Source organism: Schistocerca serialis, chromosome 3, assembly GCF_023864345.2.
Source record: "Schistocerca serialis cubense isolate TAMUIC-IGC-003099 chromosome 3, iqSchSeri2.2, whole genome shotgun sequence".
NCBI classification, from domain to species: Eukaryota; Metazoa; Arthropoda; class Insecta; order Orthoptera; family Acrididae; genus Schistocerca; species Schistocerca serialis.
In genome coordinates, this window is record NC_064640.1 from 557,121,411 (window position 1) to 557,409,768 (window position 288,358).

General features: G+C 42.7%; 1 protein-coding gene and 2 pseudogenes across 1 annotated transcript; 1 reads left to right on the forward strand and 2 right to left on the reverse strand.

The window, feature by feature from the left end:
* Nucleotides 1–20,251: 20,251 nt before the first annotated feature.
* Nucleotides 20,252–20,369, reverse strand: LOC126471854 (5S ribosomal RNA; annotated as a pseudogene).
* A 25,523-nt stretch (nt 20,370–45,892) lies between these two features.
* LOC126471011 (single-minded homolog 2) lies at nt 45,893–182,330 on the forward strand. The gene is made up of 10 exons (XM_050099070.1): nt 45,893–46,067; nt 88,405–88,490; nt 107,560–107,649; nt 130,435–130,549; nt 147,207–147,292; nt 153,675–153,874; nt 167,968–168,074; nt 175,192–175,339; nt 181,685–181,979; nt 182,049–182,330. The coding sequence occupies exons 1-10, from the start codon at nt 45,893–45,895 to the stop codon at nt 182,328–182,330; spliced, it is 1,584 nt and encodes a 527-aa protein (XP_049955027.1).
* Nucleotides 182,331–193,008: 10,678 nt separating this feature from the next.
* LOC126471012 (uncharacterized) lies at nt 193,009–221,523 on the reverse strand (annotated as a pseudogene).
* Between the last annotated feature and the right edge of the window lie 66,835 nt (nt 221,524–288,358).

A 288,358-nucleotide genomic window follows, 5' to 3' on the forward strand; every position in this document is an offset into this window, starting at 1 on the left:
TAAAGAAGTGTAAAACGCGTCATGTATAATGCACATTAGTCTAGATTGCTTTCTCGTCGCCCCATGTGCCTCATCTCGTTAAAATGTAGCCCTGCGAGCAGAAGAGCTAACTGAATGAATCTCTTCCATTTCTGGAAAGTAAATGTTAGTTTCACTTGCAGAATCATAGCAATGTACGAAATTATGGCACCAGTAGGACGACTATCTCAATGTCTCCATGAGATTACAGCAACGAACTGTGACTTCTTTGGAGACATAACTTGAGAAGTCACGAAAGGTAATCGTACATTATAAGACGACTCTCACAGAGGGGATGACCTCATTATTAAAGAGCTATTTAGACTGAAGAGGGAATCACAGTGGTTAGACAGTAGACTCACAATTGGAAGGTCGGCGTTTCGAACCCACGTTCGCCCAACCTACTTTGAGCTTTTCGTGATTTCTCTAAATCGCTTAAGGCAAATATTAGAACAGTGGCCAATTTACTTGACTATCCTTACCTGTCTGAGCCTGTGCTCCGCCTCTAATGACCCCGTCGTCGACGAGGCGGTAAACCTTAATTTTCCGAATTAGTAGAACTAAGTCTATTTATCATGGTATATCCGTGTGCGACTATTTTTTAGCCGTGAACTGTGTCTTACGTTGTGAGAAAATCGATCACCTTAGTGGCAGTGGGCTACAGACGTTCCGGAAGGCTAAGTGACGGCCTGTAAGAGGCTGTACGTACCCTGTAATAGCGCACCTGTACCGAGTAAGTCGTCCACTACCACCGAGATGATTGATTTCTATGATAGGTCTACTTCTCACAAAGAAAGGACAGGATTCAGATTACTAATAAGGCGCCAAAGTAATTTCTTTCCAATGTGAGCAGGCTTTCATCGTTTTGGGACGTCTCCTTAAGTATTAGTAACTAGTATAGATCTACGAGATTATTTATCCTCCTCAGACTGCCTGAAGTGAAAACTGACAGGCTTGTGTAAAGATGTTCATGCACGATCGTCGAGAGTGTCTAGTGCCCATCAAATCACGGTAGCGAGCGATTTGGCGCAGTGGTTAGCACGCTGGACTCGCAGTGGGGAGGACGACGGTTCAATCCCCCTGATTTAGGTTTTCCGTGATTTCCCTAAATCGCTCCAGGCAAATGCCGGAATGGTTCCTTTTAAAGGGCACGGCTGACTTCCTTCCCTAATCCGATGTGACCGATTATCTCGCTGTTTGGTCTCCTCCCCCAAAACAATCCAATCCAATCCAAATCACCGTAAAACAAGGAATAGGAGCGTCTTGGTTGCTTTGTAATGTCGTTCCGTGGTTCTTTCTTTGTACGGGATAAAAACTATTATTAAAGAGATTCGTATAATACTAGCTAGGCTTCTCGTTATTGCCTCTTAAAAGAAGCCGCTGGCGAGCGAGCTCTTCTGTGCTGACAACGCTAATTTTCAAGGTGTTAGGTACCATTTCCGAACAAACTACTAAAGACAGAACCTTGAAACCTGGAAAGGACACTGATTTCATACGTTGCTTCAATCTAGTGCAGATTTCGACACAGTGAAATCACGTATACCTGTTTACATTTGCTTACATCTACATCTGCATGGATACCCTGCCAATCACATTTAAGTGCGAGGCAGAGGGTTCATCGAACCCTCTATCATTCCAATCTCGTATAGCGCGCGGAAAGAATGAACTCCTATATTTCCGTACGAGCTCTGATTTCCCTTATTTTATCGTGGTGATAGTTCTTCCTTATTTAGGTCGGTGTCAACAAAATATTTTCGCATTCGGAGGAGAAATTTATTAATACACACATGTTCACAAAAAACAGAACACCTTAAACGACTATAGACAGAACGTTCATATTCGCAGAACATATACATTCGTATGTTCTGAAGAAATGATTAGTATTTCAGTCACCTCGATGCAACATGTGTCCTGTTGCCTAGTAGGCCCTGATAATTTGTTCCATATTAGGTAACAACGACGTGGATAAGGCGCGAATGGTGTCCTGTGGTATAACCATCCATGCTGCATTCATCTGGTTCCAAAGTCCATCTGTTGTGGTTGGCACAGGGTCACAGCGCTGCACCCGTCGTTTCATCATGTCCCACACATTTGCGATTGGCCACAAGTCTGGTGATTTGGCGGACTAGGGCAAAAGGCTGACATCCTGTGACACCAAGAAGGCACATTTGGGGCACAACATGCGGCCGTGCCTTGTCTTGCCATGTCAGCTGTATAATTACACCTGAGAGAGATACCGGAATATTTACCTCTACATTTACATTACTACTCTGCAATTCACACTTAAGTGTTTGGCAGAGGGCTCATAGAACCGTTTACAGACTGTTTCTCTACTGTTCCATTCTAGAATAGCACAAGGAAAAATATGCACTAGGAAAACGCTGCTGACTGAAATTTCGTGAAAACATATCGCTACAACCAAAAACGCTGTTGTTCTATTGATTGCCGTCTGAGCTCAAATATCATACGCGTGATACTATCTCCCTTATTACACGATAATACACAACAAGTTGACTTCTTAGAATTTTTTCGATGGCCCCCGTCAAATTTATCTAGTAGGAATCCCATACCGCACAGCAATACGCCAGAAGAGGACGGACGAGTGTAGTGTAGGCAGTCTCTTTGATAAATTTGTTGTGCTTACTAAGTATTCTGCGAGTAAAACGCAGTCCTTCCCCAAAACATGTTCTGCGTGATGATTTCAGCTTGAGTTGTTCGTACTTGAAACCCTTATGTATTAGTTGAATCGTCAGTCTTCAAATTCGTATGATTTATGATGAAGAGCAGATTTGACGGATTCTTTTGGTACACATGTGAACGACCTCAGACTGCTACTTTTCTCAACGTGCCAATATCTTATCTAAATAGTTTTATAATTCGTTTTCATCTTCTGATGACGTTACTAGACGCTAAAAAACAACTTCATATGAAAATAATAAAACTGAAACCAAATGATCTTGGCCTAACAAGGAGCGTCACGACAGATAAAGGGTAAATGTATCAATTTGAAGTAAGGGAACTGGCCCGGAAACGACCAAGTCGAAAGTTACAGGCGAGAATTGTTAGCAATACGGAGTGGGTGGTATAGACCAAAATAACAAAAAATCAGGTTTAAAATGCATACCTTAAGAGCTATGAGCCATTGTTCATCTTCCATACTGTGAAACCCATCTCTTCTACTGAACAAGCACTCATAACTCTTAATTTATGCATTTTAGATACCATTCTTACTGGTCTTTTTTCGTTTTGCTCTGTACTATCTCCTCCAAAAGTAGCGAAACCAAAGACCATGCGGTAGAAGAAGAGATGTGTTTCACAGTATCGAAGACGGACAACTGCTAACAGCTCTTAAGGTTTGCATGCTAGAGCCCATGTTTATTGGATTTTTTCCTTGTTTGGTCCACACTACCACCTCTCAAAGTTGTCTACTCTACTATCTTAGTAACAACAATACCGGTACATGTACTCCAATATCAGAGGGACCACAACGATTTTCACTTATAACTTTCCACTCGGTCTCATCTCAAGCATATACTTTTGCCCTTCCCCATCATTCCCGAAAGTTTGTAACATCATCACGGTATTACCTTATATAGATTAAGAGCAGCAGAAGACCCACAACACTTCCTTGGGGAACTCCACATATAGCTTATGTATCACTAGATGACTTCTACATATATAGTCCGCAATCAACCTTGCACTGTGTCGCGGAGGGTACTTCGTGTACCACTGTCACTTCGCCTTTTTCCTGTTCCAGTCGCAAATGGTTCTCGGGAAGAACGATTGTCGGTAAGTTTCCGTGCAGGCTCGAATCACTCAGATTTTATCTCCCTCATCTTTTCGACAGATATACGTCGGAGGAACAGTTGACTATCTCGGAACTTCAACAATAAATCACACCGTGATGCAAAACGTCTCTCTTACGGCGTCTACCACTGGAGTTGGTCGACCATCACCGTGACGCTTTCGTGCTTGCTAAATGAACCTAGAACGAAACGGGCTACTCTTCTTTGGATCTTCTCTATTTCCTCTATGAGTCCTGTATGCTACGAATCCCATGCCGATGAGCAGTATTCTGGTACTGGTCGGATGACGGTTTTTTAAGCTACGTGCTTTGTTGGCAGACTACATTTCCTGAGGATCCCTCCAATGAATCTCAGTCTGGTATTTGCTTTTCCTATGATTAGTTTTATGTGGTTGTTCCACTTTAAATCGTACCGAAGACACACTTTTAGACATTTTCTAGAAGTAACTTCCCGTCTATTACTGTGAACTTTTTCACAGGAACTCACGAATCTAGTCGCACTACTGAGACGATACTCACTACACACGTAATTTGATTAGGTGCCGCTTATGAGGAACTGCGTAAAAATTTAGGGGTTGAATCTAGGAAAATAGATAGTCATTTTTCCTTTCCTCCAGAGGGCAGGAAGAGGCTAATATTATTAGGAAGGGGTGTCCGTAGCCCGCGGAGTATGTATGTAGAAGTAGAGGCAGGCGTCCTGTATGTGGAGGCTGTAATGTAAGCTGGGCCGGGTGCGCCGTCGCGTCTCAGCTCTCGCGCAGCTAAGCCTTCCGAGAATCTCGCCGGCGCCCGCTGTGAGAACCAGCTTCCTGTCCGCCACCTCCATGCGGAAGCTGCTCAGCTCGCCAATTTGCTGCTCGTGGCCTACGACGCAGGAGACGACCATGATATCCATATCCCCTCTGTTGTTTCACCCGTAGTTCTCATTTCCTTTGGAACATTAAACCTTTTGTTTACTCTAGTCCAGTTCCACCCTCGTCTTGTCGACAGACCACATCTGCAGCACGAAATATTTGTCCGGTTCGATTTTCGCGTTCCTGTACGTAGAAGGAGAATATCCAAAATCGACCTTGATAGTCCGACATCGTTGCAATCGCACAGAGCTACGAGCGTTCCTTTAGGAATGGTGTTAGGACTTGGTATATCGAAATAAAGCGGGACAATGCAGGATGGGGTGACCTGGTTATCTCACAACACACGCTTTTCATAATTTTCTATTGTAGCTGGTAGCATTTTAGCTTCATTTACCAAACCCTACTATTCCAGCACGTGTGTCGTGTGGATAGCTCCCAAGTTCATTTAGTACTAAACGATATCCGTTTTACCATTGGACCTTAACATACTCTCCATCACCATTTTTCGAGATATACAAAGATGTACAATACAAAATTTCATACGGTTACAGTAGGTTGTTCCCATTCTCAAGAAGAATCGTTAAACAAACGCTAGTAGCTATAAGCCTAAATTGCTTACGCCAGTCTGTCGTAGAATTATGGAACAGGTTTTATACTCGTGTATTACGATCTTCCTGGAGACCGAAAATCTCATCTGCAGAGATCAACACGGATTCCGTAATAATGATCTTGTGAACAACAGCTAGCTCAGTTTGTCATTGAGATGCGGTGCGCAGCTGCGGCTCCCAGCTGATGGCGTGTTCCTTTACTTCCGAGAGACATTCGGTACCGTACTGCACTATTGCCGAATGGAGAAAATCTGAGGGTGTGGAAATACCGGACAAGCTTTGTCATTCGATTCAGGACTTTCTACACACTCGAATTCTTAATGGAGCAAAATCATCGCACGTAAAGGTAACATTGACAGTATCCAAAGTTACTCTCCACAAAATGTGTATACACTGACGTGACAAAAGTCATTGGATACCTGATAATACTGTATCGGACATCCTTTTACCCGACGTAGTGAGGCAATTCAACGTGGCAGGGACTCAACAACTCCTGTCCAGAAATTTTGAGCCATGCTACCTCTATGACCATCCATAATTGTGAAAGTGTTGCCGTTGAATGATGATGTGCAGGAACTGGCCTCTAGATTATATCCCATAAATGTTTGATGGGATTCATGTCGGGCGATCTGGGTCCCTAAATCTTTCGCTCGAATTGTACAGAATGTTCTTCAAACCAATCGTGAACGGCCGGCCGAAGTGGCCGTGCGGTTAAAGGCGCTGCAGCCTGGAACCGCGAGACCGCTACGGTCGCAGGTTCGAATCCTGCCTCGGGCATGGATGTTTGTGATGTCCTTAGGTTAGTTGGGTTTAACTAGTTCTAAGTTCTAGGGACTAATGACCTCAGCAGTTGAGTCCCATAGTGCTCAGAGCCATTTGAACCAATCGCGAACAATTGTGGCCCGGTGACATGGCACATTGTTATCCATAAAAATTATCCATAAAAATTCTCTCCATGAATGGGTGCAAATAGTCTCCAAGTAGCCGAACATAACCATTTTCAGTCAATTATCGGTTCATATGGACCAGATGACCCAGTCCATTCCAAGCAAACGCAGCCTACACTATTATGAAGCCACCACCAGATTGCACAATGACTTGGTGACAATGTGGGTCATTGGCTTCGTGGAGCTGCGCCACTCTCGAACCCTACCATCAGCTCTTACCAACTGAAACTGGGATTCATCCGAGAAGGCCACGGTTTTCCAATTGTGTAGGGTCCAACCGATATGGTCTCAGGCCCAGGAGAGGCACTGCAGGAGCTCTCGTGCTGTTAGCAAAGGCACTCGCGTTTGTCGTCTGATGCCATAGCCCATTAACGCCAAATTTCGTCGTACTGTCCTAATGCATACGTTCGTCATACGTCCCACATTGATTTCAGCAGTTATTTCACGCAATGTTGCTTGTCGTTTAGCACTGACAACTGCACGAAAACACCGCTGCTCTCGGTCGTAAAGTGAAGGCCGTCGACCACTGCGTTGCCGGTAGTGAGAGATAATGCCTGAAATCAGATATTCTCGGCACACTCTTGAGACTGTAGATCCCGGAATACTGAATTCCCTAAAGATTTCCGAAATGAAATGTTCCATGCATCTAGTTGCAACCACTATTCTGCGATTAATTCCCGTCGCGCAGCCATTATCATGTCGTAAGCCTTTTCACACGGATCAATTGAGTATAAGTGACATCTCCACCACTGCGCTGCCCTTTTATACTATGTTTACGCGATACCACAGCCATCTGTATATGTGCATATCGCTATCCCATGACTTTCGTCACCTGAGTGTAAATCATCTAATGGCCCATGTCAGAAGGTTTTCTAGACTGTTGTTATGTACAATTACGAGTACGTTACAGCGCCAGAAGATTGTACCAAAAGGCAGAAAGATCTACAGATGATCGACCCATGGTACAGGCATATGTAGTTTACCTCCCATGTAAACAAGTGTAACGGATTGCGCCTAAATAAAAAAATGGTTCAAATGGCTCTGAGCACTATGGGACTTAACATCTGAGGTCATCAGTCCCCTAGAACTTAGAACTACTTAAACCTAACTAACCTAAGGACATCACACACATCCATGCCCGAGGCAGGATTCGAACCTGCGACAGTAGCGGTCGCGCGGTTCCAGACTGAAGCGCCTAGAACCGCTCGGCTACAACGGCCGGCGCCAAAATAAACTGCGGGACCCTTTACAGTTAGATTTCACCGCTGGCGACCATTCACTGAACAGTCACAGCCCTAAAATATGTAGTAGCATGTATCTAGAATGATCTAAAGCTGAATGGTCTAATAAATTATTTTTAAGGAGAGAAAATATCAGGCTGAAGATTTATATTAAGAATCCTAAGGAAATGAATCACCCACGGGAGTGACAATTCGTTCGATCGCTTCTTGAGTATTGTTCGTCAAACTGGGACTCTTACAAGGTAGGACTAATGATAAAAGCATATTTAAAGAAGTGCGCCACGTTTCGTCGTTCGTACGTTTAGTAAGCGCTATAGCGTCGTGGAGATGCTCATCAGACTCTAGTGGCAGACACGACAAGATGGCAGTCCTGCAGCACACAGAGGTTTACCCTTCAGTCTGCAACAGCGTACGTACATTCTAATAAGAGCCGGGGAACATATCACTTTCTCCTGCATACGTCTCATCGAGCGATGCAGCGCAGTGGTCAGCACACTGGACTCGCATTCCGGAACGACGAGGGTTCAGATTCCTGTCCGGCCATCCCGATTTCGATTTTCCGTGATTTCCCTAAATCGCTTAAGGCAAATGCTGGGATGGTTCCTTTGAAAGGACACGGCCGATTTCCTTCCCCATCCTTCTGTAATCCGAGGGTGTGCTCCGTCTCCCTCGTTGCCGACGGGACTTTAAAATTCTAGTCATCCTTCCTTCTTCCCTTTTCCACGTACGTCTTACAAAATGACACGAGTAAAATCAGATAAATTAGAGAGGTTTACTGCCAGTCGGTCTCCGCACGCCTTATTTTCGAACTGAACTTGAAAGGGGGTAAATGACGATTTTTCCAGCAGTACTCTCCGCCACACACTGTAAGATGGATACACTATACAAAGCAGAGCACGACTGCAACTTTCTTTATTACTCGCAACCAAAAAAATGTCGTTTTATTGGGTATCGTTTAGCTTTTCACTTCTAAAATTAAAAACCGTCCCACAGAAACAGCCGTGTGTGAAAATTCGAACTGCAGTGGGAGGTGTATTGGCACAGGTGATCGAAACGACAATTACCAAGACGATACAGATCTGATATGGGTGCGTGTTTGAATGTTCGAGAACTATCGACCACACGGAACAGAGAATCAGCATTTGCCCGATGGTGTCTGCGCGAATGCCTGTGCCTCGTAGCTGACGCTGCAGGCGCCGGCCCGGCGCTACAGATCACAGTCCTGTTCTCCCCTTGCTGACGTCTCCTGTCGCGGCTGCCTTGCTGCAAAGCACGATCTCTGCCCGCTTCTGCAGTTCATCTTATGATCGGAAAATTGTGTACGGTCACCTCCCCTTCCTATACCGTTTTTTTCCGTTAATAGTTATGTATCTTGTTGTTGTCGTCGTCTTCAGTCCGAAGACTGATGCATCTCTCCACGCTAGTCTACCCTGCGCAAGTCTCTTCGTTACTGTATAACTACTGCACCCTACATCGACTTGAATCTGCTTACTGTAGTCAAGCTTCGGTCTCCATCTAGAATTGTCAACTCCCAGACTCTTTTCTCCAAAGTTCCACTCAGTGCATTCTAATTAGTTATTCGATCTATTCAACTAATCTTGCGGTCTAAGGCGCCACAGTCGTAGACAGTGCGGCTGGTCCCGGCGGAGGCTCGAGTCCTCCCTCGGGCATGGATGTGTTTGTTTGTCCTTAGGATAATTTAGGTTAAGTAGTGTGTAAGCTTAGGGACTGATGACCTTAGCAGTTAAGTCCCATAAGATTTCTCACACGTTTGAACATTTTTGCTGTCCAAATAGCAAAACTCATCTAGTACTTTATGTGTCTCATGTCCTAATCTAATTGTCTCATCATCGCCGAATTAAATTCGACTCCACTCCATTGCCCCTATTTTACTGTTTTTGATAATAACCTTATAAATCTCTTATCAAGCTATTATCCATTCCGCTCAACTGATCTTCCGATCTCTTCACAGTCTTTGCGATGATTGCAATGTCACCATCGATCCTCAAAGCTTCCATTCCTTCTCACCGACCTTAAATTCCCTTTCCAAATTTGCCCTTTAGTTTCCTTAACTGCTTGCTCAGTGTACACACTGAATGAAATCTGCGATAGGCTACGACCCAGTCTCTCCTTTCTCAACTTTGGCTACCTTCTACACTACATTCTTGTAACTGAAGTCTGCTTTGTGCATAAGTTTTAGAAAACCTTTCGCTGCCTACATCTTATCCATGCTACATTCAGAATTTCAAAAATTTTATGTAGCCATCTACAACATTCGACATCATGTATAATGTATAATTTTTAAAAATGCTGCGTTTTCAAGTTGCATTGTCACATTGTTCTTGTATATGGAGCCCGTTGTTCGGAGTTAATATGCTATATTTCTACGCCAAAAGAGACGGCGTGCTGTAGAAGTGGTTGTTGTTATTCTCTGTGTGATCATTAGTCGTAAGACTGTTTACGCAGCTCTCGATTCCTGTCTTACATCATTGCCGGTCATCACTTCAACTACTGTTATCAGCAATATCGTAACATGTGTCCAACGACGCCATCTCTTCATTGATTATAAGACGTTGTTCCTCGTTCACTCGTTGTAGGATGACTTCATTTCTTATTCGATCAATCCATCTGAGCATTGACATCCTCCTGTAACATAATATTTCAAAGGCTTCGAATCGTTTCATTTCTGACTCCGCTACTGCCCTTGTTCCGCACTATACAGATATGTGCTCCGAACATAGCTTCTCATAAATCTTTTTCTGCTCTCACGGATTGTTTTCTTGTGTCAGTAGCCTGCATGCTCTCCAGACGTAACACGTCTGGATGTTACCTGTAGCGAAAATTAAAACAATAGATCTATAAGGGAGCACCGACGACTCCCGAAGACATCTGTCAGACGCAAGACAGATCAAATTCAGTGTACTGTATTGTCAGTCCGGAATCGCTTTATAGCTTGTATCAATTCTCATGGTCAACGTTTTGAGCAGTTCATGTCGCATTGGTAGTAATAAACACCCAAACCGTACGTGAGTTACGTATTTGCATAAATTTGATGCAATAGGCAGACGTTTGTCGGATGTCTTCATCTGACGGCGCGGCAGTGGCTCTGAGCACTATGGGACTCAACTGCTGAGGTCATTAGTCCCCTAGAACGTAGAACTAGTTAAACCTAACTAACCTAAGGACATCACAAACATCCATGCCCGAGGCAGGATTCGAACCTGCGACCGTAGCGGTCTTGCGGTTCCAGACTGCAGCGCCTTTAACCGCACGGCCACTTCGGCCGGCGGCGCGGCAGTGGTATGCGGCGATGTTATCTCGTTACTATTTGAGCCAAGTATGTTATGTTGTTGATATCGTCTTCGAAAGATCTTTACAATGTCAGCGGAAGGAGTATAAACTGGCATTAAAACAGCGATGTCATAATTCGGCAGGTATAAGCCTTAAAAATTGCTTGTGTGCGTCAGAAACTTTATCACATTGTCCACTACAGTACGAGAGGTATACCTTCATTTATGTACTCATTTTGGATATGTATGGGGTGACCTGTCTTAGCTGCCTGAACTAATGTATTAAACAGGGGGACATACACTTATTTGTAACAGAGTTGCTTGTCATACATCGAAAGTTATCACATACTTTGATAGCAAAAATTGTAGCTGATCCTGGGTCTTTTCGTATAGAAGAATGTACAAAAGGAAACAAGTTTTAGTTTTGCATCCTCGACCTAGCTTCTTGACGAAGCCTGGCATGCGGCACCCCTCTTGGCGGTGTTTACATCACAATAGCGGATTCTGGGCGCTTTCCTCTTCAACTTCACCACTTTTCTCATATTATTTTGCGGAAAGTTTCAACGGTAACACTCATGTGTTCAAGAGCTTTCGAATTCCGATAAAAATGTAAACTGTTCCATTTAAGAAATATTTGCTTCGATATTCCTGTTGATATAAACGTTGAAGGTACCATGGATGAAACAGATTTAATTGTTCCTCTGCGGTTCTATCACTATGTGAAAAACTCGTTTCGATGTCTAGAACCGTTCAGGAAATAAAAGGGTGTTACTTCTTACGCTACTCACCAGGTATATATTAGGTATGTGGGAATACAATGTTAAACGGGTTTATGTATCACAGAATTTGGGCACTCAATGTCAGGCTATAAAACGTTTTGGCGGAAATGTTACTCCAATATTTTTACATATATTGGTTCCGCTAACGATCTCTTATCCGCGATGGAACTATTTTTTGTTGTCCTACACAATCTGATTGATATTAACCCTTCCACCACATACAGTTGTGAAACAGGGCGCCTTCCCCGTGGGTAATTTGAAACGATATTCTTCAACAAGCCTTTGTACATTGTTGTACTCGCTAGCTTTACTGTTGCATGCGCGAATGGACAAAGCTAGAAACATTGTCTGTGCGTTCTACATCTAACCAACCTCGCTCATCTTTCTCAAGCGAAGTGAGCGATGCAGGTCTCTACAGATTTCCTGTATGCACTCAACAGCCATTCGCGTGAGGAACATCTTCACATTTCCGAAGATTCTCATTTAAGTTGACTTAGCATCTCCACATCCTCACGTCGACCAATTGGGATGACCACATCACTATCAGCAACTTACTGAATCACTTCGAAGCCTTTCGCCAGGCCTACTTTGTATCTTAAAAACTCGATAATTGCTCGAGAATATGTCGCGCTTCACCAAAGTCAGCTTTCGAGATTCCATTGGATAAATCGAAGTTTTCCATTCTCTGTCGCTACAGCTGATTTTGCATGTTCGCTTTGCAAACCGCATTCAGTAGCTTACAGTAATATAGGCGTGTAAAATGACGAAGCTGTTGACAGCTATCGTGACTGGGTTGGCAAACACAGCTGGAATAATTGGCGTTGCACTGCAGTGACGGTAAGCTGTGACGTTATCGGGAGGTTGTAGAACAGGCAGCGCCCACGGGGCACCAGCGCACAGCTGATAAGCCGTAGATACCGGCCGCTGTGTGCGCGCATTGCGTCCTAATCGCTCTCCCTGCGTGGACATTTAAAAGCGCCATACCGCGCGTTTATGTGGGTCATACTCGTACTTCGCTCTTGTCTACGGCGCGCGGCGACCCTTACCGCTTTGCCACTGACGGCCAGTCTCTCTTTCACCAACTACGTCTTCCCCCACCCTCTATCTTTCCCCTACCTTTACATCTACAACTACCTTCCGGTGTGTCGCGGAAACGTACTTCTGGAACTACTATCTTTTCTCTGCTTCCGTATTCCATTCAGGACTGGTGGTTGAGAAGAACGAATGTCGACAAACCTTCGTATGACCTCTACTTCTCTGACTTTTTTAAAAAAAAAACGGCTCTGAGCACTATGGGACTTAACTTCTGAGGTCATCAGTCCTCTAGAACTTATAACTACTTAAACCTAACTAACCTAAGGACATCACACACATCCATGCCCGAGGCAGGATTCGAACCTGCGACCGTAGGGGTCGGGCGGTTCCAGACTGTAGCGCCTAGAACCGCTCGGCCACACCGACCGGCTCTGACTTTTTCATTGTAGGTATTTTGCGAGACTTATATGGGAAGAAGTAACACAAATAAAACAGCTCTCTGGATCTCCCTCTTCTTCCACAACGCGTTTCGATGGTTCACGTCATCATCTTCAGGTGGAGAATTGTTTATTTACATAGATGGTGTTAGCGAAGTGTACAGACGCCTTTTCACAGTAGCAGACCAAGGGTAATATATGTTATGTTGTGTCTTTTGCTTATGGTAAAAAAGGTTTATTTAGAAAAGACACTTTTTAGGTTAAAACAAACATGAATTTCTAAGAGTGGATTGACTTACATTAGCAAATGAAAATATTTGTATGGCTAGAATAAAACCTTAATCTTCCCTGACAAGATAATTGTACTTCCTATTTCCTCCCACAGTTCCTTTGTGACAACATTATTTTTGAAATCAATATATCTGTCAAATTACAAACCTGGCACAGATTGGACTTAATTGATGGACGTCGTGGATGGGAATTTGGTCTCCTATCTCGTCTATGTCAATTTTACTGCACGCGAGCTTCTAAACAACTGCAAAAGACTCTGAGCGGTAAGGAAAAATTAATGCCTAGGGCGAGCGGTGAGCAGTGGAGATCAAGCGGCAAAATGTTTCGCCCTGTCGCTCGTGCTTGCCCTATCTGGCCGCCCAATGTTTCCATTGAACTCAATGTAAACACAAACGTGAGCGGCGCCGCTCTGCCCCTTTACCGACCACCGCACACCGCTCGGTATCGTAGCCGAGGCTTTAGACCGTACGCTCTCGCAATTTCTACAGTAAACTTCTGCACGATGAACAACACCTCTTTTGTGGCTCCTATTTCTGCAGTTTGTCGAGCTCCGCCGTAACGTATTGTGCCGAGTAAACGGTCGTGACGAAATGCAGCGCTCTTCGTCAGCTCTTCGCTACCTGGATTATGAATCCATTAAAATATTAGTGGAATAGAAGGAAGATAACGACCGTAAAATCTACAATCGAGTTCATAATCTCTAGATATACAACTGTACATACAATACCTGATAAAAGTGAGAGACCCAGAAGGGGAAGAAGAAACGAAATTAAACTTCACGGGTTGAGAGAGTGCGTTATGTTATTTCAGTGATTACAAAATCGTCTCAGATTTACAAAGAACTTGGCATTATGAGCCCACATAACAGTATGATGTTGCATCTCCCTCTGGCACGGATGCATGCATTGATTCGGCTGCGAAGGGTGTCAAAGCTGTTGTATCCTCTCCTGAGGAAAGTTGCCCCACGACTGTTCTAACTGGGCCTTAGTATCCCGAATGCCGGCACTGGGACGGAAATCATGTCGGAGCTGGACCCACACTTGTTCCATTGGGAACAACTTGCCATGTGCGGCCGAGCATTGTCCTGTTGAAAATTGGTACCACAATAGTGTCGCGTGAGAGGTGACACAGGACTTCAGAGTTCGCTGAGTCAATACTAGCCGTGACCTAATGTCATACCCGATGGCTTCCCACACCATGAAACCAAGAGTAACACCGTTGTACCTCTCACCAGGTTGCCACTACTCTCGTCGACGAAGATCGTCCGGGGTAGTGCAGAACCGCAATTCATAGCAGAACAAAATCCGAAGCCATTCGTCTGCAATCAATGCTTTCTGGTCGTAGCACCACTCCAAAGGGTCGCTAGTTCCGTAGTCTGGTTGCTGCTAGTCTCCGAGCAATGATGCGGGATGACACAGGATGTTGATGTAACCGTAGCCCAGACAACTAATACCAAAGAAAAGACGAATACGGGAAATAATAAGGATAGCCACTAATTTTTGTAGAGTGATAGGAGGGTGTATCACAAACAACATACAAAAAATCCTGACCGGGGTGGGGATGGCGTGGAGGGAATGAGTGTGGAGGTGAGGTTGCGTTTGAAGCTCACTTTAGAACATTTTTCTTGAATTACTCGAAAACCGCGGTCTATAGCGAAAACTTATCTAAGTACAAAATTAAACTACATTAAATTTCCTAAAAATATTTTTCTCTAAGTCTAATAGTCTGCGCGAAGAGAGCGAGAAAATAGTGAAAGTCTCTAGCGACGCACGCGGTGGTTTTGGTAGGCCAATTTTTGGTAGTTTCTCGACTTCATAGATCACAAGTGTCTTGTATCAAATTGTTCATCTCGACACAGCTGTGGTACATTGCAAACATTGTCATTTATACCCTACATACTGCGCAAGCCAGCTTAAGGTGTGTGGTGGAGGGTATCTGGTACCACTATCATTTTCCCCATTCCCTGCTTCACTCTGCGAATGGTGCTTAAGAGGAACGACTGTCGATTAGCTTCCGTATGAGGTCTAATTTCTCCAACTTTGTCGACTTGATCATTTCGTTAGATATATGTGGGAGGAACGAATATGTTACCCGACGAAACGTTTTCGGAATTTCAATAGCAACTCTCTGCGTGACAAACAACTCCTCTCTTGTAACGACTGCCATAGAGTTCGTTAAGCATCTCCACAATAGCCTCGCGCCCAGTAAACAATCCCATAATGAAACATGGCCCTCTTCGTTCAATCTTGTCTATCTCTTCTGTTAGTCCTACTTGGTAATAGTCCCAGACTCGTAAACATTTCACAAGAACGTAGGTCATTACTTTCGTGGATGCATTACGTATCCATGTCTTCGTCGAAATATTGCAAACATATGTGGCCACGTATACCGGTCGTCTAATCATAAAATGTGAGTCTGAATTAAAAACAGGGATTACAGCTAACATTACGCACCACAGACATACTTCAACCACTGTCGTGTGAGTCCCGGCGGAGGTTCGAGTCCTCCCTCGGGCATGGGTGTGTGTGTTTGTCTTTAGGATAATTTAGGTTAAGTAGTGTGTAAGCTTAGGGACTGATGATCTTATTATTTAAGTCCCATAAGATTTGACACACATTTTTTGAACTGTCGTGTGAATGCTGGACTACACAATGCTGTGCTGAGTACGAACCATGTCGAAACGTTAACTAACACTGATATTTGTCTGTATCATTTCAGAGATTATTATTTAGGTAACATTTGCTGTATGAGCTACATAATCTTTGGAGTGCCCTCGCCATACTAAGAAGGAGAACTGGTTGTTTACTCCGCCTGCCGTGCGACACATTCTTATGGACTAGTTATCTCCAATAAAATGGTTCAAATGGCTCTGAGCACTATGGGACTTAACATCTGAGGTCATAAGCCCCATAGAACTTAGAACGACTTAAACCTAACTAACCTAAGGACATCACACACATCCATGCCCGAGGCAGGATTCGAACCAGCGACCGTAGTGGTCGTGTGGTTCCAGACTGAAGCGCCTAGAACGGCTCGGCCACACCAGCCGGCTATCTCCAATAAACCCCGGATTCTTTAATAAATCCAACTCCCATGCATAAAGCAGCATCAAACGTCTAATAACTTTACAATTGAGCTAGTGTCTTAAATATTTGACTCCAACAATGCAAGAGAGAAAACTGTACGAAAGGTTTGAAATTATGCTTAAAGTTTTTTGGAAGTTGCTATGTGTTCTCGTTATAAAATTCTGGATGAATATAGTCTGGGTAAATTGCACTCCATCTTAAGCAAAAGTTAGTTTTTCACATATCTCAATCTTTGTGGTGCCGTATCTCCTGAACTGTATGTCTTACCATGATATAATTTTGCAAGTACATTCAGGGATATATATGGATACTGAGCGTGTTGCGAACAGAGTTACCAGTAAAGAATTAATACATTAAAACGTCGTACCTGACGCTGAAGTTTAATTACATTCACAGCGAAAATGTAGTAAACGATAGACGCTTTTCCTGTCGTCATTTAGTGGGAGATGTCATAGAGAAAAGTTTTGAAAATGTTTGAAATTATGTGTAAACTTCGTTGGAAGTGTCTAAGTGCTCTCATTCTCAAATACTGGATGAGTAAACCCCGTGTATTTGTGCGCTGGCAGTTATGCTGCCTCAAGACAAACACACGATTTCTAAGTGTGATATTTCTCTTATTGTGTTAAACTTTTGATGTAAGATTACATCTCTTAATAAGTAGATTATAACATAACTTAAAATTTTTAAATTAAATCAATAATTACGCAAAGTATTGAAAATCGAATTTTTATTGCCCCTGTGCTGCACTGATAGCGGTCTACCGTGCTCAGATTCAGTCAGTACGAGAACCCTCCCCTGCCTCACCCCCCCCCCCCCCCCCGCCCACTCTCTCTCTCTCACTCACTCACACACACACACACACACACACACACACACACACACACACACACACAAACACGCACTCGTAATATAGATACCAGCATTTCACAGAACCTCAATCCGTAATAGGTGTCCTTATGTTTAAAATAACCTTTCTTCAATAAACAAACCGATGTAACGGATCTCTTCGCCTATTTATATGCGTAATGTTGCACCTATACAGGATGGTGAAAACAGTATGAAAACCTTTTAAGGGTGTTGCAGGGTTGGGCGGCTGGAGTGGCCGAGTGGTTCTAGGCGCTACAGTCTGAACCGTGCGACTGCTACGGTCGCAGGTTCGAATCCTGTCCCGGGCATGGATGTGTGTGATGTCCTAAGGTTAGTTAGGTTTAAGTAGTTCTAAGTTCTAGGGGACTGATGACCTCAGAAGTTAAGTCCCATAGTGCTCAGAGCCATTTGAACCATTTTGTTGCAGGGTTGATTGTACTGAGAAATAGTTATTAAGAAAAAATTCGATACATTGCACCATTTCCGAGTTAATTAGCATTGAAGTTAGCCAATGAGGACGTTACCCGCTCAAATTCATGCGGCACGCCAGAGAAGGTGTCCTCCAACGTTTGGTCTCCTAAAACCGAACAAGAGACTGTTACAAAAGTAAAGATCGAATTCCAGTCATAGGCTGAGCGGTCTCATGCGACATTATTTACTCTAAGAGAACAACTGACAATAATTGTATCTGATGGACCGCTTGAATTCGCGAACGCAGTGACCTGACTGGCTAACTCCAGTGCTAATTAAGTGGGAAACCGTGAAACGTATCGAATTTTTTCCTTAGAAATTACTTTTCAGCACAACCTACCTTGCAACAACCTTACAAACTTTTTAGACTGTTTCTGATTACCCTGTATATGATTACTCTTGTAAAATTATAATATCAAAATTCTTTAAAAATATACACTTTATGTATCTTTGCTTATATAGGTTGTCATGTTCGATATTTTTGGAAAAGAACTGTCAGTATCTTGTCCAATATCTTTTTAGATTTTTCTTTTATTAGTAGGAGAGGTTGTGTAGACGGAAATTGAGTTGGGAAATAAACGCACGAGTGGCAGAAGTGGGTAAACGACACCATTTCAGAGACACCTATCCGCAAGCCGCTCAAGGCAACTGCACTTAATATTGCGAGAGTACAAAAGACAAACTCATCTCTTCGACGCGAAACGCTACGCGCGCCTTTGTGAAGTGGCGATTAAAAGGATACACCCTGCAGAAGGCGACTTTTATTGCTCCCCTCGTCACTGCTCGTGAATAGCCGCAAATTTTTCTCCGGGCGGCTAAAATATGCATGAGTGTAGGCGGAAGCTCATTACGCGACCGTACAATACTGAGTACTGAGTTGTGAGTGCCAGCGAGCTAAGCGGCGCCGCTTCTCGGAACGGCTTACGGCTCGCGGCAGTTAATAGAATAGGATCTCTGCGCGCACCTCTCGCAATTACGATCGACACCAAGACGGCAACTGTCGTTTTCCGCTGTTCTCCCATCACAATGCCCAAGGGCTGAGTACCATTAGACACGGGAAGCCATTTCCCGTCTACTATGTTACTGTCGTCCCGGGCGACCCTGCGTTCAGTCTAATGCCACCAGTGATCTCTATACTAAAAAAGTAACTTGGCTCCTACCTACGCAGATATAATGGTAATGGTGGAGGTTTCGTTGCGTGGGGGATGCGCATCGGACAGTTGAAGCCGTTGCACAATCGATTATCTCGCAGAAATTCTAAGCTGCGGCTAGAGCGTCTGTAAAAGATCGTATTAACAGCTTATGCCTGCACGACTAATAATTTGAAAAAAGCAGTCGTTCAAAATCAGTAGTGTCTGCCTAGCGTACCGAAAAAGAAAAATCATCGCATAAGCCACTGAGGTGGCCGTTCGTAAGGGGCGAACCACGTAATTCTGCAGACTACAAAGAACTCAGCCAGCCGTTCTTGTGGCACAAAAGATCAGACTTGACCAACGCTCAGGAAGAGAACTGTTTCTGCTCATGGGAAAAATTATTTTGCGTGAGCTTCTAGTGGATGTATAAACCTCGTCTCTGACATAGAACTTCTGTGCTTCTCTTGTGCGGATGTAGGGTTTTGTGGGGGGAGGGGCCGGCCGGGGTGGCCGAGCGGTTCTAGGCGCTACAGTCTGGAACCGCGTGACCGCTACGGTCGCAGGTTCGAATCCTGCCTCGGGCATGGATGTGTGTGACGTCCTTAGGTTAGTTAGGTTTAAGTAGTTCTAAGTTCTAGGGGACTGATGACCTCAGCAGTTACGTCCCATAGTGCTCAGAGCCATTTGAACCATTTTGGGGGGAGGGGGGGCGGCGGAACGAGGGGGAGAGTAATACTAACTCCCCTCCCACTCCCCCCCCCCCCTAAATAATAAATCGCAATGGCCCTCAAATCAACGTGCCACTGATAATGACAATAAATCAAATAAAATTTATTAATATAATCATAGTAACTTGTTTACATGACAGGGTAGCATACCTACGGATGCCTGTCGTCTGCGTCACCAACCATGCCGTAGTTACGCGTAGAGTTTTGATCGGTCTGCAAGCGACTGAGGATTATTTGCGTAAGCCGTACGTCACTGACTGGAACAATAGCTGAAAAGAGAACTATCATATCACTAGAAGACTGCATTACTTAAAGACATCCACCTCACCATAATAGGTCTTTCCTCCACATAAGCTACAGATTCCATTATCTTACTTGTGCTTCGTTCCTGTTATCGGTAGCAGAGAAATTAGTGATCTAGAAATACTTCGTGAGGTTAAAAAAAAAATACTCACAGTCCGAACAGGCCTTGGATGGCCCAACGGTACAGACCGGCCGCCGTGTCATCCTCAGCAAACAGGTGTCACCGGATGCGGATATGGAGGGGCATGTGGTCAACACAAGGCACTCCGCGCAGTATGTCAGTTTACGAGAACGGAGACGCTACTTCTCAATCAGGTAGCTCCTCAGTTGGCCTCACAAGGGCTGAGTGCACCCCGCTTGCCAACAGCGCTCGGCAGACCGGATGGTCACCCATCCAAGTGCTAGCCCAGTCCAACTGCGCTTAACTTCGGTGATCTGAAGGGAACCGGTGTCACCACTGCGGCACGGCCGTTGGCCTGAGCTCAAATAAAGCCAATATTTATTCTCAAATGGTTCAAATGGCTCTGAGCACTATGGGACTCAACTGCTGTGGTCATAAGTCCCCTAGAACTTAGAACTACTTAAACCTAACCAACCTAAGGACATCACACACATCCATGCCCGAGGCAGGATTCGAACCTGCGACCGTAGCGGTCGTGCGGTTCCAGACTGTAGCGCCTTTAACCGCTCGGCCACTCCGGCCGGCATTTATTCTCATGTTGAGAGAACTACATTGTCGCGTTTACATTGTGTCACTTAGTTGTAACGTAAATGTTAACAGGCAACACACCACTCAAAATGCTGTGTACGTAATCTACTATATCTGATGGCATTGTTTTGCATGACAGTGGACTGTATCAGCAAAGTATAGGTGAATTAAAGCAGGATGAATTTTTCTGATCAGCGTATCAATACGACTGCCACTCTCGAGTTTTGAAATGATACAGCAAGATTGTCACCATTTTTTGCACTAGTTCATTTCGTAGTTCTCCAGAAATCTAGAACATCCGATGGAATACCCTCCTGCACGCAGAGAATTGTAAAGCGTTATCCTTTAGTTGTAATGATACTTTGTGTCCGCCATGTTGTAGTTAGGCAAGAAACAAAGCACAAGGATCTTTGGCTGGCACACCCAGACAGTTACTGTTCGACATCCAGGACTGGTGTGGGTCACTGAACACCACGCATCGAAATGGGTGAAAAACTGCCAGCCAAATTTATCTTGAGGAGCAACCTGCAAGAACGGCTACAATGCTTCACAAATTTTCGATCGATGAGTGACAACATTGTTTGAGTGCTCCATCTCGATACCTTTAGCTCCCATATTGAAATCTGATGATGTGAGTGTGATTAAAATGGGTATTAGATTACATAAACCTGTACTAGAATAAAAAGTATTTTGGAAAATTTCTTGTATGCAGAGATAGAAACAAACACACACACACACACACACACACACAAACACACACACACACACACACACACACGAGAGAGAGAGAGAGAGAGAGAGAGAAAGAGAGGGAGAGAGAGAGAGAGAGAGAGAAAAAGAGAAAGTCACAAAAACACACATGGAAATTTGTGCTGTACCAGTCTAAAAACTTTGCTTAAAGCAGAGACGTTGGCCATGCAACGTGTATATACTTCAATAGTTACGCTACCGTTTTTTGCTGTCTTACGCACACAGACGAGGCAAAAAAATATGACCATTGCCTACTGCGCGACTGAATGGCGACTGGTGCCGCTTCGTGCACCTGACGTGGCAATCAAAGTATGTAAGCGAAGAAGAGACGAATGGGGAATGATACTAGATGCGGAACGGGCCGTAAATGGGGAAGTCCACTGACATAAGCTATTCTGACAAAGGGGAGATTTTTATGGCTGGACGCCTGAGAACGGACAATGTGGTCGGCTGTTCGCGTGCTACTGTCGTGAGCGTCTATGAAAATTGGTTGAAGGACGGCGAAACAACGAGTTGGTATAAAGCTTTTGGACGTTCACGCCTGATCACGGAACGTGGAGGCTGGAGGCTTTCTCACTGTGTAAAAGAGGATAGGCAGCAGCCTGTGTCAGATCTGGCGACAGAATGTAAAGCTGATGCAAACGCAGATGTTTCGGAGAACATTGTTCAGCGCACATAGCTGAGTATAGGAGCTCTGAGCAGGCGACTCCACTCCTACATCTACAAACATAATCCCCAAGCCATCGTACTAGTAGTGGTCATTTCCCTTCCCGTTCGAGTGGCGAATAGAGCGAGGGAAAAGCTGTTTCCTACATGCCTCCGTAGGAGTCTTAACTTCTCTTATCTTCGTGGCCCTAATGTGCCATGTGCATCGGTGGCAGTAGAATCGTTCTGCAGTCAGCCTCGGATGCCGGTTGTCTAAATTTTCTCAATAGTGTTTCGCGAAAAGAACGTCGTCTTCCTCGGAGGGATTCACATTTGAGTTCACGAAGCATATCTGTAATACTCGCTTGTTGATGGAACATACTGGTAACAAATGGTTCAAATGGCTCTGAGCGCTATGGGACTTAACATCTCAGGTCATCAGCCCCCTAGAACTTAGACCTACTTAAACCTAACTAACCTAAGGACATCACACACATCCATGCCCGAGGCAGGATTCGAACCTGCGACCGTAGCAGTCGCGCGGTTCCGGACTGAAGCGCCTAGAACCGCTCGGCCACCGCGGCCGGCTACTGGTAACAAATCTAGCTGCTCGCCTCTGAACTGCTTCGATATCTTCCTTCATTCCGACCAGGTAAAGATTCCAAATACTCGAACAGTACTCAAGAATGAGTCACAATAGTGTTTTATATGCGGTCCCCTTCACTGTAGAACTGATTTTGCACACCACCGGTACGTAGTCGTGTACGACGTCTGACACAAAAGATTCAAGATTCGTGCTGTAAATTTACGTTCGTACCAAATGGACTCATCAACAGTGGTCGTTCTCAAAGTAGGGCTCATTTCAGTCCACACACATGTGAGTTCGTTTCTTATACCTCTCAAAACATTTCAGAGTGTCGTTTTTCGTGATACTGCGCTGTAGCTCCACCGCATTTGCATTCCAATGGATCGCAGTAACACGTCAGCTGTGAACTACTCATTCACTGTCACTCAATGGATCGATTCTGATGAGACCTGGCACAGCGCGAAGATACAGTTCCAAGTCTAAAAGCTGTAGCATACGAATATACCATGATAAGTACTTCCGCGGCAAGACAAGTAGTCTCTTACCTTTTTCCATACCTCGTAAGGTCTGCGCCTGTTGAAAAACATTTACTGCTCTTTCCCCATAAGAATGTGAAACAATAATAAACTGAAGCAAAAAGAGATGCACGTGGCGGAAATCAGATATCTAAGAAGAATGGAGAATACTACGTTATAACTAAAACCATTAACTTCAACTTCCTTTTATTCGTTATGGCATGGAAGTAGACATCCTCAGAATATAGTCGCGAGGAATTCCTTGCTATGCTTGAAACACATGCTGTGTCAGTTCATGAGATTTAGTGCCTGGAAGCAAGTGTGTAAGTATACGTCTTCCTATCACATTCCAGTCATACTATATGGTGTCCATCAAGGGACAAGATAGGGCAATCGAGGATCCGTACATTCCTCAAGGCGAGCGTGGTGTGAAACGCAGAGTGCGACCTTGTGTTATTCTGCTGGAATATGTCATCCAGAGCGACTTTAAGTGGAATGACCACATAAAACAAACAGTGGGAAAAGCAGTTGCCAGACTGAGATTCGTAGGAAGAATGTTCAGGAAATGTAATTTATCCGTGAAGGAAGTGACTTACAAGGCGGTTGTTCGACTAGTTCTTGTGTATTGTTCATTAATACGGGATCTTTGCGAGGTAGGACTGATAGAAGAGACTGAGAATATCCAACGAAGACCGGCACGTTTCGTCACGGGGTCGTTTAGTCGGCACGAGGGATGCTCAATAAACTCCAGTGGCAGACGCTACAAGAGAGGCGTTGTGCATGACAGAGTGGTTTACAATTGTAATTTCGAGAGAGTGCTTTCCGAGAAGATTCGGATAACATATTACTTCATCCCACATACATTTTGCGGAATGATCACGATGAGAAAATTCGCGAAATTAGATCTAATACAGAGACTTACCGACAATCATTCTTTCCTCGCGCAATTCACGAATGGAACGGGGCAGAAGGGATCAGTTAGTGGTACCAGAAGTACACCCCGCCACACACCAAAAATGGTTCAAATGGCTCTGAGCACTATGGGACTTAACAGCTGAGGTCATCAGTCCCCTAGAACTTAGAACTACTTAAACCTAACTAACCTAAGGACATCACACACGTCCATGCGCGAGGCAGGATTCGAACCTGCGACCGTAGCGGTCGCCACACACCGTGGGGGCGTGTTGTGTATGGCTTAGATCTGGACGGAGATTTGATAATCTGGTCCTGAAGTGTATGGCGACAAGATTTACCACTCTTGCCACATACTGGCGTGCATTCAGTCACCCTTCAGTAGTTACCAAATCAAGTATGTCGTCATATCCCGTAACTCGTCACTCCATGATTCGGGTGATGGAGAATTATGGGTCTCGAAAGTCGCTGCTTCCTATGACCTTACACCAAGTCGTCTACGGACACGCTGGCGTCGATCTGGTCGCCACTCGTCGCTTAATATGGACAGAAGGCCACAAACTGTCCCAGTCGACATTGTGCTGTGGGTTAACGACAAATAGAAAGTCCGGATGTCAAATCGAGCGTGGTGACATAGTGGTAAGCACATTGGTCTCGCATTCGGTAGGCTGACGGTTCAAATCCGCGTCTGACCATCGAGATATTCTCTGAATCGTTCCAGGCAAATGTGAGGATAGTTCCTCTGGAGGGGCACGGCCGATTTCGTTCCTTATCCTTGAAACAATGCGAGATCATGCTCCGTCTCTAATGATCTCGTTATCGAAGGGATGCTACCCCCTAATCATCCTTATTTCCATCCGTCGAGATCTGAACCCATCTTCTAGTTATCTGTTTTCGAAGGTTCGTGGTGACACTTCAGCTGTAACCTCTGTCCCGTTTCTAGCTGTTGACATCCGTCCAATCGTCAGAGCCTGTCAAACAATCCTGCGACCTCGTCGTGGTTTAATGCTTCTGGACAGACCTGTAACTACTCTTCTTGCCCCATTATTGCAAAGAATCGATCACGTCACCACTCGTTCTGCAGTCATTTCGTTACAGTCAACTGTATGTGCGATCTATTGGTATGATCCAGATCATTCAAAGCCAGTGGTGTGACGTTTCTCGAAGTCTAAAAGTTGGCGATAGGTCGCATATGAACGTCCCCTGTGTCGCATTCTCCACCTGAAAACTTCCAATATCGTTAGACACATCCAATAGCCGTAAGGTATTCGCACCTTCCTTCACGTGTAAGAATGGGTTTGTTCTGTAATGATAATACTGAAAATAAGATCGCATATGTAAGGGAAGACATTTTAATGAACATATCCAATAGCCATGGGTATTAATGAAGTTTCAGTTTCGTGGTAGCTGTCGTTCAAAGTGTTCGTGGTGCTATAGATTCCATTTCTGCCAGTGCATAAATTCTGTAATGTGTAAATTAAGTGTGTACAGGAGATATCGATCTCAAGCTCGAGAGACTAAGAGGAACAAAATACAAGGTAAAAGGTACAAAATATTCAGCCTAATACTTGGGATGATGAGGATGCTGATAAAAAAAAAGTTTTGCCATAGGGTGATTAGGTACTTGTCTCATACTTACCAAAATACTCATAGACTTGTAAGTATTCTAATATCCGTATATCCTCCTCATTCCTGAGCTCAGATTTAATGAATGAAAAGTTTATACTGGCGGTTACAGCATTGCTCTAGGACAAAATAAGATTACAATACTAAATTTAAAAGATTTGCGTGATTCATCAAAATTTTAGGACGAGTTCAAGGTGAATAATATTTGTGTTAGAATATAAGTGAAATATATGGAATATTCAGAAAACTAAATGTTACACACCTAAAATTATTAAAACAATGTTACTGGAAAGTGAAAGTACAGGTCGTTACCGACTGCAAAACCTAATGTTACATCGAAAGTATATATCTCGCCGTGTTGTTGCTATGAAATAAATAATCCCTTATTCGATACTGTAGGGTATAGCGGCATACTGCAATATATTCTGAACATATTGTAGTCCAACATTACTAAAAAAATATCTATATTCCTCGTAGACTTGCTGACACTGCAGTTAACAGCTTTCTTCAAAAACATTCTGGATGCTGCCAACTACTGGGCACACAGAGAAACCACATAATGTAATTTATATGCTAGATACAGACAGAGCGAATTTAGTTTATTATCTGATCCAGAAGAAAATAAAAGTTGCACGTGGCATATAGGCTACACAAGGGCTGAGGAGGCTACATGACTTACGTTATTTTCTTGGTCTTAAATTGAAAAAGTGATCCACGGTGAATAAAACTACTTCTCGTACTGCTACTGCCTGGAGGACCGCAAACATTCTGGAAGGTTGCAGGAGTTTCTCAGTTGGCAGTGACTTTTGAGACGTCACTGATAACTTGTTCTTCGTTTTTCTTTAAAGGACATCTCGTGGGGAGCAAAAGACAATCTCGGTGTCTCGCAACGACATAAGATCCTGCGGAGGCTCAAAGTACGGTTTTGCTCGTCGGTCGCGAGTGTGGGCTGTCTGTCTGCGGCGTAGCGAAACAGCCGCAAACCGCACCGGATAGCATTGTGCGCGGACTTTTACGAGCCGCAGATGAGAGAAGAGATGGTGGAATGCGCGAGGTTCCGTTCGTTGCGCGCTATTCACACCCGGCCAAGGAACCCAACAGCTGTGCGTGCAGCCGCCTCTTGCTGCATCTCTTCCGGACGCATGCTCCTCACAATTTTTACCGGGCCAGGGCAACATATTCGCGAAATAAAAAAGTCCAAAAATAAAGAAAAACTTAAACGGCCGTCGTTTTGAAACCACAGACGAGATTAAAAGGGCGTCGCCTAGAGAGCTATGAGGTATACCTAACGTCGAGTCCCTGAAGTGTTTCGAGGACTGGAAATAAGGACTGGCATTAGTGCAAAATGTCTAATGAGGAATATTTTGAAAGGGATAACTTTGATGTAGACGAATAAATAAATTTATTTCCACAAAAGAAAACTTAACTTTATTTTTTAACACACATAGTAGTTAGCATGTCGGCATCTAGTTAATTCAAATCACAGATAGAGCGCGCTACGACATGCAGTAAAAATATTACTGCAAAATAGTGGACAATAAATTGAAGAGATGAAGATGACATGCGAGATGATTCATTTTCCCATAATGTTTAAATACTCGAGCTCATTGGACTATCAGGTTGCTTAATTTGCGGACCACTGTTGCTTCTTCAACTGAGTCGTCTGTTTCGTTAACAAATCACTCAGTGTGTAGTAGTTGGCAGCATTAAGGACACGGAATGTTCAAACTTGAACGGTTGTGAACAACCGGAAATAGCAAATGATATACTATGAAATTATTTTACTAGTCACATGGGAACGACTCAGGTAATTGTTCGAAAATGAACAAAACCTTTGAAACTAGTCACCATTACCTCATATGTCAGCGCAACTAAGCTAGAAATTTTAGAAACAGGAAAAAAAGTTAACTATTAGTGGACGCCGTGGAAGTTGTGCCAGTAACCATCCTCTTCCTGTAGTAAGGGCCTTCCGTAGATTTCTTTTCTCAAATGTTCTTTTTAGTACTTCTTCATTTCGTACTTTGTACATTTAATTTTTAACAGGCTTGGATTGCACCAAATTAAAAATGCTTCCAGTTAATTCTTCTCTGGATTGCCAATAGTCCACTTTTCACTTTGATGCAATATTGTGGTACAGAGGTACCACTCAAAAATTCCTTCCACATTTTCATACAATATTTGATACCAACAGAGCTCTTTTACTGAGGACGTTTTCTTCCCTTCAGATGTCTTACTTGCTTCAACCACGACCGTCCTCTCTAATATTACCTCTTAGGTACGGGGATTATTTCACTTACGTGTCGTTCAAAATTCCGATGTCAAGCAAGCCATTATTCTCCTTTCTATTACTCTTCAACAATTTCCTCTATAAAACTTATAACTTAGAAGAAGATACGAAAATCATCATGATAAGTAACCATAACGAATGCCTGATACCAACTACAATATCCAGAAAGCCGTTGCAGAGAACAAACTGGTGTTACACGATCAGACGCATATATATGGAACGAAAGAAGATTAGTGTTTAACGATCCGTCGACAATGAGATCATTAGCGACGGGGCAAAACCACATATTAGGGAAAGATGACGAATAAAATTAGCCTCACTCTTCTAAAGAAACCATCCCTGCATTTTGCTTAAGCGATTTAGGGAAATAAAGGAAAATTTAAATCTGGATGGTCAGACGTGGATTTGAACCGTTGACCATCCGGATGCAAGTCCAGTGTTCTAACCCTCGCGGCACCTCATTCGGTCCAGACACTCCAACACAAACTCAAATCACAGATATCACAACCACATACTTGGCAATAATATTCCACTGTTGGCAACAACATCCAAAATATAACATTATTCACGTCGTAGTGCTGTACAAATGACAATAACCACAAGAAGAACAGTTCTAAAAATAGAACAAGAACGCCTGTAGAGCAGCAGGTACGAAATTTTTAATAGAAGTTTAAACTATTATTACGTCATAGAAAATCAAAAACTGCCAGAACTGTTTATAATCTCAATGTCCTGGTCCAATATGTAAAAGAAAGTAATATAAACATTACTTAAAAATAAACAGCGTTCATAGTAACATTCTCAGTCTTTAAATCAGGTTTTATTCGAATATTGTTCATTTGTAACGTGAAACAGAGGGATGTTGTAGTAAAAACAAAAAAAATACGCATTTATCATATGGCTCTAGAAAATGCAATTTCCTGAAAAACTGGTAAAATTAAAAAGAGAAAAACACAAAACAAAAACATATCTAACATCGCTTCAATACTTTGTCGAGCTTATATATAACTTGTTTCTGTTATTCATAAACAACTTTCACACTTATCAATAGTAGCACAAACTGTTGCCTTTGATCATCATGAAGAACGTTGTATTGACTACTAATAGCAACAATAATTACACAGATTACTTGTGCGTGTAAACTGTTTGCATCAAAATTAATTTCTTTGGTTACATAAAAGCGCAGAACTTATGTGATCAACTAATTTTTGTTACTTATAAAATGCAATTTACGTATTGTAAGGATATAAAATACACTGTGGCCTAACAATGAACGACGTGCGGTTCTAAATATGTTAAAAACAAACAAACAAAAAGAAAGTGAAGTCGGCTCCCAGTTTCTCTCTCACACATTCAGTTTCGTTTCTTTCCCTACCAATGCTACCAATACTACCGATAGCCTACGATTTATCATGTCATTTATGTATTGTACAGAAGGTACCGAACCTTAGTTTTGGTACAGCGCAACTCTAGTCCAAAGTCATAATCATCAACGACTTATTCTTTGTTTTATTTACCCTAAACCATATTCTGTGCTAAGGAACTGTCCTTTCATTTCAAGACAACTGACGTATTACTCACACAGAAAATCATGCGTTATTTTTTGGTCTTGTTGACAGCTTGTGAAGGACCTCTTCAAAAGCGGTCAACAGTGCTTGAAAATAATTTTCGATGGAAATAATACAAAAACAGCTTACTTTCTATATTAGAAAGTTGTTTACAGTGTTTTAGTTAATTGTTAGATCCAACTGTAGTAAAGTGATCCTTTGCATTACATTGTTTCTTGCTATAGGACACTACCGACCCAATGCGAAACAGCATAAATTAAAGGTAATTCTAAACGTGAACAGCCGTGAGATGTAAAGCCTGTCGGTCCGAAACCGGTAACGGTGCTATTCTTACTTAATTAATATCTCTATTAACAGTGCATGATTGCTTTTTATACATTTTCGTAAGAATTAGTATGTATTTCTACACAGCTACAGTCTCACTGCGCCAGTTTTCGACAAAATAGCAAAATCCAAAGAGTTTTTCTGCGCCTTCCTTAAGACAATGTTGCATTCCATTCTTTTGTATGACGAACATCTCAACCTGAAAACTGCTTTGTGGGCTTGACGTAGGAACACGTATTGCAGACTCGTGGTTATTCTGTAATTCACCCTTACCCTGCTTATATGCACGTTCAGAAGAAACTGCAAAACTGCCACGATGCTAATTGAAAACATGATGCCGGTACTGAGTGTTTAGTAGGCTCTACGCGATCTTCTTGATGAGCACCAGTAGCATCTGTATCAGGAAACCGTAAACAAGTACCATTTTTCAAATATTCATTGATCGTGTCGAAGTTCGACATTGTTATACACTCACATTGCAAAGTAGTGACATGCTAAATTTCATGTAAGTAAACATACGAGGCTTATTCGAAAAGTAAAGTCCGATCGGTCGCGAAATGGGAACCAAATTAAAAACGTTTTATTTGTAACAGTTTGCTAGACCTTCCAGCAACCTCTGTACATAGTCACCGCTCCAACATAGACATTCGTCGTAGCGTTGTACCAATTTTCCAATACCCTCGTCATGAAAGGCAACCGCCTGTGCTTTCCACTGCTTCTCTACGGTGGTCTGCAGTTCTTTGTTTGTGTCGAAATGTTGTCTTCATAGCAAGCGATTCATGTGAGCAGAGATGAACATCAAAAGGAGCTAAGTCCGGGCTGTATGGTGGGTGATCAAACACTTCCCATCGAAAACGCTGCAAGGGCGTCCTCATTGACCAAGCAGTGTGCGGCCAAGAAGGAAGTGCATGATTGATACGTAATGTGGGGTTTGCATGAACTCAGGTGAAACCTCGTAACGCGTATCCACACATGGCGGGAGACACTATTATTCTAGGTATCTTAACATGTTCCCTGTGTGCTCAGATTTGGAAAGAGCGACGTGACGCGATCGACAAGCATAGTAGGTATACTTGCTCAACACATCTGTGCAAAGTTTCATCCGATTTTTACTGTCGTTTACAGTTCGCGACCTATTGAGCCTTTCTTTTCGAGTAGTCCTTGTATCACTCAGTAATGACCATGTCTGCAGAACTGCGCATTAATCGGAACTGAACGCAAGTCATATCGGAGTTACGCCGTCTTTTGCGGCTGCATAAAATCTTAGACTTTCTACAGTCGCAAAAGACGCTATATCTACTGTATCTCTTGTAAAAATGCGACTGCGAAAGAGAGCCCTAAAAAGCAAAAAGGCAACAGGAATTGAATGCCTTTTAATCGAACACGATTCATTCGACACCTGCTGAACTTTTTTGCACATGTTCACGCGAAGGCTTTTATTTAAAACTATCAATATTGTCGCCTCCCTCTAGAGAAGCGATGTGAGGACACCGTTTTTACGATCCGTGGAAGAGTCGGCTCGCGCACGATTGCTCATCGGTCGGCTTGCCGTCACGGCCACATCTCACTGAATGGCAGTGTGACTAACTTGCGTCCCCAGAAACATCCTCTCCGCCCACGCTCCGCCTGCCACGATGAATATTTATAACGCACGGGCTCCTTCTAGACTTCCTTTCTGACGTTTGTGCCGTGTTATACGCTTCAACACGACTAGGAATCGTCGGCGCCTTAGATTTTTTCCCTCGTACGTGGTTCCACACTATATCGATAACGAGTTACAGAGGCTATTAAGTAAGGGAAACACCGGTTTTGCGGCACACAGGTATCTGCGAGAGAACAGAAGCGATCATTTCCTCATGACATACTCGTATAGCTTAACGCGACCAAATAGAAGTCATTTACACTAATCAGCCAAAACATTATGACAACTGCCCCCCATCGACGTTGGATATCGCCTGGTGGCATTGCGTGCATGTGACGCGTTAACAAAAGACTGGAAGCGGGGCAGATTTGGACGGGGGATCACCCTAGCGAAGATATGGGTTGCAAATGGGGAAATCCATTGAGATAAGCGACTTGACAAAGGGCAGATTATTATTACGGATAGCCTGTGAACGAGTATCTCGAAAACAGCGAAGCTGGTCGAATGTTCACTATCTACTATCGCGAGCACCTTCGGAAAGAGATAGGAGGACAGTGAAAAAACCACTAGGCGCTAAATGGTTGGAGGTCCACGACTCTTCACAGAACGTGGGGTTCGGAGGCTTGTCTGCTCTCTAAAGTAGGATATATGTGGCATCTCTACCGAAAGAGCACAATACTGGTGCACGCACAAGTGTTTCGGAGCACGCCGTTCATTGGACATTGTTGAACGTGGAGCTCCACAGCAGACCACCCCTACGTGTTCCCTAGTTAACTCAACGACATCGTCAGTTAAGATTGCAGTGAGCAATGGAAACGTGTCGGCTCTTCGGGTGAATCACACTTTTGTTACGCTAGGTCGATGGTCCTCTTTACAAACGCCGTCATCGACGTGAACAGCGGCTCGAAACGTACGGACACAAGCTAGGGGTACCAGTATTATGCTATGGCAGACATTCTCCTGCACTTGCATGGGACCTGTGGTAGTTATCGAAGACACGCTGACAGCTGCGAACCACCTGCATGCCTTCATCCTCGATATCTTCCCCCACGGCTATGTCATCTTTCAGCAGTATACATGTCCGTGTCTCGGAGCCAGAACCGTGCTACAGTAGTTTGAGGCGCATTATAGTGAACTCTCGTTGATGTCTCAGCGACCAAATTCGCCTGATGTCAATCCCACGAAACCCATATAGGTCGCCATCGGCCACCGTCACCTCGTACCCAAATCAGCGGCCCGTTATTTACGGGAATCCTCTTCCTTTATTTAATCGAAAACAAAATGCCAATGTTGATTAGGGTGAAAACTGGGGAATTTCTATTTTTCAACTTATTTAATGGGAAGAAGGAGGCAACACACGTTTATTACCGATATTTTATATGCATGGATGCAACACGCCAGTCCAAGGAAGAAAACATTGATGGGAAGTGAATAAGGGATCACTCTCCCAATCCGGAAATCCATTCTTTCTAACGATTTAACCAACTGCAAAGTACAAACAAAAAATTTTGCTCTTACGTGTAATTACCTCATACGCCGTTATTTTTATATATTCTTTCTCTTAAATTTTTATATGCTTTAGAAGATGTTTTCAACTTATTTCCTACGATGAAGTATAATTTTATTTCATTTTAAGTGAAAGATACAAGTGTAAAAAGATAAAGGTCATTTCTTTTACGCAGTGTTTCTTGTCTGTTAGCATTGACAACTCCAGGCGAGCGCCGCTGTTCTCGGTCATTAAGAGAAGGCGGTCGACCACTATATTGTCTGTGGTGAGGGGTAATGCCCGAAATTTGGTATTCTCGGCACACCCTTGACACCGTGGACCTAGGAATACCGAATTCCCTAACGATTTCCGAAACTGAAAGTCCCACGTATCTAGCTCCAACTACCATTCCGGGTCTCTTAATACCTGTCATGAAGCCATAATCACATCGGAAACCTTTTCACATGAATCACCTGAGTATAAAGGCTAGCTCCGTCAGTGCGCTGCCCTTTTATACCTTGTGTACGCGACACTACCGCCATCTGTTTATGGGCATATCGCTATCCCACGACTTTTATCGCCTCAGTGTATATACAGCGCTCAAATAGTACTTTTTAGAAGAAAAAAATACAATACCGTACCCATAAAACAGACATTGCTTAGCAACGATAAGCATTTGACAACGTTTACTGTGCTGTTAAACCTTAAGCTGCAACACGTCAGCCGCTTTCAGTCATACGTGTAGGGCAGGGACGGCGTGCATTCCGAGAACAATAGGCAGTAAGCGGCGCAAAGAGCAACACAGCCACTGTTTCCGCTCATGCGGAACTCCTCCCACCTACGCGAGGGGCTGCGGCGCCTGCACGCTGCTCACAGCTCGCTACTGCTCACACCACAACTTGCTTCTCATTTTTACCATCAAAATAGCGGAGCGAACATGACTGATACAACATTAACTTTCTTGAGTCCACATTTACACGTTCGTTAAAGAGCAATAAAACGAGCGGGAAAAGTGTTGCTAGACGCACCGGAAAACGTATATTAGGAGTGCACGCACAGAGAGCGAGCTATCATGACGTTTAGTGCTAAAAGTAAACGAGCAGTTTTTCCTTCCTCTACGGCCATTATATGAGTGCGTGCTGAAAAGTAATGCTTCCGACTTTTTTTATATGAAAACTCTTAACGTTTTTCAAATAAAACTTTATTAACATTCTGCATCTTTATTCGTCACGTCTACATATTTATTTTTCAACATAGTCACCCTGGCGACGAACACATTTCACCCAACGAGACACCATTCTGTTGATACTGTCACTTTAGAATGTCTGACTTTGTAGACGACGCCACAACCTCAGGTCTGTTTGCATCGCTTCATCACTATCAAAGTGAAGTTCTCGAAGGTATGCTTTAAGTTTTGGAAACAGTGAAAAATCAGATGGGGCCAAGCCGGGACTGTATTTATGATGTTTGATGATAGTGATCCCAAGGTGTCTCATTGTTGCAGATGTTGCAGCGCTCGTGTATGATCTGGCATTGTCATGGTGAAGGAAAAGGTGTTTCACGGGTGGACGAACTCTTGGAATTCGAAACTCGATTACAGCACGCTGTTTCTCACTCACCGACATAGTTACGTTACACACCGCCATGTTACACGCTATATTTCGGAGCCCTCTAGCGGCAAAAGATGAAAATACTGTATGTAGACATGTAGAATAAAGATGTAGAATGTTAATAACGTCTGCTTTATTTAAAAAACTTTACGAGTTTTCACATAAAAAGTATGGAGGCATTACTTTTCAGCACGCGCTTGTATTGTGATAGTGTACAATACGAAAGGAAAACGTTTATTATGGGTGAAAAAATACATGCACAGAGAGGGAAAAGAGCAGAAGCTTCACATTTCTTCGAAAAGAACTTCTTCTGAAGGGACATTATTGAACTGTTGTAAAAATTACAGTATTTGATTTACTGTCAATAAATACTTTTTTCTCACTGTAAATAACCGATCGTTTTTATTCAGAGCCGGCCGAAGTGGCCGTGCGGTTAAAGGCGCTGCAGTCTGGAACCGCAAGACCGCTACGGTCGCAGGTTCGAATCCCGCCTCGGGCATGGATGTTTGTGATGTCCTTGGGTTAGTTAGGTTTAACTAGTTCTAAGTTCTAGGGGACTAATGACCTCAGCAGTTGAGTCCCATAGTGCTCAGAGCCATTTGAACCATTTTTTCTTTTTTATTCAGAAATCTGTTATCATTACTCTGCAGGACGAAGGGATAACTCTTTAGTAGCAGGAACTAACTTGATCACGTGACTGGGTGAGTGTGAAAAAGAGGTCACGAAAAGCGATCGCAGAAAATACCTTTTTCTTTACTGAGAATGAGAACAAGTAAGGTGTGATAGTGCCGTCAAAGAAGGCAATGGAAGGTGCAAGCAGATGTTGACACGCAAAAGTTAAGTAAGTCAATGGTGCGCAAATTACGAAAGCAGGAACATGATGTCGAGTGGAGCAGGATCCAAGTATCTCCACAAAAGCAGAACAAATATAATGGACAGAATAAATACTTCACTGATATGTAAATAAATGCTATAAGGAACGACAGGAATACAGCAATCAGTAGCAACCCCATTGGCTATTTTATTATTCTTGCATGTCCAGATTTGAATTATAATCCAAGAAGGCCCCAGCAGCATCCGTCGCCATACGACTTAATCGGTGTACACGCAGGAGAAGAATGAGCAAATGCACTGAAGATGGCTGTTTATAGCTGAAATCTGGATACGCAAGAATAGTAAAAAAAACGATGGAATTGCAACTGATTGCTGTTTTCCTATCCTTCCTTTTAATAATATACAGTTGCTGTGCACAACGGTCCCGTAGGGAGTCAAAATTGGCGTAGATAAATGCGTTATTAGACAAAAATTTATGCGATATTATGATCAATGCAAAGTAAACCGTCTATGCACATCTTCGCAGCTTTTGTCGTACAAAAATGGACTTCCAGACCAGCAAAGAAACTCTGACAAAAACTAGTTCCATTCATTGGATTTGATTTTAGAAGATGCCTAAATAAACGAGTAATTCTTTTTTTTCCGTATGCTCTACACTGCGACCGAATGTTGAAACCTGGCAGTCCGACGAGTATTGTCAAACAATAATGTCAGACAGCGTTTCATTGTTATGAATGTATTGAGTTTCGTTTCGTGTTCTCTCCATTGTGGTACTAATAGGAAAACTTCGGACTATCATGTAGAAATAGACAGAAAAACTAAAAATACGCAGAGACAAAAAGAGCCAAACTTGTGGCATAAATTATGGAGCACCAAACGTCTCCTCTTTATTACACAGACTAAAATTTGCAACAAAATGGTTCCCTACCTACTTCCGCCATACAGGCTAGACCTAAATTCTAAAGAACAGGTCTGGAATCTTACAAAGAATACGATCCTTAGTCGTAATACGTCAAGAATCTCGTTCTGTAACCAGAAAAATAACAGCTGATGCTTTTGTTGCTAATAAACAAACATCATGTCTCACCCTACCTCGTGCAAACCTTTCGATATTACGCAACTTCGGTGACTTGTGCGTCAGTTTCTCTACTTTTACATTCGAGTAACTTTCAGTTGGCCTCACAAGGCTGAATGGACCTCCTTCCACACCACTCCACAGGAAAAAAAAAATTAAGTGGTCGCCAGGTAGAGTTTTTTTTATTTTAATTTCTTTTATTTTAGGGCATCCTTCCTCCTCTTCAGCCTTCACTCACCAAAATCTCCTTTATTCGCGTCGGCTTCAAATGTCATGCATGCAAGAAATTACTCTCTCTCATCTTGTACTGTCTTAAGGAAAGTCGTTAAGTTCAAAGCTTTTGATTAGAAAGGAAACAGGGCTTTAGATGAAAGTAATTACTTCTTCAGTAGGTGTCCGAAACAGAAACGTCTCTCCCTGGTTGCTGGTTCTGGACGAGTCACAAGTTTCCATTAACTGTTGAAAAATATAAAGACTCTCCAGTTAAGAAAAAATTAATAAGTAATTCCTAGAATCTGGAAACACCACTTTCTTTTTCGACAGTGAAATATGTTTATCGCTTTTTCTTTTTATGTTCCGAATATTGTTTTTTTGTCAGAATATGATACCTTGATGGGGATGCATATTTTATATAATACTGCTATTCCACTCTCAGTCCCCATACTAATAATTGTGTTATAAGCAATTGTATTTGTGACCATAGTCGAGACTACTACTCGTAACGTTGCGATGTCAACATCCGACGCGTATAATTAATCCCTTAGGCGTTGTGTCTTTACGTCGGATTTTATTATGTTACTACTAACACGGTAGCTGCTAACTTGAGAGCCTGCATAGAAATTTTAGTGCTTCGCGTGTATTTGAGCCTATTCTCTACTGCTATCTGTTGCGGTGACGTTAACTTCGGGGATCCCGATTACTCTGTGCAAGATATCTCTCCCTGAAATTAAGCGCCGATCGGTCGTATGTTAATGCAATTACTGTTCTGGTTGATTCCTTAGTACTGATGTCCGCAGTAGCTGCATATCTCGTGATAGTTAGCTCTTTTATCACCTCGCGAACAGTAGCAATATCAGCGTTAATGTCGGACAGGAAATCAGGTGCTGTTCTAATCTGTAAGGCGCCATGTAGTTGGTATATGTTACAGCTAGTAATGTTTCATACCAACTTACTGTTCATCATCTTGATAGGAATGATTTGCACCTTCTTTGACACAATCTTCCACTGTGGTTCATTTGATGCTGTGGGACGATAGGCTTCACCTGCGTACGTACTGTAATATTTCCTGCTGACTGTCGGTGACTGCTTGGGATGCAGCATAACCTGCTTCCCTTAATTTACTTGCTATCTTTCTATTTCTAGGCTTGAAGTTTTCTGCGACGGCCGAGACTGCTTCATACGCAATTGTAATATATATATATTTTTTTCCGTGGAGGCTCCAAGTTGTTGTTCACACTATGTAAGGCCACACCAGCGTCCTCTGGGTAGATTGCGGCGTCTATAACATCAGCTGCTGGTGCCCGTTCTGACTTGTATTCTACGGCCTGTGGGACACTGGGATGACCTTTTTCCAGTGCCTGTTCTTTAAACATCTCTCGGCCGGGCAGGGAGGGTAGGCCGTCAGAACAGGGGCAAGGGACGGGATCTCGGCCTCGTCAGTACCAGGATTCTCACGCATCTCTAGGTCCGGTTCGCTAGCGTCAACGACAGGTAAGTCACAACTTACGTTTCCGGGGTGGCGTGGCTTTCGATTAACTGCAGCCGCGTCCTGTTCTCGCACTGACAGATTGCCGGTCACGTCCGCACAGGAAGGCAGGCGCGTGACCCTGACAACAACTTGGGGTCATGCTAGCTGCGCCTGCGTCGGTGGCACACACTTGCACTCCCATCGGAGATGGTCCGTGGCATTACAACGTCAGCAGGTTCGGGGCTGGCCCTCCTAGATAACAAGGGCTTTAAAGCCCGTTATGTTGACGTAGGACGGAATGTGACATTTAAGTCAACGCTCGCAATCCTGATACCATTGTCTACATTAAAGTATCTATTATTTGAGCATTGATCTGTAGTTATCGTACACACTGTTCCAAACTTCGAAAGTGCCTGTTTAACACATGTACGATCAACCTCAAAAGCCAAATTGTGCACTTTCACAGACTGTAAGCCCAGATCAGCATAAGAAATTGCAATTTGACTCACCTCACCCGACAGCACCCTGTAAACAGCTTCTCCTTACGTTTCTGCCACAATCCTGTCGTACTAGTAAATTTAACTTGAAACGAATTTCTGGGGAAATCATATTACAGACCGTACCCATCATCATATTGTAATCGCATCTCATCGTGCAGCCAGGCATCGAAATCGTAAACTTTCGGACACGAAACATCATCTCGAAAGTAAAATTTCAAAGTGGACTTACCAACTAAGGACCCCATTTCTACAATCGTTAATATTCACTACAATACCACGGAAGTGGCCGTGATGAACTGCGCGCGACACGTCCGACCGCTGCCAGCCAGCGACTGAGCTTCTTCGGTACCAGCCATAATCGTTAGTTGCTACCCAATTTCCTTTTGCAGCGGTGATATAAACTTTTAGTAGAGCGACATTAGAAGACTTGAAAGGCCACATATCACGCCGAAAAAGTTTGCGATGAGTGGAGAAGAGATACAGTGACGGATGAGAAAGCTGAAAATTCAATAAAATCAGTCACCATATATTCGAACAAAGAGTCAAAATTATCGTCCTCGAGTGAAACAGCGATTGACGGACCAACAATCACTGTTGTGTAAAAAAGCCACATCATCGGGGAGGTAGTTTTACGGATGCTGCGAGCGAGGCGTCGTGAGCAGTCAGTATGAGAAATACTGTACGTTGTGTTTCTGTTCTTGTTCTAAATGGGCACTTCATTCACTAGCGCTTAAAGACGTATAGCGTGTGACAGCGGTTCCCTCATACTAGTACTGGAGTGTAAGCTACTGCTATCTCCCCTCCCTGCTTCTCGGGCGTAAACATAACGGTGCTTCCACCGTGGTCAGGTTAATAGTTTGATTTGACAGGCAATACTTGTGTATTAAACAGCTGCGCCTATCCGCCAAGCACGCGTTCAGTAAACGAAGTACAGTGAATCACTTTAATATTCGGACACTATCATATGTTAACGATGTAGCATCATAACTTTATTCGTAATAAAACATATAACTAAGTATTATATTCCGTGATGTGTCTTGTAAACGATAGTATAAACTTTATTAAGATAACGTACATAAGTTCTTTTTTAATACTATTGCCGGCTGCTGTGGCCGTGCGGTTCTAGGCGTTTCAGTCTGGAACCGCGTGACCGCTGCGGTCGCAGGTTCGAATACTGCCTCGGGCATGGATGTGTGTGATGTCCTTAGGTTAGTTAGGTTTAATTAGTTCTAAGTTCTAGGCGACTGATGACCTCAGAAGTTAAGTCGCATAGTGCTCAGAGCCATTTGAACCTTTTTTTAATAATACTATTTAAAAACATCTCGGTCCTATATTCACGTTACTTTAGTATTCGGACACTTTGTGGAACTAATCATTTCAAGACAAGATTTTGTGGAACATTAAATGTTTCAACATCTTGTCGGGTAGCCATTCTGTTTTATCACTTCTTTCAAACGCTGCGGCATACTGCAAATGATCTTATTTAAATACTCCGCATGTAGACTGTCCCATTCTTCTTTTAATCAACGCTTCGGAGTTTCCTTGGACGATACTGGTGTTTTTCTAATTCTTCGCTCCAGTTCTCCCCACACTGTCTCAATGAGGTTGAGACCTGGTGATTAAGGAGATGGTTGTAAGACTTTGGGGCAACTGTACAACAAATATTCCAGCACAATGCGAGACCAATGTTTCGGGTCATTGTCCTGGTAAAACTTGAACGTGTTTGATATCCCCTTGATTTCAGCACTTTTCCGTAAATCGTTCTTTAATATGTTCAAATAGACATATTTGTCCATAATACTGTCGAACACCAATTCGCACGGTCCAAATATCGATATACAGCCCCAGACAATAACGCTGCAACCTCCATGCCTTACAGTCGGTTTAATATTTGTGACTGTAAATTGTTCGTTCTTCATCCGCCACACCATGCTTCGTCCATCCGAGCCAAAAACGCTCAATTTAATTTCTTCGGTAAAAATGACGTCGTTCCACCATATTTCATCCTTCGTAATCAACTCCCTGACAAAGTACAATCTCTTCTTTCGATTCTGTTCATTCACATACGGTTTCTTCCTGGTCACTCTTCCATTGTTGCCACTTTCATTCAATGTTCTGCGAATCGTTTGAGGATGTGCCTTCTTGCCAGTCTCGTTTAGCAGGTCACGTGCTAATCTGGGTTCACTGAGAGTAGCATCCTTCTTTATTTTTCGTATTAGCTACCTCTTGCCACGTGCCTCCAGCTTCGGTGGCTGGCCCTTTTGCGGTATAGAGTCGATACGGTCCTCATTTTTGAATCGTCTGGCGAAATCTGCCACAGTACTCTTAAATATGTTGAGCGTGGCAGCAATTTGTCTTTATGATTTACCTTTCGCATTGTGAAAAATCACAAGCTGTCGCATCTCAAAACTAGTATTAGCTTATCGTGGCATCGTACCGTCCGGATAGTCGACCGCGCTTGTAAACACACACTTGCCTTCTGACTCGAAGTATTTACCCTGGCGTGAACGGTGAAAACAAGTCTGTCCGGATATTAAAGTAAAGTGACCATCGAAGAGTGCTGTATTTCAATCGTCTTGTTTAACAAGTGGTATACGTTGTATAAACATCGATCATATTATAATATACTAGACAGCTACTGTCATGTAAGACGTAGATATATTATGTTTTTCTTTTATTTAGAATACAGATATCATGCAGCAAAGTAAAAATCTCTTAGTGTCAGAATATTAAGGTTATTCACTGTATGTTCAAAATGTTCAAGTGTGGGTGAAATCTTATGGGACTTAACTGCTAAGGTCATCAGTCCCTAAGCTTACACACTACTTAACCTAAATTATCCTAAGGACAAACATACACACCCATGCCCGAGGGAGGACTCGAACCTCCGCAGGGACCAGCCGCACAGTCCATGACTGCAGCGCCCCAGACCGCTCGGCTAATCCCTCGCGGCTTCACTGTATGTCAAATACTCTAATTTTCGTACGTAAACAGCCTCTGCCAGAATGTCTTCCTCGTCAATGCTGTAAACACAGAGTTTTTATTTTATTTTAAATTTCCTCCGCTGGTGCCTGCAGCCTAAATTCTAAACGCAAAGCATATTTCTGCAGTGCTATATCATGTTTGCTCCTGTTCTGATAACATTTACTTCTGATATAAAAAAGACGCGGGTTCATTTGATATTGTTTAATTAAAACACTCAAGTGTTTTTTGCGCCAAGTTACCATATTACACCTTCTTTTTCCTTCGAAGTTATTTTACCTGTGTAGTGTGGAAGCTGTGAAATGCACAGATGTTGATTGTCTTACCCGCTTGAAAGTACAGGTGTGAGTGAACGCTTCAGCTCCTATGAGTAACATTGGTGTAGCATCTGCGCGCTCTCTAGGATGCGTATAGACTCGCCTCCGGTTCCGTTCAACATACAGGAACAGGTTTGGGGTAGCAGAGTTTAGACAATCTATGCAGCTCCGCGGTCTCTTGTTGCGCGAAAATAGAAACATGTTAGTACGCACTTCATCTGACCCTTCAGGTCTGCTCGTATGGCTAAACGCGCATCGCGCTGGCCTGTAAGACTGGTAAGCCAGACTCCAAACGAATCCGGGCGGATGATAAAAGAGTGTTCGTCTGGTATATCGACCACACTGAGTACGATTTTTAGAAAAATGCTGGGTTATTCCCCAGTCTCCGAAAGGCAAAAGCTAGCCTTCTCCATCTGAAACTCGTCCACAGCCGCCGATTCGGCATTCCTAAAATGTCTCCGACGCTCACTTCGTCAGTAAGGAACTTCGACTGATATACGTCATTCGGCAAGATAACCCGATAATTATTTCCAGCGCTACAGTCTGGAACCGACCGACCGCTACGGTCGGAGGTTCGAATCTTGCCTCGGGCATGGATGTGTGTGATGTCCTTAGTTCAGTTAGGTTTAATTAGTTCTAAGTTCTAGGCGACTGATGACCTAAGAAGTTAAGTCGCATAGTGCTCAAAGCCATTTGAACCAATTATTTCGAGAGGAGTTCTGTGTGGCTCGTCAAGTAATGCACTAAACAGTTCGGCGTGCGATGTTGCAGGAGCATCTCTCTTTTCTGAGCTCAGCGCGAGCACATTTCATTGGTAAAATTTAGATTGAGTGGTTGGGATTGTCACGGGTAAGGTTGATGGTCATCTGCGTGATCGTCAGATCGCTCCCGAATAGAGCTAACTCTTTGAACCCGGACACTGGCATCATAGAATTTGGCGAGTTTGTTTAGTTACGTGCCATAAAAAAAAAGAACCAACGCTGTCGCTCACTTCACTTTTACTCATTCATGAACAACTGAATTACACGTTAGCATTATCAGCCTCCATTGCTCTCTGGTCAGTATATCTGGTTGTTATGCGATGGACACGGGTTCGATTCCTAGTGCTGTCAAAGATTTTTCCTTGGTGGGAGGATTGAAACGGGGTTCAGTCAGCCTCGTGATGTCAGCTGTGGAGCTACTTGAATGAGAAGTAGCGGCTCAAGGCCAGAAGAGCGGTGTGCTGACCCCGCGATCCTAACTGTCACATACAAATTACGAAACTGGACGAGGATGACATGGCTGTCGGTCGGTCCTGATTGGTCCGTCTGAGGCCAGAACGGTAGAGCTTCGCTTTGCTGTACATATTAGCGTTGTATTAGCTCATTTCGCCCCGATAACGCTGAAGATGTATGGAAGTGTTTATTCCACAAGACAACGACACCGAAGGCGGTGAGCTGGAGTCTTGATCCATAATCACTCAACCACCGACCACAACTCACGAGATTGGTCACGCATACATCTCACTCTATGGCTTCCGAGGTGCCATAAGTATTTAGGTGGAGAGGAGGGGGGAGCACACAAATATTAGTGGTCGTGTAGTGTTCCTGAAACCATTATGACTCATCTCAGGAACGATGGAGTGATGCAGTGTTTTACTGAAGATAAAAATTGCCTGCAGAATGGCGCACACAAATAATCAGTTGCGCATTTCTCGCAGTCACCTTCATTCGTCAAAAATGGCTCTGAGCATTATGGGACTTAACTTCTGAGGTCATCAGTCCCTAGAACTTAGAACTACTTAAACCTAACTAACCTAAGGACATCACACACATCCATGCCCGAGGCAGGATTCGAACCTGCGACCGTAGCGGTCGCGCGGTTCCAGACTGAAGCGCCTAGAACCGCTCGGCCACCCCGGCCGACCCTTCATCCGTCACAAGGATTCGAAAGTGCAACCTTCAGATTGAAAATCTCCGCGTTGAGCTGTAGCAGGCTGTATCTACTAGCATACTTGTAGCACTCCTAATGAAAATGTGATATATTCAAATTTCTTTTCATTCTTTCACATAGTACATGATAAATTCGAATCCTCTGAAGCTCAATATTGCCGAAATGTAGCCTAATTCTGATTACCACCCTGATGTCACTTTCGATGCTTATTTTGCAAAGATTTCTCATTGCAGAAATAAAATTATTCGTTCGAAATATGTGACCTAATTTTCAGGTTTAGACCATATTTTATTTGCAATGAATGATTAAGTAGATTAAGAATGATGTTAATATTTCATCACTATATGTACATCCCACTAAAGTTGTTATTTGTTAATGTGTGAGTGCCTTGGCGGGAAGTGGCCAGCAATTCTTTCCGGTCTCGCGATCTCTGCTGGTTAATTGCGAAGTAGAGTGCAACAGAAGCCTACCATATTGCGTCACAAGTAAAGTAAGTAATATCACGTCTGTTGTTTGAAACCGATAAAAATATGTTATTCAAAATAATCTCGATCGCTATTTATACATTTCTCCCACCTCTCCGGCAGGCTATGAATGCCACACCAAAAAAACAGTTCTTCTTTTGAAGCGAACCAGTCAGCGAACCATGTTCGTACATTTTCATACGAATTGAAGCGTTGTTCAGCGAGAGCGTGTCCCAGTGATGCAAATAGATAATAAGCGGACGGAGCCAGGTCTAGAGAATAAGGCGCATGCCATAGTATTTCCCAGCTGAACGCCTCGATCGTTTCCCTGGCCCGTTTTGCTGTGTGTGATGGGGCGTTATCATGGAGCAATATGACGTTGTGTTGGATTTTTCCATATTCCGGTCGTTTTTCACGTAATGTTCGATTTAAACCGATCATCTGCTGTTGGTAGCGATCAGTGTCAACAGTTTTACCATCTTTTAGCAGCTCATAATAGATGACACCCTTCTGATCCACCAAACACAGAGCATTGTCTTCTTTCCAAAGCGATTTGGTCTTGCAGTGAATGTCGATGGTTTGCCTGGATTCGCCCATGATTTACGACGCTTAGGATTCGCAAAATATATCCATTTTTCATCAACTGTCACTATTCAATGCAGAAACGACATTCCTTTGTATCTGGCGAGTAGCATTTCACAAATGGTCTTTCGATTTGCATGTTGTGTTTCATTCATTTCATGCGTAACCCATTTTCCCATTTTCTTCACCTTTCCTATAGTTTTCAATAGAAGAGAAACAGCTTTCTGCGTCACATTCAACTGTTTTGAGAGTTCCTGTTGAGTTTGAGTATCATTTTCATCCAATAAGGCCTGCAATTCGTTGTCTTGGAAATTTTTCGGTGGTTTCTAGCGCTCGTCGTTTCTCACGTCAAAGTCACCATTTTTTAATTTTTTGAACCACTCGAAACACTGTGTTTTCCCAAGAGCATGTTCGCCGAAAGCTTCGACAAGCATTCGATGCGATACTGCAGCAGTTTTCTTCAAATGATAACATAAAACCAATGCTATCCGCAAATCGTTGTTCGTAGGCACAAAACTCGACATGTTTACGGGTTTGAAACAGATGCCGATGTATGGAACTTGGGTTACTGCGTGTTGACATTCGTTGTCAGCCGTTACAGGAAGCAGATGGCGCTGCAGACGGGCACCGTCTACAGGGAAATTCTGGTTTCATACCTCTACACTTCTAATAACAGTATCTTTTGGCAGATTATACCGTTTACACCTGTATAGTCATATGATCTCCCTCAGTTGCAAGGCACATACCGGAGTACGGAATTCCACCTGGCAAGAAATTATAGTAGACTAGTAAAACAGTAAGGTAAGAAATATGAACCAAAAGCAGGACATCCCCGACAATGACAAATTGTGCCAAAAGAGAACAAACCTTCCTAACTCCAGGCTGCAAGGGGCATCGCTGCCATAAACTGCTGTCACCGACTGGAAAGGGATGCTGAGGCGGTGGCGTGTGTGTTGCAGGAGCGTGATGAAGGAGAAGAGCAAGAACGCGGCCCGCAGCCGGCGCGAGAAGGAGAACGCCGAGTTCCTGGAGCTGGCCAAGCTGCTGCCGCTGCCCGCCGCCATCACCTCACAGCTCGACAAGGCCTCCATCATCCGCCTCACCACCAGCTACCTCAAAATGCGACACGTCTTCCCCGACGGTAAGCCTCGCCCCGCATTTGGCACTCAGCATGCCTACATTCAATGAAATTTTCTACATTTCATTTCATGATGGACACTACTAGCCATTTCGCTTTTAACATCTACATTTGTTACCATCTTGTCTGTTTGTCATCTAGGTGCATGTAGTTCCTTCTCAGAAGTTTCTTGCTTTGCATCACGTCTTCATAATCGTTAATGAGCTAAATTTTCCTTGAGAGCAATTCGGGGGGGGGGGGGGGGCTGAGTTATTTGGGAGAAGAGACCAAACTGCGAGGTCATCGGTCTCATCGGATTAGGGAAGGGAGTCGGCCGTGTCCTTTCGAAGGAACCATCCTGGCATTTGCCTGAAGCGATTTAGGGAAATCACGGAAAACCTAAATCAGGATGGCCGGACACGGGATTGAACCGTCGTCCTCCCGAATGCGAGACCAGTGAGAGCAATTTGAAAACAATAAGTGGGGTGCCTATTAGTTCATTCCTGTCTGGGGCAGAAGGAGATTTATTTTCCAGTCTAGTCACCCATACATTGTAGACTTCCAGGGGCATTTAAATTCTTGGTGATTTTGGTTGTTTGGGTATCAGTCCATGGTTTAAGGCACGGTTCTATGCGTAACGTTAAGTCCCCTAAAGCTGGTGGTATCCTTAGAGACTATGAGGGCTTTTCTAGCTGCGTTTAGAGCTTGTTTGATTTCTTAAAGCAACTAAGGAAGTATTTATAACCTCAGGGCATACTTCGCTCGCTCAAGTAAGTTCGTTGTATTCTGAAGTAATTCCAACGAAAAGCAATGGAACTAAGGGGATTCGGTAGGACGATGCTGTCGAAATATCCTGTTGGTGTACTTATTACTGACGAATTCTCTTTGAGACAGTACACTCACGAACAATTAAATTACAGTAAGGCGTAGTCCCTTATCGCCTTGATGATAGTGGTGACGTGTCGTGGCATCATCTCCTCAAACACTGGGCAACAATCACAGATGTGATCCATACGTCGCTGTTTCTAAGGTGCACTCATTTCGATCCATGGTAACTCTGATAGTTTCAGTAGGGACTGTGTTCGGTTGAACTTGGGGCACGGGTTGGGGGAAGGGGGGTGGGCGGGAGTAGCAAACGAACACAGCACCCTCATGTCCATGCAGTGTTCCTCAAAATATTTTGATACAGTTCGCGGGCTACAGGTAGTGCATTGCCGTGCTGAAAGAAATATGTAGTACTGGTCCACGCTTTAGTTAGGAATTTAATCCTTAAGGTATGATGCAAGCGTTTATGTTGTTTGTCATACACAAAATTCTGTTCTTCACATGTGAGTGACCAAATATCTGGAGTGGTATCCCTCTCAGAAGGAACTGCCTATAAAATTGGTTTATTTCAGGGCACAGTATTATTTGGGTTGCCATGTGAATTAATGGGACGGGTGAGTATTTCACGCCACTTCCTTTGTCACAGGCTCGAGGTTTTCTTAGGCAAAGTTCTCTGCGGTCTCTTCTTATCGCAGGTTCTCTTTCTTCGAAATGGACTGGTTACGGGTGATTGCTTGTCACAGAAGCGAGTTGTTTTTCTCAAACACAGCCCTTCGTTTATCAGTAGAGACTTTTTTAGCTTACTGTTGAATCAAGAATGAGAACCACCGTACTAGTGAAATTCGTCACTAGCCTGTTAGAGTGATCACCGCAGTCCTGACAAATTCAAGTTTTAAATAGTATCTGAAAACATGTGGCATTCTTAGATTGTGTTGTAAACAGTTTTAAAGACTTTGGCCCATTTAATAATGTAAAGTGGTATTTGCTTCTACAAGAGACTTGAATTTCTTCCACCGAGCCAGGAGGCCTTGTAGTTAGAATACTGAAATCACGCAAATGGAGAGGAGTATTCATATCTTCGTTCGGTCGTCCTGATACCGGTTTTCCAATATTCTAATCTTTTAGGAATTGTCTGAACTCTGCCATCCACCATCTCCCTCCAGCCACTCTCTCTCTCTCTCTCTCTCTCTCTCTCTCTCTCTGTCCTACCAGATGATTTTCATTCTTGTTGATGAATGAGTGTACATTTCGCGACTCCAAGTACGGAACTGAGATAATGGTTTGCGAGAACGCGAACATGTCACGTGCGAGTCTCTTGGTTATCATCGTTGGCTGACTCATAGGGAATCTCTGTTTCATCCTTGATGTCACCAGCAGGGGAAGCACGTTTCTCACCACCTTTTCACTGTGGCTTCCAATATGATTTTCCTAGTCTGTCTTCTTCCTCAGTGTCGATTTGTTACTTTTTCACTGACTATGCGTATATCTACGGTAGTGCAGGGTGTATCATATATGCTTTTACAAAATCTGAGGGAGATTCTACACACCAAACCAAGAAGAAAAGTCCATATTTCGAAAATCCTTTCTATTTGAACAATTAAAGGACATCCAACGCGATTCCAATTCTATTACTGACAATCAGCATGCTGTTCAATTCACTGTATCCGCGATAGTTAGAAGTTGTTGTGGAGACATGTTTACATTCGCCGTTTATGAACACTTGAGTTCTGTCCGTCCAGCACATTTCATGTGTGTCGTAGTCGCTAACTACCTGGTACGTGTCCCTTTCAACAATGGCAAGATATTTATCTCTCGAGCAGACCGATATGGTTCTTATTTACGGCCACGCGAATGGCAACGAACGTTAGGCTGCATGTCTGAATGAAAACGCAGACAGAGGATGGGTGAGTCTGCTATTAGTCGTCCCATTAGTGGGCAGAATCCTTAACAACAGAGACAGCGAATTGGGATATACCAATATCCACTCGTACACCTGTCAAGGAAGAATGTATTCTGCAAACTGTGAAACAAAATCCAGATATCAGAACACGACACGTCGCCGTCGCCGTAGCATGTGACACATCTCAGAGTGCTTCCTGGATTATTCTTCGTGGCGCACTCATGTATCCGTATTATCTTTTGCCTCTTGACCACTGAACAAGGTACCACTTTTAACGATGATTTGATGTAAAAACTGCAGATCGTTGTCCACTAGTACTGGGAGATGTGGCATCATTTGGGAGAGACGGAATTTTCATAACCAACACTTGTGATCAAGTCTAAGTCCTCATGAAACAACTCACATTAGACGACAGCGGTAATTTAAGTAAATGCATGGGCTGGCATTGAAGGTGATTGGCTATTAGATACACATTTTCTCCAGCACGTTTTACAGGCGCAGTATACAAAATTCTTGTTCAAAACATTCTTTTAGATATGCAATAGGCTGTGCCACCGCGTATGAAAGGAAACCCATGGTCTGTACACGATTCGGCGCTGAGTCGATGAAACTTTTCACAATGAAAGGACACAGGTCATTGTCGAAAACTAATCTCACACTAATGCATCGTAACAAATAATTGCACAGTAACGTGAGAAGTATCACATATTTGTTTCTTGTACGTTCTTTAGTGACGGTTCTATGAATACAATTGAGGAGACGTGCGGCACGCAGCTCCGTCTTGGTGTAAAAATCAGTACTGATATTAGTGTTCCTTTAGTTGAAGGCAGAAACAGTTCTCGAATATTTGAAGATAGACGTCTGTACAGACAGATATTTCAAAGAACGCCGGACCGATAGTTCGACTACCAGAAACCGCGCTCCACGTGAGTAACAACTGGATGGGGGTTTCCAACGGACCAGTAGCGATTAGACTGGCTATTCACATGCCCGGGAAGGTGAAATCAATCCTCATCACTCATAAAATAGTTGTCGTTTCAAGTTCACATCCACAATCTTTTTCAATAACTATTTGCAATATTGAATCCTCTTTCCATTGTCAGCTGAAAGCACTATCTGAAAACATGAAATGCGGCAAGATTTCAGGAGTGAGTACGTTCGAATAGAATGACAAGATTTACTTTAACGTCTGTCTGTTGTGAAAGCTGCCCGTCAGATTTTTTCGGGCTAACAGTAATTTTCTGCAAAATGTTTGCAACAACGTCCAGAGTTCAACTGAAGTCATACAGTTACGCTTTGAATTAGAGACATCACCATTTTATTATCACCTTCTGGACACTAATTTGTGCAGCAATACTGGAGTTTGGGAATTGTTCACGAAAAATTGCAAGAGTATTCTGAAATGAACCAGGACAAATATATACAACTTAACACCCTTTAAATTACAAAATGCGGCATCTTTACTTCAACCCCTTAATGCCTGAATAAATTTCTAGATGAAAGGTAGAAATCAAATCCTGACAAATGATAGTAGCCAGAGGGGTATATAATTTTGTTTTATGTGTAACTCCTGCACGAGCTGAAAAACTAAGGCGAGTATTTTTTTTAAACAGAACAATGAACTGTCATAATACAATTTGTAGCTGTGTTCCCGTACTTGCACAAAATAATAATATATTGAAAGATGGTCTGCCTTTTTGCAAGAACACAAGTTTTCTTTCGTTGAATGCCCAACCATGTTTACCACAGTTTTGTCATACTCAGTGGGTTTTTCCTTTTATTGTTCCTTTTTTTTACATTTTGATTGTCCTATGGCTGCCAAAGGAAACCAATCCTAGGTCTAATTTAATACACCATGCCATTATTGTTGTATCTGACTTGTCCTGGTCTGTACACGATGTTTATTTGCGTGCTAAATGTGTTTTTGTTGTTTTTATATTTAAAGTGGCGTGTTCTTCCAGTTATTGGTGAATTCTGAATCTTATTACGTTGCTGCAGATTGGACATACGTTTCACCACACAATTAACTATACAAATGAGCATCTGTTTCCTTTTCTTCCTTCGCATTAGACTTGTAAGTGCTTTGTCTGGAAACGAAGCGAAAAACGCCTGTCCGATCGGGAAGATAGCGAACTTATGTATATTTAGGCGCTCCTCGCTATCTTGTCGAAAGGTTTCTAGAAGTTCTTGACAACCTGTGAATCTTACCATTAAATGCTGACACCGTCAGCATACTCCTGAACCACCGGCTCACATCCTTAAAAGAAAAAACCTGAAAGAGTATGCTGCAGTACTTGTGAAAGTTGATCAGTGGCCAGAGCGTAGAGTCACCGAAAGATCGCAGCCATGCTTGAGAGCTTGGTTGATCGAAATAGGTGTCATGAGCGTTTCTTTGATTTTGGTCCCGTTTATGGTTTCATAAATGCACCGTTCAATGATTCTTGTAAAAACGAGGTTAAAAGGTAAGTTTGACAAAACGTGCAGAAGGTATTCTAGTTCGATCAGTCGTAAGTACTCTCGAGGTCTAAAAAGGTGAAGGCCATTGAAGTTTTAGCTGCCCATGGCACATTTACAATGTCACTGTAGTGAGTGAGGATATCTCAGTTGCTACTGTGCGCCACGGACCCGAGATATATGGAAGAAAGAGTTTATCTAATCTAATCTGAAGTCACCTAGTCCCTGTACGCGTTGAAAATACATGGGACGATCAAAAAGTTTCCGTTAGAAAGCCGCGCAGTCCACAGTCGGTATGCGAATCAGGCAAAATTGCCGAGAGAATTGAGGCCATCTTCCCACAGACGACCCAGGTTGAAGACACCCGTTTGATAAAACACCAAGCCCTGCTGCGTGATGAAGTACGTAACTGCCCGCTGCACATTCTCGTCCGACACGAGTTGCCGACTCTTTAAGGTTATTTTTAAGTGACCGAAGGCGATATTCTCGCATGGAGAGAGATCAGGACTATAGGGCCGGTGCTCGAGTGTTTCCCACTTGAGTTGGCGTAACTTCTGCGTTACGACGTTTGCGATATGATGACTTGCGTTTCAGCACCATTCCATAATGGTGGTTTTCGACAGACATACTGCCACATACACATTCTTCATTCTCCAATGGATGTCTAGCGGCAGCCAAGTAAAGAATAACATCACATTGGTCCACTTTGGACTCATTTGGTAGCAACATGCCATAGTTCACGTTTCCGTATTTACCGCACTCACATCAGGAAGACACGAATGTGACACTAATCCCTTGCTAATTGTCTATGCTTATACAGAGGGATTGATCGTAAGAGGGTACGGAACAAAAAAAGGTCTAATGAACTAGTATGATTTCCATGCTAGAGACCATTTATTCAGTCATACATTGTTACAGATACAGTGATCTAATACACACTGTACCATGCAGCCACAGTTACAGTATGTGTTGAAAATGCTTTCCACGTGCCTTACGTGTACGCGCCATAGCATATTCTGTCTCACACGTTCGCATCGGCCAGGCTGCATCCGAGAAATGACAGAGGCAGCATGAATATGCTGCTCCAGTGTCTCCACATCTGGAATGGGCTCTGCATACATGATACTTTTTAGATGGCCGCATAACCAGAAATCGCAAGGGTTGAAATCCGGTGAACGAGAAGGCCATGCAACTGGATCACTCGTCCGATCCATCGACCGGGAAATACACGACTGAGATGCGTCCAGATGTTAGCGGCGAAGTGGGCTGGAGCACCATCATAGATCAGCCATATAACCCTTCGGATCATCAGTAACACTTCTTCCAGAGGGGAGGCAAAGTCACCTGCAAGAAACGCCGATAGTTCCGGACTGTTAGGTGACGTGGAAGGTTCAAATGATTGAAATGGCTCTGAGCACTATGGGACTTAACATCTGAGGTCATCAGTCCCCTAGAACTTAGAACTACTTAAACCTAACTAACCTAAGGACACCACACACATCCACGCCCGGGGCAGGATTCGAACCTGCGACTGTAGCGATCGCGCGGTTCCAGACTGAAGCGCCTACAACCGCTCGGCCACTAAAGTGCGCGTCATTAATGTTGGCGGCCGAGTTTAGGTCAGTCCGCTGTTAGCAGCGGTGGGGCAAGGTCGTCGTGCCTGTGTGCCCCTGTTAGCGCACCGCGCGCGCGAGTGTTTACTGTTTACCTTCCGCTGCGGCGAGTGTCACGCGTCCGTGTCTCGGTAGTGCCATGGCGCACTCGTATCGCAAGTCCACAATTAAGATCACATTTCAAGCGGACTATGCATGACCTCGAGCACTTGACATTGAACGTTTCATCCGGGGAAAATTTCATATTGCATCTCAAGACATCATTGGGATCCACTTTTCTATAACACAAAGTGTCGTCTACATAAAAATGATCAATGAAAAGGCGTGCACTGGTGTTGTGTGCCGACACGCTCATGGACTTAAATTCAAGCATTCTAATGGTCACATAGGAACTGTCACGATCGACCACGCTGGATTAGGCCTTCGCACTCTGAGGGTCTTCGAGCTGCCATTCGAAGTCCCGCCAGATGTTGTGATGACAGCTTTCAGACCGTACGGCAACGTGCTAAGCCACTTGGCTGAAAAATGGCAAACGTTTGAGACGTACCCCGTCTTAAACGGAGTGCGACAAATTAAGATTGAACTGACGAAGCATGTCCCATCCTATTTAGTAATTGGCGGCTGCAGAGCCATTGTCATGTACGACGGACAACCGCGTACTTGCGCCGGCTGTGGCCAGGAAGGACATGTCCGATCGGCCTGCATTCAACGCCGACTGACTCAGACACCGGTTGGTGAAGTTCCATCCCCGGCGACGCCTAATTTATTCCCCATCACGTATGCAGTGGCTGCAACCGCAACAGCTGTTCCTGCCCAGGATCGTAACACCATATTGCAGTCAGTGGTCGATGACAGTGTTGAGGACAGCATATCCCCCTCTACGACGTCATCGGCAGACTTGCCTCAAGACGGTGATCAATTGTGCCACCAAGACGAGCCTAAAGAGAAGATGGAAGTAGAAAATGAAATTGTCCTGACCTCTGCCTTCCTACCAATGGAGACCGCATCAGATGATTGTCGACCGCACTCTGACACAGAACAACATGTCCGGAAACAACGGTCCCCTCGAAAACGCAAGAAACGGCGCCATACGCTATCCGATGATTGCCTGCTTCGGATGTGTGACCCGGACGAACATCCGGCGTCGGACTACACTCAGGACTCTACCACCACAACTCACCCTTCCCATCACGATGCTACGGCGGATACAATTTCTGAGCCTCAGTCTGACAACATCACTTCTGCTACTGAACATGCGCGCAAGCGCTCTACTGACAGCACTAGTCAACAGTTACCAATTGCTGCATCTGATTCTTGGGCGGATGATGTCGAGGATGAGCCACAGCACCAGGAGGATGCCGAAGGCAGAGATGCTCCCTCGTCTGTACCCAGCACCAACCAACAACAGTGACTACGGCTGTATCGTCAGCCTCTGTGGGGCCGCCCCTGCCGCCCACACCTGGCCTCCTACACAACCCAGTTGCCGACCTGGCTGACCAAACATACCGTCTAGCGACGATTAACATCAACAACATACGTGCCCGACATAAACTAGCGATGCTACAGGATCTACTCAACGCAGCAGACATCGACATTGCGCTCCTTCAAGAGGTGTATGTCGCAGACTTCAAGGGACCCTATGGCTACAAGACTTGGGTCTCACATGCGTCTGCCAATGGCAGTGGTGTGGCGATCCTCCTCCGCCAAGGTATATCCGCAGAAGACGTCGAGTATCTCCCTGACGCCAGAGGCATGGCTCTTACTATCCAAGGAGTCAAACTTATTAACATCTATGCACCGTCAGGATCTGGTCGGCGTCGCGAACGATCCACCTTTTTCGCTCATACAATCACGCCCCTCTTTATGGGCCGTCAGGACGCCTTGATAATGGGAGGGGACTTCAACTGTAGCCACGAACCTAAGGATCAGTTACCACATCATTCTCCCTGCGCAGAACTTACTGGTGGACTCGTGGGACCATGTTTGTGGCGATCGGCCCGGATTTACTCACTACACCAGCCATTCATCCAGCCGCATCGACCAGATTTACATCTCACGCTCCATAGCTGTGGGGACAAGAGCTGCCGAAGTTTGGCCCACAGCTTTTTCTGACCACGAGGCCTACATCTGCGCTATTACCCTCGGCCGCCAGAAGGTATGGCACAGCCGTGGTCGTTGGAAGTTGAACGTCGCCCACCTCGCTTCTCAGGAATGCCGCCGCCTTATAGAGAACACGTGGGACTCTTGTAGCCTACCGGTCTACACTATCGTGGTGGTTACTCTGCGCCAAACCAGCCCTCCAGAAGACCTTGATAAACTACGGCCGAGATGTTGCAGCATGGAAGAGACATACCATGGACTTTTACTACAGCATCTTAAGGGAATGTACAGCACTGCCGTACTCACCTGCACGGCAGGTGACGGTGAACCGTGCCAAGGCACAGATCATCAGATTAACACGTTGCCACCTTGAGGGTGCGATCGTCAGAGCGCGCACTCAATCCAGAGTGGCCCAGGAGGAACCGTCTATGTACCACGTCACTGCAGAACGACGGCGCCGACTCAGGACACTGATCCAAGCTATCACGACGGAAGACGGACGACGCCTTGATACCCAGCGCGACATAGGAAACGCCCTTCATGCTCACTACACTAGGCTGTACTCGGAACATCGACATCCCCCAGAGGTGATCGCCGAAGTCTCTCAACTCACTTATGGCTCGATCTCTCCGACAGCGGCGGCGGATTTGACTGCAGATGTAGCGGAAGAGGAAATCATTGAAGCAATACAGGCTGGGGCTGCTCATAAGTCCCCGGGACCTGATGGCCTTCGTCTGGAATTTTATCGGACGTATCAACAATTGCTGGCACCAGCATGGACTGATATTTGCCGCGATCTTATGTCTCCCACGACACAGATACCTGGGGCCTTCCTATAAGGACTGATTGTGCCCATACACAAAACACGAGGCGGATCCAGGATCAGTGACTATCGGCCCTTGACCTTACTCAACAGTGACTTGAAAATTTTCACCCGGCTTCTGGCGGCACGCCTAAAGCGATCAGTACGATGTGTTGTGTCGCAGGACCAGGCATCGTTAGGTGGTGACCATAACATTCGCACTGCATTATGCCGATACAGAGATATGATCGCGCTACCCAAAGCTCGCCAACTGCCAGGAGTTTTGGCCTCACTCGACTTTAGCCAGGCCTTTGACAGAGTCGACCACACATTTTTGATGGAGGTACTGCGACACATGGGGTATCCGGACGTCATAGTTAATGTACTGATGCGTCTCCTACGCGGCGCGACGTCCAAGGTGTTATATAATGGCCGTCTTACGCCACCGATACAGATCCAGCGATCGGTGCGACAAGGCTGCCCTCTTTCGGCGATATTGTACGCCCTCGTCTTGGAACCACTCCTCTGCGGCCTCCGACAACGCCTGACTGGGATGTCCCTTGGTGGACACACTTTTTGCTGCACTGCCTATGCGGATGATCTGGTACTCCTTCTTCGCAACAATGACGATGTTCGTGCAGCACTGGCGTGGGTGGCGACCTACGGCGCGGCATCGGGGAGCCATCTCAATCTCCACAAATCACACGCCCTATCAATTGGCAGACGCCTACCCGACGAGAGCGTCGCACCGCTACGAATCACTGACACAATTCGCTGTCTTGGCATTGATTTCACATCTGACATGAAGCGTTCAACAGCCCTTAACTACAGGCGTTTATTGAATCAGATGAGAGCAGGAATAAGTGACCACTGTCTGAGACATCTAGACCTCCTGCAACGGACACGATATGCTAACATCTATTTGGCGTCACGTTTCCCCCATTTTGCACAGATACTCCCCATACCACCTACCTTGGCTCACCGCATGTTGGCGCTTTTGGGATCCTTTGTTAATACGGGCATGTTATTTAAGATTCATTACGAGTCCCTAACCGTCCCGAAGAACAGAGGGGGTTTAGGCCTTTGTCATGTTCAGAACAGAGCGAAGGCCCTGTCCGTCAGCTGTCACCTGCAACTGTGGCGACGCCGACGTGCCTCACAAGTCTCTTACTGGAAGCCTTACGACCAATCTCACTCGCACCCCCTGTGATGATATCGGATATCCCAGCACCTTTCTTCTACATTAGCCAATTCTTCCTTGAATTAAGCTACATTCGCACCGCACTACTACCCACACGCTTGATGATGACGAGGGCGATATATGCAGCCATGCAAATGAACAGGACGCCGAATGTGATTGAAAGCAAACACCCCACTACAAAGTGGCGCGCTGTGTGGCAGGCAGTGAATGCCACCACCCTTGATACTGACGTGCAATCTGCATGGTACGTAACTGTTAATGGGAAACAGTTGTGCCAGTCCCGCCTACATCACATCCACCTCGCTGATTCACTCTTGTGTGCCACATGCCAAGTGATTGACACGGATGAACATCGTTTCGAATGCGGGTCGGCAAAGGACGTTTGGTATTTGGTGCGTCAGATATTGGCTTTTCTCACACGCACGACTCCCGACAGGATAACTACCCGATCACTTCTTTTCCCCGTTCAGATTTATTTCCCAAGAGCAAAAACGAACTCTGTGACGTGGATCAGCGGCCACGCTGTTCACTACCTCTTCGGTAATGGCGAAAAGCCGATACCCGATTTTTGGTATTACCTCAACGAACAACATTGTGCGATCGTCAAGAACCCTAAATATAGGCAATATTTTTCTAATTTTCTTTGGAGCGCATTCCATAATCCGCCTCGCAGCTGGATTGTCGATGACATGAGAAGATAACCATAGCACCTCTTCCCAGTTCCTTTTTTTATGAGATTGAACAAACAACGGAAACAACACAGCAACGAGAAGACAGTCATCGAAAAATTCGCAGCGGGCTATAGTATGGAGCATCCTTTGTCGTAACGGGACGCCTTCCTATTATTCTGTTTATGTAGCCGAAGAGGAACTGCCTTCCTTTTATCCATTTGTATAAAAATAAAATAAAATAAAAATAAAAAAAGCAGAAAAACAAACCTTCCAAAATCCTTTTTCCTTTCTTCATTTTTGTTAAAAAAAGTGGCTAGGATAGCTCGCTATTAAAAAAATGCCCATTTGTGTTACGTACGCATTTTGTTATTTTAAGTAGTGCAGAAAAAAAAGAAAAAAACCTTGTACGGTGCTTAATATTTTCATTATTTAAAAACAATATCGAAGTGCCTTACTTCACGAATTATATTCGTTTGAATGCAATTTTTTGAAATTTCTAGTGCTTTGTCTCTTTATTAACCCTTTCGCTGCTGCAGACACGTGCTCGCCGCATTCCGCGCTGTGCGCGATTTTGTCATCACTGCACTGCTCGCCTGTGCAGACACATGGTGTTCCCACTGCTTTGACACACTTATCATTCGATTTCACAAAAACTATTTGGCCCCAAAAATTTGATTTTTACACGTCTTCTTGACTGATACCTTCCCCCCATAAATGACTTTCGATGTTCAACGCAGTTATTATGCAGCATTAAATATAGTAAACCATTGCACGAAATTTTGAAGAGTTGGCAGAGGTAGAAGTCCATAGCGTATACTTTCCGTATGGTCGATTTTAGTTGCCACAATGTTGAGAATGAAATGTGGACAAGATACCTAAATTTCATATAAAATTTACTGTGTACTCTATGGACTTTTACCTCTGCAAACTCTTCAAAATTTCGTGCAATGGTTTACTATATTTAATGCTGCATAATAACTGCGTTGAACATCGAAACAAAATTACGTCATTTATGGGGGGAAGGTATCAGTCAAGAAGATGTGTAAAAATCTAATTTTTGGGCCAAATTGTTTTTGTGGAATCGATTGATAAGAGTGTCAAAGCAGTCGGAACACGATGTGTCTGCACAGGCGAGCAGTGCAGTGACAAAATCGCGCACAGCACGGAATGCAGGGAGCACGTCTTTGTAGCAGTGAAAGGTTTAATGCGGCCGTGGTCGCTTTACTTCATGAACTGCGCCCTCCCCCCTAAACGTAAGCTTGCGAACTATGCTATACTATGGCGCTGCTTCTATTGGCGCGTGCGTCGTGTGCAACTGGCAACGCAGCAATCTCCCGCGTCTGGGCGGGCATGCGCGAGCCGCCAAGATAAAAGAATTGAACTATAGCGGCCGGCGACGTGGAAGGAAGACTGGTCTCAAAATACGGTCTCCAATTATCCCGGCCCACGCTTTCCAGCTATACCGATGCTGATGATTCGCTGTCACCATACCATGGGGATTCTGCATACTATCCCAAAGATTACTGTTATGAAAGTTGAAGATACTACTCCGCGTAAAGGTGGCCTCATGAGTGGATAGGGTGGGTTACACAAATCCCGGAATTGTTGTTGCCTGGTGAAGAAACTAGTGACTAAACTGCTTCCCATGTAGAAAGTCCGTCTCTAGCAAGACCTGCACATGCTGTAAGTGATAAAGGCAGTAAAAATTGTCATGAAGAATGTTTCACACGGTCGTCTGGCTTACCCAGTGCTGGCGGGTCAACTGCTTGGTACTGACGCGGCGGTCGCCTTCCACAGTGTTAATCACATTTTCCTCCAAGTCTGGTGTCCGAACATTTCGGTTACGTCCTTAATGATTTCCTGCTTCCTGAAACGACCCTGTCTCAGATAAAGGGCGAAACACTGTTGCAAACATTGAATGTTGTGATTGTTGTCGGCGGGGATAGGTCTCCTGATACAACGTTGCTGCCCACTGGCCGTTGCTGTTTGCCTTTCCGTAAGTAAACAGTATGTCGGCAAGCTCTCGATTCGAATACGGAACCATTGCGTACAGTGCTGTATCACTTCCACTACAAAGTGAGTCGGCAAGAGAGGTGAATCGGACACAACAATACCAATGGCTATGGCAGGAGAGGGCGCCAGAGCATGAAGTATGAGGAACAGTACCACCCTCTACGGGGAAACCATCCACACTATAACTGTGGCTGCGTGGTACAGCGCGTATCAGACAGCAGTCTCTGTAACAAACTATGATTGAATAAATGGTCTCTAGCCTGGAAAACATGCATTTCCGGGGACAAGTTAGACGTTTTTTGTTCCGTATCCTCTCATCGATCAATCACTAGGGTTTGTACACGGTGAAAAAAATGAACCTGTATACCCGCATCGGAGTCCCGCTACGTTGTATATACGCTGCAGCGAGCCCTAAAATGGAAACTTTTTGATCGCCTCTTATAAATGCAGATAGTGATAAATTTAGGGAATGTAGATGGAGATGGCTGACTGTGGGAAGGGCAGGTAGCTCTGCGGCTCGGGCCATATGGAAATGAGCGCCGCCCGGCCGCTACCGCAACGGCTAGCGCTACGGCTACCGCTACGGGTGGCAAGGTGACTGCCGCTATTGGCTTCATTTAGCGCACGCACGCCCTGGCCTTTGTTTCCTAAACAGCGCCTTGCGCGTGCGCATATCCCGACCGGCTGAGCCGCCGCCGCCGCCGCCGCCAACGCCATCGCCACCGCCACCGCCACCGCTCATCAGCGCTGCCCGTCTCCGCTCCGGCCGCAGCTGCAGCCACGCAAACAAATCCCTCCCGTTATCTTCTCTGCCTCTGCCCAGCCCTGCCTCTGATTAATATACGCAGATCTCGTACAGAAACCGAATGCTGCTTTCTTCACTATATCCATTATGGATGACGAACTAAAAATTGGCAGTCTATGCTCTGTGGGATTTCAAAAAAGAACACGAGTACAGGTTTTAGATTTCATGCAGCCACGGTTCTGCTGCGGCCCAGATAATAAATACATCACAGTATGGGAGTGAAATAGAACAATAACTATAAACGTACTCCGAACTTGATGTACGCAGGACAATATGACTTGTTGTGACGAAACTGCAAACGTTTGGCCACAACTGTGTATTCTTTCAGTTTTCGAGAAGATGGTACATTTTTAACTACAACAAATGAAATATTAGGTCGTTTTATTATGTTAATGAATAAAAGATTTACTTGCCTTTGTCACCGTTCTTTGCCACAAATGGTTGGTTCAAATGGCTCTGAGCACTATGGGACTCAACTTCTGAGGTCATCAGTCCCCTAGAACTTAGAACTACCTAAACCTAACTAACCTAAGGACATCACACACATCCACGCCCGAGGCAGTATTCGAACCTGCGACCGTAGCGGTCGCGCGGCTCCAGACTGTAGCGCCTAGAACCGCTCTGCCACTCTGGCCTCTTTGCCACAGGATTGTTGTATAATGTACAACTGCCATTGACTAGCAAAGCATCATTTGCTGCATTCATTAACAAACTGTTCTCTTGCAGTGTAATATGCAGCACTGAAGACATTACATTTCACCAAAAACTTTAAATGTCACTCCTACACGATGATGTTGACTGCTGTAGCTGAAGTCTCGAACTGGAGCAGACCTTTTGCATGCTCGACACAATATTGAGCTCAGCACGAGGGTGCTGCTATGTTGAGAGGGAGGCGTCGACTTAAGGAACGCCTCTGATTGTCATTGCGGATTACAGCGAGCTGTAGCTAATGTCTGTGATATCGATTCGAGTAGGCGACTTCGGTGCGGCACTGCAATCTCTGGACGACACTACATGATTTTCGTACGAAAAAGTCTAAATTGCACACACATTCACAACAAAATTCTGGCGGTACATGGATCAAGCGCACTGTTGCGTCCAGCTGTAGTGAAATGTGAAATGGTGCCAACACTTTGACCAAGGCCGCACAGAGCTGTGTGACTTTGCTCGGGAAGTAAGGATGTTGACACCGACCACAGACGGTAATGTCCAAGTAATCGAGCAACCGATTCGCAACAATGCAGATTTTCCAACGACTATGATGCTGACACAGCGGTTCTTGATGTGTGCGGCGGCGAGTAAATAATCAAACTGGTCGTCACTTCGTTATGTCGTTATAACAGGCACTTACAGTGCCTGTACCGAGCGAGGTGGCGCAGTGGTTAGCACACTGGACTCGCATTCGGGAGGACGACGGTTCAATCCCGTCTCCGGCCATCCTGATTTAGGTTTTCCGTGATTTCCCTAAATCGCTTCAGGCAAATGCCGGGATGGTTCCTTTGAAAGGGCACGGCCGATTTCCTTCCCCATCCTTCCCTCACCCGAGCTTCCGCTCCGTCTCTAATGACCTCGTTGTCGACGGGACGTTATCACTAATCTCTATCTATCTACAGTGCCTGTGCGTGATTTGCACCTACCTTTACCGTTAACAAGAGCGTGAAAACTATTTGTACGGTCAGCCAGAAAGCAATGGAGAACATACTGGCCATAATTTCTGGTCTGCAAGTCCACGTTACTCTTCATAATCACTGAAAGAAAATGTTCCAACTTGCTATATACTCATCGGGATCGGGAATAATGACTTTAAATAAAATTTTGAATTTTAACTGATTAACATATTCAGTAAAAGTTCACACGCACAAAATATAATTAAATTTCTAATAATAATAACAATGTCCGTATTGGAAACAGCACTATTAACAGCCGCGCGGGGTAGCCGTGTCGTCTAGGGGGCCCTGCCGTTGTTCGCGCCCCACCCCCACCCCCCCCCCCCCTTCCTCCTTCGGAGGTTCGAGTCCTCCCTCGGGCATGGGTGTGTGTGTTGTCCTTACCGTAAGGTAGTTAGCTTAAGTAGTGTGTAAGGCTAGGGACCGATGACCTCAGCAGTTTGGTCTCATAAAATTTACCACAAATTTCAATTTCAAATTTGCGCTATTAACAGTTCAGAGGCGGCCTCTACGGAAAGTTCCACCTTAAAAGTGGAAATAATCTCGCCACTTGCCACGCGGTTTTGTCAACATTACGGGCGGAACACAAATAGTTAATTCAGTGAAATCTAAGCGATCCAGGACGGCGTACAGTCCTCACGAGTTCACTTCCTACTTTCACCGAAAACGCTTTTGGTAGCTGCCTGGCTCTGACATCAGCCGACACACAGCGCATGCAAGCGTTTGATTAGCGTGGATGGATTGGTATCTCGGTGCGCAATGTCACTTTCCACTACCTCTTTGGCCGTATTTATGTTTGGGCGCAGCGGACCGCCAAACGGAACATCTGCTATCAACCGCCCTACGCACAGTAGCATCATCTAAATGGCCCCTTTCTTGGATTGATTGATTGGTTGATTTGGGAGAAGCGACGAAACAGCAAGGACATCGGTCCCAGCGGGTTAGGGAAGGATGAAGTAGGAAGTCAGCCATGCCCTGTCAAAGGAACCATCCCTGCATTTGCCTAAAGCGATTTAGAAAAATCACGGAAAACCTAAATCAGGATGGCCGGACGCAGGTTTGAACCGTCTTCCTCCCGACGGCGAGTCCTGTGTGCCAACCACAGCGCCACCTGTCTCGGTCCTCTTTTTTGTAAATGTATTAATTAATATCTCTGGCTTTTAATAATTTAGAGTGTTCTTAGTTTTTATGTAAATAGAGTGAAGTTTGCTGTAGTTACTAAAAAAAGTTTTAGCTCGACTGCATTTAAAATTCGCCAATTAGAATTTTTAGAATGGAACCTACAGTAGAACATGACCTGCGAACTGCCTCTTTAAGATTCCTTGAAACTTAGTACAGCTGTACTATTTAATGAATGTAATCAAGTGCTGTAATTAGAACTTTCTATTACAAATACAAATGATACATAATCTGTTATGAATAAGGACATTTTCGTTCCGAATTTGGTTTTTAGTAAATAACTTGAAAAATAAAAGAGGTACCTTATTTGTGTCACAGCTGTAAGGTTTTTGGATCAAAATGAGGCTACATAAGAATTTTCATCTTTCTGTGTCTAATATTTCGCGCCTTCAATTTTTTGTAAGAACGCGGATTTTGACCAAAAAATTGCACTGATCGAATTGAGAATTGTAACTTTCAATTGTGACATACATTTGCACATTCCGAACAGTTTTTTACTTTCTAGTTTCATTATTTAGCGCTATTTATTTTTTTCTTAAAATAAGGTATTTGGCGAAACATATTCATTTGATCACTCTGACACTTCACATTGTTAACATTAATATACTGAAGCGTACACTGACTAATTTTGGAAAAGTTATTTTAGTTTTTAATTTCAGTCTTAGAGTATGGTGCAATCCTTTGGATACTAAGCACGACTGCTTTATGATGACATGGCGCTAGTAGTAGTGAACTGGGGAAAGTCCCGACACACTCGCTCGCCTCTGTATCTCTCACAATGGCTCTGAGCACTATGAGACTTAATATCTGTGGTCGTCAGTCCTCCTAGAACTTAGAACTACTTAAACCTAACTAACCTAAGGACATCACACACATCCATGCCCGAAGCAGGATTCGAACCTGCGACCGTAGCGGTCACGCGGTTCCAGACACACGCGCCTAGAACCGCACGGCCACGCCGGCCGGCAGCTCTCACAATGATACAGCACAAATTTATTTATCACCAAGGAGCGAATTTCTGTCGTCAAGGAACCAAACTATTGCAAGGATGTTCCGATGTTTGTTTACAGATTTTTGGTGACTATTTTGTAAAACAATATCATGTATCTGTGTCAGTTTGAATTGTAGTGCAGCACTCAATAAATGTTTCTAGGCCTCGCTCAATAATGTGTGACTTACTTTTTGATACCCTTTCGCAAGTATGGCATGCAAGTAGACTCTTTTTGAATTTAATATGATTTATTTTACTGTTAACTAATTTTCGAGCAATAAATTTCTCGACCATGAAACTTAGTCCGAAATTGTACTAAGTGCTTTCTCTGTAAATTATTTTAAGCAATTAGTTCAGGAGCTCATACGAAGTGTAAATATTTTTGCGAAAAAATACTTCACCACTTACCAACAAATAATCTTGACTAAATGCGGAGCATCATGACTGATAGAGATCTGCTAGGAATTGCCGGCTGGAGTGGCCGTGCGATTCTAGGCGCTACAGTCTGGAGCCGAGCGACCGCTCCGGTCGCAGGTTCGAATCCTGCCTCGGGCATGGATGTGTGTGATGTCCTTAGGTTAGTTAGGTTCGATTAGTTCTAAGTTCTAGGCGACTGATGACCTCAGAAGTTAAGTCGCATAGTGCGCAGAGTCATTTGAACCATTTTGCTAGAAATTGTAATACTTGCGGATGTTTAGATAGCCAGCAATAAAGCGACCCATGACAGACCAAAGTCGTTGTTTATCAGTTTCTCTTAGCCTGCGTAGATTTTCAGCTGTCCAGTAGTGCATACCGCAAAGAGTTATTTCCTTGTGGTTTGTGTACAGAATGACGTGGCGCAGTGGTTAACTTACAAGACTTACTTTCGAGAGGACGACTTTTCATATTCACGTCCGACCATCCACTTTTAAGCCTCTGTCTGTCCGTCTTTTTAGAGATGGTCACGGGACTCTGCTGTTCGATTGAAGATGTCCAACTAAACACCTTTCAGCCGTCAATTTTCAACCTTATTTTACTAGGCAACCAGTTTCGGCGCTTTATTACGCCATCTTCAGGCCCCTGACCGACGTCAGTCATCTTTGACTGGTGCGGTTTGAATGTTTATCTAACAGTCGGCGGGTGATGTATGAAGTGGCCACTATAGCAAGTAGATATCTACTAATAACAGTATTGCTGGTCCCTGCTTCGATCACAAGTGAGGTGGATTATCCCCTAACGCCGGTCAGGGGCCTGAAGATGGTGTAATAAAGCGCCGAAACTGGTGGCCTAATAAAATAAGGTTGAAAATTGACGATTGAAAGGTGTTTACTTTGACATCCAGATTTAAGTTTTCCGTGATTTCCTAAATCGCTTAAAGCAAATGCCGGAATGGTTCCTGCGAAAGGGCGCGGCCGACTTCCTTTTCCACCCATTACCAACCAAAGCTTGTGCCTCGTCTCTAACGGCTTCGTTATCGACGGAACGCTAAATTCTTTAACTTCTTTTCTTCCATTCTATGGTTTGTAACCGATTAATAATCAAGATCTTACATAGAAACACCGAGCATGGTTTAAATGACTTGATAGCTTCAGCAACTGTCATTTTTTTTATTTGTTGTACTGCTGTACAATTTCGGTCTTAGACTACTTTCAAGGACTTCAAGCACAAAGAACTTAGTACAATTCCCGGCCGGCTTTGAAATTTTCTCTGCTCGAGGACTGTATGTTGTGCTGGCCTTACCTTCGCATCACAATAACTCACACGAAAATCGCCTGTTTAGTGTCACGTGACAAGTCTAACTCTATGTATCTTCGTACAAGTGTATGGCCTGACCTAACGAATATTCTAAATTGTCGTAACACATTGTAGTATCGTCTTTCCAATGCTTAGATGGCTGTATGGGCACGTCTCGAAAGCCAATTAAAAACAAGTACATATTATTAGTGAACTTTTGCAGGTTTTGCATAAGGTACACAAAGGTAAAGTAAGAGACCAATCTAACAGTTCTTAATGAACAAAAGTCCTTGCGAAATGGAATATTTCTAGATACTTTTACGCCTATTCTGCAACAAGGCGTTGCAGGACCGTTGAAAGCGCATCGTTTCTATGGTGACACACTACGCGACCGGAGTACAGTGGGACGTTGTACCCATGTAATAATAAGTTGTGATAGTTTCATTATATAGTTGTAGGAGCAACCATTTAGTGGATATTATTTTACTCGACTGATAAATTATACACCTTCGCCTCTATATCTAATTTATCTCACGGCTCCTAAATCTATCTGATGGAAGTTGCTATACAGAGTTTAGTCATGAGACCGTGTCCATCATATATGTATGTTTACCATGGAGTTTACCATAAGCTCTTTGTAACAGCATTTTCCAGTGTCATACCCACGTTAACCATTGTTCGATCATGACATTTAAGTCGAGTGTGATGATACTTCGAAATATATTTAATTTTAAATTTCTAACGTTCTCTCGTATCGACGGTGCTAGTGATACTGGTTTTATGTTAACTACGACATTTGTACGCACAAGCACAATGACAGTAAACGCCATTTAGTATAACATGTGCAGCGACTATTGTGGCATAATGCACATCGCTGAGTTTTTCCACAGTAAGTTTTTTTTATTAATCGTAGCACATTTGATGATTTAATTTTTTACAGCGTATAACTTTTAAATTGTTAAGGCACTAAATTCTTGTTGCTTCCATTTATCAGGATAATTGGAAATTGTCTGAGATTGACGTAGTACATTACTGAAACAAATAAAGAAAACATGACAGCTACATGCGGTATCAAATCATTCAAAGAGTTTGTCGCAGCTGCAGACCCAAGTTCAGTGAAGATCATCCCGTATATGGTAACTCTTCCAACAGCCGTCGAGTGCATTTTGTCTGATGATTTGCAAGATGACTGCAATTTATTTTTGCAGTATGTACGTGTAGCCAGCCCAAACAAATACTGCTCATCGCGTGTTTCATGTGACGCCCAGTGTCAGCAGAAAACATTCGTTTGTTCCTCGTTGCAAATAAAACGTTTTTAAAGTAGAAATTTATACTGAGGTGATAAAAGTCATTGGATAGGGATATGCACATATACAGATTGCGGTAGTATCGCGTAAAGAAGGTACAGAAGGCAGTGCATTGGCGGAGCTGTCATTTCTTCTCAGTTGATTTGTGTGGAAATGTTTTCTACGTGACTATTACCGCACGACGGGAATTAAGAGTCTTTGAACGCGTAATGGTAATTGGAGCTAGATGCGTGGGACATTCCATCTCGGAAATCTTTAGGGAATTCAATATTCCGAGAACAACAGTGTCAAGAGTGTGCCACGAATACCAGATTTCAGGCATTACCACGAACAATGCAGTGGCTGACGGCCTTCACTTAACGACCGAGAGCAGCGGCGTTTGCGTAGAGTTGTCAGTGCCTACAGACAAGCAACAATGCATGAAATAACCGCAGAAATCAATGAGGGACGTACGATGAACTCATCAATTAGGACAGTGCGGCGAAATTTGGCTTTTGTGGGCTATGGCAGCAGATGACCGACGCGAATGCCTTTGCTATAGCACGACATCGCCTGCTGCGTCTCTCCTGGGCACGTGACTATTTCAGTTGGACCCTAGACGACTGGAAAACCGCGGCCTCGTCCGATGAGTCCCGATTGCTGATGGTATGGTTAGAGTGTGGCGCAGACCCAAGCCATGAGCTCAAGTTGTCAATAAGGAACAGAGAAAGCTGAAGGTGTGCTGTTCAAAATGGTTCGAATGGCTCTGAGCACTATGGGACTTAACATGTGAGGTCATCTGTCCCCTAGACTTAGAACTACTTAAACCTAACTAACCTAAGGACATCACACGCATCCATGCCCGAGGCAGGATTCGAACCTGCGACCGTAGCAGTTGCACGGTTCCGGACTGAAGCGCCTAGAATCGCGCGGCAACCGCGGCCGGCGTCTGTGTTGTGTTTACATGAAATGGACGGTGTCTTTTGGTTCACGTGAACCAGAAACTGACTGAAAATGGTTATGTTCAGCTACACGGAGACTATTTGAGGCCATTAATGGACATCCTGTTCCCAAATAAGGATATCATGTCAGAGAGCCAAAATTGTTCACAATTGTTTTGAAGAACATTCTGGACAATTAGAGCGAATGATTTGGCCACCTACATTGCCCGACATGAATCCCAGAAAACATTTATGTTATATAATCGAGAGATCATTTCGTGCACATCACAGCTCACCGGAAACAGTTTCGCAATTATGAACTGGTATAGAGGCAGTGTGGCTCAGCATTTTTGTAGGAGACTTCCAACGACTTGTTGAATCCACGCCACGTCGAGTTGCTACACAACGCCGGACAAAAGGAGATCCGACACGGTTTTAGGAGGTACCCCATGACTCTTGTCACCTCACTGTATGTGACAATTCGATTAAGTATCCCGAATTATGCTTGTCGGATGTTTAGCGTAGCTATATGTGCTGCAGCACTTACTGTGGTGGTTAACATTGGTTAGCCGTATCTTGGTTGCCTGACTCGCCCTTTCTTGTGTCGTGTTACGCCACGCGCCGCGCTGTCTGCCACAGCCAAGCGGTTGCGCCGCTCAGTCGTTGCTGGAGTACTGATATTCTTTGCGTACTCTATCGTCCTTAATACGTATCGTTAAATTGGATATCAGACTAGACTAAATTGGGACAACCCTACCAAATGGGCACATAAAATTCCACCTTAAAAATACTTTGTTTGTGTTGGAAACAAATCGACTTTTCCTGTTGAGGTTGGGCGTCGCATAAAGTACGAGATGACCAGTGTTTGCTTAGGACGATTGCATCTACAAACCGTAAAAAGAAATTACAGTATCTGCCGAAACACCAGCGAAAAAGCATCTAACAACTCTGGTGCCACCAGCACGATATACATTATGTATCTTAATTAAAAGTGGAAACTGACACAGAGAAAAATATATTTATTTATTTAACGTAATCAGATTAGGGGCTTCAGGCCGTCTCTTACATCGAACCAGCGTATTCGATAAAATAAGCAATAGCATTTCACTTAACATGGGACCGTAAACGAGCTGTTTGCGAGATAATTGCGAATGTGTGGTTTCGAGCAGTCACTGATTATTTTAAGCAGTGATGTAGTTGTTAGAGTAAAGGACAAGGACAGTGTTCTGCTCATGGTTGATTTTAATGCCAGGATTGGAAATCGAACAGAAGGGTATGAAAAGGTTATGGGTAAATTTGGAGAGGATATGGAGACCAACAGGAACGGGAAACAACTCTTGGATTTCTGTGCCAGTATGGGCTTAGTAATCACAAACTCCTTTTTTAAACATAAGAACATTCACCGGTATACTTGGGAAGGCAGGGGAACCAGATCTGTCATTGACTATATAATAACAGATCAGGAATTCAGGAAGGCTGTGAGGGACACACGTGTATTCAGGGAATTCTTTGATGACACTGATCATTATTTAATCTGCAGCGAAACTGGTATTGTGAGGCGGAAAGTGCAGGAGGTCAGGTCCATATGTAGGAGGATAAGAGTGGAGAAACTTCAGGATAAGGAAATCAGGCACAAGTACATAACAGTGATCTCAGAAAGGTACCAGTTAGTTGAATGTAGTTAATTACAGCCATTGGAAAAGGAATGGACAAGGTACAAGGACACAGTACTAGAAGTGGCTAAAGAATGTCTTGGAACAGTAGTGTGTAAAGGTAGGATGAAGCAAACAGCTTGGTGGAATGACAGTCAAGGCAGCCTGTAAAAGGAAAAAGAAGGCGTATCAAAAATGGCTACATACTAGAACTCAGGTAGACAGAGAAAGTTATGTTGAAGAAAGAAACAAAGCCAAACAGATAATTGCAGCATCCAAGAAGAAATCTTGGGAAGACTTTGGAAACAGGTTGGAGACTTTGGGTCAAGCTGCTGGAAAACCATTCTGGGGTGTAATTAGCAGTCTTCGAAAGGGAGGTAAGAAGGAAATGACAAGTATTTTGGACAGGTCAGGAAAACTGCTTGTGAATCCTGTGGATTCCTTGGGCAGATGGAGGGAATATTTTGAAGAGTTGCTCAATGTAGGTGAAAATATGATCAGTAATGTTTCAGATTTCGATGTACAATGGGATAGGAATGAGGATGGAAATAGGATCACATTTGAGGAAGTGGTGAAAATGGTCAATAGATTGCAGTGCAATAAAGCAGCTGGGGTGGATGAAATTAAGTCGGAACTCATCAAATACAGTGGAATGTCAGGTCTTAAATGGCTACACAGTATAATTGAAATGGCCTGGGAGTCGGGACAGGTTCCATCAGACTGGACAAAAGCAGTAATCTTTAAAAATGGAAACAGAAAAGATTGTAACAACTACAGAGGTATCTCTTTAATCAGCGTTGTGGGTAAAATCTTCTCAGGTATTGTTGAAAGGAAAGTGCGAGTATTAGTTGAGGACCAATTGGATGAAAATCAGTGTGGGTTTAGGCCTCTTAGAGGTAGTCAGAACCAGATCTTTAGCTTACGGCAAATAATGGAGAGGTGTTATGAATGGAACAGGGAATTGTATCTATGCTTTATAGATCTAGAAAAGGCATATGACCGGGTTCCTAGGAGGAAGTTATTGTCTGTTCTACGAGATTATGGAATAGGAGGCAAACTTTTGCAAGCAATTAAAGGTCTTTACATGGATAGTCAGGCAGCAGTTAGAGTTGACGGTAAATTGAGTTCATGGTTCAGAGTAGTTTCAGGGGTAAGACAAGGCTGCAACCTGTCTCCACTGTTGTTCATATTATATATGGATCATATGTTGAAAACAATAGACTGGCTGAGTGAGATTAAGATGTGTGAACACAAAATAAGCAGTCTTGCATATGCGGATGACTTAGTTGTGATGGCAGATTCGATTGAAAGTTTGCAAAGTAATATTTCAGAGCTAGATCAGAAATGTAAGGACTATGGTATGAAGATTAGCATCTCCAAAACGAAAGTAATGTCAGTGGGAAAGAGATATAAACGGATTGAGTGCCAAATAGGAGGAACAAAGTTAGAACAGGTGGACAGTTTCAAGTACTTAGGATGCATATTCTCACAGGATGGCAACATAGTGAAAGCACTGGAAGCGAGGTGTAGCAAAGCTAATGTAGTGAGTGCTCAGCTAAGATCTACTCTCTTCTGCAAGAAGGAAGTCAGTACCAAGACTAAGTTATCTGTGCACCGTTCTATCTTTCGACCAACTTTGTTGTATGGGAGCGAAAGCTGGGTGGATTCAGGTTACCTTATAAACAAGGTTGAGGTTACGGATATGAAATTAGCTAGGCTGATTGTGGGTACAAGTAGATGGGACAATGGCAGGAGGGTGTCCACAATGAGGAAATCAAGGAAAAACTGGGAATGAACTCTATAGATGAAGCAGTCAGGGCGAACAGGCTTAGATGGTGGGGTCATGTTACACGCATGGGAGAAGCAAGGTTACCCAAGAGACTCATGGGTTCAGCAGTAGAGGGTAGGAGGAGTCGGGGCAGACCAAGGAGAAGGTACCTGGATTCGGTTAAGAATGATTTTGAAGTAATAGGCTTAACATCAGAAGAGGCACCAATGTTAGCACGGAATAGGGGATCATGGAGGAATTTTATAAAGGGGACTATGCTCCAGACTGAACGCTGAAAGGCATAATCTGTCTTAAATGATGATGATGATGATGATGATGAATTTTGACCTAGTTAGCGCAAATGTATTTAAAATATAAACTTTTCCAATAAGTTCGTATTCAGTTGGAAACAAATGTCAGACGTGGCCCATGGTTGGAGAATCTGGTACATGCCTGATGGCGGACAGAACATTTTGCTGCTGATATCAGGTGACGTCTAAAGCGCCATATATATTGCATTGTATGGTAACCAGAGGCCTAGAAACGACGGAGAGGCTCCGTCCCCGCCGCAGCCGCAGTGGTCCACAACCCCACGACGACTACCGCAGTCCACTTCACCCCTCCGCCGCCCCACACCGAACCACTCTTTCAGGGTTATTGTGCGATTCGGCCCCCAGTGGTCTCCTCCCCCCCCCCCCCCCAGCAGGGAACGTCTCAAACCAGACTACTGTAACTTCTATGTTGGCGTGGTAGAGTAATGGTGGTGTACGCGTACCTGGAGAACTTGTTTGCGCAGCAATCGCCGACATAGTGTAGCGGAATAAGGTGAACCAGCCCTCATTCGCCGAGGCAGATGGAAAACCGCCTAAAAACCACCCACAGACTGGCCGGCTCACCGGACCTCGTCACAAGTCCGCCGGGCGGATTCGTGCCAGGGACCAGGCGCTCCTTCCCAATCCGGAAAGCCGTGCGTTAGACCGCAAGGTTACTAAGCGACTATCGAGGAAGCCAGTACGAGTTGCAGGTTGCCTAACAAACGGCTCCCAGGGGCACCAAAAATTTGATTTTCAATACGTCGCATTATTATTCACCGAATTTAAAAATAAAATAAAATGCTGTCGTAATCTACTCATTACGATGTACAATTTTAGGCTAAACATATAACACAATACACCAAGTATTGCAATTAAAATTGTCCGTTTGTTTTGAGGCAGTGTAACCGACGGCGCCCACATACCTGCACTTTATGTAGCCAGTATCGGACAATGAGAGCGCTTAGCGACTTCCGGCAAAAGTTTGACATAATTTCATAGCTTTACAAAATTTTTTCTCGTTTACCCTCCTCAGAGTGATGAAAAGAAGAAATTAATCGCTTACTTCATTTTCGCTTTTCATGCAGTAAAACTTCAGCGTCAGACATGACGTTTCAGTTGTTTACTTCCTTACTACCTACTCTATTAGCAACAAAGTTTGCACACAGTATCCATATACACCACTGAATTTACCTGCAAAATTATATGATGGTACAACATATAGTCGAGGAGATATGACGTCATAAACATTGAGGTACGCGGAAAATTTGCTTTTGCTTCAAATCGAGCCCAAATTACCCAGACTATATTCATCCAGTGTTTCATAAGGACTTAGCGACTTCCAACAAACATTAAGCATACTTTGAAATATTTTCCAAACCTTATCTCGCTTGCATGCTTAACGTCAGCTATTGAACACACTAACTCACTTATAAAGTAATCAGATGTTTGCAATTGTTTTACACACTGGAGTTTGATTCTGTATGTAACTGGAAGTTTAGTTGTCCTTAATATTTGGGTCGAATTAATTGAAAAGTTTAGGTATGAAATTTATTTATTGTAACTAGGACAATATTTCAAAAAATGGTTCAAATGGCTCTGAGCACTATGGGACTCAACATTTTAGGTCATAAGTCCCCTAGAACTTAGGACTACTTAAACCTAACTAACCTAAGGACATCACACACACCCATGCCCGACGCAGGTTTCGAACCTGCGACCGTAGCAGTCCCGCGGTTCCGGACTGCAGCGCCAGAACCGCACGGCCACCGCGGCCGGCGACAATATTTCGTACTGAAGTCAGTGGCAGCTGGTAAACACACTTTCCCTGTTATCACAGGAACGGCTTGTTGTCGGATCCATATTTGCTAGAAAGTTCTTGCTTCTATTATCGTTTACTTTCACCCATAATAGTTTTAGGGATCAACTATGATACAGTCCGGGCAGCATGCTTTAATTTAGGAATTCTTTTTTTCACAATCTTTTGCTCGTGAGAGAATTTTATCCCTTTCGCTCCACGATTTATGATGTCCCAGTCATAACGACCCTCCTTTGGGAAGGTCTCGATTAATCCGTTTTTTTGAGCGACTCGTTTATGCCGGAAAGAGGCCAGCTGCGTCGGAAGAGTGAGCGGTGGCCCGCTGCCGCGATGACGATTGCCCCGGCGCGATATCTGCGACGAAGACATAATGACGTGACGGTGTCGGTGGTAATGATATGTGTGGGCATGCCCGCGGCGCCGCCCTCGAATATTCATGCGGCAGGCGGCGGGTTGCGCTCTTGTGTTGCGCTTTTCAGCTCCCCTCGGCGCGCGCCCCAACAAAACACTAACAAACTGGACTCCTCTCCACCCTCCCCCGGTCTCAAACTGAATCGAGGACTTTGCAAATGGTCGTCGAATAATGTTCCCCTTTCTCCCTCCGCCGGGACATGCCGCGGCCCGGACTGTTTGTTCGTGACAGTCGGAAGCGAGTCCGCTTATTGTCTGCTAAATCCGATCCATTCAGCGCCGCTCAGGGGAGTGATGTCGTGCAGCCAAGGTTTTTAGTTTTCTATTACTGGAATTGGACCACCTTTTCTTTCTGTTTCTGTCAATTACTGTTCCTGAAATGATGGCGACTTTCTATTTTCGTGGTATATTTTTTTTTTTATTTTGACTTGGGTTTGTCGTATCATGCTGACAACTGATTGGTTCAAATATGTAATCATATTTACAGAGAAATCACGATATAAATAGTTCGGTCACTGATTTAGAATAACTTTAGCATGCCCATACACAGAATGATTCTTATTAACGTTTAAAAACCCCCGGAAGTGACGTACATAACACTGAGACAAGTAACTTAATATAAGACACATGGGGCTACAAATTTCGGGAAATAGCAGAAAAATGGATGACAAATATTGAACATGTGACGTCACCAGATGACGTACCTCGTCGCACGTGTAGCGATTGGGCTTGTCGAGCCTAACCTAATCTTTAGGCGGCAGTGCTACACGTGGCTCCCTTAGGGTACTCGGTTTTGGTTTTTTCATTAAACGGTGTGATACGGTAGTGCTCGCAATAGTGGCAATACAAGACTACGATTTAACTAGCTTTCAGACACGAATCTGTGTATTGGTGCTAATTCCAATGCGCAGAACGTTTCCCATAGTGTGTTTTACCATCTCACTCATCGTTTGCTGCTGTGGATCGGCGAATGCATGAAACGGAACCTGCACGTAAGTAAACACCGAATGCAAAAACTGTGATCAGACATGCTGTGTTCTGAAATCAAGGTTAATTATCAGATAAGATCTAACTTATGAAATGATTTCTCCTTTGTTGCTATTTGCGAGCACTGATAATGCAAGAATGAAAACAGAATAGCCTAGCGGAGCGATGTGTAGCACTGTTCCCTGCCGGGGAGGGTAGGATCAACAAGCCTAGCCGCTGCACGTGCAATAAGGTACGTCATCTGGTGACGTCACATGTTCAACATCTGTCATCCACTCTCCGGCTATTTCCCAACATTTGCGGCCCCATTTGTCTTATATTAAACTACTTGTCTCAGAGTAATATACGTCGCTTCGGGGTTTTTTTAAAGTTAATGAAAATCACTCTGTGGGTACAATACTTATATTTTTTGTCCACCATATGGACCATGGCAATGGAGATTCCGAACTGTAATATGATTTGGAATAAAATGACATCACCAGTTCCACTTACCTTGTTATTTTAAATACCACGACCGCTTTCAGCCTCTAAGGCCATTATTCAGTTATTATCTAAATATTATCAAAAAACTAAGTGCATTGGAATTTGTTACATAGAGAAGAACGTAACAACGGCCATCATCAACAGCAGGCCTAATAAAATAAATAGTGTTGATATACAACTTGTCCACAAATTCCAACACTGTGTTTGTTTACTTTCCCACTAAGGTGTAAGTCGGTTCATCACTGAACACAATGCGTTGTACGAAATTATTATTATTGTAAATAGCATCTGAAGCTCGTCAGAAAAAGTCACACGTCTGCGTTTGTCGTCAGACGCAGAGCCTATAACAGCTGTATGGCTTCGTAATCATCCGACGTCTCAAAACAAGCTAAGTTAGCAGCTGTAACTTCGCGCGACATTTTCGTAGGAAAAACGAGGGCGACCAGGACTGTTTCCTTTACATACACATCCCGTGTCTACAAACTGTCGATACCATCTGCGAATGTTCCATCCATTTGCATGATCAGTTTGGAACCTCGAGCTCAAACGTCTTTGCACTGTAATCACGGAGCCGGCCGCTGTGACCGAGCAGTTCTAGGTGCTTCAGTCTGGAACCGCGAGGCCGCTACGGTCACACGTTCTAATCCTGCCTCGGGCATGGATGTGTGTGATGTCCTTAGGTTAGTTAGGTTTAAGTAGTTCTTAAGTTCTAGGGGACTGATGACCTCAGAAGTTAAGTCCCATAGTGCTCAGAGCCATTTGAACCATTTTTGTAATCACGGAATTGCACTTAGCAAGCTCGAGAACACAAAACGCAAAATGATTTCTGCTGCGGAGTAGACTTTTGGAACATGTCACGTTAACCAAACGAACAGAAGACAACCGACATCTAGCGGCAATGAATATAAGCTGGACAATGTATTCTTTCCTCCAATAACCGAGCCGTGGCGCAGTGATACATAGTTTCGACAACATAATACTTTGTAATATGTATATTCTTTTTGAAACAGACTGTATCTTCTTCCTCTTTCTTTCGCTCTCCCGTGTCTCTACGGTATCGACATTATCATACGGGGTTTTGCAATGTTAGTGACAGTTGGTGTTGGTGGCCGGATGTTCTTTCTAGCGCCATCATCCCTCCCCTCCCCCCCCCCCCCCCCAAATGTGTGTACCTTATGTGTCTGTGCATAGAGTGAATTTTATGTTCAAGTGTGAAGTGTGAAAACTTGTTACAAATTTTTGCGACACTTGTATCTGTGGCTGGACGTACCAGCTCGTCATTTACCTGGGTGGATATGAAAAGCTGCATCCATGCTGGCTGCCTCATCAGTCCTCGTCGTTAATCCGTGTGGCGGATTCAATCCTGAGCAGATTCTTCTCCCCAAATCCCGGAAGCGGCACGTTAACGCACTCGGAAATCCAGGAGGGTCATGAAAATCTACGTATGTACAGGTGTATTCGTTTACATGTGTACACAGAAATGTGGATAGTATGCCCGACGTGTACCATCGGTGTATATCATACTCTTGCTATTTCCGTCCTTATATAGCCGTGCTACCGCCTGTGACGTCACTGGCGCCCAGCGCAGCGCCATATAGGCTAATGATTTTGTTGAGCGGCTGCTTCAAATTTCCGATTGTCGAAAAAAATGGTTCAAATGGCTCTGAGCACTATGGGACTTAACTTCTGAGGTCATCAGTCCCCCAGAACTTAGAACTACTTAAACCTAACTAACCTAAGGATATCACACACATCCATGCCCGAGGCAGGATTCGAACCTGCGACCGTAGCGGTCGCGCGGTTCCAGACTGTAGCGCCTAGAACCGCTCGGCCACTTCGGCCGGCCCGATGGTCGAGTCCCAAGCTGTGCCTAGGTGCAAGCCTCTGTCTTTATTGAGGGTGTTGGCAGACATTTATATCTCAGTCGCTTAATTTCAGTATCTGTCTGGACGTGAAAAGCAGGGAGAGTACTTGTAGTACCTCAGCAACATCCACGACCACATCAATTCAACGATGGAAGTAGATCGGTCGGTGCCTCCTTGTACATAGACGCTCTTGTCCGCCAAAGTCCGAATTAGTACCACAGCGTTTATCTGAAACCCACCCATAATACGGACTGGCATCTACACACCACCAGCTACCACCACCCAGCATAGAAACGGTCTGGTCTGAGGACTTTGGTGCATTGAGCGGAAGCCGTTTCAGACACGGAAAACGTGCCGCAAAACTTGAGTGGCCTGCGGCAAATATTCAAGTAAAACGACTACAACAACCGGCGAATTTCGCAATTCATTTCACTGAAGACGCATAATCAGAAGGCCCCTGAAAAGCAAACAGAGAAGCTATCGTTTTTGCCGTTCTGTGGCTCAGTAACAGAAAAAGATTAGCTGCCGCCTAAACAGGCGTAAAATCGATTCAGTGCTCAGGAATCCAACAAAAATTCGACGTCCCGTGAGGCCTGTAAAATATTATTTTGTTTGACATAAACCGCCCGGTATATGAAAACTAGTGTGTAGAAATGGACAATTTTACGTCGAAGAGACTGTTCACTAATGAACAGCGCAGGCTGGAACATGAGATGCGATTTCGTCAACCGAGTCACGAGGAATCAACGATAGCTGAATATGCTCTAAAAAACAGTCACCGAATTACTTTCAGCTTCTATCATTAAACAGACAAGCCGGATACCTTAATAAAAGAAGCCGTAGAGAGAAAAATACCTGACAAAAGTCACAATAAAGATGTCGACTTGCAACTAACCACAGCTTGGAACTTGGCTATCTAAAGGTTAAAGCGAGTGCGCAACGAAAGTATTGCCTTATTTGGCGCTGGACTGGAAACCAGTGACATCACAAGCGGCAACGTGGAAGCAACAACCACACAACAGTCGTCATCTGACAAAGGCCGAGGAGCACTCTTCCGAAAGCTCGTGACGCCGCTTGAATCTCGAGAAACTTTCATTGGGTCATATTCGTAAGATGATGCATTCAAACATTTTACAAGGTTCTCAAGTCAGACGAATATCAAATGTTCAACATGTCCTCTTTCTGTCTCTAAACAAGAGTGCACTCATCGGATTAAGCTGTGACGCTCTCTTCCAAACACACCTGGACAGTGTTAGATGGTTTTCATTCATTTATATTGATGAATTATGTCTACATTAGGAATGTCTACTGCTAATGCAAATTGTCTTTTCACGCCACATATAGTTAATAATATACCATTATACTGGAAAATGGTGCAGGATAGGTCGTTTTTGCAGACAGCACGAACGTTGTTGTCATGTCCAGCAAAGAAGCATCTACAGGGAAAAAAATAAATGATGTTTTAGTTGAGTTACTAACTTGTTTTGCGTAAATGGGTTAGTTTTAAACTTTCCAAAAACACAGCTTATCCAGTTTTGTACTGTGAAAAATATCCAACGTCCTATTGTAACAGTGTAGGAAAAAAAAAAAAAAAAAAGATAGAAAAGTTTTAAGTCCTTAGGTGTGTCCATTGAAGAAAAATTAACCAGGGACATATTTGTAGCAGAGCTGTTAAAATGTTGAGATTGAGCTAATTTTGGTATAAGAAAAGTTTTCGGATTTGAGCAGATAGAAATTTGTAAGTTAACGTAGTTTTCATACGTTTATTCACCGATGACATTTAGTAACTCTTCATTTGCGCAAAAAAGTATTCATTACTCGTAATAAAATAATTAGAATAACTTTCGGGGCTCACACTCGTACATCTTGTAGGCATCTACGTTAGCGATTGGGAGCGTCGATCACACACTTATAGTACATTTAAAACAAGGTGATCATGAAAATAAAATGTCCGACTGAAGAAAAAGTGGCCTAAATGCACATTAAAGTTGATTCTCCATAAGAACTCTTTCTACATCAAGGAGCAGTTTTAAACAGAAACAAGTAGTCTGTTACAAATCTGTAAATGATAACCATATATAAAGGTTGAACCAGAACTCCACCGTCAAAGTTTCGAAGGTTGTTCAGGAATATTTTCTGAGTGTTTTGGAATAAGGGACCTGTGGTCTCCGGACGTCCGTAGCAGAGTAATAATGTAATTATCATTTATTTGATTCGTTACCACAGATGCATATGTTTCTGGGAAAATATCTTCGCGATAATCAAACAGTATGTAATATGCAATCACTAAAACGTAGCCTACAAAACTGAGAATAAGGCAACAGTCCTCAGGCGAAACACGTACACTGTGATGTGGTTGCCGCCGCTGCAGGAATAGATCAGCATAGCGGTTCTCTGGGGCTCTTCCGTTGCATTCAGGGAACACATACGCGAGTTGTACACCGGCCAACTCTTCACTCAAAAAACATATCCATACTGCTGTGTATCACTGTTAACGTACAGTTAACACTACAGAAAGAAAAGATAGAACTGAACAGTACTGAAGGAAGCTTGAGGGTGAAGAGTAAATAGTGCATTACTGTTGGCAACAATAACTACCGTCAGTGTATAGAAAGATTTGACTCCAAACGAGACACACAACGCGTACCTTCGACATTTCCACATGTGTGTAGACATTTTCAGTACAAAAAAATGGCTATGGGCACTATGGGACTTAACATCTGTGGTCATCAGTCCCCTAGAACTTAGAACTACTTAAACCTAACTGACCTAAGGACATCACACACACCCATGCCCGAGGCAGGATTCGAACCTGCGACCGTAGCAGTCGCACGGTTCCGGACTGAGCGCCTAGAACCGCGAGACCACCGCTGCCGGCAATAGCAGAGTCAATAAAGGTAAGTCTTCTGGTCCACATTGTACACCAGTAGGTTCCTTGCGGAGTATGTTGATAGAATATCTTCATACTTAGCAATCATATACAACGATGCTCTGGACGAAAAATACGCACCTAAAGACTGGAAAGTTTCACAGGTCATACCAGTACTCAAGAAAGGTATTACAGACTATATCATTGACGTCGATTTACAGTAGGATTTTAGAACATATACTGTGTTCCATCATTAATTTACTTCGAATAAAACGGTTTATAGACACATAGCACTGATTCAGAAAATGTTCTAGTGAAACAAAACTAGCACTTTATCCGCACTAAGTAATGAGTGCTATCGACAGGGGATCTCAGATTGATTCCATACTTATAGATTACCAAAAGGCATTCGACGTAGTACTTCACAACTGAGTTCCCCATAGGCACAAGTGAGTGCCTATGGAGTCTCAGTTGAGCGACTGGATTCGTGATTTCTCGTCAGGAAAGTCACAGTTCGTAGTAATCGACGGAAAGCCGTCCAGTAAAACAGAAGCGATATCTGACGTTCCACAATGAAGTGTTATAGGCCCTCTGCTGTTCGTAATCTATAGTACTGATTTAGGAGACAATATGAGCAGCCCTTCTAGATTGTTTGCAAATGATGATGCTGCTTTTCACTGTTTAGTAGATTTGTCACAAGATGAAATTCCAAAATGGCTTAGACACGACGTCTGTGTGATTCGAAAAGTGACAATTGACTCATAATAAGGAAAAGTGCGAGATCATCCACGTGAGTAGTAAAAGAAACCCGTTAAATTTCCGTTACACGATAAACTACAAAACTCTAAAAGTTGTCAGTTCAACTAAATACGTAGGAATTACAATTACGAACAACTTAAATTGCAACGATCACATAAATAACGTTGTGGAAGGCAAACCGAAGATTGTGTTTTATTGGCAGAACACATAGACGATGCAACAGGTCTACTAAAGGAACTGCCTATACAAAGCTTTACCGTCCTCTGCTAGACTATTGCAGTGCAGTATAGGGTCCTCAGCATCTAGGATTGACGAAGCATATCGAAAAAGTCCAAAGAAGGGCATCTCGTTTTGTACTATCACGAAATAGGGACGAGAGTGTCACGAATGTAATAAGTGAGTTGGTGTGGCAGTCATTAAAACAATGGCGTTTTTCTTTGAGGCGAGGTATTTTCACGAAATTTCAATCACCGACTGTCTCCTCTGAATGCAAAAATGTTCTACTGACGCGAACCTGCATAGAGAGAAATGATCTTAGTAATAAAATAAGAGAAATCAGAGCTCATGCCGAAAGATTTAAGTGTTCATTTTTCTCATCCGCTGTTCGAGAGTAGAACGGCAGAGGAATAGTCTGCAGGTGGTTCGATAAACCCTCTGCCAGGCACTTAAGTGTGACTTCCAGTGTAGTCGTGTGGATGTAGTGTCAGTGTCAAAAACATATGTCTAATAGAGTCGTACCGATCAGGCGTAAATTTTTGATACTGAGGCTGAAACTTATTTTGCAAGTTCTAAGATTTGATTCTGATGATGGCAGTAGCCAAAACGACGTAATAAATAAATAAATGTATCTAGCGATCTAGACGATTTTATTCGAAACATATTCACAGTGATGCGGACTCATATGAGAAATTTGTTTCCTTTATTAACTTTGTCGATAGTACCTGTAAGAGGTGCCACGAGAACTTCTGAATCTACATGGCAGTCACCTACAATTGTAGCCCACACAATATTCTTTAACTCTTGCTGCTGTCTAACGTGCAATGTACCATAAGGTTTTTCATACGCCCACAAATGCTTGTTGAGAAATTTTTCCTTACATCACTTCTACATGTTGCCACATTTGTAAAAAAGTTAGAAGGTACAAAAAAGATTGGAAATTGTTCAACAAATCAGTGGTAGACGTCGTCCCATCTTCGGTTATTGGCAGGCGAAAGAACCTGCACACGTTGATACAACTACATGCGGAACTAAGTGATGTATCAGAGACTACGGCGACGTGCCATGTACTGCTAATACATGGATCTACGGATTAAGTTTTTCGTGGTAAGACGTACGATCGAATCTTGGTCTAAGGCGATACATTGTTTGTAGCGCTGTGGATCCAGTCTTAGTAAACCGACGATGATCAACAACTAAGGATGACTAACGAAGCTTTCTTTTATCTGGAAATCGATTTCGATACAACCGTGCAGCCTCGCGTCCATTACCATTCGTGCAGCCTCGCATAAAAACCATACCTGCATACTCACGGAATGTGATGTGTAAGAGGAAGGCGTATCACCTAACACACGACGACTACCCGCATGACACGTTCAAAGTAGAAACGAACCTCAGATTTACCCTAACGTAAAGATGTCTCCGTATCAAAACACCGTCACTGAATACGAGTGCCGCTACGTATTGACTTGTATTTAAAATATCTCTCAGTTAACTAACAAAATGAAATTTAGTTATTGATTGTAAAGTTTCAGTTGTTCGGTTTCTCACAGAGACGTGCTGAATGTAAACTTTCAGTAATAACTTGAAAACGAAAGATTTTCCGATATTTGTTGATATGGAAATTTCTCCATGTGTTGATGTGTGAGGTTTGCACTTCGTTAAAATCTGTTTTGTTTGAATGTTATCTGGGTATTTGCCACCAGTCACTTAATTCTTATTTACTCGCACAAAAACACATTGTGAGCTCCATCATTTTTCCTGTCGCTCTGAAGACTACACTCAGTAAGATATAAAACCTCAGCTACGCCCGAAGCGGTACTCGATCGACAACCTTCAGTTTACGAGGCAGCATCGCTACTCTGAAACCCCAGAGGACTTGCAACTATCCATTGTCCGCATTCAGCTATGATTTGCGGGAAACTCTCCCGGGTGAATTGGTCGATACCACCTGCGCTCATTAAAATAAGTATTTCGAGATTCACAATTCGCGTAATGTTCCAGAGTACATTAACCGTCCACCCTCCCCCCCCCCCCTCCCTCTCCTCTTCGCCTCCCCGCCATTCTCCCCTAGAAGATTATTCTGGCAAATGCATTTTAATGACTCGTGTCGATGCAAGAAGAAGTTTCTATCTGAGTTAAAAATATATTACCAAAAAAATTAAATTTTTTATATTCAAGAAGATTTTTCGTTTATTTCCGTGACCGAATACCTTTTTATATCCACACCGTCATTTTAATACAGCTTTGCAGGAAAAGCCTTGCGCGCCACATATCGATGAACTACATAGAAAATTTTTAGTGTGTTTTGACTGTTTATATATCGCAAATTCAAGGTGTAAAAGAACTAACTGCCTGAATTTTACCTTAACTTTGCGTACAACAGTAAAGAATAAAGTAAATCACGCTTGATGCACTAGCCAATCTGACTTGCTAATTAGTCGCAGGTTCGTTTAACAACAATTCGACATGATACAACTTGTTGGCGGAAGAAATTTTAAATCATCAAGCAAGGGAAAGTGTAGTAAGTTATAACGAAATGTTAATACAGAAGCTAACTGAGCTCGTTTAGGAAGACAGAACGGAAACGCTGTAGGAAATGAGTGTTGGTGGAAAAATAGAACTCTGCCTGGGAAAGATAGTCGCCTTCTCCATTTCAAAGGAAATATCCCAGCAGTTGCCTCGAACTATTTAGGGAAGCGAAGAAAAACTTAAAACTGGATGGTCAACGAGAATTTGAACTTCGCTACTGCGTAACGTGAAGCAGGCACCTTAACTACTGCAGCACCTCATTCCGCTAATGTTTGCAGAACTCATGAAGGTGTTTTTATCAGAATTTCTGATAACTGACTTGACCAGGATTTTTTCACATTCCTTTTGTGCCATTGTATTTGGTGCGTCTTCCCAGTTCAGAGATGCTGGACTTTAAAATGAAATGCAGACCAAAATATTTGCTGATGTCATTCGATTAAAGTGTCAAAGTAGTCTCCATTAACAAGAGAACTTGCGGAAAATGACAATGTTCAACTGCTGGTATTTTTGCTTTCAATATTAATGTTTTGCTCCAACATGTTAAGTGCTTCCTGTTTCCTGACTAACAGAACAACGTGGTACGCTGAATCGAATTTCGACTTAAACTAGGAATTTGAGAACACTTAATACTTTACGAAGCCCTCGCCGGCCGAAGTGGCCGTGCGGTTAAAGGCGCTACAGTCTGGAACCGCAAGACCGCTACGGTCGCAGGTTCGAATCCTGCCTCGGGCATGGATGTTTGTGATGTCCTTAGGTTAGTTAGGTTTAACTAGTTCTAAGTTCTAGGGGACTAATGACCTCAGCAGTTGAGTCCCATAGTGCTCAGAGCCATTTTAACCATTTTTTACGAAGCCCTCTACAAAATACATGCTAAGTTCGTTTGTAAAATAAATTTCAGAATACATATCGCATGGAAAATTATTAATATGTTCTATTGCGAACTTCAAATCCGTGTATTAATGTAGTGTCGGAGGTTACAAGTGCTTCAGATTTTGTTGTCCTGCAACGGAAAGGTTCATTTTTATTGTTTTGTGCCGTAAACGTTGCTTGTAAATGCTGTGCGTTTTTTGTGGGGGGGGGGGGGGGGGCAGCTGGAATTTACAAATGGTATTTACCCACGTGTGGCGCGAGCGCTAAAAGAGCGATGCTACATAATTCCCCGCGCAGCATTCGGACCACGCACCGCCTAATTCCTCTTCCTACGTAGCGTGTTACTTTTTCTTTCGATCCTGTAATGGTGGCAAACGTGTTACACTTGTGGTCAGTTGCAAACAACTAATGCCATTGACGGTGAATGCTTCAGACGAGAAAGCCTCATAAAAGTGAGCTTCATCTTCCATTCCAGTAACTGTTGCCTGTGTAGAGTTGGAAAAAACCACTTCCGGTGAATCCACTCTAATTGTTGAAAGGTTTCATTGTACCTGCACTACGCGATCGATAGTAACTCGATGGCTAAATGAAATTACCGTCCAATTTCACACGTATCTCTACCAGTAGACTGAGAAATGAAATGTGTCGAATCCTTTCTCCTTTTAGCGCTCTCATTCTCACAAGTATATTTGTCCTTGGGGAGCAGACCGTCTTCATGCAGAACTTCAGTGTGTGCAAATCTCGCTGGGAAAATTTTTGATATGGCCGGAAATAGGTAAATTTAAATGTATGACCAACAACGTGCTGGGCGCAATTCCGTATTCATAGTAAATCCACATCTAATCAGCAGCTTTGTGTCTTTAAATCACTACTCCGCAAACAATGCGGTATAAGCGGATTGTGAGAGCTGCAGTGACTGACAGAACATCATCCAGGGAAGAAATCTGGACGCATGTTGCACCTGATGTGGCACCAAGAACCACTGGAAACCGTCTGCTATCCCGGCTGCCACTAACACCACGGTACCGCCAAGCACGGTTACTCTGGTTTCGTGAAAGGGTAGACTAGAGAGTGGGATGGCACTCTATTGTCTTCAACGATCAGAGTAGGGTTTGTCTGTATGCGAGTGACGGAGGAATGCGTGTACGGCGTAGACATGGTGAGCGGCCTTCTCTGGAGTACATTCGCCACGACACACTGGTCCCAATTTAGACTTCATGGTATGGGACGGATATCAGTTACAACTGGCGGTCACATTTGGTGTTTCTGTAGGATAAAATAACCACTGCCAGCTACACTTTGCAGGTTGTTATCTTCGCTCTACTACCATTTCTTCGACAGGAAGGTGATGTGCTTTTTCAGCTAGACAGTTCAGGTCTATGTACGGCTACTGCGACGCATTGTCCTCTTCATTGTGTACAACAACTCCACTAACCAGCGAGATCAACAGCTGTCGCACTAATAGAACACGTGTGAGACATGGTGAAGTGGGAACTTACTCGTTCTCCAGAGCCTGCAAGAACCATTACGGAATTGAAATAAAAGGTGCAAGATGCTTGGGACAATCTATCGCAGAATGCCATTCGGCACCGTTGCGATATTTTGCATTCGAAAATACATGCCAACGTTGCCGCCAGAGGGGAGTACGTTATGTATTGTTGCGACCGTTTGGTCATTTTTTACTATGACATGTGCGTTTCATTTGGTGTGAATTTTTTATCGTATGCTCCTATAAGAATGAAATACCTGTAAAGTACACTGTGGGAAATATTACAGCCAGCCACAAATTTTTGGAAATTATTTTATTGCACCATTGCTAGCTTCGGGCCTGAGCCCATCGTTAAATGGTACCGTTGACTTCTTTGCAAGTAATGGTACAATAAAATCATTTAAAAAAAATGTATTTCCTACAATGTAATTTTCGAAAACAGCTGCGTCCTTCCCTAACCAAAATGAGCAAAATAATGAACTTCCTGTCACATCATTTGTCAATACAAACGAACTTGTCCTGGAGGGTGTTGCATTATTTTCCGCCATTGTAGTTTCTCTTGGTTTGTGAAAGACATTTATTTTTTCAAACTAGCCGGTACTCAACACTCGTGAACGCCAAAGATAGAATGATGGCTACATTATCTCTTTGTCCCTTTTTTACTGGTATCGCGACGGTGTGAAACACTGTTTCCTCCGTATCTGACGTGGCATATTTCCTTGTTTGGGTATGAAATCACGAACTTCCGCAAAAGGTAGCACTCGGTTTCATATTAAAAACAGATAAAACCCTAGTTATAAGTACTGTAATCGTGTTTTTAAGAGTGAAACGGCGTTCAGATGGTCTCTTTTGGAACTACGATACTAGCAGCAGAAAAGCGTCTGAGAAAAGAAAGTGAAGCACCCAGAAGAGGAGGAGGACACTAACGAAACTTTACGGATTGAGAGGGGATGTAATGTTATTTAGTAATTGCAAACTCAAGCCAAATTTACGAAGAACTAGGCAGTTTGGATTCACTTATCAGTATGAGGTTGGACCTCCTATGGCCTGGCTTGGATGCGTGAACTGATTTGATCGGGATGGTTGCCATTCAGCGGTTGTATCCTCTCCTGAGGCAAGCTGCCCCACAACTGTTGTAACTGGTGTTTGAAATCCTGCATACTGGCACTGAGACGGAGTTACTTCCGTGTTAGTCCCACACTTCTTCCATCGGGTGTGCCTCAGTATCATGCAAACATACAGACAAATGTAATGTGTGGACAAGCATTGTCCTATGGAAAAATGGCACCACGACACTGTCACATGGGAGGAAACACATAAGGGGCAGGACTTTCGTGACGTACCGTTGTCCCATCAAGAGTTCTCTCATCCTAAAAATCTGATTACTGGATGATTCGACCAACCAACAAATTGGAGACTCACAGTGAAGCCCCTTTCGATCTCTGGTAACGCTATCTCACGCGAGTACGCGGAATCTCCGTATCCTTCACAGTGATCAGGCAATGTTTGACGCAGATCGCACCACTAATACGAGTATACCCTACCAGCTCTGGCAAATGCAAACAAAATAAACGCACTCTGTTGGCCGTGCTACCCGTCACAAATGGCTCTGAGCACTATGGGACTTAACTTCTGAGGTCATCAGTCCCCTAGAACTTACAACTACTTAAACCTAACTAACCTAAGGACATCACACACATCCATGCCCAGGGCAGGATTCGAACCTGGGACCGTATCGGTCACGTGGTTCCAGACTGTAGCGCCTAGAACCGCTCGGCCACCCCGGCCGGCCTACGCGTCACAGAGAATTACCATTTACATACCCACTGAAGCTGTGTACGCGTACGAAGCTGCAATGAAATCCGACTATGTCCTCTGGGTGCTACGCTTTTTTGTCAGGCAGTGTATAATTCAGTTTGTATAAGTGAAGATGATACCGACATCTCTTTAATTAATATATCTATGAAAAGAAACTATAGGCCGCCTAGTGAGGACTTTCACACGATTTATGTAGATGAAAACAGAATTACAATGTATAAACGGCTCCGAAAAAAAGTCTACGGCTTAGTTGAATCACCCTGTTTTTCGCAATACGCAGCACTCTGCGACTGATAAAATTTGAAGTGATGTGTAGGGCCCAGAGGAATGTACGTGCTGTTGTTTTTGCAGGTCTGGGCGACGCGTGGGGAGCGGCGCCGCCGCCGGCGAATCCGCGTGAGTCCTGCATCAAGGAGCTGGGTTCGCACCTCCTGCAGGTAACACAGCGGCGCCTCTTGCTACAACTCCACACGCCGGAGGCTAGAACTCCTCCTATAAATCGTAGTCGGCCATCTGCCTTTCCTACAGTGAACCTTGTGTGCTCGTTCGATTTCATGTTTATTTATTCTTCACAATTACAGCCTATTATCTGGGAGGATAATATAAACCATACAACTCAAGTTTCGGGTAGTAGGGCTATAAATAAAGATATTGTGATCAGTGGTACCTTAACATTTACCCACTTTCCACTTCAATGTGTTAGTTGGTTTTTCTATGCGACTAACAGTATTCTCGCAAACATGTCACATATACTGATAAGCCAAAACATTGTGACCACTGCACACCGCGACGCTGGATGTAAGCGGAGCAGACACTGATGGGGGATAACCCTAGCGAAGATATGGCCTGCAAATGGCAAAATACATTGAGATAAGCAACTTTGACAAAGGGCAGATTATTATTACGGAAAGCCTGTAAACATCTCTAAAACGGCGAAGCTGGTCGAATGTTCACGTGCTACTCTCGTGAGCATCTGCGGAAAGAGGTAGGAGGGCAGTGAAACTACGACTTGGCGCTAAATGGTTGGAGGTCCACGACTCTTCACAGAACGTGGGGTTCGGAGACTTGTCTGCTCTTGATGGAAAGTAGATAGTGATTTGTGGCATCTCTACCGAAAGAGCACAATCCTAGTGTAAGCATAAGTGTTTCGGAGCACACTGTTCATCGTACACTGTTGAACATGGAGCTCCGAAGCAGACCACCTCTACGTGTTCACATGTTGACCCAACGACATTGTCAATTACGATAGCAGTGGGAACCGACCCATAGGGATTCGACTGTCTATCAATGTAAACGTGTCGGCTCTTCGGGTAAATCACATTTCTGATACACTAGGTCGGTGGTCGTCTCCACAAACGCCGTCATCGACATGAACAGCGGCTGGAAACGTGCAGCGTGCCACGGACGCAGGGTAGTGGGAGCAAAGTTAAGCTATGGGAGACATTCTCCTACGCTTGCATGGGTCCTGTGCTAGTAATCGAATACACGCTGGCAGATGCGAACCACCTGCATCCCTTCATGTTTGATGTCTTCGCCGACGGCCATGTCACCTTTCAGCAGTATAACTACCCGTGTCTCGGAGCCAAAACAGTGCTACAGCGGTTTGAGGAGGATAATATGAACTCACATTGACGTCTCGGCGACCAAATTCGCCTGATGTAAATTCTATGGAACCCATCTGTGTCGCTTTCGGGTGCCATCGCCCGTACTCAAATCAGCGGCCCGTTATTTAAGCGAATTACATGACCTCTGCGTAGACGTCCAGTGCCACATATCTTCACAAACCTACCAACAAGCTGTCGGATCCCTGATACGCCAAATCAGTGATGTATTTCGTTCCAAAGATGAACAGACAAGCTATTAAGCAAGTGGTCGTAATCTTTTGCCTCATCAGTGTAATTTAGTACCTGATATTTTATACAGGATCGTAACTGCACCATTAAGTGTATTACACCTGTCACTATAGACTAAACATTTTGCGTCCACACGTCCACACTTCAACACCTGACCTGTTTTGCAGAGGAAAATAAACATTAATCGCTTACTCTTGCCACAAGTACTTGGAGGCTGTAACCAACCTAAAAAAATACTAATCTTAATGGCTGTAATATTATTAGTCTGCAAATGAAGTACATAGTGACGTAATGTTGTTCAGTGCACTGTCCTCAGTCATCTAGAAAAACATCTACCCTTATACCCCTAATATGCTGTATATTTTGTCAGGTTAGTTTGTGCCGACAGTATTACAGGTACTGAAGTGGTACTTATAAAAATTACGATAAAAATTCTGGTACTACAATAACAGTTTATCACTACGAGACTACTATAAACCTCTTAAGCAATTTCCCAACTACTAATACTACTTCTGGTTCTACAGATTCTCTTTTGTTTATGTTCATTATTAGTGTGTATCTAAACTGCAGATGGCTGTTTCCGCTACTGGATCTGCCCTTACCCTGAGTAACAGCCATTGTCTACTGGATTCCTTGGGCATCGGGCAACACGTCAGCAGCATTCCACTATAACAAGCAATTCAACTATTCACTGTTGCGTCTTCGAATCCGCACTTCCATCACCATTTGGACCAACACAATGTAAATTCTTGAGAAACTATATCATTCTTCTTTCCATCTGCAGAGTATGTTGTCTAGTAGGGATGGCAACATGCTAATGTGTGGTTGAATGCCTCGTGAAGTGTTCCTTGGCCTTCCTGGCTACTGCGGCTGAAGTATCTTCCAAGATGCGCCAGGCTGACTCCCTTCTAAGTGCCAACACCCTTCAAGCCCGACAGCCATCACAAGCCGCATCTACATAGAGCGCGCAGTCCCACAATGTATGTTCTGGTGTGCTCACACTGCTGCAGGCGCAGCTATAATTCATCTGTCTTCTGATTTAGGATAGATACGTAGTATACGGGTCATCATCAGGCACGTAATGTACCAGTCCCCTCGGCGGATGAAGAAATCTTGTTTACAGTCTGTCCTAAAGGTTAGGGAGACATTCATATGTTCTCCTGCCTACGCCTAATGTGTCTCATTCTTGCCACAGTTATAATATGCAATCATATATTGACGTTTTTGTATTGGTCACAGTTTCAAGTACCCTTCGTAATTTTATTTGACTGCCCTTCTTTAACCAGTAAAGAGCTCCCCCTTTCCTGGTTTCCAAGTCCAATTGGTGTATGCCTTGAATCACTAACAGTGTATCGTTCGGGATCGTGCAGTTGGCGCTCATTGATCTTAGTAGCACGCATCGTTGAACTCTTCTGACTAATGAAACTGGCTTCACAAACTGCAAGTTGTGATCCCAAATGCTCGCACTATATCATATGACTGGTGCTAATATAGACTGGTTATATGTTCTGACTCGTCTCCAGAGAAGTGGAATTTGCCTATTTGCGATGTTTATCATTTTGTGCATCACATTTGTGCCTTTCCTGCATGCCTCCTCTATACATTGTGCAAAGTTAAGACGTTCATCTAGGAAAACCCCAAATATCTCGTTACCAAGCTTCTTCTAATCGTTACATCGTTTAATTTTATTTTAATAGCATGCCATTACAAGTGTATTCGAACATTTCTGGAATGTTTCTCTTACCCATCCATACTAACTTACATTTACCCAAATTTACACCATCCTGAATCTCCTACACTCAATCAAGGAGGGCTGTTCCCTGTACGCAACAGCGCCATCAGCAAACGGGTTCAGGTTGCTGCCCACCGTATCCGAATGATCGTTTACCTGGAGAAAGAACAGGAGTTGTCCTATCACATTTTTTCAGCGCACCCCTGACGTTGCCTTTCTCTCTGATGAACACTCGTCGTCCAGGACAACAAATTGGGTTCTGTTATTCAAAAAGTCTTTTAAGCCTGTCATTTATTTGAAAACGTATTCAGTATTCTTGAACCTTTGTTAACACTTTACACCTTTACAGTATGGTATAGCGTCCAACACTTCCCCGAAATCTAGGAACAGAAAATTAACTTCAATAGTTCTTTTTATGGGTACATAGCCGATGTAAATTTCTTAATGGAAGTCTTTTTCCTGCGCAGGCTGTTCTTTTATTCAGAAATGAACAGTTTGTTTCGTTATTTAGCAATTAGCTAATTTCGCTTTCTTGGGCATTATCAAATTTCATCACAATATAAACTGTTATGCTTGCAGCAGGCTATAATCTATACATTGCGTGAAGAAAAAAAAAAGGCATGTGATATCGTCTATAATAAGAGTTACGTACAACTATAGTAGGTACGGGTGCAACTACCCCGTATGGCGCGGTCAAAGTTCTTTTTCTTTAAAAAAAAAAAAACAGGTGGGTGGGGCGGGAAGAGGATAAAGTGTACCTGCTAATTTCTTTGATATGCATAGTATTTAATTTGAAAACGTTGACCACGACTTGCTGTGTGCTATGTATTCTGGTACGGTGACAAAGCCTGTATAAGGGCTGCCCTCTTTTTTAAATTTTGCATACAGGCTTAATACCCGTGATAGTTGCGCCCGTACCTGTTATAGCTGTGCGACAGTCTTATTAGGGATGCTATCACATGTTGCCTCACCGGTATGCTGCTGGCATAACTATGTTTATCATGATGAAAGTTGATAATGCCCAGTGGGTGAATTAGCTAACTGCTTAATAATGAAATAAACTCAGTTGTTATTTGTTTTCTCTGTCTTAAGCATACTGGAGGTTAAGAATGTTATGTATCAGACACGTTTTGATTTTGTTTAAGAAACATCATCAGTTGTCTTTGGTTTCAAATATTCTTTTTTACGTGTTCTGAAGCAGGAACGTTTTTTCCACTTTGTTAGAAGAGGCTGAAGTCAAGAAAGCTTGGTTGCACTTTCATCCTTTGTGATTTTGCTGGATGCAAAACTGATGGTACTATAGTAAAATTTCAATGAAGACAACTTTTGTGAATATTTACGAAAGTGAAGTGCAAAAAAATCAAATGTAGCGGAAACAAAAGTGGGTTCCTAAAAGCCGAAAAATCGCGAAAGGTTACAGGCCAATTAAGTTTTATCATCAGTATTTGCTAAAACGAGCGTCAAGCCTTTCCACTTCAGGGCATGTAAAAAAGAGCATTAAATACCAACAGCCACTGATGATGCTTTGTAAATAAAAGCAAAACGCATCTGATGTAGAACGCTCTTATACTGCAGTACACTTAAGACGGAAAAAAACAAATAATGATATATACGACGGGACTTTGAAAAATAAGTTAAACATTATTATGGGAGGCCAAGTAACTTTTATTGAATGCTGCAGTACACTTTAAAGTGACACAGATACGTGGCATTATTTTTAAACGTAGTTACCAAGTCGTCGTAAACAACGGTCGGTCGTTGCAAACGACGATCGCAACGTTCTGGCAACTGTTAAACTCCTCAACCATAGAAATCCGCTCCTTGATGACGTACTCATTCGAGAACCGTTGTGCAAACATTCTCACCGTCGAAAAATCTGCGACTGTTGCAAATCAGTTCCTCAGTTACCTAGGCTTTTTCGTCTTTGGCCGATGTCGATGGCCTTACTACCCGATCAACATCAACCACGTCTGTGCGGCCTCGGCCAAATCGTTGGTCCCATTTGACTACGGTTGGATGCGGCACTGCATTTGCTCCATTCACCGCCAGAATTTCCCGGTGGATCTGTGTGCAACTTAGACGTTTTGCCCACAAGAATCGTACTGTCCCACGTAGTTCAACTTTGGAGTACGTTTCCTGTTGCCTACGTTTCCTGTTGCCGCGCTATTATATTCACACTTAATGGTGCACCTGTTATCCGTACCGCACCAGAACTGTGCCTGCAGGAATCACAGAACACGTACTCTCTTCTGGCAATGTGCCACTCTTATCGCTCAGTAGTGTTAGCGGGGAACGAAATGTATTACTTTTTTAAGTTCACTCGTATTTAACAGCTACCTACTGCGGATGATGGCCATTATAAAAAAAAAAGTGTTTTGTTCGAAATACAAGTACAGCCTACGCAGGAGAATTACTTCCATTAAGAAATTTATATCTGTCTGTTGGCCTGCATCCACGCTTGGAAGGCCGTCATGTGTGAACAAAGAAAGAAGTTAAGTTTAGCGAGTTGGAATACTTGATAAGGGCCATCTACTACACGGTTTGAAGTTGTTTATCTCCTACTGCAGGCTGTGCTGTTAATGTCAGCATCGGACTTGAATGACAAGAATCGTGGCTGCGATCAGAGGTGAGGGCATATGTGGCGTTATCTGCGGGCTGTCAACGAGGGACGGTCTCACAAAGGCAGCCGCTGTCGCCGTCACCTCCCGCCGATGGCGGATAACGCCTGCTGGAATCTGCAATTCCGTCCTTTTGTGTCCTTCATCTTCTGACGTCCTGCCGGCACATCGTGTAGTTCGATTTTTCACCGAGGACATATATTTCTGTTACCACTCAGTTACAGTTTATTTTACTGAGCACGACACGTTCCAACACTTTATGATTATCTCATTCTTAGCTGCTTAAAACTTTACAGCATTGCCTTAGAGTATTTCTCGCTAACGAGTGAGATGTCTGTTTGGGCCTCAGAAACTTATTTGTTGCATGTTCTCTGGTGGATACACATACCAATTCTGGAGCCGAAAACTCTTCTTAGTGTTGGATTAATGCTTCTCGGTATACTTAAACTTTCAACGACTTACTCTGTCATCTTCTAACTGTCACACTAATAAGGCATATGGTACTTCCGTTTGTAGTTGGCAGAGTCACGTCATGGAAACGTCACGAAACCATATATAGATCTTACGGGACTTAAGATTGAGGCCTTGAGTTCATGGACCACACACTGCCCTGGTAGCACTGAAGAAAGCTCGACTGTTACTGTTTTATGGCACTCTCCAAGCTAGTCTTTCTTCTGCAAGGCTTTTCATCTTGTAACGGTACCATTTTATACTCTTACTAAAGATCGATCAGTTCATTTTCTGTGACTGCAACATCGCTGACGTGCTAGAAGCTTCTGAAATGACGGGGAATCGCAGGTAGACTGCGCACATTGGAGTGAGCCACTCAGTGGTTAATGGGGAGAAATGACGATCAGGCTGCGGTCCAGAAGCGCGGACAAATTTCCTAAGGAAGGGAACACGTAGAAAACGTGATTAAGTACGACGCTAATGAAGACAGTGATAAGGAGGAGTATTTGAGTGTGTTCGTGGTTGAATATTCAGAAAAGTAGATAGGGGGAGGATTTACAGCATCTGAATATTTATTGCACCCTACTTACTGTATTCAACCCTTGATCTCCCTCTACAGTTTTTATCCTCATATGATCCTCCTCCCACTACTTCACTCCCTAACTAAATTAATTATTCCTTCATATCCTAGTATGTGTCCTATCATTTTATCACATCTTTTAATCAATTTGTACCATAAAGCTCTTTTCTACCCAATTCTAATATCTACCTCCTGATTAGTTTCTCTATCTACTTACCTAGTGTTTACCATTCCTCTGCACGACATTTCAAAAGCTTGTGTTCTCTTCGTATCCGGTACTATATATCGTACGTTTTTCACTGACAAATGAGGTGATACTCAAGACAGATAATTTCGGGAAAGACTTCCCAACACTTAAATTTATATGTACTATTCTATTTCTCTTTTTCAGAGAAGTTTTCTTGCTTTTACCAGTCAATATGTTTTATATTGTCTTTACTTCTGCTGCCCAAACAGCAAAACTCATCTACTACTTTTAGAGTTCCAGTTCCTAATTTCATCCTACGTGCATCATATGAGTTACTTAAATTACATTGCATTTCTCTCGTTTTAGATTTATTTGTGTGTATCTTATAACCTATTTTCAAGTCACTAACAAGTACGCCGCTCGGGGTAGCCGCACGGTCTGGGGCGCCTATCACGGTCCGTGCGGCTCCCGCCGTCGGAAGTTCGAGTCCTCCCTCGGGCATGGGTGTGTGTGTTGTCCTTAGTGTAAGTTAGTTTATGTTAGATTAAGTAGTGCGTAAGCTTATGGACCGATAGCTTCAGCAGTTTGGTCCCATAAGACCTTCCCACAAATTTCCAATTTACTGATAAGTTCCTTCTGCTGATATTCCAACTTCTTTGCCGTCTCCGAGAGAAATGAAATGCCATCATAAACTCTAAAAATTCTTTTTTTCTTCTGGATTTTAACTTCCTTATCTTCCTTTACTGCCTGCTCAGTGCATTTACTGAATAACATGAGGGGTAACTTACAATGTCGTTTGATTCCCTTCTCAATTACTGTCTGCACGCGAGCATCGAGACAGGGTACTCTGAATGTATCATGTATCTTGTTTAGCAATGAAGCCACATTTTCCAATCATGGCCTGGTTAAACGCCGAAACATGGACTGTTGGTCTGTTGAAAATCCTCGTTGCCTTCGTCAGGAGGAACGTCAGCGCCCATGGAGTGTAAACGTGCGGTGTGGGATAGTAAACCATCAGCTCCTATGCCCGTTTTTCCTAGCAGTTCGTCTTCCATGGACGTTAGAAGACTCTCCAGACAAGGAGGAGCCTGTGGTGCCAACATGATGCCCGTCCAGCCCTTAGTGCATGAAGTACTGCAACATGTCTTCAAGGGTCATTTCCAATCGTTGCACTGGACGCACAGGACGTGTACCTTACCAGCCCGTTCCCCGGATCTGACGCCTGTAGCCTTTTTTCTAAGGGGAAAGCTGAAAGATGCTGTATCCAAGGACCTATCAACTACACACGATGATACGCAACGACGTATTACTGCAGTCTGCTCGGACATTTCCGTTGAAATGCTAGCACGCGTGCAACAGTCTTTACATACCAGCCTGGAAGCGTGTATTTCCCCTGCCGATGGTCATTTTGAACACAACCTGTGATGGTCAGTTGTCTCGTTGCTGGTCAAATGGTTCAAATAGCTCTGAGCACTATGGGACTTAACTTCTGAGGTCATCAGTCCCCTAGAACCTAGAACTACTTAAACCTAACTAACCTAAGGACATCACACACATCCATGCCCGAGGCAGGATTCGAACCTGCGACCGTGAGGTCGCGCGGTTTCAGATTGTAGCGCCTAGAACCGCTCGGCCACCCCGGACGGCGGACGGCCGTTACTGGTCAGAATCCCCATAACTAGTGTATGCACTCGTTGTTCTTTAGTGTGTATGACCACAGGTATTGTACAAGATGGTAGGAACTTATCAAAATACGATATGTCGTAAATGACTCGCACTAGAATCCTGCAATAAACACCATTGACATTCTAATTTACCCCACTTTTAGACTGTTAGTGTCAATTGGCATTGTCTCATTTAAAAAAGTATATGTTTGCACGAAAAATACACTTTCTAAGTATTACTATTATCTGTTCATTGGCTACCAATACGAGCTCCTGACTACCAATCCATTCTGTGAAAACCGCACGTCAATAGCTTCTTCCATTCTGCAATATTTGCGGTGCACTTTTAGGTGATTCATCTTGTATATTTCCATTTCTACCCATTAATGTCAAAAATGTACATGGTGCAATGAAGACACTTTGCAAAATAAAACTGAGAGCCTACAGTGACTTTTAAAATGGTTTCAGTATTTAGAAACTGTCTTGCATAATGGTGCCATTATCAAGACTTCTTCATTTCTCAGCTTGTGAGATGTGTTACTCTGCTACAGCAAAAACCAGACGTTTTTTCTCCATTGTCGCGTGTGCAAGCAGGCGTAGCGTAAGCTACTCGACGCACGCAGCGTTAAGGCGAGCATGGAAGTGCGCCAGTTGACTCTCTCGCCCTTGCACTGTACACTCTCCCCTCGCAAGATTCCAAGAGCCCTCCACAAGTGCGCCTCCCCCAGGACACATGTTCCAGCACAGAATTAGAAACACCACTGTCAGCCTTCCAGAGTTAATAACACTAAAAAAAAGTAAAGTACAGCAGTCGCTATTCACCGTGCTAAGTGGAGAAAAACGAAATTCGTTGGTGCATCCCAGCATGTCCGCCACGCCCAGTGTTGATTGGTTAATCTTTTTCTTAAATTCTGTGTTTGCACGGAAAAAATCGAGGACATTTACGCCTTATACAGTTCATTATTTATTTTTCTTCTTCCCACTCATGTTTCAGTACCTTATGTGCCATTTTCAGTATTTTTTTACCATCGTTCGACCTCAGCTAACACTATCTGTTATTTTGTACTGGTAATGTCATACGTAACATACTTTAAACAGCTTGTTACCTGCAACAAAATAAATGTTTGGCTTCTGGAGTCGTCGTCTTCTTTATAAATAATCTTTTACTAGACGTGCTATAGAAATTCATTTTGTTTGCTACAGTTCTTTTAACTCTGACACATACATGCTAATGTTCTGATATTATTTCACAACGAAATCACTAAGTTTCTGCGGTCAGTTTTGTGGCTTCGTAATGAACCAAAAAAAAAGGCTCAAATGGCTCTGAGCACTATGGGACTTAACTTCTGAGGTCATCAGTCCCCTAGAACTTAGAACTACTTAAACCTAACTAACCTAAGGACATCACACACATCCATGTCCGAGGCAGGATTCGAACCTGCGACCGTAGCGGTCGCGCGGTTCCAGACTGAAGCGCCTAGAACCGCTCGGCCAAATTGGCCGGCAATGAACCAAAATAAAGGAAGTATCAGCATACGCGTGCCACAGTGAAAACAGCAATAGTGAAAAAAATAAGTTTTTATAGTATGTCTAGAACAACGGCAAAAACACCATGAAACCTTCCTGTCTCCTCTATACTTCCCTTTTACAATTACCTATGTAACTTTCCCTTAGGATTTCTATCTCTTGCTTATTAATAATAAATGAAATCTTCCATTTGAAATTTATTCTCTTTTACAACCTTCGCATACAAATTTAATTGCTGCTTATTAAAAGTGATTTTCTGATTATTTCGACGAAACATAGAATGTGTCGTCATCGTGGCCCTCAGTCGTTATCTGCAATAACCCAAAACTGTTCCTCACCTTTTTTTTACTGTTACTGGATCGCCATCTGACTGCTACATCGAACTGCGACATGAATATACTTACTCTGGTTTACTATACTCTATTAACAGCTGGTGAGCTGTCATAATAAGTGGCTGTATTTATTACCAAAGCTGACGTTATTCTTTATTAGCAAAGCTGACGTTTTTCTTGAATTAATTTGACTGAAGTTACGTTATTCATAGTTACACTTTTTCTTGACAGCAATAAAATTTTTGCAAAGTTTTATGTTGATGGTTTTTGGGATGGATTATAATCAGTAATGCAACATTGCTGGCAAAAATTAATTATATTCTGAAAACGCTTCAAATATTTACTGTTGGTAATGAAATGATTTTACAAACGTTCAAATGGGACTTACTTTTTACAATAATCTTACAACTAGCATTGCGCAAACGTACCTTCAGTAGTCTTGAGTTTCGCAAAGAAAATAATTCAATAATATTAGTTCCTCTTATGATAATAGTTAGTTGATGTCTCTGTACATCCGTTTATAATCTCTTGTAAATCATAGCTGGTGGCTGGCAGGCACACTACCCCTCTCAACCTCTCGCTTCAGACCTGCTACCAACTCGCTTTACACCTCGCTTACTACTGACTTCCTACGAACGCTAAAGTGCGGTCTCTACCGCCAACAATGCTTTATGGTGCAGACAATTCCTGCTACCACAATTATTTCCAACATGACAAATATTAATTATTCCTACTTAATCCTATTAATAAAATATACACGTCTTTCATAAATTGTGATTTGACAATAGACAATAGAAATATACACGTCTTACAACCATAGCACCTGAAACCAATTGTCTTTTTGCAGTTGTTTAAAGTATTTTGAATTTTACACTACTTTATAAGATACTAATAGTGTTATCGGAGACAGAAAAGCAGAACGTGTTAAAGTGCCGCTTGCGGGTCGGGGATGTGCGCCGGCCTCGGAAGGGAAGCGGCGCGACGGATTAACACCGAGAGTCGGTACGCAGGTCAACTAGCATGTGATTTTTAGACGGCTTCCCACATCCGACTAGGTGATTATTGGGCTGGTACCCAATTCCTGCCTCAGTTACACGATTCATAAACAGTTCGAAAATTTTCGCTAGCTTTCACATGATACGCAGATAGCTGGGGGTGCACATTTTCGGTCGCGGCGGAGGAGGGGGTTGGGAGGGGGGGGGGGGGGAGTGGCGACAGGAAGGGCGTCCGGTCACCGCTGAAAATTAACCATGCCGAATCCGTAAATAATCATGCCGAACCTTTGTCGATGCGGAACAAAAGCACAAGAAAATGAAAGTTATCTGACACAAAATAATTAAAAATACTTACGATAATACATAAAATGCTTAAAAATGTAAGGAGGTAACAAAAACAAATTATAATTTCAGTTTTGTACCTTGTAGTGATTTTACGTAAGGCAAATAATGTAAGTTAAAGGTTTGCGTGTGCGTGAATGTCTGGGCAGCTTAAATGTCTGGGCAATGAAGGAGGCGCCTTCAAGTAAGAGAAGCAGAACAACACACAGTACTTATGAAAATTCCGACGGCACAGGTTCAAATGACTCTGAGCACTATGGGACTTAACATCTGTGGTCATCAGTCACCTAGAACTTAGAACTTCTTAAACCTAACTAACCTAAGGAATCACATACATCCATGCCCGAGGCAGGATTCGAACCTGCGACCGTAACAGTCGCGCGGTTCTGGACTGAAGCGCCTAGAACCGCTCGGCCACCGCGGCTGGCGACGGCACAGGGAACTGGGATTAAATTCCTGAAACGTGTCATGTAAATGTTGTAGCATCTATTAATCTGATCATTATCGATACAGTTGAAAGATTCTGAAGAAAGACGTTACACTTCAATGAAATTAAAAATAAATGAATTACGTTATGCATAAAGGGGAAATTTTCTCCAATTCTTTTGGCTGTTATGCGCTCATCGAAATTTACAATGAGCCGCAATAACCACAATTTCGTGTACCATTTATTACCCTCTACATTTGCTTTAAGCGCGATCGGTGCTCTTAAATCGCACGCATGTTCCGCACAGATAGAAACGAAGCGGTGATGGACGCGATTTTGCGGATAAATGAGACGGTGATTAAATCTCGCTGATGGAGAGTACCATTGTCCGCATGCGTGAGAGCGGCACAATGACTTCCTCTACTCAGCACCTTATCCTAAGAGAGGGCGCAGCGGCTCGAGCTGCCATCTTGGCCTTCGTTCTTCGTACGCAAGAGAACTTGACATCATTATTGTAAATACTTAACGCCAGTATGCATTCGAAAAAAAGAAACTAACTTTCAAGAAAACACGCTTTTGACGACATTTCAGAACTTTTTATTTCGCATGACCTAGATTTCTGCTTCCAAGTTCATTTTCTGGTGTTACAACTTTCTGTAAATGTAAATAATGTATTGTCGTGCACTATGGATGGAAGAATTTAATACTACTAAAGTAATGTTATGGTAATTCTGTACACATCGAGATATTAGAGTGTACAACGAATAAGTAAAGTGATGATACGAGACATTTGTGGTGTAATGTCTGATATTGTTACGTGTAATAATGTTGTTTAGTGACTCACTGCACCACGGAGACAGTAGACCAGAATCTGGCCGCGCGAGATTCACCGAGCGGTCTCAGGCGCTGCAGTCATGGACTGTGCGGTTGGTCCCGGCGGAGGTTCGAGTCCTCCCTCGGGCATGGGTGTGTGTGTTTGTCCTTATGATAATTTAGGTTAAGTGGTGTGTAAGCTTAGGGACTGATGATCTTAGCAGTGAAGCCTCATAAGATTTCACACTCATTTGAACATTTTGAACTAGAATCTGTTCAACTACAAATACATGCAGTCCTCTATGACTAAAAGTGGAATGACTAAGTTTACGTGTAATAAGCGTGGCTCATGTTGTGTGAGAAGGCCGGGAAGATCTGTCTGCATCAGACTGAAGAAATAGTTTATATCCTGGAAACTCCTGAAAGCGGACCCCAATTTTGCGCATCGTTATTCGGAAAATATAGATATTCCATTGATGTCGAAATCTGGCATTAAGGAAAGAGGAAACATATACTTCAAAGAAATTAAAGGATATCCTGATTGATCTCTCTCTCTCCCTCCCCCCCCTCTCTCTCTCTCTTGCTCTTTTTCTATCTGGCTCTATTGCCTCCACCCCATCCCCCCCCCCCCCCCCGCCCACTGATCCCATCCTTAAGCCACCCAGTGAAGGAGTTTCATACGTTGTACCGCAACGCCGTCGTTGAATACTGTCAGAATCTCTGCAAAACCGTAATAACCGATTGTGGATTTAATAGCACTCCACAGTAAATATGGTGCGGATATATACAAAGATAAACTACAGATTTAGCCCCTAATCTACGTTAGATATTTCAGCATCACTGGCACCTATATGCATTAAACTTCTTTGATGTTTACCGTCAGATCTCACTTAGCTTCTTTGATGCTGGTGAATTATATGCTTTGTAGTCCACCAGAAGTAGTGGTCTCTTATCACATGGATGTCCAAGTGCAGTTGTCTGGGCATACCGACCGTAGATCTTTTTCGTTTTTTGCGTAAGTACAATATCTCGGCCAGGAAGTGCCGCTAGAAAGCAAAGGAAAATTCTTTCAGATTATGCAAATAAGCAAGCCTATTGCATCGGATGTTCCAGTTTTACGGCGAAGAACAAAACGTATCGGCCGGCCGGTGTGGCCGAGCGGTTCTAGGCGCTACAGTCGCAGGTTCGAATCCTGCCTCGGGCATGGATGTGTGTGATGTCCTTAGGTTAGTTAGTTTTAAGTAGTTCTAAGTTCTATGAGGCTGATGACCTCAGAAGTTAAGTCCCATAGTGCTCAGAGCCATTTGAACCAAAATGTACCGTTTCAGAATTAGTGAAAGAAAAACAAAGACAGAATCATTTCAAACTCAGGCGTGATCCGGACATTGATAGACTGATCAGAAAATAGGTTCTCCTTTATTTCATATTTGTTTTACTCATACATTCCATTATCCGAATAGCAGGAGATGCAACAGCAATTGATGAAATTGCTACTACATTACCCAAACCTGTAAATGCGTTTAGTGCGTAAAATCAAGCGTCGTAAACAAGAAGACGCTTCGTCAACAAAGTTGACATCAGTAGTCACAAATTTTCGGTTGTTATTATATCACACATGTATTTGGAGCTTGCACGTTTGGTGTAATTCGTTTTCAGAATTTATTTATTTTTGCTGTTCAGGGAGATGTTGCGAAATGTATGCTCTGTAAGATCCATGAAGAACATTTGTAACGCTCTAATGTCAGGAGACACTGATTTATACGAAGGTTATTCTGAAAGTAAGGAACGATCGGTCACGAGATGGAAACCACAGTGAAAATCCGATGAAGTTTTGCACAGGTGTGTTGGGCAGTGTCTCTAGTATGCCCGTCGATCGCATTATGTCGTTCTTTTTAGTTCTGAGCACACAGGGAGTACATAAAGATACCTATAACAATAGTGTCTCCCGCCAACTACGAGAGCCTGGTGAGAAATTTCGCCTGAAGCTAGGCAGCCAACATTACGTAACTGAGGTGCGTTTTCTTCTCCAAGACAATTCTCAGCCGGATTCTGCAGGGGCAATGAAGATGCTCCTGCATCGTTTTCAGTGTTTGATTACACACAATACAGTCTCCCTCTGAGTTTCATCACTGCGCACATGAACCGCTGGCAATGAAGACAACATTTTGGCACAGACAACGAGCTGTAGGCCAGCGTAGAGAATTGGTGGAAAGCACTGGCGGCTGCCTTCTATAACGAGGGTATTGGAAAGTTGGTACAACTCTACGACAAACGTCTAAGTCGGATCGGCGACTATGGAGATAAGTAGCTGTAAGTTGTAGCTAACTGTTGCAAATAAAAGAGTTTTGATTTTCACTGTGGTTTCCATATCGCGACCTATCGTTCCTTAATTCCCGAATAGCCCTCGTACATTCTGCAATTGCGCATCACTTCACTCAAGGCACACACTTGTTTGAGCATGTTTTGAAACGTACAAACAAATGAGCGCATTGAGTGACGTGACGTGCAGCTCCAGATTGGATAAATCCACGTTTGCTGACATTAAATCATTAAAAATGTTCTTCGTGGATCCTTCGGAGCGTACATTTCGTATAACCTCACTTAAGAGCAGAAGTAACTGATTTTTTAAAACGAACGCACCTGATGATCATCGTACGGCATCCGACATACATCGCGTGACTTAATAAAACACGAAAATTGCGCACTGCAAACGTTATTATTTATGCTTTCTGTTCGTTGAATACAGCCACGTCCACAACTGAAAAATACGGACAAAACTACATTTGATATCGTTTGTTCAAACGTGCCAGTACTGATTGCCAAAATTACGAATGAGCTATACAAGTTCTCTTTAAGCAGAAAGTGACATTAATATGTGCAAGAGCATCCGCTACTCAACTCAACTTAAAGCGAAATATATGTTTGTATGTTTGATATGTGAAGTGATCCATTGCCTGTCAACATTTGTGTTGTCACTTATTGTTAATGAGATACATGCTGCAAATGGAGCCAGTAAGACATTAAATTTTGAGTTTTCAGGAAGATTATCTACTCTTCTTGGGGCTACATTTAGCCTGTTTTAACAACAGAGATACGTATACAAAGTGATAGATAATGTGTTTTCTGGCTTACCAATTTTCAGCAGGGTATTCACAGTAAAGGTACAAGGTGCACGAAATACTTTTGGAACAGTAATTTCCTGGTACCATCTGCAGTTACAAAACCAGGAGAGAAATAGTAAAATATTTGTCTAATTTCAACATGGTGAACAAACTCCAAAATCAGAGTATTACATGCGAGTAGTATAGAGATCAGTGACAAGAAGGCATGAAATAGCGTAACGATGGATAATGGTTTGGAGCTCAAAACTTGAGCCGTGCGAAATAAAAAGATCTAAGACAAAGGTAAAAGTGTGTTTGATTTTGACAATTATGCTTCACCATTAAATTACAGGCATGCCAATTAAACCCATCCAATTATTTCCATTTTTGAAACTGGTTTTGCTAAAGAAAGGCAAATCCCATAAGTAGTGCTTGCTTCTTGGTTACTTTTACACAAACGCTGTCTTGAAGTACGTATTTACAGACATGGAAACTGTATTTCGTAATAGTAGATGCATTTATTGCTGAACACTTGTCTGCGACGTTCTTGTTCCTATTTGAAAATGTCGAAAACCTTTCCCTATTTATTCAGATTGAGCAGTCACTCTTGGTATTGGGAAACTTCATAAATTGCGATTGTTGACAAATAACGCAATTAACAAGAGCTATATGGTGCACTTGCAGTGTAGTGCATTGTGTTTCAAACAAAACTCCATAAGATGCGATGCTCATCGTGGCCGATCTTACGTTACGTTACATTTGTTAAACTATGTTTGTCTTCCCTAAGTATAAATCAGTTCCTTTTTTCGTTCTTATTACTTATTTATTTATTGAGACTTTCCTTAATACAGAAATTTCTCTCCAACGTAAAAATACACTCGAAATTTGTTAGATGAGTATCACATACATATTCAGTACTACCTTCTGAAGATGTTCCTCCAAGTACTTCGTTCTTACGCATCCTGCTTTTATGCACCAGATGTTTTCATTGTCTTCCGTACATTTTGAAGCCAGGCAGTCATCGCTCGTCCTCTTCTTCCTCTTCTTCTTCTTCTTCTTCTCATCCTTCTCTTCTCAATTTCTCACCCCAGAATCGGTTTTGGTATTCTTGTTTCCTCCATCGTTCTTACATATCCGTAGCATTTTAATCTCTTTCGATCCATAGCATCACATATTCCTTCTTCCACTTCCATTATCTTTATCACTTAAGCGTTCCTTACGAGGTCTTTCATTGAAATTCTTGCTGATTTTCTCCAGAAATTCGTCTCTTATATTTTCAGCTTCTTTATATGTCTCTGATTAGTTGTCTAGGTCTCTGGTCAATTCAGGACTATACTCTCTAGTATTGACTTGAATATGAGTCTTTTTGTTCTGTTCGTCACATTTCTATTCCATAAGACTGAATTGAGCATACCAGTAACCTTGCTTCATTTCCCAATTATTTTAATAATTTCCATATTTGAATTTCCCACTTTTTCTGTAGTGTACATCAAGTAGAAAAATTGTTGTCCATTTTTTTCCGCTCTATGTATGGCTTTTTTGTTCCTGTGTAAATAAAAAATTCTCATGTGTCAAATTCCAATTATGACTAAACATCACAAACTTATTTAACCTGTTCAGCATCTTTTTACTTCAACATAATTGCCTGTTGAGTACCACCTAAATGATTGGCCGCCCAGTTGGCCGTGCGGTCTAACGCACGGCTTTCCGGTCGGGAAGGAGCTCCTGGTCCCCGGCACGAATCCGCCCGGAGGATTTGTGTCGAGGTCCGGTGAACCGGCCAGTCTGTGGATGGTTTTTAGGCGGTTTTCCATCTGCCTCGGCGAATGCTGGTTCCCCTTATTCCGCCTCAGATACACTATGTCGGCGATTGCTGCGCAAACAAGTTCTCCACGTACGCGTACACCATCATTAATTACTCTACCACGCAAACATAGAGGTTACACTCGTCTGGTGTGAGACGTTCCCTGGAGGGTCCACCGGGGGCCGAACCGCACAATAACCGTGGGTTGGGTGTGGGTGGCGGACGGGTGAAGTGGACTGCGGTAGTCGTCGTGGGATTGTGGACCACTGAGACTGCGGCGGGGACGGAGCCTCTCCGTCGTCTCTAGGTCCCCGGTTAACATACTATACAATACAATACCACCTAAATGAACTGACATACGGTTTAAACTAAACAATTAATCATGTCGACCGTTTTACATACAAACATGGAGAAATAATAAGAGTGTTACAAGACCTGTAACAAACATATTTTTGTCTTCATGCCACATCGTTTTTTCATACTACTTCCTCTTCTGTGCCGGCCGGTGTGGCCGTGCGGTTAAAGGCGCTTCAGTCTGGAATCGCGTGACCGCTACGGTCGCAGGTTCGAATCCTGCCTCGGGCATGGATGTGTGTGATGTCCTTAGGTTAGTTAGGTTTAATTAGTTCTAAGTTCTAGGCGACTGATGACGTCAGAAGTTAAGTCGCATAGTGCTCAGAACCACTTCCTCTTCTGTCCCATTTGTATCAGAATGCCTTACCAAGAACATGTTGCCAGGAACCCACGGTACCATCACCTCACAGAGTTCGAAACTTAGTACATTACCAAGTTGTTCTCAAGCTTTAAATCACCTTTTTTGTTATTGTAAAGTATTTAAGGCATTTTATCCAATGGCTGAAGAGCGGCAACATGGCGCCTGCCAGCCCTCCCCGACTGGGGAAATGTAAATAATTGATAATAGAAAAGGATATTATAAAAAGCAAGTATGTGTAGAAGTCGGTGTAGCGCTGATGGCTTGTAGAAGTAGAGCTGGCGCGCACTGCTCGGAGCCGACGTGCTGCAGTGGAGGCGCGAGGTGTGGTGTGTTGGCATGTTCCTAGCTGGCCATCCCTGTTCCCAGACCCTGGATGGCTTCATCTTCGTGGTGGCGCCCGACGGCAAGATCATGTACATCTCCGAGACGGCGTCCGTGCACCTCGGCCTCTCCCAGGTAGGAGTGTATGCGACTATCCGCACTCTAATCTACCATAAATATAGCAGCAATTTTCTCACCTCGACAAGAGGAAATGCATGTAAGTTAGAGTTATGCACATAGGAATTTCGTCGATGTTAACAATTCAAACAAGAATCTGTTTATTTTAAGGCATTTTGTATTGCTTTCTGTTTAATCAACTATTCCTTAAATAGCTATGGTGCGCCTAAAACAAAATGTAGGGGAATTATTTACCTGAAACGTGCAATTTGGTAACCGTTGTGGAAGGAATGACTTTATTTCTTAATATGCGTAGCCCATGGTCTTCCCAAATCCCTCTTGTTATCTGGCCTATCTCGTTTCTTTCTCCCATCTGGAATCCAAATCCACAACTTCTTTGGCCATCTTATATCACCCATTCGTTCTAAATTGCAGTACCGTAATAACCTCTTGCTTTCAATAGCTTCAAAGGGGTATCCTTTAATTTCCATACTTTTTCTGATTTTTTTCCCTTTCCGGTGTCTAACCTTCAGATTCTAGCTCTTCCCCTCCAGTAATTCATGGATAGCAATTGATCTATTTTCGAACTTTCAGCAGTGCAGCGCGTCAGCAATCGTAAGTATCGAAATAATTATGAAAAATCCGCCTCGATTGCACTAACTACCTGCTGTTTACCTAGGTTTCAGCGTGGATAACCACGCCTCCTTCAGAACAAATATAAAACAGCTTGTCTAAATAGGCATAGTCAAAGGCTAAAATCAACACCTACAGTGGTAAGACCCCATAAAACAATTTTACAAATACACGCTACATATGTAACAAGTTAATAATATTACTTATCTCACTCTGTGTGTGCTGCCTCGCCAAAGCCAACGTACGATGGTCACAGGCTCTCGGAGAGCTACCCACTGTCATATAATTAGACTTACTTGCGTTTAATTGAAACCCTACTTTCTGTGTTGGTCGAACAGGTTCCTCAGCATATAACTATAGCAGTCACTATATTCAGACATAATGTCTTAGTCATCGGAGATTTTTTTTCGTTTTTATAGTTTGATGCCCTCATCCTGAGGGGCGGGGATGAAATGGCAGCTGTACAGTTGGCACACTGCAGCGAAAAGCTTTTAAAATATAAAGATCGTTTTAAAACATTTCAAAGATAAAATATTTGCAAAATTTTTAAAATTTTTAAAACAGACGGCTGCACATTGACGTAGTTAAGAATGGTCTGTTTCATTTAAAAAGAAAAGCGTTGATGGATTTTTTGGTAACCAAAGTGAAGCACTTCATAGCAGTCCACTAAAAGCGCAGAACCTCCACTGGGAGAGCATAATTTGGGAATGAGGGCGGTTAGCGGCACTGTAATGGTGTGTGGTGTGTGGTGATGTTTGATGTGGCTGAGTGGCTGAGGAGAGCCATACGGCCTGGTACAGGTGTGACTAGGATGGAGATTAGGAGGGACAGCATCGGGAAGGAGTAAGGAATCCTGATGTGAGACGGGTTTCGGTGGTTGAATTACATCTTATAAATGTCAGACAACTTACATGGCACAAACGCTCTCTTCTCCATGTGCACCTTTTGACGATGTTTCAGGTTTTCTGTGGTTTTCCGAACTCCATAAAAACCATTCCCGAGTGATTCCCACACCCTTCTTCAATCGAGGTACTGCATCAGCTTAGCCATCTGATATGAACTCAATGGAAGTGGAGTGTTAAACTAGGTGTCCTTGTATATACTGAGAATACAAGCTAATAAAGGTCGCCTGAGTGGTGTGGTGATTAGCGCTGTTGGCTGCTGATGCCAAGTTCCCGGGTTCGATTCCCTGTGAGTAGCTCAGGGGAAAGATATGAAAAGGGACCATTGAGCCCTGTGAGGCTAAATAAATAGCGTTGAAGCAAATAGCATATTAGCATGCGATTCAGAGTGCCGTAGTAGACGCAAAGGGTGATGCTGTGTTCTTTGACATCCGGAAGGTTCAAAAATGGCTCTGAGCGCTATGGGACTAAACTGCTAAGATCATGAGTCCCCTAGAACTTAGAACTACTTAAACCTAACTAACCTAAGGACATCACACACATCCATGCCCGATGCAGGATTCGAACCTGCGACCGTAGCGGTCGCGCGGTTCCAGACTGTAGCGCCTAGAACCGCTCGGCCACCGTCCGGAAGGTATTCGATACAGATACGCAGTGTCACTTAGTGAACAAAGTACGACCTTACCGAATATCGGACCAGATTTTCTATTGGATTCAGCATATCCTTGCGCATAGAACTCAACACGTCGCTCTTAACGCTGCAGAATCGACAAATGTGAAAGTAATTTCTAGAGTATGTAAAGGCAGTGTTATAGGACCGTCGCTGTATACAATTTGTATTAATGATGTAGTGGATAATGGTTTAGTTCCCGTGAGACTTTCCGTGGACGATGCTGTTATCTATAGGAACGCTGCAACGTTAGAAGATTACAGGGAAATGTAGGAAGACTTGCATAAGATCGACGATCATTGCAGGGATTTGTAATCGACTTTGAATATAAATAAATGTAACGTGTTGCACATAAATAGGCGGTGAGATCAACTACTGCTCTATTACACTATTGGCAACCAAATCACTGGAAACGGTAACTACCGCAACATACGTAGGAGTAACCATCCGGAGCGAACTGAAGTGAGAAGACCCCACATGAAACTAATTTCTGGAAAGTCACGTGACAAGCTGAGATTCGTTTGGAGAATCTCAAGGAAATGTAATTCACCCTCGAAATAAGTGGCTTATAAAACATTCGTTCGACCAATTACTGAGTATTGTTCATTAATCTGGGACCCTTATTACGTAGGATTAATAGAAGACACAAAGAAGACCCAACGAAGAGCAGTGCATTGCGTTACGGGATCGTTTACGCAGCCCGAGGATGTTACCGAGATGCTAGAGAACTGTAGTATCAGACGCTATAAAAGCGCGGTGTCACGGAGCGGTTTACTATTGAAATATAGAGATCGTACGACCCAAAAAGAATCGGGCAACATACTACATTCTTGCAAATACATCTTGCGAAATGATCACGACGAGAAAGTCATTGGATCTCGATCTCATGCGTAGTTTTACCGACAGTCATTCTTTCTACGCGCCAGTCATGGACAGATCAGCAAAGAGAACAGCCACTGTGGTTCGACCCTATGTAAGGTGGCTTGCGCAGTGTAGATGTACACGTATATGAAGACATGAATACGTAGCATCTGCCAATCGCACACAGCACTTTGCTATATTGACATACACGAACTTCTTTCTGGCGAATAGCTGACGTAACTAATTTTGTGCCGGAATGGGTTGCTGCAATGCTGACAGTCGAACTATGCAGTAGCAACTGAGGAAAAGGAAAGTAGCTTGATGAAAGCTGTCAATAGTTTGTCGACTACCTCTTTAATTGTATCTTTCTTTACGCATGTGTAGATGGTCTATACTTATAGCAAAGCTTCACAATTCGTTGAATCTACTCGGGCTACTTGTCTCCCTTCGTATTCTATCCATGGATTATTTGTAGTTGGCAAACCAACTGATTGCATTAATATAAAATTAAATGCTCTGATCACTATCAGTTTATCAATCTGGTCTTTGACTGCTATTTGAGCAGGCCCCAAAGGGGTCAATAAGATGCAAATTTACGTTTCAAAGTACGTAATTTTCAGTGAAATGGAAACATGTGTCGAATACTGTTAGAGAAAATTCCTTTTGGATGAATGTTAGAGTAACTAGTTATTTACATTAACAGAAATTTCAACGTTCTTTATTTCTCCAATAACTGCAGGTGGGAGTATTGACGTTGCAGTTTTACAATTGGTCGAGAACGAGGTAATTGCTAATGAAGTACGTGTTTGAATATGACGCGTGCTAACAGATTAATCGCATATGAAATGACGAATCCAAATCTGTTTGTTGACGGATTGATAAACGAATCACAGCGCTTACGACTAAATATCCTGCATATCGACATCGCATCTCATAAATATGGATTGCTGCAAATACAGAAGCAGCAGAATGTGCACTACTCGAAACTTGCAGAGTGATAGCGACTTCAGTTGATACAGATGCAGCGTTTTGCAGGACAGTCATTTCGGTTTACGGCAGTTTTCTGTAAAAGGTACGGAATTTCTATTTCCTGTACACGTCACAGAGGTAAATGACACTCGTCAAGTGTATTATCCCTGTTTACTATATTTTTAACGAAATCTCAGTTACTTTCTTTAATACAGAAAGAGCACATTAATTAGCCGGCCGCGGTGGCCTTGCGGTTCTGGCGCTGCAGTCCGGAACCGCGGGACTGCTACGGTCGCAGGTTCGAATCCTGCCTCGGGTATGGGTGTGTGTGATGTCCTTAGGTTAGTTAGGTTTAAGTAGTTCGAAGTTCTAGGGGACTTATGACCTAAGATGTTGAGTCCCATAGGGCTCAGAGCCATTTTTGAGCACATTAATCAAAGTAATTGGCCCCGCCGCCATACGATTACTTCCTGCATGAGTCTTTTACTTCTAAGTAATGTTTAGGAACTATGTGAAGAAGACTCCCCTTGTGTTAACAGAGTGAAATCAAGCTCATTATTTCAATCAGAAAATGGACAGTCACTTGAGGTGCAGTACGTTCATACCATCATTGCTTCTTTTTCTATTTTTACTTCTTTTTCGAAGAGGAGAATAGTACAAGCTTTAAGAGGTGCATATTAATATTCTTCGCTATTTAGGACGCGTATACGAATATCTAGTTCAATTTCCCCCGTATGCAACGCGGCACTCTATGCTCGGCATCTGCTTCTGTTGGGCGGGCGGAATGTAGGTAGCGTTCGCCTGTGAAGTATGTAATATGCACGACTTCCCGCCGCAACGGGAAGCATAAACCGTTTGTTGACACGCCGTAGAAACCTATTGCCCCTTCTCTGTTAATCAGTTTATTCACACCAAGTTATCTTCCAACAACTTTCAGGTAACAAGGACCTCTTGATTTATGCCTTCTTTTTGGATTGCCTTATAGGAATCTAAACACTTGGAACAGGGCTTCATCGTAGTGGTACGAGAGAACGCAGACCGCATTACAGGACGAATTAGTGAGTGAACCATCGTGTAGATAGTGTTTTGCTACTACATCTGGCGTTTCAGATGAACAACACACGCGAAGACCGTTCTGACAGTTTGCGCTTCCATTGCCCAGCTTACACGTGAGGACATAGACATGGTCTAGAGTCTAGAGTATTGTTCACTAGTCCGGTTGTTGTGTTACGTGGGCTTAATGGTCCATTTTTGACAGGGGTAGGATGACGTCGCAACTCCCGTTACTCACCAATAAACAACTCGGCAGCTGCAGCTAGCTGTGCACGTTTACGTTTTAAAAGTTTACAAACTGGGTGTTTGTAGCCTTTGAGGTAGTCTCCAGCAAAACGAGACGAAACGTTAGGATCGAAAATAAGCCTTAGTTCACGGCCTAATGCCCATAATACCATTGTCACTAAGGATATAATTCAGGTGCTCAAAAATGTTCAAATCTGTGTGAATTCCTAAGGGACCAAACTGCTGAGATCATCGGTTCCTAGACTTACACACTACTTAATCTAACTTAAACAACGTATGCTAAGAACAACACACACACACCCATGCCCGAGGGACGGCTCGAACCTCTGGCGGGAGGGGCCGTGCAGTCCGTGACATGGCGCCTCAAACCGCGCGGCCACTCCGAGCAGCAATTCAGGTGCCCTTCGTTGGATGTGTGACATCGCACAAAGTCATCAAAGCGAAACTCCCAGCACACAGTGATCCGCATGGCTGAAACTGTGCTACGTGTCTGGTCATTTGTTTAATGTGGTCACACTAAATCTACGTTTACATCTCAAATGTCATTTTTTTCTCTTCCGTATTCCATTCGCGAATTCCGTGTGGAAAGAATAACTGTCGATAAATTTCCGTGCGAGCTCTAATTTCTACGATTTTCTCGTCGTGGTCAATTCGAGAAACGTATGTGGGCTGAAGTAATATGTTGATCGAATATTCTTGGACGATACGCTCTCGGAACGTCAATACCAAATATCCGTGATACACAACGCCTCTCTTGTAGCGTCTGCCCCTGGAGTTTGTTGAGCGTCTCCGTAACGCTCTCTCGCCGACTAAACGACCCCGCTACGAAACGCCCCACTTTCAGTTGGATCTTTTGCATCCCTTCTATTAAGCCAAATTGCTAAGGGTCCCACACTGATGAACAATAATCGAGAATTTCTTGAATATGTGTTTTGTAAGCCACTTCTACATCGACGTCTATACTCCGAAAGCCACACTACGGCGTCTGGCACTGTGTCCTTCGTGCACCACTGCCACTTCCCCATTCTCCTGTTCCAGTCACGAATAGCACGAGGGTGGATGATTGGTGGTAAGCCTCCATGTGAGCTTGAATTTATCAAAATTTGCCTTCACTGTCATTTGATGAGGAATGTTTAGAGGAAAGCAATATATTGGTTGACTGTTCAAGGAAAGTACATTTACAGGATTTTAATAGTAAATCACTCCGTGATGCCCAGTGTCCCTCTTGTAACATCTGCCACTGGAGTTGATAGGCGCTTTCGCGCGTACTAATCGAGCCTGTGCCGAAACTTGGTGCTCTTTGGATCTTCATTATTTCTTCAATCGATCCTATCTGGCAATGGTCGCAGACTGGCGACCAATACTCAAGTAGCAACCGAAGATGGGTTTTATGAGCTACCGCGTTAGTGGGTGTGCTATAATAACCTGAGGACTCTTCTAATGAATCTAAGTCTGACATCTGCATCTCCTACCGTTAGTTTTATGTGATTGTCGCTTTTTAAATCGCTGCGTGCCCTAACGCCCAGATAGCCATGACTGCTCCCTGTGATTTTCCGACAATCGAGTGACCCTATTTATGAGCAGTACATTACATTTGTTTACGCTGAGGGTCAACTGCCAATTCTTGCACCAAGCATAGATCCTTTCCATATCTTCCTGCATTTTCTGCCTTTGAGACATGACTGTATACTACAGCATCATCCGCGAATAGCATCATGAAGGGTTTCCGTTTGAAGGCGTTGCTGCGCGTATATGTAACGCAACACGACTCCGATGCGGGAACACAGTGTGGTTTTTTCAACCGTGTGCAAACTCTAGGGATTGATCGATGAGAGGATTCGGAACAAAAAAGGTCTAATGAAGTTATGTCCGGAATTGCATGGTTTCCAAGACCGTTTATTCAATCACACATTGACACAGGACTGCAGTCTAAAGGCGCTGTACCATGCAGCCACAGGTACAGTATGGTCTGAAAATAGTTTCCATACGCCTCAACTCACGCGTGTACGCACCGTAGCGTGTTCTGTCTCACACGTTCACATCGGCCAAGCTGCATCAGAACAGTGTTACCGGCAGCATGAATACGTTGCTCCAGTGTCTCCACATCTGGACTAGGCTCTGCATATACGATATTTTTGAGATGGTCCCATAACCAGAAATATCACAGGTTGAGATCCAGTGAACGAGTAGACCAACTGGATCCCTCGTCCGATACATTGACCAGGGAAGACATGATTGAGATGCGTCCGGGTGTTAACTGCGAAATGGGCCGGAGCACCATCTTGTAACAGCCACATAACATTTCGAATCATCAGTGGCACTTCTTCCAGCAGGGGAGGCAAAGTCACGGGCAAGAAACGCCGAAAGTTCCGGCCTGTTAGGCGACGTGGAAGGAAGACTGGTCTCAAAATACAACGGCAATTATCTCGGCCCACACATTTCTGCTGCACCGATGCTGATGATTCGTTGTCACCACACCATGTGGGTTCTGCATACTATCCCACAGACAACTGTTACGAAAGTTGAAGATAGCACTCCGCGTAAAGGTGGCTTCATCTGTGAATAGGATGGATGACACAAATCCCGGAATCGTGGTTGCCTGGTGAAAAAACCAGTGACAAAACTGCTCCCGATTTGAAAAGTCTGTCGCTAGTAAGCCCTGCACACGCTGTAAGTGACAAGGGCGGTAACAATTGTCATGGAGAATGTTCCACACGGTCGTCTGGCTTACCCTGTACTGGCGAGCCAACAGCCTGGTATTGACACGGCGGTCTTCTTCTACAGTGTTAATCACATTTTCCTCCAAGTCTGGTGTCCGAACATTTGGGGTACGGCCTTAATTATTTCCTGCTTCGTGAGACCACCCTTTCTCAGACAAACGGCGAAGCACTGTTGCAGACGTTGACTGCTGCAGTTGTTGTCAGCGCGGATAGGCTCCTGATACAATGTTGATGCCCGTCACTCGTTGCTATTTGCCTTTCCGTAAGTAAATACTATGTCGGCAAGCTCTCGATTCGAATACGGAACCATTGTGTACAACGCTGTATCACATCCACTACAAGGTGAATCAGCAGGAGAAGTAAATCGGACACAAAATTACCAATGACAATGACAGGAGAGGGCGCTAGGTCATGACGTATGAGGAACAGTACCACCCTCTAGGAGGAAACCAGGCATACTGTAACTATTGCTGGATGGTACAGTGAGTATTAGACGGAAGTCTCTGTAACAATGTATGATTGAATAAATGTTCTCTGTCATAAAATCCATGTATTTCCGGACGCAAGTTCATAGGCATCGCTCAATCCCTAGTGTGTACACTGTGGAAAACATCACCTTGTATAAGCAAAGACATGTAGGCGAGGGATTAGTTTGGTATTCGTGTCTTTCCGACGTGCTTGCGGTAAATGTGGAGACGTGAATTATGGCGACGTCATTACCAATTGCGTTGAAACAGGACCAACGTGCTGTTATTCTTTAATTGGCTGCTCAGGACAAACACCGATAGACACCCATCGTGGAATGAAGAATGTGTCTGGGGCAGCATGTCTGTCGAAAACCAATGTTTGTGAATGTTGCGCCAAGGGGTGCTGCTGCTTAATGGTAACGTACGTCCCCATATTACAAATCTCGTAAAGCAGAAGTTGCACCAAATGAAGTGGGAGACACTGGAGCACCCGCCCTGTAGTCTTGATCTCTTTCCATACTGTTATCACGTCTTCGGTCGCTTAAAAAAGGCCATGGAGGGTCGAAGATTCCTGTCGGACGAGGCTATTCAGCAGACAGTTACGTCCTTCTTCACGCTGCAGGACACGGTGTTTTACGAAACGGGTATCTTCAACCTGGTGCGTCGGTGAAATAATTGCCTCAATGCTGACGGTGATTTTGCCTGATTGCAATACCGATTCTGGACCGCACAGTACCCGAACAGAGACTTTTTGATCGCCCAATATACATATAGTGAGTAGTTGTGGTTCTGTAACATTCAGTTGAGGCACGTCCGAAGTTACCTTTACGCCTGGAGATTTACCTTCGTTAAGAATTACATACTCTGTTCCGTTTGCTAGAAACTCCCCGATCCAGTCACAAACCTTGGCTAATATCCTGTGCGTATGTATTTTGTTCATTGGGCAACAGTGCAGAACTCTACTGTACTCATTTTTAAAGTCAAGGAATGCTGTATCAAATTGGGTGCCAATATCTGTTGCCTACTACTACGTTACATTTACTTACGTTAAGCACCAATTGCCAGAACCTGAAAGATCCTTTTACCAGCTGGATACAGTTCTTGCTAGTCTGCCATTTCCGTACACAGAGATCCGCAAAGTTGGAAGCCTTCCCAGCCACGCTGCAGGCCATCTGCTCCATGCCGCGCTGCGAGATGTCCATCGACGTAGGATTCGTTCGGAATAAGAGCGTTTGCTGCGAGGCCAGTTTCCTGTTTCTCCCTGCCGCTTGCCGCTTTTTGAAGGGAATTGCTGTGCTGCCTACAGCGGCAAGTGTATTGAGCGCGGCGGCGAAGATCCGCGCCAGTAGCCATCTTGCCGGCGGGCCGGTCGATACAGCAAGAGCGCCGCTGCTGACTCGCGCCAAGTCAACGCCCGCCGACACCGCCGTCGTGGCGCGCCCGCCTTCGGCGTCATTGTGTTTGCACAGATACAGCAGCTCTCTCGTACAGCTGTCCCTTCAACCAATAGCCTCCCAAATACGGGTGTTCCAAAAAGAGCCATCCCACTCCACAAGATTATATCATCTTGTAAAGTTCAAAACCACAAAATTATCCATCGGCCTCCGAGGCCACCTAATCTCACGGTATGTGATTTTTTTGTGTGGATTTGTGAAGTAGTGCACCTATGTGCCTCCTCTTTCAAATTCTGTTGGTGAAATGGGACACGCATACCAACGCCAGTGATTGCAGGAACGCCACACACGCTCGCAGAAGTGTGGAAGGAGTGTGACTAACTTCTGGAAGTTTATCGTCCGTCCCTTGGAGGGTACATTGAACATTTGTGAAAAGGAAATGAAACCTTTGATCTTAATCGTAAATTTCTATACACAGCGCTGCATAGCTTCAATGTATTTAAAAAACAAATCATTAAAACACCACGTGTATTTATTCCTCTACATCTACATCTACATTTATACTCCGCAAGCCACCCAACGGTGTGTGGCGGAGGGCACTTTTACGTGCCACTGTCATTACCTCCCTTTCCTGTTCCAGTCGCGTATGCTTCGCGGGAAGAACGACTGCCGGAAAGCCTCCGTGCGTGCTCGAATCTCTCTAATTTTACATTCGTGATCTCCTCGAGAGGTATAAGTAGGGGGAAGCAATATATTCGATACCTCATCCAGAAACGCACCCTCTCGAAACCTGGACAGCAAGCTACACCGCGATGCAGAGCGCCTCTCTTGCAGAGTCTGCCACTTGAGTTTGCTAAACATCTCCGTAGCGCTATCACGCTTACCAAATAACCCTGTAACGAAACGCGCGGCTCTTCTTTGGATCTTCTCTATCTCCTCTGTCAACCCGACCTGGTACGGATCCCACACTGATGAGCAATACTCAAGTATAGGCCGAACGACTGTTTTGTAAGCCACCTCTTTTGTTGATGGACTACATTTTCTAAGGACTCTCCCAATGAATCTCAACCTGGCACCCGCCTTACCAACAACTAATTTTATATGACCATTCCACTTCAAATCGTTTCGCACGCATACTCCCAGATATTTTACAGAAGTAACTGCCACCAGTGTTTGTTCCGCTATCATATAATCATACAATAAAGGCTCCATTCAGAGACAACCGGTATTGGTCAAGTGACCATCTTCAAGTTCCGGATTAGCACTACATCAAGTTAAAGGAAAGTTCCTTGGCGTCAAATTCGTGACTGTTTTTAGTTACAACACCTGTCACACGTGTATCTATCCAGTCACATTGTAAGTAGGCTGTTTAGGTTTTTTTATTGGTAACGCCACGTAGCGCTCTGTATGAAAATCACTGGCTGTGCTGTGTGCAGTCCGTGGCTGGTTGGCATTGTTGTAATATTCGCTATTGTAGTGTTGGGCAGCTGGATGTTAACAGCGCATAGCGTTGCGCGGTTGGAGGTGAGCCGCCAGCAGTGGTGGATGTGGGGAGAGAGATGGCGGAGTTTTGAGAGCGGATGATCTGGACGTGTGTCCATCAGAGACAGTAAATTTGTAAGACTGGATGTCATGAACTGATATATATACATACACTCCTGGAAATTGAAATAAGAACACCGTGAATTCATTGTCCCAGGAAGGGGAAACTTTATTGACACATTCCTGGAGTCAGATACATCACATGATCACACTGACAGAACCACAGGCACATAGACACAGGCAACAGAGCATGCACAATGTCGGCACTAGTACAGTGTATATCCACCTTTCGCAGCAATGCAGGCTGCTATTCTCCCATGGAGACGATCGTAGAGATGCTGGATGTAGTCCTGTGGAACGGCTTGCCATGCCATTTCCACCTGGCGCCTCAGTTGGACCAGCGTTCGTGCTGGACGTGCAGACCGCGTGAGACGACGCTTCATCCAGTCCCAAACATGCTCAATGGGGGACAGATCCGGAGATCTTGCTGGCCAGGGTAGTTGACTTACAACTTCTAGAGCACGTTGGGTGGCACGGGATACATGCGGACGTGCATTGTCCTGTTGGAACAGCAAGTTCCCTTGCCGGTCTAGGAATGGTAGAACGATGGGTTCGATGACGGTTTGGATGTACCGTGCACTATTCAGTGTCCCCTCGACGATCACCAGTGGTGTACGGCCAGTGTAGGAGATCGCTCCCCACACCATGATGCCGGGTGTTGGCCCTGTGTGCCTCGGTCGTATGCAGTCCTGATTGTGGCGCTCACCTGCACGGCGCCAAACACGCATACGACCATCATTGGCACCAAGGCAGAAGCGACTCTCATCGCTGAAGACGACACGTCTCCATTCGTCCCTCCATTCACGCCTGTCGCGACACCACTGGAGGCGGGCTGCACGATGTTGGGGCGTGAGCGGAAGACGGCCTAACGGTGTGAGGGACCGTAGCCCAGCTTCATGGAGACGGTTGCGAATGGTCCTCGCCGATACCCCAGGAGCAACAGTGTCCCTAATTTGCTGGGAAGTGGCGGTGCGGTCCCCTACGGCACTGCGTAGGATCCTACGGTCTTGGCGTGCATCCGTGCGTCGCTGCGGTCCGGTCCCTGGTCGACGGGCACGTGCACCTTCCGCCGACCACTGGCGACAACATCGATGTACTGTGGAGACCTCACGCCCCACGTGTTGAGCAATTCGGCGGTACGTCCACCCGGCCTCCCGCATGCCCACTATACGCCCTCGCTCAAAGTCCGTCAACTGCACATACGGTTCACGTCCACGCTGTCGCGGCATGCTACCAGTGTTAAAGACTGCGATGGAGCTCCGTATGCCACGGCAAACTGGCTGACACTGACGGCGGCGGTGCACAAATGCTGCGCAGCTAGCGCCATTCGACGGCCAACACCGCGGTTCCTGGTGTGTCCGCTGTGCCGTGCGTGTGATCATTGCTTGTACAGCCCTCTCGCAGTGTCCGGAGCAAGTATGGTGGGTCTGACACACCGGTGTCAATGTGTTCTTTTTTCCATTTCCAGGAGTGTATTATGACTTTTGAACACTATTAAGGTAAATACATTGTTTGTTCTGTATCAAAATCTTTGATTCCATATGAAACGTCCCCTTAGAAAAATTTATGAATGACTGTGCTGATAAACCTCTAACATTATTTGCTTTTCAAACAGCTGAGCAAAACTGAACGTACTCTCTTTACTTATTCTGATCAACACTAAACTGACACACAATATTTTTAGCGCAACGCAATCTGACTTTTAATAATCCCTACAAAAGAATGGCCCTGACTAACAATAACCTATACCTTTCATGAATCACTTACCTACCAAAAATCTTCGTTACTCAAACTACTGCAATACAGCGAGCGCCAATACTGTCAGCTAAATAAAAGATTCTAACTACTGAAGTCACTAACTACTGATAGGCACAGTTAGCAAATGAAAGATTTTGATACAGAACAAACAATGTATTTACCTTAATAGTGTTCAAAAGTCATTATATATATATATATATATATATATATATATATATATATATATATATATATATATATATATATTACTGTCTTTGATGGACACACGTCCAGATCATCCGCTCTCAAATCTCCGCCATCTCTCTCCCCACATCCACCACTGCTGGCGGCTCACCTCCAACTGCGCAACGCTATGCGCTGTTAACATCCAGCTGCCCAACACTACAATAGCGAATATTACAGCAATGCCAACCAGCCACGGACTGCACACAGCACAGCCAGTGATTTTCATACAGAGCGCTACGTGGCGTTACCAATAAAAAAACCTAAACAGCCTACTTACAACATTAATGTGATCTGCCAAAAGCCCGAATAACCACCTTTAGCAACTCTGAACGCTGCGAGACGTACAGGAAGAGAGCCTATGGGGCTCTCGAAGGTATCGACAGAGATGTGGAGCCATGCCGACTCCAGTGGTATGGTCAGCGGCGCTCTGTTTCTAGGTTGAGGATCCACGACGTACACAGCCCGATCGAGATCGTCCCGTAGATTTTCGACTGATCTTAAATCCGGGATGTTTAGTGGCCAGGGGAGTACGGTAAATTCATAGTAGTGTTCTTCGAACCACGCAAGTACACTGAGAGCTTTGTGACACGTTACATTGTCCTGCTTGTAGATGTCATCTTGCCCAGGAAAAACAAACCGCATGTAGGGGTGGACATGATCCCCAATGATAGATGCATACTTGTGTTAATCCAGTGAGTCTTTCAGATTGACGAGACCACCCAGGGAATGCCACGAAAACATTCCCCAGACCATAACGCATCCTTCTTGTTTGCTGTCAGACGTTTCACGCCGAACACGCCAACGGCCATCTATCTCATGCAGCATAAAACATGATTCATCTGAAAACGCCACCTGTCACCGCTCATGGGACGTCCGGTTGCGTTACTAGCGCGGAAGTTCCAGCCTTCGTCGCCGATGAACAGCAGTCAGCAACTATGCGCTTTCCGCAGAGACCCGTACGCAGCAACGTTCGAAACACGGTCGTCGAGGAGACGCTGTTGGTGGGCCCCGGTTCATCTAGGCGGTCAGTTGCTCAACAGTTGCACGTCTATTTGTCGTACACATCTCCACAGCCATCATTCGCCCCTGTCGTCTATGGTGCCTGACGCACGACAGTTGTCTCGGCGCCATTTTGCCATGCACGCTATACTTCAACCACGGACGCACACGAAAAGTTTACAGACTATCCATTTCTGAAATGCTTACACTCTCGGCCTGAAAGCCAACGATCATGCCCTTTTCGGACGGCAGATAAATCACTTCGGCGTCCCCCCGACACGCTTTACATACCCTCCACCGCAATTGTTATCACGTGCCGCCTGTGACGTTGACATCGAACATAGGCCGTGGTAACTGAACGGTGTATTAACTGTGTGTCCCAGACGCTGCACCTAAAAACAATTATGCGTTTGATAGCTAGGAAGCTTCCTTTGGCGTAGTGTCAGTTCGTGGGTTGCGGATGGTCACTTGATCCAAGCTAAATAAATAAATGTAAATGTCGCGTGAATATGGCCTCCCGTCGGGTAGACCGTTAGCCGGGTGCAAGTCTATCGACGTGACACCACTTCGGCGACTTGCGCGTCGATGGGGATGAAATGCTGATAATTAGGACAACACAAGATCCAGTCCCAGAACGGAGAAAATCTCCGACCCAGCCGGGATTCGAAACCGGACCGCCGGCCGGGGTGGACGAGTGGTTCTAGGCGCTACAGTCTGGAACCGCGCGACCGCTACGGTCGCAGGTTCGAATCCTGCCTCGGGCATGAATGTGTGTGATGTCCTTAGGTTGGTTAGGTTTAAGTAGTTCTAAGTTCTAGGGGACTGATGACCTCAATAGTTAAGTCCCACAGTGCTCAGAGCCACTTGAACCATTTTTGAACCCGGTCCCTTAGGATTGACATTCTGTCGCGCTGACAACTCAGCTACCGGGGGCGGAAACTTGATCTAAACTGATTTTCTGTGAATAAATGTAAAATCCAACAGCTTTCGGTCGTTTCGCGTGCCCTCCACGAAACACGATAAACATGCAGACGCTAGTCACACTTGTCCCATACTTCCGCGAGCATGTCTGCAGTTCTACATCTATACTCCGCGAGCCACCTTACGGTGTGTGGCGGAGGGTACTTATTGTACCACTATCTGATCCCCCCTTCCCTGTTCCATTCACGAATTGTGCGTGGGAAGAACGACTGCTTGTAAGTCTCCGTATTTGCTCTAATTTCTCGGATCTTTTCGTTGTGATCATTACGCGAGATATATGTGGGCGGTAGTAATATGTTGCCCATCTCTTCCCGGAATGTGCTCTCTCGTAATTTCGATAATAAACCTCTCCGTATTGCGTAACGCCTTTCTTGAAGTGTCCGCCACTGGAGCTTGTTCAGCATCTCCGTAACGCTCTCGCGCTGACTAAATGTCCCCATGACGAATCGCGCTGCTTTTCGCTGGATCATGTCTATCTCTTCTATTAATCCAACCTGGTAAGGGTCCCATACTGATGAGCAATACTCAAGAATCGGACGAACAAGCGTTTTGTAAGCTACTTCTTTCGTCGATGAGTCACATTTTCTTAGAATTCTTCCTATGAATCTCAACCTGGCGCCTGCTTTTCCCACTATTTGTTTTATGTGATCATCCCACTTCAGATCGCTCCGGATAGTAACTCCTAAGTATTTTACGGTCGTTACCGCTTCCAATGATTTACCACCTATGGCATAATCGTACTGGAATGGATTTCTGCCCCTATGTATGCGCATTATATTACATTTATCTACGTTTAGGGAAAGCTGCCAGCTGTCGCACCATGCATTAATCCTCTGCAGGTCCTCCTGGAGTACGTACGAGTCTTCTGATGTTGCTACTTTCTTGTAGACAACCGTGTCATCTGCAAATAGCCTCACGGAGCTACCGATGTTGTCAACTAAGTCATTTATGTATATTGTAAACAATAAAGGTCCTATCACGCTTCCCTGCGGTACTCCCGAAATTACCTCTACATCTGCAGATTTTGAACCGTTAAGAATGACATGTTGTGTTCTTTCTTCTAGGAAATCCTGAATCCAATCACAAACCTGGTCCGATATTCCGTAAGCTCGTATTTTTTTCACTAAACGTAAGTGCGGAACCGTATCAAATGCCTTCCTGAAGTCCAGGAATACGGCATCAATCTGCTCGCCAGTGTCTACGGCACTGTGAATTTCTTGGGCAAATAGGGCGAGCTGAGTTTCACATGATCTCTGTTTGCGGAATCCATGTTGGTTATGATGAAGGAGATTTGTATTATCTAAGAACGTCATAATACGAGAACACAAAACATGTTCCATTATTCTACAACAGATTGACGTAAGCGAAATAGGCCTATAATTATTCGCATCTGATTACTGCAATCACTCCTGTTGCTACGCAGCGTCGCAGTTCAGCCATAGTTATAGGATAAGGAAGTACGCAGACGAAGTCTTTGACAAACCTCCACAAAATAAAAATCACATAACTTGAGATCTGGCGGCCTTGGAGGCCAATGATGCGACGCGGTAATCGTACGTCCCTCATAATCGATCCATTGTATAGGCAGCGCACTGTTAAAAATGCCCTTATATGCAGGCGCCAGTGCGGTGGTTTATTGCCACTTAGTAGGTGTTACAGTGTCGAGAAAAGTCGTCATATCTGAATTCACTTCTGCATGAAATTGACGTCAGTGTAATAGGTCTATAGTTCTGCGCGTCCGTCGTAACACCCTTCATTTAAATTGTAACGACCTATTTTCCGGTGCGATCATCCAGCGACCTACGGTAAGCTAATACAAGAAACGGAAGAGGGCGAACAGTTCTTCAACAAATTCAATATAGAAATGTAAATGGCATCCGTCATTCCCAGTGACATTTACTCTATCCAGATATTTGAGCTGTTTTTTAGTTCCGCGTCATTTTCCCAACATTTCGACAACAGAACGTAAGATATGTTCTGTGATTTTCTTGGGATGACGAAGTTTAGATTTTCGGCTTTCATTTTAGCATCTTACGTCATGGAGCCATCGTGGGCAACGAGCAGTTGGACAGACGACTTTGTTCCAGTGACTGATTTTTATGTAGGACCAAAACTTTTTTAGAGTTTTTGACAACTCAGAAGGAAAGATGTTGCTTTAGAATTCACTGAACGCTTCTCGGACTGTGGTATCTACGCCTATTTCGACTAGTTTATAAGCAACAGTTTGTTTATAAGCAACAGTACGAATTCGTTGTTAGCTAACGTTTCCTTCCAACTGTACGTTTATTTAATTACGTGATCTCAGTTTTGTATAGAACCGCTACATAATATTTTGACGAAGCTGGCTTCAAAAAGGCGAAATGCTTAATAATACTCGAAACTGATAATAGTTTGTTGTATGAAGAGGTCTTCTGCGAGTATGGTTCTTGATTACAGTCCGCATTGCACACCTACAGAGTGAAAATAATTTACCCGACGAACCCTGGGAGGTTGCACAGGATACCGAATTAAATATTTTTCTCGAATGTCATATTTTCCTGTCAGGGCTTTTTTAAACAAGTAGAGAGAGTTTTCTTCCGATTAAAATTAATTAAACTAACATATACTGGGAGGTTGCATAGGACAACGAAAACACTTCTTCTGATGTGTTTTCCTGTGTGAAGACAAAAAGTAATACAAACAAGTTTTAATCCTTCATGACCAAGAGACAACAACAATGACACAGCACAATGAATTCATTGCAGTAGAGGTTCAAAAACACCTATATTTACTTGTAAACAGAGGTCAAAGATGCAGGAGTGTCCGTCATTTCTACATCTACTGCTACTATTCGGGCAACCAGATCCTCTTCTGATTCAACAGAGGTTTTTTGAACAAGACTGTACCATCTCCCGTCATACCAAAAAGAAAAAAAATCCAAGGTGTCAAGGAGGGAATCGAGTAGGCCATGGTACACAACCACCACGACCAATCCACTTTTCTCGAAATAATCGGTTCAAGAATCGACGCACAGGACGACTGAAATGTGCCGGCGCCCCGTCATGCTGGAACGATATGCAGTCTTGTAGCGAGTGGCACGTCATCCAGCAGTTCTGGCGAAGAAATTGTAATAATGCCTGTCATTTAATGACCTAGACAGGAGATATGGCGCAATTCACAGTCACCAACAAATCTGCCCACATATTCAGGTAGAACGGCAATTGATGAGCGCGAGCAGATGTAGCAGGTGGATTAACCTCACTCAAAACATGCGAATTGTAGATGTTGAGGACACCCCGAACGTTGCTTCAAATGTAAACAGTACAGAGGACGGAAATGTAGGATGCATATGCCACTGTTCCACGTACATCTGGTTCTACGTTGTGCACGCGCTGTAGCTGAAATGGATTAACAATTGCTCACGAAGGACGTGTCTCACATTCGTCTGATTCGTCCCCTTGTTCTGCAAAATTGCACGAGCGCTGTGAGAGATTACACGCTCTGCCAGATTAAAAAATGCTCACAGGTAATTATGAGAGAAAAATGTTTGCTTTGGTTCCAGTGCAACCTCCCGGAGTAATTTTCAATCTGCATATGCGTCAGATCACGAGTGACGGCCTGCTAGCGGGGCGACGTGGCAAGGAATGACAAAGTAAGATATGTATTAAGTTGGGAAAGGTTTAGATAAACTGACGAGAAAAGAAAAAGAAAAGAAGAACATTCGTTTTCTGGGATGAAAGGTGAGATACTTCGGTAAGTCAGCTTAAAGTCGAGCAGCAAGCCAGAGGTGGAGCTGTAGTCACATGGGGCTAGGAGGAAGGCAGCCTTGAGGGTTGGAGTAAAAGCTGCACTAATGAGCCGCTCATTACGCGCTCCTGTGTTCGGCTGGGCGCGCCACAGGCCGGCTTTATCTCCCACCTGCACTCGCTGAAGGAAGACACGTTGCGGCCTTCCCGTGTTCTACATCAACATCTGTATTCTAAAGTGCGTGGTGGGGGATACTTTTCATTGTACGATATACAGGGTGAACCCGAACACAGTCCATAAAATTTCGGAGCTTGTTCTGCAATATTTTCTGAGTATTTTGCTACAAGACACCCGTGTCTCCAGTGGTTCGTTACAGAGTAATTTCATTTCGACTGAAGAAATGCTATCGACAAGGAATCTCAACTTGAATTCATATTTCTAGTTTCCCATAAACCTTTTGACAGCTGTCCACACAAGGAACTTCTAATCAAATTGCGTGCCTATAGAGTACCGACTCAGTTGTGAGAAGTGATTCGAGATTTGTTGTCAGAAAGGCCGCAGTGATTAGCAAATGACGGGAAGTCATCTATTGAAACCATCGTTACATACTACAGATCAAAAGTATACGGACTCCTATCTGTAACGCGAAACTGGCAACTAGACGTCACTAGAGGTGGACACGCCAGTATATAAGGAGGCGGAGGGCATTTTGTTGCCAGTAGAGAAGCAGTAACAACACAATGGGTAGGTCAAGAGGGCTCATTGACTGCGAACTTGAATGTCACCTGAGAAACAAATTCATCAGGGACATTTCAACCCTTGTAAAACTGCTCTCGTCGACTGTTCATGGTGTAATTGTGAAGTGGAAATGTGGAGAAATAGCCACAGCTAAACTAAGACCTGGCAGACCTCATATGCTGATGAACAGGGACTGTCGAGCATTATTTTGGGGGGGGGGGGGGGGGCTGTAAAACTATTGCATGCACTCAGTGGAAGGAATCACTCTTGAGTTCCAAAGGGTTACCAATAGTCTAGCTAGCACAGTGACTGTGCCTGGGGAATTAAAAAGAATGGGGTACAATAGTCGATTAGCTCCTAGTAAGCCACATATTTCTGTAGTCTATGCTAAGCGACCCTTGAGGCCATGTAAAAAACGACGATACCCTGTGGCAAATCGATGGAAGGAGACTAATTTCATCACACTCAACGACCCAGGAGACGAACGTGAAAATGAGCATACCTCATTAGCTCGTCTTTCTACAAATTGTCTGAATTCCTAGATTCAGAAACTCAAAAAGCTTTGTCAGCTTCATGGCTTGTAGCTTTGTTTGTTGTCAATCTACACGACAAGTTGTTACGTCAAGACAAAGGGAACAAATGACGTTAGCTGTCAGTGGGCTTTGACTTAAATAAATGGGTAAAGTTGAAAATTTGTGCCAGGAATTAGCGAAATGCCATGAGTAATGCGTATAATGGACAAGGGGCGCTACATCAGTAGTTTTTGGATAAACTGAGGCTTTGAGTCTGACAGGAGGTGAGTTGGGTTAGTGTGTGCAGCGGTGATGACCACTGTGTCCTTATGTCTCAGTGGTCAGCGCATTTGTCTAGTAAGCAGGAGACCTGTGTTCGAATCCCGATCCAAAAAATTTTTCAACTTTCCTCATTGATTTAAATCAATGCCCACTGGCAGCTAAAGTCATTAATTCCTTTGTATCTTGATTCATAGTGGCTGCAGGAAGAAAATGGAAATGTTCTTTCCGACAGGTCAGAAAGAACAGACACCACATTTAGCATGTAGTTATGTACTGTAGAGAGGACCCACTATTTATAATTGTTTTGCTGTGTTAAATTTAACTGGTATAAGCATGTAAAGTATTAAGCAGTATTTTGATGACTTACTGCTGCTGTGCCCACCGTCAGATACGGTACACAGTTATACCCAGAGAAGGCGCAAACATAGGCAGTCTCCAGTGTGGTGCCATGTAGTTACGGCGCTCGTAACAGGAACCACATTACACTTCCGCCGGACGACATACAAACTGTCGATCCACCCGCCAATGGCTAGGTATGATGCCACAAAGGACGCTGACACCAGGAACCACTTCCTTCATCCGCCAAATACAGGGTTGAACAAAAATATGGAAGCAACGAAAACACATTACCATGGATAATACGATGTAGGAAGCCCGTTGACATTCAAAACAGTTTCTTGACGTCTCGGAATGGATACATACAGGTCGTGTATGATCATCAAGGGATTTACGAATGCCCGTGGAAAGTAACCTGCCGTCATGTGTAGTGCCAAGAGTGAAGTGTGGAGGAGGTGATGTTATGGTATAGGGGTGTTCTTCGTAGTTAGTGTATGGTCTCCTTTTGCGGCAAGAAAACGCTAAATGAAGAAGAATATGAACACATTTTACAGCATTGTGTAGAGCGTACAGTACAGGAACTGTTCGTAGACGATGTTTGTATCAGTATGACATTGCACCCTGTCATAAATGGTCTGTGTACAATAACATTTCCGAAATGGACTGGCTTGCCGAGAGTCCCGATGTGAATCCAGAGAAGCACCTTTGTGTTAGAACGTCGACTTCGCTTCAGACCCCAGCGTCTGACATTACTACCTTCCCTGGTTTCGGCTCTTGAGTAACAATGGGACGGTATCCCTACACAGACACTGAGGCACCTCACTGAAGGTGTTTCCTACAGGGTTCAAGCCGTCAGGAAGGGGAATAGTGGACACACCCCATTTTAATGTCCACTAATAGCTATCTGGATACCTTTAATAAGATGGTGTACATTCCAGTCGCTTTATATTGCAGGGCGCGTAAGCATATGAAATGGCACACTGATGTAATTGAAGTAACGTGATTCATATATTTGCTTATGTAGACGTATCTTCGTTCACCTTGGTTGAAACTGTGAGAATGTTGTGGTCGAATTAAAACTGTGTACCCGACCGAGACTCGAACTCGGGACCTTTGCCTTTCGCGGGCAAGTGCTCTACCATCTGAGCTACCGAAGCACGACTCACGTCCGGTACTCACAGCTTTACTTCTGCCAGTACCTCGTCTCCTACCTTCCAAACTTTACAGAAGCTCTCCTGCGAAACTTGCAGAACTAGCACTCCTGAAAGAAAGAGCACTTGCCCGCGAAAGGCAAAGGTCCCGAGTTCGAGTCTCGGTCGGGCACACAGTTTTAATCTGCCAGGAAGTTTCATACCAGCGCACACTCCGCTGCAGAGTGAAAATCTCATTCTGGAAATGTTGTGATCCTTTTTGATGTGTGTTTCACTTTTTTATGCAGGCAACAATTTCAAATGTACACAAAGTCCTAAACACGTCCTGCGCTTGAAATAAACGGGTAAGTTGCAGCGTAGGCCCATGGATCGTGTTTTTTAATAAATATTTGGTGCCTGCAAGGCAAATATGATATCACTGCCGATGAGATAAACTTTTTTCTAGGTATTGAAGTGATGCTAATACTGGTAGCTGCAGTTCTAGTTGTAGTTACAAGTGTTACGCGAGTGACATTGATTATTATCTGGCAGCGCAATATACATCGGAGTATATATGGTGTGCGTGCGCGATGCTGCAGGTGGAGCTGACGGGCAACAGCATCTACGAGTACATACACCCGGGAGACCACGAGGAGATGACCTCCGTCCTCAGCAGCGCGCAGCCCGTCTTCACGCACAACCCGCTGGTGCACGGTGAGCACACCTTCTCACTCACTAGAAAGTACAGCTGCCGGCTTTGGCTGTGATAGGCGCTAGTCGCTTTTTCAATCAATACGTTTCATACATTTTATTGGACCAATGCAGACTCGTCATCAGACGCAGGCATTACAGGACCTCCTTTTTTTATAGTACTATGGGACTTAACATCTGAGGTCATCAGTTCATTAGACTTTGAACTACTTAAACCTAACTAACCGAAGGACATCACACACATCCATGCCCGAGGCAGGATTCGAACCTACGACCGTAGCAGCAGCGCAGTTCCGCACTGAAGCGCCTAGAACCGCTCGGCCACAGCGGTCGGCCCAGGAAACATTCCTTTCCGGAGCACGCACAACTAGATGCTATGGTCGTCGTGATTCAGTACTTCTTATACAACTCCACAAACTATTAAAATATATTTCTCAAACTAGGAAATACAAGAAGCAGAAGATATCAAGTTTTTGGCACTTCGGAGAAATGAAATCAGAATTGGAAATCCGTTTTATAGAGTTAATGGTGGGTCTTCGGTTCAGTTATGTTTGCGATGCATACGATTTTTCGTATACGCGTTTTAAAAATGAAGATCGTAGTTCATCCAGAGTATTTACGGTCACTTGGGACAATCAGATTAAAAAGATAGAATTTTCAGAATACATAATTGTGTTATAAGAACTGTTTCTGGTGTTAGTTACAGAACATTCTGTACAGACGTTTGAAAGAATAAAAAAATGAAGAATAGCTTCAGGGAAACACTTAATGTTCTATGTTATTTTATAATTACAGTTAGCAGTAATGTAAAGTCATTTCACTGTATTTAACTTAAATTAATCTGAATATGCATCATTGACTTTCTTCTACTTCCAGACATCACAATTCGTGGGATCCATGGAATACGACTATGGTAATGCAATGTACTGATGACGTGCATTTTGGTGTCCATGAAAAATTCGTTCCGATAATGTATATTTTAGCCAGCGGACACACACACACACACACACACACACACACACACATACACACACACACACACACACACACACACACTACTTAGGAGTACTTAGTTCTATAGTAAAATATTTTCATTCGTTGTGTGTTTACTGTAAAACGCAGTGAATACTTAGCGCGCGCGTGTGTATGTGTGTGTGTGTGTGTGTGTGTGTGAGTTGTCTAAAATGTAAATTACCGAAATTAATTTCTCGTGGACACTAAAATGCCTTGTAATCTAACTCACATGGTCCAGGCAATAATAATGTTCGTTCGTTCGTTCACTACCGCTATCTGATCATGAGCAAGCAGTGGCTCAAAACCTAGTGAATATTATAATAAATCGTATTAAATTCAAAAAGCGCCTGATGAGATATCACTGACACATTTAAATCAAAGTTTCAGTTCGTCACTCACAGTGGATATAACGAATAAAATGTACAACGTTCCTTTTGTTGTTCACTTACCTAGTAGCTTGTTGCACCATTCATAACAGTTGTGTCGCATCTTGGCATGAACCCGAAGACACATTAGTTTTTTTATATGTACTGCATCATGGTCTGTCTCTTAGTGTTATACAGTAGATCATATTTTCTCTCTACGATCCTGTATATATATACATTTGTTTAAACAATAACAGTGTTTGGACTAAAACCCGCCTGGGCAGTGGTCTGCAATTTCTACGGTTCCGATTGGCTCGGCTAAGGAGGTTTGTCATGACGTAGTGGTCCATGACGAATGTGGCAACTCACGCTTTGACCAGAGGCGAAAAAAGTACTGAAAAACACTGTTGTCCACACGGAAAGTGACGAAGAATCAGATTTCAGATAAAACTTCGGGGCTGAGAAACCGTGGTCCATATGTAAAACTACTCACTGACGTTTCGTCCCCATCTACGGGAGGTATTTTCAGAGATAAATCTGGAACTGCGATAGGACATAGGTACGCATGGCGCTGTACTGCAGAACTGCATTTGCTGATTTATCTCTGGAGATGTTTCCCGTTGACGGGAACGAAACGTCACTAAACAGTTTTATGCATCGATCATGCCGGAAGTTTCAACTGCAGAGAGGCACCGACCGTGAGAGCGTACACTGAAGTTCCAGATTCCTTCACAGAGCTCTCTGCTGTGTCCATGGGGATGGCAGTACCACCATACCGGCTGCGGTGCTATGGACATATTGCGATAAAAGTTTCAAGCAAAAACTGTTAAATACAATAGCTGACAAGTAGAAAAGAAACATCCAGAACGGGAGGAAGAAACGAAATGAAACTTCACAGGTAAAGAGAGTATGCGATGTTATTTCTGTGATTACAAATTCGAGTCAAATTTACAAATAACTTGGCAGTATGAAACCATCTATCAGTATGGTATTGGAACGCCTCTGGGCTGGATGCACGTACTGAACGGTTGGGAAAGGTGTCACAAAGCAGTTGTAGCCTCTCCCGAGGCAAGCTTATCCACAACTCGTGTAACTACATTTTTAAATCCTGGATACTAACACTGTGACGCAGTTGAATACGGAGTTGGTCCCACACATGTTCTATCGGGGACAGATGTGGATACCATGCTGACCACTGGAGTACCTCAGTATCATGCAGACATTTCATAGATACACGTTCCATGCTTATACGAGTCTTGTTCTGTTGAAAAATGGCAGCAGGGTACTGTTGCATGAGAGGTAACTCATGAGGAGCGGGATGTTCGTGATGTTACTACCAGCTGTGACCTAAAGTCATATCCAACGCGTCCTCACTCAATGAAACCAGGACAAACACCGCTATGCAACTCAAAACCATGGAAGAATGGGACCCCCTCCCCAGGTCACCGTCATACTTTCCGATTATAGTCATCTGAGGTAGTTCAGAACAGTGATTCGTCGATGAACGCAATGCGGCGACGTTGATCAGCAGTCCATGCTTCCCAGGTACGACACCATTCCAAACGCAGTTATTTGTATTGTAGCGTCAACGGCAGCCTACGTATGGGACGGTAATTCCGTAATCCGGTTGGTACTAGACTCTGATCAGTGGTGCGGGATGACAGACTATTTCATATTCTCGGATAGCAGACGCAGATGTGAGTGGGTTATGAAGCGCTTAATACACAATACAGCGCTCCAGGTGATCAGACATGATCGATTGGAAACCTGACGACGAGTGTGCTTGCCCTCACATTCCCATGCAGTCCAACATTGGGTAGTGCCGCATCCTAATGCCCCATAAATATCGATATTGCACGATTCAACCAGCTGGCCTAATGGGGAGCCACAATAAGGACCATTTCAAACTCTGTGAGGTGCTGATACTGACGTCCTATAAGGATACACGGTATCTCCTTGCCCTTAAATGGTTCAAATGACTCTGAGCACTATGGGACTTAACATCAGCGGTCATCAGTCCCCTAGAACTTAGAACGACTTAAACCTAACTAACCTAAGGACATCACACCTATCCATGCCCGAGGCAGGATTCGAACCTGCGACCGTAGTGGTCGCGCGGTTCCAGACTGAAGCGCCTAGAACCGCTCGGCCACTCTGGCCGGCTCATTGCTCTTCATACTGATAATTCAACAAAAATGGTTGAAATGGCTCTGAGCACTACGAGACTTAACAGCTGTGGTCATCAGTCTCCTAGAACTTAGAACTACTTAAACCTAGCTAACCTAAGGACACCACACACATCCATGCCCCGAGGCAGGATTCGAACCTGCGACCGTAGCGGCCACGCGGTTCCATACTGAAGCGCCTAGAACCGCACGGCCACACCGGCCGGCATCATTCAACATCTGACGCCGTTCACGCCCCTTACATACCCAACCAGGACTGCGGCATCATTCAACATCTGACGCCGTTCACGCCCCTTACATACCCAACCAGGACTGTTACCGACAGTAACAGGAACAATGCTAATGCACCTGTTGGCCGTACTGCCTGTCACAGAGGACTGCATCTCTAATCATTTAAATACTCGCCGAGCCGATTGTGTGTCGATGTCCAAAGCAACATTGATCTCCAACCATGTCTCCTGGGCGGTTCACTGTTTTTGTCAGGCAGTGTACTTTAGTACAGCGGAGACAGAGTTTTCTGTATTTACCCTGAGTAATAGCACAGTTGTTTCACGTATGATGCAAGGTCTGTCGCAGGAACCTGTACCTCCGTAGGACGACCGTGATTATTACATGACACGCCAGCCGGTTGCTCGGTCTGTGCGGCAGTTGGCGTATGGTCTTTAGCAGAGAAGAAGAAGAAGAAGAAACTTGGTGAATAACCAGCGGCCCTGGAATGAAGTCCGAGAAACTCGTCGCGCCATTTAGCACTTCAGCATATGCTCACAGATCTGTGCTCTAATTCAAACTGTGTCCCTAGAAAGTGATGGTAATGCATCTACTGACCAATTCAGATGCTGTTGCTCGACGTCAGTGCATGATGGAGAGGTTGTTCCTAACGTGACTTCATTACTGGTGAAGCATTGCTGTATTTATCTGAGGACACGAACTCGCAGAACAATCGATATTGGAGTACTGAATATTCTCATCAGTAACACCAAGAGTCTCTGTATGACGTGAAAACATAAGTGTGATGTTCAGTTAGTGCAACACGATTTGCTGGACCGATATTTTTCCACTAAACCCTATCTTCTGATAGGTATATGCAGAGTGTGCTGCATCATTCTTACAGAGAGCTAATAAAAAGACCTGGGTACGGTATTCCCCTCAGATCAATACAAGAGAACACTCCGCCAGTGCTCCTATGACAGTAGCACTTGGTGTTTTTGATGACAGGTTAGGACTATCCTATCTTATCCTACCTTATTCTATCCTTACCCTATCATATTTTATCCTATCCCATCCTGTCACCTTGCACAGACTGCAATAGCCAGCTGCAGCACTGACATTCTGCGAAAGTTAAGTAGAAAAGTTGATGCGCAGCTTCATTTCTCTTAACTGTCGGTTGTACGACATGCCTCTGTTCTTAGGTGGTGCTGAGAGCGTGTGGTAGTTCGTCTAGATCTCGTACTAACAACAGGAGGTTTACCTTTCCAACATCGGACAAAGTGGTTAACAGATTTTTGGTCGCGTGATTATTAACTAAACAAGCATAAAGAACAAAGTTCATTAGCGCTTGTTGTTTCTACGAGGAGCTATATGTGCTGGCGGTGTTTAACTACTACACGCGCACCACTCGTGCTCAAGTCGCAGCCTCCACACACACTGCTTGTTGTTATTGCTGCTTCTGAGCGGCGACCGATCAGAACGAATCAATCACTTTCAGTTTACTCGCTCTCGTAGCGTGCTAACAAAACGCATTCCGGATCAGGACACTACATAATAACTCAACCTCCAGCGACTAAAATATCCTACAGAACTCCTTCAGAATATAAATACACACTCTGCAAGCCAACGGATGGTGCAAGAAGGAGGGTGTAACGTACGAGCGTTACTCACTTTCTAACCTGTTCCATCGGCGTATGGAGCGAGGCAACATGGCTGTTTATATGCCTCTGTGAGCGCCCTACTCTCTCTTTTCACCGCTCCTCTAAATTTACCGAGAAGATTTTACGTTCAGATTTTCTTTTGTGGCCGAAGTTGTTCCCACAGCCCTAATGTTACATTAATCTTAATCAGGGAAAATGTACTTCTAATTATATAATCTCTGTTCAGTGTGCTTTCGTATCTCAGTACTCATTAATTGTGTATATAAGTTGGAAATACGAAACAGTGTATCATTTGCCTAGATTGATGTGTACCACGTCTTTCAACCAACCTGGCAAGTGCCAACATGTGTGTGTACAACCAACGATATCACAGGTAAAAAACGCGAACAGACTTCAGTATGGCGTTCGGAATCGGTGTGGGTCAGATTCCCTTCTCGTCTCTTGCGCAAGCTAAACAGCTTAGCCGGTTAAGGACTGGCAGCCATATACACTGAAGGGCCAAAACATTGTGCCCATGGCCGCGCGGTTAGAGGCGCCATGTCACGGATGCGCAGCCCTTCCTGCCGGAGGTTCGAGTCCTCCCTCGGGCATGGGTGTGTGTGTGTTGTTCTTAGCACAAATTAGTTTAAGCAGTGTGTAAGTCTAGGGACCGATGACCTCAGCAGTTTGGTCTCTTAAAAATTCACACACATTTGAACATTGTGACCATCGCGAGCCGCGAGATAGAAAGCTGCCTGGTGGCGTTGCGGGGCATTTGACGCGGTAAGGAAAGTATATAACGGTAGCAGAGACGAATAGGGAATCATTCTCGTGATTATACGGGCCGCAAATGGGGAAATTTCCTGACATACACGATTTTGACAAAGGGCAAATCGTTGTGGCACGGCGCAAGGGAACGAGCATCTCGATAACGGCGAAGCTGGTCGGATGTTCATGTGCTACTGTCGTCAGCATCCAAGGAAAGTTGTTGAACGAAGGCGAAACCACAAACGAGACGGCCACAAAGTGTTGGACGGCCACGCCTCGTCACAGAACGTGGAGGTCAGAGGCTTCCCCGTTCTCTGATGCAGGATAGGCGGCGATATGTGGCAGATCTGACAACAGAGTACAACGCCGTGCAGGCACATGTGTTTTGGATCACACCGTTCAGCGCACATTGTTGAACATGGGGCCCCACAGCAGACGGCACCTATGTGCCCCATGCTGACCCAACGACATCGTCAGTTACGATAGTTGTGGGCATGGTACCATCGAGATTGGACGTGAATCGGTGGAAACGTGTCGCCTGGTTGGATGAAACACGTTTCTTGTTACACCTGCTCGATGGTGGTGTCCGGATACGCCGTCATCCAGGCGAACGACTGCTCGAAATATGCACCGCTCTACGAACGCAGGCGGGTGAGGCACTATTACGCTATGAGGCACATTTCACTTGGGCTTCAATGGGACATGTAGCAGTAAGTAAAGGTACCATGACAGCTATGAACTACGTGAACATTACTGCGGTATTTCAGCATCCCTGCGCGCCTGATGCCTTCTCCGACGCTGATAGCGTCTTACAGCAAAATAACAATTGCTGTCACAAGGCCACACTCGTGCTAGAGCGATTGGAGCAGCATGATAGTGAAACGACGTTGATGTCCTAGTCATCAAGTTGGCCCGGTCTGAATCCGACGTAACACATTTGGGACGTTATCGGGGGTCATGTTCGCGCCCAAAGCCACCGGCTCGTAATTTACGGGAATTTTGTGACCGGTGCGTAGATGCCACGTACGTCTGGAAACTCACCGAGGACTGTGGGATTCCCCGCCACGCAGAATGATATCGTGCTACAAAGGTGGACCAACACGCTATTTGGGGGATGGTCATAATATTGTGGGTCGTAAATGTATGTTTTGATATCTACTGGAAACGAAAAAGCCACTGAGAAGTAAAAAAAAATTCTGGGTACTTTCTTATCCAGGGTAACAAAATTTAGGGTAAATATTAAATAAGGTGGTTGAGGACCGAGCACTTTAAGATAAGGACTGGTGGATATGAATGTTTAAGTTTTTATTGGCACGAACAACTAAAGCCTTGTAACAGCAACTGGAGCTCGTATATGCTATTCCAAGTGATGACTGTTTCAGTGTATGGTTTACACCGACGCGTAATAATTTTCCACACCCTCTCAGAATTTCCTGTTGTCTGTCGTACTATGAGACGCGTAGCTAACACTCCAATAGTCAGTTCCCTTGAAGTTTCTAATGGGCTTCCGTGCACCAACGACTTCTTGTAAACGCGAAGGAGAAAAATCTACCGTCAAGACATCACAGACGATTGTGAGTTGTCGTTTAACGTATCACCACAAACGTAGATGTAGGAACAGAACAAGTTTTCAGGCTCCAAAGACCTCGTACAGCCTGAAATACTCACTTTCGACCAATCGTTCCTTATCTCCAAGTACTCGGTTTAAGATCCGCTACTAAGTGTATAATTTTGTACATGAAAGTGTGACACATCTTGCACCTAACACAACAGTTTCAAGACATGATAACTTGTAGATAACGTAATAACTTGAAGATACACTCAGGTTTGAATTTGACGAATAACGAAAACTGTGCGAGAACAATACTCTGGTTGTTACCCTAATGCGCGGTCAGCCACAATACTGCAGTCCGAAGCGAGTTCTGGTGCGTCTTCCCAACTCTGAAAAAAAAATAATAATAATTCACACGTGAGATCAAAACTTCCAGAAAAAAGCAGTGGCGATTAGAGCAGCCTACCACCATGTTACAGATGTATAGACTGGACACGAAGAAACATCGCGCCGGGAGGCATTACTTGCTCAGCTGACCATTGTTCGTGAACTGCTGAGGACGGCTTCCCCGTCTCGTAGGCTGCACTGGCGTGGAACTCATTCAGTGGCTGTGCAGACCATGGAAAAAAATAGGAAACAAAAGACAAAAGATGATTTTCAGTACGCTGCAATTAATTGTATGTCTAACAAGTTGGCATTTCGGACTGGTCGTCTTCGATTTTCTTCTTACTTACAGAAATTTAGGGTCAGTGCTTGGACATCGGTTTTATAAAGTAGTACGGTGCAATTTTCACAAAAAAAACTTGAAAAATTGCCTTTCAATGTTATAAGATGGTTAGGTAAAAACCATTTCCTCATATTCAACAGAGTCGCTGGCTGCTGAGTGAGTAGCGTCTTTCATTGACTCTAGTTAGATTCTCGTTTGTAACGTTTCTTTACTTTCATTTAAATTATGTATTTATTATTAAATGGGCTGTTAATTAACAAATATTAAATCATAACATTTTTAAATACTAATTGCATGAAAGTAAATTAAAATTTGATGTATGTACGCGAAATGTAAAAATATATACGTAACCTTTCGAAATAAAAACGTGTTTTATTATCGGATGATGTTGCATGGTTTTAGAACCAAATTTTAATTTATTGTGAAGACTCGTATTATTCATGAAATTATTAACTAAAAATAAAAGATTTTTATCAATATTTATTAATTAACATTTCGATTTGATAATAAATAAAACTACATCTGAACAGGCCTCGAAGGCCAAACGGTACCGTCCGACCGCCGTATTATCCTAAGCCGACTGGCGTCACTGGCTGTGGATGTGGAGGGGCATGTGCCCAGCACACCTCTGGTCTGGCCGTTGTCAGTTTACGAGACCAGATTTGATAATAAATATAGAATTAAAATGAATGTAGAACAGTTGCTATGATCGCGAATTAAACAAGGGACATTCACAAACATACGACTGACACCCCATGTACTCAGCTACCAGCAAACGTTTTGTATTTAATAGCATATGGATAAATTCAAGTCCCCGAAGGCGAATTTTGCGTTTTTGCGTAGTACTGCTTTAGATAATTGAAAATTGATTTTCAGGTCCCTTCACGTATGAAGGAAATCGAAGAGTGCCAGGCCGTTAGGTCCCCTTGTAAGATCATCTGGAGGCCGCATAAATATCTTGAGCAACTTACATCCATTCGGAATAAACTAACGCCCCTGGGTCACCACCCGCTCAAACTGATATTGTTTCCACTTCCTTTTATGTTAACGTTCCATTGACAATGCGGTGACTGAAACAATGTATTACATCCGCCGAACAGGGGCCGCACAAGAAATGTGCAGTATCGCTGCTGGAGGAACTCCGCAGCATTTTTCACATGAGATTCACAGAAATCGTTGTGCGAGGTGACGCTGTTGTAAAATTTATTTAGCGAAAGAGGAGTTCAGACCCCCCATTTTTTGTCTCAGTTTTAATTTTCCTTAACTTCCCACAGTCACTTCAGGAAAATTCTGACACAGTTCCTTCAAAAATATCACATTACATTTCCTGTTCCATCCTTGTACTGCTCTGTACCTAATGATGTCAATGTCGATGGAACTTCAGCTCATCCTTCCTATCACCTTGCATCCCATCCTGACCCCTTATAAGTTACTACCTCCTCGCTATACTACTTGAGAAGACCCTCATTGCGCTTTACAATCCTTCAAACTGATTTGCACGTACTGATGTGCTTTCGCTTTCAAGGTAAAGGCGTTTTTTCACGTTCGGTGCAGCACAAACAACTCCATCATTCTGTAGGGCAATAAAATTCAGACTATAAAAGGAACACAAAACATTGTTTTATAAAAAAAAGTACCTACGCAAACTTTTAAAGCAGGGTTTAAAGGTATTATTGCTGAAGTGGTGCCTTTTACTGAAGAGATGCTGTCAAAGTCCTCTGGTTTGGAGCCGTGTGGAGGGTCTAAACCAGAGGCTCAGACGACTCTGCGACTATAATGGTTGCAAATTCATCGACCTCCGTTATTGGGTGGAGAACTGTAGGGCCCCCCTAGACAGGTCAGGCGTGCACTACACACCGGAAGCAGCTACTAGGGTAGCAGAGTACGTGTGGCGTGCACACGGGGGTTTTTTAGGTTGGAGGGACCCCCCCTTGGGCGAAACGATAAAATACCTGACGGCTTACCAGAGAGGACATTATCATCGTTGATAAAGAACGTCCGTCCTCAGAGACCAAAAACAGGAAAAGTTAACGTAATATTGGTAAACTGCAGGAGTATCCAGGGCAAGGTTCCTGAATTAGTATCTCTTATTGAAGGAAATAGTGCGCATATAGTATTAGGAACGGAAAGTTGGTTAAAACCGGAAGTGAACAGTAACGAAATCCTAGACACAGAATGGAATATATACCGCAAGGATAGGATAAACGCCAATGGTGGAGGAGTATTTATAGCAGTAAAGAATTCAATAATATCCAGTGAAGTTATTAGCGAATGCGAATGTGAAATAATCTGGGTTAAGTTAAGTATCAAAGGTGGGTCAGATATGATAGTCGGATGCTTCTATAGACCACCTGCATCAGCAACCGTAGTAGTTGAGCGCCTCAGAGAGAACCTGCAGAACGTCGTGAAGAAGTTTCGTGATCATACTATTGTAATAGGGGGAGACTTCAATCTACCAGGTATAGAATGGGATAGTCACACAATCAGAACTGGAGCCAGGGACAGAGACTCTTGTGACATTATCCTGACTGCCTTGTCCGAGAATTACTTCGAGCAGATAGTTAGAGAACCAACTCGTGAAGCTAACGTTTTAGACCTCATAGCAACAAATAGACCGGAACTTTTCGACTCCGTGAATGTAGAAGAGGGTATCAGTTATCATAAGTCAGTGGTTGCATCAATGACTACAAGTGTAATAAGAAATGCCAAGAAAGGAAGGAAAATATATTTGCTTAACAAGATTGATAGGGCACAAATCGCAGAATATCTGAGTGACCACCATCAAACGTTCATTTCTGAGGAAGAGGATGTGGAACAAAAATGGAAAAAATTCAGAAACATCGTCCAGTACGCCTTAGATAAGTTCGTACCGACTAAGGTCCAAAGCGAGGGGAAAGATCCACCGTGGTATAACAATCATGTACGAAAGGTACTACGGAAACAAAGAAAGCTTCATCATAGGTTTAAGAGTAGCCGAATCATAGCTGATAAGGAAAAGCTGAACGAAGCGAAAAAGAGCGTAAAGAGAGCAATGAGAGAAGCATTCAACGAATTCGAACATAAAACATTGGCAAACAATCTAAACAAGAACCCTAAAAAGTTTTGGTCATATGTAAAATCGGTAAGCGGATCTAAATCCCCTATTGAGTCACTCGTTGACCACGATGGCACCGAAACAGAGGACGACCGAAGAAAGGCAGAAATACTGAATTCAGTGTTCCGAAACTGTTTCACTGCGGAAAATCGTAACACGGTCCCTGACTTCAGCCGTCGCACGGACGCCAAAATGGAAAATATTGATATAAACGATATTGGAATTGAAAAACAACTGCTATCACTTAGTAGCGGAAAAGCATCCGGACCAGACGAGATACCCTTAAGATTCTACAGTGATCATGCTAAAGAACTTGCCCCCTTTCTATCAGCAATTTATCGTAGATCGCTGGAAGAACGTAAAGTACCTAGCGACTGGAAGAAAGCGCAGGTCGTTCCCATTTTCAAGAAGGGTCATAAATCAGATGCGAATAATTATAGGCCTATTTCGCTTACGTCAATCTGTTGTAGAATAATGGAACATGTTTTGTGTTCTCGTATTATGACGTTCTTAGATAATACAAATCTCCTTCATCATAACCAACATGGATTCCGCAAACAGAGATCATGTGAAACTCAGCTCGCCCTATTTGCCCAAGAAATTCACAGTGCCGTAGACACTGGCGAGCAGATTGATGCCGTATTCCTGGACTTCAGGAAGGCATTTGATACGGTTCCGCACTTACGTTTAGTGAAAAAAATACGAGCTTACGGAATATCGGACCAGGTTTGTGATTGGATTCAGGATTTCCTAGAAGAAAGAACACAACATGTCATTCTTAACGGTTCAAAATCTGCAGATGTAGAGGTAATTTCGGGAGTACCGCAGGGAAGCGTGATAGGACCTTTATTGTTTACAATATACATAAATGACTTAGTTGACAACATCGGTAGCTCCGTGAGGCTATTTGCAGATGACACGGTTGTCTACAAGAAAGTAGCAACATCAGAAGACTCATACGTACTCCAGGAGGACCTGCAGAGGATTAATGCATGGTGCGACAGCTGGCAGCTTTCCCTAAACGTAGATAAATGTAATATAATGCGCGTACATAGGCGCAGAAATCCATTCCAGTACGATTATGCCATAGGTGGTAAATCATTGGAAGCGGTAACGACCGTAAAATACTTAGGAGTTACTATCCGGAGCGATCTGAAGTGGAATGATCACATAAAACAAATAGTGGGAAAAGCAGGCGCCAGGTTGAGATTCATAGGAAGAATTCTAAGAAAATGTGACTCATCGACGAAAGAAGTAGCTTACAAAACGCTTGTTCGTCCGATTCTTGAGTATTGCTCATCAGTATGGGACCCTTACCAGGTTGGATTAATAGAAGAGATAGACATGATCCAGCGAAAAGCAGCGCGATTCGTCATGGGGACATTTAGTCAGCGCGAGAGCGTTACAGAGATGCTGAACAAGCTCCAGTGGCGGACACTTCAAGAAAGGCGTTACGCAATACGGAGAGGTTTATTATCGAAATTACGAGAGAGCACATTCCGGGAAGAGATGGGCAACATATTACTACCGCCCACATATATCTCGCGTAATGATCACAACGAAAAGATCCGAGAAATTAGAGCAAATACGGAGACTTACAAGCAGTCGTTCTTCCCACGCACAATTCGTGAATGGAACAGGGAAGGGGGGATCAGATAGTGGTACAATAAGTACCCTCCGCCACACACCGTAAGGTGGCTCGCGGAGTATAGATGTAGATGTAGAAAGTCGTTCACACAACTTGTCCACGGGTTTGCCAACAACCTTTGGGTGAATTTGTGGCGCCTTCTTGCCGTATTCCTCGCTTTAATTCTTATATAGTTGGATGCTGAGTTGAATAGTATGAGATGGTGAACTGGCTAGGACAGCGGATTCGAATTCTGGACGATAGGCGTACATTTCCTCTTTCGGCCATCTAAATTTATATTTTCCGTTGTTTCCCTAAAGCCCTTTAGGCAAATGCCGGAATGGTACCTTGGAAAAAGGAGACTCCGATTTCTTCCATTTTTGTGTTACTTCAGAGCTTGTGATCCATCTCTAATGAGCTTCTCGTCAACGGATGTGATGTACAAGTCTTCCTTCCTTCGTTCATATTTGCCTTGTTGTTGGCTTAGACCGTCCGTGAGCTTACGAAATTTAACTACAGAAGTTACCAGTCAACATGCACATGAATATTGTTTATTAGCCAAAATGGTTTAAGCACTTTGGTTTTTCAATAGCCCTATGAAGCAAGAAACAATATACAAGAAACACACTTGTCAACCTTACACTAGCAAATTAAATAACCGCCAAACTACAGTTTATAAATTAAAAGTGAGACCATATTACTTCTTAGTCAGTGTCTGTGTCAGAACGCAGTAGGAGTGACCATCTCCTCAGACCTCCGACTAGAGGATTCTGTGGGGCTAGCCAGTGTAAGTTCAATTTAATCGTGTGTGTTTTTAAAATTAAGTTGATGTAAAACAATGCATAATAGTGTTTTACAATATTAAAGAGCTATCGTGACTTATTAAAAAAGTTTTAAAATGTTATCAAATACTGTAGCAAATAAACATTATTAAATAGATTCACCACAAGTAAGTTTTATAACAGTTTTTAACTCTGATGTATTACTTTACGCTAACTTAATTTTAATTACGCACTAAAATCAGGTTGTATTAGCTTACGCATATAGGTTTAGCTATGTAAGGGCATCTACTGGCTAGCTGTACTCAGTTCTCTAATAGGAGGCCTGAGGAGATGCCCACTACTGCAGCGTTCTGACGCGGTCATCTACCAAGACGTAGCATGGTATCGATTTTTGTTTATTTAGTATAGTTATGTGTTTATTTACATTGTTAATGTAAAGTTGTCGTGTTTGGTTTTGTATATTGTTTCCTGTTTCATAGGGCTACTGAAAATGACTGAAGAATCGAAACCGGTTTAGCCAATAAACCGTATTTGCGTCAGCATTGCCTAATAAAATTTTGTAGTCATCTTTCTTGCTCTCTTTCCCCAAGAAAAAAAAAATAGAGCTGAATCAGAAAGATGACGGCTGAATCACCGCCGCCAAACACAAAGATTAGAGGACTAGTGACGAGAAGTAGTGCAGGTTTCTGCACAGTCATTTTGGAACCACATATACGCTTCAAATCAAGGCCGTACAAATTTCGATATCATGCCAGATTGATTATTAATCCAATACCACAGTGACTACCATGGTCTCTTATTTTTAAAAATGTACGGATCCTACACTAAAAATTAGTCTGCGTTGATCCAGAATGCTCCACAGGGGCTAGGCAAATATGTTCAGTGAGTTAACGACTATTTTATTTGATTTCGGCATTCATATACTGAAATGGACGTCATCGCTAAACGACGATCAATAAATTCATACGCGATGTATGCGTAAGGCCATATCTTTCAAAATGACCGGGAATAATTGCATGATATAACTTTCTTTGTAAATTCAAGCATATTTTGTGTTTCTTGTTTGGTGTTTGTTACTGTTTTATGGATTTTATTCCACGGCCTTGCCGTGCTTCCTTCCCAGTTTCCGTCATATACGAAAAATTACTGGTATTGAATATTACTTAATGAAAGAGGGGCATGTAGTAACACAAATAAGTTAAACATTCTTTTCTTTGCATTTCATTGAAACAAATCAGAAACTCAATAACCTCGCTAATAAATAAATCTTAGTAAATTCCTAACGTTCTGAGAAACATTGCAGAACGTTAGGAAGTGTTTCCTCTTTAATATTATTATCACGTTCTGCCAAGCACTGACAGAAAATTCGTTACCTTCCTCCAAGGGTAAAGTATTTAAGAATTTAATACTGTAAAGGAGTCCGCACATTACTGGTGATGGATTCTCAGATCCATTTAATACACCAAAATCAAGAATGTTTATTGCAGAAACGGTCCTCTACACTGTCATAAAAACACATCTGTCCGTGTAAATCAAGCAACAGTTGTGGTCGCATTGCAAAGGACATTGTTCTATGCCTATATAAAACGCGTAAAACTAAGAGACGCGTACGTCACTGGGAAGTCCTGCGTTGTAAAAGGACTGTAAAAGAGTTCTGGCGACTTCCATCAAAACGTAAAAAAAGAAAGACAAAGTAATCTCCCATTGCACTGGTTGTGCAATGATAACTATTTTGGTTGCAAAGATATGAGTGTTTTAAGCCGTCGTCGTCACTTCTTGGTGGTCGCCAGGACATCTTCTGTCTCTTTTGCATTGGTATATTTTTCAGGGGAAAAATTAGAGATTGCTCTGTAATGTTTTCAAGCTTTTTCGATATTCTCAAATATTCTAGAATACAATTTGAAACGTCACATATCGCATTGATCCGCACTCTGGCAAAATTATATATCTTAACCGATGAGTTGTACGACTTAGTAAAGACAGTGGAACACCTCACCTAAAAAGTGTATCTGCTTAGATGGAGGAACTACGTAAACAAAACAACGAACGGTTGTGTGAGCGCACTATTTTTGCAAAAAATAAAGGCGACCTAGTTCAACAAACAAATCAGCGATTACTCAAGACGAAAGCCTGAGTTTCTCAACAGGATTCCTACATTCTCTCAATGTACGCCTTCGCAAAAAAGCATGAAGAAACTCACAAGATGAAATATTAACAGAAAAAGAAAAAGGCAAATCAGTATTAAAACTTACGAATTCAACTCATTTCACCGAGGTTACCCATCGGCTTTAAAAGGCTCCCATTTCCGGTAAAATTAGCGTACAGTATGACCATCAGCAAAGCACAATCGCAAATATTCGAATGTTGCCCAGTGAATTTAAAAAAAAAATCGTGTTCACCCGAAAGCAAAACACCAAATTTACCTTATGAGAATATACTTTAAATAAGTTAGATGCTAAACAAATGAGATGATTAACTGCAATTGTTTTCCAATACAGAAAACAAATGGAAAAAGAGACCATGCCAACCGGATCCTTTTCAGTTAGTCTTTGAAAAAAACTGTCTGCGTGACGCTGGCTTGCTTGAACTCTATTTTGATCGAGTTTTTATTGTAGTATATGTGCTCGTCGCAGTAGTTATTTCCAATTTACATGGAACTCATAGCAATACACAGATGTTTCCTTTCCTCTTATTTCAGAATTCGAACTCGAACGAGCGTTCTTTTTGCGAATGAAGTGCGTCCTGGCCAAGAGGAATGCCGGCCTCACGACGGGGGGCTACAAGGTGAGCGAAGTGTATTTTTTATTTAGTTTGTTGATTTATTTAACAAAGCATGATTAGGGCTATCTTACATCTAACCAGGCATTCTACACGCTGTATTACAATCGTTTGAACAAGCATGTTACAAGTAACATCTAGCATAGAATGTTACGAGGCTGATTGAGGGACTCGTTTCACCTTCTTGTTAAAAGCAACGCGGCACTGAATTTTGCGCAGACTGCAGGGTAGCTTGCTCCAGAGACAGCAACAAGAGAGTAGTTTGCCAATGTTTTTCTTTTGTGGATGATGATGATGATGATGTTTGGTTTGTGGGGCGCTCAACTGCGCGGTCATCAGCGCCCCTACAAAATCCCAATGTTTACACAGTCCAAATTTGTACACAGTCCAATCTAGCTACAGCACGAATGATGATTAAGCTAATGAAATGATGAGGACAACACAAACACCCTCTCCCCGGCAGAGAAAATCCCCAACCCGGCCGGGAATCGAACCTGAGACACCGTGATACAGAGGCAGCAACGCTAGCCACTAGACACGAGCTATAGCTACTAGACCACGAGCTGCGGACTTTTGTTTTGTGGATGGGCACTGCTAAAAAAAAAGTGAGTCGTTGTGTTTCGATTATGATGAGATGACAGACACTTAGTATCTGATTCGAAGTAGTGCGGTGCAAGCGTAATGAGGAGCCGATGAAGTAGACGTAGGGTATTATAGTCAAGTTAACTGTCTGACCGCAACCAACATTACGGATTTACGAAAACCGGAAAAATGGACTGACGTTGCAGATGTAACAGACACAAGTATTTGAGGTGATTCCTCACTACTCGTGCCTTGCTGGATTACGTGGCAATAATGAAGGTACGGTATAACGACTGATGACAAACTTCAGGTTTCACGTCCTGTGGAAATATGTTCCAAGACTTCTGGAGGGCACACAGGTGAGCAGAAGTCTTCCTGCACGTGGTGACAGCATTTTCTGCCCATTTAAGGTTCGTATCCAAAGTTAAACCCAAGTGCTTCACTCTTTTCTGATACAGTATCGCAAATAGCTGCCACGCTTTGTCTTTACCAGCTGACTGCAGTGTTACAAACGCGGATATTGGGTCTGAAAGGGTCGGGCGGACTTTGCATAACGCTATGCCACATACAACGCAGAAGACGAGGTATCCGGATCTTCGCTTCAGCAGTACTATTGTCGAAGGTTCGGTACTGCATTACAAGAGGACCGCGGTTAAGTGTGACAAGACAAACGGAGGAGGATAGAAGACAGGGGGTCCCCCACGGCCCGGTGCCCCGGCGGCCGTGGGCAGGTGAGACGTATCGTAACCGTGGCACGGCAGCGGCGTGTTTGTACTATTTCATTGAGCGCGGCAGGAATGCGGCTCAATGTATGCGCGCTCAGATCCGCGCGGCCACAATGGCGGCTGCTGAGCGCGCCGCGGCATTCGCCGGCACGGCCCAGGTGCGCGCAGGGCTCCACACGCCCCCGCACTGCTTTCCCACCAACCGACATTTAAACTGCCCCGCCTCCCCACCCCCCGCCACGGCTGCACTCGTACACACTTACTTCCACGTCACTACTTTTCCGATCGCGCCTACGTAGCTCACTGCGTAACAGAATTTCCCACGGAACGCAAGGTTCTGGGTTCGAGTTCCAGCCCGGCACACAAATGTAATACGTCAGGACGTTTCAGCAGTCATATCTGCATTACTAAGCGGCTTATCTGCCGCATGGTCCCAGTTGCAGGGTGCCAATGTAACGGCTTCCAGGACTAACAAAGATTTCATTTTCAATATTTCATACATTAAAACTCTGTCGTAACCTGCTCCTTAAGAGCTATAATCTTATGTTAACGATTTAACACAATAAGTCAAGCATTACAGTTACAAACTGTGAATCTGCGTTGATTCAGCATAGCTCATGGCGCGCAAATTGTACAGATTATATCCTTCTAGCACGCTTAGCGACTTCCGACAAACCTGACACATAATTTCAAACCTTCACGAAACTTTTTCTCGGTGACACCCCACACAAAATGATGAAAGGATGAAAGTTTGTTGCTTACTACATTTTCGCTGTTCATACAGTAAAGCTACAGAATGAGTTATGACGTTTTAATTTCTTACTTCGCACAGACAGAATATAACACTGAATGTACCTGCAAAATTATATCACTGTACGACACATAATTCGGGATATATGACGTTTTGTACATGAGATTTCGATTCTTTAAAGAATCGGTGTGGGGTTTACTGGTAATTAGTAATAAATTAATGGGAGTTTATGATTTATAACATAAAGGGATGTGTTTTAAGATAGGAATTAAAGTAAACGTTTACGAATGAGGAACGATTTTGTTTCGCTCATCAGTTCTAAAACTGGTTTGATGCAGTTCTCCACTTCATTTCACTGATCTCCTATCCTCTCCGTTTTAGTACAACTGCTGCATTTTACATCATCAACGATCTGTCCTGTAGACTGTTGTCTAGACATGTCCCTACTACTCTTTCCTTCCACCATACATGTAGTTACGGTTTTCAGTAAAGATTCATTTCGTAATATGCACTTAACATTTCTGCCTTTTCGATACCTTATGTCGCTTGTCACGCATTTTCCTTTGTTGACTCGCTGCAGGACGTTTTTATTCCTTACTTGATCAATCCATCCGATCTTTAACAGTTTTCTGTAACATCACATTTCAAAGGCTTCGTTTCACTCCTTTGCTGCCACTGTCCATGTTTCACACCCATACAGAGATCTGCTGCAAGCATAGTCCTCCGTGATATTCTTGTCTCAAGGTATGTTTGGATGTTAGCAGCTGTATCTTCTTGTCGAAAGCCTTTTGCCATCTTTGCTGCTATCTCTACGTTCCTTCTCTTTTCTATTTCCTAGATACCAAATTGATATGTACGAGCGACCCGCCCTGGCTTCGCACGGGCAGCATCTTCTGTACAGTCGGAAGACTTGTGTCGCTTTACAGCAATAAATTACGTATACAAACCTTTCTTGTGAATCAGTCAATCTATTAGTGAAAACTGTATCAAAATCCGTATAGTATTTCCTGAGATTACCTTTCACGTGTAACAGAATACGGCGACGGGGTTTATATATATAGGATGAGTCACTAACTATTGCGACCAAGAATAACTCCAAAACTATGATAGGAACTGAAAAGTTTCGGGACAAAAGTTGCATGGGACAACGGGGGCTATAATATGACGTTGGTTCTTTGTTGCTAGGTGGGGTCGCTTCAGAGATATGAAGGTCAACTTTTTAAAATGGGATGCTATAGTTTGGAACTTATTTTCTGATAGTGGCTATCGAGACGAATCCAACGATGTGTAACAGTAAGGTCTTTGAAGGTCAAGGAAAGTCAAAAAGGTGGCGTGAACGTCCATTTACAAAAGGTGTTCGAAGTGATGGCCATTAGTATCAGTGCAGTGCTGCAATATTCTTATCATGGATTGAGTGGTACTCCTTATCACTTCGGCGCTTATCGAATCACATGCTCTGACAATTCTCTCTCGCATATCTTCAGGTGCAGTTGGAACGACTTTATAAACAATGCCTTTTGCGAATCCCCACAAGAAAAAATCCAAGGGCGTCAAGTCTGGCGAGCGAGCCGGCCACGACGCATCTCCTCCGCGTCCAATCCAACGATTTTGGAATTGTATCTGCAACTCATTTCTAGCCATCAGCGAAAAATGTGCCTGACACCCATCGTGTTGATACCACATTCTGTTCCTTGTTCCTACAGGTATTTCTTCTAATAACAGACCTAATGTTTTTTGCAGGAATGTGTGTACTTCCTACCATTAAGATTTCCTTCGATGAAATAGGGTCCTATATATTAAAAATATCTCTGACGCGACCCCACCTAGCAATAAAAAACCAACGTAACATCATGGCCGCCGTTGTCCCATGCAACATTTGTCCCACAAACTTTTCAGCTACTGTTATACTTTAGGAGTTATTCTAGGTGGCAATAGTTAGTGACTCACCCTGTGTATATATGTAACACTTCAGCCACACAAGGTGAATTATCTGAAACTAGCATCACTTTTAATTCGTGAATAGTCGAAGATACCGAAACGATGATTACGATAATGATATTTGGCAAAGGGGCACGTAATTTGTTACATGGGTAATACTTTAAACTGCTGTATCGATCGAGATATTGAAGGAAGTATGGTTTTTTAATTGAACAATATACGTACTTTTTCAAGGCGTTTACGTCATTTTAAGGCTTAACAAGTTCAGTGATATAACTCTCGTAAACGTTGGCGGTGAAGCTTCTTGCAAAAGTATTCGAGAAATGTGCTAAAACTGAAAGCAAAGCTGCCAGACTCGGCTGTTGTTATGTGAACTCCTTTAAGTGGAGTTCCCGTGCCAGGTTTCGTCGTAATGTGCAGCAACAAGAAAGACCTGCGCTAGTAAGATAAAAGTTATTTCCGCTTGGTGCTATTTATACAACACAGGCCCAGGGTCAACTGGGATTGTTGTAAATGGAACTGTATGCTAAATTCTAGCGTATCAGAAAGCACTTAGGAAAACTATTTCCCCAACGAGATGAGGCGGGTTGGCGATGGCCCTGTTGCCACCCTTCAGCCATTGATCTTTAAAAATAGTTCAGAGTAAAATAGTTATGGAGGCTAAAATACAGGTGTTGTTGTTTATGAAAATTATGATGGTGATCTAATGTATTCTACGTCTCAAATAAGGCGATGTGGTACGCCGTCATGATAATTCTGCTTGGGGACTGGGTTGTGGGAGGCCTTGGAGAGAATGTTAGGAAAAAGATGAGCGATGTCTTTGTGGAAATGATCTAATAGTTGGGTTGCAGGTGTTAAGACAGGAGTAGAATGTCAGTTGCACATGGAAAGAGTGGGTTGATGCGTTAATTTGGGGTGAGATGGTTAGGGTAGGTTATACTTGGAAGGAGGGGTAGATCTCGGGTATGAGTTGACAGTCTGGGACGGGAAGGCAAGTGAAATTCCGTTGGGTGAGTATATGAAGTGCATGAAGAGGGAAAGTGGGTGGCATCTTGATAGAGGTGAGGCAACTAACCAGGGTTAAGGATGTTGGAGACTATAGGGTGTTCATGGGAGATGTAGGAGAGGCCTAGGAGTTATAAGTGTTGGAGGTGATGGGGAAATTGTATTAACTGCTAAAGGAAATCGGTGGTGTAGCGTAGATGGATACGGAAGGCAAGGTCGAGTGCATTGCATTCTAGGATTTTGAGGAAGTCATCAAAATTTGGAAGAACAGTAGTCTATGCGATATAGATTAGCATGAGACGGATGAGGTCTTGTTGATATGGAAAATGGTTGGGCCTTTTAGCAGTTTTAAAAGTTCCAATCTATTGTAGGCTTTCTTTTGGACTGTTAGTTCGTGGAGACTCGAGGTTAGTTTCTGATCGAGTGTAAGTCCAAGACAGTGAGAGGTTGTAATTAAACCTTCGCTACAGTTGCAGACAGTCAACATCGGTTTGGCCAAGTTGAACAGGGTTCTGCTCGTAAAGCTGTTTTATCAAAAAACGGCAGTAGTACTGCTGCTCTTCGCGGGAATCGATGCATTAAAGGGATATGACAGGTCCTCTTTCCGCACTGGCGTTGAGGATTATGGTTCGGAAGTTCATCGGCCGATCGTTCCAAACTGCGTGCCCACCAAGATCACCAGATTTGAACCCGTGTGATTTCTGGCTGTGAGGTTACCTGAAAGACAGTATTTATCAACGGGATCGTAACAGACGTTGAAGGCTGAGGAGGAGCATAGCGAGGGAGGTAGCCAAAATCCCACCTGAGATGTTTCGGGGTTTCGGGTAGCAGTATATCCCTCTCTAGTGCGGTTCCAGGTTGTTATGGATGCAGACGGTCGCCGCATTGACCAACGTTAGTAACATGGAACATAAATATGGTACGCTATTAACAAATGTTACCCTCTTATATGGAAATTAAAATGTTTTTCTTTTAATAGTTTATCCGTTATTTCTATTCCACGTATCCTTACAAATGTTTCCACGAAGTTTCATTGTCCTACGATCACTGGTTTTCATGGGGGCCCTCTAAAGCAAGGAAGTTTAATTATAACCGCCGTGTATTACAGTGTTTTATTTTACTGTGATTGGATGTTTGTGGACTGCGAGATAAAGCTTTCGGGTAAGGAAAGCTCGGATAGTTTTTCCTAAGATTATTTTCTTTTTTGCATTGTACAACTATATTAAGAGAAAAATATAGAAATGAAAGAAAACAAGAAGAATGAAGTTGAAATGAAAAAAAGTGTGGTTGTTACTGCCATTGCCTTTATTATGATTACTATTCCTCATATGAACATTAGCACCAACAGTAGTGTTTATTATATGTAGCCACTTGTTGTGTGTGGCAGGTGATCCACTGCTCTGGCTACCTGAAGGTGAAGCAGTTCACTCTGGAGTCTTCTCCGTACGACAGCTGCTACCAGAACGTGGGGCTCGTCGCGGTGGGTCACTCGCTGCCCCCCAGCGCCATCACCGAGATCAAGCTGCATTGCAACATGTTCATGTTCCGCGCCAGCCTCGACCTCAAGCTCATCTTCCTCGACGCCAGGTTCGTGCCGCCCTGCTCCTGCGCTTCCTCCCCTGCTTACTTCCGACGACTGTTTGTTTCAGATATATCTATACCTGCATCACTGGCCTCCGTGAAGGCGGCATGCAACAGACGTAAAATTGGCACGATACGTATTACATTGTTGTTGTGCAAATGATAAACTTTCCAGCACAACCGCACTGTCTACATCTAGTGTATAAGGGGAGAATACATAGTCGGTTTCTCATTCATAAATCGCATTTAATTTTTTTTTTTTTTTTTTTTTTTTTTTTTTTTTTTTTTTTTTTTTTTGAGGAGGAGATCTCGTGAACGTGTCGGAATTCGACAGTGAAGGATCGTGGCCTGCACGCGCTGTCCAGGTTCCCAAGACTGTCATGAGAATTCGGAATCGATGGGTTCAAGAGGTTCATACTCGAAACTATGCAGAATCTCATTAGTTCCACACGACTAGCGCACGAAAGGAAAGACGTATTGTTCATTCAGCCTTCCAGTCGTACAGTCACGTTGCGTACTTTGAGTCAAGAAATAGCCCGCTTCTCCTGAAGCGGTAGAATACACTGCAGTGATGCGATCGACGACAACACTATACAGTGGGGTAGCAACTGTGGACAGCAAGCGTTACATTTATGATGTGTTAAGGCCGGTGGCTGTACCCTGCCTCGTAAAGTTATCTTTTAACAAAATGTTCAAATGTGTGTGAAATCTTACGGGACTTAACTGCTAAGGTCATCAGTTCCTTAGCTTACACACTAGTTAACCTAAATTATCCTAAGGACAAACACACACACCCATGCCCGAGGGAGGACTCGAACCTCCGCCGGGACTAGCCTCACTGCCTATGACTGCAGCGCCTAAGACCGCTGGGCTAATCCCGCGCGGCTATCTTTTAACAAGGTAATGCAAGTTCATGCGTTGCCCTTGCTGTCCTGACGTTCCTGGATACAGAGGCTGCTCCGCCGTTGCCCTGGTAGCCACGTTTCCAGATCACTCACCCACTGAAAACGTGTGGTCATGGATAACCAAGAGACAGGCACGCTCCCACTCACCAGCCACTACGACTGATGAAGTTTAGGACAAAGCTGAAGCAGCATTGAATGATGTATCCACGTCTGTCAGCCAAGTTCAGTTCGTCACGATCTCCACCAATTTTAGACACACTGCGCCAAAGCTGACAGCTCTATGAACAAAATTTCGCTCCCTATACACTCCCATATCACTTACAAAACTAATCATGTTTTCTGTAGTATTATATCCGTACAATAAGTAAAACTGTGTTAATGCTACTCTTCCTGGAGTTACAGTTTTAATGGCCAGCAGTGGATCTGTGTACCCGTGGTGGAGCGAATTTCGCATCAACCTCAGCGGTTTTCCATCTTATTCCATTCGCGTATGGAACGAGGGGAAAATGGTTGTGTGTATGCCTCTGTAGGCATTCTAACACCGTTTATCGACTTTCATTCTCCCTGCGCGAGCAAGTCGATGGTGGCTCCAGATGCGTTTCCCCTTTTATGTTCTGTGAATTTTTCCCTGGAATAATAATGTTTTGTTTTTACATGTGATACTTATAAAAATAAACGTATTCGAACCCATGCTTGTCTGTCCCCTATATTCTACCACACATACACACACACACACACACACACACACACACACACACACACAGAGAGAGAGAGAGAGAGAGAGAGAGAGAGAGAGAGAGAGAGTAGTATTATGACTAAAATCGGTCACAGTACCCGTAAAATAATTCTTCAGTTCGTAGCACTTACTCACAACTATTAAAACAAATTCAAGTCTTCTACGCGCCGTCCCTACCACAGATTTTAATTGTTTCATATCGCTTGTTAGTACTGCCACTAAGTATTTAAACCATACGACGTGCTCCTGATATTCACCTCTGACGTTGTATTCGGATGCTATCAAATTCTTTCTCTGTGTTTATTTCAGTTCAAAGACAATTCGCATTCCTTTTATCAGATGTAAATACTTTCTTCATTTACTCTGAATTACCGGGTGAGGTGCTGCGGCGATAAGACATTGGATTCGGGAGGACTACAATTCAAGCTCCGTCTGCCCATCTAGATATACCGGTAGATTTCCTTGAAATGCTGAAGAAAAACGCCGAGGTGATTATTTTGAAGAGTAGACGGCAGATGTCCTTCATGAATATGAGATTTTGCTCCGTTCTAATCTCCTAGTCGTCGACGGGATGTTATACCCTAATCTTACATCTTCTTTTGCATCCTGAATTTCTCGGTGAGCATGACTGATCCAGGAATGTTGCCCAGAAATAAGTTCATCAACTTACCGATGTTTTTTTACAGGTGAGTTGGCAACATTATTTACGCAATTGATTGTTTCCTGAACGTGACAGACAGCCAAAACTTGGAAATAATACAGCACATGAAAATCTATGTTATGACTCGATTTAACACTGATCCTATAGTGCTTCGCCGTGAGACAATAATGCCCCATTAAAGCTAGTTCTGAGTGACCGGAAAAGTTCCAATGTAACTCGTTTCTGAAAACAACAAATGGTGAGAAACCGAAAATGCAACCTCATGAAAGCGAGTGGAATTCCTACTGAAAACGACTGCGAAGACTATTTTTGCCTTGGAATGTATTCACGTTTCTCTGGCGAAGCTATATATAGCGGTTGAAGTTGCGGTTTTGCTCAGCAATGTTTCAACCCAGCGTCAAAAGGAATTTTGTTCTTTCCTTAATAAACGTAACATAGCAAAGTGATTTTCTATTGTTTCCATTGTTTATCTCAACGGATATTGTGATTATAACATAATAAATGGAAAGTGCAGTTACAATGATAAGTGATTATCTATACCTTACCTCGTTGTATTTTCCGTGGCTGTTAGCAGTAAAATCCAGTCGACGGTTAAGCGCAAATTTCTAAATATGGCAATGGTTAGAATTTGTCCTAATTCCCCATTTTATTCTCAAGGCACTGAATACAGGCTGGCCAAAACAAAACTGGCCCGAATAATGTTTACAAGCCTGACATGAAATAAATTACACTGACTAATGAACAGGAGAACCACTTTTCTTCAGAATACACTGGTAATGGCCTCCCTTGACGTCGATGCAATGCTGTGCGTGTTTTGTCAATCTATCAGAAACCGTAGCAGCTGTGATTGGGAAATGGCAGTAACAGAATTTTCAGTATTCCGCTGCATCTCATCCAATGTGAAACAATAAGGAATGATTTCACAGCTCCTGATTCTCCAACCTTCGAAAAAAAAAAAAATACAGGGCGAGAGATCATGCGATCTTGGAATCTTGGATGCCAGGATAGTTTGCTGCCCCTGTTGTCTGTCCTTTCGTCATCCAACGCCTTTTGAGCTCGTGGCAAGGTTGTAAGTGCGGTGTGTTTTGTTGCTCCATCTTGCTAATTCTTGCTCACCTGTTTGCTGTTAACATTACGTTGCCGCGACTTCTAGGGAACTCTTTTGGAGTCATTTTCATTTTGGCCATCCTGCATTATGCGTCCTATCTCTCATGTTCGTGAATGTAGTTAATTGTTTTCAAGACGAAAGAAACACGTTCAATCCTTTTTTCATTTTAAACTCACGAAGAGAAAAATATAATAAATTCGTCCATTTAGGTTAGTAATGAGTTACGACGCCTTTTTCAGCTAAATAATTATTAAATCTGCAATAATCCACGATTAGATTTTTAAGAAAAGTGTAGACATTAAATCACGACCGATTTCTGGCAAAGTCCGGTACAGTCATCAACACTGTACAACGCAATTTCTCGCATTGCGATATACAAAATGCTTATTTAGAGCACTTTCACAGTTTAGCGCTTAATGTGCGAATGATCAGTTGATACACTACTCATATCCCATACATACACATGATTCGCGTATGTTCGTTAATCGGTTTCTTTTCTGAGGATGCAGTAAAGGAAACCAAGGACAAATTTGGAAAGAAAAATAAATTTCAGGGAGAAGAAACAAAACATTTAAGATTTTCCGGACGACATTGTAATTCTGCCAGAAACTGCAAAGTACTTGGAGGATCATTTGAACGGAATGAATATTTTCTTGAAAAGAGGTTATAAAATTTACATCAATAAAAATAAAACAAGGGTAATGAAATGAAGTCTAATTATACCAGGAAGTGCTCATGGAATCAGATGAAATAAGACGCTAAAAAGTAGTAGACGAGTTTTGCTATTTGGGCAGCAAAATAAGTGAAGAAGGCAGAATTATTGTGGATATGAAATGCAGACTTGGAACATCAAGAAAACCTTTTCCGAAAATTAGATGAGTAAATCGGATAACTAATGAAGAGGTGCTAAATCGAATCGGAGAGAAAAGAAGTTTATGGCACAGCTTTTTGAAAGAAATGATTCGGTTGATATGGCACATCCTAAGACGTCAAAGAATAGTAAGCACGTTTCAACTATACCGTTGAAAACGTACATTCTGCGTCTACATCTACATGGATACTCTGCAAATCACATTTAAGTGCCTGGCAGAAGGTTCATCGGAACACCTTCACAATTCTCTATTATTCCAATCTCGTATAGCGCTCGGGAAGAATGAACACCTATATCTTTCCGTACGAGCTCTGATTTCCCTTATTTTATCTTTGTGATCGTTCCTCCCTGTGTAAGTCGGTGTCAACAAAATATTTTCGCATTCGGAGGAGAAAGTTGGTGATTGGAATTTCGTGAGAAGATTCCGTCGCAACGAAAAACGCCTTTCTTTTAATGATGTCCATCCCAAAACCTGTATCATTTCTATGACACTCTCTCCCATATTTCGCGGTAATACATTCGGTAATTAAACCTGTCTTAATTATCAATCATCTTTTTAAATAATAGTAATGTTTACAAAGATAATACTAAAAAAATGCAGTTAATCTTCAGCAAAGCTGTTTGTGAGTAATAAAGGGATGCATTGTGCATAAATAAACATAGTTCCTCCTACAATAAAATAGAAAATAGTGCAGTCAGTAGCATTGCCGAATCTCTGTGAAGTGATATACTTCAACACAGAACACACAGAGGAAACTTTAGACGCATATGGGTAGCCGTGAAAGCGTGAAAAAGCTACGTCTGTAAAATGCAGCTGATCCATCAACGTTTTAGTGCATCATATTCTCATTTACTGTGGACGTAAACATTTAAGTAATGTGATTTTCAGTTGACTTGTTTTTCTTCCATTGGTTCCTTAGTCACTAAAGTCTTGACTACCTGTGGTTGTGTATCACTTATAATCATTCCGTAGCTGTAGTACAAGATCTGAAGTGTGCAGAATTTTGGCTGTAGCAGTGCATAATTCTAAATATTCCTGTATCTCCTCTAAATGTGAGTCATTCGTCTACGAAACAAACTACCCAGTAACATGCGTCCGATCAATGTGTTCCCTAATCCATTATGAAGAAAATTGAATCAGATTAGGCCAGTATCAGCAATACTTATCTGCTGGCAAGTTTGAAAAACAATTCCTTCGCTTCATATCGTCAGGTGCAAATATTATCGACCGCCTACGACGGTTAGAGGTCTGCGCGGATTCGGATTTTGCTGTTGTTGTGGTTTTCAGTCCCAAGGCTGTTTTGATGCACCTCTATTCTAAGAGAACCTCTTCATATTATTATTATTATTACTATTACTATTATATTTATCTTCTTTGAGATGTACTCTGTCTATGCAACTAAAAAAAAGGCTGCTTCTTTTATGCCGCATGCGTTTTGCTTGCTTTTATTTAAAAAGCGTCCTCTGTGGCAATTTTTGGAATTTGTTATCGCATCTAAGTGCCACCTGGAATTATGACTCGTTGTTGTGTGTACATCAGGAGGTACGATTTTCGGGGTTTGCGAACGCAACTCATCTAAACACTTCACACGTTTTTAAAAAAGACATAGCGAATGTGATGTGTTTAGATGCTTGAAAACGCCGAAAAATGGATATTCTGGTGTATGCAGAAGAACAAGGGACAATTCCAGGGGATACATAAGTGATACCCAGAATTTAATAAAAAAAATCACTACTGAGGATCTTTCATAAATAAAGAAAAAATAACAACAACGAAGACTCTTCATTTCTGCGTAACTCTTGCAGCCGCCGTCCATTTTAACCTGCTTGCTTTAGTTAAGCCTTCGTCTCCCTCTACCATTTAAGCCCGCCACACTTCACTCCATTACCAAACTGACGACACCTTGATGTCTTCGGGCGCGTCTTACCAACCGATACACCCTTTTAGTCAAGCTGTGCCATTAATTTCTTTCCCCCACTAATTCTATTTAGTACCACCTCATTAATTATTCGATCCACTCTTCTAATTTTCAACATTCTTCTTTAACACGGCATTACAATTCTCTTCTTTTCTGAACTGCTTATCGTCCACGTTTCACTTCCGTACAAGGCTGCACTCCAGACAAATACCTTCAGAAAAGACGTTTTAACTGTTAAATTTACATTTTTGTTAACATATTTCTTCCTTTCTGAAACGCTTTTCTCACTATTGCAGTCTCCATGTTTTGTTCACTCCGTTTCTGCCATCGTCAGTTATTTTGCTGCCCATACAGCAGATATCATCGATTACCTTTAGTCTCCCTTTTCTTAAGGTAATTTCGTCAGTTCATTTTATTTAATTTGACTACATTCCATTAGGCTTATTTCACTTTTGTCGATGTTCATCACACGATCTCTTTCCAAGACACTATGCATTCCGTTCACCTGCACTTTCAAGTCCTTTACCATCTCTGACAGAATTACGATGTATTTAGCAAGCCTTAAAGGTTTCCTTTCTTCTTCCTGAACTTTTCGCTTTCCAAATTTCTCCTAGGCTTTATTTACTGCTTGCTCATTGTAAGCATTTGGTAATGTTGGGGAGAGACTACAACCCACTCTCACCCCTTTCGCAAGCATCTCCTCCCTTTCTAGTCCCTTGCGCGCGGATATCGAATAACTCTTTGGCGGATAAGAGCCTGCACCGATAGATATCAGCCGGTATATCTGCAGATATCCGCAGTTATAATTACTTTGTAAGTAAAATTTAAAAGACAGTGTGGGTGTTACGATTTTCATCTATTTGTATTAAATATGATAAGTAATTACTGTTTTAAGTCACTATTCTTAATCATTCGAGTCGGAGGGCCACTGTATTGTTTCGAATGCCGTGTTCTGATAAGGGCAGGTGATGTAAGGGTGAAAGATGGGGATACGCCCTTCTTCCTAGTTTTCGCGCAATTACGCGTACGTTCTGCTTCCATCAAACCAGACTTGCCGGCCGTGGTGCCCGAACGGTTCTAGGCGCTACAGTCTGGAACCGCGCGACCGCTACGGTCGCAGGGTCGAATCCTGCCTCGGGCATGGATGTGTGTGATGTCCTTAGGTTAGTTAGGTTTAAGTAGTTCTAAGTTCTAGGGGACTGATGACCTCAGAAGTTAAGTCCCGTAGTGCTCAGAGCCATTTGATTTGAAACCAGACTTGCATACCTCCAATCTCATTTACAGTAACAGAGATAGGTTAGGGCATAACCGAAAGTTGCCACAAAGCGACATGCTGTTCTATGATACTCGCTCCACTGGAATCTTCGTTCCATGGTCTGACTCATGTCTGTATGTCACATACGACATAAATAATTTTCAGTAGAAAATCAGTGAATGTATCAACGTTTCTATTAAATGTATTTATAAGTATGCAGTGGAACACTTATTATATTGAGAACTGTAGCACGTTAACGTGGTTTGCGTTTCTGTTGAACTGGCGTATCTTTGATAAACGAAGAATATAGACGTTTTTAACAATATGAAACAAATGATGACAACTCTTAACACTTCATTTGACTTCCCACTGTTGCGCAAATATTCCCCAGAAAAGTTCACAAAATCCATATACGTACTTATGGCAGGAAGCAATAATATCAAGAATGTGTCAGGCTGTGTTATATTAAAATGTGGTAGCGATAGGCCTCAATATTCTTAGTCAGTGAATTGCAAATTACCAGTTTCTTCCATTAACGGACGAATATTTAGGCTCCCATCAGAGCTTCGGCTACCGGACGGGTTAACTGGTTTAGAAAATTTTAATGTCCTTGGATGCGGTGAAGGATAAGGATCCTGCGTTTGCGGATAGCATGTCTCGCAGACCTCCAACGATAGTGTAGTCTCAAAAAGGAGCTTTCGATAATTATCGGTTAGAAATGATTTTGATCGAGGGAATTATCAGTGGAAGAGACAACGGAAATCCGTGATGGGGCGGCGGAGGGTCGTGTGAGAACTTGCGGTGGTCCGCCACCCACCTCCATGAAACGGGAGCCGCGTCATCTCGCGCGCACATAAAGATTGGGTTACGCATGGGGGCTCGGCCCGCCTGGGAAGATACTCGATATTCTACAGCCCGCAAATAGCCCTCTCGCCACAAGTAGCTCAGCCTCCGGTGTGATTTACGTCGTTCAACCAGCGCTCCCTGCCGCCTCTGTGCCACCGCTTCGTACACACGTGCCGCAATAAACACGTTGCCTGGTTTTCTCTATTTCTGAAAAGCACGTGCTGATTAGGTAACGTTAGCTTAGGAGGAAGCGCGGCGAGTCCGACTGAGGTCGCTGGCTGCTGCACTAGCTGGCCTGGCTGGATGTTAGGTGGTTTTTCGCAGTCACTTGGATTTGTGGTAGTTCATCATGGGTAATGCACATAAGCCGTTGAAACGAGAAAACACGCGGAAGAAAGTTTACACATACAGTGAAGGTTTCCTATGAGCATAAGACTGTGATCCGTGTCATTTTTCTGTACCTAAAGTTTTGTCAACGGTAAAATTATAAAAATTTTTAAAAAGGTTCTGTAATACTTTTTAAAATTTTCAAGAACTGTCTACATACTACCTCAATCGCATTTAATATTAGAAATTTTTTTTTGCGAGTCATGATCACTTTCGGTAGCTAACTACCATCTTTAGGTCGGAGAAGAAGCAAATCAAAAGAAAAATTGCCTTATGTAACAAGTTGTGTAAAAATTGCTGTTGACTTTCGTTAAAAAACTTACAGGGATTTAACATACCACTTACAGTATTATAAACGCACTAGCAGTCTGCAACACCTTTGCATCGTCCATAATATTCTAATTTAAAATCTCCAGGTAAAATCCCTTATGTAAAGTCTAAAACCAACACCGTTTTAGGCTGTACATAATGGATTTTATCTAAAGATTTAAAATAAGAATGTTATGGATGATGCAACGGTGTTGTATACTGCTAGTGCTCTTATAATACTAAGTGGTATGTTAATTTCCTGTAAATTTTTCATATAAGCCAACAGCAATTTTTAAATAACTTCTTAATTAAGACACTTTTCTGTTGGTTTGTCTTTGCTCAGCTCTGAAAATGGTTGCGATTGAGACAAAAAAATTTTTTTTGAAAGTTTTATAAAGTTTTACAGAAAGTTTTTAAAATTGTTATACCTTTGCATTTGATTATCTGCTGATAATCGCTTTCTCCTATTCTCACAATGCCGGATATATTCAATACAGTTTTGCGTCCTAGTGCTGCAGACATTTTCAGTCGCTATAAACCTGTAGTTAACTGATTTTTAAAATTTAAATACACGTAGGCGAAATGCATTATCTTCCTTGTGCCATTCTACACGCATGCGCGAAGTTGGACGGAGAATGTCCTCGTGTAGATGCGCTTAACACATGATAAAAGGAAGACGAGGGTTTGACCTCTTGTCGACGCCTAGGTCATTAGAGACGGAGATAAAGCTCGGAGTAATGAAGGACGAGAAATGGAGCCTTCACTGTCCTTCTCAATTGTCCTTCAATCACGAAATCCGTCTGACGGAAGCCACGGAAGACCTGAATCTGTAAGGCCGAACAGGTATTTGAACCGCCGCCCTCTCCAATAACAGTCCTGGGTCTTACCATAAAGCACGAAAAATAGTCTCTAATTATTTATTATACCTTCTCTAAGGTGGCGCCCTACAACGTAAGAAATTTTTGAAGATAACAAAAACTAGATATGAATATCGACCACTTCGTTATTCAGAAGGTAAATACTCGACAAATTTGAAGCTGACATACATATTGAAATTGTCATTGTTTTCTCTGAAGATCAGTGTAAACATGTACAGGGTGTTTTAGGAGCAATGTTAACTATTTTAGGAGGCGGCAGTATAGGCTAATTCGAATAAAACATTCCATATAACATGTGTCCAAGTTTTATTGGTTACAGAGATACAGCTGTTAGAATGTAACCCAAACAAATACTTACAGACGGTGTTGAGCAAAGGCAAATGATTAACCGCAAAGTTGATTTTCATAAATTCCACCTCTGACTTTTCGATGCACTTTCGAATTCTCTTAACAGCACCAGGTCGTCTTGGTGGTCTTTCATAAGAGCGGCAGTATTCACAATTCCAACGATCATTTCGTCTCTTGTGTTTACTTTGACTTTGTAGACTTTACCTTTCAATCAGCCCCACAGATAAAACTGTAAAGGATAAAGGTCCCAGGAACTTGGTTGCCGAGAAATGTGACCTTTTCTGCCGATCCATCTTCCGCGAAATGTTGGGTTTACATGTTGTGTAACCTTACGACTAGAATGTGTAAGGGACTTGTCGTGATGGAAGCAGTTACCCATCCTTGTAGCCAAAGGAAACATTTCCAAAAATGCCAGAACCTCCTTTTCAAGAACGTCTATATAAAGAGGCCCTGTTATATGATGTTTAAACGATACAGTCCACTCGACCAACAAATTACAACCACGGTTGAAAAGTTCAGTTATGTACATTCAAGAACAACTTTACAAACTGACCTTAAACAAACTGATAGTCGATAAACAAACCCATAAAAACTGGAGTACCAAGACGTGAAATAAAAACTGTAACTAGCCGCACCTCTGTAACCAATAAAAATTGGACGCTTGTTATATGGAATGTTATACTCAAATTAGTCTGTAATACCAGCCTAAGGCCTTTCCGCGTTGGGAAGTAACACTGACTGCCGTCAGATGACCAAAGTTAAACGCTGTCGGGCTTGGCTAGCAATTGTATGGGAGACCGTTCAGGTCTGCCGAGCGCTGTTGGCAAGCGGGCAGCAATCAGCACTTGTGAGGGCAATTGACGATCTGCTTGATAAATAAGTAACGGCTCCTTTCACGAAAGCACACAACGACCAGGAGGGCGGTGTGCTCACCACATGCCCATCCATATCCGCATCCAGTAACGCTTTGCACTCATGATGACACGGCGATCGGTCGGTACCGTTGGGCCTTTCGCGTCCTGTTCAGACGGAATAGGAGTAGTCTCTATTACCATTTCACAAAATATTTACCGCTGCTCGTGAAATATCCTGTATAAATGTATAGAACTGTGACACTAAACTGCGATGCTGAGTTACGTTTCATAGCTTTAAATGTCATAAAATAGCCAGCTAAGATGTGAAATAGGACACCATACGCATATAATGACGTAGCTTGGTCGCTTAGTGTGTACGTGTCACTTGCAAACCCAGTGCTCTCGGTCTTACACTTCAATCACCTTCAGTATGTTTTCTGTTACTTATTGCTCTGGTGATGATTTGTGAATGTGAAAAAAGGCAAGCTAAATCGTGGTTCGGAGTCCACATTAAACTATAGGTCACCGTATGAGTGACTGGTAACACACTTCTTATTTCAGAGGAAGGCAAGGACATGCCGCCTCCAACAAAGGCATGGCTAGTAAATATGGCTCTGAGCACTATGGGACTTAACATCTGTGGTCATCAGTCTCCTAGAACTTAGAACTACTTAACCCTAACTAACCTAAGGACATCACACACATCCATGCCCGAGGCAGGATTCGAACCTGCGACCGTAGCGGTCACGCGGTTCCAAACTGAAGCGCCTAGAACCGCGCGGCCACACTGGCCGGCTGCATGGCTAGTAAAGTACAGCGGTATTTCGTCCAACGTTCGAAGTGATGACACCATATAGAAAGAGCACCACAATCTTACGTGTTTGAACGTAGAGAAGTGGCACAAGGAGACGTTACGGAGCCAACATGTGAACGCCAGATACACGATTTGTTGTCGACAGTACCTTAGCTAGGACAAGAGCTGTGTTAATTAATACAAATATATTTAGTGCCAGATCAACGTATGAGATGATAGTTCCGCAACGCGGGATATCACCTGGAAGATGCAGAGGTGGGTCGCCAACTTTATGAATCTACACTTTTGTGCGTCGTTTTGGATAGTCGCAACCGATAATGTAAAAGCAATGTGTAAAACAACGCCTCAATTCCTCATCTTTTGTCGTACCACAATCGGTCTCAGACCATGAAGAACATTTTCGAGCGGTGCCTAAAGAGAATACACAAGCGAAACGCATTAGAAATAAGGTTATTATAGCGTCCAGTTTCCTAGAAACAGCAGCACACAGTCGCGCACCATGAATGTATCATCATGGGAAAGACATGTTCTTTGCATATATGTACAAATAATGTTCGCAACTGTTTCCGGGTGACAGCGCCTTTTAATACAGGGTGACAATTATTGAATTATATGAAAAAAAAACGTAAGTTAGTTACAAACTACGCCGTGCACACACTTTATTCAACATGTAAGTATCACTTCAGATATTCGGATTTAGGTTATGGCATGTTCGATATGCCTGCCATTATTGGCGATGATGTGGCGCAGACAAATAGCGAAATTCTGGATGAACCGCTGAAGTGCTGGAACATCGATGTTGTCGATGACCTCCTGAATGGCTCTTTTCCAGCTCAACCATGGTTTTGGGTTCGTTGCAGTACACCTTGTTAATGTAGCCCCGTTCGGTAGTCGCCGTGCCATCAAGGAATATCGCACCGAGAATCCCATGACTGGACGTTGCACACCACATAGTCACCCTTTGAGGTTGAAGAGACTTCTCGATAGCGAAATACGGATTCTCAGTCCCCCAAATGCGCCAATTTTGCTTATTGACGAACACGTTCAGATGAAAGTGGGCTTCGTCGCTAAGCCAAGCCGTATGCGCATACTAATTCCCATCATGCCCTGCGGCCAACCGTGCAGTTGGAACGGCCTAATGCAAACAGTTCAGAAGTTGTGCCGATTTTATTTTATATAGTTCAATAGTTGTCACCCATTATGTTTCCACGAGAATACTGTTTTCTAATACTGGACCTTCACTGATTTACGTTACTGTATTTCATTTTAAGTAATTGGAAAAAGAGGTTTTCAAATGTTTGACGCCAAAGCTGCCATTTATCTACTGGCTGACTATCTTCGGGCTTTGCCAACTTTCACAAGTTACCTATTACCGAAAACAAAGTTTGTTATGAGCGTATGTGTCGGATGTGGGTAACAATTTTGTTCGCTGTAATTGGGAAGCTTGTGAAAATGGGCAAAGCTCGAAACTAATCACCCAGTAAATAAATAACAGCTGTGATATTAAACATTTAAAAAGTCTTTTGTGCAATGTTTGAGAGCTGCATGACGCGACGTACTGAGAAAGTTTATTTTAACTAAGTACGCTGATGTTGCCTTTAGATAATTGGATGTTATAAAAACCTTATATCTGCGACATTTCGCTTCTTTATTTTCTTTACTCACCACTTGAAAGGACATTTCTAGATCTGAGACCGGTTGCGGCGGAATAAAAGACACGCAGCTGGATCGGAGTTTTACGTCGTACCTATATTGTCAATTTTCTGTCCTCTTCCTTTCGCGTATTGAGTGAGTGAAAAATAAGTGTCTAAATGCCTCTATACGCGCCCTAATCTGTCTTATCTTTTTGTCACTATCCCTACGCAAGATATACGTTGGTGGCAGCATAGAAGTCGCAGTGTTCTTCGTACACAGTTTCTCTAAATTTGCTAGACAGTATTGGACGTTACGAATTTACCCAAAAATATAGTGTAGAAAGCTATGCATAGCGAATGTGTAACATCACGAAACTCGCATTCACGCCTACCACGTTCCAGTTTCTCCCAGAACTTCCTCTTTTTCCGTTACTCTATTAATACGCTAGTTACCATTAGGAGATTGACATACATAGTACATCCTTAAGTTTTGTACTGATAGCTAACAATTGCAGAAATATGCAAGAATTTGTTTGAAGAAGGATGTGAGTGAGCACGGTGGTGCATTTTGCAGGGTGGCGCAGCTGACGGGCTACGAGCCGCAGGACCTGATCGAGAAGACGTTGTACCAGTATATCCACGGCTGCGACATGATGCACATGCGATACGCACACCATACGCGTAAGTATTCGCCTGTATCTAATAACAATCACTTATTTGTTTTCATCTCTGGGCAATCCATTTTAGAAAGAGCCTCGTTCCACACGTTACTTCAACGGACTACGAAGGCTATTCGAAAAGTAAGGTTCGATAGATCGCAAAATGAAAACGACAGTGCAAATCTGCTCATATGTGTTGGGCAGCGTCTCTAGTATGCCCGTCGATAGCGTCACATCGCTCTTTTCGGTTCCGAACGCACAGTGAGCACTTAAATATGCCTCGAAGATAGTGTCTTCCGTCAAGCATGAGCGCCTGTGAGAGATTTCGTCTGATTTCATGCATCCCACACAACGTAACTATTATGAATTTTTTTCTTCATGACTATTCAAATGGTTCAAATGGCTCTGAGCACTATGGGACTTAACATCTGAGGTCATCAGTCCCCTAGAACTTATAACTACTTAAACCTAACTAACCTAAGGACATCACACACATCCATGCCCGAGGCAGGATTCGAACCTGCGACCGTAGCGGTCTCGCGGTTCCAGACTGGAGCGCCTAGAACCGCACGGCGCCGGCCAGAGTGGCCGAGCGGTTAAAGGCGCTACAGTCTGGAACCGCACGACCGCTACGGTCGCAGGTTCGAATCCTGCCTCGGGCATGGATGTGTGTGGTGTCCTTAGGTTAGTTAGGTTTAAATAGTTCTAAGTTCTAGGGGACTTATGACCACAGCAGTTCAGTCCCATAGTGCTCAGAGCCATTTGAACCATTTTAGAACCGCACGGCCACCACGGCCGGCTTCATGACTATTCTCGGCTGCACACTACAGGGGCAATGAGGACGCTCTTGCAGTGTTTCCGATGGGAAGTGTTTGATCACCCACCATGTAGCACGGACTTGGCTCCCTCTGATGTTCATGTCTGCTCACACGAACCGCTGGCTATGATGACAGCATTTTGACACAGATAACGATTTGCAGACCAATGTCGAGAAGTGGTCGAAAGCACAGGTGGGTGCGTTCTATGATGAGAAATTTGCAAAGTTGGTACACCGCTACGTCATGTGTGTAAATCGGAGCGACGACTATGTAGAGAAGTAGCTGGAAAGTGTAGCAAATAAAACATTTTTGATTTTCCCTGTGGTTTCCATTTCGCGTCCGATCGGGCCTTACTTTCCGAATAACCCTCGTATATCGTGACGGAGCAAGAGTTTTCCTGTGTTGGTACACTGCTGAGACGCGGATAGTTGAAGTGTGGAAGCAGACTATGAGCGCGGCTCAACGGCAGCGGTGCGCCGCACCTAGCGCATCTGTGCCCCTCAGTTCGCATCTCCCATTTCAAAAGTCCTGCTCGTCGTTCCGTGGTTCCTTTCCTTTCTATGCTGATACTTTTGACTTTATTCTGGTCCAAGACCTCACGCAGTAGGTACAATACAATTTTTAAGTAAAATTATAATTTACAGTATTAAAACAAATTTAGTTAACATCACCGAGTCAACGCATTAAAACATGTCTAATAATACTACATCATGTCATGCGGTGATGAAAATCGTCTCCAACAACGTTTTCAGTTGTCCAAGCTCCAAAATTAGTCCAGAAAATATCGATCTGAGTAACCTTGTTTTTTGCTGTAACCATGATTTCTAAGGTGCACAGTTCATCCATTGCTCTGCAGATTAGCAAGTTGGATGGATCCTGTAATTCACCATATCTACACCGTTCGTAAGTACTAATGTAGCCCCATTTGTTCACAATTTATTTACACCCGTCCTTACGCGATTAAGGGCTTTCCAAGTCGTACAAGTGAATTCTAAACCCCCCAGAAAACTACTCTTTCGAGTTTTGCCATGGGCTATTGGAGACGAGTTTCGTCGTAGTTCTACTTGGCGTTTATTATGTGATAAAAAGATAGATTTGGTTGATAGTAAAAAGCTCGTTCTTGATTTCAGTCTCAGCAGCTGAGAAATATGTCCATACATAGAGTGTCTGGAATCTGTCTCTTGCTTTTGTTTTTCAGCTTCTGGAGCCATTCCTCTCCTTACTTCTGTGGGAACTGTGCCCATAAACTGATTGATCTGATTTACAGAGGATTTTTAATGCTGTCTGTCAGTAAGTACGTATAATTAGTAGTGGCTGACTTCAAAGTAGGACTGCTTCGACTTCGCATACGTCTGTATTTGTTCCGTCCACTGACCTAAACATTTCTGAATGTCATGTCTATGAGGCTGCTTCTGTCCTCCACTGGAACACCAGAGATGGGGTTGTGGCGGTACTGCGCAACAGTATCATCGACTCGCGTCACAGCTTTTGGTCGTCCTCGGATGAATTTTCTGGCTGCCGAATCTGTGGTTATAAACTGTTACCGCAATCTATAAATGGCAGAAAGATAGCTATTAAATAGTTGAGCACCACTAAGAGCACGATACTGCGGTAATAAAGACACCTGACTCGCATTCTGGAGGGCTGCGTTTCAAATCCGTAGGTACTCCATTCCCTTAAATCGCTTAAAGTTAATTCCAGAACGGTTCCTCTGAAAATAACGCTACTGAGCTCTTCCTTTCTTACTCTCATCCGAGCTTGTGTTCCAGCTGCCATTACGTCATCGTCGACGGGAAGTTAAAATCTAGTTTTCCTTCTTTTTCCACTGCCAAACATTATAGCTCGATGAAACTTGGACTATATACAGAAAGAACTTCTGTAGTAGAGTACAGAAGGAAACTGAAGAAAATACGCAGTGGGACGAACAGAAATGACACTTTTTTTTTCAAACACAATAATTAAACTGAAGTCAGCGCCATTTATGATGGTTCCCTGCATATTACAAAAGCCAGGCCCTCCGATGGGTTGCGAAATTAAAACCGCAGTGAAAACCCGGTGAAGCTTTGCGCAGTGTGGCATAATATTCTCTAGTATGTCCATATAACTTGTCACGTCGCACTGTTCAATTCTGAGCGCGCAGTGAACACGTAAAACTGCCGAGGAAATAATGTTTCCCCCCAAGTGTGAAGTGCCTGCTGAGAGATTTCGCCAGATTTCATGCAGCCAACATAACGTAAATTTCATGCATTTCCTTCCTCATGACAATTCTCGACCATATACTGCAGGTGAAACGAAGACGCTCCTACTTGGCTCCCTCTGATTTTAATCTCTTTGCTCACATGAACCTCTGGCTATGAGAAAAGTATTCTGGCACAGGCAATGAGCTGCACGCCACCGTGGGAAACTGCTGGATATCACAGGCGGCTGCCTCCTATGACGAGGGTATTGGAAAATTGGTACCACGGTAGGACTGCGTACAGAAGTAGCTAAATGTTGCAAGTAAAACATTTTTAATTTTCTCTGTGGTTTCCATTTCATGACTGATCGGAGGCTGAGAAAAAAATAGCCCTCGTGATAGGCTGGGAAAGTTAATTCTGAGGTCGAATGAAAAGTAGGCAAAATGATCATAAGTATCGATACATCGACTTTTGGAGAAATATCTGAGTACGATCGATGCTGATGTTGTATCGAATAGGAACTGTCGGTATTTTCTACGTCTCGGATTTTCAACATATTGAAAAGAGTGAGTGTAACTTAAAAAATTATTAGTTTTGAAACAAGAAACTGTTAGTATTTAAATTTGTTCGATTAGAAGTAGGGATTGTTCTACTTTAACCGCCCGTTAACGACAAGGTCATTGAGACGGGCCATAATCTCAGACTTGGGAAGAAAATGGTCCGTGCCCTTTCTAAAGAAGCAACCCGGCATTTGCCTGAGCGCTTTTAGGAAATCACGGAATAGCTGAATCTGGATGGTTGGACGGATATATGAGCTGCCGTCTTCCCACTGTGTCACCTCGCACGCTGTTCAATTAGTGGGCCGTCATTCCTGATATACACGCAAGTTATGTCACAAAATTCGTTTAGTTTTTATAAAAAAATGCATTTTAACATGTTCATTGCTTTTAAATTTACACTAAACCTATATAAATACAGATATCAGACAGAAAAATTTCTTCTAAATTGAAAATGGTATTTGGAAATTAGTAACATTAATGTACTTTGTTTAAATTCTACTTAACGTCTTAGTTCAGTGCTGAATCAGAGAAATGACACTAAAAAATAGTCTCAATTTAAATACCCTTAGAGTCTCAGTTGCATACTCTGAAAAATGCATCAAAAAGCGTTGTGGGCATCAAGAGTCGAACTCGGATGTAAATAACGGCCCGACGTAATTAATAGTTCGCATTCATGTTGAAGCCTAAGCAACGAATACACGAAAGAGCACAGTACAACTAGCAGGACCTGAAGAAAACGTCTGGGTCGGCTGTCGAAGTATCGTGTATAATACGGAAACGACAGCTCGACTGAGTACCCGGAAGCACACATTTAAAGATTGAGACATATAGTTTGTATCGTTTATATATTTTCAGTACCATCAGTCGTATACTGGTAAGGTGAAGCGTACTTAATATGTCACTGTTTCCGCTGTTTTCACTGAATACTCCAGTTCACTCTTCTTCACCATCACTCACACGTCTTCTACGAATCTCCTGGTGTTCCCTAAGTAACTTGTTGGAGGTTCTAGTTGCAGCGTTATCGATTTCTGCCCGGGTTACATGGAAGCGTTAGCTTTGAAATACGTGATTTGCGTAATGCTGGTACCGAGCTGCTCAGGTATGCCACAGCACACACCTCCGCCATACAACACAGTAAGGCAGCTCGTAAGGGCAGGGTCTCGTCGGCAGGGGTACGAGTCCCCCCCTCGCCAGGCACCCATATTAGCTGCTGGCCCAACGGTAGTCCTAAGCCAACAGCGCTCGTGATTTAATTTTCTTTTTACAGCCCGGTCGTAGCACGAGTAGTTAATCCAGAGGCAGAGTGCCCCTAGTAGGGGAGGATGGGGGCGGGGGCGCGGCGCACGCGCAAGGATGTGTAACTAAGCTATTTATGGATGTCTCCTCCGGTGAATCAGATAATGACATAATACGGCGCCGCCGCCTGAGCAAACACGCGCCCGATAGCGGCCAGGCGCAACTTTAATGAATCCTGCTAATGATTTAATACTGCCGCCTGTCCACTCGCAAGAACTTGCACGCAGTCGCATCCATTATTGCGCCGAATTGGCCGTGCTGTCTGTTCGAAGGAAGGAGGGCTCGTCAGAATTAAACGTCCCGTCGACACACAGGTCGTTAGAAGCGGAACGCTAGAGCCATCTGTGACTGGTCGCCGTAACAGTTTCCCCTTCGATCCGGATCTGGCATACCTCCTTGTCGCGCAAGCTAGCGCGCTGCGTATTAAACTACGCAAACAGGCCAACTGGAAATGTACAGCCAAGGATAAAAACTTACGGAAAACTGGATCTTTCAAGCAACAGAGAACTGGGGAAGCCTCTCGGAAAAGATGTGTCTGCACAGTAGAAGTTTAGGACTTGTGCAGTTGTATGGTTACTCTGTAATTCACAATTAAGCGGTTGACAGAGGATTTATCGAACCACCTTTAAGCTACTTCTCTACCATTCCACACTCGAATAGCGCGAGGGAAAAACGAACACTTTCCGTGCGAGCTCTGATTTCTCTTATTTTATTATGATGATCCTTCCTCCCAATGTAGGTGGGTGCCAACAAAATATTTTCACACTCTGAGGAAAAAGCTAGTGACTGAAATGTCATGAGAAGGTCCTGCCGTAGCGAAAACCCTTTTGTTTTAATGACTACCACCTCAATTCGTGTGTCATATTCGTGGTACTCACTACCCTCTTTTGCGTTGAATGGTGTGATAGACCACGTAGACACGCGTCTTATTCTAGAAACAGTTAACCCCCCTTCCTTTCTCGAAGTACTACCATATAACTTGAAGGCAATCAAATCTTACAAAAGGAGGCAACTTACAAACAGATAACGTCCGACAAAAGATGAAACCGTTTGCCTACTGCCTAATTTGACACTTACGTACTTAGCTAGCCAGTCGCAGCAAAGAGGTTTGGAGGAACGCAAATACCGATAGCCCGTTCAGCTCTAAATCATTGCGCCATCTCGCTTTGTAGTCTACTGTTGGGCTGCTGAAAGAAAGTCTGCCACTAACTATTAATTTTTCATTTTTCAAGCACGAGAGAACTTACCGTCTGGGGTCCATGATGATTGTTTACTTCTTGTGACTGTTATGTGAGTTACTTCACATTTATCTATACAGTGCGTCCCAGAAATGTGACAAACTTCGAGAGGTTGTAGAGGTTGTCTTGGGGAACAAATCGTGGACAGGTACCCGTTTCCGGAAACATAATCCAACGACGCTACAGAGCGTCGAAGTTAGATGCGCCGGCACCTGTCACTAGGTAATCCCTTCGGCAGCAAACGCGATTTTCTACGTTGACGGACCGCAGGCAGAACGTCTCACAATGTTGTTTGTTATTCACTGATTAAGACTGATTACCACGATAGCCACTGGAGAAGATGGAGCTGGCTGCTGCGTATAAAGGCCTAGTCTCTTGTGAATGCGATGCTACTTTGACGTGACTGATGACGGTATCGGACACAGGTTTCCATCTGCATTTCACTCTACCTCAGTATACCGAAAAACGGTGGACATTTTGGAGGTTTCCGGGAGAAAAATAAACTGCAGATGGAAACCGTCATCCAGAAAGACAACAGAGCACCGCATTCGTAGGAAACAAGGCTTGTCTACGTGGCAGTTAGCTCTATATTCTAGACTGGCGATTGTGCCAGTCAGTTGCGATTCCTAGACATCCCGCCTACGGTCCGTCAGGGCACGAAGTCACGTTTGCTGCCAGAGGGGATGGCCTTGTGGCAAGCGCCGACGCCTGTAACTTCGACGCTCTGTAGCGTTGTTGGATGACGTTTCCGGACACGGGTTTCTATCCTCAATTTACTCCTCAAGACAACCTTTACAACCCCTTGCAGTTTGTCGCGACATTTCAGGGACACCCTGTATATTCAAGAATGAATGGCGTTTTACAGAGTACTGCTATGTTTCAAAACACTGTTTCGTGTTGTTCTGCAGCTTTCCATGAAGCAGAAATATTGACTGAAGTCCTACCGTTACTGTATTTTATGACTGCCAATTTAGTCGTGTGCTTTTATTACTAAAACATGTAGTCCCTTGTGGGTAGCGACTAGCATTTGAATAATGTGTGTTTTGACAGTTTTGTTCAAGGGCCAAGTAACAACGAAATACTACCGGTTTCTGACGAAGGATGGTGGCTGGGTGTGGATGCAGAGCTACGCCACGATCGTCCACAATAGCCGATCCTCGCGGCCTCATTGCGTCGTTAGCGTCAACTACGTGCTCAGGTAAGTACGCGCCACTACAGGCTCCAACTAACCGACTAAAACTGTTGCTGCCGTACAGACTGGGAAGACAAGACTGAACTAATTACCACGCGCAAAGAGGCATGTAAACAGTCATTCTTCCCGCCCTCCATACGCCAATGCAATGGGAAGTAACCCTAATGCGTGGTACTATGGGAAGAGCCCTCTGCCATGCACTTCACAGTGGTCTGCAGTTTATATGTAGGTATAGACATCGATTACGGCCAGTGACGCAGTGCCTATTTCAGACTTCAGCTTATAAACCACCGGGAGAACAATGTGCTGATCCCACGCCCCGCAACACCGCTATAGGCTGAGGATGACACGGCGGTCGGTCGGTTCCGATTGGCCAGCCTGAGCCCAGAACGGCGGAGCTTTCACACACAGCGTTACCAAAATTCGTGGGAAAGAACCGGATCTGATGTCGGTCGTCGCCTTCTGAAGTCTATGCGGTGCTTTAGTCTCCGTACAGTCCTGGTACATATAGTTTGCTGACGCCTCATATTCAAATCGACGGCTACGTGACTCCGAGTTGACCGTCGATCCCCCATATAACTCTGTAGAGGAGACATCAAGTCTGTTCGTCAAACACTTGTGGTAGTCCTCAGTAGCGGTTTCCGCTTGTGGAAACATTGTCTCTGCGAGACTGAAAGTCCACCTTAGACGCCGTTGACCTCGGAAATCCGAATTCTTCTGTAATATCCAGTTTCCTATGACCTATGTGTCTTTCACCACTTATCGTCCCACGACCAAATCTGGTTAACTCACGATGTGCTGCCTTGTTCACAACGCATCTGTCGGTAACTGCTCAGACAGCGCCTCTATACTCGTATCTTATGCCGCACGCAGGCGCAATATTCGTGCGTCGTACACAGCATTTCTTCAAATGGGGCAATCCTTCCTCTGAATTTTGACCACTCAGTTTATATTCTGTTTTTACTTCATTTTTCGTGACTGAATGCTTTGAGGCCCTCTGCAATCCACCTTACGGTGTACTAAAGAGTACTTGATGCACTACTATATTTCCCCATTTCCCCCTTTCCTGTTTAAACATTTCATGTTACTGTATCTATATTAATCTTTTCCTCGTCGATATATTCATTTCATTTCAGGACATTTACTTCAGTTCAAAAGTTCATTTTTAGGCAATAGAGACCTCTTCGTTATAGTAACAACCACAGCCGTAAATTTACTCAATGAAGGCGAGTTATTCCACACAGAGTAATATTTATTGAGGCCCCTTCTTTGTTGCAGAACTAGTTTCGTTTTATATAAGCATTTTGGAGAGTTGACATGCGCTACTATCAATATGAGAGTAAATAATAATGAATAATAGCTACGCGCAGCTGCAGTACATTGTTACTGTTTTCATCTCTGTGACACCTGCTCGCTGTTACGCCTATGTCGCAAGTCAGTGACATGGCTGTTCGACTGATGGTAGGTAGGGTGCGGCGTTTCTTCGCTTCGACAGTAGAATGGGGAGGGTGGGGGACCAATCACCAAAGCCGCCCTTTACGCCCGGGAAAGTTCAAATGGTTCAAATGTCTCTGAGCACCATGGGACTTAACATCGGAGGTCATCAGTCCCCTAGAACTTAGAACTACTTAAACCTAACTAACCGAAGGACATCACACACATCCATACCCGAGGCAGGATTCGAACCTGCGACCGTAGCAGTCGCGCGGTTCCGGACTGAAGCGCCTAGAACCGCTCGGCCATCGCGGCCTGCACGCCTGGGAAAGATCCTCGGTACTCATTTGATAGCAAGATGAGTTGACCAGAAGGAACTGGAACGAGGAAAAATACCCGCCCCTAACTGGGACTGAACCCGAAACCTCCAGAGCCAGAGTCTGTTCCTGTACCCACTTTTTCCTTTATTCTTTTTTTTATTCAAGGAAGGAGGGCGTGGAAGTGAGGGCGGGGAGGGCAGAGTGGGCGGGTGTTGTAATCCGAGGCCTAACCACGCAGTCAGTGTATTAGGAGTGATGAGGCGAGGCGAAATAAACAGTGGGAACATTCTTAGTATAATTTTTTTATATTTTTTATTTTTATTTCCTTTATACCACACCTAAAATGGCTGTAATTGACACCGCATCGTGAAGTAAGTAAACGAAACAAACAATTTCGGAAAGGTAATGTATATGGGGAAACGAAAAATGTGCTTCGTACATGTTGCACCGCTACTCTCCTTACGCTTGATTATCCAGGTATGTCTTCACACATGTCGTAGGTTATTCCAGCAGTATCCGGTCGTGTTGTCGTCAGCTCAGTCAGTGGGAATCTCCTCCTACCTGTTGATCCAGCTGCGTGGAGGGTTGCGTAGGGCACTCCCTAAGTATTAGAAAAATATTGCCTATACTTCGGGTTCCGTACAATATTACAATGACGTTCTTGTTGGTAGTTCCAAAAGCCCAATACATCTTTAGGACCATCGTGAAATAAATATTTCACCGCGTGCCCACGGACCCACGTGACTGCGCTGGTTCTGGTGCGCGGGAAATACGGTTCATCTGGAAAAAGAAGAAACCTACGTGCGATATGTTTCGGGTTCACCCGTAGAAACAAAACTTGTAGCACCAAGCGCCATACGTCTTCTGCCGCGTCACATCTGAGGCGGTGCTCGCCCTTGTCTGATTGCCCACTAAACCAACAAGGCCACCGCTGTTAGGTATTGTTCAATAATACCTATGTACTGTGGCAGCCGAGCATAACTAGTACATGTAATTTTTGACACCCGTTTTGACTGTAGCATATGCAGAAATTCGAAAATGGATATGTAGGCCCAGGCTGATTGCTTGGCTAACAAGGAGACCACACGACAATCGGATATTTGTAATTTCTTATATTTATGATACGTGACTATCACAGCTCAGACATTAGTCCAACAAAGAAATTTCATCCAACTCTAAAAAGGTTGGAGAACATCGAATTTGAAATTTTCCGAGCATCTTTCACTCCCTAAGCTAAGAAAATGTTTCGAAGGACCACATCAAGGGTACACGAGTGGGCCCCCAGCTCAGAAAGCCCATGTCGATGATGTTTCGTTGAATGGTTCGCACGATGACACTTGATGGCCCAGCATCGAAATCTGCAGCAATTTGCGGAAGGGTTAAACGATTCTCTTCAGTCGTCGTTGGTCCCGTTCTTGCAGGATCTTTTTGCGGCCGCAGCGATGTCGGCAATTTTATGTTTTACCGGATTCCTGATATTCATGGTACACTCGTCAAATGGTCGCACGGGAAAATCCTCACTTCGTCGCTACCTCGGAGATGCTGTGTCCCGTTGCTCGAGCGCGGACTATACACCACGTTCAAACTCAATTAAATCTTGATAACCTGCATTGTAGCAGCAGTAACCGTTTTAACAACTGCGCCGGACACTTGTCGTATGTGGGCGTTGCTGACCGCAGCGCCGTATTCTGCCTGTTTACATATCTCCGTATTTGAATACGCATGCGTATACGAATTTCTTCGGCGCTTCAGTGTATGTCATGGACAGATACGAAAGTTCCTCGTGGCCCATCGGTACGACAATTAACTCCTGACAAACGCGAGAGTGGAAGTCGTTGAAAGCTTGAGTTTATAAACAAATCTCACGCGGCAAGAAATCTGAGAAACATTTAACCATAGCTTGCGATTTCTAGACTTACTTGTCATTTTCGAGACTCTTAGTTTTCCCACTACTTTATTTATTCCTCATTTAGCCTCATCAGATTCGGACCATAAGGTCGTCTGTTACATCTCACCAGGAATAACACATAAACATATTTCGTAATAACCACAATAATAATAATTTGTACTATTAATAAAAAATAATTATTGGCAATTATAATGACAGTAATACTAATAATGATGATAAAATAATGGAGGCAACTAGAATTATAGTGATTAGTAATTACCTATCAAGGTCAGCAATAATTATTTGCATTATTAATAAAAGTAAAAATTGGCAGTAATAATAATTTTTATTCTTGGAAAGTTAGCTGGGAAATCTGGAAACTGATATATGTAAAAATATAAAAGTCTGAATATGAAGTAGTGTGATAAGAGGATTTGCTGGTGCCAACTCATCCGGATCTCCCAGAAGATAAGGATTAATTAAGGATAATATAATTAATTATGATGCTATTTATGCAAATGTGATTGAGTCCTTAAATGAAAGTAAGGGTGGAACGGAATTTTTTAAGTACCTCCAGTTAGTCCTAAAAGGTTATTTGAGCCCATCTGGTGTCCATATGGCCTAGAGTACTTCTCAGCTTAGTGGTTATTGCAGCTTATTCCTATTTTAGTCACGTATGGAACGCGTGGATTTTTATTGCCTAACTGCCTCTTAGCGCACTGTACTTAATGTAATCTTGTCTGCGCGATCCTTATGGGAGTGACACATACAGATATTTAGTACACAATCCGATCAAAAGCATCCGGACACCTATTAGAGGACATTAATGTGAGGTGTTTCCACTCTTCGCCATTATGACGGCTTGAACTCCATCGGGAACACTTTCAGTCAATAACTGTTCTTCCTTAAGAGCCCATTCTTCTTTAAGAGCCGAAACCGGAAAGCTAGTGATGTTGGATGCTGGAATCTGAAGCGAAATAGACGTTGTAACTCATCCCAAAGGCGTTCGATTAGGTTCGGGTTGGGACCCTGGACAGGCCAGTCCATTTTAGGAATGTTATTGCTCGCAGATCATTACCTGACAGATGCAGCATTGTCATGCTAATACAAATAGTCATGGTCTCTGAACTGTCCTAGTGTAAGCAAAACACAATGTTGTAAAACACGTTTATATATCGTCTCGCATTTAGCGGTTTCTTAAGTGCAATAAGGGGACCCACCCTACTCACGAAAAACACACCATTACCGGAAAACCCCCGTTCTGTACTTCACTGCTGGCTCGGTACTTGATGGCATGTAACGTTCTTCAGGCATTCGTCAAACCCAAATCGTTCCATCGGATTGCCACAGGGAATGGTGTAATTCATGACTCCAAGTCAGTCGTTTCCAGCGATCCACTGTTAAGTGGCATTGCCACGCTGGATTAGCCGAGAGGTCTCAGGCGCTGAAGTCATGGACTGTGCGGCTGGTCCCGGCGGAGGTTCGAGTCCTCCCTCGGGCATGGGTGTGTGTGTTTGTCCTTAGGATAGTTTAGTTTAAGTAGTGTGTAAGCTTAGGGACTGATGACCTTAGCAGTTAACTCCCATAAGATTTCACACACATTTGAACATTTTGTTAAGTGGCATTGCTCTCTACACCAGCTCAAGCATCGCTAAACACTGACTACACATATGTGCGACTTATGAGAAGCTACTCGACCATTATATCCCTTTTTTTTAACTCCCCACGCGCAGTCATTGTGGTAGCTCAACTCGTGGTAGCTTTGGAACTCGGGAGTGATTCCTTCCTCTGGATTCGTGCAGTGTTTTAGAGCCACATTCGCAGTGCTCGACAGTCTCTTTCCGTCAGTACACGAGGTCTGCCTCGTCTGTGTTTGGTTGTGGTTGTTCTTTCGCGTTTCCACTTCACAATGACATCACTAACAGTCGACTAGGGCAACTTTAGAAGGGTCGAAATTTCTTTGATGGGTTTGTTACTCAGCTGACTTTCCGTGACCAGTCCATTTTAGAAGTCAGTAGGCTCTTCTGATCGACACATTCTGCCGCTACTGCTTCTCTATTAATAATACTGTCCGCCTACTTTTATAGCAGAGAGTCCGCCCCTGTTGACATCATGTGGTCGCCGGCCGGAGTGGCCGAGCGGTTCTAGGCGCTACAGTCTGGAAACGCGCGACCGCTACGGTCGCAGGTTAGAATCCTGCCTCGGGCATGGATGTGTGTGATGTTATTAGGTTAGTCAGGTTTAAGTATCTTTAAGTTCCAGGGGGCTGATGACCTCAGAAGTTAAGTCCCATAGTGCTCAGAGCCATTTGAACCATTTGAACATCATGTGGTCAATTCCGCGTTACATAAGGACGCTCGGCTACTTCTGAACAGATAGTGTGTATTCCTAGATCCGTCGCGTAAAGTTGTTTCTCTAAACTTTGTACTCAGGTTGCTGCGCCCGGTTAGAAGAGCGCCTCCCGGTTTGGGGAGCCGGCCGGAGTGGCCGAGCGGTTCTAGGCGCTACAGTCTGGAACCGCGCGACCGCTACGATCGCAGGTTCGAATCCTGCCTCGGGCATGTATGTATGTCATGTCCTTAGGTTAGTTAAGTAGTTCTACGTTCTAGGGGACTGATGACCTCAGAAGTTAAGTCCCATAGTGCCCAGGGCCATTTTTTTTTGTTTTTGTTTTTGTTTGGGGAGCTTACAGTATGTTGTGGTTTGCAGCGAGCAGGAGTTGAAGGAGCTGGTGCTGAACGTGGAGCAGATCGCGGGCCGCGAGGAGCTGGGGTCTGAGGGCCCGCCGGCCAAGGCGCGCTCGCCCGTGCGGCAGGCCAAGTTCCGGCCGCTGGCGGCGCCGGCTGCCGCGCCCACGCCCGACGACGACTACAGCGACTCGTCGAGCGGCGCGCTCGCCGGCTACGCGGCCGACTACGTGGGGCCGCCCCCGCAGTACCCCGCAGCCGGCGGCTACGAGGAGCCCGCCTTCTACTCCGAGCTGTTCTACCCGTACGCCGAGCCGGCGGCGGCGCCCGCCTCCGTCCCCGCGGCCGGCACGCCGCCGCAGCTGGGCCTGGTGCAGCCGCAGCAGCGGCCGTTCAGCTCGTCGTCCAGCAGCTGCAGCAGCTCGGAGAGCGACGTGCAGCCGCCGGCCTTCTGCATGCCGCTGCACGGGCCCGCCGCGCCCCAGCAGCCGCAGTTCGGCCTCGCCTGCAGCTTCGGCGACGGCCAGCAGGGCGCCGGCCAGCCCTACCACCACCACCACCACCACCACCATCACCACCAGCAGCAGGCGGCGCTGGCGCAGCCCGGCTACACCAGCGTCATCGTCGACACGCAGCAGTACCAGCTGGCCAACGAGTACGTCCGCTGACTGGCGCGCGACGCGGAAGCCGCCGCCGGCGGTCGCACTGACGCTGCCCGGGAATGGCAGTGAAGACCCAGCCGCTCCGCGAGAGGCCGACCCGTCGCCGGCGTCGGCGCGCCTCGACTCCGCGGCTGACGGTGGCGCCTCTCACGCGCCGCACCTCTTCCCCAAACGCACCTCCGGCCCCAGACGGTCGGGAACGGGACGACTTGCGGCCAGATCTCGCTAGTGCGCCAGACGGAACGTAGAACCGCTCCGCGCCAAGAGAGGAGCTACGCCATTCGACACTTCAGGTTTCCGACGAGTGAGACTGCGATTCTCCATCCTCACTGTACCCTACTGCTCTCTGATGACGTGTTTCCTCACAACTGCCAACTGTGACCGTCACAGAAGCACCTTCGTCTGCTAAATGGAGTATCTTATTTTTGTCGTCAGGTGTGGACGTGCAGAAATCGTCGGAGTGTGGCGTCGGAGGTTCTCCGTTACGTCTCGAATGTACGTCGATAAGAAGCTTCGGCTTCTGTGAGGTTCGATCTGTGCGAGAACGAATAGTAACAGTCTAAAGCGCAATTTCTTTTACTTCTGTTTTCTGGTGACCAGTTGCAGTTATCATAACCGTCATCTGTGTTTGTATTTTCGTAATTGTGGACAGAAGATGGTTACGGCAACTGAAACTGTTTACCACCTATAAAAGTAAAGGAAATTATCATTTAGACTGTCACTATTTTTGTATGTGAGTAACATTTTGGAAAGTGCAGGACTGTACTGATGAGATCTCGTGGCCCTGGCTGGTATGCCACGGCCGGATTGCACCACTCCCCCCCCCCCCCCCCCCCGCCCCATACAAACTCCTGCTCCCTGCACCTCACACTTCTTGTCTCCTTTATGATTCTCCTGAAAAATTTCTCTTTTTTGCAATGCGGTGTTGCCAGCTCAGAGGCACCCACTCCAACCACCTCCACCACCGCCATAGTTCACTGCATCACTTATCATCCATAAACACAACAACAGGCAACCCTCATAATTAATTAATTGGCTGCAAAAGTACATATCCTCGACTCTTATTTGCTCAGCAAATGATACCAACCTAATGCTTAATCATGAGAAACTTGTTTGCTCCTTATTTTTACGATGGTCTTTTGTCACCCCACTCTGCCCGAATCCTCGGCACTGGCCGAGCTTTTTTCTCCCCGGTATGGCCCTGGAAGAATGTATCGCTAGATACTTCTGGCCTAAGTACGGGTAGCTATACTGGCCGGATCCTGCAGAAATACTAGATATGTCGTGTGACACCATTGTAGCAGACGTCTTGCCACCTGTTGAAATATCGGTGCTAATATTCGCTTCACTAAATGAAACTTTGAAGTAATATTCTTATGCACTGTGGTAGTGTACCTCAGAATGTGAAAAGGTGGTGTATAAGAAACTGACTGTTAATACAAGTGGCAGTGGAATAACTTTCAATTCTTTTATACTTTAGAAAAGAAATTTAAAAAAAAAACTTTTTGATCTGAGCTAAGAAATGGAACTATTTCAGTGTGTCAAAACCACAATCTCTCTGCAAACTGTCAACTTGTGGTTGTGATATTAGCGGAGGTCCTCGACTGAGGTGGGCTATTTTATAGTGGAAATTGTGCAGAAACTGTCAAAGCAGACAAAACTTTTAATAGTGCTGCCTAATACTGGCTAGCCGATGTGTGCGTAGTGTATATTGTCGTTTGCCGTTGGATAATTGTGTGATAAACTACAGATAAAACTTTGGTAACATGCAGGTTTCTTCTTAAAGAGGCAGAAAGGTTGTTAAATGAAGACACAAGCAACTCTTTTCAGTTACAATGACTGTTACTTATAAAATAACAAAGTGTGAACCTTCAAATCCAATGCTGTGTTCCACTGTAATCAGCATTTTTAAAATGGTTACAACTGAGTGGCCCAAAAGATGAAATTTTCTTCAAATGTATTTTTGTAATGATAAGAAAGTGTGTGTGTGCCAGTTAAAATAATTAGTTGACTGTATCTTGGAAATCTGTTGTAGTGAGTTATTGTGAAGATAAACTATATTGTATGTCTCAGTCATAAGTTGTTTACTTTTCCCAGAAACTGTGGAATTACAGTGAAGTATTCAGACACAGATCTCAGATTTAATGAAATTATTATATTGTTAGAAAATTACTTAAAAGCCTGTCTATCAGGATCACATTTTCACACCTTTCTGGAAGTTGTTTTGGCCTTTATATTTGAAGTATATGAAGTAGCCATCATTAAAATGTGGAAACTTGACACTGATTAATGGGCTTTCAGAACCCTATGTTTTAGCTACGGCTAAAAGGAGGATGTGAAAATAGGGGGAAAATGGTACAGATGTAAAAAGAAAGAATAGAAACCTCTTTGTCAAAAGAGGTACCTTGGATGGAACCCAGTTCAGTAGAGTTCCAGAGACAAGATCTTAATTTTCAGTTTTTAGCTTATTCTTACATTGTGATGTACTAACATCCTGTGAATGTGTACTTTTTCTTTTGAATTTCACATGTTACATACTTAATTACTCTCTTATCTTAATTTCAACCTCTTGACATAATATCTGGCAACTTAGGCTTGAGTGTACAATTTCTTTCATCACTTTTCTGTGTTGTTGGCCTGATTCACATGAAAGAAACATTTGCTTCTGAAAGTTCAGCATTCAGTGTTTTAGCCCTATAATTTTAAAGAACATATACAATGCATCTATCACAGTTTAGTACTAATATTTCAAATTTCTCTGTTATTTTCAAATTATATTTGTGTTTTCTACAGTAACTAAAAGTTGTTGATGGAATAAAACTAATGAAATGAGTCTGAAGCAATCATATGGTGGATATGTTGAGCAGAGAGTAATAGCATGGAAAAGAAACTGAAATTTATATATCAGCTATTGAACTTGTACACTTCTACGTATCATTCTCGTGTGCCTATCTCCTGTTCAGCATCTCCATTACAAAGTGAGTGATTGTTATTTCATATTTTGTTATGTATATTTTATATTCCATTAGCACTGATGTTAAAGATGCCAATATGAACCTAAATTAAAATAGAATGATACATTGAAGTGAACATAATGTCTATAGGATCATGAAACTCTTGCGTGTGGTTTTCTCATTATTATTTCAAACATAATTACTGCTCATTGTATGCTACTTTCATGCACATCGTAACAGAAGAGAAATACTGAAATCATATACAGATCTTCCAGCCACTTGGAGAGGTGTGTAAGTACTGATCACAGTTGTCATTCATTTTGTGTAGGCATTATGTTAAACAGAAATCACTTGTCATTGGCCTTTATGTGAAACTAAGTATGATTAATGTCAAAGTGTAATTGTTTTTCATTTTAGCCAAATATAGGTCAACTTCACATGCAATTAGTCAATTGACATACACAGTATGCTAGGAAAATCTGAAACAATTTGTTGTTGTTTCTAACAAATGCTTGTTAACATAAAAACAGGTTTCCCATTTTATAGTACAGATGCAACAAAATGCAGAAGTTTCAGTTAGTTCTTGCAACAACAACAAAAAATTATCAGATACGGCATTTGTGTAAACGGAAGTTTAAATATTTTTTCATATTGTATCAAATAACAGTGAATAGTTTTATATCATAAGGAAAGTAATTAAGGTATGAGTAATGGCTGTACTAGTCCCAAAGAATACCTGTATTCATCATTGTTCAAAACTGTACAGATTGTAGAGTGCATCCATGTAAATAAACAGCTATGTAATAAAAAGATAAATAGATGAGAATGTTATACAAAATCATCATAACCGGTTTAAAATACAGTGTAAATTCATTTTGGAGTGCATACAATACTACATGTACATATTTATGTTTTTCTTAAAATTATGCTCGTCAAGACCAAAGAATGTTAGACTTTATGTGGTTAGTTATTGATAAAACTGATGATACCCATAGCAGGAAGTTTCAGTTAAAGATATGTAACATGAAACTATAATAAAAGTGGAAAATACTTGTATACCATAGTACTAAAATTGGTTAACAGCTTCTGTGGAAGGTAATAATGGAAATATATTTCAGAACTCCTACGTTCTGTAGAATTGTGATAAATACTGTAACGTCTTCCAGATTAAAAGAAAGCAAATGATTTTGTAGGCAAAATTAAATGTATATTATGAAGAAAAAAATTTTTCTACAATATTGCCATCAGTTTTTGCTGCAAGAGACATGCTCTTGCCAGAAAGTATATATAGAAGACTTTATATTAGAGTAACACAAATTAAATTTTTTTTATGTGAATGCACTTTAAATTCATGGACCAAACTTCTGTTGATCACATTGAAATATGCTTCAAAACTGTATTTCCAACATGACCAAGTTCTTTCTGAATGAAGATATAATTTAAACTGTTTTAATTGATGTGATACAGCTCACAAAAATTAAAGTGTTACCCTAAAATACAGTAACCCATGAAGTTGCTTTGAAATTTATTTTCTGTAAGCCACCTCAGCTGTGCCAGCTTGATAATAAAAAACAGTTTGCCTGTTCCCATGAAGCTTCTATAGTTCAACTTGGATCAAGAACTTTGTTTAGTAAGTGAGGAATTATCTATAATGGTTAATTACAATTCATTCATCATTTCTGTATCTACCACTATAATTTTAAGCTGATATGGTGATCTGAAATATATGATCAGTGCCTCCATTTACGCAAATATCATGATATCATTTGTATTTAAATGTCAAGCTTATTTTAAAATGTTGGTTCACAGAAGTTTATCACTACAGAAGGCAATATCTAACATATTTCTCAAACTGAATAAAGGACAGTTCCTGTGATCAGATTTTCTTATAATCAAACAACTTGATATTAAAGTTGACTGGGACCTGTTGTTATTGTAATTAATTATTTTGTAAATAAACTATTCTGATTAGTTGGGCAAATATTTATTGTTTCAGAGAAACATTCCATTTGATATTTTTATATATTTTTTCAACAAAATCCTTCCTGTAATATAATTAGATATAAACATTTATACAAAGTGAATGAAAACTTAATGGTGGCAACTCAGACTGGGTGTTATATAACACATCTTTTTGTGAAACGAATTTTCTCAGCTGCACTGATAAATAACAATCATAGTTCACCTGAAGGCTGTTAGAAACTGCAAATTTATGAACATCCTGACATGTAATGGTGTGACTATGGACACATCTAAGCTATTTCTGCACGATATTGCAATCAATGTGGTACAATGTTGAAGAGATTCTGAAATTGTCGTTGGTAGGCACATGGTTCACATCTCAGCCAGTTTTCTACAGTTTCCTTAATGGTCTTGTAGTTAGTGGAATGTTATAATCATATTTACACATGAAGATGGGCCTCACAGAGGGTAAGGGTTAGTAATAGCAAGGTTTTCAGTTCATAATAGCAACTGCCTCATAGCATAGAGCTAATGCAGTGGATTCCTGAAATTCGACAATTATTTGTGAAAAAGTGTTTTCTGCTCACCATGAACAGAAGCCATGACTTCTCAAAATAAAATGCAAAGCCTTTGTGGAGAATAGATAGATATTATAATCATGTTTAATGCTTGGACTGACAAAGATTTTCAGACTAGGTGAGATGGCACAGTGCTTAGCAGACTAGACTTGCATTCAGATGTATGGCCATTCAAACCTCCATCTGGCCATCCGGATATATGTTCTTGTGGTTTCCCTAAATCACTTAATGATAATACTGAGTGATGCCTTTGAAGAAGAGTTGACCTAGTTCCCTCCTTTTCCTTCACTCAATCCTAGCTTGGATTCTGTCTCTAGTGACCTCATCATCAATGTTAAACCCCAATCTTCCTTCCCTTCCTTCACAGAGCTTCAAAACAGCACCTTCAGAAAATAAATGAGAGCTCATTAGCTGAAGGAGCATTTCTCACATTGAGCATACAGAATGAGCCTTATCTCATTCATTTATAAATCTAAAAATTCTCTAACTCTCCCCTTTAATGATCTACAGCACATGTCACCATCACCACACAAATAAGCATCAAATTACATGCATTACAATGGAAGTTTCTGGCACAGTTTCCACAAGATTGGAGAAAATATGGAATTTTTAAACAAAATACTACTGTCAGAGCAATTTCAGAGGTTGTACAAATATGACTGTTTAGATGGAAAGAAAATCACCTGAGTACTTTTAGAGGGGCAATAAAGTTCTTCATGAAGAACATCAGAGTTAGGAATTATAATTAGGAACTAGAAAATATTTCGAAGTGGTTGATTGTGTATTTACTAATCGAGCAAGTCATTTAGTCACAAACTATGTCTTCAATTTCACTGCCTCAGGAAATATCATGCAGTATAACTGCCAATAGTGACAGTCTCTTGTGTCTGTCTGCAGTATGCACTTCTGGGTGTGCATAGAAGTATTAGTGTTGATTTTCAAATTAGTTTCAGTGTAATGAGAATATTTAGAAATTTTAGTGTTCATTATGGATGGCATAATGCAAACACAACATGTCAAGTAGCAGCAGCAGTTATCTTCCAAGCATATAATCTTTCATAGGAAGAATGAGAAGCACAATTTCTAGGCTTTTAATGAAAACCATATAAGCACTCAAATTCACCTGCAGGTATTCACTAGTGAAATGATTATCTGTCATCTGCCCATTGCACTCACACATCTTTCTGTACGAGTGATTTGCTATTGGGGAAATTTCTTTGTCCAGCCCAAATACTCTGACACAAATTAGGTTCATCCAACATATAACTATGTGCCTTGTCTACAAAAAATGATCTTTGACAATTTTCTCAGCAACCTTTCTTTTCCTCTCGGCCATGCTGCACATACAATACAAAATGTGTTTTAGCTTCTATGCATACTCATGTGGTCCACTTATAGTCAGATTATTCTTAAACTAGAAAAACGTGCCACAAATATCACCACTTTAACAGAAATGGGCATCAACACCAACATGGATAATGTGGGTTATGTGGAGTTTGATTCCAGTTATTATGTGTACAGCAAAGCAAAGTGAAGGACAGCTCTCAATACAGTACACGGCTAGTAAGTAGCCTTTTGCATAGCTAAACAAATAGGAATCACACAGATTGTTATTCTCATCTTCTGCCTCCTTGCAGTTAATATTCTTTTGCTTGGCTGAATATAAATCACACAAGACTGTCATTCTGACTTTGTACCTCCTTGCGATTAATACATATTAAACTGAACATTCGAGATAATATTCATCATTAAGTCATAAAATATCATTGACAACAGATGTTCTGGAGAAGGTTTAAGAAGTTGAAAAATTTTCTTCCAGAAACAAAGGAAAGAATTTGCCAATTGCCCACAAGGAGTAATTGAGTGAAAGTATTATAACTAAATTGAAGCAGATTCTTATATTGTCCTTCAAAACAACAAAAGTAAACATTGAAGTCAATAGTAATAAATGGAAGGATGAAAGAGTAGCAAACAGTAACAGCAACAGAAGAAATGGTAAATAATGTTCTTAAAAGTATTATTTAGCAGTTTTCCATGAATCATCTCACTCTCAATTTCAAAATGACACAACATATTCAGTTCTGTACATGTATAGGTGCTACACTAATGATAAGTGTTAACACATGGTGAGGAAATAATAACTATGGTGGTAACATAAAAAATTTTGGGTGTCCATACTGATGAGAATTTAAACTGGGAAAAAACATTTTTGAACTCCTCAGACAGCTTAGTTCAACCACATTTGCACTTTGAACAATTGCAAATCTTGCAGAGGGGGAAATCAGCAATCTGACATATTTTGGGTATTTTCATTCAATAATGTCACATGGAATATTGTCTTGTGGTAACACTACTTTAAGAAAGAAAGTGTGCATTTCTCGAAAATGTACTGTAGGAATAATATGTGGCACTGACTTGTGATCATCTCCTAGACATCTGTTTAAAGAGTTAGGCATTTTGACTAACTGCTTCAAAATACATTTATTCCCTCTTGAAGTTTGTTGTGAATAATCCACTGCAGTCCAGAAGGAACAATAATGTACATAATTACAACACCACAGGAAAAATGACATTCATTACTCCTCATTGAGGTTGGCTTAAGCACAAAAAGTGTTGCACAATGCTGCCACCAAAATGTTTGATCACTTACTCAGTGAAATAAAATATCTGACAGATAGCAAGGCTGAATTTGAAAACAAACTGAAAAACTCTCTCTTTTGCAGCTCCTCCTATTTCACAGATCAATTTCTAATTTTGCAGTGTGTAAAAGGATGATGGATAGGAATTATGCACTCACTTCAGTACTTAAAAAAGTAGATGATCAACATGTAGCCATATTTGCATATGAACATGTAAAGTGAATGTCACAGGACTCATTATATATTGTTATGATTAATCATGCAAATTATCCACAGAATATGAAATGAACTAACTAGAGTTCAAAGTCTCATCCTAGGAATTGTCCTGCCATTCATCTGAATTAGTCATATACCTTAACCACTGCACAACCTCATTGAGATCCTAACAGGCAATAGGAAAGTAATAGAATGTGTATGTGATTCTCTTCCTAAACAGATTTTAGTTACCAGTGACAGAGGAAGTTGGACAGCATAACCAGAAAGACAAAATCAATGGTGGGCTGCAGAATTTCTTGTAATGCACAATGAATAATTTAAAGATTAATATGATTTTACTAGACAGAAATGAAAAGCGCTCATCCAGTCAGCCAAGTGTGATATTTCAAGGGATACCACAGAGTGTTGTTTAGAAAAAGAAATCTAAATATTTAAGAAAATTCCTGAACTTTCAATAGTGTTACTACTGTACACTTATCAGTAATGCCTCCAGTCTATATGCTGAAATAATATTATATATTATATATTATTTCTAATTTGATCAAAAGTACTTTACTTGGTTGATAAACAATTTTTTTTCAACAAACTGAAATCTATTGGATGAGCTTCATTTAAAATTCAAATATTTAGCCCAGGCAAGAACTCTTTCTTTCAAGTAAAATGAGGCCAATGCTGACAAACAAAACACACAGCCTTACACATCCTACATATATCTCTACACACATATTTATAACTGTTTCAAGAGACAGTTGTGCACTGAACAGCCAGCTACTGATTAATATTTCCCATCAAGCTGACAACTGGAGTAACTAGATCTCAGAAACAGATTGAACAATGAAGTGGTTAAAATGCAATTAAACACACATGTTAGATATAGGTGTAACTGTGTTATTTACACAAATATATGGGTTAATAATGCAACGATGATCTGTTGGAGTGTTGAGGTTTATGTAGGTCCATGTTCTGGCATCAATGATGCAACTGCTGATATACTCATAGATAGCTTACCAGTTCAGTGCTGCAGTTGGATAATTAGACGCAGGGATGCTCGATGTAAATGATATGGTGATGGAAGTGTTGGCTGAAGATGGGTGGTGGTTAGTTCTGTAAGTATCTTTGATGTTCATGTGGGAAATGTATGTTGGTGCTGAGGTGATTGGTGCATCATATGGAGACATTCTAAATGGCTAGTACTTTGTGGTGTCTTAAGTAGTGAGGGAAGAGCATAGGGAATTCTGATACAGAGAAATATTGGCATGGAGGATCTAACTTTCTTTTAATTTAGAGCATAAGAGGGTGCAAGAATACCCCATCAAAAACAACTCCTGGAAACAGGTTATGATCCCAATCTGACACAAATTTTCATTTTTCATGACATATTCCTACCTCTTTTTCCTTGCATTTTCATTTCTCTTGTTCCTTGTGTTACATGTAATATAGCCATTCTCTGGTGGTATTTAATTTGTCAACATATATTATTTCCTTACTTGCAGTTTCATTATCTCAAGTTTTTACTAATGGTTTACTTGAATGTGATCACACACATATTCTACAAATTACTTTGAATTATATAAAGGAGGTTTCTCTTTGTATTGCAGCATTATATTAAATCATAAACAGCTTCATATTTCAACAGAAAATATTTTTCTGCAGTAAACTATCAGCTATACTACTCAACCAACTGTTTTTCATAAGCTTAGGGTCTCTAGGTCCATCTGGTTGCACTTGTACGTAGCTCCCCAAGCATCTTGTGTTGGAGATCATTACGAGGATATTTCATTACTGACCATAGGTATCATTATATTGAAATTTTATTTAAATACTGGCATTCTACAGTGGCTAAGAATTAATAATATGATGAGATAGTGATGTCTAAAAGATTAAAGAAGACGACTGCTGAAATTCTGAAGACAAGGTACAAAAATTTTAAAAATAAATCTGACTACGACATTCAGGTGAAAAATATTTCGACACCTATACCACCTCTACAGTCTGAATAATTTGCCCTCTCCACATCAGGTGTAGCACTGTGCATGCATGGCAGACCTGGTGATGGTGGTTGGTGATCATATCAGCCTTCTTGGCTTGTTGTGGGCATGCCGTTTAAATGTCACTGCATCCTATGGTTACCTTGTGGCCCAACTTACATCTGCTGTGGACTGTTGATGCAGTAATTGACAGGTTTCTATACACCTTCTTCCTAACATGGGGAATGACATGGCATCTCTGCACATGATGGTGTAACTGAAGAGACGTCCATGGCAGCTACAAGAAGTTCCCTACCTGCCTGGATTTGCAAATATGGATAAATGTGAGTGGAATGAGGGTACCCCTGCTACCTGCTGACCTCGGGGTGACTGCTGGACATGACCAGCAACAGGAGGGCAGGAGAAATCTGATTGTCTGGATCTATAATGCAGGGCATTGGCATGGGCAGCAATGATGGTGGACTGGAGAGGAGAGACTCTGGTAGTGGAGACCTGGCTTCCATCCCTGCTGACACAGTGGTACCTGTTCAGCAGAGTGCAAGGTTCCGGCATGGGTCACAGGAAGCAAACCCGCCGTTGCTGATGATGAAGTTCTGAGCAGAGGCATTCGGCCCACAGCCTGGGGATGGGGAACTGCACTCATCTTGGGACACAATCAATTCTGATGATGTGCCATAAGTCAATCTTCAGTGTGAACCGTGAAGATGCAGCCACTGAGTGTCTGTGGATGATGGCCAGAATCCAATGAGGATGCCATCCAAATACTGTGGCCCAGACTGATGTGCCAGCCATGAAAATTGATAAAACCAGTGATCCCGGGGGACAGCTGCCCAGACACAAGAGGCTGAGCAGCATCCATGGCTGACAGTTGTGCAGGAGCTTGTCAGTCTCTTGACATCATTCTGTAAGAACTTTATAAATATGTGAGAGCCTCCTTGCCTGACAAATCTTCTACATACTTGTGCATCTACATGTTAAATGTTCAAACAAGGTGTTCTGCCTCACTGTTCAACTATGGATAGATGATAGGCACCTCGATGTGTTGAATGCCATTGTGTATAAAAAAAAAGAGCCCTTGAAAGACTGCACGATGAACTGAAGACCATTGTTTGAAACCAGGATATAAGGTAAGCTTTCTATGGAGAATATCTTCAACAGAGACTTGACAGGCATGTCTGCTATCACAGATGGACAATGAACAACATACCGAAAATGAGAATAAGCATCAGCTGCCAGCAAGGATCAAGAACCAGCAAAATCAGTGTGGACTCTTTCCCAAGGAGCTGGCCGTGGTGTAGAAACAGTGCATGGCACTGTCTGCTGACACAAACAATTTTGGCAAACCATGACAAGGTGTTTCATCTCCTGATCGATGCTCAGCCAAAAGACATGGCTGTACGCCAACAGTTTTGTGTGAGAGATACCCCAGTGATACTGATGTAATAAGCAGAGGACCTCCCACTGCAAAGCCGTTGGAACCATATCATGGGGAATAAACACTTCTATCAACAGGAGAATAATGCCATCAGAGACGGAAAGGTGATGATCAACAATCTTTTTCGGCGATCATGTGAAACCCAGCTCGCGCTATTCGTCCACGAGACTCAGAGGGCCATAGACACAGGTTCCCAGGTAGATGCCATGTTTCTTGACTTCTGCAAGGCGTTCGATACAGTTCCCCACAGTTGTTTAATGAACAAAGTAAGAGCATATGGACTATCAGACCAATTGTGTGATTGGATTGAAGAGTTCCTAGATAACAGAATGCAGCATGTCATTGTCAATGGAGAGAAGTCTTCCGAAGTAAGAGTGATTTCAGGTGTGCCACAGGGGAGTGTCGTAGAACCATTGGTATTCACAGTATACATAAATGACCTTGTGAATAACATCGGAAGTTCACTGAGGCTTTTTGCGGATGATGCTGTGGTATATCGAGAGGTTGTAACAATGGAAAATTGTACGAAAATGCAGGAGGATCTGCAACGAATTGACGCATGGTACAGAGAATGGCAATTGAATCTCAATGTAGACAAATGTAATGTGTTGCGAATACATAGAAAGAAAGATCCTTTATCATTTAGCTACAATATAGCAGGTCAGCAACTGGAAGCAATTAATTCTGTGAATTATCTGGGAGTAGGTATTAGGAGTGATTTAAAACGGAATGATCATATAAAGTTGATCGTTGGTAAAGCGGATGCCAGACTGATATTCATTGGAAGAATCCTAAGGAAATGCAATCCGAAAACAAAGGAAGTAGGTTACAGTACACTTGTTCGCCCACTGCTTGAATATTGCTCACCAGTGTGGGATCCGTACCAGATAGGGTTGATAGAAGAAAGAGAGAAGCTCCAACAGAGAGCAGCACGCTTCGTTACAGGATCATTTCGTAATTGCGAAAGTGTTACAGAGATGATAGATAAACTCCAGTGGAAGAATCTGCAGGAGAGACGCTCAGTAGCTCGGTACGGGCTTTTGTCAAAGTTTCGAGAACATACCTTCATCGAGGAGTCAAACAGTATATTGCTCCCTCCTACATATATATTGTGAAGAGACCATGAGGATAAAATCAGAGAGATTAGAGCCCAAATAGAAGCATACCAACAATCTTTCTTTCCATGAACAATACGAGACCGGAACAGAAGGGAGAACCAATAGAGGTACTCAAAGTACCCTCCACCACACACTATCAGGTGGCTTGCGGAGTATGCATGTAGGTGGATGTAGATGTATAACATATGAAAATCCCAAAGAGGGTCTGATACCCGGCCCAGTGGATGTTTCCACCATCCATGTTGTGTCATGCGTATGAACTGCCAGAGCACTGGATCCATCACCACAGCAGAGGCTGTATGGCAACTGGTAATGGGAAGCCATGAATTGCATGCCTTTCCTCCGCATCCAGTTGAAAATAAAGCAGTTCCTCCTGATCGAGTGTGGGGTCAGGGCCCACGACTAGTGAAGGCAGAGCATCCAAATTTACATGTTGCAATGTGGGACAAAAATGGATCTCATAATTGTACTGGGATAAGAACAGCACCAAACACTGAAGGCAATATGTGGGTTTGTCCAGTAAAGATGCCGACAAGCTAAAGAAAGAAACCAAGGATTTATGTTCGGTAATTAAGTGAATTTTACACCATATGAGAACACACACATTTTTTAAAGGCATAGACAGTAGCAACAGCTTCTTCTTCCACATGAGAGTAATACTGATGAGCTGAGTTTAGTGTTTTTGATGCAAAGGCAATGTGCTGTTCAGAGTCATCTGAATGGCAATGGGCCAGGACCAGCCACACCTCATTCTGGGACATGATTGTGGCCAGGGCCAGATAACTGCCAGTTTGAAACATTGCAAGGCACGGTGTGGGGGGCAGAGACTGGCCTTAAGCTGCATGAAGGCATGCTCACAGGCTGCAGACCAAACAAAAGGAGCACTTTTCTGAAGCAACAGATTGAACGGGCAGGCAATAGTAGCCACTCTGGGAATAAACTTGTGATAGTACTCCACTTTTCCAAGCAACATTCATTTGCGAAAATAGGTCTCATCACTCCCAATGAAGTTAAATGATCCAGCTCTATCTTAACCTGGTTGCGTTAGGCAAAGCCATAATGGTGGCAACATGTCGTTCCATCGCATGCATGCCCTGCTAGGAAATTTCATTACCCAAATAAACAATGGAAGGCTGGAAAAATTGAGACTTAGCATGATTACATTTAAGACCCATGGCCTGTAGAATACTAAACAAACAAAGGAGGTTACATAGGTGATCCTCCATGGTAGCATCTGTCACACTATTATCAAGATAGTTAATGGAGTGAGGGACAACTGTCATAAGTTGTTTTAATAAGTGCTGAAAGATAGCAGGTGCACTAGTGACCCCAAGCATTAGCCATTAATACTGATAGAGGTGGAAAGGCATATTAACCACAAAAATTGTTCTAATGCCTCACTGTAAGGAATCTGAGGGTGTACTTTGGTCAAGTTGATTTTTGAGAGGAATTGACCCACAGCAAACTTTGTGAGCAACTCCTCCGAGCAAGAACATATGAGGGGGTATCTATGAAAAGAAAAGGGCCTTACATACCTCTGTGTGGACCATTGAGAACGCCACAAAATGTTGGCATGAAGCCACTGTTTGTAAGCATCCTAGTCTTATGCATAGAGGCACCCTGTTTGTGGTGAAAATTTTTGCTGATTTCGTCATTTTTAAAAAGTTATTTCGGTATATTTTTCACTAGTTTTTTTTCCATTTTGTCAACACTTTCACTAAATTTTATTTCCACTTTTCAGCAATAAAAGCCAAAGGAAATACATTTATGGCACATTTGCAGTGAAAAATCTTTTACATAAATTGAAAAAGCATAAAAATTATAAATCTTATTAAAACACAAATACCAAATTATGAAAGTCTGGAAAACATTTATCCTGTCCTAGTCTATGTACACAACACACAAGTCAGTCCAAGAAAGACAAGGATACCATGACTTCCATATTATTGGGAGTCAGAGCTGTTCTCCTGTCAGACATTATATTGCAATATCTAGAAAATGATCTCCCACTATCAACATTACTGACTGGGATCCACAAAGCCTTCACTGCAGCTTATACAAAAAGTCCATACTCTGCTTTCAGGGAAAGAAGAGATATCCTCCAAGGTACTCGACACTTTCAAACCACGAGTTCCACCTGGTGATGACAGGAATAGTGAAAAGTTTAGCTTTTGTGGGTACACCTGCATATTTCTGAGCTAAGAACTGAATGTATGCATGCTTTCTCTTTCGGGTATTAAGGAAGATGTATTTTGTCTGCAAAACACAATGGTTCAAATCACAAAGTTCCATAGCCCACACATTGCCAACCAAATTTAATTTATGAGCCCAGCATTTTGTGTGTACTAACCCTTATGAAACTAAAATCCTAACTGCATTTATACACTTGCCCATATAATGGGCTGAATCTGAAGTTATAGAAACTATATTTCTGTACTGAATTTCAAGTTTCTGTATTACACTCATAATTGCTTGTGCACATTCTGTAGCATTTGCATTTGCAATAACTTTCACTCCCCCCACAAATAATTTTTGAACTGCACCATTGCCACAACTAAGTACTTTTATCAGAACCACGAACACACACTGCCCTTTTCTGTCTGTCGTTTCATCACAAAGAATTGAAACTCTTTCATCTTTCACGGCTCTTTTTAATCTTTCCTCTTCTTCTTTGATGATTCAAGGTATGTAACCTTCCCTTAGTCTTCCAGCTGAGGGTTAAGTCTCCAGCACCTTAAAAATATCAATAGAACTGCTATTAGAGGACTATGTAGCGAATTAAATTACCACATTACCCAATTATAAGACTTTTTTTAAGAGGGTGCTCGAGGAAAAATTGTTTTAAATATAGCCCTATGCTGACCAACAAAAATTATTGGCTATCGAGATTACCTAATCTTTGCTGTGATTAGCAGATGGTAAATTAATTATAACGCAAACCTGGTATGTATTTGTTCATCCATTCTCTCAGCTTCGGACAATCAACTTTTTCCATCAGAATGTTAGCCTCAATGAAAGCTCGAGTAGTCAATAAAATGAATTCTTCTTTATCATTTTTCACTCATTTTGCCGCTGCAGTGATTTCTGTGAGCGCAGCTTGTCTTTTTATACCAGTAGTTGTTAGCGCCTTCTCCTTGTTCTTCTCATGGGAAGAACTGCAGATTCAAGATTTGGCAAGGGGCAGGGGGAGGGGAGGAGGGAGGAGAAGATGGAGGGAAAGGTGGTGGGTGAACAACTGGTGGCTGAGTTTAGGTCAACATAGCTGACAATCATTCCAACAAGGTCACATGTGTCTGCTGTTTTTGCAGAACTGCCTGGAGTAAATCCTCCATGAAAGAGCTGAACAGCAGAAAAACCATAGAACCCAAAACACACATATATTCAACCCTCAACATCACCACTTGAGTTCTAACTGGGAGCACAAGGAAACACATGGCTGTAAAAGAGATACAATTTATTGGGTCATGGAGTGAAATCAACAGGAATACAATGAAAGCAGTTTACACATCTCCCACACATTTAACAACTGAGGGCCCAGAGGCCCATGCAGGCCCTTACAAAGATGCTATCCACACCACGTGTCAGTGGTGTAGTGCTGTGTATGCATGGTGGACCTGGTAATGGCAGTCAGTTTCCAGGCTGTCCTGCTCTGGGTATTGTGGGTGTGCCATTGGAATGATGGCATGTGCTACATTTGTTGCAGAGGTCTGACGACTTACATCAGCTGTGGACTGTAGGTGTAGTAACTGGCAGGTTACTATACAGACCACAAAAAAATTAAGTGCTGCAAAGAGAGCAAGACATTAGGTACTGACAGCATTATTTTAAGATAATGATGCCAGACTGATACCCAAATTTGGATTTGCTGCCTTATACTAGATATGACCTTAACCATTAGGCCATCAAGAATATTCAATTGAAACATTCATTTTAATGAATGTTGTATTATATGGAAACGATAGGTGTAAATATCAGTGAGAATGAAAAATTGAGTTAGGCCCGGGGGTGTGCTCAGACAGATTAAAGATTAAAATCACTGCTCACAAAAAGTAGGAAATCTGGATTCAATTCCCAGTCTGGAACAGATTTTCAATTGTTACAAAATGTGCATTGTACTGAAGCTGGTAGAGGACAATCTTTAACCTCTTCCTGTATCTAATGCAACCTACCTCCCCGTTCTTCATCTTTGTCTCCCTTCATTCTCACTAAATGTGTCCCCCTCTCATCCTGGAGTGTGAGTGATCTGCCCTTCATTTTCAACCTCCCCAAATCTACTCCTCTCCCTTCCCCAAACAAGAAAGTATTAGATCTGAAATATAGAATTTTATGCACCTTTATACGTGTCTGTCAGCAGTACTGACATTTCTCTTGAAGGGGAGTACTTGCAAGCAATTCTATTTCATAATGTTATAGTTTTCTTAAGAGAATTTTTGCATTTACGCTGTTACTTATAAATAAGATCTTTTAGAAACTTCATGGCAGATTACAACTGTGTGCCAAATTGGGACTCAAAGGTGGGAGCTTTGCAATTACTCTATTGCCCAAGCTATACTAGTGTGACTCATGACCCAACTTCACAGCTAAGCCATTTCTCTACATTATCCTTTCTTCCAAAGGTGCTAGTCTAACAAGGTATGCATGAGAATTCCTGTAAAGTCTGGAAAGTAGGTGAAGAGTAACAGGCAGAAATTGAGCTGTGAGGGCAGGTCATGAATTTTGCTTGGATAGCTCAGTTGTAGACCACATGACTGTGAAAGACAAAGGTCTGAGATCAAGTCCCATTCTGACACACAGTTTTGATCTTCTGGAAATTTCAAATTAGTGTGCACTTCACTGCTGAGTGGAAGTTCAATCTGGAAAGATAGTTATGTATTATACATACTTTACACAACAAAGTACATTTTAATTTCTGAGTAATTCGCCTCTACATGTGTTGCTGTACTGGCTGTCTTGAAGGAGGAAGGAAGATTAGAGTTTAAAGTCCTATCTATGATTAAGTTAACACACATGGAGCATAATATGGGGAAGATATTGGTCAAATTACTTTTAAAAGGAACCATTCTGGCATGCCCCTAAAATGCTGTAGGGAGAACACAGAAAATCAATATCTTGTTGACTGGACAGGGATTTCAAATGCTGTTCTCCCATATGCGAATTCAGTGACACTTGCACTGAATTTGACTGTGGCCACATAACTGAAGTAAGCTACATGAGAAGTCTCTTTTAGAAGTACTGTAACAAATGGACTTTTAGAAGACCACCATTTCAAATGTCTGCCATGATTCACTGATCTGGATAACAAACAAGACCACTAACACTAATGACATGTCATGATCAGTACTGTGTACAATTGAGGGATTACCACTGGTTTGTCCAGTTTACAACAGCTGACAGATGGGACATGGTATTACACATTACCTACCAATTAATTGCTGCACAATAACAAACAGCGCCGGCCGCGGTGGCCAAGAGGTTCTAGGTGCTTCAGTCCGGAACCGCGCTGCTGCTACAGTCGCAGGTTCGAATCCTGCCTCAGGCATGGATGTGTGTGATGTCCTTAGGTTAGGTTAGGTTTAAGTAGTTCAAAGTTCTAGGGGACTGATGACCTCAGATGTTAAGTCCCATAGTGCTCAGAGCCATTTGAACCATTTTTGAATAACAAACAGCAAACATGCCGTTTGAAACTAGCTCATTGTCTTGGGTACAGAATCATAATTTCACATTAGTATGTATGTTAACTGCTTATCACTAGAGGTGGATGCCTGCAGGCAAGGGCACCCATACCCAGGGGCAAGTGGGGAGCACACCCCCCTCCTCCAACCCCTCCCAAGCTCTCAGGGCAACGAAAAAAATATAATGGAGATAGGTGTTTTTCTTTCAAGAAAACGATTTAAATGTCAGCATCATGCAGGTTTTTAACAGGATCAGAATTGGAACTTTTTATGGGTATTTACAAGATGGCATTTGTCTTCCAAAATTCAAGCTCTTGTCCCCCCCCCCCCCCTTTCTCCCTTCCTTACGAACTATTGTATGGGTGCTTTTGGCTGCAAGAACAATGCCACCCAATGCTTGGAGCAGCTAAAAGACTATAGTACATGCTGGTATGTACCAACAGTAAGATATAAATACCTAATAAAGCTGATAAGGAACTGTATCTACCTTATCAAAATAAAACAGTTGAAGCTACTTGTAGATTCCCCATAGGGAGTCTGCCTACCTCCAGAGTGAATGATACAGGGGACTAGTATCAGAAACCAAGCAGGACTACACATTAATTTTCAAATGGCATTCCATCATACATGTTCATTCAGCAAGGCACAGCATCATGGCATTTTTTCTGCATTGTGTTAGTTTAGTTCAATGAATCATCCACACATGTAATAGTTTTTACATCAAAGTTTTTATGTGGTTGCTACCCTGCCGCAGCCCTATTTGTCACATCCAATAAACTGCCAAAAAAGACTTGGATTCTACTCGGACCAGTCTTGAAGAAGCATGGCTGATGAATGGGCTTAGGTGCCCGATGGTTCCTGTGTCTTGTGGAGTCCAAAATATGATGAGCTGTTGCTGACATTAGGATGAAAGGAGCTGCTAAATGCTGCCAGGTGAGTGTCTCTTATTCAGTTGCTCACCAATATAAAATTTTATTTTGTCACTGCAGATACAATCCTTACAATTCTGAACTATGTGAAGGTATAGCACAAAGAAGGATAAATGTAGGCACAGAAATGAATGCATTAGAAAATATTGCTCTTGTTCACTAACAACAATCAATAATAAGCAACTGAAATACACATGTAAGAAAACACTTGAAACTGTTCATGCCAAAGAGTAGTAATTTTACACTAATTTGATTTCTGATCACAAAAATACACTCAGTAAACACACAGTTGTAGTGTCAGTTTTGAGATCAAGAAAATGTGAATGATTCGTTCTTGAAATACACAGAACTGCTGTTCAGAGCAAATATTTGTTGTTCTTGCCTCGACATCCTTAGAAAAATATGGGTCCATTCAATATAATAGTTTGTGCTGTTCCATTTGTACCAAGTTTATTTTTGAGGCTAATTATATGCTTGTAGACAGGCATGCAGTGGCAGCATTGATGACACACACATCGACGAGGCATAGTGCTTCAATGCTGTTGCAGATAGAGCTCACAGCGGAATGATTCCGCTGGCCTGCACAGCCCACTTATATAGGGAACGAGTGACCTTCATTACGTCATGCGCTGATAACAGACTTAGTCTCTGCAAGCACCAGTGAGAAAGCATTATCCCTGACACTTCTCCTTTCTTCCACAATTCATATGTTATGAAGAACGATGTTTGTGTATAAGCACAACAGGCTGCAGAAGAATTTAGAGTGTGATATTAGGACAATGAATGGCAATGGCTGATTTTAAACTAAACTTTATGAAAGCAGATGAAATCTGTTAATGTACCAAGAATGTTAAGGGATACAGATGTCTTTTTGAGGTATCATGTTATAACAATGTTGCACATAGTATAAAATATTAGTGAATATGGGGAATCTGGTGAGATTGGTTTATTATCAGCACTTAACATCAAGAAGTTGATTATGTGCATGTCAAATCTAATGAAAGAGCATATTATAGACTTAACAGTTATGTGACTTCATAAATATCAACTGCAAATAAAAGAACTATAATAATCACTCTTCAGTATGCAACTTACCTTGCTTAATTTTTCATTTACTGGGAAAGTCATTAAAATACAAACAACTTTAATAATTTTGGCAGTAGTTTTCTTGTCACTGGAGCTACAGAAAATAGTTTTACATTACAAATAATAGCAAATAAATCAACATATACTTTCTTCTTCCAAGTATTTGGGACAAACTCTCTTGTGATTAAAAGTCTACTAAAAGTAATCCAATAGCAGTGTATTTTGCTTCAGGATATTTCAGTGATGCCAACAGCTGTTATTGTAAGTAGAATAGTGTAAAAAATGTGTAGCTGTGGAAAATACTTGAAAAAATTTAGACCTGTGAGATGTAAATGTGTACCTCAAATTATGTAAGAGATGTATCATGACTACTGTTATAAACCCCGAATCTTAAAGATCTTCATCAGAAATAACTTTTTCAAGTGTTATTTCCATTTACTAAATGATGATGTAGCAATCAAAATTTCTAATATTTTTAAACGGGAAAGACGTGTGGATGGGATTATGACCATCAGTTTGTGAGACAATTATGAAGACAAGTTAAATTCCAGGGATCACTTTTCTGAAAAGTATTACAGATTGTATCAAGAAAATACTGATTGTATGTCGTGTGGGACAGCAAACTGCTCTGCCCAGAAACGCATAATTCAGGCAATGTGGAGTGTCAAAGTCTGAAGACAGCGGTGTCAATGTACATGCAACCTACTTATTCTCCTATACAGAAAACACCAACCATTTCCTCTACTGAACCTCCACAGTTCCTGTTCCTTTACTACCTGTCTCCATGCTCATCATCATTGTCACCTCCCTACACACTAGTATCCACAATGCCCATGGCCTTGCTACTACTGAACACTACCTCTCCCAACATCCAACTGACTCTAACCTCCTTCTTGGTTAAACTGACCAAATAAATCGTCACCCACAATTACTTCTCCTTGAAGGCATAAGTTACAAAAAAATCACTGATGGCATTGTCATGATCTGGGTTGAGGGTGAGGGCACCCCATCCACATTCTGCCCCATTCACTCCACCTGGTCCTCTTCAACCCAACAAGCCACTTTCCTTGTTGTTGACCTCCAACTCAAGGCTGGCTACATCGGTACCTCTGTCCACATCAGACCTACCTAATAATACTGCCACAGCTGTCACTCACTCCATACCAAGAAGTCCCTTCAATACAGCTTAGCCATCTGTGGTTGTCACATCTCCAAATCTAAATATGACAATGGTCTCACAGAGGCCTCCACAAACTGAAATTACCCTACCAGCCGTGTTCAGAAACAGATCTCCCATGCCTTCTCTCTCCAGTCGTCTAACACCTCCCACATACCCATTGTCTGGCCACAAAGGATGACTTCTCTTATGACTCAGTACCACCAAGGAGTAGACCAACTGAATCACATTCTCCATTAGGGTTTCAGCCATCTCTTGTCATCATGTGAAATGAGAAATCAGCTATCTCTCTCCAAATATGCCACAGTGTTCTACCACCCACCAAACCTATGTAATACTCTTGTGCATCCCTACTCCACCCCTACTCCCAACCCTCTGCCTCAAGGCTCACATCCTGCGATAGAGCTAGATGCAAGACCTGTCCCATACATCTTCCCACTACCACCTACTCAAGTCCTGTCACAGGCATCTCCTATCCTGTCAAAGGCAAGGTTACCTCTGAAAACAGCTATGTGATCTACAAAGTAAGCTGCAACCACTGTGATGCTTTCTAGGTAGACGTGACAACCAACAATCTGTCTGACCCCACTAATGGTCACCACTAATCTGTGGCCAAGAGACAGCTGGACCATGTGGTTCCTGAGCACACCACCGAACATGATGTGCTTCACTTTAATGACTGCTTCAGTCTGTGCAATCTAGAATTTTCCTACCAACAGTCTTCACTAATCCTTGTCCTTTATTTACCTGTCTCCTTCTGTGCTCCCACTCCAGCACTACATATGCTTTTTATTCCACCAGCACACTTAGAGTCTACTCTTCACCCCTGTTTCTCTCCTCTCCCATCTCCCATTTTCCACCCACCACAGGCTTCCAACTCAGCACATAGTAACCTGCACCTCTATACTGTCCCCACCACATCCCAGCACAGTGTCACAGGCAGCACATCATCTTCCCACACCCTTACCTTGCTATCCCTCCCCCCACCCCATGCTTCCTCCTTACCTCAACCAACCCCATACGACTGCTTGCAGCAGCCAGAGTTGATTTCCACAGTCAAGCCACAGCAGCGAGAGACAAGGCCACGTGTGTGTGACTTGTGATTGTGTGACTCTCTCTCTCTCTCTCTCTCTCTCTCTCTCTCTGTGTGTGTGTGTGTGCATGTGTGTGTGTGTGTGTGTGTGTGTGTGTGTGTGTGTGTGTATGTGTGTGTGTGTGTGTGTGTGTGTGTGTGTGTGTGTGAGTGTGTTTTGTCTATTTCTGAAGAAGCAATTTCTTGCTTGAAAGCTAAAATGTTTTGCAGTCTGTCTACAACTCACAACTCCTCTATGTGGTGAATAGGAATCTATCCTTTTCATAATATTTTTATAATATTTCTGAAGAAGCAATTTTTTTTTTGTACAGAAGCTTAAATATTTTGCAGCATTTTCATTGTGTCTGTCTGCAACTCAGCACCATCTCTATTTGGTGAGTAGCAATCTGTCCTTTTCATAATATTATTGCTAATCGATCCTGGACTTTACATTGTCTTCAACTAGTGTTTGATGGTCTATTTGAGAGACATAGTAATAAAGGGAGTTACCCAAAGTACAAACAGGGCAACACTAATGGTACATGTAGAATATGATCATGAATGAACCAAAGTTTTGGTGTTATATTGATATACACTTCAAGTAGAAGAAATATTTCACTGAGTGTACCAAACAGCTAATTTCATTAAATCTTACTCTTCAGAAACTTTACTTATGACTAAACTTGTCACTGGATGAGGAAGGTGCTCGATATATATTAGAGAGAATTGCTGGGCATTCCTTATCTTCAGGAGGTGAAATATTTAGTACCATGAATAATAATGTGTAAAAGTACACATCTGTGGTGAATTAATGAAATTTTGTGAGTGAAGGCTATTGGCTGGAAGAGAAAGAAGATCAGGGCTCCTCCCTTTGACAGTTAGGGAAATATCTTTCAAAAACTATTATTTTAAGCTCTTTTAGTACTTAAAAAGTCAAAGAAAATCAAAGAAGTTACATTCTAGGCAAAAAAGCTTTAAATTTCTTGGAATGTGTATCATTCAAAGCCTTTTTCCAACTAATTTCATTTATATAATTGTTAACTCTCAACCACAAGTTGTATAAACCTTTTGTTGACACAAAACTGCTAAATAAAATTAAAAGTGAATAAACTGAAATTATAATAAAATACTTTTAAAATCATAGTTTTTAATTTATTGACAGTTACATTTTTGCCAGATATATATAGTCTTGAATAGATACTCAAATATATTTTTCTAATTTTTATTTTCAATATAATTTACCATGATACTAATTTTGAAATAAACATAACAGGAATTAAAATTCAATATCCACATTAATTACACTAGCAACATATGGTATTTGAGGCTTATATCTCCCAAAAAGGACACTGTAAACAGTGAGAATGATATTACACTGTTACTATAATTCAAACCTTACTCGAAGGTGAATAACACCATAGTTTCAATCGTTATACTGTATGTTTAATACACTGAGGGGATGAAATCTGGCATAGAAGACCTTTTTACAAAATATCATTCTGTTTATACTTCTCATTTTAATTCTCTACCCATACAGTAGGTTTTCAGTGTGCTTCATGCATATTAGTATCTGATTTGCAGTTTTTTCACTTTTTATATAAAATTGTAGAGAGTAAGCTGAGTGTGTGAGCGTTAATTACTCTATCTCCTTACATCACATAAGAATAACTGTCATTATATTATCTGCACTTCAGGAAACATATCTTTCTGTTCTTTATGCCCTTCTGAATAAACCTGTCCATATTTTTTTCTTTGTACATTCATAGGGACAGACAACAAAGCAAATCTCGATAAGTACCTTTGCTCAAAACTTTTTCTCAAGCGAGTCTTAATGAGCATCAATGGTGAGAAAGATCTTTCTGCTGTTACAGTTGAAACAGGAATAGAAGAAAGGATCAACATTACAGATCTAACTGAAGAGAAAATTTCTGGAGTGCAAAACTGCAGAAATGTTTTGTTTGCATCATCAGTTTTCCATTTTGCTGTCCACAGGTTGATCTCAGCCTGAAATGCAGCCACTTTCATTCTCCCCAGTTACTTTATAACACTTTGTAGGCAGATGTCTGCGTACCTAATCACCAACTCCTTGAACTTTGTTGAAGATGAACAGATTTTTTATATGAATGTGTTGAGACTGTAGAAACTGAGAATATCTTTAGAAAATCTGTTTCCTAGGTCAATGTTTATTGCGTCAAATATACATTTGCCCTAAAATAACTTTCTGGGTTTGAATGATGCTTCCTATAATACCTGCCAGCTTTTTGATTTGATCATACAGCAGGCTGTATCTGCACCCACATTTTCCCTCCTTGTTTTCAAAATTGAGGAAGTATTGGTCAAGATATCAGGTGCAATAGTCTCTTTTTTGTAAAAAACCTACTGAGAGGTAATGTTAGGCTGAGCACATCAGCAAAGCTCATAAGAGTTACAACAAATTGTCCATTAGTGATTGCATATGAAAGGGTCTTGGCTATTATGCTAGAAGTGTCACTTGAAAAATGTAACCATTCCAAATTTCCTCAAGGTATGACATGATATTTTAAATGTTTCTTTTTTTTTTTTTTTTTTTTTTAAAAAAAAAAAAGATGTTACAGTCAGATGTATTTCTGCCCACCTTGTTTCACACATTGAGGTCAGCTGGTTCCCTACATTCCTTATGACTACAGCATTTCTTTTTGGCAGAACTTTAAAGAAGGAGACAATCTCTTTAACAGCCCCAGTTGGGCTTCACACTAAGTGCTCATCAGAGCACTTAGCAATTGCCAAATTTAAAAAATAATTAAAATAAGGGCCTCATTCAGTCTTACCACATTCTTTCTTTATTGTAGTGACTGTTCCCACAACTTCAGAACTCATGACAGAGCACCCATCTGTTTCAATACCAGTGCATTTACTAAAATCAAGATTAAGACTTCTCACACTGCTTAACACAGTTTCACCTTATTTTACACCAGCCATTCAGGGATCTTTACTCTCTTTGTCTGCTTTACCTTTGTCCAAATTATTGGCATCTTTGACATCTTCAAAAGACTTTGTTGTCACTGTCACTTCCAGAAATTGAAGAGAAATCTTCATTTCTTTTAATTTCTGGTGATCTCTGAGAGCTGACTGATTGATAAAACCTATGAAATCTACTTTGATAATATCTTCATTAATTAATCTCAGAAAAATTATCATCTGAGTTTTGTTACTACTATCTGTGATCTCATAAAACCCAGTACTGGACCATCCATTTACTTGGATTCTGTGTAATGTTTGTGAAATAATTTACTCACCACAGCATTCAATGAAATCATTTTATACAACTTTACTAAGAAGTGCATCCCTTTTACTATCACAGCTATACTGTGCCACTAATCAGTGCCTCCCCATTCTTCAACACAAAGTTTAAGCAATTCTTTAAAGTTACTTTTAACTGACAGTCTGCACTCTTTTGAGAAAACAGAGCCATCATCATGATGCCCTCTAAAACATATGTTCTGCCTCCCAAGAAATTTACATTTTTCAAGAAAATGACAACTTTTTTGGGTTTGTTTTGCCCTTTCCATTCTGTATGTTGCGACTTGATTTTCAGTGGCTTTCTTGGGTCTTTTGTATGACACCAAAAACCCATAACAATGTTCTAAAGCTTGCTGATAATACAGCATTTTGCTGTAACTTACAGAATTTTGTTAGTGATATGATTACTAGTGTGCTGAGCTTCAATCCTCCATGATGACCACCTTGAGAAGGCACAAAAGAAAAGGACATACTTTGCAAAATTGGCCTGGTTTTGATGGTGATAAAGCTAACCATGATTTGTATTTATCTGAGTGCTCTTTTTTCAAATATTGTTTTTGAAACTTCCTTCCTTGCTGTGTTTAGAATGTGGCAATTTCTAATCAGCAGGAGATCCCCAGTGATTTTCAAGTATGGTGGCACATACTCTGCCTAAAGGCTTAATCCCAATATGAAGACCAGTGTCATTTTCATAATTAAGGCTTGTAGAGTATAATCTGTAGTTCTGAATAAGATCATACAGGCAGCAAAGAACATGTGTGTGAAGACAGAAATTGATTACTCGAGCAATAAAGTAAAAACTATTTGGAATTTCTTAAAGAAAGAAACAAGGAAAAATGCAATTTGTACTGAAAATATTCAAATAAAATTGATGGTTATCTTTTTAGCAATCCAGATGTGGTTGCATACACTTTAAACAAACATATTTTGACAGTAACAGAAAAAAATAGGTTTACAAGGCTCCTTGAACCAAGCTATCATTCTTTTGAAAGCCAGAGTACCTAGCTCAGTACAACACATGAAGATAGCAACAGTCACTGTTCAAGAAATTGAAAGAGTTATTAAATCTTAATTTCGAAGAAATTATTAAAATACTGCTACAACCATGTAAGTAAATTCCTTTGCCACATTCTTGCTGCATCACTTAAGCAAGGAATAGTTCCTGAGAGGCTTACGTATCCAGTTGTAAAACCACTGTATATGAAGGGAGATAAGGCAAATGCTGCTAACTATTGGCCAATATCACTACTGACAAGTTTTTCAAAGGTTTTAGAGAAACTAATGCATGCCAGGACAGTTAAGCATCCCAGAGATAAAAATATCCTCAGCGGAAGTCAGTTTGGATTTCAGAAAGATTTGTCAACAGAAGATGCAATATTCGCATTTTGCTGGCAAAGTCTTGGAATCTGTCAATAACAAACTAAAGGTGGTATGGACTTTTGTGACTTAAAAGAAGCATTTGACTGTATCAGTCACCAGATTCTTTTACAAAAAGCTGCACATCACAGTATAAGTGGTTCATCAGGGAAATGGCATGATGGTACCAAGTTGTAGTGGATAGTCAAAATGGAGTCCCATCACCTTCGGAATGGGGTACCATCACATGTGGAGTGGCCCACAGCTCAGTTCTGGGCCCCCTTCTTCTTATTATGTTTATAAATGATCTGCCTCTCTGTATGGAATATTGTAGAGTCACCATTTTTGCTGATGACACTACACTCCTTATTGATAATTCAGTGGATAAACTTGAGGAAATTATATTTTGGAGTAATCAATCGTTGGCTAAGAACAAAAAAAGAGTCACAAGGATCATGTGTGGAGTCCATCCTAGAGCCACATGCAGGAATCTTTTTAAGAAACTTGGAATCCTTACATTCACTGCACAATATATATTCTCTTTGATGTGTTTCGTAAGGAAAGAAAAATCCATTTTTAAACTGAATAGTGAGTATCATAGTCATGAGACAAGAAGAAAACATGATATCCACTATGAACAAGCAAATCTAAGTATGGTACAGAAAGGAGTCCATTTCACTGGCTGTAAGATTTTTAATGCCCTCCCTTCAAGAAGTAAGTGTATGGTATAAGATGAGCTCTTGTTTAAAAAAACTTTAAGACAGTTCCTATTACAAGGATCATTTTATACGATAGAAGAGTTCCTGAACTACAGTGTTTAACATATCTTGTATTGTTAAATGCAAATATGTGTGCAAATCTATAGATGTAATCCTGTCTATAGCTTATTGTAAACACATATTTTGCAATATTTATTTTTTGTAACACTTATTTTTTTGTTATATTTATTTTTCTCTCAAAATTGATATTCTGTAGTAGAACCTAAGATACTGTTTACTGTAATATGAAATCATTTTGTTTTGTTTCTATGTGCTACCATAGATTTCTGACATGTTCCATATCCTGTGGTACTGTCACAACATGGATCACCAGAACAAGAAATAATAAATAAATAAATAAAGGTAATGAAAATGAAGAGCAACTGATATGACTGTTTCGGACCTATGATGTGCCGCTCATTCGAGGCTCTGAATCCTCCACAAGTTCATCTGGTCTGGACCACTAAAAGCATACATAGCACTAAAATCATAAACGTTATGTGTTTAACCCTTCTGCCACACAGGCATACATGTACATCACAGTTACCATGACCAAGCGGCTGGTGGCATAAATGAATGCTTAGTTGCTCTCCCTGCTAGAGGGATGCTGGCATAAATGAACACCAGAATTTATTACTAATGTCAGAGGACATACCTAGAACTTTTTCCTGTGGAGGAGGTTAAAAAAGCTATGCTCTATGGTTTGAGCCTTTTGAGAATATTACACTTTCTATCAAAAATAACTACTACTACTTCACATGCCTATTACTGGATATTTTATGGAAGTAACTGCTTCCAGTGGTTCTCCTGTAATTATGTAATCTACATCAACATTTATACTCCACAAGCCACCCAATGGTGTGTGGCAGAGGGCACTTTACATGCCACTGTCATTACCTCCATTTCCTGTTCCAGTCACGCATGGTTCGTGGGAAGAATGACTGCTGGAAAGCTTCCGCGCGCACTCAAATCTCTCTAATTTTACATTCGTGATCTCCTCGGGAGGTATAAGTAGGGGGAAGCAATATATTCGATACCTCATCCAGAAACGCACCCTCTCGAAACCTGGACAGCAAGCTACATCGCGATGCAGAGCGCCTCTCTTGCAGAGTCTGCCACTTGAGTTTGCTAAACATCTCCGTAACGCTATCACGCTTACCAAATAACCCTGTGATGAAACGCGCCGCCTTTCTTTGGATCTTCTCTATCTCCTCTGTCAACCCGACCTGGTATGGATCCCACACTGATGAGCAATACTCAAGTTAGGTCAAACGAGTGTTTTGTAAGACACCTCCTTTGTTGATGGACTACATTTTCTAAGGACTCTCCCAATGAATCTCAACCTGGCACCCGCCTTACCAACAATTAATTTTATATGATCATTCCACTTCAAATCATTCCGCACGCATACTCCCAGATATTTTACAGAAGTAACTGCTACCAGTGTTTGTTCCGCTATCATATAATCATACAGTAAAGGATTCTTCTTTCTATGTATTCACAATACATTACATTTGTCTATGTTAAGGGTCAGTTGCCACTCCCTGCACCAAGTGCCTATCTGCTGCAGATCTTCCTGCATTTTGCTGCAATTTTCTAATGCTCCAACTTCTCTGTATACTACAGCATCATCCGCAAAAAGCCGCATGGAACTTCTGACACTATCTACTAGGTCATTTATATATATTGTGAAAAGTAATGGCCCCATAACACTCCCCCGTGGCACGCCAGAGGTTACTTTAACGTCTGTAGACATCTCTCCGTTGAGAACAACATGCTGTGTTCTGTTTGCTAAAAACTCTTCAATCCAGCCACACAGCTGGTCCGATATTCTGTAGGCTCTTACTTTGTCTATCAGGCGACAGTGCGGAACTGTATCGAACGCCTTCCAGAAGTCAAGGAAAATGGCATCTATCAGGGAGCCTGTATCTAATATTTTCTGGGTCTCGTGAACAAATAAAGTGAGTTGGGTCTCACACAATTGCTGTTTCTGGAATCCATGTTGATTCTTACAGAGCAGATTCTGGGTTTCCAGAAATGACATGATACGCGAGCAAAAAGTATGTTCTAAAATTCTACAACAGATCAATGTCAGAGATAGAGGTTTATAGTTTTGTGCATCTGCTCGACGACCCTTCTTGAAGACTGAGACTACCTGTGCTCTTTTTAAATCATTTGGAACCTTCCGTTCCTCTAGAGACTTGCGGTACACGGCTGTTAGAAGGGGGGAAAGTTCTTTCACGTACTCTGTGTAGAATCAAATTGGTATCCCATCAGGTCCAGTGGACTTTCCTCTGTTGAGTGATTTCAGTTGCTTTTCTATTCCTTGGACACTTATTTCGATGTCAGCCATTTTTTTGTTCGTGCGAGGACTTAGAGAAGGAACTGCAGTGCGGTCTTCCTCTGTGAAACAGCTTTGGAAAAAGGTGTTTAGTATTTCAGCTTTACACGTGTTTCAATGCCATCATCATCATCCCAGAGTGTCTGGATATGCTGTTTCGAGCCACTTACTGATTTAACATAAGACCAGAACTTCCTAGGATTCTCTGTCAAGTTGGTACATAGAATTTTACTTTCGAATTCACTGAACACTTCACGCACAGCCCTCCTTACGCTAACTTTGACATCGTTTAGCATCTGTTTGTCTGAGAGGTTTTGGCTGCGTTTAAACTTGCAGTGAAGCTCTCTTTGCTTTCACAGTAGTTTCCTAACTTTGTTGTTGAACCATGGTGGGTTTTTCCTGTCCCTCACAGTTTTACTCAGCACGTACCTGTCTAAAACGCATTTTATGATTGCCTTGAACTTTTTCCATAAACACTCAACATTGTCAGTGTTGGAACAGAAATTTTCATTTTGATCTGTCAGGTAGTTTGAAATCTGCCTTCTATAACTCTTGCTAAACAGATAAACCTTTCGCCCTTTTTTAATATTCCTATTTACTTCCATATTCAGGGATGCTGCAAAGGCCTTATGATCACTGATTCCCTGTTCTGCACTTACAGAGTCGATAAGTTTGGGTTTGTTTGTTATCAGTAGGTCTAAGATGTTATCTCCACGATTCGGTTCTCTGTTTAATTGCTCGAGGTAATTTTCAGATAGTGCACTCAGTATAATGTCACTCGATGCTCTGTCCCTACCACCCGTCCTAAACATCTGAGTGTCCCAGTCTATATCTGGTAAATTGAAATCTCCACCTAAGACTATAACATGCTGAGAAAATTTGTGTGAAATGTATTCCAGATTTTCTCTCAGTTGTTCTGCCACTAATGCTGCTGAGTCGGGAGGTCAGTAAAAGGAACCAATCATACAATCAAAGATCTTTCTGTCCATGTATTCACAATATATTAGATTTGTTTTAGTTGAGAGATGATTACCACTTCCTGCACCAAGTGTTGATCCTCTGCAGGTCTTTCCACTTTTCACTACAATTTTCTATAATTGTCACTTCTTTGTTTACAACAGCATCATCTGTAGAAAACCTCATGGAACTTACAATTTTTCTACTATGTCATTTATATGTATTGTGAAAACTAATGTTCCTATAATACTCCTCTGGGGCATGCCCAAAGCTAGTTTTACTTCTGAGGACTTACCTCTGTTCAGATCAACATGCTGCATTCTGTTTGTAAGAAACTCCTCACTCCAGCATCGCAGTTCATCTGATATACCATATGCTCATATTTTGTTTATTATGTGGTAGTTTGGAACTGAATCAAATGACTTGAAGGAGTCAAAAACATGGCATCTACCTGGGCACCTGTACTTACTGCTTTCTGGGTCCCGTGGATGAGCAGGTAAGTAGGGTTCCAAACGATCATTGTTTTGGAACCCATGTTGGTTCCTACAGAGGAGATTTTTGGCCTCCAGAAATATCATAACACAAGAGTATAAAACATGTTCCAAAATTCTACAACCAACTAATATTAGAGAAAACAGTAAATAGTTTTGAGCCTCTGTTTCATGACACTTCATGAAAATGGGAATGATTTCTGATTTTTTCCAATCATCAGAAACACTTTGCTCCTCCAATGACCTAGAAGATGCTAGAAGAGTGGCAAGTTCTCTCTCATATTCAATGTATTGGTATTCAGTCAGATCAAGTGGCCTTCCCTCTGTTGAGCAATTTCAGTTACTTATCTATCCCACTCAAGGCATCAGGGATAGTCCACGGTGGATGAGAACATGTACAAATTGGTGAGAAATCTCAAATAATGTTACTTTAATAACCTAAATTCTGAAATTGAGTAGTATGGTAACAAAACATACTGGTCCACTTAATACATAAGGAGACACTTGCGTGTTGTCTTCTGTTTTTTAGAGAAGAAATATGCTATGTTTTAAACTCATTTCATAGGGCACAAAATTGAAAACTCAACATTGTCAGGGCAATGGATAGGCTACTGAATTCTGGATGAGCAGTCTAACAAAAGTAGTAATGACAACAATAGGGGCAAAGCAGATAGTGCTGCATGGATGATGTGAAGTGCACACTGCTGTGACAGACCAGGACATCTCACTAATGTTTGGTGCACAAAATTCAAACAGAAAGGGGAGCACAAGATACTTATTCTCCCAGGCAGACAAAGTAAGGTGGCTTGGGAAATCCGGAAGCAGATGACCAAATCCAGTGACCAGAGCTCTAAATTTGTGTGCTTAACTTTGGCGCAGAGGACAAAAAAATCACCATTTGACTTTAATTTAGTTGTACATCAAATGGAGTACTCCTCTCCAGTGGGGGAATTTTCAATTAAAACCTAGAAGTAAATGAGTTATAGAAGACGAAGGTGTAAACTTCTGTTACTAAGTTTATGTATGCTTTACTAATAATGTGAGTCATATCAGAGACTCCACTGAACTATGGAACATGCAATTAACTGATTATCTAACTAAGCAGCTGCTGTTTGGACATTCAGTCTAGCTTTCAGCCTCCAGCAAGTGAATGCACAGGGAAAATTTGGTTGTTCCTGCCTCTAAAATTGAGAGGAAATGGCCACAGCATATATTACACACCCAAAATCTTCATTTGCAAACAGAGCAGATACTACAAGAAATCAAATTAAGTATCCTTCATAATACATGACATAATTGGAGTCAACATCAGTTGCATTATAGTTACTCTTAATTTCTGAATCATTGGTGGAGTGACACCATCAGCTGTTCACGAGGCTGCCACCAGAGTGCATGCAGGGCCCATACCAGTGTGCAGATAGATAGGGTCATGGCAAAATATAGTGGCTTTCCCAGAAGGATGCTACAACTGCTGTACCGAATGACTAAGAATCACTTTCTTAGCTAGTAGCACAGTACAGCATATGGTGATTTATGCAGATGCTGTTCACATTTGTTTCTTCCATCATATTAGCTATTATTCTGTATTCTGTATAGTATTAGTGGAAAATAAGCATGCCCTTGCATGACTGCATTTTACATCATCACTAATTAAAAATGTACAGTACAAAAGAGCCAGTATAATCTTGTGAAAATGCCTTTAGGTGCTTTTTGTGGTGTATCTGGATAGAGAGAGCTGGGACGTGCCTCCTTGCTTTTCAGTTTGTAGAGACATAACACTTGCAAGACTCACTTTCTTTTCCTTTATTATTATTATTATTATTACTGAATATCAGTATTATTTCAAGCTACACTACACTCATCAGTTGATCGAATGAAATATGATACAACTATGTCTAAGATTTCATACAGCTCATAATATTTCTTCAGTGTTGTTTAAAATATGTGTACCATACCAGAAGACAATGAGAGTGACCCTTGTTTAGTTGAAGCTGGACATACTGTTAAGGTGGGGCATTCCATCTATGAAACAATAAAGAGAACTTTGATGAGCTTAGACTATCTAATCATGAATAAGAGTACGCTGAATAAGGATAGGAGAGTGGTGATGAACTTCGTGTCAAATTATTAACCATCTCAAGTGCCTATAAATGCTGAATCACTATCTAAACCTGGAATATCTGATAAACATAAACTTCTATGTATTGTAACGGATGAACATCTTACATGGGAAGAACATGTCACCTACACCCGTAAAAAGATCAGTTGTAACATTTACTTATTGAAACACCTTGCCAATACAGTAACTCTAACTGTCCTAAAGTAAACCTACTACCAATTAATGCACAAACATTTGCAGAGTGGGATTCAGATTTATGGTTATGCAGCTGCAGTCTACATGGTCTTCAGGCTTCATAAGAGAGCAGTTAATATAAGCAAACTTTAATCTTGCATCGCCTATTTCATCAGTTATAATTTACTGGCAGTGCACTCTCATTATGTCCTTAAGACAGTTATTTGTGTAAAAGATAATGGAGATATAAGCACAATGAACAGAGACATTCATCATTACAATACACTAAGCAGATGTGAACCACATCCACATCTACATGACTACTCTGCAATTCACAATAAAGTGCCAGGCAGAGGGTTCATCAAACCACTTTGAAGCTATTTCTCTGTAGTTCTACTCTCAAAAAGTGCAGGAAAAGTGAAATCTGATTTCTCTTATTTTATTACAATGGTCGTTGTTCAATATGTAGGTGGATGCCAACAAAATATTTTCACATTTGGAGGAGAAAGCTGATGACTGAAATTTTGCGAGAAGTTCCTGCCACAATGAAAAATGCCTTTGTTTTAATGGTGGCCACACCAATTCATGTATCATATTCATGGTATGCTCTTTTCTACTTGGCAGTAATAAAAAATCAGTTTCTCCCCTTTGAAACTTTTCAGTGTCTTCTGTCGGTCCTATCTGATGAAGATCCTACAGTGCACAGCAATAGTCCCGAAGAGGATCGACATGTATACTGTAGGTTGTCTCTTTAGTAGATCTGTTGCATTTTCTAAGTGTTTTGCCAATAAATCATGGTCTTTGATTCACTTTCCCCATGAAAATATCAATGTGATAGTTCCAATTTAAGTTATTCATAACTATAATCCTTAAGTATTTAGTTGAATTCACAGGCTTTAGATTTGTGTGATTTATAGTGTAACCGAAATTTAGTGGATTCCTTTTAGTATTCACTTGGTTGACTTCACACTTCTCATTATTTAGAACCAGCTGCCACTTTGTGCAGTACACAAGTATCTTGTCTAAATCATTTTTCAATTGATTTTGATCATCTGATGACTTTACAACTTGGTAAATGACAGCATCATCTTCAAAAAATCTAAGAGGGCTGCTCAGAGGGTCTCCTAAATTGTTGATGTAGATCAGGAACAGCATATGAGGACCTGTAACACTTCCTTGTGGTATGCCAGATATAACTTCTGTTTTCCTCAGTGACATTCCATCAATTACTATGAACTGTGATCTATCTAACAGGGAACCATGAATCCAGTCACACAACTAAGATGATATTCCACAAGTGCACAATTGATTAGAAGACACTTGTGTGGAATGGAATCAAAAGCCTTCTGTAAATCAAAAAACATTGACTCAGTTTGACATTCCCTGTTGATAGTACTAATTACTTTTGATTAATAAAGAGCTAGTTGTCTATAATGTGATACTGAGTAATAAAAGATAGCAATGGAAAGTTCTGTTAGAATGTAAATACACTCCTGGAAATGGAAAAAAGAACACGTTGACACCGGTGTGTCAGACCCACCATACTTGCTCCGGACACTGCGAGAGGGCTGTACAAGCAATGATCACACGCACGGCACAGCGGACACACCAGTAACCGCGGTGTTGGCCGTCGAATGGCGCTAGCTGCGCAGCATTTGTGCACCGCCGCCGTCAGTGTCAGCCAGTTTGCCGTGGCATACGGAGCTCCATCGCAGTCTTTAACACTGGTAGCATGCCGCGACAGCGTGGACGTGAACCGTATGTGCAGTTGACGGACTTTGAGCGAGGGCGTATAGTGGGCATGCGGGAGGCCGGGTGGACGTACCGCCGAATTGCTCAACACGTGGGGCGTGAGGTCTCCACAGTACATCGATGTTGTCGCCAGTGGTCGGCGGAAGGTGCACGTGCCCGTCGACCTGGGACCGGACCGCAGCGACGCACGGATGCACGCCAAGACCGTAGGATCCTACGCAGTGCCGTAGGGGACCGCACCGCCACTTCCCAGCAAATTAGGGACACTGTTCCTCCTGGGGTATCGGCGAGGACCATTCGCAACCGTCTCCATGAAGCTGGGCTACGGTCCCGCACACCGTTAGGCCGTCTTCCGCTCACGCCCCAACATCGTGCAGCCCGCCTCCAGTGGTGTCGCGACAGGCGTGAATGGAGGGACGAATGGAGACGTGTCGTCTTCAGCGATGAGAGTCGCTTCTGCCTTGGTGCCAATGATGGTCGTATGCGTGTTTGGCGCCGTGCAGGTGAGCGCCACAATCAGGACTGCATACGACCGAGGCACACAGGGCCAACACCCGGCATCATGGTGTGGGGAGCGATCTCCTACACTGACCGTACACCACTGGTGATCGTCGAGGGGACACTGAATAGTGCACGGTACATCCAAACCGTCATCGAACCCATCGTTCTACCATTCCTAGACCGGCAAGGGAACTTGCTGTTCCAACAGGACAATGCACGTCCGCATGTATCCCGTGCCACCCAACGTGCTCTAGAAGGTGTAAGTCAACTACCCTGGCCAGCAAGATCTCCGGATCTGTCCCCCATTGAGCATGTTTGGGACTGGATGAAGCGGCGTCTCACGCGGTCTGCACGTCCAGCACGAATGCTGGTCCAACTGAGGCGCCAGGTGGAAATGGCATGGCAAGCCGTTCCACAGGACTACATCCAGCATCTCTACGATCGTCTCCATGGGAGAATAGCAGCCTGCATTGCTGCGAAAGGTGGATATACACTGTACTAGTGCCGACATTGTGCATGCTCTGTTGCCTGTGTCTATGTGCCTGTGGTTCTGTCAGTGTGATCATGTGATTTATCTGACCCCAGGAATGTGTCAATAAAGTTTCCCCTTCCTATGACAATGAATTCACGGTGTTCTTATTTCCATTTCCAGGAGTGTAATTTACGAGTAAAGATAACAACTCACCAAATAGTAGAGGCATTCAGTCATTTTCAGGCACATAAACTGGACAAAACTTTACTAGTTTTTGAGCAAATCCTTTTTTGAACTGGAGTACACATACAGACACACACACACACACACACACACACACACACACACACACACACACACACACACAGGTCAGACACAAAGTATATGTACAGGTGTGTGTGTGTGTGTGTGTGTGTGTGTGTGTGTGTGTGTGTGTGTGTGTGCGCGCGCGCTTGTTACTTCCACCCCTAAATTATGTGCAATAAAAGAGCTTCATATCAAAGCCCACTTGCTACTGGAAGACAATTCCCCAATCCCTGTGGTACTCCCTGGATTACTGTATCTCTAGAAGTTTGGAAATCTATTACATCATTATCCTCTTTACATGAAAGTTTAGTATATGCTTTGCAATTTGTCAAGTATGTGGTCAATAACTGCATGGATGAGTCCTTGATGTTGTAAGCCTTCAATTTCTTAATGAGCAACACATGGTTGACTGAGTCAAAGGCTTTAGAAATATCTAAGAATATGTCAGCTGGCTTAATACCTTGGTCTAGGAGAGTGTACACTTTATGGAGAAATTCAGCAACTGCAGTTGTTGTGCACTGATCTTTCCTACAGCCATGCTGTGTTTCTTTTAACAATTTGTTCTTTAGAAAATAAGCAGAGAGTTGAGAAAGGATAACCATTTCAGAAATCTTACTAAAGGTAGGGATCAATGATACTGGGAAGTAGTTTGAAACCCCTTTTGTACTATCCTTCTTATGCACTGGTTTAACAATGCTTATTTTTAGACTGCTAGGATGAGGGCTTTTTCTAATACTACAGTTTATGCATTTTTTAACTACTACACTTGACATATCATCCCATCCAGCTGAGTACTTGTTCTTTAATGTGAACATTACCTTTCTTATATCATTTTCTTTAACCTCATTAAATTCAAAACTCACTCCTTGAGGGGTGTGCTTCAGTATCTCTCAGTACATTTCTGAAGAGCATGTTGGATTTCCTGTTGATAGTATGAAATGTTTATGAAAAAGGTTACATAATGCTTCGGGTTCTTTTATAATATTACCATCCTGTATAATGCATAAGGATTTACTGCCCCTAGTTGTGGAGGTTTTTCATACTTATGTCATCTCACAATGCTGTTCAGGACACATTAGTAGTTATTTTGTGGATAATATATCATTAAATATGAATACACTATTGGAAATAATATTTTCTGGAATTTGAAGCTGATGCTGTGCTAATGGTACTCTTCTATTCTTCAACTTACAGATGAAATCAAGCTATTTTAGAGGTCTGTCTGCTCTTCCTAATCCCATGTATGGCACTGTCAATTATTACAAGTCCTCTTCTTTAAAAAAATTAAGATCGTCTTTTCCTTCTTGGATAATTACTCCAATTTTTTGAATATTTTATACCAATAGCCTAATGATACAGATATACATTCTTGCTAGCAATAGGAATAACTTTATCATTAGATACATTGAATCAAGCTGTCTCAGAATGTTAGACATAGAGGGGGCACACAAAATTGTAAAAGGAACTATTTTACTTGGGACTTATGCATATCATGAAAGCCTTGTTAATAAAGTGTTATCAATTATTTCCAGCAAAGAGAAAAGGGGGCTGTGTCCAGAATTAAAGATCTCATTCTTTACATTGCTGTCTCCTTGTTTTTAACTTTAAATGGTATTTACAAAGATTAGTTTCAGTATATATGCATCTAAACATTACACAACATATCAGAAATTTCTGATTAACTACAAAATTTTGGTCATTTTGATGACAAAGTAGTTACATTTAACATCTAATTAACAAGGAGATTGGTACTTAAAAACAGAATGGGACTTGGAGTAAAAACTAGTTTAGTCTATTCTGAGTGAAAATGAGTTACGGTATGCAAGTTTCGGACTTACCTGGATCTTGCATCAACAACTATGTGCATATAGAAGGAGACCTATGGTCATACATAGGGATCAACTGCAGAGGAACATAGTAATGAGAAGACTGGATTCAGCACAGATGTTTGAGAAGAGGCCTAATACTCACAACAGTGAGTATTTTATGTAGTGAAATAATACCTAATGTGTCTGCTGTTTTTAATATTATGTTTACACAATGGTTTATAGTTTTCAGTTTCTGAGTACGTAAGTAATTAAGTGTCAAAACAGAATTTAAATGTAAATCCAGGATTTAGATTTTTGGTGCAAGAACTAAAAAGTCAACTTTATATTTCCATTTCCTGAGATTTTGACTTTAATTGATTTTTCTCCATACACCTTAAGTATTGTTGATATACACTGAAGCACCAAAGAAACTGGTGTAGGCATGCATATTCAAATACAGAGATATGTAACAGGCAGAATGTAGTGCTGACGTCAGCAATGCCTATATAACACAACAAGTATCTGGTGCAGTTGTTGGAGCGGTTACTGCTGCTACAATGGCAGATTATCAAGATTTAAGTGAGTTTGAACATGGTATTATAGTTGGTGCACAAGTGATGGGACACAACATCTCGGGGATAGTGATGAAGTGGGGATTTTCCCATGCAATATTTTCACAAGTGTACTGTAAATATCAGGAATCTGGTAAAACATCAAATCTCTGACAACACTGTGGCCAGAAAAAGATCCTGCAAGAACGGGACCAATGACAACTGAAGAGAATCATTCAACGTGACAGAAGTGCAACCCTTCCACAAATTGCTGCAGATTTTAATGCTGGGCCATGAACAAGTATCAGCATACAAACAGTTCAATGAAACATCATTGATATGGGCATTTGGAGCTGAAGGCCCACTTCTGTACCATTGATGGCTACATGACACAAAGCCTTACACTTCACTTGTGCCTGTAAACGCTGACTTTGGATGGTTGATGATTGGAAACACATTACCTGGTCTGATGGGTCTCATTTAAAATTGTATCGAGTATGGAGAGAACCTCATGAATCCATGGACACTGCATGTCAGCAGGGGACTTTTGAAGATGTTGGGGGGAGGGGGGAGGGGGGGGGGGGGGGGCTCTGCAATGGTGTTGGGCATGTGCAGTTCGAATTATATATGACCCCTGACACTTCTAGACATGACTCTGCCGGGTGACAAGTACATAAGCATTGATGTCTATTGTGCATTCTGATGACTTCCGGAAATTCCAGCAGGACAATGCAACACCCCACACGTCCAGGATTGCTGCAGAGTGACTCCAGGAACACACTTCTGAGTTTAAACACTTCTGCTGGCCACTAAACTCCCGAGACATGAACATTATTGAACATATCTGGGATACTTTGCAACGTGCTGTTCAGAAGACATCTCTACACCCTCATACTCTTACAGATTTATGGACAGTACTGCAAGATTCATGGTGTCAGTTACCTCCAGCACTACTTCAGACATTAGTCGAGTCCATGCCATATCATGTTGTGGCACTTTTGCGTGCTTGCGGGGGTTCTACACAATATTAGGCAGGTGTACCAGTTTCTTTGGCTCTTCAATGTAGCTCTGCTTTTCAGCTTGCTGCTAGTAGTACTGTACATTAAAACCATACTTTCATTGAAAGCTGTTTAGTCTTAAGAAATGATCTCTTCAGTGTACCAATATTTATGCTGCCAAGGAACAAGCAGGGATAAACTTTTGTCATCATATTAAATATGGCACTAAAACTATACAAAAATCCATATCCAGAAAGTTAATGAAATAGTCAGATAAAAAAGTTAGTGTATAAAATAAAACAATTATGGATATGATAAAATTGATGATGTTGACATTACAATGTGCAGGAAACATATAAAGATATCTGGTTGATGAAAATGTGATAAGGTTGACTCCATCACCCAGAAGATGAAAAAAGAGGAAGATAATTATTATTCAGCCAGTTCATAATACAAAATATGAAGGAATACTATTAAGAATATCAAATGAAGCTGCTGTATATGATCAAAACTCTTGTTTGATGTATAATAGTTATCACTAATAACTTCTACTATTATTATTCAGATCACAGTTATACTTGCATCCAATTTCTGTATTTATATATTCTGTATCCCACAATTTACTGTTTGGCCATAAGGGCAGAAAAATTATTACATAAAAAAAGTGTTGCTACTTTCTAATTATGGTACTCTCTTCTAACTGGAGCTTATGCATTTAAGCAAGTTGGCTACATAAACATGAAGGTGTATTAATCTGATTACAAGAAAGAGAAATCAAGAGTTTAAAATCAGATCACTTGTTGAAAAATAGAAAGGTGTGGCTTTTAATTAAGATATGGTTTCAAACCGTCCTCTAAACAACTATTTTGAGCATGGTAAAATATTTATGTCAAAATACTGGGCTGCTGTCTACAACTGGAGGGAGATACAAAGTTTCTATGGAAATATCCATTGTTTCTTGATTTGTGAAGTACTGCAGGGCAGTTTGAAATTTACTTGCTTTTTGACATAAAGGGCTTTGAAGAATACGAATACTGACACATAATTGTGAAGGTGCCAAAATTCTTGAAGATGCCTTTTCACAAATTTAATATTTACACTGAATGACTTTAATTTCTGTAGAATAAATACTTTCCCTAGCTTAAGCTGTTTTATCTCAAAATGGATATCATAAGCCAACATTTAATGAAAGCAGGTCTATATAAAATGCATTCAGGCTGTCACATGTATTATAATTTAATGACAGAGCCTTCTGAGTGCAAAGGAGGGCTAAGCTTATATTATTAAACAGGATACTGATATGAATATTCCATTATAGTTTTTTATCCATATAAGCAGCAAGAATTTCAATAGTTGATTAATTCACATTGTTGATAAGCCAGTGGTGTATCTGCTATATTTTCACTGACTGTGGCAAGATTGAATATGAACAAAATTGTGAACATGGCAGTGTTTGATAATAGTAAGTGTTGATCTGAACATGTTAAAAAGATTTCATGATTAATATGTCTTTGGGAAGTATGGTATTTTTTCCTAGTTTAAACTTAGGAGGATTCAACATGATATGTGAGTATATTCAACATGATATGTGAGTAAATCATTAGCAAATGCGTGACACAGAAGTTTTGTCAACAATGTAAGTGTTACTGAAAGAATGAAATTGTCATTCTCATACAGTCTAGTACTCCCACCCACTCTCAAAGGTGCCTCAAAAAATAGTGCTAAGCCTCCAGCTTCCTGAAAAAAAGAGAATAAAATATTACATAGTAACAGGCAGATGTAATTAAAAACAAATGACAGTTGAATGAAGTTAGTGGGAAATGTCAAATTATCAGGTGAAATGAGAGAAACATGTAAGTGTTGACAAATTCACTAACTTTTAGCATCTGATATTACTTTAGCATCTGATATTACTTTACCTGCATAAAAAGAGAGAGAGAACAGTTGGGGAAAACAGGACTGTTCACAAATTAGACAAGAGACTCAGCCAGGCCACTGCCCCAAAGGTAGCACTACACGATAAAACAAGAGAGAAAGTTATTTATTTGGTCCATCAAATCCTACATGTACAAGATATACAAGGATGCTGGACAAACCTAAAATTTCAGAACAAAATTCAATATACAACATGTGATACAAATTTTAAACTAAACATAACACAGCACTGCTAAACATATTAGCTTATGTGAGATAATACACTGATAACTCAGCACAGCATAGCTGATCAGAATAGATGTACATTTAAAATCTAATTGACTCCAAATTAACAACACTAAAAATTAAAAATAAAACCTAAAATCATAATAGCACATCTTAGACAAGTTGTATACTATTCCGTTAAACTTATACATTTAGACATACTGTACTACCATCACACTGTAGACTAAGAGTACAAGAACTGTTAGAATAAACTGGAATTTAGATAGTCATCAACAGAATAAAAAAAATATTTAAATGAGATTTTTTTACTTCATTCCTAAATGCATTTCTGTTTTCTCTAACTGATAGGGGTAGTTTATTGTAAAGCACACTGCACATATTTCCAACACCAAGCAAACTTCAAGTCAGACTTTGACTATTTAGGTGAATGTCTGCACTAGAACTAGTATTATGACTGTGAATAGATTTGTTGGCCTCAAACAAATGCAAATTATTATTAACAAAAGTCACACTTTCTAAGATGCAAGTGCAGAGAACAGGCAGCATTTTCAGTTTCCTGAAAAATAAAATACAGGCTTAAGGAGACATGCAGAGACACCTGCTTCATTATCTTTAAGATGTTTCATCAAATGATGTCTTCATTGTCCATTTCTCACTCAGTCTCATGTTTTCACAGCCTGAGGCTTGAATTCTCCTATTTCCTCCATGTAGTTCCTTTCACATGTCTCAAAACAAGAGAACACCTCATCCAGACAGACAGCAGTTTTATGTGTACATATCATTTTGCTGCTGCCTACAAAGCTTACTTTCTTCTGCCATTATCTAATTGTGACTTCATTTCAGACTGTTGTCTCCTTTAAACAAAAATGAAACACTTACAGATCATTAACAAATATGCACAACACACATCACAAATCAAAAGGCAAGTCATGGAAGGAGTAACCAACATTCAAATTCAGTAGTTAATTAGTTTCATGTTCCATGGATAATTTGTATGATTAATTGTAATGATGTGCACTGAGTCATTTTACACTCATATTATACATTCATGTATAAATATGACTATGTGCTGATCATCTACAACTTTTTTTTAAAGTACTGTTTTGAGTTGATAATTCCTACCCATCAACTCTTACACATTACAAAATTAGAAATTATTCTTTGGAATAGAAGGAGTTATCAAAGTGGAACTTTTTTAGTTTGTTTTCAAGTTTAGCTTTGCTGTCTGTCAGACATTTTACATGATTCATTAAGTGATCAAAATTTTGGTAGCACTATTGTGCTAAATACAACATGGGGTGGAGCGCCACCCTGCATAAACATCATATGTTCCAGCAGGTGTTTATCAGCCAGGCTGGGGATGATGCGATTCTGTAACATATCGGCCTACCTCTCAACTGTCACGGTAGCAGTTGCAAAACCAGAATCACGCATTTCCTTAAAGAAAAAAGGCCCAATAACGGTAGATGTGGTAAATCCAATCCATACCGTGACTTTCTCATCATGCAATGGAGTTTCCACAATAGTTCTAGGATTTTCAGTAGCCCAAATTCTGCAGTTGTGGGCGCTGACAGACCCTCGGAACATGAAATGAGCTTCATCAGTCCGCAACACGTTACTAAACCAATCGTCATCTTCCACCATCTTTTGAAATGCCCACACTGCAAATACCCTCCGCTTCACTAAATCACCAGGTAACAGTTTATGATGCTGATGGATTTTGTACGGATAGCATCGGAGGGTACGCCTAAGTGCCAACCAAACAGTAGTGTATGGAATGCCGATGCGATGTGCAACTGCACGAGCGCTGACTTCGCCGTGCATAGACAAACCCGCTACAGTCTCCATTTCTTCCTGAACTGTCTCAGTGGCATTACACCTTGTGCTCAGTTGGCCACTACGGGGTCTATCGTCTAAACAACCCATGGCTTTGAACTTCGAAATCATTCTTGCCACAGCTGCACTTGTCAACGGACCTTTACCCATTCAAATCCCTTTGCTATGGTGATAGGATCATAAGGCTGAACTAGCACATTCCCCATTCTGATAATACAGCTTCACTAAAAGCGCCTTTTCAGGTAACATCAACATGCTGTGACTGTTGGTGCATCTGATTCTCTCTCTCATTGCAGCTCCTTTTATACACGATTGTCATGCGCAGTCACTGATATTTTGCTGTCCAGTGCCATCTGTTGGACATTTTGTGAACTTTGTTATTTTTTTTGTTCTAATAAAACCCCATGTCATTCCAAGCATGTGTGTCAATTTTTACCTCCCTATCTACATCACTCCATGGTTTATTAAGTTTTCAAATTTATACTGACTTTTTGATCACCCAGTATATGTGACTCTGTTATGGGACATTAAGCATAGCAGCCCCCTGGTGCTATTCAAGGGGGTAAGCTATGTGCCAGCATCAGGTTTCACCCTCTCCCTTCTCTCATCAACATACAACAGAATCATGATGTTAAGCTATACATACACATCCACTGCAGTCACCAAACTCAAAATATTCAGTTAAGATGGAACTATGTGGAAAGAGGCCATTGTGGCTGAGGGAGAAAATCCTCTCCAATCAGCCAGATGAACCACTAATCGTGATCTCACAGTCAACAACCTATTATTTTTTTTATGACTGCAGTCATAATTTCCTAATTGTTACCAGTGATGACTCATTTGTCTGTGTATCTCCATGACAGTTATGATAACCACATCTTCAATGCATAATTTTGACCTATTGGCATCTATTGACTGCAATGAACAATATAAAATTTTAACAGTGTAATAACTACCTTTTCCACATGAACACAATCAATAGTCCAGTTTTACAATGCTCATACTGATTTTCAAAAGGAATATTTGTACAAATTGTCCAAATTACAGTTTTTCTGATATGAATGTACTGCTGTTGCTAGTAACAACATCTACAACCCTACTGTTACTGAACTCTTCATCACAGTCTTATTTTTAAACCCTCATCTGAATGTCATGATTAAGGTCTGCAGGTGCCTCTCTGAATCACACAATGGAATCCTTAATTTAGTGTGGCCTGTCATATCCTGAAAGTGTTAAGGTGTGGGATACAGGATCAGTACTTAAACAGAAATAATATGCAATGAGTTTAAGGACTAAACACAGCTAGTTTTTCATTGAAAATTATCTTAAAAGTCACAGGGTAGCATGCAGGATAAATTTTCATGCCAAAAAACATAGAAATTAGTGTCAAACTATCAGTAAAACATTTACATTTCCTAAATTTTAATTGCATCAAATAATTATAATTTTTTTTGAAAATTCCTATCAATAAATTAGTGTTATCATACTACCATACTTTTACTTATAGAGATGTATATAACACTTATCAAGAAAGAATATTTTGTAAGGCAAGCTAAATGTATTGGGGATGCTGTATTCACATGCTGATTATAGATCTGGTTCAGTTTATTCCTATCAGATACCAGTTTATAATGATTCTCAAATTCATCATTGCTGTATTTTAATTGCAAATGCAGTACCCTACCCTATGTTGTCACAGCATTAATTTAACTGTGAAAGTGAAAAAGTGTATCTTGTATAGATAAACCCATCTCTTATATCCTCTTGTTCATAATTTGTATCACTAACTGTCAGCCACAGCTTGTCTATTCAATATGTGTATGGTGCTGTTGTACAATTTAATATTTTACATGGACCATGCATGTTGTTCTGTTTAATTAAGCAAATCCATTCATACTTAACGAATTGAACATTTTTTAAATCACATTGATCTACTAATAGAACATACTAATTTCTGCAAATTATGTAATAAAACAATAGTTTCCAGAAATTGTATGCCAATCCCTAGCAATATATGTATTTGTATTCACAATTTCCATTCTTCAATATACAGTGTGGACTATGTAAAAATGGAACACATGGTAATGCAGTAAAATATTTATGGTACATACAATTAATTTGGGCATTCATTAAGTATATATCAACTGGCTCTATTTCATTTTGGATTAAATAACACAGTTCAAAATTGTTTAACTGTCACTTACACATTTGATTTGTTTAAATAAAAATCAGAGCAGCATTTGATCACTCTAAAAATATATAAATTGTACCAGCTGTATTTTAGATGTAAACTCAGTGATCACTATAAAGACTGGGCATGAAATCTGATACATAAGACATGTTTGATAGTATTAGGAAACAGATAAAAATGGGATCTACATCACTTACCATCCCTGTGATTTTCAGGGAGCCCAGAAACCTTAGTGACATCTGTTGATATTTGGCAAAAGCACAGAAATACAGCTGTTTATTCAAATACATATATAAGAATGCCTTATGACCAAAACTTGTTAAGCCAAACTTCCAGAGATTAAAATGATTTTTCAGAAAATGGAAAGTGGGATGCAAACCACCAGTGGAAATTTACAATGTTTTTTTCTGTTTCTAACGATGTCCCTGACATATGCAACACTGAACCATAGCATTTTTTGCAATCAGAACTAAATGAACGCATTACACATCTCTTTCTCTCAAAATACAAAGCAAAGCTTCTAGCTTCTAGACATCAAGACAAATATTTTCTGGAACCTAGTGTCAAAATCTCCTACCACAGATAAAGAACAGCAACTTTCTTCTTCATGTTCTTTTGTCCCACACTGGCACAGGATCAGCATTATGATTAATGGATTTGGCGTGGTTAATTGTTAAGTGGTGGCTGGATACCACATTTTAGTGCCAGACCCCCCCCCCGCCTCCCCCCCCCCCCCCCCCCCCCCCCAGCCACCGAAGAGAATGTGTGTGCCCCAACAGCATGTGGTATGCAGTGTTTGAGAATTGTGTAACTGAGGTGGGGCTTTGATACCAGCCCAGTATTCAAGTAATGGGATGTGTGAAACTGCCTAAAAACCACATCTAGTCTGGCCAGCACACTGACACTCATCATTAATCGATTGGGCAGATTTGACCTGGGACTGGCGCACCTCCCTGTCCCAAAATCAGTAGTTTAATATGCAGAGCTATCATGGCGGGTTAACAAGGGCAACAATATTATGATAAATATTTTCTTTAGATGGCCCAGTGGTCTTTTGCCATATCATGAATGGGGTGTTTGAAGAAATATTCCATCTACAGCTACATCATACTCCACAAGCCACCTCATAGTGTGTGGTGAAGGGTACTTTCGGTACCACTTCCAGATCCCTTCTACTCTGTTCCACTCGTGAATAGTGTGTGGGAAGAATGATTCTCGGTAAGCCTCTGTATTGGCTCTAATTTCTCGAATTTTCTCCTTGTGGTCAATACACGAAATGTATGTGGGGGAAAGTAATATGTTGTCCAACTCCTCCTGAAAAGTGCTGTGCTGAAATTTCAATAGTAAATCTCTCCATGATGCACAATACCTCTCTTCTAACGTCTGCCAATGGAGTTTGTTTAGTGTCTCCGTAATACTCTGTCACCAGCTAAATGATCCCCTGATGAAATGCACTGCTCTTTGTTGGATCTTCTCTATTTCCTCCATCAGTCCTACCTGATAGGGATCCCAGGTAAATGAACAGTACTCAAGAATCAGGTGAACAAACACATTATAAGCCACTACCTTCTTGGATGAGTTACATTTCCTTAAGATTCTTCTGATTAATCAGAATCTGGTGTCTGCTTGCCCCACTATCTGTTTTATGTGGTCATTCCACTTAATGTTGCTCTGGATAGTTACACCTAGATATTTTACAGCAGACACTGTCTGTCATCAATAGTGAAGCTGTACAGTAATGGATTTCTTTTTCTACATATGCACAATATGTTACATTTATTTACATTCAGGGTCAACTGCCAGAGCCTGCACCATTCATCATTTTTCTGTAGGTCATTCTGCAAATTCTTACTATTTTCTGGCGTTGCTACTTTGGTATAGACAACTGCATCATCTGTGAATAGCCTTAAAGAACATCTGACACTTTCTTCTAGATCATTTATATATACATATATTGTAAACAGCTATTGTTCTATCACACTTCCCTGTGGTACTCCGGGTATTATCTTCACATCTGATGATTTAATTCCATTAAGAGCAACATGTAGAGTTCTATCTGCAAGAAAGTCTTGAATCCAATCGCAAGTCTGCTCCAATACTCTGTAAGCTCATATTTTCTTCATTAAACAGCAATGCAGGATGGTGTCAAATGCCTTACTGAAATCAAGGAACACAGCATCCACCTGAGTGCTGTTGTCCACTGCACTGTGGATCTCATGGAGGAACAGAGCAAGCTGAGTTTTGCAGAATCTCTGTTTGCGGAATCCGTGTTGATTTTTATAGAGGAGATGTTCATTTTTGAAAAACATCATAATTCTTGAGCATAAAACATGTTCCATAATTCTATAACAGATTGACGTCAACAATATAGGTCTATGATTGTGTGGATCTGTCTAATGGCCTTTCTTATAGCAACATGTTTCATCAGAATAGAGACTATCCATCATCTCTTCCCATGAGAATGTGCAGGCAGTTCTCCTGGACAGTGAAAATTAAAACAATAAATATCCATTGCTTACTCTGTTAATCTAAATCAATGCTGCAACAGAATGAACATTATATGGGAAGGAATTGATTACACTTTGCACCAGTGGGATATATTTTTAAACTTATAAATTATTGGCATGCTGAATGAAATGCAGTTTTAAACAAAATTATTTTGTCTCCTGAGTCTGTAATTGGTGAAACACAGAAGAACATTACATTACCACAATCTAGACCATTACATACTTCTAGAAGAGAATGTTATACACATATCACCAGTACACCCAAACAAATGGGCTTCTTCCATGGCTCCATACAAATATTGTGATGGCTAAAGCACTTGTAAAAGAAATACAAAAGGAGACAATGGGATTTACACATATTACAAAAATTATTTTCCACAATTTCAGCTGATAAGATACAGGGTATTTTAGTATCTCCAGACATGACAGCTGTTATAAGATGATGAGTTCAAGGAAAATTTTGCTAAAACTGAAGTCAAGTCTTGGAAAAGCTTCATGTGGGCCTCCATTAACACATGTCTCTGAAATTTTACTTCTTGTAATTCTGTTTCAACTTTTTTCCAAACATACTTAGTGACATGGATGAATAAATGAACAGGTTTCCCAAGAATGTTAACACTATGGAGAAATGTTACTGTTATTTCCTGAATGAGTGTATGATGAAAAATTACTATTGAATGCTCTATAGTAAAGACAAGAGTAATTTGCATAATCATCAGTCACCTTCAAGTTTCATCAGATTTCACATTTGGCCAAGGATCTTCATAGTGATTGTTTTAAATGTCATTAGTGCTGTTAATATGACTGAGCATATTTAGAAACTTAAAATCAGCATGTAACAGAGGGGAAATGGAGAAATCACATATGTTAGCATACGTAATTGTCTTAAAATTATAATTTTCAGCATCCAGTAAATTATACCAGGCTAACAAAGTGTTGTTTTGTTGAAGTGTGTAATTCACTGAAATAGACCTAAGTAGATTCCTACTGAATGCACTCTATAAATCAGGATAAGAGCAAAATTTTCAGTGGACACTGTTGAACATGGAGTTCCATAGTAGACAAACCCTATGATTTGACGTGATCCAACAACATCATCAATTACGACTGCAGTTCACACAGAATTATCAAGATTAAACTGTAGATCAATGCAAACACATTAATTGGTTAAAAAAATCCCATTTCTTGTTACCAGACCAATGTTTGTGTCCAGATATGCTTCATATAGGTGAATGCTGCTATAAACATGCCACATGTCTGCCACAGGCTGGTGGGAGCAGTATTAGCCATGGGGGACATCAACTGGGCTTCCGTCGGACCTGTGATTGTAAATGAGGGCACCATGAGAGCTGTGGACTATGTCACAGGGTTGAAATCATACTACAGGGGCTTGAGGAGCATGATAGTGAATTAATGTTGATATCATGGCTACAGATTCTTCTGATCGAAACACAATGGAACACATCTATGATGCTATCCATCACTATATCTACATCCGAAAACTGCTGGCCAGTGATTTATGAGAATGATGAAACTTGTGCATAGAGATCTGGTGCAACACACTCAGGAAACCTATCAGGGTCATGTCAGATACATGCCACAAAGAATCACTTGCATAGGTGGAACAACATGATGTCAATGAGGTGGTCAAGATGTTTTGTCTCATCAAGGTGTATGGCCTTACAATGACTTGAAGGACTGTTCCCAAACAGCTCTTCGTCAAGTCTTAATACAAGACAGACTCATATTATGCAGTTGCAAACAAACGAATAAGGCCTGATTGTTACAGAAAAACCATTAATAGTCATACATTAAATGAAATACAACATGTAAAATTTCTTATGATATTGTTAGATTAGGGCTGTATCATGGGGATCATGAGGTAAGCTCTGCCCAGGGTGGCATGCAGAAGAACCACAAAAATCTGATCAGTAAAAGATGAATTCTTGTATCCCTCATGTTCCTATCTTCTGCCTATGAGAAGAAGCCTCTTCCTCAGCCTGTGACTTTAAATACAGGGCTATTACAAATGATTGAAGCGATTTCATAAATTCACTATAGCTCCATTCATTGACATATGGTCACGACACACTACAGATACGTAGAAAAACTCATAAAGTTTTGTTCAGCTGAAGCCGCACTTTAGGTTTCTGCCGCCAGAGCGCTCGAGAGCGCAGTGAGACAAAATGGCGACAGGAGCCGAGAAAGCGTATGTCGTGCTTGAAATGCACTCACATCAGTCAGTCATAACAGGGCAACGACATTTCAGGACGAAGTTCAACTAAGATCCACCAACTGCTAACTCCATTCGGCGACAGTATGCGCAGTTTAAAGCTTCTGGATGCCTCTGTAAGGGGAAATCAACGGGTCGGCTTGCAGTGAGCGAAGAAACGGTTGAACACGTGTGGGCAAGTTTCACGCGTAGCCCGCGGAAGTCGACGAATAAAGCAAGCAGGGAGCTAAACGTACCACAGCCGACGGTTTGGAAAATCTTACGGAAAAGGCTAAAGCAGAAGCCTTACCGTTTACAATTGCTACAAGCCCTGACACCCGATGACGAAGTCAAACGCTTTGAATTTTCGGCGCGGTTGCAACAGCTCATGGAAGAGGATGCGTTCAGTGCGAAACTTGTTTTCAGTGATGAAGCAACATTTTTTCTTAATGGTGAAGTGAACAGACACAATGTGCGAATCTGGGCGGTAGAGAATCCTCACGCATTCGTGCAGCAAATTCGCAATTCACCAAAAGTTAACGTGTTTTGTGCAATCTCACGGTTTAAGGTTTACGGCCCCTTTTTCTTCTGCGAAAACAACGTTACGGGACACGTGTATCTGGACATGCTGGAAAATTGGCTCATGCCACAACTGGAGACCGACAGCGCCGACTTCATCTTTCAACAGGATGGTGCTCCACCGCACTTCCATCATGATGTTTGGCATTTCTTAAACAGGAGATAGGAAAACCGATGGATCGGTCGTGGTGGAGATCATGATCAGCAATTCGTGTCATGGCCTCCACGCTCTCCCGACTTAACCCCATCCGATTTCTTTCTGTGGGGTTATGTGAAAGATTCAGTGTTTAAACCTCCTCTACCAAGAAACGTGCCAGAACTGCGAGTTCGCATCAACGATGCTTTCGAACTCATTGATGGGGACATGCTGCGCCGAGTGTGGGAGGAACTTGGTTATCGGCTTGATGTCTGCCGAATCACTAAAGGGGCATATATCGAACATTTGTGAATGCCTAAAAAAACTTTTTGAGTTTTTGTATGTGTGTGCAAAGCATTGTGAAAATATCTCAAATAATAAAGTTATTGTAAAGCTGTGAAATCGCTTCAATCATTTTTAATAACCCTGTACATACTGTTGTTACAGTATCATCTCTAGTGTCACTTAATTCAATTAGCATTATGGTTACTACTGATCAGATGTCTTTTGGTAACATGATTGATTGATTGATTGATTTTTATTGTTGTAGAGACCTCAGGGATCATCTGAGGTATTACAAAAGTCAATATTACATAGTATAAATGTTACACAAATAATTACAAAAACAAGAAAAATATTACACAATATAAATATTACACAAATAATTACGGTACCTTCACACAAAAACAAAACAGAGAAACTTCTGGTACAAATTGATATTGCACAGTAAATTTAGCCAATTACAGACTTACTCATATATAGAAGCATATAAAAACTGATCACAAAGTGTAGTCATACCATATTCTTTGCCTCCCTTAAAAATTCATCAGTTTCATAAATGCTGAGCTCAAGAAGAAATTCTTTTACTTTTTTTTTTTTTAATTGTTGAATTGGAAGATCCCTGATATGTTACGGTATGGCATTAAAAAATTTTATGGACTTGTATAAGAAGCACTTTAGTGTATTTTTTTATAGTTACATCGGGAAGAAACTATCGTCCTGCTTGTTTCTTGTGTTATAATTATGTCGCATGTCATACTGTTGATAACTCGGATAGTTTTCCTTAATATGCATTACACACTGTAGTATAAATATTGATGACAGGGTCATAATCTGTAATTTTTTAAAGCTTGGCCTACAGTGAGCTCTGGGTGCCAAGCTACATATCAGTCTTATTGCCTTCTTTTGTAGTTTGAAGACATTAGCTGACTTGCTTTGATGTCCCCACAGTATTGTACCATAGGAAATGTGACTGTGTATTAAAGCAAAATAAACCACTTTAAGTACTGGCACGTTTAGACAAAGACGCAGCTTCCTTAGAGCAAATATTCCTTTGCTAATGCTGCTTCCCACTTTTTCTACGTGGCAACAGTGTTTTTGGTTCGTAGAGCTAATGCCTACACAGCTAACTCATGTTCAACAATATATTTATTGCTGATATTTTGCTACATTACTAAAGGATTTTAAAGGTTAGCAATTAGATTTTGAAACTAATATTCTATTTGACCAGAGGCTTTTGGGTTTTGCCAGTTTCGGCTGACTGAGGACTGGAGTGATACACAATGGTGCAGCAAGCAGCACAAAAGGTGGATGCGATATGTAATTTACTTGGCCCTCTTGTATCCCAAGTTTCAGTTGGTATGATCTACCATGTGAATTAAGTTTCATCAAATTAAAGATAATAAAAAACTACTTAAACTTGAGTAAGGGTGAAAGTCAGATTTAGCTGTCTCATCAACAGATTATAACACAGTTGCTGAACTTGACTTCAATTATATAATCAGTGTGTTTGCTTTATTAAAAACAAGAAAATGCCAAGTTAAATTGTAATAAAAACACAATTCCTGGAAAGAGATATTTTCTCAACCCTTAAATATGGCACCTTACCTTTTATTCCTAATTAATAATTTATCTACTATTCGTAATTTATGAGGAGTAAATAATATCTATTCTTTATTAAACATCATGGTAAAACCAATGTACAGTAGCTGCCATAAGATCTATATTTTGTTTTACTTTCGCCACAGCTCGAGTGTCATCGTGCAGTTGGCAGCATGGCGGTGGCCACGCATTGCCTGCTCCAGACGTTCTACGGTACAGGGTGGCCTCACACATCAGCGCTCTTATGGAGAGCCCTTGCGCACTTAGGTGAGGAGAGCCAAGTGAGTCGTGCAGGATGTCAGTTGTTGTGAAGGTCACCGACACTGGGTTGGCCAATACTGAAGCAGATGCAGAGCCCTGTTATTTATAGAGCCGAGTCCATGCCTGTAATGTTGTGACCCTGGGTGTATGAGCAAATCTGTCCTTGTTTATGGTCTCATCACTGATCCTAACCTTCTATGGTGGCACAAAGTTGCACTAACTGCAAAAAAAAAAAAAAACAGCTAATAATAGTAATATTGCAGCACCAAGAAGAAGTTGTGCGATACAAACGAAAGTTGGTAGGCGTGTTTCTACATCTGAAAGATGATGTCTATTCACATTTCGCATCAGTCGCATAGGAGTGTCGCTAATAGCGCCATTATGAAGATGCAGACCGGGTTTGCTTTAAATACATGCTATAAAGGTCGCGAGCGTTAGTTACCTTTGCGACAGAATGTGGTGAGTTGATGTTAGTCAGTAATGCCTTTAAGACGACAAAGACGTCATTATCAGCACCTCACTGAATTTGAACGACATTGTGTAATAGGGTTACGAGAAGCTCATGTTACTTTTGCTGAACGAGCTCGTGTAATAGGACTACGAGACACTCGATGTTTCTTTTGCGATATTACAAAAAGATGTGGCACGAATACAGCCACTGTACATGATCGCTGGCAGCTGAGGTCACAAGAACGTACGGGCACAAGACGACCAGGGTTTTGGACTGCCACGTGGCATTAACGAGAGGGAAGACTATAGCGTATGGCTCTGGTGCATCATACTGCAAGTGCTGCAGCAATTGGCATCACAATGACACAACAAACTGTTAGAAATTAGTTACTCCAAGGACAACTCTGAACTAGACGCCCTTTAGCGTGCATTCCACTAACCACAAACCACCGCCATTTGCGACTTCAGTAGTGCAAGTGAGAGCTCATTTGAGAGCACGATGTAGGACTGTTGTGTTTTCTGATAAAAGCTAGTTCTGCCTTGGTGCCAGTAATGGCCGTGTGTTGACTAGGAGGAGGCCATTTGAGGGTCTGCAAAGAACTTCTCTGCGTGCTAGGCATCGTCTGGGGTGCGATTTCGTATGACAGCAGGAGCACTCTCGCAGGTATCCCGCACGCCCTGGCTGCAAAATTGTACGTAAATTTCGTGACTGGACGTGATGTGCTGCTGCTCATGAACAGCATTCCAGGGGTTGTTTTGCAACAGGATAACGCTCGCTCACATACCGCTGTTATAATCCGACATTCTCTACAAAGTGTCCGACATGTTGCCTTGACCTGCTCGATCACCAGATCTATCTCCAATTGATCACATATGGAACATCATTGGACGACAACTCCAGTGTCATCCACAAAAAGCATTAGCCATCCGTGTATTGACCGATCAAGTGCAACAGGCATGGAAATCCATCCTACAAAGTGACATCCAGCAGCTGGACAGTACAGTGCATGCACGTTTGCATTCTTGCATTCAACATTCTGGCAGTTGCACTGGTTATTAATGTACCAGCATTTGCAGTGGGCTATGTCGCGCTTACATTAACCATGATCTTGTAATCTTAATCACTTAAATATGTTACCTAGACAAATGTTATCCCGGAAGTTCATTGTTCTACATTAATTGTGTTTTGGTGTTGCGATTTTTTTCCCGTCAGTGTATTCTGGGTCGTCGAGTTCAGGTCTTTTTGCAACGTTTGACTACTGCAGTGGTGCCTGGCGCTGGAAGTTATACAGTGTTACTTCATACTGACCTGTTATGTTGTATTACAGCATTTGCTCTTCTACTTCTCTCACTCTCGGGTTGTGTGGCAGTGATCACCTGGTACCTTGTCTCTGCTACGTCAGAGGTGCGCCATGTTGAAATTCCGACTGGCACATCAGACACAAGCTAGAGCCTCCTTCGCTCTAAGATCGTTGGGTAAGCCTGTAAAAAATTTAGGCTTGCAACCCGAATCATTCTGTGGCGCAACACTCCTCCCTTCATGCAAAAATTTCGTCCCGAATTTTTCTCTAACATCCACCGCAAGTCTCATACCTTTACATACATAACTGTACACTGGGCTCAATGCACCAACTTTTTTGCTCATGTGAGCTGACCCACATGGCTCTCCCTTTTCTTACTTAAATCTTTATCATTATTCCTAAGTTTTGGTTCACTGAACCCTTTTCGAAGCTATGCTGTATTATTCCTATTTCCATTCTTATAAGCTACCACAAATTTATAGTTCTTCTTAGTCTATACTTTCTGGGTTATGTCAGTTAACCATTAACCACTTGACAGGTATCTGGTGTATCGGTAGGTCTCAATAGTAGGTACTTTCATGTCTGAGACAAAAGTAGGCAAATTGCTATCAGAAACACAGAAAGACTGCTTGTTGAAATGTTTATAGTTATGACAGTTCAACATCGGTTCTTTTGTAATTGCTGAATGTGTTGGAACATTTGTCCCATGGAAATGTTCCATTGCTGAGATGCAATCAACTTATCTAATGAGTATATATGATCAGGACATTGGGTATTGTTGAGATAGGTTAAATTTTGTGCTGGAAGTACTTCCAACGGTTTCCCTGGCCAACACAATAAAGTGCTGATTAATTAGAGTCCAGTCGTAGGCGTGAGTGTAGCTATGTGGCGAACGTTCGTCGCAGCCATCTCACCAGTTGTGCTGTTCACCTACATAACTACATAACTCGAATTTTATCATTCCCTTAGGTTTCCTTGTCTCATAGCAATTCATGATCGCAGTTTCCAGTGCCAAAACCGAGCAGACTCAATGTGCTCCTATTTTCTGAAAATGAGGCTGAATGGCCAATATTTCCTTCTGGCATTCTGCTGCGGCTCTTTCCCCTAAAAGTAAATGCAGTTTGCGTATCCGCGCGTCAGTCTACACTCCCTGGCTGGACAAATGGTGATGCTTTCCCTTAGAAACTCCTGTAGGTTCCCTAGTGCCATTAATAGCGTTTTTTCTGCCCTGCCAGGAACTGTGGTGGTAATAGTACCGAACGCAGTTGTCTGTTTATCGCAAGGTAATGTGCTACATATACTACTCCCAATTCCGCAGCACTGAGTCTATCTGCTAATACCAGTAATAGTCTCTCTAATGCTATTTTGGTGTCTAGTAAGCTCAACCGACTTTGTATTTCTCCCATATCACTGTTGACTGTTTTCATTGTATCCTGGGTGTACAGGACTAACTCCGTGGTTGACTCACATACCATTTTGGTGTTACTTAGAATGCCCCAATTGCGTACTGTGCTGCTCTACTACGGTTTTGGTGATGCCTGCCATTAGTTGTACTTGTCCAACCATGTCATTCAACTTCTGAATATCCTCGTTATCCACCATTCTATACACTGTCTTTAATATTTTTCCTCCTGCATCTAACGACCCTTTTCTCCTTCGAACTTGCATCCATGGTACAATGTCAGTTATCTGTGTCAGCTTAGTTCTCAGCTTGCGATATGGTAGTCTCAAGTCCTGCTATTCGCCTAGTACCTCGGTGAGGATTTTGTCCCCTTCTGCTTATCTCTGTAATTCTGCGAATGCATTCTAAAATCTGCGAATTTCGTTCCTCATTTCCCAGACATCGACAAACAACCTCAGTCTCCGCTGAAGACTGGTGAATAGCACACCCAGTTGTCTAGAAAAGAACACAGCTGACTCTAACTGTTAAATGAACACTCTATGGGTTGGTTCACTGTATATGACATGCAGCAACATATGGAATACAACACCCTGTGCAGTAGTTCCTGGCGATCTGCCACTTGAGGAAAGGAACTTTTGTCATTCCCTCCCTTCTGTGAAAACGCGTGTGCAAAATAAAACAACCATGAAATAACTCATATCCAATACAACTGTAACCACAGTCCACAAACAGAGAAAATCCACAACCCAGCCGGGAATCGAACCCAGGCCCTCTGCTTGGATGATAAGCACGTTACCACTCAGCCATACAGGCGGACAGCTATTAGAAGTAACATAACTAAACCTAAATATTACTAATTTTGGGGTGAGATCAATGTGTAGGGTATGCTATGTGCATCTTACTTATCAACTGGTAACGCTTTTTAACCTTCTTAGTTGTTTTCCTGGGCACAAACTCGGTTGCTGGAATTCGTGGCAGTGCATCCACCATTCAGTCTAATAACATACGTTGTACTCAGAAACTGTACTTTAACGTTCACTGGAGAAGTCATATCAAGAATTAGTGACTAACAACACATTGACCCCCCCCCCCCCCCCCGGACATTGTGGTAGTTTCCCGACATTGTGGTAGTTTCCCTACACGTTGTTCCAACTTTTCTCGTCGTTTCAAGGCTTTAGTGTTGGCTTGCTCTACTTCCTGCTACACACCAGGCATCCTTTTTGCAAATTTTTGGACTGATCCACAGTTGGCCCCAATTTAGGAATCATGACACCAAAGTAAGTGGTATCTTCCTACCATACCCAACATCGAATGGTGCCGATCTGTAGCGGTATTTACTTTAGAATTATAAACGTGAACTACGTATTTTAGCTGTGTATTCCAGTGATTGTGCTAACTGTTTACGTAATAACAACCTTTTAGAGATGGTTTTACGAACTTTCTCGATTCTGGCATTAGTTTATGGATGCAACGGTGTTGCCCATGACGTCTGGATACGAAGTACATGACATTACTGCTTCATAAAGTCTGATGCAATATGCATACCACGACCCATAACTAAGGTATCAGGTACATCAAATGTAAGTATGCAGCTGTTAACGGCAGCATGAGCCAGTGTATTAACCTGTTGAACAGGAATCGCCACCACAGCTAGGAACCTTGAAAAATAATGTTTAGTTGTTAGTGTGTATTTATTTTCAGTGGCTGTTGTACTGAACGGTTTCAAAATATCAGGTTCAATCATGTGAAAAGGTTTAGATGCCTCTGGTAATCTTATAAAAGGGAATTTTTGATGACTAAGTTGCGCACTTTGTGTATAAAGTACACAGCCCTTTACATACTGCTCAACATCACACTTTCTTGTTCTCCACCACAGCCCTTTTAGTGACTCATCTCTCCATTGTTCTTTATCTTCCATGAACTAACAACTTATGGTCATGCACTTGTCACAGCACCTCACCATTGAACACTGCCGAAACAACTATTCATAGTCCACAGTTTGCCGTTCGTTATCATGAACTGTGGTTGTGACCTGAATGCCTGACTGTCTTTGTCAGATGCCAGTGCTCTCTGCCACTCCATTACACTTTTCCTTAGTGCATTCAGCTCTGCAACCTTTCTGGTCAATATATCTGCACTTGTGTGTTTCCTACCCAGTTTATGAATCATCTCATAATAAAACTCCCTAAATTTGAGTGCCCACCTCATTGATCTGCTTGAAGGGTCTTTTGGACCCAACAGCCATTTCAGTGATATGTGATCCCTTACAACAACAAACTTCCGTCCATATAAGTAACAACAAAAATATGTGTTCCTATAAACAAACGCTAGCATTTCCTTTTTTCACTGGAGTAATTACGCTCCACTCTGTTCAGCTGCTTTAAAACATACACTACTTGATGTTCACCAACTGATATTCTGGCTAAGAATACATCCAACAGACCCACTGCTGGTATAGTGTGAAAAGATAAATTCCCCCCTAAAATCAGGAAAAACCAGTACTGGACCAGAAACGAATGCTGTCTTCAATGTTTCAAATGTCATTTGACATTTCACTGACCAGTGGAATTTCACACGCTTTTTCAATAACCAATTCAATGGTTCTGTGATCTGTGTAAAATTCTTAACGAATTTGCAATAGTAATAGCAGAAACTCTGGAGTGACTGTAGACATTTTGTGGTCTGTGGCATTGTGAAGTCCCGGACTGCTTCTGTTAGGTGAGGACAATTTGAGCAGTTTTCTCGCTAATCACATGTGTGAGGTAGTACACCTTCATCTGCACAAAATGGCAGTTATCTATGCTAAATGTCAGACATGCTGATTGTAGCCAGCTGAATACATGTCCCAAGCATTTTGCAAACTCTAGCATGTCATTCCAGAATACAATAATATCGTCCAAATATACCGTGCATGTTTATGGCTTTAAACCATGTAGGACCCCATCTTACAACCTTTGAAATGTGGATGGCGCGTTTTTAAGTCCAAATGTCATCATCCCATACTTGTGATACCCCTGTGGGACCATAAAGCTGTCTTCAGTCTGTCTTCTGGGACTGCCTCTAGCTAATGATGTCTGCTTCTTAAATCCGTTGTTGTAAAGTACTGGCACTGTCCTGAGCCGTCTAATGTTTCCATAATACTGGATATGCACAAGCAACAGTTTTCGCACTCAGGTAATGGTGATCACAACAGAATTTATACTTCTTAGGACCATCCTGTGATTTTTTCGGAATAACGACGATACAGGCCCCATATGGGCTATCACTATGCTCTATTATCCCCTTTGCCAATTGTTGGCCTATGAACTCATCCATTAAGGGTTGGTGATCCTTCGCTATGTGGTATGGCTTTCTACAGGGTGTTACAAAACAAGGTACGGCCAAACTTTCAGGAAACAGTCTTCACACGCAAATAAAGAAAAGATGTTATGTGGACATGTGTCCGGGAACGCTTAATTTCCATGTTAGAGCTCATTTTAGTTTCGTCAGTATGTACTGTACTTCCTCGATTCACCGCCAGTTGGCCCAATTGAAAGAAGGTAATTTTGACTTCGGTGCTTGTGTTGACATGCGACTCATTGCTCTACAGTACTAGCATCAAGCACATCAGTACGTAGCATCAACAGGTTAGTGTTCATCACGAACGTGATTTTGCAGTCAGCGCAATGTTTACAAATGGGCAATAGCCGTGGCGCGGTACGTTCGTATAGAGACAGATTTCCAGAACGAAGGTGTCCCGACAGGAAGACGTTCGAAGCAAATGATCGACGTCTTAGGGAGCACGGAACATTCCAGCCTATGACTCGCGACTGGGGAAGACGTAGGACGACGAGGACACCTGCAATGGACGAGGCAATTCTTCGTGCAGTTGACGATAACCCTAATGTCAGCGTCAGAGAAGTTGCTGGTGTACAAGGTAACGTTGACCACGTCACTGTATGGAGAGTGCTACGGGAGAACCAGTTGTTTCCGTACCATGTACAGCGTGTGCAGGCACTATCAGCAGCCGATTGGCCTCCACGAGTATACTTCTGCGAATGGTTCATCCAACAATGTGTCAATCCTCATTTCAGTGCAAATGTTCTCTTTACGGATGAGGCTCCATTCCAACGTGATCAAATTGTAAATTTTCACAATCAACATGTGTGGGCTGACGAGAATCCGCACGCAATTGTGCAATCACGTCATCAACACAGATTTTCTGTGAACGTTTGGGCACGCATTGTTGGTGATGTCTTGATTGGGCCCCATGTTCTTCCACCTACGCTCAATGGAGCACGTTATCATGATTTCATACGGGATAATCTATCTGTGCTGCTAGAACATGTGCCTTTACAAGTACGACACAACATGTGGTTCATGCACGATGGAGCTCCTGCACATTTCAGTCGAAGTGTTCGTACGCTTCTCAACAACAGATTCGGTGATCGATGGATTGGTAGAGGCGGACCAATTCCATGTCCTCCACGCTCTCCTGACCTCAACTCTCTTGACTTTCATTTATGGGGGCATTTGAACATTTCCTGTAACAAAGTGTTTGAGGTCACGCTGGTACGTTCTGTTGCCGTGTGTTACCATTCCATAATTAATGTGATTTGAAGAGAAGTAATAAAATGAGCTCTAACATGGAAAGTAAGCGTTTCCGGACACATGTCCACATAACATATTTTCTTTCTTTGTGTGTGAGGAATGTTTCCTGAAAGTTTGGCCGTACCTTTTCGTAACACCCTGTATAAACTGGCCCATAGATATATGCTGCTGGGTAACACATGTTATAGGTAAAGGACCATCCGTATTAAGTAAGTCCATAAACCATTGTAGCAAAGCTTCCATTAGCTGGCGACAGACGAGCGGATTTCCGCAATGTGCCATAACTGCAGGTCATTTCCGCGTGTATCTCTGACGGATCTGGCTCGCCGATCTGAGGCCAGTCGTTGGCCACTAAACGTGCAGGCCTTGCACGTCGGATCGAATATCGAATCTTTTCGAGCTGCCCGCGGGCTGCGTCCGTCGTGTGTGGGAGCAAATCAATGAATATTCGTGATTTATCCGCAGACCCAGAACTGTGGTACATGCTCGACAGGCCAGAGGCCAAAGGCGACGGATTTTAGTAGCTGCGTCCGTATCTCACTACAAGCATGGTGTACAGTGCGGCGTTGCATAGGCATTTTATTTATCGCAGCACACTTTCGCATTTTGAAAGCAGTTTATATCTTGGAGAGAAAGTATGGACAATGATTCGAAGAAAATTGTAGTAGTCGCCGGCTGTTCGTATGCTATGTACTCATATATTTCTCGAAAGAAAAATCGCACTAAATGGATCAAAAAGTAGATTACCGAAAGGCCACATTGCAGATGTATAGAACTGATTCAGAATCGTGGGCATTCCTTGGAGAACCATGAAGATTCAAAATGCTAGGAAGAGGGCATTCTTGAGCCCTTGAAAATTCGTAATATCTGTAAAATAATGACCATAACATAGTTAAGGGAAAAAGCCTACAATAATTAACATAGTACTAGCAACATTTTATTTGCGCTCACCATAGTGTTTATACAACTTATCCCACCCCCCACCCCCCCTTTTACTCTTCTTTCAAGAGACCTACGCCTTTCTGAGATAATTTTTGAAATTATTGAAAGTACCTTAAACCTGTCTCTGATATTACAACGAAATGCGTATTTTTATCACCAAATGCGTTTCGTTTTATTGAAATAAAACATCATCAGTGGTCTGTAATGAAACATATTTACAGTGTGGCTTAGTTTCTACATCTAAAGCCGGCCAGAGTGGCCGAGCGGTTCTAGGCGCTACAGTCCGGAACCGCGCGACCACTACGGTCGCAGGTTCGAATCCTGCCTCGGGCATTGATGTGTGTGATGTCCTTAGGTTAGTTAGGTTCAAGTAGTTCTAAGTTCTAGGGGACTGATGACCTCAGCAGTTAAGTCCCATAGTGCTCAGAGCCATCTACATCTAAAAACAGTCGTTACAAAATCTCAACTTTCGCTCATATCAGGAAACGCCATCTGCTCGCACGTTTTTGAGGTATTCCCGTGTTTTGTAATGCTGTTCGTTTTTATAACACTTTGGTTCACAGTTGGAGTAGTGTCTAGAAATGTTTCAACCATCTCCGTGTAAGCCCTGTTTCTTACATTCTTATTTGCGTAATGTTCATGTGTCGATTTTCGGAACACTATATTTCACGGTAGAAGTGCATAAGGTTTTCGAAGTTGTCACTGGTCTGCCCCCTACGCTATACTTGTAGCAATTAAAACTTGCTGTCACCTAAAAACCACTCACTCATCAGTGGCGAATTTCTTGTATTATCTGCATTTTTCATGTTACCATGTTACAGTTTGTTTCTTTTGACAAAACAAAGTGGACCTTACTTTATGTCGCCTCACCAACATCCTAATGCAATCGCAAACGCGATAGTATGCTGAAACAGTTTTTGTCGGAACAAATCAGATCAAAACCTCATTGGAAAGTACTGTCTTGGTATAAATATCAAGTGTAATTTCTTCACTTATCTTGTTGCAGAACCACACTAATTTTGATTCCACAGGCTATCGATGACTCAAATAATTACGTCATTCCATTGCAGAAGTCTACAGTTACTCGCGGCCTATATCATGGTAGGTAAGAAAGTTCCGCATGTTTACCATATCGAAAAATAACCGTTTAGTACATATGAGGGGCGTTGTTAATATGTCATCCTCGTGCGAGAGCTAGCGGAAGTGAATACACTTCATAGAACCCACTTTCTCGAGATTGTAATCAGATATTGATCTCCTCCCAAGTTTAAAGAAAAATTCAATATGTCAGCTAACTTCTATGTGCTGCAATGTATGGTTCAATACTCACCATTGCAAATTCATAGGGACTGCAATTTCTCATTGCAACACATTCGAATTTCACACAGTGTCCTACTTATATGCAAAAGTCACAATAATTATGACCATTTAAGAAGTAATAGGAACTTCATCTTGAAGCTGACATGTAAAGCTACAATTAACGTAAAAACAATTTTTTTACAGAATAGTTTCTTCAAAATCGTGTGGGAAAAATTGCTGGATACCCAAAGTGAGTGCGCTGTTCTGCCTCGGCGATAGCTCATGGACGTCCCGAACGAGACCTATCGCGGAAATCCTCCCGTGTGTGTAGCTGCTATGAGGCCGGATCGCCAGTTCCTAGAACTGCAGGTGTCACTTATAACGGGACATCCTCCTCTAGGATTACTTTTCCTCAACAGTAGTTGTCGATACCAGTATTATTTTTCGAATTTTGGAGAGGTCAGTATTATTTCAGTTGCTATTCTGAAAACTTTCATACAATTTTATGCACAATATGTTATATTTCAAGCTAAAATTTATGAAAATGAATTACTTTATAAAATGTTTTAATCTCGATGTTATAATCGATAAGTACTAGTTCTGGATGTGCAGTTAAAATTATTTTTTAGAAATATTTGAAATTACTAACTACTGGCACACTTAAAATTTGTATTATTAATTACACAATACTGTACTGGTTACTATGTTTATTTCTGGATTCATTTACGAAATAATAATCGAAAGTAATAATGTAACAGAAACTAGTAGAAATTCATTTGTGAAGAAAAATTGCAAACCCTTTAGAATATGGTTATTTCCGCAGAGTGTGAGAGTCTCAAGCATGCGTCTGGTGTGATCTGACGTATTTTTGTATGTTGTGAGAACAATGTAATTTCGACTTTGTTAACGTGGAAAATCAAAACACTGTATGTGATACTAAAATGTGAGAAAATATATTAATATGAAAACAAAAATTCTGCAACGATCTTCGAATTTATTTAGATCAATCCAGCGGTGAGGACCTAAAATGTGAGATTTTCAGCTTCAAGAATCAGACCCCTAGATATGAAGAACTGGAGTCAACCCTACATGAAAAGCTAAGTAAACTATAAAGTTTATAGTAGTCTTCGCTTCTCTCAAATTTTTCATAAAATACTGCTTATTGTGGACAATAGCTGGAATTAGGAAGAAGGGGGTGGGGGAGGGGGGTGGAGTGAGATTACACACTCTCCAGTTGTGCCTCCACTAATGCACAGTTGGGGACTGGATCTGTTCAAGAATCTGTAGGAAATACCTATGGTCCTTCGCTAAAATCCGCTCCTGTATAGCCAACTACCGCCATGTCAAAGTTATTCAAGCTCATAGGAACCATAATACTGGTTAAGGACGGCACATTTCTGCCCAGAAAACAATGCATTTTGTCTAACTCTACATTATCCACAAGTGGTTTTACGACATACAAGGTGTATCAAAAAGAATCATCCGATTTTAAGATTTTTTTTGTGGTAAAATCTTATGGGACCAAACTGCTGAGATCATCGGTCACTTAGCTTACACACTACTTAATCTAACTTAAAGTAACTTACGCTAAAGGCAACACACACACCCATGAACGAGAGAGGACTCGAATCTCCGACGGGAGGAGCCACGTGGGCCATGACAAGACGCCCATAGACCGCGCGGCTAGTCCTCGCGGCATCCGATTTTTAAAAGTCATAACTATTATGTTTTTTTTAGATATGTATGTGAACAATGCACTGGTGGAAAGATCAAACTCTCGAGTTTTAAGTGGTTCCCTCTAGGTAGCAGCAGTGTGCGCTCACTTCAGTTCAGGTAAAAATGTTATCGGGACAACAGAAAGCGTTTTGTGTTATACATTTTGCGCAGTGAAGGTCAGCAATAACTGTTCAGCGTGACTTTCGTACTAGGTATGGTGTGGATCTTCCTACAGCATTAGACGATGGCGTGAAAAATTCCGAGAAACAGGTTGTTTGTGTAACGGCGAATCGCTGGGCCGTCCCCGAGTGCCTGACAGATGTCGAACGTATCCGCCATACTTTCACAAGGAATCCGCTGAAACCCGTTCGCCGTGCACCTCGACTGCTCAACATGCCCCCGATGTCCGTGAGGCGTGTGTTGCGCCGACGTTTACACATGAAAACATACAAAATTCAGCTACTGCAAGCTCTTCGTGAAGGTGACAAACAACAACGTGATGAATCGGTCGCACTGCACCAAATGATTCAGTCTTACATTACTGGCCTCCAAGGTCACCGGATGTGACTGTATGTGATTATTTTCTCGTGGGAGTTTATAAAAGGCTCTGTTTATGTGCCTCCGTTACCAGCAACAATGAATGAACTGAGACATCACATAACAGCAGCTGTGCAAGCTGTAACTCAAGACATGCTCGCTGCAATGTGGGAACAGTATGAATACCGCATTGACATAAGCCATGCATCCTAAGGGAGGCATACTGAACTCCTATGAAAAGCTATGAAAGTTTTTTTTTAGTTTCCCGTTCATCAAAAAACTAAATCCATTGTTTATGCTTATTAGTTTCAGAAATATTGGTGCCAGATATGTTGATTCTTTTTGATACACCCCGTATAATGCTTCCCCGTACCTGCTGGTGTTTTATTCTGGAAACCGAACTTTAGTATACGTGTATGCAGTTTAGTTGGCTACATCTTCTTGAGTGGTGTGTTGTGTGACATTGCCGCACTTGCTACTGTATCCCACAATGGAAACCAAGTCCAACAGAGTTCTACTGTAAACTGTGAAAGATCGATTTTAGCAAGATTTTGTCGAGAAAGTCTAGCGCAAGAACCACTGAATACCCTACACCCATGTACGGTAACACTTTCATACGCTCACGAAAATTCTTAGTCGCAATACTAAACCTTAGTAGCGTCGAACCTAACGATTCTACGTTAGTGTCACCAACTCCATGCAACTTGTAATACGGATATCCAAGTTTCCTCCTGCCTACAAGGTCCAGGCTGTGGACTGACACGTGCGCACCTGCGTCTACCAGAAATTTACGTTCCTTGCCCTCCACAAAGCCTGCCAAGCAGCATTCCATCTATGCCTTTACAGTTTTACGTCCTATTAGGAATATTTTCCGACAGTGGAAGGCCGGCCGTGGTGGCCGAGCGGTTCTAGGCGCTTCAGTCCGGAACCGCTCGACTGCTCCGGTCGCAGGTTCGAATCCTGCCTCGGGCATGGATACGTGTGATGTCGTTGGGTTAGTTAGGTTTAAGTAGTTCCAAGTCTTGGGGACTGATGACCTCAGACGTTAAGTCCCATAATGCTCAGAGCCATTTTAACCATTTTTTTTTTTTTTACAGTGGAGGTTGGGGTTGTTTGGGGAAGGAGACCAGACAGCGAGGTCATCGGTCTCATCGGATTAGGGAAGGACGGGGAAGGAAGTCGGCCGTGCCCTTTCAAAGGAACCATCCCGGCATTTGCCTGGAGCGATTTAGGGAAATCACGGAAAACCTAAATCAGGATGGCCGGACGCGGGATTGAACCGTCGTCCTCCCGAATGCGAGTCCACTGTGCTAGCCGCTGCGCCACCTCGCTCGGTTTTGACAGTGGAAGTAAACTCATTTATATTTAACGGCTGCTTTCGGCGGCGTTGTTCTCCCTGACTTTGATTCTCACGATCCTGTGCTAAGTGTCCAACTCATCTACACCTACAGTATTCAGGCTGCTAACATCGCTTCTGTACAGACCTCTACGCCCACATTTACAGCACTTTACCTCTGAAGGAAACACTCGGTGCTCTGTACATACTTTTGTGGCAATGTTTTTCTTGTAACTGCGTAACGGCTTTAAGACTCATGGCCACGTAACCGCAATTTTCAGTCCACACTGCCGGTCTCTCTGGCCGATCGGTTCTAGGCGCTTCAGTCCGGAACCGCGCTGCTGATACGGTCGCAGGTTCGAATCCTGCCTCGAGCATGGATGTGTGTGATGTCGTTGGGTTAGTTAGGTTTAAGTAGTTCTAAGTCTAGGTGACTGATGACCTCAGGTGTTTAGTCCCAAAGTGCTCAGAGCCATTTGAAACATTCAGTCCATACTCTATATGACAATTTGACGGGGATAGAAAGATATCTAAACCTCTGTTTTCATCTTCCTGTAGTGAGACTCTATTAGCTTTTGCGTTTAGCACCAGTCTACGCGTTGATCTTCTGGATACTCAATTTATCTCGGAAGAACCTTTTGCTATTTTGCTTCTGATCATGCCCGAAGAGAGACTGGTGGGGGGAGGGGGGGCAGGAGACTCAAAATTCCCGGGGCCGAACTCTCAGGGGTTCGGGTCCCCCAGGGTGCTCAATTTGCAAATATCAGACTACTATTGTAAAATAAATTTTGAATCATACAGAAAAATAAAGGATTATTACCCCAGCACCAGCATAGTCAGTCTAGCTCTCGCTTTCCACTTTATTTCTTCGCTTTTATGATTATTACTCACCAATGTCACGTAATTCTGCGTTATTTCGTGCTTAATCTTGAATGCGCAATGTTTTCTTTCGATATCGTCCGTTGAAACCACCGTGTAATAATGCACTTCCTTTAAATGTTGTTACAAAACCTACTAAAGCATTTTCCTAAACAATGTATACGACAATAGCTGAGAAACGTCGTTATAATTTGGAAGGATTATCAACAACATTCAGTGATGAGGCAGTTCTATCATAAGGTGATTGTGCAGGAAACATACAGAAAATATTTTACATTCAAAAGTAAACACAAAGTAAAATATACCTATTTGTATGTGATTGTCCTGTAAGAATCGTAAAAGTGAAGAAATGAAATGACATGAAAGAGGTACGTTGGCTTACACGGGAACTCTCTAGTTACTTGATGTGAAACAATATCTTGGTCAATAAAGCTTGGCTTAAATGGTTCAAATGGCTCTGAGCACTGTGGGACTTAACATCTGAGGTCATCAGTCCCCTAGAACTTAGAAGTACTTAAACCTAACTAACCTAAGGACATCGCACACATCCATGCCCGAGGGAGGATTCGAAACTGCGACCGTAGCGGTCGCGCGGTTACAGGCTGAAGCGCCTAGAATCGCTCGGCCACAGAGGCCGGCAAAAAAAGCTTGCACTGTAGAGATGAACCTCATAAAACTGGAGACCCAAATGATCGAAATTTTCTCAGAATATTAGAGCTCTTGAATCACTATGATCCAGTTCTTGCAAAACGCATTAACAACGCCAGCGATGGATAACAAGCTGAAAAGGTTTTACAAGTACATTATCTGGCAGGTGATACTCATAATGTCGGGAGTTCCATTTTGGAGGAGAGAAAATGCGAATTATTATCATTTATTGTTCATGCTACTCCTGGTTGAACTCACGTTGAACAGACAACATTGATCCTGCGTTGTATTTATTTTAGTAAGGAAATTGGTAACTATGAGATAAATGAACACTTTTGTGCTGTACGTGTCCCTTCACGTTTCCACTTCACTATTACATCGGAAACGGTGGACCTAGGGATGTTTAGGAGTGTGGAAATCTCGCGTACAGACGTATGACACAAATGACACCCAATCAAATTCAAATGGTTCAAATGGCACTGAGCACTATGGAACTTAACTGCTGTGGTCATCAGTCCCCTAGAACTTAAAACTACTTAAACCTAACTAACCTAAGGACATCACACACATCCATGCCCGAGGCAGGATTCGAACCTGCGACCGTAGCGGTCGCGCGGTTCCAGACTGTAGCGCCTAGAACCGCTCGGCCACCCCGGCCGGCCACACCCAATCACCTGATCACATTCGAAGTCCGTGAGTTCCGCTCTCTCACAACGTCTAATGGCTACTGAGGTCGCTGATGTGGAGTACCTGGCAGTAGGTGGCAGCGCAATGCACCTAATACAAAAAACTTATGTTTTTGGGGGTGTCCGGATACTTTTGAACACAGTGTGTATTTCGTAATTGTACAAAAGGCTAAGTATTATATTTATTTGTATAATACTTAGCTTTTTGTGTCAAGGTGAAGTGAAAGTAAATAAATCCATTTAAAAAATAAAATTAAATGGAGTGTACACACATTTTACAATAATTGATTACTGAATAGCATTTGAAGTCGATATTGTTAGTTCATCAGTCATACTAGTTTTCTCTCTTGCCGTGTAGGTCTCGGTCGAGTTATTATCCATTTCCGTAGATTTAGTGTTCTTGGGTTCCTGATAACTGTCTTCATCAATACTTTTCAAACCAACATTTATTACTGTTCCTTCAGGTTCACACTCCATGAAATCGTCATGGCGCTGGTATTCTTTCTCGATATCGGTATCCATGCGACAGTGTGAGCTACCAGTATGTTGCAAAACAAGGTGCATAAAAACGGGATTTTTTACGAATCTCATACCTCTGGTTCTATTCGTAATAGAAAGGTAGGGTCGAGTGTTTCGGATAGACCTCGGGCTAGGAACAATTTGTATACCCTACAGGAGGATCGTCTTACTGTAACTATCCTACAGGTAGAGGCTCAAGTTTTGAATATTACACATTTCTTCCAGCTCATGCAAATTGAGAAAGTCGTTTGGTTCTTTTTGCATTAGATGGGGTCTACGTTGCCCCTTAACGGGTTTATGGAGGCACCATTTAGTTCATGGGCAGCGTCTGAGAATACCCGACGAAAGTGTGTTTCACGATTTTTTCACCGTCAGAAGCGGATTTGTAAATAACTTACGCCAACAAATTGCAACTACTTTAATCTAGAAGTACCGATTTTGACCGTTACCGAGAAACATACCAAAAACATTATTTTTGGGTTCCAAAGCGGAGCTGCGGATTCCAAGATGGCTATGCACAGCAAATGGCTGTAATTGTTACGATGTATTCCTGAAATCCCGACATCGATCAGTCCTAGAGTTTTCTTGATATCTTTATCCGACTTCGAGATACAGAGGTTCAAAGTTAGCCAACTTGTACAAGTAAAGTATGCACATAAAATCCCATGTGAGGCGAAAACCTAGTTTATAAAATGTCGTAGCATGGAGATATATGCTGTAAATGTGTCCGTTATCATCAGAAGGGTTCTGTCAGCCTCACATTATAATACTGAAGGACATGTAAAATTTTTGTGCAAGTAAAATTAATTTTGTGTTATTTAAATTCCACACAGGTAAACTATCAAAATTTTACTGAACCATAAATGTCTTTTCGTATGAGTGACATGCCTTGCTGCAGCAGGTAAAAGAAATGAACAAGTGGAACAATGCTCCTATCAGGGCACAAGAAAGGCGAGTGTGCTCCTCTTTAAAAGAGTGACTGAAAAGTAGGGTACGAGCTGCCTCATTCTACCTTCCTCAGCTTCTTTAAAAATTTTCCTAAAAATATTGGCATGTGAGAGATTTTTCGCTTTTTTATGCTGAGAGAGAAGGAGATAGTGGCAGTGGGAAAGAGATGGAAAAGTAATTGTTGTGTACATAATTCCGCGTTGTCAGTGGATACACAACTTTCCCGCTAAGCACAACAGCGCAGGCGCAGCGCTCGCCCTTCTCCGCACTACGAGATGGCGCTGCCACAAAGACGGACCAAATTCTGCTTCCGCCGATCCGCGTATTAATATGTAACACAGCCAATGAGATTGCTGCTAACGTAGAACCTTTTCTCCTCGCGGATCACACTCGCGCAGTGATACCTGAACGCGCGAGGTATTATAACGAGTGTACAGAACTCTGATTAGTCAGTCTGCATTGGTCTGCATTAGTCTGTAGTCAAGTTTGAGTCTGCGCCTAATAAGATTATCATATTCCTGTACATAGCCATGAAGAGAAATGTATAGACTCTTTTGTCAAGTATCAGAGATATGTGAGAATAAGATTAACGTACCAAGACCAAAGGAACTTCAGATTGTCAATTGTAAATAGCATCCAGAACCAAGTTATTTTTATGCTTGTTCTTATTTTAATAAATGTGTGTGAAAATTAATCAAGTTCTGTTTAAAGTTGGTCACCGTCAATCTGCTACTCTAAGCGTGCAAGTGGCATTTCTATCGTCTGACCTAACGGCAGAAGATAAACACGCCACGATAAGACCACGAGACATATTGCTGACACTCGCCTACTTCGTTAGAGCGGCAAGTCAAATAATCGGATGGTGTGTGTACCGAAGGTCTTACAGTACGCACACCACAGTAATAAATACTGCAAGGTAGTAGATAGTGATTGTGGTAGAGAAAGAGCGAAGGAGACAATTGCAGTTTGAAGGAAAGAGAAGAACACAGTGGCCGTAGAACATACACTGAAGCGCCAAGGAAACAGGTATAGGCATGCGTATTCAAATACAGAGATGTGTAAAAAGGCAGAATAAGGCGCTGTGGTCGGCAACGCTTATATAAGACAGCAAATGTCTGTTAGATCAGTTGCTGCTGCTACAATGGCAGGTTATCAAGATTTAAATGAGTGTGAACGTGGTGTTATAGTCGGCGCACGAGCGATGGGACGCAGCATCTAAGAGGTAACAATGAAGAGGGGATATTTCCGTACGACCATTTCACGAGTATACCGTCAATATCGGGAATCCGGTAAAACATCAAATCTCCGACATCGCTGCGGCTGAAAAACATCCTGCACGAACGCGACCGACGACGACTGAAGAGAATCGTTCAACGTGACAGAAGTGTAACACTTCCGCAAATTGCTGCAGATTTCAATGCTGGGTCATCAATTCAAGTGTCAGCGTGCGAACCATTCAACGAAATATCATCGATATGGGGTTTCTGAGCCGAAGGCCCACTCGTGTACCCTTGATGACTGCACGACACAAATCTTTTCGCTTCGCCTGGGCTCGTCAATACCGACACTGGACTGTCGATGACTGGAAACATGTTGCCTGGTCGGACGAGTCTCGTTTCGAATTGTATCGAGCGGATAGACGTGTACGGGTATGGAGGTAACCTCATGAATCCATGGACCCTGCTGACATGCAAGCTGCTGGAGGCTCTGTAATAGTGTAGGGTGTGTGTAGTTGGAGTGATATGGCAGCTCTGATGCGCCTAGATACGACTCTGACACGTACGTAAGCATCCTGTCTGATAACCTGCATCCAGTCGTGTCCATTGTGCATTCCGACGGACTTGGCCAATTCCAGCAGGACAATTCGTCACCCCACACGTCCAGAATTGCTACAGAGTGGCTCCAGGTACACTCTTCTGAGTTTAAACACTTCCGCTGACGAACAATCTCCCCAGACACGAACATTATTGAGCATATGTGGGATGCCTTGCAACGTCCTGTTCAGAAGACATCTCCACCTCTTCGTACTCTAGCAGTCTTACGGATTTATGGACAGCCCTGCAAGATTCATGGTGTCAATTCCCTCCAGACGTTAGTCGAGTCCATGCCACGTCGTGTTGTGGCACTTGGGCGCGCTCGAAGGGGCCCTACACTATATTAGGTAGGTGTACCAGTTGTTTTGGCTCTTCAGTGTAGTTAACAGTAACAGAACAGTGCTACAAAAGTAGTGAAGGAGACAGTGCCAGTGAGAGAGGAATGATGAAAAAGTGAAATTTGAAGTGAGCAAGAGCCAGTGATATCAGAGACTGAGCCTATGACATTGACAACGTGGGAGTGAGAGAGAGACAGTGACAGTGAAAATAAACGGCAGCAGTGGGAAGGAATGAATGAGATAGTAGCAGCAAGAGAAAGCAAGAGAGTGACAATGACAGTAAGAAGAGACACTAGTAATAGGACAAAAAGGAGGAGACTGTGGCTGTGAGGCAAGAGACAGTGAGATCAACAGGGTAATGGTCAGACTTCTCAAGTCGAAACTTGTGCTGCTTTTTTTTTTTTTACTACTGTGAGTTAACGTTGAAAAAGCACGTACGCAATGTTTTAGCTGCTGACATGCCCTGGAAGTCTCCTCGCTTGTAACTGCCTATTGTACAGCACTGACCTCTCTTGCTACGTTATGCCAACGCCATCTAGGGACAAGGTGGCGTTAGCTACGCGCCGCTCTCTTGGCACTGCAATGAGAGAGCTGATTCGCCCAGTGGAAGTGATCGTAACATAATTAAACATTCGTTGACAAGTAAAACTGATATGTTACCTACAACTTTCTTTTATAAATTGCTGTGGAACGGACGCAAGTAAATACAAGGTTTAGAGCACATCAGAGTTAATTTTATTTATTGTAACTGGCGCAAAAATGCGAAATATCGATCAAATGTTCGAAACACACTTTTTGTGCACCAATAACAGACAAGTAAAGACCGACATATGATAGTCCTGCGAGTTGCAGACGTTATTAGACTTCCTTACGCAAAACTGGGCCTGAGTTAGAAATTGATCAGGCCTAATATCAGTATATTTCGAGGAGTGCCACGCATATTTAATCAAATTTTGAAACCGTGGGAAGGAAAATTGATAACATACTGTTCAAATGGTTCAAATGGCTCTGAGCACTATGGGACTTAACATCTGAGGTCATCCGTCCCCTAGGACTTAGAACTACTTAAACCTAACTAACCTAAGGACAACACACACATCCATGCCCGAGGCAGGATTCGAACTTGTGAGCGTAGCGGTCTCGCGGTTCCAGACTGAAGGGCCTAGAACCGCTTGGCCACACCGGCCGGCTAACATATTGTTGATTGCAACTTGAGAATATTGTCACGGTGGCAGACTGGAAATTGCAGTGATCTGCACCCAATGATTTTTCTCTTTTAGTTTTCTGTAAAATGCCTTCCACTGAAATTCTCTCTCCAACGGTTGAATTGCGTTCGTCGTGGGGGTGGAATCTGGAGTATCTCAACTTCTTTGTTGGGATGAACTCGAAATACAGCTTTTAATGAACCAGAAATGTCATGACCTGACCACGAATATAGGAGAAGAGATTTGTTTCCTCGGAACGGAAAAAAAGCATGATAACTACAATATTTTCTCATGTCCCATTTTCCCGAATTCGATTTTCTGCGTAGAACATTGTTCTTTTGACAAGTGGTCCAAAACATCCAGTTGATTCCTGAAGACATACATATAGTTTAGGCAGCAATGAACCATCCAGACTAATTATGGGCATTATAGTGTATGAATGAAGTCGTGGACTCAGCAGTCGCCTCTGTATGTTTCTCCCCTTTGAATGACTGTGTTCTTTTAACACGCATTCCTTTTTGAAAACCGAACTGATCTACACTGTAAACTTAAGATTTACTAAAACTAGCGATTTTAAGCTTTGCATACGTAGTAAAAGCTTCTATCATTTCGGTTTGAATCACTTCATTTTCCTACCTGTTTCTCGATACAAATCTTGTTATTTTTCTTGGCAAAATTTTATGTGATCTTCTGAAGCGACTAATCCAACTCTGAAAAGCTATAAATTCTTTATCGCCTATCGCGTTGGTAGTACCTAACGCCCAGTCACGTAAATCTGTATCGTTGACAATGAATGATAAACAGCAGACGTAGAAGTATGACACCAGAATTTCCCTGTAGATGGTGCTAGCCGTCAGTGTAGGTCCTGTGAGACCGTGTCTGCAGCGCCGTGTGCTACTTGTAACGGCTGACGACGAATGTCAACACAAGGTAACCCAAATTACATACGCTACTGGCCATTAAAATTTCTACACCAAGAAGAAATGCAGGTGATAAAGGGGTATTCATTGGACAAATATATTATACTAGAACTGACTTATTATTACATTTTCACGCTATTTGGGTGCATAGATCCTGAGAAATCAGTACCCAGAACAACCACCTCTGGCCGTAATAACGGCCAAGATACGCCTGAGCATTGAGTCAAACAGAGCTTGATTGGCGTGTACAGGTACAGCTGCCCATGCAGCTTCAACACTATACCACAGTTCATCAAGAGTAGTGATTGGCGTATTGTGCCGAGCCAGTTGCTCGGCCACCATTGACCAGACGTTTTCAATTGGTAAGAGATCTGGAGAATGTGCTGGCCAGGGCAGCAGTCAACATTTTCTGTATCCAGAAAGGCCCGTACAGGACTTGCAACTTGCGGTCGTGCATTATCCTGTTGAAATGCAGGGTTTCGCAGGGATCGAATGAAGGGTAGAGCCATGGGTCGTAACACATCTGAAATGTAACGTCCACTGTTCAAAGTGCCGTCAATGCGAACAAGAGGTGACCGAGACGTGTAACCAATGGCACCCCATACCATCACGCCAGGTGATACGCCAGTATGGCGATGACGAATACACGCTTCCAATGTGCGTTCACCGCGATGTCGCCAAACACGGATGCGACCATCATAATGCTGTAAACAGAACCTGGATTCATCCGAAAAAATGAGGTGTTGTCATTCGTGCACCCAGGTTCGTCGTTGAGTACACCATCGCAGGCGCTCCTGTCTGTGATGCAGTGTCAAGGGTAACCGCAGCCATGGTCTCCGAGCTGATAGTCCATGCTGCTGCAAACGTCGTCGAACTGTTCGTGCAGATGGTTGTTGTCTTGTAAATGTCCTCATCTGTTGACTCAGGGATCGAGACGTGGCTGCACGATCCGTTACAGCCATGCGAATAGGATGCCTGTCATCTCGACTGCCCCGGCCGCTGGTGGCCGAGCGGTTCTGGCGCTACAGTCTGGAACGGCGCGACCGCTACGGTCGCAGGTTCGAATCCTGCCTCGGGCATGGATGTGTGTGTTGTCCTTAGGTTAGTTAGGTTTAAGTAGTTCTAAGTTCTAGGGGACTTATGACCTCAGCAGTTGAGTCCCATAGTGCTCAGAGCCATTTTTTTTTTGTCATCTCGACTGCTAGTGATACGAGGCCGTTGGGATCGAGCACGGCGTTCCGTATTAGCCTCCTGAACCTACCGATTCCATATTCTGCTAACAGTCATTGGATCTCGACCAACGCGAGCAGCAATGTCGCGATACGATAAACCGCAATCGCGATAGGCTACAATCCGACCTTTATCAAAGTCGGAAACGTGATGGTACGCATTTCTCCTCCTTACACGAGGCATCACAACAACGTTTCACCAGGCAACTGCTGTTTGTGTATGAGAAATCGGTTTGAAACTTTCCTCATGTCAGCACGTTGTAGGTGTCGCCACCGGCGCCAGCCTTGTGTGACTGCTCTGAAAAGCTAATCATTTGCATATCACAGCATCTTCTTCCGTCGGTTGAATTTCGCGTCTGTAGCACGTCATCTTCGTGGTGTAGCAATTTTAATGGCCAGTAGTGCACATAGGTATGTGTGACAAACCCGTACACGTATCGAATTTTGTGCCTACAAACTACGATTTGCCGACAGCATTGTTTTTCTGGTGTCATTTGAAGAAAACTGCTGCAAAATCGCATCAAATGCTTGTGCGAAGCCGGTCGGCGTGGCCGAGCGGTTCTAGGCGCTTCAGTTTGGAACCACGGGACCGCTACGGTCGCAGGTTTGAATACTGCCTCGGGCATGGATGTGTGTGATTTCCTTAGGTTAATTAGGTTTAAGTAGTTCTAAGTTCTAGGGGACTGATGACCTCAGATGTTAAGTTCCATATTGCTCAGAGCCATCTGAACCATTTTTTTCCTTGTTCGAAGCTTTCAGAGAACATGCTTTTGGGAAATGACAGTGTTTCGTGTGGTTCAAAACATTCAAAAGTGGTGATTTTGACGTGAGGAACGACGACGCGTTAGACCATCGAAAGCGTTCGAAGACAACGAATTGCAGGCCTTATTGGATGAAGATGATACTCAGACTCAACAGGAACTGGCGGAACAATTGAATGTGACACAGAAAGCCGTTTCTCTTCGGTTGAAAACTATGGGAAAGGTGCAGAAAGTGGGAAAATGGGTTCCGCATGAACTGAATGGAACACAGCATGCAAATCGAAAGACCACTTGTGAAATGCTGCTCGCCAGATACAAAAGAATGTCGCTTCTCCTTCGAATCGTGACAGGTGATAAAAAGTAAATACATTTTGAGAATCCTAAGCGTCGTAAATCATGGGTGAATCTAGGCAAACCATCGACATCCATTACAAGATCAAATCACTTTGGAAAGAAGACAATGCTCTGTGTTTGGTGGGATCAGAAGGGTGTCATCTATTATGAGCTGCTAAAACCAGATGAAATCGTTAACACTGATCGCAAACAACAGCAAATGATCGGTTTAAATCGAACATTACGTGAAAAACGACCAGAATAGGGATAAAGGCATCACAAAGTCATATTGCTCCATGATAACGCCCCACCACACACACAGCAAAACGGGTGAGAGAAACGACCGAAGCGTTCAGTTGAGAAATGCTAAGGCATGAGACATTGTTCTCCAGACTTGGCTCGCTCCGATTATCATCTATTTGCATCACTGGGACACGCTGTCGCTGAACAACGCTTCAATTCGTATGAAAATGTACGAAAATGTCTCGCTGACTCGTTTGCTTCTAAAGAAAAACTGTTTTTCTAGCTTGACATCCATAGCCTGCCGGAGAGGTGGGAGAAATGTATAAATAGCAATGGAGATTGTTTTGAATAAAATATTGTTTATCAATTTCAAAATACAAAAATGATTCATATGGCTCTGAGCGCTATGGGACTTAACATCTGAGGTCATCAGTCCCCTAGATTGTTGGTTGTTTTTGGGGAAGGAGACCAGACAGCGTGGTCATCGGTCTCATCGGATTAGGGAAGGGTGGGGAAGGAAGTCGGCCGTGCCCTTTCAGAGGAACCATCCCGGCATTTGCCTGGAGTGATTTAGGGAAATCACGGAAAACCTAAATCAGGATGGCCGGACGCGGGATTGAACCGTCGTCCTCCCGAATGCGAGTCCAGTGTCTAACCACTGCGCCACCTCGCTCGGTCAGTCCCCTAGACTTCGAACTAATTAAACCTAACTAACCTAACGACATCACCCACATCCATGCCCGAGGCAGAATTCGAAACTGAGACCGTAGCAGCAGCGCGGTTCCAGACTGAAGCGCCTAGAACTGCTCGGCCACAGCATCCGGCTTCAAAATACAGACATGTAGTTATTGCAACCGAATTCCGGTTTCATACTTCTACTCCTGGTAGCTCAAAAAGTGTTGCTTTCAGAGATAATTGATGATTATACATGGCAGTATTAACCGTAGAGTCTTCATGAATTCAACTTTCTTCAGTTTCTTCTGTGTCTGTGGATTCGCAGTCTACAGTATCAAACGCGTCAGTCCTTTCTGGCTACATGTCTGCGCTATTTGCATGCTAGTCTAGAAATTTGACTACCACTTCGCACATCACATAGTCTTCACGCGTATTTTCTGTTGATGGCTTCATTTGGCGTCCGTTGTATATCTCCATAGAAAGCAACAAAACATTTACGGGGTTCGCCATCCCCTGTGAGGGGAGACCGAATGCTCAGCGGAAAGCGGCTTGAGTTGCGTAGATGAAGATGTACGGAGTATCTTTTACAACTCGAACTAGCGACAGGACGATATGTTTAGAAATACGTACCAGAAATTAAAAGCAAGTGCATCCCAAAGAAACGAATATTAGTTTCCCTTTGTCATCAAAACCTTGCAGCAATACTGGTCTTTCGCGGACGCTGCGGTAAGATGGCCGCGCTTCTAGACTATGCGCACAACGCTCGCCATACCAGCATCTCGCGACTCACGATTTCCAGGGGTGGCCAGTCTTCACTGCACCGAACGAGATAGCGCAGTGGTTAGTAAACTAGATTCACATTCGGGTAGACGACGGTTCAAACCCGCGTCAGGCGATCTTGATTTAGGTTTTCCGTGATTTCCTTAAATAGCATAGGGAAAATGGCAGGATGGTTCCCTCGAAAGGGCACGGCCGATTTCTTTCTCCATCATTCCCTACCCTGGCCTTGTGCTCCGTCTCTAATGGCCTCGTTGCCAACGGGACGTTAAACACTAATCTCCTCATCCCTCACTGCAAGCGCCAAGCAAGAAAAGCAGCTGTTTTCGTCATTTTATTTAGGTGACTCCCAGTTCATGTCAGCAGCTGAGTGAGAATGGGCAAGTGGGAGTGGATGGGTATGAGCGACTTAACAGCGATGGACTAGTGGGTCTGTCGGAGTTACATTTAAGGGAGGAGCATTCTTCTGCTGGTATTTAACCTTTGCACACGCATTCATGATTCATCCGATTGGTGGGTTAGTTCTTCCAGAGCCACAATGGGAAATTGGAGACATAGCTTACGACTATTTTTGTTTTTGTTTTGCTACATTCTAAATGATTCTGACTGCAAGAGAACATTATCCAAGGCGTACTATAATAACTATTTCCAGTTTTCTGAAACAATAGAAGGTATGAAATAAATCATCCTTCTTAATAAAGCAATGTCCAGTAATGTGCCGTTTTGAACTTGTACAGAAAACGAAGCATTTGCAGACACTGAATTATTGATGAGTAATGTTTCGGTACATGTCCTCTACGACATCAGAAAATTAGGAACAGTTACTCTGATACACCTGCATGTAAACGTTCTGCTGTGCGTCTGAACACTTCGCGGATTTCTTCGGGTAACAGCGGCAGCTCGTCGTGGCATGAAAGCAATGAGGCCTTGGTAGGTCGCTGGAGGGAGTTGGCACCACATCTGCACACACAAGTCTCCTAATTCCCTTAAATTCCGGAGAGGGGGCGATGAGCTGTGACGCCACGTTCATACATTTCCCAGATGTGTTCGATCAGGTTCAGATCTGGCGAGTTTTGGGACCAGCACATCAATTGAAACTCACCACTGTGTTCCTCGAATCACTCCATCACACTCCGGACCTTGTGACATGGCGCATTACCTCGCTGAAAAATGCCACTGCCGTCGGGAAACATGATAGTCATGAAGTGGTGTACGTAGTCTTGGTAGGTGGTAAATTTCTATGGGACCAAACTGCTGAGGTCATCGGTCCCTAGGCTTACACACTACTTAATCTACCTTAAACTGGCTTACGCTAAGGACAACACACACACACACATGCCCGAGAGAGGACTCGGACCTCCGACGGGTGGAGCCGCCCGAACCGTGGCAAGACGCCTTAATCTGCGCAGCTATCCCGCGCGGCGTACATAGTCTGCAACCATTGTACGATACTCCTTGGCCGTCATGGTGTCTTGCAAGAACTTCACTGGACTTATGGATGCCCACATGAATGTTCACCAGAGCGTGGTGGAGCCGCCGCCAGCTTCTCTCCGTCCAGCAATAGAGGCGTCAAGGAGCTGCTCCCCAGGAAGACGACGGATTCGCGCTCTCCCATCGCCAGGATGAAGAAGGTAGCGGGAGTCATCAGACCATGCAATGCTCTGCCACTGCGCCAACGTACAGCGCCGATGGTGGCGTGCCCATTTCAGTTGTAGTTGCCGACGTGGTGGTGTTAACATTGGCACATGCATTGGTCGTCGGCTGCGGAGGGCCGTCGTTAGGAGTGTCCAATGCACTGTTCGGTTAGACACACTTGAACTCCGTTCAGAATTAAAGTCTGATGTTAATTCCGCCACATTTCGCCGCCTGCCCTGTTTTACCATTCCGCTCAGATACGACGTCCGATATGTGTAATGAGGGGTGGTAGCTAAACCCCACGACATCTGGACGTGATTTCACCTTGGTTTCGTGACGCGTTGCAGACACTTACCACAGCACTCCTCGAACACCCGACAAGTTGTGCAGTTTCTGAACTGCTCGTGCAAATCAGATAGGTCGCGACCTTCCCCAACACGCAGAAAGCACGCTCGCTGACAGTACATGCACCGTGATTGTGTCTGACTGGCATTCATTCTTCGCCAGGTGGCGCTGCTATCGCCTGGACGGGTTTATGTCGATAGTAGGTCGGTGGTCATCAGGTCATCATCTTCTGGCTGATCAGTGTGCATTGTGTTTGTGGTGTCACCGCCAGACACCACACTTGCTAGGTGGTAGTTTTAAATCGGCCGCGGTCCATTAGTACATGTCGGACCCGCGTGTCGCCACTGTCAGTGATCGCAGACCGAGCGCCACCACAGGGCAGGTCTCGAGATACGGACTAGCACTCGCCCCAGTTGTACGGAGGACTTTGCTAGCGACTACACGGACGAAGACTCGCTCATTTGCAGAGCAGCTAGTTAGAATAGCCTTCAGCTAAGTCCATGGCTACGACCTAGCAAGACGACATTAGCATTACATTGCATGAATCTACAGAGTCTCACTTGTATCATCAAGAACGCTGTATACAAATGATGGATTAAAGTTAAGTATTCCAGCAGCTACGTACTTTTCTTTATAGCATTCATTACGTATCCTGTTTCAGACCTCACGCCACCCTGCGTGAGTTAGCGCGTGCATCTTGGTCGCCTCTTTCTATTAGTATACGTAGTGTTGGCAAGTCTGCCGACACTACAGTGTTGTCCGTCGTGTGTATTGTGTGAGGAAATTTCTTTCATTTTATGTGCATGGCGTAAAAAAGGTTATGTTTTAAGCATTTCTTTACAGATAATCATTATTTTTAATAATTTTGTATCATAATAATGAGTTACTTATTATTTTCAACAAACAAAATATACGTATGTGAAACGGTAAACATAAAAAGAAAGGAGGCCGGCCGGAGTGACCGAGCGGTTCTAGGTGCTACAGTCTGGAACCGCGTGACTGCTACGGTCGCAGGTTCGAATCCTGCCTGGGGCATGGATGTGTGTCACGTCCTTAGGTTAGTTAGGTTTAAGTAGTTCTAAGTTCTAGGGGACCATTGACCACGGCAGTTGAGTCCCATAGTGCTCAGAGCCATTTGAACAATAATAAAGGAGGGTCATAAATTTAAAACGTAAAATAACAATTTAAAACATAGAACAAAAATAAGCGAAACAAATAAATAATAACGAACGTTTAGATATTTTAGTTACGTATGTTAACACTCTGACAGCACATAGTGTACCAACCAATTTCCTGAAATGTTATTTCAAACCAGCTTTACTACGCATGGATAGATGCGGCGTGAAAGCCTCTTTAATTCATATTCTAACAAAACTTTTCATTTTTCAGAATTAATTAATGATAGAGTCGTATTTTCCAAAATTTCAAATTATTACACAAGGTGGCTAACAGTTTTCCAGAACATAAATTACGTGTCAGCTTTTATATGAAATACATTTTTTGTATGTCATGGTTTAGAAGATATTCTCTCGAAACCTAATATGCCAAACTATCTTTTGGTGTGTGCCTTACAACTTGAAAGTGAAACTGGGCAAAATGAAAACTACGTATTCAAATATTTTGACCCGTCTACGTCTACGCCAAGTTACATCTAGATCGTTTATTTGCACCTGAGAATGTTCCCTTGTTAGTGACACTTGTTGACAGGTCCACGTCTTCATTGATGCGTCTAGCGGAATTAGAAGAGTATCAGTTGTTAGCACTTTGAGCACCAGTAGTTTATGCCTGTAACCACAACTTTATTAATTTTTAGTGCTTTTAGCATGAAATCGTCGATGTTGTAGCAAGACAGAGACATCTAGTAGCACGCTTAGCTACTTCTGCAAATGTAGTGCATTTTAGCAGTCACTTACAGCGTTCAAAGCGACAGTTGCCGCGGAGATGATGTTACGTGATTGTAGAAGATTGTGACATGCGAGTTTTTTTTGTATAGTGACCATATTGAGGAGATCCATAGTGAATGAAAGTATATTTGATTTTATTGTAACGTACATTTGAGTTTGTACTACTGCTTTTATGAGTGGTTTCGAAATGAAACCGCTGGGACCGTATACAGCCTTGACACAAGATTTGTTAAATTTTAGGCCCATTTTTGGTTCTTGTTTAGAACTATAATTTGTTTTAGGCATTACAGGTTAATGGAAGTTTCGAAATGTGCGATTGTGTCTAGGCAAAATGCAAATTTGCTTTTACATAAATCACATGAAATAACGGGTGGTTTAAAACTGTGTGTCTTTGGTATTCCAAAGTGAAATCAAAGGTTTAAAACCATTGACTGTTCACTTTTTGCCAGTTGCTTCTTGTATTTGTTGCTTACTCTGATAATAAAGGTTAATTTTGAGAAAGATTTTAAAAGTATATATTTTTTGTAATTTTGGGACTCAAAAGGTTAATGGTCAAAATGTGTTTTAAATGAATCATGTTTTAGAAAATCACAACGTAGACAGAGACTTTGCCTTCTCTATACAATGAAAATTTAGGCTCTGTATTTATATGCGAAGATCTTTAACAAACTCCCATCTGGAATAAGGCAACATTCTGAAAACTACTACACATAAAAATTAAATGTAAAGACATACCTTATATGTGATCAGATCTACAAATTACCTGGTTATATAAACTCAAGAACTGAAGATTTCTGTTAGCTACATGGTAATGCTCACTGAAAACAGCATTATATTCATAAATCACAAAAATAACTGTTCTATGATAAACATCAACGTGGTAATGTTGCTATTAAGTTATCAATATAAGATAAACTACAGCTATATAATACAGCTGAAGAAACAGCAGCTTTTCTCAAAGTAGTGGCCTTCCTGTTTTTATGATGATAAATTTAGCTTGAGCAAGCATCATTAGCTTATAGCAATTTAACTCCAGTTATAACGCAGCTGCTTCACTTCGTTAATATGTATCTTAACATACCAACACCCGAGAAGGTTCGCCTTCTTGATGGTCCTATGGAGCAAGATAAATGAATATATCAGTATTGTGCTCATAAAGGAGGAGGTAACACATGTTGGGGAATATAAATAAACAGGTGGTGGGTTAGGCAGGATAAACAGCTTAGGAAGATAAAACAAAATAACGAGGAAGCAACAGCGGAAGAGATGCGTAGGTCACCAGGGGAAGAGAGCGTAAAAGCGGCAAAGACAAGGCTTCAAGGACTAACAAAGGAAATTTATGATACTATAACTCACCAGCAAAAGATTCATAAACCTACTGCCTGGTCAAGCTTTTCTCATATACAGCGCCTCATATGCAAATTTGCACATTCAGTACGACACTGCACCAACAGAATTGCACCCTGATTCTGTCTTTATTGGTCTGAAGACCCCTCAATAGACAGAAGGGGCACTTGTGTCACTCCTCTCCCTCCCCCTCCCCCCGGCCCCTCATCTCGTAGCCCGTCCTAAGGGCTATTAAACTATCGAACAGACGTGAGATTATGTCAAGTGATAAGATGTGTGTCCTTTGGACTCGTCTTTGAACAATCAATAAATGCTGTGAGCAACGTTATACATGTTAGGGACCAGGATAGCTTTCCAACACTTCAAGACATCCGCTGGAGTCCATGCCATGGTGCATTGTTGCCATCATCAGAGCAAAAAGGAGTGCTACATGCTACTAGGTTGTTGTTGTGGTCTTCAGTCCAGAGACTGGTTCGATGCAGCTCTCCATGCTACTCTAACCTGTGCAAGCTTCTTCATCTCCGAGTAACTACTACAACCTACATCCTTCTAAATCTGCTTAGTGTATTAATCTCTTGGTATCCCTCTACGATTTTTATCCTCCACGCTTTCCTCCATCACTAAATTGGTCAGCCCTTGACGCCGTAGAACGTGTCCTAGTAAGCGATCCCTTCTTCTAGTCAAGTTGTGCCACAAATTCCTCTTCTCCTCGATTCTATTCATTACCTCCTCATTAGTTACGTGATCTACCCATCTAATCTTCAGCATTCTTCTGTAGCACCACATTTCTAAAGCTTCTATTCTCTTCTTGTCTCAACTATTTATCGTCCATGTTTCACATCCATACATGGCTACACTTCATACAAATACTACTAGGTAGCTGTCCCTAATTCAACCAGTAAAACCCCAGTTTCTTAAAGAATTAAAGTCTCATGTACAAAACAGCTTCAAACTTCTGATTACAAATGAAATAATGTGTTACATAATTGAAGTCAAGTATGTAAGCGAGAAGAAGTATAGAAAAGGTTTGAAATCATGGTTGGTTGGTTTTGGGGAAAGAGACCAAACAGGGAGGTCATCGGTCTCATGTTTGAAATCATGCTTAAAGTTTGTAGGAAGTCGCTAAGTGCTCTCATTATCAACATTGGATGAGTATGGCCTGGGTAATTTGCACTCCATTTTAAACAAAAATTAATTTTTCACGCATCTCAGTGTTCATGATAGTCATATCTCCTAATCTATGTGTTCTACAATATAATTTTGTTGATTCAATGATAGACACTGCCGGAAATAAAGTTAGTACACCTTTCTAGAGGTTTCTAATTCACTCAAGATTTATTGTTGCAACTTTGCATATGGAGTACATGAAATGATTACATTTACAGATCAATAGCACAAGCGGTTTTGAAGCATCTGGTATCGACCCATGCACAAACACTCACAGGCGACAATTCAGGCATTGACTCTGACACCCAGTCGAACATAAAGATGGAGAATACTGTCTTGGTGTACGTTACGCCACTCGTGCTGGGCCTGTTCACGTCGATCTGTAAGAGTTGTTGGTTGACGAGTCGCACAAGTCACCTTTCGTCCCATCATACCCACACGTATCCGATTGGAGATAAGTCCGGAGATCGCAGGAAAGTTGCTGCAAGTCTTGCAGCGTATGTTGGGTTTCATAGGCAGTGTGTAGGCGAGCATTATCCTGTTGGAACAATACATCACCTTCATGTTGCTACAATGGCAAAAGAATGAGTCTAACAACATTCTGCACATGCCGAGCGCTGCTTAACGTCCCATCCAGAAACACCAAATGTGAACGAGAGTTGTAGCTTATCGCACCCCAGACCACAAGGCCTGGGGTGGAGCCAGTGTGTTTTGAGCGAATGCACTCTAAGAGACAGCACTAACCAGATCTATGCCCTACATACAGACGACCATCACTTGTGTGCAGACAGAATCTGCTTTCGTCTCTGTATACCACGGCGCGCCATTCCATTTTTTAAAAGATCCTCTGACGTCACCAGTCGAGCCGTGCACGTCGATGCTGTTGTGTGAGTGGGAGACAGGCTAGGGGTGTGCGTGCCCGTCGTATACCATCACAGTTCGTCATGACACGTCTGGGCTCACAAGCCCTCTTGTCTGGGCTATAGTAGCTGTACGATCAGCCACTGCAGCCCTTGCGAGACGACGATCTTGGTGGGCGTCTGTGCAGCTTGGACGTCCAGAACCTCGTCTACGGATGTGAGAATGGTCACGTGACCATTGATACCAACATCGGTGCACAACTGATGCAGTATGTCCAACTTGTGTGGCACTTCTCCGAGAGGACCATCCCGCCCCTCACAAGGCCACAATCTGACCCCTTGCAAACTCGCTCAGTTGGTTATATGAAGCACGAGTGCGTCTGCATGACATCGCTGCCTTCTTGCTTCACACGTTTGTACCACACCGAGCCTTCTGGCTGTGAGCATTCCCTCTCAAAGGGTAGACACAAATGGGACACAGGTAGCTGTGCCACTACGCTATCTGTTGATGGACGAAGCTGAAACCGTTATCAGTAAATCTGCTATCCCTCAGGTGGCGTATGCCGTCATTGGATCAAAATCGGCGTCGTCTTTGGAGGTTCACGAATTTTTTTCCGGTCGCGTAGGTGGAGACTAGCTGCAAAATGTGTTGTAAATAGAGTTAGTAGTAAAGAAGTAATAAATTAAGATGCCATGACTGACGTGCCAGTTTTGCTCCATGAACAGCGAGATTGTAGTAAGCGATAGACCTTGTTCCTTTCATCGTTTTATGGGGGACGTCAGTGAGAAAAAGTATCACAAAAATTTCAAATTACGATATGCTTCAAGTTTCTTGGAAGTCGCTAAGCGCTCTCAATCTCAAATATAAGATGAATATAGACTGGGTATTTGCGCGCCTTGAGTTAAGCTGCCTCAAGGGATCTACACAGTTTACAACTGTAATACTTGTCATACAGTGTTAAATCTGTCACGTAAGATTATATACCTCTCAATGAGAAGAATGCGGCAGCATATTAACTTTTTACAATCGGTAAATAATTATATCATATATTGAAATCAAATTATTATTGCCTCTAGAAGCCGTTAGACAGGAAACCTGGATCTGGTACCAGGTAACTGTCTACCGAGATAGGACGCATTCCTCTTCCAGGTCCATACCAAGCTCACGCGTGTTTCCCAATTTCATTATCATCTTCTTTAAACCATTTAATGAAATCGGATCTCTCCTCAGACCTTTCATTCAGCGATGCTCTCTCAGTGCTGCACTATAATTGCTGCCGCTCACACAAAACAATTTTACTGAAATCGCGTACACACTATAGTGCGTTTAAGATTAGTAGCGAGTTTTGATAGTTCGGTACCGAGCGACCGGAGGGAAGCGCAGTTGCCAGCGTGTGCTCAGCTGCGTCAGCAGGTGCCCATAGTATAACCGCCAGGCCTGCTCGGTACGGAACTTTCAAGCTCGCTTCACTATGTGAACAGCAAGCCGCACAGGCCGGCCGATCTGCAATCTTTCCGAAACGATTTTAAAGAAACTATTCGTTAATAAACTCTGATTCTCGCGCATCCTACAGCTTAATTTGCCAGCTACATGGTGAACTGCTAATTATTTCGTTAATAGCCAAAGTTATTGTGGTATTTCCATATCAGGGAAACTACTGCAAGAAATTGTTACAGTTTGCAATGAAAAATAGGGGTCACTATGGATTTGCGTTTGATGCCTGTTGTTGCTGTATATGAAATTTATATATCATTTTGAATTATTCTTTAAACTTGGAAGGACATCGGTTTCTATCTCCAAAGTCGAGAAAATGGAATGTAGGTGAAGCGCTCCGTCACGAAAGAAGGCGCCAGTGAAAAAGCCAGAATGAAATATTCATAAATGGTCTGAGATATCGAAACAAGATTTTGGCAAACGGTAGCACACAAAGAGGGGAGTATTTTTCCATATGATTAACATGCGAAATTTCCATATCTATCGCGATAGTATAGGAACTATAGTTTTTTAAATGAAACAATATAATTTTTAAGAACCATCAATAGCTGATGAAACGAGAAATGCTGTGCTTTTGCAGCAATATAACTGAAGAAGTTACACGTTTATTTTTAAACTGAGAATGGGTGCTTTTATAACTGTTGACCCATCTTGCCCTCAGTTGCTAGTTTAATTACACATTGATTCAGGATTCTGTCAACTTTAACGGCATTAGAATGCGAGATGTACATTTGTAAACTCTGCTGCATTTTGGCAAATAAAAAGATTTCAGCATGGCAACAAGAGAAGTAACGTATTACTTAAAACTCTTCACAGTCTTTCATGAATCCATACCTCCGTAATTACCTTCTTGGTATGTCTGACAGCTCGAGACCAGTCCTATGGTGTAACATCTGTAATGACTTCTTTTGTCAGCATTTCAATATCACTGATCGTAAATTTCTTGATTTTTTGGTCACATTTTTTTCACATAAGCCCATATATTCTCAGTTGGATTTAAATGAGCACGATACAGAGAAAGCCTGATTAAACTATGCCCTTTATTATTAGCCAGTTCGTCGACCTGGAAGTTTAGTTTCTGGCTTGTAACGCATTAAAAGTTCCGTTAACTCCTTCCTTATACGTACTAGGTTCAACTTCATCCAATGGAACATTTCTTTGCACCTAGAACAAAATACCTGCTTTCTCCACTGCATTGTTGGAGCTTTATCCATCACAACGGAGTGGTAGGGCGCATTTTCCTTTACTATTGTCGAATTCGAAGGAATATTTTGCAGCAGAACATTATCTTCACAGCCAGTGAACGTGTTCTTGAACGACCACTTTCATTGCAACTCTCGTAATCAGACTTGCTGCCCTGTTATTATTACTATAACGCCAACAGAAAGCACTTGTTCACAATACATGCCAACTGCAGAACACTTCAGAGCCAGAAAATACTTTACAGTGAGGGCAAATGGACATAGATACGTTTCGTGCGCGGCACCTCGTTGTACTGTTTACCCATGGCGTGACAACAGGGAAGTCTTAACAACCGAGCTGCTGGCGGCGATGTAGTGAAGCCGGCTCACCATTGGCGTTACCTGGGCAACGGCACCCTGTCCCGTCCCGTGAACAAACGTCAAAAGTCGCAACTAATTTTAAACGCACATATAGGCCAATGAACGACAGTCGACCGCTTCGTTGGCCGAGATTTGCCTATTGTGTACGGACGGCAAATCGGAGCCAACGAAACGAGTATCCCCGGTTGCGATTCAGTTTACTGACGCTAACATGAATGCATTGGCGGTTGGTTGGTGTTGGAACCTTTCTCCTAGTGTGGACTCTGGGTTGAACGTTCGTTGGTTCAGTAGCTACTTGTTGTGTCTCTAGAACGGATGTGTATTTAAGTTTTTCAGTACAGCCAAAATTCGCTGTCATTGACCGATTTCGTTCTTTAATTTAACCCTCTAACGGTAAGGTGAAGTTTCCTGACATAAACGGTAAGGTGGGATTGGATCAGACCCCACCCTCCAAATATCGATTTTTCGAGGTAAAATAAAAAATGAATAATGGGAAAAAGTTTTATTATCAATTAAACACATATAATATTTGTTATAACAACAAGTTTTTTTTAATTTTTATAGTCAATAAGTAAGAATATAAAGTACTTTGAAAAAAATAGGAACTTGATTACAAAAAAATACCTTAATAGAATTATTCTCTATAAAATTATTGAAAACATAGTAAAAATCAATAGATTCAGTCATCAACTAGGAACTTGACTGCTTTAGAAATTCTAAAGATAGTAACTAAATGAGAAACATCTCTTACTAATTGTAGAAAATAATTATAGTGTCAGCAGTTTCGAAATATAAAGTTCTGAATAATAAATGTCTTTGTACACATAATGTAATAGGAACAAATAATAAATGTATAATGTTATCCTGGAAACGATCACACACAGCCCTGAAAATACATATTTGGCACAATTTATCACATCTCAGTTTCTTTACAGCTAGGGCATATAATAAATTTATGATCCCCACATATAGAACGATTACACTTACTACAAAAAGCATTACCCTTCCTATCTTTTGATCTGTCACAAAAATCACATCTTCTTTTCTTTAGTGGCTTTGCTTGGGTAGGCTTGTCTAAGTCGATTGGTTCATTTTCTAAAAATTTTCCAATAGATGAACGGAGGTCACAGGGAAGATGTGTGTTCTTCAACCTCTTTTCCATAAGAGGTTTTGTCAAAGAGAGAGCAAGATTTTTGAGAAATGATATTCTCGCGTCATTTGAAAAGCTGTACATTTTGCTATTGATTTTGTAAATGATAAAACTATTTATAGCAGCGATGTCTAAAATAGCATAAAAGTACCGCATGGGCCATCTTCTCGATTTTCTTTTTGTCGTCCTACTGTGGCAAAGCATATCTAATACATCGACCCCTCCTTTAATTAGATTGTAGAACTCCACAATTTCAGGCTTATTTGATTTTTCATTTATCTCTCCAGAGAAACGCATAGACGATATCAGTAAAACTTTTTTATTTTTCTTTGGGGTAAATGACACCAAAGTTTTGTCGTCCTGATACATAAATGTTGAAGAGCCTACTGGAGCGGAAAGCAGCATTGATGGTGGTATTTGCGGTTTGTTCCTTCTCAATGTACCTACAAATGTGAGTTTCTTTTGGAGGGTGGCGTCAGTCACCTCCAATGAGGAGAACCAATTGTACGCTGTAATGTTTCTATTAGAACCCCTGATAGATTCCGTCAGGCGCAAAACATACTGGGCAGGTAAAGGCAAATCTCCAGGTCTCCTCTTTATTCTGTTGTCCTTGCCAGTGTATGGAATGTCACGCAAAAAATAGAATGTCCTTGCGTCGCATAGTGACATTATTTTCAACCCATATTTGTCGGGTTTCGATGGGATATACGTTTTGAATGGACAGGCACCCCAAAAACTCAGTAGAGTCTCATCTACTGTGACATATTCAGATGGACTACAATTTTTTTCACTGTTAGATTCAAACATGTCCCACACTTCTCTGAAAGCCGCAAATTTGTCGTTGGTGGCTTTATCATCGAAGCGGAGGTTTTCTAGAAGAAATGCAAACATTTTCTTGCACATAGTGCAACGGAATAGCTGAAGTCCATAGGTTGCTGAGAACATCTCATCTACACTGAGCATAGAATTTTTTAGGACACCACTCATGAAGAGAAGGCGCATCAGCCCTTTTATTTCAACGCTCTTGGTGAATGAAACCACTGGACCATATTGTACTTTTGCCTAGATTTCTCGATTTCAAGATTTGTGTACAAAACAATTTTTTCTATAAATTTCGAATCTATAAATAATAAAAATATTTCCAATTCACTAGTGACCCCCTTGCTTCCCAGGTGGACCAGGGAGATGAGTAATAATATTTGACGCTGGTGTCCTAGAAAATTTTGAATGGATGGGTTTGTTGGTCCTTATTGTCTCTAAGTCTTTACCCAGCTCAAAATTTCTCTCATGATCTACATCTCACTGAGAATTATCAAACTCGACAGCTCCTGCCGCACAATGAAATACATCACCCTCGTCATCAGTATTAGATAATACATCATCCTCGGTTTCTGAATAGTTTTCTGCATCGATATTGTCGCCATCGTCTGACTCAGCCTCCTGTTGTATATCACCTCAGGAGTTCTAAGTAGTTGATGCGCCATTTTAGTAAGATACTAGAAGAGAAAACTAAACTTAGATGTAATATAAACATCAATATGGGGTTGAATCCTCCTTCCCGGCGGGGTCAGGGATTTTCGCTGCCTCGTGATGACTGGGTGTTGTGTGATGTCCTTAGGTTAGTTAGGTTTAAGTAATTCTAAGTTCTAGGGGACTGATGACCATAGATGTTAAGTCCCATAGTGCTCAGAGCCATTTGAACCATTTTTTTTACTCCTCCCCACAAAAGAAACTAATAAGTGTGACGTAAACAGTAAGGTGGGGTCGCATCCAACCCGAGCTCGGGTAATGTAGGTTTCGGATAGAGAGGGTAGCTGCAGGTCACTCACCAGAATAACGTGGCCTCCTCGGCGTTCTCGGGACGACTGACTGGTAGGGTAGCTGGAACCACAGCGCTCTCAGAAAAGAGAGTGGGGAGTTATAAACAAAACAGACTCGCTGGGGTCGGATCCAACCCCAACCTTACCGTTAGAGGGTTAAGAAGAGCATCGTCAGAAACTCCGGAACGTAAGTTTAAAGTACGGTAGTTGGCTGTTAAATCAAGGAGTGGAACCAGTCAATAAAATATGCTGAGTATAACTTGTGGCTGTTCTGAAGAACTTAATTTCAACAGTTGATGTTTACCCTGTAAGCAATGCCTGCTCTCGCTAAGGGTGTGTGTTTATTGTGTTTAAAAATACTGGAAAATCGAGTGGAATATGTAGGGAGCATTAAATCTGATAGTGTTTTATCGTGAAAGGAAATGTTTATGAGCCACTACGAACTGCAATTATAAAAACAAACTAAAAAGACTAGGCACTTTGAGGGTAATAACGCAGAAATTAGAAATTGATAAACACGAGGTGAAAAAGAAAATGGTGTCTTTACTGACATTTTTTCTCCATGGACGACAAAGAGAAACAAGCAAAACTGGGAGTGGCTATTAAATTTCTGCTGCAGGTGCAGCTCTCCTAAAAGGGGAAATTTTGGGGCCTGCACAATTCAGTAACAATTCTAAATCCGTAGCTTTCGTATTTCGATTCAGCTTTAAGGTAAACAATTTTGCCCCACCACACTGATTCCCTACTTTTTAAAATAGAGCTCGTCCACTGGCGTCTTTTGTTCTTCTTCTGATGATCAGCTTTTTGTGTTAAAATAAATGCTGAGCGTGCGACGATTACTAAATCATCTTCTTCCCTTTAATATCGGCCGCTGAAATTGTAATTAAAAAGCTGCTTTATAACAATAACAAAATGTGAGCAACGTCGTCAGGTTATCAGAGCCACCAGCCACGCCCCATGGCCGAATCCCTTGGCCCCAAGCCCTTCGTTTTGTGTGGATGAGAAGCCGAACGCCAATGCACAGGCGACCAACTCTCGGCCAAATCGAGTCTCTCTCGGTTTTTCGCCGTCGTTGGCCTAGTGTGTACGCGCTTTAACAGCGCACTCTCTGTCTCTCTTCTCGATAGCCGTATTGTTCACTCACGTTACGGTTTGTGAAATAGAGTGGCCGTCATAACGTCATACAAACACCGTACACGGCCAGACTTGCATCTGGTGGCCACAACTGGAAGTAACTTGTTTACTAGCGTAAATCGGTTCCGCGTTAACGCATTAACATATCTACCTAGTTTCGCTGCCATACGATAATTACAGTGCACACTGGACCTCCGTGGCTAGTTGCTGTTTAATTATAAAAGGCAACATTATTTTGCTTTAAATCTTGAATGTACAACCGCTTGTTTTCGATGCTTAAAGAAAAGAAAAATCATGTGCACATTTTATATTTACAAATGAAATGACACAGTTTCAGAGACTTTACTGGTGTCACACAGATATCGTTTTATATATATGGACTGAAGCGGCGAGTGAAAATTTGTTCCTAACCTGGGTCTCCTGCTTACTAAGCAGGTGCGTTAGCCACTAGGCCATCTTTTTTTTTATCTCACTTTGTTCGGTTTCGTTCGTTGCATCTGCTCGGGGCGGACGTCGTAAGACATCCGTTTAAGTTAGTTGTTGATCGATTAACTCAGTTTTTTTTTTATTACAGAGGGCAGCTAACCCTCTGACCAAACACGCTGAACTACCGTGCCGGCGTCCATCTTGTCACAGCGGTTCACACAACTGCGCGGTCTAACCCGGCTCGCCCCCTGCGTCGATCAAAATTCTCACTGCCGCCCCAGTCTTCTTTAAATTCCCTCATACACACAATCGGCCTTGCTACAAAATTTCACTCGCCACTGCAGCAGTCTATATGCATAAAATCATACCTGTATGAGAGCGGTAAAGTCGCTGAAATTGTGTCATTTCATTTGTATAAGTACCTGCACCTGTGTTTCAGGCTAGGTTCCCCATTTATGTTCGATGCTAAGGTGGTATTCCAGTACGTGGAGAGCCTCGGCAATTCTGTTCGTGTGTAAGGGGGAATTTAAAATAGACTGGGGCGGCAGTGAGAATTCGCATCGAAGTGCGAGGCGAGCCAGGATAATCCGTGCAGTTGTGTGAACTAGTGTGCCAAAGTGGCAGCCTGCCTTGGGCAGTGATGAGACTCGCACGCCTACTTTGCGTCTGGCCTGTTTGCTGCTTGAGAGCGAGCGCACGTTTGTTTACTGCCGCATAGCAGCTTGTCTCAGAGTCCGACTTCATCGACCATCATGGCGTTTTCTTACGGCCAAGTCACAATCATATGAAGTAGAGCGTTTTATACGGGATGAAATGCGTCTCCCGTCACAAAATGTTCTCGGAATTCATTTTTAGATCCTCAGTACTACTGTGCACATACAGCAGGCGAGTGACGAGCTGTGCGCCGACGTTTGCGGCGCCATGCTAACGCTCCCAAGTTCCGAAACTCTGACAAACATATAGGGACTGTCGTGGTTGGTCATGCTAGTTTTGCCCTCCTAACGTTGTGGGTTTTCGATCTCCCGTTTGAGGTACCGCCGGACATTGTGGTGGGACCTTATGGTAACGTCATCAGCCACGTTGCTGAAACATGGATGACGTTCGAAACATGCCGTGTCTTGAATGGTGTCCATCAGATAAAAGCTGAACTATGGAAACATGTGCTTTCCCACTTGGTTATTGCCAGCAGCACGGATGTCGTGATATACGACGGCCAGCTGCACACCTGTTCACGTTGTGGCCGGGAAGACCATGTCTGTTCTGAATGTCTGACGTAGGCTGGTTCAGACGCCGATCGGGGACGTCGCTCTTCCTCCGGCGCCCACTGTTTTACCTTACGCGTCTGTGGCAGTGCTGCCTGCTGCGCCCCCTGTGAATCAGTTGGTACCGGCATCGACTCCTCTCGACGACGCGATGGACGGTTCTACGAACAGGTCGCCTGGCCCTGATGGCCTCCCACTGGAGTATTGTCGGACATTTCGTCCCATTCTGGTGCCAGTGTGGACGGAAATTTGTCAGGACCTTATGTCACCTTTGTGCCGATTCCAAACGATTTCACCACGCGGGGTACCCGCACGGTCTTGGGGCGCCTCGACACGGTTCGCGCGGCTCACCCCGTCAGAGGTTTGAGTCCTTCCTCGGGCATGGGTGTGTGTGTGTTGTCCTTAGCGTAAGTTAGTTTAAGTTAAATTCAGTAGTGTGTAAGCCTACAGACCGAAGACCTCAGCAGTTTCGTCTCACAGGAACTTACCACAAACTTCCAAATTTTCCAGACTATTTCCCCGATGGTTTCCTCATTCCCATCCACAAGGTTTGGGGTACCTCATGGTTATGCGTTTACCTCCTCTTGACGCTACTCATCACCGACACTAAGATCTTCACCCGACTGTTGGCTGCGAGGCTTAAACCGACGGCTCGGTTCGTGGTTTCCCCCGATCACACTTCTTTGGGAGATGCCAATAACATCCGCACTGCCCTCTGTCGCTGTCGGGACATAATCGCTCTTGCTCACGCTCGTTGTATGCCCAGACTTTTGGCAGCTCTTGACTTCAGCCAGGCGTTTGATCGGATCGATCACGACTACCGGCAAGGGGTGCTCCGCAATATGTGATACCCTGACACTACCGTCGACATTGTAATGCGTATCCTTCGTGGAGCTAGTCTCGTGACCTCTACAATGATCATCTCACTCCTCCCATTTCGACCCGTCGATCAATCTGTGAAGACTGTCCGCTCTCTGCACTATTGTATTCTTTCGTCGTGGAATAGTTGCTCTGCGGCCTCCGTCAACACCTCTCTGGGATGTCTTTCGGTGACCATGTATTCGACTGTGCTGCTTATGCAGACGATCTTGTAATCTTTCTCCGTGGCGGTGCTGAGATCAGGGATCACCTAAGGCGAAGCTTCTGGCAGCTGCTATAACGTACGCAAATCGAGCGCCATGGCTATAGGTGTGGGCTTCCTGCGGACAGCGCGGCTCCTTTGCGCCTAGCTGATACTATCCGATGCTTAGTACTCTATTTTGCAAGTGATCTGCACGCACGATTGCCCTCAACTGCCGGCGCCTACTTTTCCAACTACCAACGGGGCTCTCAGATCACCGCTTACAAGCACTCAATCTCTGTAATGGACAAAGTATGTAAATCGATATTTGGTGTCCCGTATCCCCCACGTGGCACAGACACTACCTATTCCACCAACCGTGGGATTAGGATCATTTGTTTGCCACGACTTGCTGTTCAAGGTAAGGTACGAGAACCTCACCCTGCCGCGGTGCAGGGGCGGTTTAGGTCTATATCATGTGCCTGACGGAGCAACAGCCCTTTTCACTGGGTCTCACGTGGCATTGTGGCGCCGTTGTCCTACGTGCCTTACCATCTTATTTCTGGAGGCCCTTGCACCACTCTCTCAGCACCTATGCCGCTTTCGGACGTCCTGCCGCCCTTCTTTTACTTCCGCCACTTTTTCCTCGACCCAAGCTACGTGCGTACTGCGATAATGCCAGCGCACTTGACCGAGCGAGGTGGCGCAGTGGTTAGCACACTGGACTCGCATTCGGGAGGACGACGGTTCAATCCCGTCTCCGGCCATCCTGATTTAGGTTTTCCGTGATTTCCCTAAATCGCTACAGGCAAATGCCGGGATGGTTCCTTTGAAAGGGCACGGCCGATTTCCTTCCCCATCCTTCCCTCACCCGAGCTTGCGCTCCGTCTCTAATGACCTCGTTGTCGACGGGACGTTAAACACCAATATCCTCCACCTCCAGCGCACTTGACATCCACGAACGCCATCTATGGCTTTCTTCAGCAGCACAGGTCACCGAATGTGGTTGAGGGGAAACGTTCCCACGTCTACTGGCGTGCCCTTTGGCGATTGGTGTGCGCTCCTCATCTTAACACTGACGTCCAGTCTGCTTGGTACCTTACTGTCAATAGGAAGTAAGTACGCCGGTCACGCCACCACGGGATTCAACTCGTAGACACCCCGTTGTGGGTCGCCTGTGATGTTTTGGACACAGATGAGCATCGCCTGGTGTGCAGATCGGCGAGAGGTGTCTGGTTATTGGTGCGACAGATGTTGTCCCTAATTACGCCGATAACTCCTCGTCAGAGGCCTACTCAGCTGTTCCTCTTTCCGGACGTGGGGTACTTCCCGCAGGCGAAGACGAACTCTGTGAATTGGATTTGTGAATACGCAGCTCCTTACTTGTTTTTGCCGATGGTGAGAAAAGTATCCTTGATTTTTTCCAGTTTCTTAATGTGCACCATTGTGCATTTGTCCGAAATCGAAAATACAGACAATTTTTCTTTAGTTTCCTTTAGAGTGTCTTCCTTACCCCACCCCAGAGCTGGCGTGTTTCTGTCATGAATAGTTGATCCCCGCCTCTTCCACACTTAGAACCGATATTTTCTCTGGTCATCGAAATGTTCTTGCCGGAAAAACTGTACCCGAAAGTCTTAATTAGTCTGACGTCTTGCTGTGCCCTCCTCCTCGCGACTCCAGTTTTCTGCCATTCTGGGTGATATTAATGTTAATCTACATCTACATCTACATCTACATCTATACTCCGCGAGCCACCTTACGGTGTGTGGCGGGGGGTACTTATTGTACCACTATCTGATCCCCCCTTCCCTGTTCCATTCACGAATTGTGCGTGGGAAGAACGACTGCTTGTAAGTCTCCGTATTTGCTCTAATTTCTCGGATCTTTTCGTTGTGATCATTACGCGAGATATATGTGGGCGGTAGTAATATGTTGCCCATCTCTTCCCGGAATGTGCTCTCTCGTAATTTCGATAATAAACCTCTCCGTATTGCGTAACGCCTTTCTTGAAGTGTCCGCCACTGGAGCTTGTTCAGCATCTCCGTAACGCTCTCGCGCTGACTAAATGTCCCCATGACGAATCGCGCTGCTTTTCGCTGGATCATGTCTATCTCTTCTATTAATCCAACCTGGTAAGGGTCCCATACTGATGAGCAATACTCAAGAATCGGACGAACAAGCGTTTTGTAAGCTACTTCTTTCGTCGATGAGTCACATTTTCTTAGAATTCTTCCTATGAATCTCAACCTGGCGCCTGCTTTTCCCACTATTTGTTTTATGTGATCATTCCACTTCAGATCGCTCCGGATAGTAACTCCTAAGTATTTTACGGTCGTTACCGCTTCCAATGATTTACCACCTATGGCATAATCGTACTGGAATGGATTTCTGCCCCTATGTATGCGCATTATATTACATTTATCTACGTTTAGGGAAAGCTGCCAGCTGTCGCACCATGCATTAATCCTCTGCAGGTCCTCCTGGAGTACGTACGAGTCTTCTGATGTTGCTACTTTCTTGTAGGCAACCGTGTCATCTGCAAATAGCCTCACGGAGCTACCGATGTTGTCAACTAAGTCATTTATGTATATTGTAAACAATAAAGGTCCTATCACGCTTCCCTGCGGTACTCCCGAAATTACCTCTACATCTGCAGATTTTGAACCGTTAAGAATGACATGTTGTGTTCTTTCTTCTAGGAAATCCTGAATCCAATCACAAACCTGGTCCGATATTCCGTAAGCTCGTATTTTTTTCACTAAACGTAAGTGCGGAACCGTATCAAATGCCTTCCTGAAGTCCAGGAATACGGCATCAATCTGCTCGCCAGTGTCTACGGCACTGTGAATTTCTTGGGCAAATAGGGCGAGCTGAGTTTCACATGATCTCTGTTTGCGGAATCCATGTTGGTTATGATGAAGGAGATTTGTATTATCTAAGAACGTCATAATACGAGAACACAAAACATGTTCCATTATTCTACAACAGATTGACGTAAGCGAAATAGGCCTATAATTATTCGCATCTGATTTATGACCCTTCTTGAAAATGGGAACGACCTGCGCTTTCTTCCAGTCGCTAGGTACTTTACGTTCTTCCAGCGATCTACGATAAATTGCTGATAGAAAGGGGGCAAGTTCTTTAGCATAATCACTGTAGAATCTTAAGGGTATCTCGTCTGGTCCGGATGCTTTTCCGCTACTAAGTGATAGCAGTTGTTTTTCAATTCCGATATCGTTTATTTCAATATTTTCCATTTTGGCGTCCGTGCGACGGCTGAAGTCAGGGACCGTGTTACGATTTTCCGCAGTGAAACAGTTTCGGAACACTGAATTCAGTATTTCTGCCTTTCTTCGGTCGTCCTCTGTTTCGGTTCCATCGTGGTCAACGAGTGACTGAATAGGGGATTTAGATCCGCTTACCGATTTTACATATGACCAAAACTTTTTAGGGTTCTTGTTTAGATTGTTTGCCAATGTTTTATGTTCGAATTCGTTGAATGCTTCTCTCATTGCTCTCTTTACGCTCTTTTTCGCTTCGTTCAGCTTTTCCTTATCAGCTATGATTCGACTACTCTTAAACCTATGATGAAGCTTTCTTTGTTTCCGTAGTACCTTTCGTACATGATTGTTATACCACGGTGGATCTTTCCCCTCGCTTTGGACCTTAGTCGGTACGAACTTATCTAAGGCGTACAGGACGATGTTTCTGAATTTTTTCCATTTTTGTTCCACATCCTCTTCCTCAGAAATGAACGTTTGATGGTGGTCACTCAGATATTCTGCGATTTGTGCCCTATCACTCTTGTTAAGCAAATATATTTTCCTTCCTTTCTTGGCATTTCTTATTACACTTGTAGTCATTGATGCAACCACTGACTTATGATCACTGATACCCTCTTCTACATTCACGGAGTCGAAAAGTTCCGGTCTATTTGTTGCTATGAGGTCTAAAACGTTAGCTTCACGAGTTGGTTCTCTAACTATCTGCTCGAAGTAATTCTCGGACAAGGCAGTCAGGATAATGTCACAAGAGTCTCTGTCCCTGGCTCCAGTTCTGATTGTGTGACTATCCCATTCTATACCTGGTAGATTGAAGTCTCCCCCTATTACAATAGTATGATCACGAAACTTCTTCACGACGTTCTGCAGGTTCTCTCTGAGGCGCTCAACTACTACGGTTGCTGATGCAGGTGGTCTATAGAAGCATCCGACTATCATATCTGACCCACCTTTGATACTTAACTTAACCCAGATTATTTCACATTCGCATTCGCTAATAACTTCACTGGATATTATTGAATTCTTTACTGCTATAAATACTCCTCCACCATTGGCGTTTATCCTATCCTTGCGGTATATATTCCATTCTGTGTCTAGGATTTCGTTACTGTTCACTTCCGGTTTTAACCAACTTTCCGTTCCTAATACACTCCTGGAAATGGAAAAAAGAACACATTGACACCCGTGTGTCAGACCCACCATACTTGCTCCGGACACTGCGAGAGGGCTGTACAAGCAATGACCACACGCACGGCACAGCGGACACACCAGGAACCGCGATGTTGGCCGTCGAATGGCGCTAGCTGCGCAGCATTTGTGCACCGCCGCCGTCAGTGTCAGCCAGTTTGCCGTGGCATACGGAGCTCCATCGCAGTCTTTAACACTGGTAGCATGCCGCGACAGCGTGGACGTGAACCGTATGTGCAGTTGACGGACTTTGAGCGAGGGCGTATAGTGGGCATGCGGGAGGCCGGGTGGACGTACCGCCGAATTGCTCAACACGTGGGGCGTGAGGTCTCCACAGTACATCGATGTTGTCGCCAGTGGTTGGCGGAAGGTGCACGTGCCCGTCGACCTGGGACCGGACCGCAGCGATGCACGGATGCACGCCAAGACCGTAGGATCCTACGCAGTGCCGTAGGGGACCGCACCGCCACTTCCCAGCAAATTAGGGACACTGTTGCTCCTGGGGTATCGGCGAGGACCATTCGCAACCGTCTCCATGAAGCTGGGCTGCGGTCCCGCACACCGTTAGGCCGTCTTCCGCTCACGCCCCAACATCGTGCAGCCCGCCTCCAGTGGTGTCGCGACAGGCGTGAATGGAGGGACGAATGGAGACGTGTCGTCTTCAGCGATGAGAGTCGCTTCTGCCTTGGTGCCAATGATGGTCGTATGCGTGTTTGGCGCCGTGCAGGTGAGCGCCACAATCAGGACTGCATACGACCGAGGCACACAGGGCCAACACCCGGCATCATGGTGTGGGGAGCGATCTCCTACACTGGCCGTACACCACTGGTGATCGTCGAGGGGACACTGAATAGTGCACGGTACATCCAAACCGTCATCGAACCCATCGTTCAACCATTCCTAGACCGGCAAGGGAACTTGCTGTTCCAACAGGACAATGCACGTCCGCATGTATCCCGTGCCACCCAACGTGCTCTAGAAGGTGTAAGTCAACTACCCTGGCCAGCAAGATCTCCGGATCTGTCCCCCATTGAGCATGTTTGGGACAGGATGAAACGTCGTCTCACGCGGTCTGCACGTCCAGCACGAACGCTGGTCCAACTGAGGCGCCAGGTGGAAATGGCATGGCAAGCCGTTCCACAGGACTACATCCAGCATCTCTACGATCGCCTCCATGGGAGAATAGCAGCCTGCATTGCTGCGAAAGGTGGATATACACTGTACTAGTGCCGACATTGTGCATGTTCTGTTGCCTGTGTCTATGTGCCTGTGGTTCTGTCAGTGTGATCATGTGATGTATCTGACCCCAGGAATGTGTCAATAAAGTTTCCCCTTCCTGGGACAGTGAATTCACGGTGTTCTTATTTCAATTTCCAGGAGTGTACTATGTGCGCACTATTTCCTTCAATAAGAGATACTAATTCAGGAACCTTGCCCTGGATACTCCTGCAGTTTACCAATATTACGTTAACTTTTCCTGTTTTTGGTCTCTGAGGACGGACATTCTTTATCAACGATGATAATGTCCTCTCTGGTAAGCCGTCAGGTATTTTATCGTTTCGCCCAAGGGGGGGTCCCTCTAACCTAAAAAACCCCCGTGTGCACGCCACACGTACTCTGCTACCCTAGTAGCTGCTTCCGGTGTGTAGTGCACGCCTGACCTGTCTAGGGGGGCCCTACAGTTCTCCACCCAATAACGGAGGTCGATGAATTTGCAACCATTATAGTCGCAGAGTCGTCTGAGCCTCTGGTTTAGACCCTCCACACCGCTCCAAACCAGAGGACCGCGATCGACTCTGGGCACTATGCTGCAGATATTAAGCTCAGCTTGCACTCCGCGTGCGATGCTGGTTGTCTTCACCAAATCAGCCAGCCGCCGGAAGGAACCAAGGATGGCCTCAGAACCCAAGCGGCAGGCGTCATTCGTTCCGACATGTGCTACTATCTGCAGCCGGTCACACCCAGTGCGTTCAATAGTTGCCGGAAGGGCCTCCTCCACATTACGGACGAGACCCCCCGGCAAGCACACCGAGTGCACACTGGCATTCTTCCCCGACCTACCCGCTATTTTCCTGAGGGGCTCCATAACCCGCCTAACGTTGGAGCTCCCTATAACTAATAGGCCCGCCCTCTGTGACTGTCGGGACCTTGCCGGAGAATCGGCCACTGGCCCAACAGGCGAGGCACCCTGTGGTGGCTCGGAAACGATGTCATCACCACTAGGAAGCACCCCGTACCTGTTGGAAAGGGGTAAGGCAGCTGCCACGCGGCCAGATCCCACCTTCGCCTTTCGGCCAGGCACGCGCGAGCCCACCACTGTCCGCCATTCACCCTGGAGTGATGGCTGACCGGTAAGATGCTCACTGCCGGAAGACGCAGCGACATCAGGGGTTCCATGTGATTCCAAGGCCACCGAAGTAGGCATAGGTCTCACCACAGTTGCCCCAACGCCACTACGAGCCGACGCCTGCGCCTCGAGCTCGATGAGCCTAACAGACAAAGCCTCCACCTGCCCCCGAAGAGTGGCCAATTCTCCTTGCGTCCGCTCACAACAACCACAGTCCCTACACATGACTATGTTTACCCTACTCTATACGGTGACAAATTCCCAAGATAATCTTCTGATGAGCTACTCTGATAATCAAGAAACACTCACTGAAATACGAGACGCGAAAACTACGCTAGGTTTTCCCAGAAAAACTATTTAAAAGCTAAGCGCAGCAAATAAGTACAAAAACGCTTTATACAAACAGTACTCGCTGCTGCTGGTGCTGTCGCTCTGGCTGTCACAAGACAACTGCTGATTCAAGTGACTAGTGGCTAACGGCCGCGAAACAAACAAAAGACGGTTTTAGGGCGCTTTCTGTTCTAAACGATCAAGAAAACACTAAGAAATCTAACACGAAAACTACGTAAAGTTTTATCAAGAACTGTTAGTTACTATGCAGAGCAGATAAACACAAATAGAACCCCTTCCTTAGTGGAAGGTCGTAAACAAAATGCAAAATAAACGCTTTATACAAACAGTACTCCTGCTGCTGGTGCTGTCGCTCTGGTTGTCACAAGACAATTGAGACAATTGAGACAATTGAGACAATTGAGACAATTGAGAAAAAGAAAGGAAGGAAAATAAATAAATAAACCATTGATGTTCTTTGTACTACTCCACGTTCCCTATCCTTTCCTTTGTTCCTGGATGGTTTTGGGTGCCAGGAAGGTTCCTATAAAAAAAGGGGGGGAGGGTAAGATTCCTACTTTTGTTGCAGGAGGTCCTGGGTTCAAATCCCAGACAAGCCCTACTTAAATAAAAGATATAAGAATAAAAAAAATGTGACTGCCCACTAAGCAATAGACCCAGGTTTCATTCCCGGTCTTGGTACAAAATTCCAGTCGCTACTTCAGTCTATACAGGGTGTTAGAGAAAGGTATGGCCAAACTATCAGGAAACATTCCTCACACATAAAGAAAGAAAATATGTTACGTGGACATGTGTCCGGAAACGCTTACTTTCCATGTTAGAGCTCATTTTATTACTTCTCTTCAAATCATATTAATCATGGATTGGAAACACACAGCAACAGAACGTACCAGCGTGACTTAAACACTCTGTTACAGGAAATGTTCAAAATGTCCTCCGTTAGTGAGGATACATGCATCCACCCTCCGTCGCATGGAATCCCTGATGCGCTGATGCAGCCCTGGAGAATGGCGTATTGTATCACAGCTGTCCACAATACGAGCACGAAGAGTCTCTAAATTTGGTACCGGGGTTGTGCAGACAAGAGCTTTCAAATGCCCCCATAAATGAAAGTCAAGAGGATTGAGGTCAGGAGAGCGTGGAGGCCATGGAATTGGTCCGCCTCTACCAATCCATCGGGCACCGAATCTGTTGTTGAGAAGCGTACGAACACTTCGACTGAAATGTGCAGGAGCTCCATCGTGCATGAACCACATGTTGTGTCGTACTTGTAAAGGCACATGTTCTAGCAGCACAGGTAGAGTATCCCGTATGAAATCATGATAACGTGTTCCATTGAGCGTTAGGTGGAAGAACATGGGGCCCAATCAAGACATCACCGACAATGCCTGCCCAAACGTACGCAGAAAATCTGTGTTGATGACGTGATTGCACAATTGCGTGCGGATTCTCGTCAGCCCACGCATGTTGATTGTGAAAATTTACAGTTTGATCACGTTGGAATGAAGCCTCATCCGTAAAGAGAACATTTGCACTGAAATGAGGATTGACATATTGTTGGATGAACCATTCGCAGAAGTGTACCCGTGGAGGCCAATCAGCTGCTGATATCTACATCTACATCTACATCTATACTCCGCGAGCCACCTTACGGTGTGTGGCGGGGGGTACTTATTGTACCACTATCTGATCCCCCCTTC

Bases quoted from the DNA above. Each gene is read 5' to 3' on its own strand.
- LOC126471011 (XM_050099070.1), top strand. From the start codon at position 45,893: ATGAAGGAGAAGAGCAAGAACGCGGCCCGCAGCCGGCGCGAGAAGGAG. The intron at 46,068-88,404 runs GTAAGCCTCGCC...TTGTTTTTGCAG, and splicing joins GCGACACGTCTTCCCCGACG to GTCTGGGCGACGCGTGGGGA. The intron at 175,340-181,684 runs GTAAGTACGCGC...TGTGGTTTGCAG, and splicing joins AGCGTCAACTACGTGCTCAG to CGAGCAGGAGTTGAAGGAGC.